General features: G+C 50.0%; 14 protein-coding genes, 1 long non-coding RNA gene, 2 other non-coding genes and 1 pseudogene across 45 annotated transcripts; 8 read left to right on the top strand and 10 right to left on the bottom strand.

The window, feature by feature from the left end:
• Positions 1–6,682: 6,682 nt before the first annotated feature.
• On the bottom strand, positions 6,683–15,481 carry LOC102522791 (annotated as a pseudogene).
• LOC102523051 (peptidyl-prolyl cis-trans isomerase FKBP10-like) lies at positions 12,336–17,546 on the top strand. The gene is made up of 8 exons (XM_032498734.1): positions 12,336–12,381; positions 12,589–12,672; positions 13,574–13,660; positions 15,915–16,060; positions 16,349–16,538; positions 16,654–16,795; positions 17,163–17,352; positions 17,528–17,546. Exons 4-7 carry the CDS (start codon positions 16,057–16,059, stop codon positions 17,169–17,171), a joined length of 345 nt encoding a protein of 114 aa, XP_032354625.1. The 5' UTR covers positions 12,336–12,381; positions 12,589–12,672; positions 13,574–13,660; positions 15,915–16,056; the 3' UTR covers positions 17,172–17,352; positions 17,528–17,546.
• Positions 17,547–25,272: 7,726 nt separating this feature from the next.
• On the bottom strand, positions 25,273–44,031 carry CNTROB (centrobin, centriole duplication and spindle assembly protein). Of its 5 annotated transcripts, XM_032498716.1 has the most exons (20): positions 43,907–44,031; positions 42,743–42,881; positions 41,863–41,947; positions 41,520–41,601; positions 40,881–41,037; positions 39,832–39,948; positions 39,495–39,611; positions 39,055–39,153; positions 37,743–37,979; positions 37,266–37,412; positions 31,101–31,234; positions 30,394–30,519; positions 30,032–30,194; positions 28,895–29,153; positions 27,573–27,727; positions 27,244–27,307; positions 26,897–27,067; positions 26,593–26,758; positions 26,058–26,130; positions 25,273–25,830 (listed from the first exon to the last, which is right to left on the bottom strand). In XM_032498716.1, exons 3-20 carry the CDS (start codon positions 41,921–41,923, stop codon positions 25,705–25,707), a joined length of 2,454 nt encoding a protein of 817 aa, XP_032354607.1. In that variant the 5' UTR covers positions 41,924–41,947; positions 42,743–42,881; positions 43,907–44,031; the 3' UTR covers positions 25,273–25,704. The 5 variants fall into 5 exon arrangements, with proteins under 5 accessions (XP_032354607.1, XP_032354604.1, XP_006193869.1 ...); XM_032498713.1 differs by lacking the exon at positions 43,907–44,031 and having other exon boundaries at positions 42,743–43,898; XM_006193807.3 differs by lacking the exon at positions 43,907–44,031 and having other exon boundaries at positions 26,626–26,758; positions 42,743–43,898.
• On the top strand, positions 33,929–34,035 carry LOC116656935. Its single transcript, XR_004311939.1, has one exon. It is a non-coding gene; the product is annotated as a U6 spliceosomal RNA (small nuclear RNA).
• TRAPPC1 (trafficking protein particle complex 1) lies at positions 44,030–45,700 on the top strand. Of its 3 annotated transcripts, none has more exons than XM_006193808.3 (5): positions 44,030–44,104; positions 44,215–44,313; positions 44,463–44,533; positions 44,855–44,993; positions 45,290–45,700. In XM_006193808.3, the coding sequence occupies exons 2-5, from the start codon at positions 44,215–44,217 to the stop codon at positions 45,416–45,418; spliced, it is 438 nt and encodes a 145-aa protein (XP_006193870.1). In that variant the 5' UTR covers positions 44,030–44,104; the 3' UTR covers positions 45,419–45,700. The 3 variants fall into 3 exon arrangements, with proteins under 3 accessions (XP_006193870.1, XP_032354616.1, XP_032354615.1); XM_032498725.1 differs by having other exon boundaries at positions 44,090–44,104; positions 44,215–44,281; XM_032498724.1 differs by lacking the exon at positions 44,030–44,104 and having other exon boundaries at positions 44,140–44,281.
• A 147-nt stretch (positions 45,701–45,847) lies between these two features.
• On the top strand, positions 45,848–55,544 carry KCNAB3 (potassium voltage-gated channel subfamily A regulatory beta subunit 3). 4 transcript variants are annotated; one of them, XR_004326679.1, is made up of 16 exons: positions 45,848–47,016; positions 48,342–48,385; positions 48,475–48,512; positions 48,750–48,829; positions 50,081–50,125; positions 50,219–50,263; positions 50,474–50,517; positions 50,715–50,801; positions 51,072–51,157; positions 51,303–51,423; positions 51,508–51,602; positions 51,679–51,799; positions 51,970–52,058; positions 52,332–52,520; positions 54,069–54,233; positions 55,051–55,544. XR_004326679.1 is itself a non-coding variant. In XM_006193809.2 (14 exons), the coding sequence occupies exons 1-14, from the start codon at positions 46,775–46,777 to the stop codon at positions 52,407–52,409; spliced, it is 1,215 nt and encodes a 404-aa protein (XP_006193871.2). In that variant the 5' UTR covers positions 45,848–46,774; the 3' UTR covers positions 52,410–53,345. The 4 variants fall into 4 exon arrangements, 3 of the variants coding, with proteins under 3 accessions (XP_006193871.2, XP_032354610.1, XP_032354609.1); XM_006193809.2 differs by lacking the exons at positions 54,069–54,233; positions 55,051–55,544 and having other exon boundaries at positions 52,332–53,345; XM_032498719.1 differs by lacking the exons at positions 54,069–54,233; positions 55,051–55,544 and having other exon boundaries at positions 50,715–50,807; positions 51,048–51,157; positions 52,332–53,345.
• Positions 55,545–56,135: 591 nt separating this feature from the next.
• On the top strand, positions 56,136–59,024 carry RNF227 (ring finger protein 227). 3 transcript variants are annotated; one of them, XM_032498721.1, is made up of 3 exons: positions 56,136–57,143; positions 57,226–57,313; positions 58,431–59,024. In XM_032498721.1, the coding sequence occupies exons 1-2, from the start codon at positions 56,612–56,614 to the stop codon at positions 57,279–57,281; spliced, it is 588 nt and encodes a 195-aa protein (XP_032354612.1). In that variant the 5' UTR covers positions 56,136–56,611; the 3' UTR covers positions 57,282–57,313; positions 58,431–59,024. The 3 variants fall into 3 exon arrangements, with proteins under 3 accessions (XP_032354612.1, XP_032354611.1, XP_032354613.1); XM_032498722.1 differs by having other exon boundaries at positions 56,147–57,128; XM_032498720.1 differs by having other exon boundaries at positions 56,137–57,143; positions 57,226–59,024.
• A 611-nt stretch (positions 59,025–59,635) lies between these two features.
• Positions 59,636–84,632, bottom strand: CHD3 (chromodomain helicase DNA binding protein 3). 12 transcript variants are annotated; one of them, XM_032498695.1, is made up of 40 exons: positions 84,344–84,632; positions 79,672–79,784; positions 79,019–79,189; positions 78,648–78,772; positions 77,176–77,459; positions 76,815–76,945; positions 76,510–76,660; positions 76,158–76,351; positions 75,603–75,836; positions 75,206–75,409; positions 74,470–74,681; positions 73,617–73,748; positions 73,132–73,231; positions 72,529–72,720; positions 72,154–72,354; positions 71,666–71,803; positions 71,278–71,399; positions 70,949–71,122; positions 70,674–70,815; positions 70,323–70,454; positions 69,585–69,702; positions 69,236–69,360; positions 68,824–69,055; positions 68,370–68,536; positions 67,713–67,890; positions 67,202–67,267; positions 66,648–66,733; positions 66,365–66,498; positions 65,671–65,815; positions 65,326–65,488; positions 65,100–65,221; positions 64,861–64,996; positions 64,646–64,747; positions 64,325–64,456; positions 63,828–63,936; positions 63,504–63,636; positions 62,958–63,199; positions 61,770–61,933; positions 61,399–61,525; positions 59,636–60,908 (listed from the first exon to the last, which is right to left on the bottom strand). In XM_032498695.1, the coding sequence occupies exons 1-40, from the start codon at positions 84,615–84,617 to the stop codon at positions 60,668–60,670; spliced, it is 6,348 nt and encodes a 2,115-aa protein (XP_032354586.1). In that variant the 5' UTR covers positions 84,618–84,632; the 3' UTR covers positions 59,636–60,667. The 12 variants fall into 12 exon arrangements, with proteins under 12 accessions (XP_032354586.1, XP_032354592.1, XP_032354587.1 ...); XM_032498701.1 differs by having other exon boundaries at positions 63,004–63,199; XM_032498696.1 differs by having other exon boundaries at positions 64,325–64,453.
• Positions 66,093–66,232, bottom strand: LOC116656904. The gene has a single exon (XR_004311911.1).
• On the top strand, positions 84,116–105,628 carry NAA38 (N-alpha-acetyltransferase 38, NatC auxiliary subunit). 2 transcript variants are annotated; one of them, XM_032498712.1, is made up of 6 exons: positions 84,123–84,265; positions 86,076–86,162; positions 103,849–104,101; positions 104,584–104,920; positions 105,111–105,294; positions 105,468–105,628. In XM_032498712.1, the coding sequence occupies exons 4-6, from the start codon at positions 104,840–104,842 to the stop codon at positions 105,578–105,580; spliced, it is 378 nt and encodes a 125-aa protein (XP_032354603.1). In that variant the 5' UTR covers positions 84,123–84,265; positions 86,076–86,162; positions 103,849–104,101; positions 104,584–104,839; the 3' UTR covers positions 105,581–105,628. The 2 variants fall into 2 exon arrangements, with proteins under 2 accessions (XP_032354602.1, XP_032354603.1); XM_032498711.1 differs by having other exon boundaries at positions 84,116–84,265; positions 104,584–105,294.
• LOC102522280 (cytochrome b5 domain-containing protein 1) lies at positions 101,253–104,512 on the bottom strand. Its single transcript, XM_006193810.3, has 4 exons — positions 104,056–104,512; positions 103,887–103,963; positions 103,535–103,753; positions 101,253–102,947 (listed from the first exon to the last, which is right to left on the bottom strand). The coding sequence occupies exons 1-4, from the start codon at positions 104,213–104,215 to the stop codon at positions 102,717–102,719; spliced, it is 687 nt and encodes a 228-aa protein (XP_006193872.1). The 5' UTR covers positions 104,216–104,512; the 3' UTR covers positions 101,253–102,716.
• A 152-nt stretch (positions 105,629–105,780) lies between the features above and the next one.
• Positions 105,781–112,067, top strand: LOC116669312. Its single transcript, XR_004326678.1, has 2 exons — positions 105,781–106,195; positions 109,894–112,067. It is a non-coding gene; the product is annotated as an uncharacterized LOC116669312 (long non-coding RNA).
• Positions 106,332–107,276, bottom strand: TMEM88 (transmembrane protein 88). The gene is made up of 2 exons (XM_014566924.2): positions 107,020–107,276; positions 106,332–106,896 (listed from the first exon to the last, which is right to left on the bottom strand). Exons 1-2 carry the CDS (start codon positions 107,227–107,229, stop codon positions 106,627–106,629), a joined length of 480 nt encoding a protein of 159 aa, XP_014422410.2. The 5' UTR covers positions 107,230–107,276; the 3' UTR covers positions 106,332–106,626.
• KDM6B (lysine demethylase 6B) lies at positions 107,524–129,576 on the bottom strand. Of its 4 annotated transcripts, none has more exons than XM_032498707.1 (24): positions 129,423–129,576; positions 122,487–122,603; positions 117,541–117,660; positions 117,121–117,263; positions 116,887–117,028; positions 116,582–116,680; positions 116,262–116,481; positions 116,054–116,146; positions 115,808–115,969; positions 115,529–115,717; positions 115,091–115,435; positions 112,821–114,988; positions 112,588–112,714; positions 112,354–112,459; positions 111,341–111,546; positions 111,155–111,219; positions 110,994–111,065; positions 110,745–110,893; positions 110,482–110,596; positions 110,204–110,391; positions 109,877–110,018; positions 109,211–109,337; positions 108,947–109,117; positions 107,524–108,843 (listed from the first exon to the last, which is right to left on the bottom strand). In XM_032498707.1, exons 5-24 carry the CDS (start codon positions 117,021–117,023, stop codon positions 108,820–108,822), a joined length of 4,905 nt encoding a protein of 1,634 aa, XP_032354598.1. In that variant the 5' UTR covers positions 117,024–117,028; positions 117,121–117,263; positions 117,541–117,660; positions 122,487–122,603; positions 129,423–129,576; the 3' UTR covers positions 107,524–108,819. The 4 variants fall into 4 exon arrangements, with proteins under 4 accessions (XP_032354598.1, XP_032354599.1, XP_032354601.1 ...); XM_032498708.1 differs by lacking the exon at positions 129,423–129,576 and adding an exon at positions 125,216–125,328; XM_032498710.1 differs by lacking the exons at positions 122,487–122,603; positions 129,423–129,576 and adding an exon at positions 119,938–119,957.
• Positions 129,577–129,627: 51 nt separating this feature from the next.
• DNAH2 (dynein axonemal heavy chain 2) lies at positions 129,628–211,134 on the bottom strand. Its single transcript, XM_032498694.1, has 86 exons — positions 210,998–211,134; positions 209,281–209,472; positions 205,588–205,649; positions 203,162–203,332; positions 196,255–196,483; positions 195,604–195,714; positions 195,195–195,433; positions 194,063–194,254; positions 192,126–192,331; positions 191,545–191,674; positions 191,114–191,296; positions 190,430–190,644; positions 182,131–182,277; positions 181,167–181,323; positions 180,673–180,912; positions 180,192–180,380; positions 179,848–179,995; positions 179,192–179,384; positions 177,602–177,802; positions 177,358–177,514; positions 176,830–177,004; positions 176,239–176,402; positions 174,771–174,932; positions 174,584–174,687; positions 173,271–173,427; positions 173,034–173,116; positions 172,753–172,933; positions 172,236–172,374; positions 170,116–170,333; positions 169,736–169,837; positions 169,282–169,407; positions 168,867–168,977; positions 168,381–168,569; positions 167,838–167,941; positions 167,542–167,731; positions 166,837–167,017; positions 165,976–166,103; positions 165,475–165,627; positions 165,087–165,212; positions 164,051–164,269; positions 163,715–163,832; positions 163,367–163,503; positions 162,739–162,876; positions 162,493–162,651; positions 160,987–161,139; positions 160,698–160,789; positions 160,155–160,353; positions 159,794–160,018; positions 158,609–158,713; positions 157,691–157,879; positions 157,406–157,491; positions 157,144–157,274; positions 156,855–157,004; positions 156,344–156,511; positions 155,963–156,123; positions 155,542–155,681; positions 154,263–154,395; positions 154,014–154,153; positions 152,486–152,696; positions 152,171–152,287; positions 151,855–151,996; positions 150,848–151,017; positions 150,615–150,731; positions 143,431–143,595; positions 142,772–142,897; positions 142,488–142,636; positions 142,348–142,414; positions 142,065–142,215; positions 141,666–141,814; positions 141,362–141,495; positions 141,073–141,217; positions 140,754–140,953; positions 139,226–139,352; positions 137,559–137,745; positions 137,211–137,359; positions 136,875–137,058; positions 136,443–136,633; positions 132,934–133,125; positions 132,574–132,758; positions 132,105–132,333; positions 131,876–132,027; positions 131,665–131,779; positions 131,005–131,181; positions 130,833–130,907; positions 130,517–130,667; positions 129,628–130,382 (listed from the first exon to the last, which is right to left on the bottom strand). The coding sequence occupies exons 2-86, from the start codon at positions 209,459–209,461 to the stop codon at positions 130,228–130,230; spliced, it is 13,299 nt and encodes a 4,432-aa protein (XP_032354585.1). The 5' UTR covers positions 209,462–209,472; positions 210,998–211,134; the 3' UTR covers positions 129,628–130,227.
• Positions 211,135–216,713: 5,579 nt separating this feature from the next.
• On the bottom strand, positions 216,714–224,523 carry EFNB3 (ephrin B3). Its single transcript, XM_006175818.3, has 5 exons — positions 222,370–224,523; positions 219,863–220,155; positions 219,579–219,671; positions 219,364–219,468; positions 216,714–218,935 (listed from the first exon to the last, which is right to left on the bottom strand). Exons 1-5 carry the CDS (start codon positions 222,489–222,491, stop codon positions 218,526–218,528), a joined length of 1,023 nt encoding a protein of 340 aa, XP_006175880.2. The 5' UTR covers positions 222,492–224,523; the 3' UTR covers positions 216,714–218,525.
• A 105-nt stretch (positions 224,524–224,628) lies between these two features.
• WRAP53 (WD repeat containing antisense to TP53) lies at positions 224,629–236,217 on the bottom strand. Of its 3 annotated transcripts, none has more exons than XM_032498691.1 (11): positions 236,086–236,217; positions 234,555–234,962; positions 234,319–234,417; positions 233,944–234,055; positions 226,889–226,977; positions 226,599–226,689; positions 226,357–226,489; positions 225,599–225,807; positions 225,288–225,391; positions 225,006–225,140; positions 224,629–224,890 (listed from the first exon to the last, which is right to left on the bottom strand). In XM_032498691.1, exons 1-11 carry the CDS (start codon positions 236,157–236,159, stop codon positions 224,644–224,646), a joined length of 1,701 nt encoding a protein of 566 aa, XP_032354582.1. In that variant the 5' UTR covers positions 236,160–236,217; the 3' UTR covers positions 224,629–224,643. The 3 variants fall into 3 exon arrangements, with proteins under 3 accessions (XP_032354582.1, XP_032354583.1, XP_014407112.1); XM_032498692.1 differs by having other exon boundaries at positions 225,599–225,672; XM_014551626.2 differs by lacking the exon at positions 236,086–236,217 and adding an exon at positions 235,093–235,217.
• TP53 (tumor protein p53) lies at positions 236,170–248,128 on the top strand. The gene is made up of 11 exons (XM_006175816.3): positions 236,170–236,308; positions 243,885–243,986; positions 244,101–244,122; positions 244,213–244,452; positions 244,885–245,071; positions 245,153–245,265; positions 245,504–245,613; positions 245,946–246,082; positions 246,170–246,243; positions 246,672–246,778; positions 247,187–248,128. The coding sequence occupies exons 2-11, from the start codon at positions 243,913–243,915 to the stop codon at positions 247,266–247,268; spliced, it is 1,146 nt and encodes a 381-aa protein (XP_006175878.1). The 5' UTR covers positions 236,170–236,308; positions 243,885–243,912; the 3' UTR covers positions 247,269–248,128.
• Positions 248,129–248,759: the final 631 nt, after the last annotated feature.

The following is a 248,759-nucleotide window of genomic DNA, read 5'->3' as shown; positions in this document are numbered from 1 at the left end:
AGTTGGAAACTTTCACAGTCTTAATTTTTTTTCTTTGGCATTTTACTGGTCTGTGAAATCAAAAAGTCTGGGAATCACTGAATAGTCAAATCACTCATTTTATAGCTGAAGGAGTTAAAGCTCAGAGTAGGGTTATGAATGGCTCAAGATAAAACCCTGTTTAGTCAGATAGGATTGATGGTGGCTCCGTGCAGGGCATTCCTCCAACTGTCCCTTTTCTGTCTCTGCAGTGTCCTTAAGCAGGTTTTACTTCACATCAGCACCTTCCAAGCAAAGCAGATCCTGAAGCTTTTTTAATCATCTAGATTCTAGCCTATTCTCCCGAAGTACCCCCAAATCACTGGAACCTGGCACCTGACACCATTTCTCCCCTCCCCTCCCTCCTCCACCTCAATATACCAGACCGTTAGCCCCACCCATGACCTATTTCTGAGCTTTCTTATTTCAAAAATAGTTGGATTTGGATTTGTGCTATTTGTCTGCCATATTATATTTATCATTCTTCTTTTGGGGGAGGTGGGGGGAGGTAATTTGGTTTATTTATTTAATTATTTTTTTAAATGGAGGTACTGAGGATTGAACCCAGGACCTCCTGCATGCTAAGCACATGCTCTACCACGTGAGCTATACCCTCCCCAAAAATAGTTGGCTTTGGAGGAATAACTTAAATCCTAATACTGTTTCAAACCAATAATTATTGATTTTATTACCATTGTATTCATTGTATGTATCTATTCATTGTCTCCATTATGCATGTGTGTGTCTGCTTCCCCAGCTAGATTATGAACGTGTCATGAATAGTTATGCTTTATCGTCTAATCCCTAGCACACTCCTACTCTGTTAGGTACTCAAATACATGTGGAATTAATAATAAATAAATTAACACAGTCTTTGCACAAGGAATGCTTTAATAATCCCCAAAATATAGATACTTCTTCATTAGGGTCTTCTTGGTTTGCAAATGACAGTCAGGGAACCAGGGGCCTGGGCCTGGATAGGAACAAGGAGGAAGTCCTAGAACATCATCTACTTCTGGGGCTCTGGCCAGTTTTATTTGTAAATGGAAGGGAAGAAAATAACAGGAAGTGAAGGCAAGAGGAAGAAGAATTGAAGAATTCCGAAGTGAGGAGAGGAATTCTGGAGTGACTCCACCACAGGCCTGTCCCCTGCCTCATCCCAGGTGGCATCCTGTCATCCAGCAGGAGAGTGGCCGGCCTGCACAGTGCAGCCTGCATTTTACCCTGTGGAGAGAAAGAAGACTGGTTCTTGCTTCCAACTTACCAGCTGCTTCCCCACCCACATGACCCAGGACTTAGTGAGGCTTCCATGCAGAGCGACGCCCAGCATCCCCTTCATTCCCAGCAGTCTAATCTGTCCTCCCTTGGCCCCTCTGGTTCTTCCCTTAAATTCCCTTATCCGTGCTGTTTGCCCTCTTCCCCCATTTAGTTTGCTTCCACTTTTTTTTTTTAATAGATGTACTGAGGATTGAATCCAGGACCTCCTGCATGCTGAGCATGCACTCTACCACTGAGCTCTACACCCCCCACCACAGGCTTTTAAAAATTTATCATTATTATTATTATTTGCTTCCACATTTTCAAATCCTTATCTCCCTCTGAAGGAGAGCCCTTTGTTACAGGGCTGAGAGTTACTTAAAAAAAAAATTCCAGAGGCAGCAGATCTAAAGGAAATCAACACTGGCATAAAAGAAATGGGGCAGCGGGCCCCTCAGAAGTGGAAGAGTCTGGGTGAGTAATCAGAAAGAGCTTCCCAATAGACAAGGGTCTTTCTTTTCTGTGGTTGATGAAATGAATGCCTGCTGGTGGCTATACGGCGTGCTAAGGGTCTTACAGATATTCATCCATCAACACATAAGTATTGAGCACCAGCTGTATGCTAGGTACTGGACTAGACACTGGTGAAACAGAAAATCAAAATGACTCCAACCCTCAAAGGGCTTCCAGAGAACCAAGTGTAAACATGTCATCTTAGTCACTCTGTGTGCATCAGTGTTGGAGGGGTGGCTGTTCCGGAAAGGGTCCCTCCTTAAAAAAGATTTATATTCCCAAAGCTAGCATGTAAGATGGACTGGGGGATGGTCCATCAGCAGCATTCTTGACTGTCTCCACCAGAGAAAGGGATGATGGCGAACGTCTCACTTCCGAGGCTTGTGCCATCCACGAAGTCTTCCTGGAAGGGGCCAGGGAGACGTCAATATCCGTGATCAGCTACCATCCTCACGGCAGGGCCACTGCCCTTTGTTTTGTTTCCCTTACTCCCCCTCTTCCAGTTTATCTCAGCATCTTTCTCCCCACCTTATCCCTGCCCCACCCACACTCTTACCACCCTGCCACGCAGTCCCCAGCTTGGGAGGAAAAGAGCTCCCAGTCCTAGGCTCCTGCCCCTACCAGGGCTTCACTTCCTTCCTCTCCCACCTCCCATCTTCCCCTGCCCACTTCACACACCCCACACAAACACAACACACAGACACACACCCACTTCCCAGACCTAAGCCTGGCTTAACCCCTTCCTTTCTCCTGACACTGGTAAATTCCTTATGGGGTCTAGCTTCAGTTCGCATCCCTGTGATTTAAACTCATTTCTCTTGCCAGGAGCTCTGTGGAAACAGAGTCCTTGGGCCCCCAAGAACACATATGGCTAATTCAACCTTGCAGCTTTCTGGGGCCTCAGAGTAAAGAAGGAAAGGGCACCAGGAGGCCCCTCCCAAGTCATCCCAGAGACAGGAGTTATTGGCAAAGCGAGGTCCAATGAGGGGAGCTGGTGGAGAATGGGGAGGTGCTTCCTGGGGAAGGTGAACCAGCAGCCGGGCTGCCCTCCTTTGCTCACCTCTGCTCACCTCCCTTCCTCTCATCCTCCACGAGGCCTCTGGGCCATATAAGGAGGCGTAAGAGTTTCTGTTGTGTGTTCACAATCAGCCCTGTCTCTGTGGGGTCCCCTTTCCCAGACAGTGGCAGGCAGACATATAGATCTGCACACACTATACACACACACACACACACACACACACACACACTTCCATGCTCACACCTTAGAGATACACATTCAGGGACACAGATCCAGATACACAAATGCTGGCCGTGTCAGTGCTGTCTCCCCAGCACACTCAGATACACACACACACACACCCTTCTTCCCTCCTCTGCAGCCTAAGAGGGGATGGCCACCTTCATATGGGGAGATCTGGGGAACAGACGCGATGCTAAACTTCAGGCTGATGCTGGTCCCTTTTCAGCACACAGCCGCTCTCCCCTGGCATCACAGCAGTGGGGAAAGAGTGCAAACAGAAGTTGTTCCCTGTGGCAGATGGGGCAGAGCCAGGCTTACATTGGGGCAGTGGGGGTGGGGGAGCTCTGTCCCGGGTCCTGCCCTCGCGAAGGCCCCTGCTCTAGTCCTCCAGGAGGTTGTGCCCCTCCACAAAGGGCCAAAGGGACGAGCCTACAGAGAGTTCATACCTCTCCCCCTGGAGTCCACGCTCTGGGGACCTGCCCAGCAGTGACCCTGCTTCCGGAGCCTGGGGGTCTCTTACTTGGGCTCTTCCTCCTGTTCTGACAGCAGCACCACTTGGCGTGTGCACACTCAGGCAAAGAGGTGACGAGGGGCAGTTGTGGGAAAGGGACGCACACACCAGGGACACGCGAGCTGGGGTGCCTACAAGCATGCTGGAGGCCCTTTGTGATGTGGGGGGAGCCAGGGGTGTGAAGGGGATGGCCCAGGGGCTGGAGGCCAAGGAGTAGTTTTTCCCAGAGGCTGCCAGAGGCTGCCATGTTCTGAGAAGGAGTCAGAATTCTCAATTCCATCCCGGCCTTTCGGGTCCCTGTGGAGGAATACTGGTCCAGGTGTCTTATTTAACAGTTAGCTTGACTCGTAACTTGTTTAGATCTCTGTTCGTGGGACTCCGTTTGCACCACTGCCCCTGCCCACTGGTGCTTGGGGAGGGGGACTTGCTCAGGGTGTCCCTTTCAGGCCTGGGAAAAGGATATTGGTGGCAGAAGTGCCTCCCAAATGCTTCTGGCTGGAGTGACCCCTGGCACCAGCGGGAGCAGGAGCAGGGCAGGACGGTGCAAGGCCCCTGAGGTGAGGGTGGGGGTGCTCTTGCCATTTTTTGCCGCCCTTTGTCCGGGGGAGGAGCCTCGACACCAGAGGCTGCCCACGGCCTGGTCCTGTAGATGTGTGCCCGGCTGGTCTGGGAGGGCTCTTAATTACAGAGGTAGCTCCAGCCACACTTCACAGCAAGGTGTGTGTGTGGGGGGGATGGAATGTCAAAGGGAAAACAGGGAGACAAGAAATCAGATATAGAATGGGCCAGAAATAGCATGGGCCAGGGCGAGATACCAGAGGCCCCGTGATGGTGGAGGGGGAGGCTGGAGGAGGGTCAGGACCGCTCCAGAGAATGTCTATTCCCGGGTCGCCCCCACCACCTCAAACCCTGCAGGGTTCCATCTCAGAGTTTCAGGAGCCCATCAGGGTGGGCCCCAAGCATTAGGCTTGTTGTATTCTGGAGCAGGGTCTCCCTGGGTCTCTGAGCAACCCCCGCCCTGCCCTGAGTGGGCTGGGGGGGATGGTGAGGCCTTGTCAATTGAGTCACTTCGCTTTCTGCTCCTGACCTGGGCGACTCCATTCACAGGCTGACACAGCAGTCAGCCACCCTCCAGCCTGCCTGCTCCTCCTTTCCCAAAAGGCCAGGAGAGATGTCTGTCCTGACAGGCGCCCTTCCCACTGAGAAGCCACCCCTCACATAGTTTATTGCCTGTCTCCTCGTTGGAATACAAGCTCCGTGAAGGCAGGGTGCTTGGGTAGGCACTCAAATAGATAACGTGCTGAGCGAGTGAAGGAACCTTTGGAATCACAGTCAGGAGTGCGCGCACCCTCCGGGATGCATGCGCAAACACACTCAGTCGCCCAGGACGCTGCCATGGACATTCTTAGACGTGTGCACGCAGGCTCAAGCTCACATCCAGACCCGCACATCGCCACAAGACACAAGCCCACAGCGCTCTTCACTCCTGCACATAGGCGCTTTCAGACTCACACCCAGCCATCCAGATTCCAAAGCGCCTACTCACGCAGGCACGCTCTAGCACGTCCCCGCTCCCCACCCCACTAAGGGCCAGCGCCTCCCAGAAACAGGGGGCGGAGCTTGGGGGAAGCTGACAACGCAGCCGCGTGAGAGTGCTGGGCTAGGGCAGGGCCAGCCTGGCACCTGAGAGCTCTCTGGAGACGCCACCACTGCAGACCCACCTATGGGAGGAAGGGAAGAGTGAGATCACCAACGCCCCCATCCTTGACCCACTCATGCTCCAGACTCAGACTCTGGCTTTCCTTCACCAGAGGCCCAGGGAAGGGCATGGGGTGGGGCAGGGAGTCCTCCTGGGCACAGAGATGGGCAGGACCCAGATCAGGTTACCAAGCATATCTGGGTAGGGGTGTGGATGGTGAGAACTGGGCTTACCAGCTTCAGCTCCATCCGCTGGTAGGAGAAGCCTCCTCTACCACCCTGCCCCTGGGAGACCAGAAACGTGGACAGTGGGGCAGAACTGTCACCTAGCTGGCCTTGGCCAAGGGTCCCTCCCTAGAGAGACTCCTTTTGCCCCCACCTGCCCACTCTGGAACATGGTTGGGGGACTGGGCGGTAGCCACCTGGCATCACCCTCACCCTCACCCCACCTCCAGACTCTCTGCCCTCAAGAAGCAGTGCAAGATTGAGCAAGACAGTCTCGCAGTCCCACTGCCACTACGAAGTCTCCTGTTATCAAGCCATATCCCTAGGGCTCTTCTGGGTCCTGAGAGGGCCCGGTTCCCTACTGTGGTATGAATAGGAGAACGGGCAGAGAGGGCAGGACAGGGCAGGGCATGCTCGCTCTAACTGGAAGGAACCTGGGTCAGTAAATGCTTGGAAAGTGAAAACCGAAAGTAAATGTTCTCGGCCCCCACCCCACAGTCCCTGAGGGAGGCGATGCTGAACTAGGAAAATATAGGACATCTCATCTCAGAAATCTGAAACCACCATCTTCCCAGGACTCGGGTAGAACTGCATCCTCACGCCCCCTGGCGGGGGGCTGCAATTTCAGGCTGCTGCTCCACAGTTCACAAACACCCAGTCAAACTGTGGCCCCTCGCCTGCCTCCGCATTTATTGATGAGAGGAGACGGATGTAGAGGGAGGGAAGAACCTGCATCCTCACCATTCCACCCAGGGGAGACCAGACCCCAGTGCTGCGATTCTCCAAACAAGAAATGTTTATTGAGCACCCACTGCCAGTGTGCCAGGAACCGCTGGACTCCTGGTTGAGTGCTCTTCTGATGCCAGCTGCCCCTCTTCTGTCTCTCCAATTCAGGCTGAGACCCCAACTAGGAAGAGCTGGACTCTTCTCCTTCAGGAGACTGTCTGGGTTGGGGGACATGGGGAGGAGGGCAGGCTGTCAGCAGCTGCAGCACCATCATCCTGTGGTCCAGACACCCAGAAATAGGCAGGAGGGGTCTGGGTGTTACTGAGCCCAAACTCGTTCTGCTTGCCGCACGACAGGCCAATAAGTTGGGAGACGAGGTGTTGGGGCAAGGAGTAGTGACATTATTCGGAAAGCCAGCCAACACACACAACACACACACACACACACATTTTGCAACTTGCCATCTGTACATAAGTGCAGAAGTGCTAACATTCTTTAAGGTCAGAGCCCTGAGAATAGGCTCTCCTGTATATTTCAGACTAAAGGCAACATTGTTTTTACAAAAGGTGCAGAGCTAGCAAGACTAAACCTAGAAATCAGGGCACAGTGATTAAAACTAAAGAACAGATCCAATATAGAGTCAGATTTGTTCTCCTCCATTACATGCGGAGCAGTGCTCCCAGGTGGGACAGGATGCAGCCTGGTCAGCTATGTCCATTTTACATGTTTAATAAATAGTTCTTGTTGCTGCCCAGGCTGGTGAAGGTGGTGCCACTGCGCCAGGCTTCCCAAGCTCTTGAGGGGTGCAGGGGGGCCCTCTTCTCATGCTAGTTCAGGCTCTGGCTCTGACAATGAAAGGAGAGAGCATTGGGATTAGCCCCCCACCCCATTCCCAACAGGTGTCTGGGTGCTGTCCTCAGGGGAGATGGGGCAGGGAGCAGTGAGGCTCCCCAAGAACAGGTCTCAGTTGGCCCCTGCTCCAGGAAAGATGTCATCCCCTCCACCAAGAGGGACAGGGGTTGCTGACAGGCCAGAAGTCCCCAGAGGAGACATGCCAACACCGGTTACACCTACTCCACAGCTTCTGCATCCTGGGGCATGGATCCCTCTGTCTCCAAACTCCATCCCAGGCTGCATTCCCACCTCTCCACCAGGATCAACTCACTGACCAGCCTCAGCCCCATCAATCACCCTTGGCATCCGGCTCCTGCCACCAGTCAGCATAGATGCTCTCCTCGTAGTCGCCCTCCCCTCAAACTTGGCATCAAGTGGAAGCTCCTCAGGCTCCATGGGCACTTCTGACTCCTCCAGCTCCATCTAGGAGAAACCAGGTCACAGCAGGTACAAACCCAGGTGGGCCCCCTTCCTGGCTAAGGGGCCCTCCCATCCCATCACAGGCCCCAAAGCCCCTCCTTCCCAGCCTCAAGATCTCACACAGGAATGATTTGAGGATTTCTCCCAAAGTCATGTTCCCAAACTGCCCCCTCCTTGAACTGATGTGTGAATTGCTCCACTGGCAGAGATTCAGTGTTATTGTAAGCATTGCCCTCTCTACAGCCCACCTTTTCAGCATAAATACGCAGGGAATACTGCTAGACCTTGAATATTGTCTGCTCATGCTGTTTCCCAGCCAGGAACACTTTGGATAGCTCTTGTTTATCCCTCCAATTACAGGCATCAGCTCCAGGATGCAGTCCTTGTTGATGACCCTGGCTGGGTCTGGAGGCCTCCTCCATTGCCCTGTGATGGCCTCTCCCATTTCACAGTGATTCATGCATCAGTGAGCTGCTTGGGCAAGGCACTGTGCCTTTCATGAATTTACCCTTGGCCCAAGCACGGTGTCTGGCAAACAGCAGGCAACAAGTAACAGTTATGTGAGCACCTACTGTATGCCAGCTCTATACTAAGTGCTTTATGTAATCGATCTCATTTGAGTCTCAGCACAACAGTGTGAGATGGACATTATTCTCCCCATTCAATGGGTGAAGAAACGGAAGTTCGAGGGTTACCTAAGACTTGCCTGGAGGTTGCCTAGCTGGGAGGTGGTAGAGCCAAGACTGGCTAGCACCAAAGCCTGGCTGCTCCCAGCGCAGACGCAGCCCCTGTGTTTGATGAGGGGGCATGGGTGCATGAACAAAGGAGGGAATGGATAAATAGCACGCTGAGCAGCAACACCTCAGAGAATTCAGGTTCTCAATCAATGTAATGACACACTGTGGTCCTTCCTTCCTGCGTTCATTCATTCATTCACCCACTCACTGGTTCATTCAGACTCAGTTTCTGAGCCCCAGCTCTGTGCCAGGTGCTGTGGGAGAGCTGGGAGTACCCTGGTTCCCTGTCCGGAAGCACAGTCATCTAGGAGGCTGGGTGGAGAAAGGGGTGGGTGAGATGGATGAGGACTGCAAATAACTCCAGTGCAGGGAGGTACTGCAAGCCCAGAAGACAGAGTCAGGACAGGCAGCAAGGGCTTCCTGGAGGAGGTGCCAACCTGAGCTGAGTCCAGGAGAAGCAAGATTTAGACATGGACAGAAGGGGGGACAAGAGAACACGAAGCGGGGAGAGAAGGGCAGGTGTAAGTAAGGGACAGGTGAAAGCTCTCTGCTTCACAGCAGCTGGCTGCCAGGGACTGGGGCTGCGCTTTAGCACAGGAGCCCCAGGAAGAGGACCAACAGGTCTCTATCACCATCCAGCCCCATAGGGCAGGGGGCCACTTACCTCATCATCTGCCTGCAGGTACATGTGTGCAAAGTCCAGCAGCTCCAGCAGCTCCAGCAGCTCAGCTGTCTGGTCGTGGTAAAGCATGGCCTCCTGGGTGGAGTGAAGGCAAGTGAGGCGAGCTGGGCCTTGCTGCCAGATGGTGGAGGAGCCAGAGCTCCTAGGATCTGGGTCCTGTGGCCCTTTTCCAGCTCAAGGACCCGGGAACAGGTATCAGTTTCCATGCTGATCGAAAAACCATACCTGCTGAAGGTTAAGAAGGATTCTGAGGGCTCAATGAAAAAGAACGCCTTAATCAATTAGCACTGTCTGCCACTGACAAGGAAATCGGGAGTGGCATCATGTATACCATATTTGCCAGCCTTGCCCTGGACTCCCAAGGAGCTTCCTCAGTTGGTCCAGGTTAGGGGGTCCCTGGGGAAGAGGGCAAAGGCCAGCAGTGAGGATGATGAGGGTGGGAAGGGGAGGAGGCAGGAATAGACAGGTATTTTTTACCTCCCACCTCCCAGGCACTGTGCTGGTCAGGTAGGCAATACCACTCCCATTTTGCAGGTGAGGCAACAGACTCAGAAAGGTCCGCAGTGTTTCCAGGACCACACAGCTAGTGGGGCTGGGTTTGAACCCAGGATTCCAACCACAAACCATATTAATTCTTTTCTTCTCCCATCCTGCTTTTGGAGGAAGCCAGGATATTTTATCAAATCATATGTCCCGATGCCCACCTCCCTGGGGTGGAAGTCCTCCCCCTCCAGGCCCCAGCGAGCCCTGTGGAAGCAGTAATACCAGCTTCTGCTGCATGACACTGTCTCCCGGGTCAAAGAGCATGTATCTGGCGGCACTGCGGGGCAGCCTGGCGCACGTCCTTCACTGTAGGCAGGACAGGAGGGAGGAGTGGTCCCTGGCACTTCCCCACCTTCAGGGATAACCCTCACCTAACCCACCCCTACCTCCCAATTTAGTCCAGTGCCCCTGGCTCCCCAGCCGCCTCCCAGGATATCTGTTGAGCCCCTCACCCCACCCAATAATAATGCAAGCCAGACTGTATTGGGCACTTCTCCTATGCCCCGTGTAGCTCATTTAAGCTTCACTGTTATTGTTATCCCCATTTTACAGACAAGAAATCTGAGGCACAGAGAGGTTAGATCAACTGCTCCAGCTCACACAGCTGGAGGATGAGGGTACTGGGAAATCAGAGGCCAGTGGCCCAGCCCTCAACCTCTTAGCCAACTGGACCCGCAAAGGGTCTGCTGGCCTCTTGGTCTTCAGCTCCTCCACTCCAGCTCCAGCCTCTGTCTGAATCTGGGCATCTCTGCATTGCAGAGACCCTGGAGATTGGCCATCTTAGCCCCAGCTGATGCCAGACTCTCCCTCAAGTGAGGAGAACCTTGAGTCCTGGTGTTACTTTTTATTGGCCATGTGACTAATGGCCCCTTGCCCTCTATGAGCCTCAGTTTCTTCATCTGAAAAATGGGCCCAGTAATGTCAGCTATTGGCAGTTTGTGAGAGGATCAAGTGAGGTAAACAGATGTAGCAGGGCTCTGTAAACTGTCAAGTGCTATGCAATTGTTGCTATCTAGTCATTTACCCAAGAGGCCCTGGAATTCTCCCCTGAGGCTGCTCTCTGTTCCCTCCCACAAGCCTCTCACCTGCCCCACAACCTCTAGCCTTGCCTCCCATCACCAGGGTCCTCAATTCTGAGGGACAGTGCCCCATGACTCTGCATGACTCCCCATGCAGCGCTCTCCCCTGCCCCAAGCCCGCCAGGAGGCTCATGTCTGTAGTAGGCAAACTGCAGGTAGTGATACATGGTGGCCACAAACTTTTCCACAAAGTAGCCGCCCACGTTGGGGGTCAAGTTGGCCTCACAGTCCAGTCCACCTTGCACTGCAGGGATTCTGCATAGAGATCTGGTGGGGGTGGGTGGCAGCAGCGAGGAGCTGGTGTGCTGACCAGCTCCATCCACATCCAATGATGTGAATGACAGAGATGACTTCCAATCCCAGCTCTGCTTCCTGATCGCATGAGATAATGTGTGTAAAGTGACAAGTGATGCTAAGGAAGACTGCTGTGGGCTGGGCTGACTCACCACCCCCACAGCTCACCTGCCACCCCCAAGCCAGAGGAAGCCAGGGCATTCTGGGAGAATGACAGGTGAGGTTTGGAAGCAGGACTGAAGCCCAGTGAGAGAACCTCAGGACAGTTCTTTCTGCCCTTGCTGAGGGACTCTGCCTTTTGGAATCCCCAGGTGTGATTTCTGGCCGCAAACTTCTTTCTGCACACACCTGCTGGACTGTTTCCCACCTCAGCACCTTGACACCTGCACAGCCCTCTGCCTGGAAGGCCTAGGATCCCAACCTCCCCCAGACCCTTTTGGGATATCACATCCTCTCTACACCGATGCCCAGCACTTTGGACACTCCCCACTGTAGCCCTCTGCGCCCAATGGTAGGTGATCTGTTAGCCTCTAAAGGCTCTGCTGGCCGGCATAACACCTTATTCCGGTCTGCCTCCCAAGCACTTAGGGGCTCCATAAATGTGTATGGAATGAGTATCTGTGTTAAGGGAACTTAGGAATTCTGGGAAGCAGGGCCTGTGGGTGAGAGGGATGCCCACAGGAGTTTGGGTGAGGGGATACCTGCTACGGCTGGATAGAAGTCCCTGAAGTCCACCTGCTCATGGGCCCCCTCACAGCCAGCCAGACATGGCCAGGTACTCAGCCAGGGCCTGCTCCATGTCCTCTGTGCTGCTGCGGAAACCCCGCTGTTGTAGAGCCTCACAGCCCAGAGGAAGACGGCCTCGTAGGGCTGGGCCTCCAAGTCCTTGAGGGGCTCCTCTGCGGCGTCCAGCAGTCCCCGGTAGTAGTTGAGATACTTGGTGGTGAGCTCATGCTTCGGGTTCCTCTGAAGGTGTAGGTCGTGGCCACCGCCTTCTCTAGCCGGTTAGCCTGCGGAGTAGGGACAGAGCCGGTCAGCGGGGACAGAGCCCGCAGCCCAGAGCGCGCGGGAGGACTCGGCGGTCGGGGTGCTGGGTGGGAGCTGCGCTCCTCCCAATCCAACGGGGTGGCCGGCGCTGGCAGGGCGCTCACCTTGAACTGTGCGTAGTGCAGGTACTGGTAGGGCAGGCGGCTCTGGAAGTCGTGCAGCAGCTGGCCTGGAGGGCAGGGCAACCGGAAGGCGGGCAGAGAAACTTGCAGCGCTGCAGGCAGGCGGCCCGCTCCAGGACGTGGCCGAAGAGCCACAACCCCCGGGCCCACTCGCCGCCGCCGCTGTCGGGGCTGGGGGGCGCGGGCCCTGGGCGCGCGGCGGCGGCGGACGCGCGGGGCCGCCGCGGTTGGCGTGGCAGAAGGCCTCGCTGTCCCGCAGCAGTCGGTGCAGCCGGAGCGCCGCCTCGAGGCAGCGCGCGCTCTCGCGCCAGCCCTGGCCCCCATCCTGCTCCAGCGCGTGCCCGTAGGCCGCTGCCAGGGGCATCAGGTCCTCGGGTGGGAAGCCCCGGAACCCCACGAGCCATGCCCCCTCCGCTGCCCACTCCGCGCAGGCTGGCTCTCCCCGCCCAGCTGGCGTCCCCGCCGGGCAGGCCGATTCAGGGACCCGGGCCTGGCCGGCGCGCCCGCTGGGTCTTAGCGCCGGGCATTGCGGTCAGCAAAACGGAGTGGTGGCTTGGGTCTGGGTCCCCGAGGGGCTGAGAGCGGCGTCTCCTTTCTTTTCAGAAAGCCCAAGAGTGTCCTGAGTCCCTGACCTCCTGTCCTTGGGGGTCTTTCCCTTGGCAGATGGTGAGTGGGTGCGGGAAGGCTTGCCGCAGGGATGGGGAGCCCAGAAGGCCCCTCCCACACAAAGACCGCAACCCCCACTTAAGACCAAGAAATTGAGGGAATTCCCACCTCCCTCTACTTTGCCCAAGCTCTGGAACCTCGTCTTCCTTCCATCACAGCGGTCTTTCTGCTCACGCTCCACCCTCAGCCCTGAAGAGGTCACTCCAAGTGCCCCCAGCCGGGGCCAGGGGGAGCACACCCCTGGTTTTACCCTGCACACCCTCCACTCCCGCCACCTCCCACTCGGACTCCCTCCCCACGTCAGAAAATCATCTGGCAGTCCAGCTTTTGCAGGACAAAGCAGCTTGTCCCTGGAGAGGCCATTCCTGAGACAGAAGGGGTGGGAGGGAGCACTGAGATACCCCTTCGATTCTGGAGCCTCACCAGCCACCTGGAGAGGCCTAGACTTGGGGTGGCCAGCCAAAGAAGAGATACCTTGGCTGGCTTTAGGAGTTCGGTGTGGTTCTTTCCTCCAACTCCAATACTATCAGCCTGGCCTCGTCCCGCTATTCCACTCCCCCTCCCCAACCCCACCAGCCCAGTCTCCCCAGCCCCCAATTCTACATGGACCAGTCAGGGCCGGGGTGGGGATGGAGGACAGGAAGAGGGAGAGCCAGCTCTGGGAGGAGGAGGGGGAAAAGGAGTCTGGCAGCGGCGACTCTCTTCGCCCTCGCTGCCGGCCTTCCCAGCTCCAGGCACCACGGTCCGGGAGGGGGCCCCCAGCCACACCCTCCTCCGGCTCCCCCTTACTGCCCTTGCTGCTGCTGCTGGTGGTGCAGGCCGTGGGGAGGGGGCTGGGCTGCGCCAGCCCGGCCAGCTCCCCTCTGGAAGAAGTGGTTATCGAGAGCTACCACATCCCCAGGGCCTGTCGCCTGGAGGTGCAGATGTGGGATTTTGTCTGCCACCACTACAACAGCACTTTAGAGGACGGCAAGAAGTTTGACTCGAGGTAACGGTTTGGGTGCCCCCAGATTCACCATTTCCCTTCCCTCAGCCCCAAACAGTGCAGGCTGTGTGTGTGTGGGGGGGGATTCCTAGACAGCCATCTCCCCAAAGACATTCCTGCCCTCAATCGCAAACCTTTGGCTATCAAAGGACCCCAATTTCTTTCGCACAAGCTTCCTATGTCCCCCAAAGTGCTTGATAACCAAGGTGAACTGCTCTACTTACCAGTGCTTTACTTAAAGACATGAAGGGGGGGTGGTTTCTGGTTCATAGTTGGGGGAAGGGCTGCTGTGTGTCAATTTGACAATGGTCTCAAGACTTTCCACCCTTCCATCCACCCTGACTCCCTTTCTGGCTCCAGCTGCAGGTTTCAGTGCCTTTGCCTTTAGAGAAGAAGGAATAAGTAGAATTTTTTTTGGAGGGGGTTTTGAGCAATGGGTGGGGTAAAGCAGGTGGGCAGGATAAGACAGCAGGAGGGTTCCAGGATAGCCTGGTGTAGGGATCCTGTCTGGCTACATGTCACACGGTCACACACGCCACCCTGGGCTCCTCAGAGTTTTCATGCCTCCCTCTCCGGGTGCCCGCACACCCCCACCTCCCTCCATCTTAGTTCTACCAGGCCTGTGCTGCCCATCTTGTCAGCCTTGGGATTTGAGAGACCAGCTTCTGGTCTGAGCCAGGTCTTCAGTCTGCTCTGGCAAGTCTATTTTTCCTGGATGAAGCAGGGCAGGTCTGCACACCAGCTTCAGTTGAACTTTGGGTTCCAGTCGTACACACAAGCTTTCACACCATACCCCAAGAAGTCGGTCCCTCTTAGACCCATCCCCAAAACACACAGCTCGGCCTACAGAAATTAGTGGATTTGGAGGCAGGCAGTATATTGGGTAAGAACACGAACTCCTGAGACCAAGACCTTGGGTTCAAACCCAGGCTGTGATCATGGACAAGGAATTTTCTCTCTTTAAGCTTTTCTTCCCTCATCTGAAAAAAAGGTGGTTAAAAACAAACTGAGGCCCTAATTCCTAAGGCTGATGGGAGGACTCAAACAAGATGATGAATGAAAGTGAACCTCACCCAGTGCCTGGCAGTCTTGACTCGGGAGAACCCTGGTAGTGTTTAACTGGTAGAAACTTTGTGCCATGGTCGGGTTCTCACAATGGCACTGTGAAGGAAGCAGATCAGACAGACAACCAGATCAACGGGTAAAATGAAGTATAGGCAGTAGCCAGGAGTACCGCTCTGAGCCCGTGGCCACCAAGGAGCGGGGGAGGGATCGGAAGCTGGGGGATGACCTCCCTGTCGGGAAATCTTGGATCGGAGCTGGGCCCAGTTCATGCAGTGCTGAGCTTGGAAAACAGTTCACAACCCACAGCCCCTTCCATCAAAATAACAATCTCCCATCCTTCACTAACTTCTGAAAATTGCAACTAAAAACAGATAAGAGCCATGTCAATTTTAGAACAGGCCTTTTCAAAACTGAAAACTAGTGGGTGGGTGGGGGTATAGCTCAGTAGTAGAGTGCATGCTTAGCATGCACGAGGATGCACGAGGTACTAGGTTCAATCCCCAGTACCTCTATTAAAATAACCTAATTACCTACCCCTCCCCCAAGAAAAAGCAAAATAAAAAAGAAAAGTGGTGCTGGGAAAACTGGACAGCTAGATGTAAAAGAATTAAATTAGAGCATTTTTTTAAAATTGAAAACCTATCCCCAGCCCCCTGTGCTTCCCCTTCCCTTCCTCGGTGAATTGATGGTGCAGGAGCCCATACATGGGCTTTGGCGTTCAACAGACCACACGTTAGTTGTGTGACCTTGGGCAAGTCACTTGGCCTCCCTAGTCTTTTTCAGAAGAAAAATGAAATCAATAATGCTCACCTCACAAGGGAGATAATTAAATAAGATAATAAATGCAAAACACCAAGGGTTTCATTGGCTTATCGTTTGCGTGCTCAATCACTGTTCCTCTTCCCCTGCGGCTGAACGTACCACCCTTTTGCAGTCAGCAGACAGTAGCATCAGACTGCTCCCGTGACCACCTGCTCCCACGCCCACCCCTCCTCCGGGACTTCCTTTTGTAGCAGCCCGTCCTATTAAGGCGGGGCTTGTGGCCCACCAAGGACAGAGGCTTGAAGAGGAGATGAGGAGCCTGTGGATCTACACCTATGTATAGGGAGGGAGACTGTGTGTGTGAGCACCTGTGGATGTATGTGACCATGAGCAGAGGCCACTGTATCCTATCTACCCCCTCCCTCTCCAGCTTTGACCGCCACACCTTGGTTGCCATCGTGGTGGGCGTGGGGCACCTCCTCACCGGCATAGACTGAGGCCTCATGGGCATGTGTACCAATGAGTGGTGACGCCTCATTGTGCCTCCGCACCTGGGCTATGGCAGCATCCGCATGGGTAAGAAGGGCTGGGGCCCAGGCAGGGGGATGCAGGAGGCCAGGGGGCAGAAGCAAGGACCCTAGGAAAATGAAGCTCAGAGAGGGATAGTGACTTTCCAAGTATGAATAGCGTTAGGTCTGGGACCTAAATTTTGGTCTCTCAGCCCCTGGGGTGGGAAGAAGGGAAATAAGAGGGCCCCAGCTGGGATCCTAGCTTGACTCCGCTGGGGGCGGGGGAATGGATGGCCTAGCGGAATGTTCAGACCTCCACTCCACCCCCCAACTCTGAGGGCTGTATCAAACACAGGGGGGCTCATTCCCCCGGATGCCACCCTCTGCTTTGACGTGGTCCTGCTGGATGTGTGGGACAAGGCGGACACCGTGCAGGTGAGCACCATGCTGCACCCACCCCACTGCCCCCACATGGTCCAGGACAGTGACTTTGTCCGCTACCATTACAACGGCATGCTGCTGGATGGCGCCGCCTTTGACAACAGGTAAGGGTTGGAGGGAGCCCTGGGGAGCTGGGGACTGTGGCAGGCAGGGGGCAGTCTGGGGGCCATCCTGTCTCTTCCACCAACAGCAGCCTCACCTCTACCTCACTCTTTGCAGCTACAATAGGGGCGGCACTTATGACACCTACGTGGGCTCTGGATGTCTAATTAAGGGCATGGACCAGGGGCTGCTGGGCATGCGTCCAGGAGAAAGAAGAGCATCATCCCTCCATTCCTGGCCTATGGCGCGAAAGGCTATGGTGAGGGCAGCCAGGAGCGCAGGGGTTCTCTAGAAGCGGGCGGCCATATACAGTTACTCAGGCTGTATGCAAGGACATCTAGCAAAGGAGGCAAACAGGCATGAAACCTAGTACTTGGTGATCATCTCATTAAGAAGGGGTACTTCATTCTGATTCACCCAAAGGCTCAGTATGGGCAAGTGGTGGTCCTGGGGAAGCCTTAGCTCCGGCCTCACAGGGCAAGAACCAGGGCTGCTGATGGGTGGGAAAGGACTCAGGAAAGCAGGCTTAGCACCTTTTTGCATGGCACTCATATAGACCTCCCTGAGTTGGGAAGAAGTCCGGCTTTGCTCTCCACTTGGATGGTTCAAGCCTGTCCCTTCCCCAGGGACTGTGATCCCCCTGCAGGCCTTCCTGGTCTTCCATGTCCTACTGATTGACGTCCACAACCCAAAGGACACCGTCCAGCTGGAGACGCTGGAGCTGCCGCTTGGTTGCATCCAGAGAGCCATAGCTGGGGACTTGATGCGTTACCACTACAACGCCTCCCTGATAGACGGCTCCCTCTTTGATTCCAGGTTAGGGGGGTTCTGAGGAGGACAGTGGGGGTTGAGAGGACAAGAGAGAAGCTGAGGCAAGAGGGAAGTACCAGGTGTGAGGTTGCCCCAGGCAGCAGCTGGGGGCGGCTCTGAACTGCTGGGAAGGGCAGGACCCCTGTGACTCCCTTGCTGGCCTCCCCACCTTGTATTGCAGCTACTCCCGCAACCACACCTACAATAAATACCTATGTGGGGCAGGGTTACATCATCCCCGGGATGGACCACAGGCTACAGGGCTGGTGCCTGGAGCACCATCACCCACCCCCCAACCACCCCCCCAGCCGCCACCTCGCCTACTGGGAGAACAGGACTGGTAGGCTTGTTCCCTGATCCCAAAGCCAGCACCTCAGCTCCTCCTCACCTCCCCCAGATGGGGGGATTCCAGCCGCTGCTCTGACCCTCTCATCACAAAAACTGGCCCCCTCACCCAACTTCTGCCACAAGTGCTCCATCCTTTTCTCCAGGGCAGTCTCCCACTTCCCCCTTCCACACTGGAGAAGGGCAGCGGACTCCTGAGTTTGGGGAGGGAGGGTGGTTACGGGAGACCAGAAACATCATAGCCCTAGAAGCAAAGACACCTGGACTTGAGACCTAGCTTTGCTGGAAGCCTCAGTGTGCTCACTTGTAAAATGGGACTAATCACATAGCTCAACAGGGTAAATTATTGAGATGTTCCAAGGTGTACGTAAAGGGCTTTCTAACTGGCATGCCCTCCCTCCCCTCCACTGCCTCCCCACCCTCCCCCAGAGGATATTAGAAGAGGAGACTAGACAAACATCCCATCCCATCCTCACTTAAACCCCCTGGCAGGGAAGGTCTGCCTCCACGGAGGCCTGAGCAGCTCCTCCTAGGCTCCGAGCTGATCCATGCCCCTATTCTGGCCCCAGGAGACAAGATCCCTGGCTCTGCTGTGATCTTTGATGTCCACATCATCGACTTCCACAACCCTGCAGATAAATAATTTTCAGCCACTAAAAAGTGGGAGCAGATGAGAAACAAAAGTTCTAGTGAGAGCAGCTTGGAAGACAAGGGGGGCCTGGGCTACTTCCTTTTTTTTTTTTTTTTAAAGCTCCTGATGTGGTAAAAGAAGAAATGCCACAGAGAATTACAAAAATGGTACGTTCCAAACATTTACATTTTAAATGTAATGCTTTCTTTGTATCAAAATAAAAAGAACCAAAAAAAAAAAAAAAGAACCATACACTTGAGGATGCCACTGGTGAGAGAATTTGAAGATTTATAGAGAAGATGAATCACTGAACAGTACAGGAGCTTTTCAGCTGTCTTAATCTTTCTTCATTCTGAAGCCCGCCCTTTCTTACTTCAATGTCAAAAATTCCTGAGGCTCCCAGTTATCCATGAATTTTGTCATCTCACAGCGGCAACTTTCCACCAAACTGGCATACTTTTTTCCTTCCTGTTTTCCCTTGTCAGCAGCTTAATACAATTTGACACGTGCTCAACATAAATTTGTAAGGCATTTTGCTTTTGTTAGTGGGTATCTTTCTAGTCCTTTCTGTATACATTTTATAAACATGTATGCATACACATTTTACTTACATGATTATATATATATATTTTCTATTATACATGTGATAATAACACATGTATTTTTCTTTACTGTGAAATATTTGCTATATAAGAAAAAATACATGTAATATGTGTGCATGAATTATAAAGCACAATAACAAACACCTTTGTTTGAAAAAATGAAATGTCACTGACCCCCTGAGGCCCCTGTGTGTCCTCCCCACAACATCACCTTTTCCCCCACCCCAGGGGTTACCACTATCCTGAATCTGGTGTACATTGTTTCTTTGATTTTTTTTTTCAGTTTTCCCATATAATTCCTAAATAGTATAAGGTTTACTTTTGCCTCAGATTTTCCTTTATAGAAGTTTTGATTATCTTTTGTTAGATTTCTCCCTAAGTTAAAAAAAAAAAAAGATTTCTCCCTCAGTATATGAGGCTACATAAGTGGTATTTTAAACATTTGTTGGGTTTTTAAAAAATAATTTAAAACTTCAGAAAAGAACTGCAAGTACTGTACAAATGCCTTTTTTCCCCCTAAATCATTTGAGAGCAAGTTGCCAACAGAAAGCCTCATCACCTCCAAATACTTTGGAGTCTTGTTTCCTGCAAACAAGGAGATTTTCCTATGTAACCACAAGACAAACACCCAAATCAGGACGCTAACACTGACCCATCACTGCCATCGAGTCCTCAGATCTTTTCAAGTTGCACCAGCTGTTCTCATGAAGTTCTCGATAGTGAAATGGTCCAGCTCAGCATCATGTGCTGATGTTGAGTCTTCATGTCTGAGGCAGTCGCTGTGGTCTGGAAAATCCCCTCTGCCCTTTCTTGACTGTCATGACCTTGATGATTTTGAAAATTACAGGCCAATAATTTTGAAGGGTGTCCACCACTTTGGGTTTGTCTGACGTTCCTTCATGGTTAAATTCAGGCTGTGATCTTTCGCAGGAATCTTGAGGATGATCTGTTCTCCTGGCATCCTCTCAGGCTGCACACGATTTAGATTTGACCCATTACTGGTGATGTTCGCTTTGATCACTTGATTAAGGTGGTTCAGCCAGAGGTCTCCAGCCGTAAAGTTACCCTTTTTCCCATGGTAATTAGTAAGCATTTTGTGGGGTGTAATTTGAAATGATGTAAATACCCTGTACCTTGTCAAACTTTTAATTTATTAGTTTATTTTCTGTGTGGACCCATGATTTCTTATTTTACTCAATGAATTATAATCCTTTACTGTCACTGTTTATTTTGATGCTCAAACTGTAGAGCCAGTAGGGCCCCTCGAGCCAGCTCCTGTGTCTTTTGCCATGTCCCCATAATTCTTAGGCCACATCTTTACTTTTTCCTACAAGATTTTCCAGGTTTATTTTGCACTTTCCCTGATCCAGACCTAGAATCAGCCATTTCTCCAAGGAGTGCCAATTCCTTTTTAGTGGAGAATGGTATTTAGAAGGCAAGAGCTGGATGCCAGGTGTGGTCATGGTTATGAGTTGAATTCTGTTTCCCACCACTCCAAAAGGTATGTTGAAATCCTAATCCCTAGTACCTCTGAATGTGACTTTATTTGGAAATAGGGTCTTTGCAGATGTAATCAAGCTAAAATGAGGTCATGCTGGATTGGGCTTTGGTAAATCCAATGATTGGCACCCTTATAAGGAGGCCATGTGAAGATACGGGGGATAGACACACAAAGAGAACACCATGTGACAATGGAGGCAGAGATCAGAGTTTGCTTAGGAGCCAAGGAATGTCAAGGATCGCTGCCAACATTGGGTGGAAGCTAGGAAGAGGTAAGGAAGGATCCTGCATAGAACCTTTGGAGAGCCTGGCTCTGCCAACACCTTGATTAGCCTCCAGAACTGTGAGAGGATAAATTTCTGTCCTTTTAACCACCCAGTTTGTGGTAATTTGTTAGAGCAGTTCTAGGAAACATACAGGAGAGTTGTCAGGGAATACGTGAATGTATATACATACACCAATTTACAAATACATGTATTTCCCTCTCTACCTATATATAAGGAAGACCACAAGTCTACACCAATGAATTCAGTTCTAATCCAAAACCACAAATTCATTCTTGTTTTTTTCCCTTTCCATATTTGTAAATCCCTTCTTCCACAGTGAGAAGCCTGGCTCCCTTTATTCGTAACATATTTATGTATTTGATCAATTCTGTATATGTAACAATTTCCCACCACGTCCTCCCTCACACAGATGCTCACTGGACTCAGTCCAAATGCCAAATGGACTCACTCCTCACCTCCATCGTTGAGCCAGGCAGCCCCTGTGAGGGACCCGCCTCACCCGGCTCGGGCTCCAACCCCCAACACGGCAACTGACATGATCATACGGATTTTCCCCATTAATCGTTAATGCTGTTGATATGGCAAATAATTACATCTATAGACTTTCTAATGTTAAGCAACCCTCATATTTCTGGCATAAGCCTAATTTACGCACACTCCCTCCACACACACACTGTTGGATCCAGTCCTACAAAAGTGTTTAGACTGAAAAGCAATTTAAGTGCTCCACATAAACTATGTTTCTGCCTTCAATTTTGGCTTAATTATTCCTTTCTTCATTTCCAGTTCATCAATGCATTTAAAAATGTATTTTATCTAATGATCCAGTAATCTCACGTCTGGGTATACATACAAAGAAAATGAAAACAGCTAACTGAAGAGACATACGCACTTCCATGTTTACTGCGGCATTATTCACAATAGCCAAGATATACAAACAACCTAAGTGCTCATCAACAGATGAATAAGAAAAGATGTGGTACATATATACAATGAAATACTATTTAACTATGAGAAAAAAAGGACATTCTGCGACTTGCAACAACATGGATGGACCTTGCCTTGAGGACATTATGCTAAGTGAGATAGGTCACACAGAGAAAGACAAATACTGTATGACATGGGAAATTGGAAAAGCAGAGAGTAAAATGGTGTTGACCAAGGGCCAGAGGTGGAGGAATGCAAGAGATGTTAAGGTACAAACTTGCAACTAGTAGATAAGTAAGTCCTTGAGATTAATACACAGTACAATCATTATATACAATAAAACTGTACTATAAACATGAAACATGCTAAAAGGTGAGATCTTAATTGGTTCTAACACTGGAAGAAGTTATAATTATGTGACACCATAGAGGTGCTGGCTAACACTATAATGACAATCACATTGCAATATAAATGTACCAAATCAATATGCTGTACACCTTAAACTTTGTGACACAAAGTTGTAGGCCAAATATATCCCTATTAAAAATATTTTTTAATCTAACATGTTATTTTTAGTTATTTCAGCAGCATGGCCAGTTGATTATCTAGATGCCCTTATTGTTAGAAATACAGGGTCATATTTCCCTTACTTTCCAGCAAACCCAGAAATGCATTAAAAAGTGTCTGTCATAACAACGGGATCCAGCTGTATTTTAGGAGAGCTCTTTGAATTACCTAATCAAGCACACTTTCAGAATCAGAACTTTCTGTTACCTGCCATTACTTCTCCATTACCATATTCTCTCCTTCTAGATATTTGGTCTCCTGGGTCTATAATTTGCTTCTTTTATCTTTGCTCTCATAATTTACAAATTTCCTCTCTTTTATAAACTTGGAGATTTCCTCATTTTTATTCTAATTAACATAAATTGTTTCCGGTAGAGTCCCTTCTGCTTTTTAGCATTTTTTTTCCTTAACCCAAATCTCTTATTCTCTTAACTTTTTTTTCATAGCATCTTTCCTTTCTCAAAAAAGAGCAATAGTTAAAATTTAAGTTCTCTCCTTTATGCTTATTGATGCTGTTTTGTAGGGGCTATTTAGTTTAGTTGTGCAGCTTGGACAAATTTATGTATGTCCAGCGAGTTTTTTTTCTTTATCTACACAGTTAGTCAATACTGGTGATCCTGGGTCCTCTCAGCAATTAGTTTTCAATTTCTCTAAGCGAGGTCCCACTCTCGGTAGAGCAGCCTGCAGGTGGTTCTCCTTCATCCTTAGTTCTTACGCAGTAATGGAGTAACTGACGCATACATAGCAGCCAGGTGGGCTTCGTTTCTCTTGCAGTCAAACATGGTCACGTGACCAAAGTCTCACCAATGGAACATAAGCAAAATTATTGTGTGGCTTTTCCAAGCATGGTCTTAAGACGTTGGACATGGCTTTTTCCCCCTTCTTGCCAGCTGAGAGCCCTACACGGCAATGATCTTGCTTCAACTACATACATATCAACAGTGACCTAGGGACAGCAGAGCAACAAGAGGGAGGGCTCCCGAGACCTAGGTGGCCATGTAGAGCAGCAGGTCCACCCCACTGCTCTGGACCACCACCAGAGAAATAAACCTTTCCCCAAAGCCACTGTACCATTGGGTTTCTTTGTTATAGCAGCCTAGCCTTCACCCTAACACATTTCACCACCAGAATCACCCACCCCCAACCACAGTAGCTGCAGCGATCTCAGGAGACAAACTTCCATACCACATCCTGTCTGTACCCAGTGAGGCCAGAGCTTAAAAGGCTATACCCACCTGCTCTGCACGTGGGCTTTTATGGAGCCCCCAGATGTTTCATTTTTGTCTTTTCCCTCTGAGACCATTTCCAAGATGATTATCAAGAAAAAAGTAGGGGGTTGCTTGATTGAGTTTCCTCCTCCCCAGACCCCTCAGTGGTCTTTGGTGAAGACTTTTATTGTGGGTACGATATATGTTTTTTAAAAGTCAAAGGTGTCTTATTATAACTAGCTCACAAAATAGTTAAGTCAGCACTGTGCCCTTTTCTGATTTTGTTCTGGAGAGCTGGGAAATATTCTCCAGATTTTCCTTCATGTCAAGAAAAATGTAGGGCATGTCGACTTGAGGGTGGCAGGTTGGAATCCAAAAGATAATGAGGTAAGACTGGGTTCATTTTACCAGCTTTTAAAAATGGTATCAAACTATCTCCCACCAATGATGGTAGTGTGCTGTCAATCACAGAGTTTGGTTAAATAATTCTAGGCACTTGAGGTAAAAAATAGAAAAGGGAACATTTCCATAGGTGGGTAAAGAAATAGGGCTTGAAATGTCCATGAGCTAGCGACTGCTGCACGAATTTGCTTTGTGTTTCTTTTGCAGAGAGGGTCCTGAGTGGGACTGATGACAAGTTGTCCTGGCCAGAGTTGGAACAGGGGAAACCACACACCTGCCAGTCGCACGTTTTTATCTTTCTTTTCCTCCTTTCCCCCCCTCCCCAGGGGGCTAGAAAGTTATTTTTAGGTGGAAGGAAATACAGTGGTCCCTTGATACCAGAGGTAGGGGGTTGGTTCCAGGACACCCCTGCAGATACCAACATCCGCAGATGCTCAAGTCCTATATATAAAATAACGAAGTGTTTGCATATAACCTAGCACATCCTCCAGGACTCTAAATCGTCTCTAAATTACATACAATACCTCATACAACGTAAATGCTCCGTAAATAGTTGTAAATACAATGCAAACACTATGTAAATAGTTGCCAGTAAGCAGCAAATTCAAGTTTTACTTTTTGAAACTTTCTGGACTTTTTCCCCCAATATTTTCCATCTGCAGTTGGTTGAAACCGCAGATGCAGAACCCACGGATATGGAGGGCTGACTATAAGATCTAAACATTTGTTACTATGAAATACTTACCAAGTCTATTCTGGAGCTAACCAAACAATTCAGGAGTAAACAGAAGAACCTCATCCTCCTCACAGAATCCAGTAAACTGTCCCTCAACCAAACAGCCAGGACCAGGCCCTTCAGAATCGTATTTGCCATCATCCCCGCTCGCACTGTGCTCCAGAGCTGGAAAGCTGTGTGTGGGTCCCATGGTATCGCTCTTCAATTTAATCTAAATTATACTACGGGTTTTTCAGTGTTGGTACTATGAAGCTGGGGCCTTTCATAGTTTCACACTGATGTCATTTCTTTTCTAATATTGTTTCTCTTTGTTCATTTTGGTACTAGGATGGAAGTTTTCACAAACATGTCTTTTTTTCTTGCCAGAGCTCTAGTCTTTTACACATGTTTTAAAGCCACGAGAGTGAAGAGTACAAGGGGGAGGGTATAGCTCAGTGGTAGAGTGCATGCTTAGCATGCACAAGGTCCTGGGTTCAATTCCCAATACCTCCTCTAAAAATAAATAAACCTAATTACCTTCCCCCACGCCAAAATAAAATAGTTAAATAATACAATAATAAAAATAAATGAAATATTTTAAAAAGAGTGACGATTACAGCATAATATACAGGCTGGCTGGGGCAGAATCTGTCCATCAGAATCCTACTAATGCAATCTGGAAGAACTACCTGTTCCTTAAAAAAGAGAAAACGGTTTCCCAACAATCAAATTTTTACTCAAATTCTTTATACAATAACTTACTCTTTTATTAAAAGTGTTTTTCTGGTTATGAAGTCATACATTCTTGTTCTAGAAAAGTTGGAAAATACAGAAATGTATATAAAGAAGGAAACAGGAATCACCCATAATTCCCCTATGAGCCAGAGCCAGTCACGCTTCAACACCGAGCCTGGGCTCACTGAAACTTCTCAAACTCAGCCATGGACAGTTTTCTTTCAAAGCATTCATGTCTTTTCCCACAGAATATAAAACAGAAACATACAAAAAACATACCCAAATAGAATAAAATGAGTTTTTTCACAAAGTTTTTTTCTTATAAAACCTACGTTTTCCAAATTTCTATGAGTCAGAGACTCTCATACAGACTATTGAGCATTTATTAAAATAATAATAAAAAGAAGAAGAAAACAAAGAAGAGGAGAAGGCAAGGGGCTTATCTCCAGATTCCCCCCCGACTCCGCGCGCTACCAGGGGCCGGGTGCCCACTTTTTTTCCGAGCTGGAGGCTTTTCAGTCTTAGGGGCTGTAGCAAGGCGGCGAGGGAGAGCCTGGGAGGGAATCTGAGAGTTGAGGGAAAAGAAGGAAAACTCAGTGTCGTGTCCTCTCAGTCCCCCACCATTGAGGAAAGGTGTTGTGCGTTGGGAGGGCCAGAACTGGCACAGGGCAAGGACCAAGACACAGAAAATGGAACAGGGATGGAGGGTTCAGGCGATGGAGTGTGCGAAGTGGAGGGACGAGTCAGTGAGAGCCCTTCCACCCACCTCGCCCCTGCCCTACTTTCCCTCACCTCTTTCCGGGGGATCTCACCCAAGCGGGAGTCTGTGTTCCTTCTGGGGACATCATCCCCTCGGCTGTCAGTCCTGCCATGCAAATCAAGGGATGAGGATGGGGGAGCTGGTCCTCCCACTCTCCCCAACACTGGGTGGAAGAACTATTCCCCAGTTCTGTCTCTTAAGAATAAGAACAAACAAACAAGACAAACCCAGGGATCAAATACGAGGAGACATTAGTGGAATCAAATACTGACATACTAGATGGTCACAATCTAGGATTCTGAGTTCTGAGCCGCAGAATAAATAAGAAAAAATTAAGGCAGAAAGACATGAAGAAGAGATTTTTCTTTTAAGAAACAACAGAAAGGTAGAAACAAAAGAGAGGTGGGAAGAAGTGAGAGAGGGAGGAAGAGGAGGAGCCACTGATCTGCATCTCACCCTCATTTCTTCCTCAGAAAAGGACAAACGATGCTACTCAGTGGACAACATGCACACTCCACTCTTCCCTGCCTGACCCATCTGCCTGCCCACAATCCAGATTCCATGCACCTAATCTTTCCTCCCGTCCCTCCAGGCTGGTACCCGCTGTGTTCCAGCCTCTTCAGGTAGAGCAGCAGATCCTCCGCAGGCAGCGCCCCCCAGCCTCGAGCTTGATAGAGTCGCAGCAGCTGAGATACCTCCATCAGCTGCCTCGAGGATGCGAGCCCATCTCCACCTGAGACACATCAGTAAAGGTCTTCATCCCAGAGCCTCTCCCCAGGCCGTGTCCCGTCTCTCCGAATCCCGGAGGGCCTTCAGTTGCAGGTACCAGCTCTACGCCTGAGGCCTTCCCTTATCTGCCGTGACCTCTTACCTCTCTCTGGGGAGCCACCGCGGGGACCACCGCTCTGTGACTGGGCTGAGGGAAGCTCATGGACCCGGAAAAGACTGGACGCCATGGCTAAGGGCACTTTAGTTTTATGGACGGGGGGTGGGAGGCGTGGCACCTGAGGGGCTTCCTCCCAAGTTGGGACAGTCAGAGGACCTAGCACAAGGAAAGAGATTCAAGATCAGAAAATGGGACAAACAGCCAAGGAAGTCCTGCCACCTTAGCCTTCATGAAGCTTTGTCTCCTTTGCCGGCTCCTACAACGCCATCCCTGATAACCAGCTCCCACCTCTTCCAGCCCCAGCCCCGACCTTCTTCAGAGCTGACACTCACCAGACTTGGTGGGCAGCAGGTCGGCAGAGGGGTTCTCGTTGCTCGGGGGTGCTGTCTCCAGCAGCTGAGGGGACAAGACAGTAAGGTTCCCTGAGGACTGATGAAGAAAGAGACCTCTGTGTCTTGGGAGAGTAAGAGCTCGGACTGGTCACCTAAGTTCCAGAAGGGACTACCGTAGTAAGAATAAGATGGGCTGGGAGAGGCAGAAGCTAGGTGGAAGGTTTAGTCCTAAAAGGTGGACGAAGCCACAGTGCAGGACTCCCAGAGCAGAAAGAGGAAATGAGGAAGGGGTGGAGATAACAAGGTGGCACAGGTGGGCCCTCTCTTACCTGCTGCAAAAAATGCTTGAGGCTCTGAAGCTGGGAAGCGGGCGGCAGCCCTTGCTTTAGGAAGCCATCCCTGTCGGACCCAGCATCTTCCTCAGGGAACGGCCGTTCAGCCCTGTGATCGGGATGGAAGGTTCCGACTGCAGAGAAGGCCTCCGCTGTCAAGTGAAACAAGGGTGTGTGTTGTAGAGGGAGGGGGCCCCCCTCCACAAATCAACTCACCAAATGCCTGGAAGGAAGGAGCCTATTTAGTGTAAGCAGAGTATCACAACTAGGAGAAGATGATCAAAGTAGAAAACAGCTGGAGAGGGAAGGGTTGACAGGAACTGAAAGATGGCACAGCTGAATTCTGCGACAGAAGTGCAGACAGGGGAAAGCTGTGGTGCTCAGACTCTGAGTAAGTAAATGCCACCACAGCACAGAATGGTTTAAGATCAATATAGTTCCCTGTGCAGGACAGAAGAAACTTGTACTTCTATTCTATATATAGTAATTAGTATCTGCGAATCTCGAACTTTCAATTTATCCCTTCCCACCCCTTTCACCTCCGGTAACCACATGGATATGAAAATAAATATATGTACGTGTATGTATGACTGAAGCATGCTGTACACGAGAAATAGACAGAACATTGTAAACTGATACTTTCTCAATTTAAATAAGTAAATAAGTAAGTAAATAAATAAATAAATAAAATTAAAAGTAAAAATCAATAGACTTGTTCCGGATCCTTCACTGGATCATGCGCTCATTCTTATTTTGACCTGGGTTGTCATATTTACAACACACAGAGCACCCCATCCACCTGTCACAGGGGTGGCCACCACTCAAGGTCAGCTGATCCAAGGGATGGTTACTAACCCATCAGATTGCCTCTCTTTAAACTGGATCTAAGAAACAGAGACACCAATGTCTCTGCAGGGTTGTCTAGAGTCTCGGCTGGAGTCAGAGTCACAGCTGCTCAAGCGAACCAAAGTTGTGAGAGCAAGAACCAGAATGAGAGAGGGCTGGTCGACCAAGAGGAAGGAGCAGATGCCCGGATGGCAGAGTCTAGAGCCCACACAGGCCCAAAGAGAGGAGGAACAGCTGCCCCAGTTCCTGGCAGCATCCCTGATGCCAACCCCAGTTCTCATTAAGCAGAGATACATCACATTTCTCACTCCCTTTACTTGAACCAACTTGAGTGGATTTCTGCTCCTTGCAACTTATGGTCACTAGACATCTGGGAAACTAAATGCTCAAGTCTCGGACAGAAAGGAAGCTAGACAAGAGGGAGCAAATCAGTGTGTGTAAAGGGAACCCCAGTAACTTCCGTCCCCAGTCACCTGAGGATGAAGTGAGATCAGGCTTTGGCTCTAGGGGCTGGAAGGAATGCTGGCTCTGGAAAGTGGGGCCCAGCAGGAGGCTAAGATCTGGGGAGGGGCTGCAGAGAACAGGCGGCACTCCAGGCAGCTCTTCCCTTGCTTCCCGGCTCTGCTGCAACACTGGCTTTAGGGCCACAGCCACAGGGGGCACAGTCCACATCCTCCTCTCCCCCTTCTCCGGTTCCTGAGGCCCAGGGCTGGATGGGCTGACTGGAGGAACCTGGGCATGAGAGAGAGTGCATTTGAAGAGTCAAGACACAGTACAGATGCTTTAATAGGATTACAAATTAGCATAGTGTCCTTAAAAGGAGATCTGGGGACATTTACCAAATTTCTATCAAATATTAACATGCTTATTTTTCATCTTACAATTCCATTTCTAGAAATTTTATACATATACTTGTATGAAGACATATATTCATGATACTGCTTGCAGCACTGTTTGCAGAAGCAAAATATAGGAAGCAAATTTAATGTCTACCAATAGGCACTTGGTTAAATAAAAAGTCATATAACCGTGAATGGAAGGCTACTGTTTGGGGGCGGGGGAGGCACTCAAGACACTAGGAACAGTGGCTGCTTCGGTGGAGGGAGGGACTGGGAGAAAGAGATGCCAGCATAGTGTGGAGATCACTTTTCACTGTGTGCATTTTTGAACAGTTTTTTTAAAACCATGTGCATATTATTATCTATTCCAAAAATTATTTTAGCTCATAATAAACATTTAATAATTAAAAGAAGGAAGTAGGTGATGCCAATATGAGGATTAAGGGTGAGAATCCCAACCAATTTCTGGCCCTGACCATCATAATTCATTCAGTTGCCCTTTGGCAAAACTAGCACCACATGTTACTCACCACCTCTTGGGCAGAGAGAAGGAAATTATGCCCAAGGCAGTGGAGCCAGTCTGAGTGAGCTATGGCCATGGCAAAAAGACTTATTTGGATGAAACAGTTATTTTTTGCAGAAGTCCATGGACATCTTTCCTAACGCAGGTCCCAGGAACTGAACTACAGGCTTCCCTTGGGAGGGAGCTAGATTTCCACATAAAGGATCAAAACACAGCTCTGAGCAGCTTGGGTCAAGGGCGAGGCCTACCGCGGGGTTGGGCGGCAGGAGAGGGGTGCTGAGCAGCTGGTTTGCCTCCTCCCAGTGGGCCTGCAGCATGGCCTGCAGTCGCTCCACCAGCTCCACCCGCTGCTCCTCTAGCTGCTGGTTCCCACTCTGCAGTTCACGCACTCGTGCCTGCTCCCGGGCCAGTCTAAAGAGAAGCCAGAGGGGTGATGTGGGGCCTTGGAGAAAGCAGAGACTCGGACAACAGGAAGAGTCAGAAGGGAAGGTGAGATGTGAAATTCTGAAAGGAGCTGGGCCCGTGCAGAAAGGACAGGTCTCAGGGGAGGCAACTTGTCATCATTCCCACGGAGGCTGAGGCCTAACAGGGATGCTCCAGGGACCGGTACCTGAGCTCATAGTCCTGAGCCACCTGCTGCTGCCTTTCCTCTCGTTCTGCCATTTCCACCTTGAACTGAGCCAACTGGGTGGACAATTCCTGCTGGTGCTGTCCATTCAGCTCCTGCAGCTGCTTCCTGAGGGGACACAGGTGAGAAATGAGGACTGAGTCTGGAGACAGGAGAAGTAATCAAACAAGGGAAAACCAGAATGTGTGCCTGTGAGAGTCAGCCAGCCAGCCGGCCAACCTGGGCCTGGCACAGGGGGGTTCAGGAAAGAGGTAAGGACAGCTGGTGTCTTAGGATGAGTTCCCCAGAGGCAGAGACTGAGGTGAGGATTTATGGGGAATGATTCAATTAAGAAGCATTTCCAGAAAAAAACTGGGAGGGGAGTAGGCAGAGGAGGCTCAATCCCACAGGGTAATTCTGGAGATGCTGTAGGTCACAGCTTAGCATTGTGCCCATCAGGGGCTAGGGAGCTGGAAATTTTTATTCCTGTACCCACCAGTTATTGGTTAAGTGCTGCTTCCAGTGGGATGAAGACTGAAAATTCCCAAGCATGTCTGGCTCTCCCTGTGAACCCAAAGGCAGCTCTCTCACAGAGAGACTGACAGGGCCGGTGTGTTGGAAAATGGCAAAGGGGTCTGAGAGGGTTTGGGCAGGGCCCCAACACCAGCTGCTGCTGGGGGGACAGGCAGCACCCCTCCAGCCCGGGGTACCTGTGATGCTCCCTCAGGGAGGCTGCTTGCCGCAGGCTGCTCTCCTGAGCCTGCGCCAGCCGCTCTGTCACTCGCTGCTCCAGCTGCACGGCCAACTCCGACTCCATCTGGATCCGCTGGCTTTCATACCGAGCCTGGGGGTAAGGGGAGGTGGGGTAATAGCTCAGTTCTGTTTGGCTTAGAAGAGGATGGAGGATACAAGGTAGACAAAAAACCCACATACCAACATTCCCTCATAAGCCTAAGGGATCAAGAACAAGAATTCTGCCACAAGGAGTGGAAGAGGTTTCCTTTCCTCATTAAGGTGCTCACACCTTATATGTATACAAAAGTAAAAATGACTTTGGACCAAAAAAATGTTGTTTTTTTTTAACCAAAAGAAATGATAGGTAGAACAACCAAGTCTGTTACCATGTCTGAGATAACACATGCAGTATTTCTAGCGCAGCTCCTGAAACCCCCCCCGGGACAGGGGTTCAATAAATGTCCGCGTTCCTTCCTCCTAAAGCAGAATCGTTGTCTCTGTTTTCTCACCTCATATTCTTTCTTCAACTCACTGACATTTCCACTCACAACTAAGAACTTAATTTCTAAATCTCACAGTGGTTATTTCTCAGTCTTTTATCTTACATGATTTCACTGCAACACCTGCCTTTTTCCTTCTAAAATCATTTTTCCCTTCACTCCCATGGGACCAGCAGCCCTGCATCTCATCCTGTCCGACTGTTCCTCAGTCTTGGCTGATTGCTTCTCCTCCAGCTGCCCATCAAAGCCAAATGCTTCCTTGAGTTCTGGCCTCAGTTTTCATTCTGGCCATATGCTATCATTCTACATCACTGATGCTTTTAGGCCTTTTTTTTTTTTTTTTTTTTGCTACCATATATACCTTAAAACCCTTTCTAAATCTCTCTCTTTAAACTGGACTTTCTTCTAAGCTTTAAGCCCATATACCCAGAAATCTACCGAATAGCTCAAATAAAACACATCTAAAAGTGAGCTCATTTGTTTTTCTACCCTAAAACCTTCTTTTGCTGTATTTCCTGCCTGAGTTAATGGCACCTCTCTCCACTGAAACACCCAAGCTATTTGAAAAAAGTGGAACGAGAAAAAAATAGTAAATCTAAAATATGACAAGAAAGAAGAAAATAAACACTGAATAGGCAAGACAAAATAAGATAGAAAGTTAAGACATAGATTCAGCTATGAATAAATTAAATTAATGTTCTAGCTAAAAGGCAAATATATAATGGTTGAAGTAAAAAGGTTAGAAAAATATTTGTCAGGGAAACTCTAAAACAAATGCTTGATTGAAACATGCTGTACACTAGAAATTGACTCAACACTGTAAACTGACTATACTTCACTAAAAAAAGAATGCAAAATAAAGACTAATATAGATCTAGTAATGTAGGCAAAAATAGACTCTAAGGCAAAAAGCCTTATAAGAGATAAAGAGAGTAATCACAAGGATAAAACATTCAGTTTACCAGGAAAGATACAGCAATTTTTTAAATTATATGCATCTAATAACCTCAAAAAGTATAAAGCAAAATCTGACAGACTACAAGAGAAACAGACAAATCCATACTCAGTGAGATTTTAACAGAAAAAAATAAAAAAGAACATAATGGTTTTTTTTTAAGAACATAATGATTTAGACAGCATAGTTAACAAACTAGACACAAAAAGAAATACTCACACAAAATTGCACCAAGCCACTATAAAATATATATTTTCAAGCACACATGAAATGTTTAGAAAACCTGACCATATATTAAGGCATAAGTCTGAATAATTTTCAAAAAATTTAAATAATAAAAATAGCATATTCTCTCACAATGTCCACAAGAAACTCTCAAATGATGGGGATGGGACAAGAAGAAAGAGAAAAGGGAGTGGTGGGGAAAGAGAGAGAGAGAAGTGCAGAGACAACAGACAATGCAGCAAAAATGTCAACTGGTGAATCTTAGTGTATTCATTATACTTACTATTCAAGCAACATTTCTTTAAGTAGAAATATTTCAAAACAAAAAGGTAGGTGGAATACATATATGTAAGTAATTTTTTAAAAAGACCCTGCTCTCTAATCACAAACAGATAAGCTATAAATCAATAATAAAAAACACCCTATAGTTTGGAAATAACCCAGGAGATCAAAAAGTTAATTATATAAAAAAACAGTATTATTCAGAACCAAACAATAAAGAAACTATCACACAGGATAAGTTACAGGATCAGTACTTATGGAGAAATTTAGAAGAGAAGGCTGAGAAAATGAACAAGTAAGCATTCGTGTTAAGAAGATTTTTTTAAAGAATAGCAGAATAAACCAACATAAGGAAGGAAATAAAGTACAGGAAGGAAAAAATAGAAAAAAAAAGATCAACAAAGCCAAAAGTTAATTCTCTGGAAAATAAATTCAATTAAACCACAAGTAAGACGGTTTTAAAAAAAGAGGATGAGAGGATGACACAAGTGAATAATATCCAGAATGAAAAAGTAGAAAAGATGCCATGGACATTAAAAGGTTAAAATTATGAACAACTTTAAGTCAACAGATTACAAAATATAGACTAAATATATATAGAGAGAGAGCACCAAAAAAATTCAAGAATAAATAGAAAGCCTAAATATTTCTATAAATATTAAAGAAACAAAGTCAGTAATCAAATATCAAGTATTCAAGAAATACATTAAATCTAACCTTACAAACTATTTTGAAGTATAAGAAGAGAGGGATTAGATCATGTTTCTAGTACTGGCAGATTAAGTTATCTAATGCTGAACAAAAACAAACAAACTGAATAAAATACTAAAAAATACATCTAGTGCTCGCTTCGGCAGCATATATACTAAAATTGGAACAATACAGAGAAGATTAGCATGGCCCCTGCGCAAGGATGACACGCAAATTCGTGAAGCGTTCAATATTTAAAAAAAAAAAAAGAAAAAAAATCTATATCTATATCTATATCTATATCTATATCTATATCTATCTTCCTAAAAAGCATCAAAGAGGTAACGAAACAGTATGGAATTACTAGGCCAAAGTAAAGGAAAAATGGGAGCCTGGCCAGGTTACAAGTGTGGTAGATAGCCATTTTTACCTTGGGGTTATCTGCCTATCCTAGGAAATTGAAACCTTTGTTTTGACTGCCTTTCAAAAGCAAATGAACAGAAATCAAAGGCCAAGGCCCACTTCAGTTACAGAGTCTAACTGGAGATACTCCCCACAAAAAAACCTGAGATTTCAATGAGCTTCACCCTCAGAGTGAAGGTGAACCTGAGTGGAAGAGTACATAAAATTAAAGCTCAGTTTGAATCACCCAGGAATCCCAACCTGGAAAGTTTGGTTTAAATTGATCCTGGACTTACAGTGTCTTTCAGGGCTTGGTAGAAGCAAATGCAAATTTTCTCTGGAGCAAAATACTTTCATTATAGGCCTCAAATTATGACTATGATTTTTCAAATACAAGGTCCAGCACACAGTAAAAAATTAACAGGGCCTAAAGAAACTAAACTCCATGGGAACCAGCAAAAACAAGGGACAATAGAAAAGGATCCTCAAACACTTCAGAAATTGGAATTATCATCTATAGATAATAAAACAGTTTAAAGTAATCAAAGGCAAACTTGAAAATATCAAGAACAAGAAACTATGAGAAATAAAGATTTGAAAATAAAAATAATAGTAGTTTGTAAAATAAAAAATATAATAAATGAAAATTTAAACTCAATGAGTGGATAGAACAGTAGATTAGACAAAGTTGAACAGAGAATTGGTGAACTGGAAGACAAGAAATTATCCAGAGTGAACATGAAAATACAAAAGATGGAAAATACAAAACAGAGGATGAGCAACATAGATACAGGGAAAGGGGCTCAAATATACTCAATCAGATTCCAGAAAGAGATGGCAGAGATAATGGAGGAGAAATGATATGCAGAGATAATGACAGAATTTTCCAGAATCGAAGAAAGACAACTTCCACTTATGCAAGAAGACTAAAGAATCCCCAAAAGAATTTCTTTTCTTTTCTTTTTTTTTTAAAATACATGAACCACACCCCAGTAAACCTGATAAAAAACTACAAAGAGAAAGTTTCAAAAGCAAGAGTGGTCAACTGAGAGCTGACTTCTCAACAGCAATAATGGAAGCCAGAATGATGTTCTCAGTATGTTGGAACAACTGCCAGCCTAGAATTTTACACCCAGGAACTATTTCAAAAATGAATGTGAAATAAAGACATTTTCAAAAGCGAATTAATAAATGAATAGATGAATGAATGAAGAAAGAAAGATGGATTTTGCCACCAAGTAGAACATGCCAGACAGAAGGTCTGAGTTCAAAGAAGGGAAGAAAAGCAAAGAAAGTAGTAAATTATGTGGATACCTCTAAATGAATACTGACTTTATAAAACAAATTAATAATGTCTCATGGTGGTTTTTTACTTTTAAAAAATAGAATTAAAAAAAAAAGAGTGATCATAAAAAGAAAAAAGGAGTAATGTCACACAGAGTAGGAAACATCAGGGGTCAGTCCTTACACTAAAACAACCATTAAGCTCAGAAAAAACTGTCAAAATCAACTATTTGGGAATTCTGAAACCTGATCAGATGCCTAAAGCAACCAGGAGAGTGCTTGTTGAAGGAAGAGGCTGCTGAACTTTGGTAAGAGAGCTGCATGCGTGAACCAGCTACCATCCCCCATCTGTGTTACTAGAGTGGCTGCCTGAAGCAAGGGGAGTAAGGACCTTATCCTCCAAAAATGTGGGACTGCAAGTCTTGGTCAGTCTGGAAGTTCCCTGAGGAACCAGAGAGGACAACTGCCTTTGCTTTAAGCTCCTTGGGCTACAGAGACTTCTCTGGTTCCATCCATCAGAAGATTTAAAGAGACATATATACTCTTTTTAAAAAATTTTTGGGGCAAGGGGAAGGGGAACCCAGACATTTAAGAAAATCTGTTAGGTCACAAGATAATCACAGAGATAATGGAACAGAAATGTCAATTACCACACACAACAAGAAATACTATTTGCAAAAACCATTTGGAAAAGTCACTATACAAATAGATGGCTGTGGCCATCAAAATAAATCCCTGAGGAGGGAAAGAATATGATTTCCAGAGTTACTACAGTACTCAAAATACCCAGATTTCAACAAAAAATTATAAAACATGCAAAGAAATAGGAAAATATGCCTCATTCAAAGAAAAAAGAGACTCTAACAGGAACTCTCCCTATAGAAGCCCAGACATTGGGATTACTAGTCAAAGACATTAAATCAAGAGTCTTAACTATGGACACTATATGGACAACAAACTAAGGGAAATCAGAACAATGTAAGAACAAATAGGAAGTGTCAATAAAGAGATAGAAATTATAAAAAGGAACAAACAGAAATTCTAGAGCTGAAAAATACAATTGATGATATAAAAAATTCACTACATAGTACTATGTACCTACTAGAATAGCCAAAATCCGGAACACTGACACGCCAAATGTTGGTGAGAATGTGGAACAACAGGAATTCTCATTCATAGGTGTTGGAAATACAAAATGGTACAGTCACTTTGGAAGACACTATGGTGATTTCTTACAAAACTAAAGGATAGGTAACTATCCTTACCACATATCCAGCAACCACAACTACTAGACAGACTCCCCAGCTAGCTGGTGAGCTCCCTGTTGGCCAGGACTGTTCCCAGTTCCTAACTCAGAGCTTAACATAGAGGGGCCTTCAACAGGCTTACTGAATGCACGCGTTCACACACACAGCTAGCGCCAGTTCAGGGGACACAGCAGCTTATAAATTGCTACTGAACTGTTTACTAACGTCTTTGCCCTTGGCCCTCCATGATAAATGAGTCTCCATGTGGTCAGTCCTCCAATTCAATGGGCGAGGTGAAAAGTAAAGAGTGTGTTTTTTCAAACACTGGCCTCACTAACTCAGAAACTGGGTATCTCCTTAAGTCAATCATTAATAAGGAAAAAAGTCTCTTAGAAACTCATTAATTTGCCCTTTACACACAAAAAAACAGAGGTCCATAAAGGTCAAAATTCTAGTTAGAAATGGGAGCGTCTGCCATGACTCCTAAAAGTCCCTCTGCCTCAGACCCACTTCTCCTCACCAGGAATGCTCCTCAGGAGCCCTCTGCCTCCTGACCTGCACCAGGCTCATCTCCAGCTGCAGGGCATCTCTCTCTCTGCGAGCTGTATCCAGGTCTCCTTCCAACCGCCGCACCTCAGACTGCACCAAGGCCAGCTGCTGCTGCGCCTCTCGGGCTGCCTGCGACTCCCTCTGGGTGTTCCCCTAAGAAAGGGAAATCAAACTGAAGTTCGTACCTCACTTCCTGTCTCCTGGTTACCTCAATTCCCCGATTCATCCTTCCAAACCCTAAAACCCAAGCTTCTTCTCTCTTCATATTTGACCTATTTCCTGATATCTCTGTTTAATCTCACCCTTCGGCCTCCCATGTATTTGATGCCCCAGACCTTCCTGCAGGCCCTACACTCTCAATCTTCTCTCCCACATACAGTTCTTCCCTCTCCATCCCAGTCCCTGTGCCGCATATTCTGACATCCACCTCATTCGATTATTTTGTCCCTAACCTGTTCCCCATTCTCCAGCTGCCGCTTTTACCTTCTCCCTTTCCAGCTGAGCCTGGCTCTCCTCCTGCAGTGCCTGGTAGCGTTCCTTAAGCTGACGCTCTTGCTGGGCCCGGGTCTGCCGCTCTTCTTCTAGGGCCACCTGAAGGGTCTCCAAGAGTCGACGCTCACTGAGTTGCCCAGCCCGAGCCTCATCCCGTTCGTCCTGCAGGGCCCGGCACTGCTGCTGTTCTAGCTCCAAGCTCAGGGTTAGCGCTTGCCTTTCCTCTTCCTATAGCCCCATGAGGAAACCAAGATCCTTAGCATGTCCTCAAGAGACCAGCAATCTGCCCCTCACCCCCATACAATGTGACCACTGAGAATTATATCCATTAAAATGCAACACTTAACAAGCCTGCAGGATTATAATGTAGTAAATAAGAGCTTCTGTTCCAGAATTAGGTAGATCTGGGTTCAAATCTCAGATGAATCCCAGCTCTGCATTTACTATGTGTTCTCAGGCAGACATCCTAATCTGTAAAATGGGCATAACAGTACAGTCTACTGTATGAGGATTAAAGTTAAAAGCATATGAAATTGACACAATATTGTACTTCAATTAAACAAAAGATTTATAAAGCATATGTAAAGCATGTAGCAGAGTGCCTGGCATGTAGTAAACACTCAACATACAATAGCGATCACCATCATCATCAAAAGAAATTCCAGAAAGACTAGAAAATCCAGCCTACACCCACGCACTAGCCAATCGGCAGCCATCATCAGCACTCTTTTTTTGTTTTGTTCTGTTTTATTTTGTTTTATGAGGGAGAGGTAATTAGGTCATCAGCACTCTTGGATGTAGCCTGTTAAGAATACAAGTAACAGCATGCATGTAGCAAGCATGTGTCATGCATGCAAGAAATTCTAAACCTGGCTACTAATTCATAGGGGTAATCATCTTATCATTTCAGCAATTAGAAACTTGCTCATCCCATACCATTTTTGGCTATGCCCTAGACCAGAGTTCCCAAACCTGGCTGAACAAAATCACCTAGAAAATTCCTGAAAATACTTAGGTTCCCCAACCTCCTATATATCAAAACCTCTGGGAAAAGGTCCCAGAAATCTATATTTTACAATAATTCCACAGATAATTTTAGTGCAGGTACAATTTGCAGAGTCTTTCAAACTTACTTTGAAAGAGCTCACTTTCTATAGTGTATCTAGCAGAACTAGCAGAACTAGACGCACACTTTGCCCTGGTGCATCTCAAATTATGAACTCCCACAATCCACCAAAACCCCATATCCCTCTCAAAATAGTTAACAGCCTCTACTGGAATTAACCCTGCCCAGCGTTCTCACCAGGGTCTCTCTTTCCCGTTGCTGCAGTCTGGCACTTTCCTGCTCACGATTCAGGGCCTCCACGGCCTCAGAAAGGCTTTGTTCCAGGCGGGTTACTGTCTTTCGGGGAGAGAGGAATGCAGGACAGAGGAACTGAGGGGAATCCCTGTACATTATATTTCAAAAATAATTAACAACGTAAACTTTAAAGGCAAGAATTAACTAAATGACTTGCAGGCCAAAGAGAAGACCATGTGGTGTGAGGAAAACTGGGAAGATGATCAATGATGCAAGTTTCACAGCAGAAACAGTGAAGGGAGAAGAAATGGGAGAACTGTCAGGCCCACTACTGCAAGACTGAGGTCAATCTGTTGGGAACCCTGATTCCAGAGCCATTTCTACCCTCTTCCACCCAGCCATCAGTGACTAGGTTCTAATGCCGCGTGATCCAGGTTGCCCACCTCCTGCTGCTTGCTTCTAGTGAGTTCAGCGGCCTGGCGTTCCTCCTGGAGTCCCCGAAGCACCTCTGTCCGCTCAGCTTCATGCCGGTTCCAGCCCTCCACCACGCGGGCCAGGGTCTCAGGAGAGGAAAGTCAGACAGAATTTCAAGTAATTTTTTTGCCCTCTTTCCGCCCACAGGAGCAGGGTCAACAGCCACCTTCTCCCAGTAGTCAGCAAACCTACCCCACACCCAGCTCCTAAAGTGAACAAAGAAACACTGGGTGGACTCCCCCTATTCACTATTAACTGGTGCCCCACCCCATGGAGAGACCCACCCACCTTCCGCTACCCTGGCACCTTGTCCAGTTGTTCAATCATGATATCTTTCTTGCGGTCGGCAGTCACAGCCACGGCTAACTGTTGCTGAAGCTCTAGCACTCGGGTCTGCAGGCTCTGAATGTGGCGCTCACAATGCTGAAAAGAAGGGTGGGGAGTCTAGGTGTTACTATCCTTAGTCTGACCAAAGCACCAAACTTTCCAGCATCTCTATGGGGAAATGGGCTGGAGACAGGGAGCCTGGGTCCCAAGAACAGAATAGGTTTGGAGCAGGAGAATCAGGAATTCTGGAGCAGGAACCTTGAGGCCTGAGACCTCCAACATCTTCTTAGGCCACCTCATGAAGCAGGGGCTTAGCTTCCAGGCTCTTCCCTTTCCCAAATCTTCTGAGAAAAATTTCCAAGGACCTTTTGGCAGGGCTGCAGCAGCCCACGCTGCAGAGTGGGAAGTTATTCCTGCCTTAAGAAGCTTATTGGACACAATGATTCAATAGAACAAGGAGAAAGGGGAGAACCTTTCATTCATGCCCCGGCAGTTTAAAATAGAGGAAGAGAGGGTTTCAAAAATGACAGCACAGCCAACGATTTCAACTTTTCCTCTGTCTCGTCCCTCTCTGTCCCTTTCAGACAGGCTGGGGCTCAGAGAGATAAAGCTCATTATTTCACCGATAGCTATAAAAGCTTTGCACAAGCCAACAAAGTTGGTTGTTCATTCACCAAACATGTATGGAGTACTTCTATGTGTTAGGTATAGTCTAAACTTTAGGAGGACAATGCTGAACAAGATATGATATGACCCACATGGAGCTTAGATTTTAGAGGGGAGAAACAAACAAGATCTATCAGACTTTCATAACCTATATGAAGGAAATAACAGAATGATCTGAATGAATACGTGGAGGGTCGGTGTACCATTCTAGACAGGATGGTCAAAGAAGGCCTCCCTGAAGAGCCAAGAGCCATGTGTGCAAAGTCCCAGCTGGTAGGCTCTTAACTAACTTTCAGCCCTTTTCAGCACTCGGCCCTATTTCTAATCTTTGCTGCTTTCAGAAGGAAGACTTTATATCTCACCTTGCGACGAGTATGCTCTGAATCCAGTGCATCTCTCAGCCCCTGAAAATCCGGGGGATTGAGTGGGGGCCCTGGCCGAAGGCTGGCATAGCGGGGAAACAGATCCTCCAGGGCTTGGGCTGAGCTAGATGGAGACAAGTCTTGCAGTGGCCGGGTGCTGAGCAAATCAGGTAGAAAATATTAGGGTTGGGAAAGCTTTTGAGATCCACTAGTCCAACTGCGACGTTTTACAAATGAGGAAACTGAAACTCAGGGCAAGAGACTTGCCGAAAGTCAAAAGCTCAGAGATAAGTGACAGGGCCACAGACAGCACACAGGTTCTGTGATTCGCCCTATAGTGCTCCCTCCTCTGTCTCATACTCCCTGAAGTACAAGTCTCAGCAGAAACAAGCTAACTCCTCTGGAGGAGGAAGGACTAGAAGCTGGGAGAAAGCCAGGTACTAGGCAGAAGATACCCATTTACCTGTAGGAGTAAAGGGGATAGAACAGAGGAGAGAAAGGATGAAAACTGAAAGCTAAGTGACAAGCATCTTAGGTCCCTAAGAGGTACAAAAGCAGTAAAGGGAGACTAATGGATAGAGCACTTGGCTTTCCAAGAAAGAAAGTGAACCAGCCAGAAGAACCCCAAGGAGAACTCACTTAAGCAAGGTGGCTGTACAGTCACTGTCAAAGGAATCCTCTTCCCGTCTCTCCGAGTCAGCGCTTGGAGTAGGGGCATCCCCTGCAGGCAGCCAGAGGGATCCACAGGCAGGGTCAGGTAAGGATGGGAACAGGGACCACTTGAAGGAGAAGAGAGGAGAGGTCCTTCCTTTCCACTTTACCCTCTCCTCCCACCCCTCTCCCAAAGAACTGGGGCCTTTCCTCCTGAAGTCTCTTTTCTCAGAGGTCTAGGTCCCCAGCTCACACATACTCCACTTCCTTTCTCTACTTTTTCTCATCCCTTAAATCTAGGTTCTCCTCTATAGGCAAGGGGTTTACTCACGATAGGCCACATCACGTGAAGTTTGGAGCATGCTCTGGAGTTGACCCCGAACACTTTCCATCTCAAAGATATGCCTGGAACCATCCTAGAAAAGAGCCATGTGGAAATCAGATGTAATAATCCATATTCTACCTACTGCCAGGGTAGATGGCATCCACTAACCTCTAAAGCCCAATAATTTTTAATCTAGCACCTGGGAAAGCAAGAAAAACAGAACTGACCCAATAAGAAACTCAAATGTTCACAGAAGCCAGACAAGTAGCATAAATGAATTAACTGGGCACCTTAAGACAAGAATGGTGAGGATTCCTGCCAGCTAGACAGCAAGTCCCTTTCCCCTATCTAAAGACTCTGCAGTCCATGGCTATCAGTTTTTCAAACTCTGGGAGGCTTAACTAGTCTGCAAATTGGTTATGACACCTGTTCTATCCAACACTATCTTCTCTGTAACACGTATAATTGATTAAACTATGTTTTAATGACTTAAATGCCAAATTTTGAGCTATACAATCAAAATAGTTTTGAGCTGGAAGGATCTTAGCCTATGTTGCTGCTATCCTTAAGTCCCTAGTTGCCTCCTGGGATGAAGAAACCTTATCCTCACTCCCAGCATCCATGTCCCAATCAAAGCACAGCAACCCATCCCACAGATGTCTCTGGCAAACAAACAATATTAGGAAGTTTCACAATTTTCCAAATTATGGTGGCCCAGGCCACTCTCTCTCTCATAAACATTTGCTCCCAGGCACAAGCATAGCTGACTATGTAGTTAAAAGGAAATTGGAATCCAACAATAGAAGTTCAAGCCTCAGTAAAGCTAATTTTTTTAACCATCCCCAATCCCAAGACCCCAGAGGTCCCCAAGACACATCTCCCTCACCTTTTTCTTCAAGTTGTTCTCCAGTCCAGCCGACAAGCTGCAACTCAGCTCTTGTGCCAAGCCATCTAACACCTCATGAGGAGGTGGGGAGGTGGAGGGTAAATACAGCTGGGCTCGGGCCGTGGTCTCTGCCTGACGACTGAGGTGCAAAGAAGCATAGAGCTGGGAGGTTACTTCAGAGGACACTTGGTTCAGCCCAGGGGCTTCTGATGAATCACTCAGGAGATCCTTGGCCCTGAGAGGTGAGCTGGGGCTGGTAGCTGATGTTGCCATGAGTACAGGGAAGAGACAACTGCAGACAGCAAAGCTGGGAACTCCTGGTTCTGCTTTAGGAGATCCCAGGGGAAAAGTACCAGAAGGAAGATTTGGGAGAAAGGAGGAAGACTCCAAGTGAAGGATCCTTGTTGAATGAAGGTACGGAGGCTTTCTGGTTAGAGGAAAGGTTTCCAAATGTCCCAGAGGCCATGGGAGAGGGCAAAGGATTTTCTTTCCATAGCTCCTGGGAATGGTGGGAAAGAAGGGTGCAGCAAGGAAGGGGTGGGGACAGAAGACCTACTGCGGGGCAACAGCACCACTGCAGTTCCTCTAGAGTGCCCAAAGCTTCAGATCAACCTCTAGAAAAGGCTATCACTGGTCAACCGAGCTCTTAAGTTCTCACACCCAGACTGTGCAAAGTGAAACAGACTCAGACTCAACAGGGGCCTAATTTTCGTCCAGCTGGCTTATCCGCCAGTCACCGGGCTCACGCTCCCCACCTCCCCACAACCCTCCGTCCACGGCACCCGTTCTACCCAGGGTCAACCCTCACATACATCCCTTCCGATCCCTCCTGGCAAGAAAGCCATAGCAAGGCTCCCCAGAATCCCTCCCACCCTATTACCCGCAAAGAATCTTTGTGAACACTCAATCACGCCCTCAGACGTCCGTAAAATGTACAGGGCCTGAAGCCTAGCCTGAGATCCTCTACCCCGACCACACCGTTCCGACTAGTCTCCACACTTCCAGTCCTCAGCCTTGCAATTTGCCAAGGTGGGAACGAGGGATTGCCCTCTTCCTCTAAGCCCCGGTCCAGGAAGACCAAGACACCCCCTTTCTCGCGCCCTTCCCCACACTCAAAACCGTTGGCAGCCTCCCGCCCACCGTCCGTAACCCCGCCTCGCTCGCCTTGATGACGTCACCTGCCCAGGAAAACTCTCCGCGGCTCTCAACTTCTGGCGCCCGAGCCTAAACACGCACGCGCAGATCCGGAAGCCACGATTGGCTGAGGGAGGTATAGGGGTGAAGCTGTAGCGTGAGGACATGGTGGGGGCGGGGCTCCGCGAAACCGGAAGTATCGAATGACGGGCATTCCGAGCAGTTCCGGTGAGTCCGGGGGTTGGGTACCCCTCTGGTTGGAGGGATCTGGGACTGAGAACTGGAGCCCAGGGAGTGTGGGCGGTTCTGCAGCGAGGCTCACATTCTCTGACCTGCAGATGACTGTCCACAACCTGTACCTGTTTGACCGGAATGGAGTGTGTCTGCATTACAGCGAGTGGCACCGTAAGAAGCAAGCGGGGATCCCCAAGGAGGAGGTGATCAGAGGGCCCCGCGCAACCTGGGTGACCTCGCATATCCAAATGCACATAGCCCCAGTCCAGCCCTCCTCTCCAACCCTGGCTCGTTCCCACCCCTGCCCCGTCTCTTTTTAACAACCGAGAACTAACTGCCCCTCTCCCTTCAGGAATACAAGCTGATGTACGGGATGCTCTTCTCTATCCGCTCGTTTGTCAGCAAGATGTCCCCGCTAGACATGTACGTGGAGTCTGAGGGGATGTTGAGGGAAGGAGGGAATTTGGGGGTGGGGGAAACTTTCTGGAGTGGAAGTGACATTGGTCCCCAGAGAGGGTAAGAAGACAGAGAGAGTGCTGAAGCTGGCAGGAACGGTGGTGGGGAAGATCTGAAGCTAGAGGTTGGGTGCAGGAGCTAAATTGAGGGGTGAAGATGGGAGGTGTCTTTACTCACCCAGGCTCCTACAAACGGTTTTGTTTAAAGAGGGAGTCAACCTAGAGTGTATCAGAAGTATCTCTTTGGGAGAGATTACGCTCCCATTCCTTAACATCCTCATCTCTGCAGGAAGGACGGCTTCCTGGCCTTCCAAACTAGCCGTTACAAACTCCATTACTACGAGACACCCACTGGGATCAAGGTTGTCATGAATACTGACTTGGGCGTGGGACCCATCCGAGATGTGCTGCACCACATCTACAGTGCGGTCAGTGCCAGCCCCTTGGACCCTTCCCCTAAAGCCTCAATAGCCATGGCCACTTAGAGTCCCAAGATTCCTTCAGCTTTCCTATCTCAATCCTAATTTATTGTTTCTCTGTTGAAGTCAGTTTTCTTGGGACCCTTTAGGTCCTTATATACTCCCACCACCATTTTCTCCTCAAGGAGGGTTTTCCTCCCAGCCCTTGATCCCCGTGCATTCACATACCCTTGAGGTTATACTAGATTTGGGGTTGAAAACAAGAAGTCTCCAAAGCCTGGCTCTAACACCCTCCCCCTCCACAGCTGTATGTGGAACTAGTGGTGAAGAATCCCCTGTGCCCGTTGGGCCAAACTGTGCAAAGTGAGCTTTTCCGCTCTCGACTGGACTCCTACGTCCGCTCTCTGCCCTTCTTCTCTGCCCGGGCTGGCTGAAGGAAGCACTCTACCTCACTCCTCAGAAGAATCCCTGTCTGTCCGGGGCCCTTCCTAACCTGTTTCACCTGAGGGCTCCCACTGCAAGCCCTGCTGCCCCACCCTCGTCCCAGCCGCCACGGTCAAGCCCCTTGACAGCCCTCCCAGGGGAACAGCCTAAAGCCCTCGCATCAAAGGAAGGCAGGCTACAGGAGTCCTTTCACCTCCAGACCAGGTCCTCTCTCCAGTTTTATCCTCTGTTTGACCCTGCGAGAAGTACAGAATAAACTTTTTGTCACCCTCTGCAGTTTGAGTGGTCGATTAGGCCTGCCCCACTCATGAAGGTGTGAACCAGGGTGTCCACATCCCCTGAGCCAGCAAAGAGGCTTTGTCTACGGGTTTCTTAGTGGAGGCACTATTAACATTCGGGGCTGCGTAATATCTTGTGTGTATATGTGGGGGGGCTGCCATATGCTTTGTCCTAGCTGCCACTCACTAGATGCTGGCGGCACATAACACACACACACACACACACACACACACACACACACACACACACACACACACACACACACACACACACACACACACACACACACACACACACACACACACACACACACACACACACACACACACACACACACACACACACACACACACACACACCCTCCCCAAGATTGTGATACTCAGAAATGTCTCCAGACCTTGCCAAATATCCCCTAGGGGACAAAGTTACCCCCGTATTGAAAACTACTGGGCTGGAGTAAGGCCGACCTGCCTCGAGGTCCAGAGAAGTGGAGAACCACCGTCCTGGTTCTACTCTCTAGTTCCTCAGAGCCCACTGAACAATCAAGCTGCTGGGCTTCGGAAGGTGGAGCTTATGCAGATAAGCGGCAGGTTTTGGCAGGGAGGAGGTGGCTTTATGCAGATAAGGGGGCGGTGCCTGCATGTTGATTAGCTGGGCCAGCTGCCGACGCGACTGGGAGCCTAGCAGGTCCCGCTGCGGTTCGGGCTAAGGTGGCCTTTCTCTTCCTTGCTCACCCCCCCACCACCCGAGGTTCCTACCCTCAGAGGATCCCCCTCGACCTTTACCCTCATTCATTTCTCCCTCTGCTCCCCGCGGCAGTGCCCCCGTATCCTAATCGTTCCACTCGTGGCGCCCCCCGCGTTTCTCCTCTCCCGCCGCAAACCCCGCGACCTCCAGCAGCCCGCCCCCGCGGGCCCGATCCTGCCTGGCGGCTCCCGCCGCAGCCTCCTCACCCTTCCCGCTCTCCCAGGGCTCGCACCACTACATCCGCGGTTGTCTCCCCTCGGGCTTCCCGATTCTCTCCTCCCGCCCCCTCGGAGCCCCCTCCCCCGCCCTGGCCAGCAGGCATGCAGGTGTCTATCGCTTGTATCGAGCAGAACCTTCGCAGCCGAAGCAGTGAGGACCGTCTGTGTGGACCCCGGCCGGGCCCCGGGGGCGGTAATGGCGGGCCGGTCGGCGGGGGGCATGGGAACCCTCCGGGGGGAGGAGGGTCGGGCCCCAAGGCTCGGGCCGCAGTGGTCCCCCGACCCCCAGCACCCGCTGGGGCCCTCCGAGAGAGCACCGGCCGAGGCACTGGCATGAAATACAGGTATGGCGGTGGCCGGGCAGCCCGCCACATCTCCTGAGCCCTCCCCTTTCCTGACCCCTGAAGCTTCCTGGGATGCTGCCAGGACCCCCTCAGACTTCACTAAGAAGGTCCCAGCTCATTCTATCTCTTCTTGCCATCACTCCCTTCCATGTTCCCTCTCTTGGTCTCCATCGATACCCCTGACTAGTAGAAAATCAAGTTTGCCAAGGTTGACCGGGTCCTGTCAGACTAGGGAATGCTCCCAAGCCTCCCTCCTTACCCCCAGCAAGACCAGGGATGCATGGATCTCCAGGCTGCGCACCCCTCTGGAGTGTCCTTGGGTCTGTGTCCTGGGAAGAGAGGGGAAGGAAACAGCTTCCCACTCTGGCCTGCTCAGGGTGCCTGACCCAGATACTGCCCCCACCTGCCCCAAGGTCTCCTGCAACCTTTCTTAGTTGGGAGGGCAGTGGGGCCCTAAGAAGGATGGACCACATTTCTCAACCCCATGCTGAGGGACAGGGGCCAGGTGGGGAAGGTGGACTGAAATGTAATCGACTATCTCAGAGAACTGCAGGGCTCTCAGAACTAGCAGTAGGGGGGAGGGGATGGACTCCTACTTGGGAGTGAGCAGAGGTCACTGATTTGACCTGGCTTTGTCACTTGAGGAATCTGATCCCCTTGGTGTGGTGGTCCTGATCCAGAAGCTAAGCCAACTACCTGGGTGGGGGTCTTGGGAAGAGGGGGCTTTCTGGTTGGAAGACAGACTTCCCAAGCCAACAGGAGCAGAGGGATTGCAGAGGGGAACAGGGAGAATTGGCCTTTCCTACTATGCCCCTCCCCAGGTGTCCTATTTGCCTTTGCTGGAGGCCCATCTGCCTAGCCTATCCAAAGACCCTTCCTGCCTGAGTGCCTGAACTTGACTTGGTTTACCCCTTCCACCCCAGTGTCTGCCCTTTAGCACAGCACTCTGAGGACCTGTTTTCACAAACATCACGATCAGCCAGTTACATTCCTTCCAGCCACCCCCACCCCCCATCTGGACTCCACACATCCCAGAGATGACTCAGACACAGACAAGACCCACCAGAAGAAACGCTAAGCAGGCAGCACATCTTCAATGTGATAGGAGGGAAAAGAGGCATTGGACAGTGGCTCCAGAGGAACAGTCATATGTTCACTTACACTATGGCCATAGCACTGCCCAATTCAGTGGGCCCACTGAGTCTAGTTTCTTTGGCCTGAGACATCCTGAGGGCATCTCAGTCTGGAAGGAGAGGAGCTGGAGGCTGATAATCTATGTCCCTAATGGAGTCTCCACCCCTTCCTGCTGCTTCTGTATCCTGCAGGAACCTAGGAAAGTCTGGTCTTCGGGTCTCCTGTCTTGGCCTAGGTGAGTTAGAAAGAAGAGGAATGAAAGGAAGGGGTGTTCTTTCATGGCTGGCCCCCACAGGTCTCACTTGCCTGGCTTCTCTCTTGCAGGTACCTGGGTCACATTTGGTTCTCAGATCTCAGATGAGGTATAAGTGATGGGACCTAGACAGGGTGAGGGGGTGTGAGGGAACCAAAAAGGGGGGAAATGGATTTAGATAGGGGTTTGGACAACAAGCATGGAGAATGGTGGACCTGAGGGTGGAGGATGGGGAAAAGGGAATGAACATGGAAACCAAGGTTGACATGTGATGGGCTAGGGTGCAGTGAGGAAGGTAACTGAGAGGCCAGTGGTTGATCTTCAGCTCTTTCTCTTACCATCCTAGACAGCAGAGGATGTGCTGACAGTAGCCTATGAGCATGGCGTAAACCTGTTTGACACCGCCGAAGTGTACGCAGCAGGAAAGTAAGGACCAGGGTCAAAGAGCTAAGTTACATTAGGAAGGCCGAGGGAACATCAGGGCTTCTTGGTTTTCCCCCTAAAGAACCCCAGGAATTCTGCCTCACTAAGTTCCAACTTTTCGGCCAGTGGGAGTTGTAGTCCCAACATCAGCCTCTCTCCATCTTTGAGAGCAATGAGGCATACTGTGTGGTCAAAATAAAATAAAACCAATAAATATTTCCTGGACATCAGTTATGTGCAACTATGTGAGGATGACAAACCTAAATGACAAACACACTGAACCACATTACACATGGTTTCACACTGGGAATAGCCAAAACCTAGGATAACCTACCTACCCCTGCCTCCTCCCCTTCTGGCAAACTCTTCTGCTTCTCTTTAAGACTTGGCCTAGATGTCAGCTATTCTGAGAAGTCTTTGCCCAACTCCCCACAGTTGGTCACCAACCCCCTCAGCTCCCAAAGCACTTTATATGCCCTCTGGCACATAGTTCATCAATTATTGGTTTACAAACCACATTCATTGCTCAACTGGGAGGCTCCTCCTTCCACAGGCCTTGTCTTGCTCTTCCCCATGTCACCTAAGTACTTGCGCAGAGCCTAGCACAGAACAGGCACTGATGGGATGCCATCAGTAAGCCCTTAAAAAGCTCACAGTCTAAGTAGTTAAACAAACAAATCAAAAGACAAGGAGGTATGAAAGATTAAATAACAATGAAACACTTCAGTAACAGCCCACCATGATTTAAGACTTGTCACACATTAACTCATAATTAAGTGCCAAAGAATTGTGTAGCCAGTAAGAGCTATGGAAGCTGACAAGGACTGAACATAGCTTATAGCAATCAGAGAACATTTTCCATAAAATTAGGCCGAGTCCAAGCTAAACTCTGGAAAATGGGTGGGATTTTGCAGAGGCTATAAAGGGGAGGGCAAAGCAGATGGTTGGAACCAGATGAAGCAGTGCCCTCCCTGGCTGTGCCATAGCTGGTCCCTCTCCTCTCATCCTATCCAGTCCCTTCAGCACCCAGAACAGAGCTTGGAATACAGTTGATGCACAACTGATATTTGTTGAATGAATCAATGAAAACAATATGACTATACCCTAGTTCCGGGAACCCCTCTTACGGTCTAGGATGGGGATTTATGCTCCGTATTACAAGAGAGGAAGTTAGTTGAAGGGAAAGGTGGAAAGGAGGAGAAGAAACTGATCCACCTTGGAGGGGTCAATTCTTCTGCACTGTCTTCCTTCCAGGGCTGAAAGAACCCTAGGCAACATCCTCAAGAGCAAAAGTTGGAGGTAAGGCATGTTTGGGGGAGGCGGGGCTTGCTGGAGACATGATCATTCAAAAATCCTTTTCTTCTTGGTTCTCCCATTTCTGTTTTTTTCCAGGAGATCAAGCTATGTCATCACCACCAAGATTTTTTGGGGAGGACAGTAAGTGGCTGCCTCACTGTAATTGGGGAGATCTACAGGGACTGTGTGAAGGTGCAAGGGATGGGGGTGGGGACAGCAGTCCCTGTACCTGCTACCCCTGTCTGTATTTTGCCTGTGAGAACCCTTGCAATCCCAGTTCCTCATGGTTCCAGGCCAGCCTTGGTCCCTTATCTTTGACACACCTCATCTTTGACTTACCTTTTCCTACAGGGCAGAAACTGAGCGAGGCTTGAGCCGCAAACACATCATCGAGGGTGAGGATTAGGGGCTGGGAACCTGAGGAGGCTGGGGATGGAAGCCAGAGGCATTGGGAACATTCTCTGAAGCTCTGAGTCTAAGACTTTGAATAGGAAAGCTTGGATTTAGGTGGCCATGGCAAAGGGGGTAAGGTCTGAATCCTTAGAAAACTGAAGCGTTAGCACTTACCTGCCTCTCCCCATCCTTACCCCAGGCTTGCGAGGATCCTTGGAACGCCTCCAGTTGGGATATGTGGACATTGTTTTTGCCAATCGCTCAGACCCCAACAGTCCTATGGAGGGTAAAAGCACCCCAACCCTGACAGCCCTTCAAAACTAAGCACTTCTCAAACCCTCAGCATGAAGCCAGCCCTTGCTCAGGAGGCCTCCCAAGCTCCACAGTGGAGGCTCAGACCCCAGGACTTGGACAGGGAGGGAAGTGAAAAGCAGATACCAACCTCTCCAACTCCACTCCACAAGTGGGGTCTTGGTGGAGCAGGCAGAGGTCTGCAGATCTGGAACCTGGATGCCAGGGGTCTGACAGTGAGGCTTTTCCTCTCCTATGTGCCTAGAGATTGTGCGAGCCATGACCTACGTCATCAACCAGGGCCTGGCCCTATACTGGGGGACATCTCGATGGGGGGCTGCAGAAATCATGGTGAGTGTTCCACCCACTTCCCCCTATCCCACAACCTCTTCCCACTTTTCACACAGCCACTCCAAACCCCACTCCACTGGAGGAGGGGGATGGGAGAAAATGGAAGGAGTGCTCTGACTCCCAGCTCTTCCTTACCCCAACCTAGGAGGCCTACTCCATGGCCAGACAGTTCAATCTGATTCCTCCAGTGTGTGAACAAGCTGAGCATCATCTGTTTCAGAGAGAGAAGGTGGAGATGCAGCTGCCAGAGCTCTACCACAAGATTGGTTCGCAGTCCCCTCATCCCTACCTTTCCCTCGGCCTCACCATCACCTAGATCCCTTTCCCACATTCAGTCCTCTTCCTCTTAGGTGTTGGCTCAGTCACCTGGTCCCCTCTGGCCTGTGGCCTCATCACTAGCAAGTATGATGGGCGAGTCCCAGATACATGCAGGGTCACCATCAAGGTGAGATCTGGGGGTCAGGGTGGCAGGAGCGGACTATCTGAGGAGTGGTCATTTGCTAATTCTCCTTGGCCTCCAGGGCTACCAGTGGCTCAAAGACAAAGTGCAGAGTGAAGATGGCAAGAAGCAACAAGCCAAAGTCATGGACCTTCTCCCCATCGCTCACCAGCTGGGCTGCACTGTGGCGCAGCTTGCGATTGGTGAGACACTGCCAGCCCTGGACCCTGCAGGGGCCTTGTCATCTCCTGAGATGCTGCCAAACCACAGATGGGTTTGTCCTCAGGGAGGACCCTCTTCCTCAGAGACACTTTTCAAGTCTATGTGCTGTTTCCCATCAGTTCTCTCTCTTTCTTTTCCTCCTCTGTCTCAGCGTGGTGTCTCCGCAGTGAGGGTGTCAGCTCAGTCTTGCTGGGGGTGTCCAGTGCAGAGCAGCTGATAGAACACCTGGGCGCCCTACAGGTGAGTGGGGTCTCAGGCAGAGCCCATCTCTCTCCCCTTCCCCAGCAGTCAAGGCCTTGCTGTCCAACCCAGAACGGCCTGTGAGGGTCACCCACTACAAGGTCCTCGCTTTGCAGATAAGAGGTCCTAGGGCGAGAAGGCAAGGCAGGGGCACCGCTGCAACTTTTTCCCTGCCACTTGTCCTGGCTGTGCTGCTCCCAGGGTCCTCGAACCTCCTGCCTTCTTCAGGGACCCTGCATGAACTGCCCTCTCCACCACCCCATTCTCCTCCAGGTGCTGAGCCAGCTGACCCCGCAGACGGTGATGGAGATAGATGGGCTCTTGGGCAACAAACCGCATCCCAAGAAATAGTTCGTCGGTGGCGCAGGAACCCAAACCCGGAGCCGCTGCAAGGCCGTGAAACACTTCCCCGCCTTCGCCCCGAGGCCCTCCTGCTCCCGATCCCTCCATTTAGCGGCTGAGGTGGGGCGTCCCCGCCCACTAACGAGTTCCGGCTTCGAGTAGCGATAGCATGAACAAAGCCATATCCTCCCGAAGTGGGGCTTGAGAGGGAAAGTAGTCCGCCGCCCCCTGCTGCGTTCTCCGAGGTCTTCTTGCTAATCCTGGTTATGAGCTACTGGGCCGTCCCCTCTCTGCCACTTGGTCTTGCTCCCTTTCCTCTTCCCCTAATCGCCAAGGTCCAGGGGGAAAAAAGGCAGATACAAAACACATGCAGAGTACCTCAGAAGTGGCCCTTGAAATGTCATCAAGGGGTAATAACAGCCTAGTAAGAAATGAGCTGTGATGTCATCACGGCCAAAGGAAATGGGGCTCTTACATTACTCAGTACAAAGGAAGCCGGGCTGGTCCTGGCATGAAGTAAATGATAATCTTTGGAAAACCAGGAGCCTGCCTCTGCTTCAGGTGGAGGAGGGCTGAAAACGAGAACCAGTGTTGGTACTTTGTTCTTGCTGAGAGGGGTAGGGTGGGGCATACAATGACATAGCACTGATGAGGGAGATTTGATGGTCCATGTATAGCATATCCTGGCAAAAGTGGCCCGGGTCGCCCTTGGAAAGCAGTTGGGCCACGCCTCACAGGAAACAGTGACAGCCTTTAGGTCACGACAGAGAAATGGGGTTGACATTAAAAGGCCTGGGGATAAACTTTTAAGCCTTGGGCAAGACTTCCTACCTGGCAGTGGAGGGCTGTAGTCTTCCTCTGGCAATAATCTTAAAGCAATAATGATGGCCCCTCTTGTGTAAGACTTCCCAGGGAACTGTAAATAAAATCTCAGCTTGATCATCACTCATGGCGTCTGAAATTGCTGGGAGTTGAGAGGCTAGGATCTCAGGATCACATATCTGCCCCCCCAGCCCCTGCCATTAGAAAGTCGAGCACTACCTTTCTCTCCACTGCTCGTTTACCTTAGTGACCCAGCCATTGGGCTCCTGGTCACTGCTTTCAGGAAGAACCCAGGCACCAGATACTTCAGGCCAGTTTTCTTCTGTCCTTCAGTTACCACGTGCCTTAGAACCCAGAGGCCTGGCTTCATAGCTTTGTTGCTCCTCCCTCTGACACTATTATCCTTGCTTTGTTTTGAAAGCTATAATAGCCATGCTTGTTTTCTTCTTGCCTGATACCCACACATGTGCCAAGGAAAACTATCTGGGTGGTTTTCTTAGGGCTGAGTGGGAGGGGCTCTTCAGAGGTTGAAGCTTTGGGATTTGGTGAAGGAGCGGTAAAATGAAAACCAGTCTATGGTTGAAATGATACAGAGAGAGGGAAAGGAGTTATTATAAGTAAAAAAGAAAATAAGTGAGTGATCAGGTGTGAGGGTGGCAGAAAAGCAGAATCAAATGGAATTACCCTTCTTCTTCCCCCAAGAACTCTGATTTCCCTGGTACAGAAAGTGGGTGGGAAGTTACAACCTTTAAACATCACAAGGCAGGGGAGGATGAGCTCTGCTTTCCTTAAAATACAACCTCACCATCTCCCTTTCCCCTTCCTCACCCTTCCTTGATCCTGAAGCTGCGAGAGCGAGTAAAACCAATTTCCAAAAGAGACGTCAGCATCCTGCCATTTACTGGATTAGCAACCAACTGGATTAGCAACCAACCGGATCAACTAATGAATACTTACATCCACTCCTTCCATCTCCCACTCATTTTGGAAGATTGCAGAGGAAACAAAGAGGTGAAATGGATGACTAAACTATGGTTAGTTATTCTGTAACAAACATACACTTTTAAATTCGAAATAGTACTCTCCTTAAATAGTTACCTTGGAGGATGATGATCTTATTTTAATGATGCCTCCTCCATTGCTCATAACACGCCAAAAAGTCCTCTTAGAATTACCTTCAGAGGCAGTTAGAAACCCCTTGTAAGAAACCTTTCGTTATTGTCACACCTCATTTACCATTTATCACTTACCTCGTTCATTAATTTAACAAGTATTTATTTATTGAGTCCTACTATAGTATAGGACAGGAACACAGTGGTGAACAAAACCAGGCTCGGAACAACCTTTGTGGAGTTTACAGATGAGAAAGGCAAACAAATAACCCACCAAACACATACAAACTTCGGCTGTGGGTGTCCAAAGTCCAGAGGAAAGCACATGATGTTACCAGAGTCTATAATGGATATTTGACGTGGTGAGGCTGAGTTGAGAGCTGAAGGATGAGTGGGTATTGCTAAGGTAAAAGCAAGCGGGTTAGGGTAACAGCACACAAGAAAGCTTGGTGGCAGAAAGGAACACACAAGCCAAAGGTCTCCTAAGCCTGTGTCTAAGGAGGGGATGGAAGCGGAATGTGAGACAAGGGTGGCTTCAGAACATATTGGGCATTATAGGGCATTTTAGAATATTATCTTTATCCTCAGGACAGTAGGAAGCCCTCTCTAAATCAGTTATCTACTGATATACAACAGATCACCTCCAAAATTTAATGGCTTGAAACAACTTTTTAAAACTATTTTTCCATGATTCTGTGGGTTGATGGCCCATGTAGGAAACACTGGAAAAGAAGCTGCTTTGGACAGCGAGATCATCAGTTTGGGTTCTTGATAAAGAAGAAAGGAAGTCAAGCAGGTGAGTGGATATCCAGGGCTGGAGCTTAGAAGGGTTTTGGCTGTCAAACACTTTGGGAGCATTTATATAATCAAATCTATCTGGCAAGATTAAGAGTTCATTACCAACTGAAGATATGAAAGCATGAGAGATCTCTAAGCACCATTTCAAAGAGCAGTTCCAAAAAAGTTTTGAATTATGACAGCATCACTGGAATAAGCAGATAGCTTCCCCAATAAAGATGATACAACTCAGAAGTTCTAAAGAAGATGTAAAGTAATTTAAAATTATGATCTACCTCCTCACAAAACATTAACCTCAAAGGTTTTAACGGTTTAGTTAAAAAACAAAACCAGCTTTATGTTGCCTGTTACAGCCAGTAAATACATACCATGGGTATGGAGAAGCCCATCTCGTATTGACCTGAAGAGATGGGTGTTGAAAACGTTGGGTACTGAGAAGATGCAATGAACACACAGTACAGGCTGTGGGTACAAGATGGTAACAGCTACTGCTGTTTACCATATGCCAGGCATCATTCTTAGCACCTTACATGTATAAACTGATTCAATCCTACTATCATCCACATTTTATAGAAGAGGAAACCAAGGCCCCAGAGAAGTTGAGTAACTTGCTCAATGTCACAACTGGTAAGCTGGCTCTAGAGTCTGTGCGATGAACCTCCACAACACAACGTGGACCCAAGTCCAGGAGAGGAGGGTGAGGAGGCAGCTGGGGGGTGGGTGTGGCAACTCAAGGAAATGTGGGCTGTGAGTACTATGTCCTGTTTACCTGTGGGGGACGTCAGACCTCTGAATCATAACTCAGGCTGGGCAGCTTTGCTGCAGCCACCATGGTGTGTGGGTGTCCAGGCCCGGCTACTCAGGATGGAAAGGATTCCCAGCATTCCTAACTCCGTGGTCCTGGAATTCAGGTCCCTCCTTAAGCTGAGATGTCAGCTGGGAATCGAGCAGTTTGAGAATGAAATTTGAGAAGCCAATCTTACAAGAACACAGGGATGTCACATATAATAAAGAAAATTGAGAGCAGCATCTGCTCAAACACCCAGGAGCCCACTAAAGATTGGGCAGAATGGGCTTAGGAAGTATGTCTGGGTGCGGTTATGAAAGAGTGAGAAACCCTATGCCAGTGGCTCGGGCTAGGGCTCAACTTTGCACACAGAACTAAAGAGCTCTGGCTTTGCGTGGGGGATAAAGGAAGACGTGGAGGGAGTCGGGGGTATGCCCCCCACCTTCCAGGTGCAGCATCGCCTGGGCCACCTCCCCCGCTTCGCCATCGTTGGCATTCACAGCCTCGCACCTCCACCGCCCCCACGCGTGCCGCGGCAGGGAGCCGCCTGACCGCGGGGTGACGCCTCTGAGGGGCGGGGTCTCACTATTAAAAGGGGCGAGGGGACGCGGCGCCGGCCCCAGGACAAGCCCGCTCATTCTGTCGGCGGACCCAGCCGCTTTAGCGACGCCCACAAGTCCGCGGCGGACACGATGCAGCTCCTGTTGAGGGTGCCGTCTCTTCCAGAGCGGGGCGAGCTGGACTGCAATATCTGCTACCGGCCCTTCAACCTCGGGGTCCGCGCACCCCGCCGCCTGCCGGGGACGGCGCGCGCCCGCTGCGGCCACACGCTCTGCACCGACTGCCTGCGCGAGCTGGCGGCGCGCGGCGACGGCGGCGGGGCGGCCGCTCGCGTGGTGCGCCTGCGCCGGGTCGTCACGTGCCCCTTCTGCCGCGCGCTCACCCCGCTCCCGCGCGGCGGGGTCACGGAAGTCGCTGTCGACCCGGACTTGTGGGCCCGCTTGGAGGCAAAATCGCGGGCCGAGCGCAAACCTGATGAGACGGGTGGCCGGGTCCGGGAAATCGGCGATGCGGACAGAGAGGTCGACGAGGAAGAGGAGAGCGAGAAGTGGGCGGGGCCTAGGAGCGCGGGGTGGTGCGCGATCCGGCGGCTTTGGGCCCGGGTCCTGGCGCCCGCGCACCGCTGGCGACGCCCGCTGCCTAGCAACGGTGAGGGGCAGCCAGGTGAGGCTGTGGTGGGACAGCGCCCCGGAAAGCCCAGGTTCGGCCGTGTCTTGCCGCTGCTAATCCTCCTCCTTTCCCCCAGTGCTGTACTGTCCGGAGATCAAGGACTTGGCCCACATGACCCGCTGCACGCTGTAACTGAGGAACCCTGAAGCTGCGGCAGAAGGAAGGTGGGAGCTGCATCCTCAGGGCGTGCTGTAGTACAGGGGGCTGGTGCCGAGACTACCCCCTCTCACATCCCGGATTGGCACTGATGGGGGAAATGAGCCAAGGGCAGGAGGGAACGCCCTGGGAGGTGTTGATACTGAGCTGGGGAGGCTCCTAGACGAATCGCCCCCATCTATTGACTGTGCCAGCACTGCATATTCAGGATGGAGTGGCCCAGGAATGATAGATACAAAGTCTACGATGTTCCCGTGGGAGGAGGACAGACTGTTTCCTTAGCTAGGTCTTTGGCTTTTGTCCAGGGCAGCTCTGGTGTGTGGGAGCAACAGGTCCCATTTTAGCAATACTGTGTCAATGATTTCAAAGTTTAAAAAAGATGGAATAGGAGAGAAACAGCTGATTTTCATGTTAACGTTAATCTCACTTCTCTTAACACCTAAGAGAACTAGAAAAATAAACCGTACTCCACCCCACCCCTTGCTGATATGCCTAATGTCTCCCCACTCTCAGTGCTGTGCTCCTAAAATTATGGAGATACATTCCTACCTATGAGGTTAGGAGCCTTGCTTCATTTCAGAATCTAGGGCAGGTATGAGAAGGTCCAAAAGGTATTTATCTGAGTCACCTCACGAGCCTATCAAGGATAGGAGGGAGAGGCCATTTGGCAGAGGCATCAATTTGTAAACTTCTGACAGTATCTGTTATCTTTACAGTCATAAGAAAACACTGTTACTACTGCAAAAAGATGCACATCACAGTTTTAAACTTGTGTCCCCAAATGAACGTATCTACAAAACAGAAACAGACTCAGACATAAAGAACAAACTTACCAGGGAGTAAAGAGGGGTGGGAAGGGTAAGTTAGGAATTCAAAAATGGCACCTCTTGGGGAGTGATGGAAATGCTAGCTATCTTGATTGTGGTAGTAGTTTCACTGTATATACATATAGTGTATATACATCTATGAAAATTCATCAAATTGTGTATTTGCAATATGTGTAGTTTACTGTACAGAAACCATACCACAATAAAGGTATTAAAAAAAAAGTAAGATAAACTTGTGTTCCATCACCTGTTTTAAGGCATGGGTTCTACTTAAAATCCTGTTACTATCTTACAACAGTATATAGTCAAGGACCAATAGCATCATCATCACTGGGAACTTGTTTGAAGTACAGAATCTCAGGATTCCACTTCAGACTGACTGAATCAGACTCTGCATTTTAAGAAGAATCCCAGGTAATCTATTTAAATAAAAATTTAAGAAGCATTGGTCCAGGTCTGAGACTATGTAGGATGTCACTATCTGTGGGTGGAATACTTAAAAACACACTTGGTATAAAAGATATGATTTACTGAAGGTTCTAAAGTGACACTCCGTTACTGAAGAAATTTAAACTCTTTGTGTGTATAATTTACTGTGTTGCATTTTCCCGAGTTAAAAATGTGAAATTAAGAATAAACCTCAATTTTTGTAACCATATACCCTCTTTGGGAGGCCTTTCTCAGCACTGAACCTGGTGTAGCCTCCTCCCTCATCTTCTGTAACATAATGCCTTGTTTTAATTTTTTCATTGATTTTATGATAGTATGTGTTCTGTCAGTGTCCTCCAGTAGAGTTTAAGCTCCATGAGAGCAATGATTCACTTGTGACTGTTGTATCCCCAAGGACAACAACAGCAAATGCTCAATAAATGCTTGTGGGAATTGCCTTTTATTTTTTAATAGCCTCAAAAATTGTGTCTGGTCTCTAAACCTCTGAGAAGCTCTAGTAGTGAACAATACATGTCAAGGTGTAGTGTCTAGCAGTTCAAATCTTTGGCAAGCTATGCAAGCCTAACCCCGCAACTGCTTAAAAAAAAAAACAAAACAAAAACGGTGCTTCTGCAAACTTGGAACTGAACCTGTGAAGCTGCAGTGACCTCTACTGACTCTTGGGGGAACTAAGCAACTTGAAGGTGGATGGGATGATCAAAAGGATGAATGGAAGGCAGTTCTGAACCTTGTCAGGCACCCCTTCCACTATACTTCTGTGCAGTAAGCCCTGCTCTCTCTCTGCCCTCCACCTGGGGCCTGTGTAGGTATCCTGCTGTTCATCCTCCATCTCTATGCTGAGCTCATCACACTGGGGTTAGGGTTGGAAAAAGAGCCTCAGAGTTTTAGTTGATGACCCAAAAAATAAAAACGAGAAAAAGGAAAAGTCACAAGATTTAAAACAAGAGTGAGAGAGAAATGGCTAGTAGGAAATGGCAGGAAGCAACACCCTTCCTTCCCTTAGCCCTCCCCCCAACCAAAGAACTCCCCCACTCAAAAATAACAGAGCACACAGAAAGGAAAGTATAATTTATATGTACAACCAATAAACCTGATACAGAAGAGGGGACTGGGACAGACCCAGGAGTGGGTGTGAAGAGACGGGGAGAGGGGCAGCAAGAAAGTGAAGGGGAGCGAAGAGGAAGTGGGGGGTTCGCCATGCAAACTGCCACTCTCCCCAGCCCCTCCTGGGGAGGAGGATGTGCCCATGTCTCCCCAGCCTGCCCTCCACTATTTTGCTCTGGTCCCAAAGGCAAGGTAGTCCCCTGACTAGGCCCCCTGCCTGACCCACTCAAGTTTAGTCCATATCCAGGTCTTCAGGAGGGAGGGTACAAGTCCTCTGAGAACCTGAGCCCCAAAACTGGGGGATCATCCAACATCTGGCCCATTGTGTTCTTTGCCATCCTTTCTAGGTTACCTGAGTCCCTAGGACAGATTGGGGAGCTCCTCTTTGGCTTAAGGGAGTATCACCCAAATATTACTCTCTTGTAGGAGTGGTCCTTGGTCCCTAGGGAGGAGGGAAGATTCCCAACACAAGATGCCGGTACACAGGAGGTAACTGAGCCAGTGAACGGCGCCTTTATTCTGAGGCTGAACAGCAATGGACTCCCTCCCTTGCAACTGCTCCACCCTCCATTTGGGGGGAGGTAGGGAAAGGAAACATGCAGCTGCCCCTCCTCTTCCCTTCCACCCTCCCAGGGCTCATTGTCACCCCTCTCTAAAGTCCCCCTCCTCTCTTCAAAGCTCTTTTCCCCACCAAAGTCCCTAAAGGCCAGGCAAGGCTAACCCCCCACTTCTGCAGGAGATGGAGCTTATATTGCAGGAATAAAAACTGGGGAGGCTCCACCTCCTTTCTCCCCACAACTATTATTGGGAAGCTGTGTATGTTTGGCAGTGGGGGAAAAAGGTACTTGGAAGACCCTGCTAACCACCTCCCACCCAGGCCTCTTCTCACCAGCACAATCATCAAAGCGCGGTGGGAATGGTGCAAGGGTTGGAGGACAAAGGGCCCTTCTTGAAGAGAGTTGTAGAGAGGCAAAGGGTCTCCTAGCCCAGTGACGGCCCAAGGGGTGGGGAAGGCGGAGGATTGGCAGCAGGCCCCAGAGCCTGAGCTGGGGGTCGGCCTCGGGAACGGGGCCTGGGTGAAGGGCAGGCCTGGGATCCGGTCAGTCGTCTATACAGATCACCTCCCCGGCTCGGGGCTCCTTCCGATCCAGCCCGTCTGACACCAGTGCCCCCACCATTTCCTTCTCCTTCTTCACCAGCACTGGAGGGCCGTTGGTGGCGGCTGTTTGGGAAGTGGGTAAGGAAGGGTCAGTCCCTATTTCACTCCCCATCATTGATCGCTTCCTGACCACAGTGTACGTTCTTCCTTCTAGGTCACCTCATGCCACTTCCACTTTTCTAGGGTAGGGATGGGGCAACCAGGGCAGACCCCTCTCCCTGAGATTCCCCATCATATGCATGATGGAACACAAGTTGCAACTTTAAACCCCCTCTCTGATTTCATATTCTTTTTCCCTGAAGTAACCCAGACAGAGGAGGCTTGGGTAAGAGATGCCAAGGCACAGAACCACTAAAAATCTGGATGAAGTTTCTGACGATGGGAAAGGAAGAGAAGAAAGAGATGGAAAACACAAAGCCCGAAACCACTCCGTTCCATAAAACACTTTCCAAGGAAATGAGATGGGCTAGACGAGTAAAAGGGTAGCTGAGCAGGGATGAAGCTTGGAAAAGGAGGAGTGCAAGAAGTGGGAGGCAGGAAGTCACCAGCTGACCTGTGATGAAGGACCCTGCAGGCATCTGGCTGTAATTGGCGCCTGCGGCGGCCAGGGCCCCTACGGGTGCGGCGCTGAAGGCCGCCCCGTACCCCGGAGGTGTAGCGTATGGACCCGGGGGGAAGGCCTGGAAGAGAGAGCGAGCCCAAGTTAGAGGGTCCACAGTCTGAGAGGAAAGAAGCTGTAGGGGAGGCATCATGGGCCAAACTCCAGAACTACTGAGGGGTATCATACAGGCAGGGAGGCTCAAGGCTGATGAGTGTGTTAGAGCAAGTTGTTTTTCTACATTGTAAAGGACTCTGAAGGAAGTGTTTATATGTGTGCAGGAGGAGTACCAACAGGGAAAATGAGTCAGGGGGAAAGAGGGTTACCGGTGTGGGGTGAGGCTCCGTGCCCTTGCTGGCCAGCCGGCTGAGGATGCTGCGCTCGGACATCTGAAGGCGGGCTGCGATGGGGGGTATTCGGGACAGCGTGGCTGGCAGGCGGGTCACGTCCGCCTTCATGTCGCTCAGCAACTCCTCCAGCTGGTTCAGAACTGGGGCCCGGGCCACGGAGAAAGAAGGGCAAGAGAAAGACAGGGAAAGGGAGAGATGGAGCCAGGAAAAGAGACGAGGAATCAGATGGACAGATATAGTCAGAGAAGGAGAGAGGACACAGATGTCAAAGAATCAGAGACCAAGAAAATGACAGAAGTAGACAGAAAAAGAGCGACTCACAGAAAAAGAAAAAGAGTCAAGTAAAGAGGCAGATAGACCAGATCACCAGAGGGGACATATAGAGAGAAAGGAAAGGAGGGGACACGGGAGGACATTGGAAGACATGGGGGCGGGGAGTTGTCAGAACATCCCATACTGGAAGAGTTAGGTTTTGGGGTTGGGGATGATGGGGAGGAAACAGTCAGGAGGTGTGGGAGGTGGTAAGTGGTATCAAAGATTTAAGGAATCAAGGTTTTAATATGTAAGGGGGGAGGGAGGTTAGAAGGTCAGTATTACAGATTCAAAGAATTAAAACAGGAATCAAAGGGGCCAGGAGTCAGTTACTACATCAGACAGGATTAGATGTTAGAGGGCTTTGGAACTTTATCTATTATTCTCAGGGTAAGAGGGTTTGGGAAGAAGGGTTGAAGGTCAAAGGGAAGTTTCAAGGGGAAGGGTCAGAGGGTGGGATGGTGGTAGTTTCTGCCTTGGTGGGTGAATGAGATGTGAGGAATGTGATTTGTGGGATTGGGGGTAAGGACTTCTGTGGACTGTACAAAGGCCAAAGCCCCAGAGAGGGTGCTATGAGCAGTACGGCAGGTGTGTGGGTCAGTGAAGAAGTTCTGCCCTGTGGAGGGAACGTGGCACAGTCTCATGGAGGCTGGCGGGGAAGGTCCTTCTATTAGGCACTGATGTGAATGCTATTAGGCATGGATGAAGGCTGGCTGCAGAATGCCCAGAGGCTAAAAACCAAGTGGGTGCAAAGTGGGTTGGGGTGAGGTTAGAGGTCAGAGGGGGATGGTTCAGAGGGGAAAGGGGTCAGAGGGGTGGGAAGATTTTGAGGGGTGCGGGGTGAAGACTTACGCAGCGTTGTGGGCCCTCCCCCGCGCGGGGCCACCGCGGCCCTTACCCTTGTGCAGGACGGCGTTGGCCGGCTTGTTCCCCGCCAGCGACTCCTTGGAGAGGTGCTGGTGGCTCTCGGCCAGGCACTCGGCCTCGGCGAAGCGGGCGTGGAGGGCCATGGCGGGGTGCGCCGGCTCCTGTGATAGGTTCAGGTAGGCCGCCCGCCGCAGCTGCTCCTCAATCACCAGCGCCTGCTCCAGGAGCTGAGGGCATGGGGAGGGAGTGAGTGCAGGGAGCTGTCAGCAGTGAGCAGGAGGATTGGGACTGGAGACCTATGCTGCCCTTGCCGCTGGCCCAGAGCACCCCAGCTCCATACCAATACTGACTGCGACCCCAACATCCACCCTGATCCAGCCCACAGTCCCAAACATAAGGTGACACTCTGGTCTTGGCCTCAAGTGTTGCCTCAACCCTCAAAGTGTTAACCTTGCCTACGTTCCAACCAGGTCTGGTCCACTTCTGACCAAGCCCCTCTTCACCACTATTCCTTTCCTCCTTCATCCTCACCTTGAATCTCCGGGCCAGGAACTTATTTTTCATCTCCAGAAAGTTCCCTTTATTAGCTTCAGTTTTAAAAGGCTCATTGATGATGGCAAACTGAGCATCGTTCTGGATGTCCTGCCACCGTGCATAGCCATGGCTGCCAATGAAGGAACGGGCTCATCAAGGAATTTAACAGGGCTAGGCTATGAATGTGTTTTCCCTTTGGCCTGATCCCCCACAAAGTGTGGCACTACGCCCCCATCCCCATGTGTGGACTCATCTTTTCTGCAGTCCCCCTCTCTCCAGGTAGAGAACACTTTTTTTCCTTGCATTTGTATCAAAGGATACAGGACAATCCCAGCCAGAAGCCAATAGTCATGTCTTCGGTGCCAGATCTCATTGAGTTTTCCAGAAGAAATAGCTGCCCGTTCCTCATTCTGCCATAGTGTATGAAGCTCTGAAAAGAGGACACAGACAGATGAGGCATCAGGAGACTGCAAACCACACCCAGCCTGACAGGCAGGTGTAGAGGAGGGGATCCTGAACAGTGGGAGAGGACTAAGGGTTCTTTAAGAGAAACAGCACAAGGTTAGGTGAGGGATTAGGAATAAAACTAGTTGCAAACAAGGTTCAAGTTAGGATTAAGAATACAGGTAGGATTAAAGGCAGCTCTGGAGTTAGGAGTACACTTAAGGAGAACTAAGGGCAAGGATCAGAGACAGTACGCACCATGTCACTGGCAGTTACTCAGAAAGGGAGCAGGAGGCCTCAGGCCAAATGAGAAACCCCACGAGGATGAGCAAACCCCAGTGAGGAGCAAGGGGCAGTGAGAAACCTCCCCCCACCTGTGAAGCCACCATCGGCAATATTGAACATGAACCGCGGCTTCTCTGCCTTCTCTTCACGTCGCCCGTTGGATCGTGGCTCATCTCTGGGAGGCCCAGGTCGAAGCTCCCGGTCCCCTTTTACGTCTTCTGCTATGGCAGATGGGGCAGAGCTCACACCTCAGGAGACAGTCTCCTCCCAGATCCCGCGACTACTCTCTGTACTGTACTGGCCCTTGAAAAGGCTACCCACCCAAGATACAGGCATTTGGTTCCCCAGACTCCACCTCCCCTGATTCCCTCAGGGACCCAGGTGTCCGGTCCAGTCCTTCCACCCATTACCTCTCTTGCCCAAATCCCCTGTCTCCCCCTCCGGCCTCTCCCTGTGTTCCTGTCCATCCAACGGCTTCTCCTCCCCCCTCTCTCCTGGCGTCGACTCTGTGGCTGTGGGAGGGGGTAGGGGACAAGAAGGGAGGATGTCACCCTCATCCCCTGACCCTCAAAGAGGGAACTCCCAAATTCTCAGCCCCCCATCACTCCAAAGGCCATTCACCCACCTGACTTCTCTCTGTCCCCCCGGTACCCAGGTTCAGTCTCCATCTCTCCAGGTACCCCTGGTACCTCATCCTCTAGAGGAATCTTCCTTGGTTCCAGCCGCTCCCCAAGGGATGGGGCTGGGCTAGGAGTATCAGACTAGAAGAGGACAATGGAGTCAGGCTGAACTGGAGGACTCCCAGGACCTGCCTCCAAGACCTTGCCACTCCCTCCCCTCAGGGGGAGCCAGGTAGCCACACACCTCTGTCTCCATTTTCTCCCCAACTTTGCTATTCTTCTCTGGCTTCTCCTCTTGGTTTTCTGCTTCATCCTTCTCCAGAGGTGTCCTTATGCCATCTCCTTTATCACTTGGAGCTGGAGTAGCTGCAAGGTTAAGGCAGAGTGAAGGCAGAAACTCCAACTTCAATCCCTCTGTATCTAATGGACACTGGTCCCCTCTGTCTCTCCCACCATCCCAAGCTGATTACCAGGTTTAGAGGTGCAAGGACTGTTCGCAGCAGAAGCCTCCGGAGTGGTGGGAGACGTTTTGGTAGGAGAGGAGGCTCTGGAGGAGCGCTTAGAGTCAGCACTGGGGTCAGGCATCAGCTCTGGCATAGACCAGCGCCCATTGATATGCTCAAATTCCTGTACCTAAAGGGTGCGGGGGAGTTGCAGGGACAGTGATCAGCTCCAGGCACTGGACTCACAACAAGTTCCAGTCCCTTCTGCTTTATCTCGCACCAGTCTGCATCTGGAATTTAGGCATGCAAGGCAAAGAAGGCACAGGGCCTACGCAGCCAGCCTGACCCTTCGGGTGAGGAGAAGACTGATACCTTCTTCTTGACGAGAGACATGACTCCAATGCGGGTCAACACTTGCTGGCGACTCAGTCCCTCTCGAGGGACCCCATCAGCAAAAGTTTCAGAGCCGTCTGCCCCGGGCTCACAGAGATGGCGCATGAACAGAGACACATAGGCCCTAAGGAGCATGGGGGTGGGAGACGGGTTAGGAGAGCCTTAGAGGGGCACAGGGCAATGCAGGGGTATAGAGATTAGAGAACCCAAAACTCCTGGGCACCTCCAGAGCTCCTTCATGGGCCTCTTAATCTCACTGTTACCAGCCCTCCACACCCTAACCCCCCACTGCCCCTCCTCTTGAATTTCCACGGTCTCCTTAGCCTCGGTACTTCACTCTTAGGCACCATCAGTCAGCTCTTCATCCTTTCCACCAGCTCCCCTGCCAGGTTACTGTGGCCAAATGTGAGGCAAGGACAACACAGGCGAGACTCCTGTCTTAACCGCCTCTCCTGTGCGGAAGGGAGCCTAGCCTCTCTGCTCTAGGCTCATGTGAGGGGAGGTGGGGCAGGCTTAGCCCACCTCCCAGGAAACTGAGCCGGCAGATGTGGTCTGGCAGGGAGTATGGTGATCAGTTGAGTAAGGTCACATCATATGGTGGCCAAGAGAAAGAAAGTAACACCCAAAGCTCTTACCCTTCCATCCAGCTCAGCCCTGGATCACCCACACTCACTTGAACTCTTTTTCAGTCTTGCCCCTCAGATCCCGCACCAGCCACTGGGTGGTGAAGGCGTCCTGCGGTGGCATGCCCCAGCGCATGACAGCGTTGAGGAAGGCCTTCCGCTGACGGGTGTTGAATCCCAACACCTGAAGACAGCAAGGAGGGAGTGAGAGATGAACGTCCAGGATCTTATTTCTTGGTCCCATCTACCGTCAGTGACCCAGCCTCAATTTCCAGTCCCCTGGCCTTCATTCTTTCCTCAGGGATCCCTCAGGTGCCTGGGCCCAGCTCTCACCTCAATGTTGCCCCCAACTCGAGCCAGCAGTGGAGGCAGGGGCTTATCCTTTTCATTCCGGAGCTGCCTCTTTGACTGTCGACGCCCTGGGTGGGGAGATGGTGGCCCTGGTTAGCAGATCCACCACCTCCTCTACCCTGTCTTTCCTAGCACCCCATTCCCACAAGACACAGAACACAGGCAAGCCGGTGTCAGGTTGGTGGCACCTGGAATCTTCTTCCCAGCACATTCAGAACTACTGATCCAGTAGGTTCAAAAGATTCAAGCCATACTAAAAAGTCAGTAGCAACTATTCCATATAAGCAACATTACAGGCAGGGGTGTGAATGATGTATCTTTCTTGATTTTTCATCTAGGTATCTAAGACTGCATGGTTATATACTCCATATTTTAACAGTGGCAAGGTTATGAATATTTCTTCTTTTTTGCTTGCCTGCATTCTTTACTTTTTCTACAGAAAAAAGCATTTATTTGTCTAAGAACAGTGGACTTAAAAGACAACGGGAAGTGAAATGGGAAGAGGTGTGGGAGAATGTCAGGAAAACAGATGTCACCTTCAGGACGCTCATCAAAGTCTTCATCCTCCTCCTCTGATCCCACTGAGTATTCTGACTGGTTATCTGTGTGGAGAAAGGGCTCAGTAGTCAGTGATGGCTCCCTGGATAAGCCCATCCTGGGGCCTTTCCACCTGGCTGCCTCCCCTCAGACTTTGGACACACTTTTGCTCTGGCCTTGGCCCTCCTAGGGCTGCTGGATGACTGCCTGTAGGCTGACTCTGGGCCACGTATCCTGAACTATGTCCAATCACCACTCGCCTCCTGATCCCTGCATAATGCACTCTAAGGACCCCTGGGTGCCCACTGAACCCTCTGCAACCGCTAGATAGCTTAGATCGCCTGCAAACCCACCTGGCCTCTGAGTAGCTCCAAGTGACCCGTCCCAACTCATTTCCACTCAGTAGGGAAGGCCCTGACCTCTTTTTACCTTCAATGCCCCCAGCCTCCCAGCCCCTTCGCCGCACTCTCCACTCCGCTTCTCCATTCCTGCATCGGGGGCAGTCCTCACCTTGGTCCTCCTGAGCCGCGTCGTTGTAGTTAACCTGCTTGCGGACCCGCTTGCCCTTGCCGAGGTTCCGAGCCAGGTCTTCCTGCTGCTGCTCATAGTGGTGTCGGAGCAGCTTCTCCCAGTAGTCAGGGTCCACGTTCTCCTCCTGCTTGATGATCTCTCGTTCAATTTCTTCAATCTGAAGGACAGCAGAACGAATGCTGGTAGCCTTCCCCTTCCCCCTGTCCTTGCACAGCAACAAAATCCCTGCTCTTCTGCCTCAGCCCAGCCTGTGGTCTCACTGCCCCCAGACCTCTTCACTCTCCCAAAGTCCTCTGGACACGGCACCCTTTCCTTATCTCTTACCTGCAATATGCTTCTCCTCCTTGTTATTTCCCTCTTTCCCAAACCTCTCCTCTAGGGCCCTCTGAGTATCTCCCACTCTGTCTCAGAGGGCACCCCTCTGAGTTTATTGCTGCATCCTAAGTTTTCTTCAAAGTCCAGTCTCACCCTTTAGAGCAAGAAGTTGAGGTCCACTACTGCTCTTTGCTGGGCACTGGGGTAAGAGGTCAGACAAAAAAACGAACGAAAAGGGATCCTCTGACTTCAACGTCCTGTAAAGGACACTGCCCTTCAGAGATGACTGGGATGGACAACATCTGGCCCCAAGCCTCTCACCTTGTCTTCTTCCCGCACCACATACTGGGCCACCTTGAAGGAGCTGAGATACTCGTTCATGTTCTGCACATCAGTGTCCTCAGTTGCATCCTGGTTCCGGTCCAACAGCCGAGCAATGGCCTCATTGTCATAGTGAATCACACTGCTGTCCTCCTCCTTGTTCTCCCCTGGTGGAGCCGGGGAACAAGACGGGACTCTGAGTTCAGAGTCAGTGGAAAGGTCAAAGGAAAGCCTTCTCCTCTGCTTCCTTTTCAGAGGAGCTCTTGAGGAGAAGGCCCTTTCCCTGGGCGTCTATATAGAGATTTGTTGTTTTCAACCTTACAGGTTGAAAGCAGGAGAAGCCAACCTTCCTCCTAGGATGGCAGAGAGAAGATTTTCTTCGGGGAGTTTCAGAAAAGAAGTGCTCACAGACAGCAGAGACCTGCTTTCAGGGAGTTGCAGAAAAGGCTCTCACCCTCATTTTCATCCTTAAATAGCTCCTCGGTGCCAAATTTGAGGATGTCATCCAGCTCCTGCTTGGACATGGAACCCGCCTTGGAGCCCAGCCCGGGCCGTACCACCAGGTGTGTCAGCATCATCTTTCTTTTGGCCACCTGCGTGATTCGCTCTTCCACTGATGCGCGAGTCACAAACCGGTAAATCATCACTTTGTTGGCCTGGCCAATCCGATGAGCACGGCTGAAGGCCTGTACAGGCCAGATAAAGTGGGGATGGGCCAGGGAAGTGGCAGGGGAGACACCCCCTACATGCTCTGGAAAGGAGGCTGGCAAGGAAGGGTCTTCTACCCATCAAAAGGTTTACTTCTGACCCCAGAACAGACACCCACGACTCCTTGTTAAAAGGGGCTCCAGGAGGCAAGTTCTCACCTGGATATCATTATGGGGGTTCCAGTCAGAATCAAAGATGATAACAGTGTCGGCAGTGGCCAGATTGATGCCCAGACCCCCCGCTCGGGTGGACAGGAGAAAGCAGAATTGTTGGGCCCCAGGAGCTAGAAGGCAACGAGTAAGAGATCAGGCTTTTCTTGTACCCAGCAGTTCTGTCCACCTGCTCCTAGATGTTCCCTAACTATAAACAATGTTCCCTGACTGTCCCCAGCTCAAAAGCCCAAGTGTCTAATATCCCACCAGGCCAGCCCTCTCCCATCCCAGGGACCTAGGCACAGGTTTCTTGGGCCTCCCACACCCAGCAGAGACCAAGGCATGCCCCCCTCACCATTGAAGCGATCGATGGCCTCCTGCCTCAGGGCACCGGTGATGCCCCCATCGATGCGCTCGTACTTGTAGCCTTCGTAGTCTAAGAAGTCCTCTAGCAGGTCTAGCATTTTGGTCATCTAGAGCAAGAGAAGAGGAAGGAGTCTAGAATGACGAGGCAGTGGGATGCACTCTGTCTGTTCTCTTTACTCTCCTTCGGTCCAAATCCTCACACCATACCCCTGACCTGCCATATGCTCCTCTGGAGTGGCTTCCTCCACCCCCAGCTCCTCCTCATTCCACGTTTTTGTTATTCTCTCTTGATTCAAGATCATTTCTCCTAAGCAGAGGTTCTCCTCTGACACCTATGACAAGGTTTCAGGGAATACTATGAACCCCCTGAAAATCTGCACAATATTATCTAATTCTGTGTACAGTTTTCTGGAGAGCAGACCCCACAGTTTTCACCAGATTTCCAAAAAGTCTGAGCTCTCCTCTCCTCCCCAATAAGGTTAAGAAACAGTACCAACCCTAGAGACCTCCTTCAGGAGACATATGGCTCCCCCTCCCCCCCTTTGGCTTAAAAGAAGACTACAACTTCCAACAGCCTTAATTAAGAATAGGGATCAGAGGCCAAGATGAACTTAGCTATACAAGAAACTCTTAAGGGTATGATCACCTAACCTCTCATCCCATAGCAACCACAGGAATGAAGTAAGGGATTATCTGATGGTGAGAAAGAGCTGTAGGGATGGGTCACCTGCGAGAAGATGAGCACTCTGTGTCCTTGCTCCTTCAGCTTCCGCAGCATCTTCTGCAGCAGCATGAGCTTCCCAGATGCCTTAATAAGTGCCCCACCCTCATAAGCCCCACTGGGAAGTTTTGGGGACTCCTGAAAAGAAGGGAAGAAAAAGGAGGAGAGAGTCAGGAAACTTGACCTCACATTCTGACCATGCCCAGAAAGTGGAAGCCCAAATCTAGGCTCCACACCTTTTCAATTCCTACTCCTCTCAGAAATAGTCTCTGGCTTCCCAACCCAGCTCCAACCCTGTGCTCAACTGGTCCCATTTTCAGAGCCAGGCATTTAACAGCCCCGAGCTTTCATATCTACCATAGCAGCCACAGGAAAGAGGTATGGATGGTTGCAGCACTTCTTAAGATCCATCATGATGTTAAGCAGTGACACTTGGTTCCCACCGCCTCGTGAATTCAAGGCCTCAAAATTTCGGGTCAGGATATACTTGTAGTATTTCCTAAAGACCAGGGTAGGAGCACAGAAGAGATACAATAAAGGAAGCAATTATGATGTTGCACTTGGTCACCAACTCTTGGAAAGCTGCCACCAAATCCTCAACCCTGGTCCGGGTAACCCGCCTTGCGTCTCACTTCTGCATGGGACTCAGCTCCACGCGAACAATGAGCTCTGTCTTGGCTGGCATGTTCTTAAAGACATCAGCCTTGAGCCTCCGCAGCATATGTGGCCCCAGCAAGTCATGAAGTTTCTTAATCTGGTCTTCTTTGGATATGTCAGCAAACTCCTCCAGGAAGCCCTCCAGGTTGCTAGTAGCCAGAAAGAGATAATGAAATGAACAGGGGTCAGGTTTTTTGCCCGTGATCTTGGGCTCTGTTCTTCACTTGGGATGAATCCTCTGCCCACTCATCTTCTCAGCCCCTCCTCCTCTCCTCTCTGCAGACTACCCTACTGAGTCACTTACTTAAACCTCTCTGGGGTGAGGAAGTTCAGCAGATGGAAGAGCTCCTCCAGATTATTCTGCAATGGAGTCCCTGTCAGCAGCAACTTATGATCTATCTTGTAGCCATTGAGGACCCTGAAAAACTAGAAAATGGGGCAAGGAAAGGCAGGAGAAAGGGCCCATCAGTGGCAAGTGGCTGGCCCACAGAATGAAACTTTTCCTGCCTCCAGCTCCTATTTCTTTCAGAATCAGAGGCCCTCAAATCCCTCGTCCTCTCCCTATTCCAACCTGGACTTGTCCCCAGACTTATTCCCAGGCATCCTGCCTTCTGGACTGCAGGAAGCCCCCAGAAAGTTACTTTTTAGGACTAGGATTAAGTAGGAGTCTGAGGGCTGGGTATCTCACTCACCTTGGACTGGTTGTTCTTGAGCCGATGGGCCTCATCCACCACGAGACAGGCCCAGCGGATGGAGCCAAGTGCTGCCTGATCAATGGTTATCAGCTCATACGACGTCAGGAGAACATGGAACTTCACCTGTGCCTCCCTCTGCCAATACAACCATCATCCATTTGGCTGCCACTCAACATCCAAGCATCTAGACCTCCACCCCCATTCTCCTACTGAGACTCCTAAAGGGAGCCAGGTGTCCTCCAACTTTGACTCCATGCGGGGACTACTGAACATGGCCCCCAAACTTCCACATGTCCAGTACAAACAGATCCATGTATGCCCCTGGGAGTACCTGCTACCCCTCCAGGACTGGAGTGCAGAGGTGTGAGGGAAGGCGGAGGAAGGGAGGGAGAAAGCTGAGTGGGGGTAAAGGAATTGAAATCCTGATTGGGTCAATGAAATGACAGACCTGAGGACTTCAGAGGATATGAGGTAGAGGGCTTTACCTTCATTTTAAAAGCTTTCTTGCCACCTTTGATGGCGTTGTCTTCAAAGGAAAACTCATTCTCACGAATGATGGCCCGGCTGTCCTTGTCACCCGTGTATGTCACCACATAGAACTTGGGTGCCCACATTTGGAACTCTCGCTCCCAGTTAATGATGGTAGAGAGTGGGGCACTCACCAGGAAAGGACCCTTTGTGTGGCCCTGGGAGTCAAAGAGGGGACCGACCATTAGTCTAGGCTCGTAGTTGTACACCCCAGTCCTCTGCCTGCCACCACCTCCCCCCAATCCTCTGCCCCCACCTTCTACTCCCACCTTCCCCAGTCCAGGCTAGGCCTCAGCCTGGCTGTCCCCCTCAGGGACCCTAGAATCCAGCACCTCCTTATAGAGCGAGTAGAGGAAGACGATGGTTTGTATGGTCTTGCCCAGCCCCATCTCATCAGCCAGAATGGTGTCAGTGCCCTGGGCCCACGAGAAGCGTAGCCAGTTCAACCCTTCCAGCTGATACATGTGCAGTGTGCCTCCAGTGGCTGTGATAAACCGCGGCTGAGTCTCATATTTCACTGTAGGCTGTAGAGTCAAGAAGTCAGAAAGCTCAAGAGAACCATCAGCTGCTCCTCTGGTCGTGCTCTCCTCCCTCCCCACTCCCTGGCACTGTTATCAAGTGGGATTACAATTCCCTCTCCTATGGCCCGAGCTTATGAAAGTTCTAGTCAGAAGTGCCTCCCCATCATTCCTTAAAACCATACCCAGCAGCCCCATGAGGAAGGAAACTGGTGAAGAGCCCTGTGTGCTGCTACCTCCAGCAGCTCTCTCACTCTCATGCCAAAATTCCTAGTACTCTTAGGGCAAGGCTGAACACTAAAGAGCCACTGTTCAAAGAGACTGTTGAAACTCTGGGAAGTTCTGTCAGAAGCCCCCAGGAAATCTTCAATCTCCACAGCTCCAGAAATGAGAGAAAGGCCAAGTGAGAGGACTTACATCATTAGTAGGAGAACTGGGAGGCCCATCACCCTGCAGCTCCTTCTTCTTCTTCTTATACTTGCGAGGCTGGGCAGGGTCCTCGCCCATAATTAGTTCTCTGGGAAAAGAGTGGGTCTGAGTCAGACCCGTTCCATGGGGCCCTTCCTAGTCTGAACCCATTCCAGACCCACCTCCCACTTTTCATAACCTAGATTTTCTCACATTTCCTTTCTCCCAGGTTCTTTACCCTCACCTCTTGGATTTTGCCTCTAGAGCAAACCCTCCCTACTCCTGAGCATCCTCTTTCCAGTAATTCAGGCTGGATCTTATTTCTCTTCCTTACACTGCCTCTTGATCAACCCACCCCAACAACCCAGCCTGGGCTCCCACTGCCCTAAACTCTAGATCAGGTTTGTCCCTACTGCACCTCATTTAATGCTGGAGATTTAGCTTTCATGCCCCCATCCTCATAACCCCTCTAACCCATGACCTGGCTCCCTCACCGATGTCTCCAGTAGCTTTGCTTATGGTCTTCATATTCAGGGATGTTCATTTCATCTTCCTCCCATGTGGACTGGTCATATGGCAAGTCCCTCCATTTCACTAGATAGTGGTAATTCCCCTTTTTATCCACACTGTGGGGCGGGAAGTCAAGAGGAGAAAAATAATGTGTCCCAAGTAGAAAAAAGTCATGATAAATACTATTATCAGCAAACATGCAGAATGTATCACCTAATCCTCAATGGTGGGCCACTGAAAGGGAGTTTAGAATGGCTCAAGTACTACCCTAGCTTTTCCAGGATGGTTTCCTAAAAATCAACTATCACAAAACATCCCTGGCTTTAATATCGTTTGTTCATCCAATCAGTATTTCCTAGCATCTACTACAGGCCAGGCACAATTCCAGGCACAGTGGATTCATCAGTGAACTAAACAGACAAATGACCTATTTTCATGGAGCTCACATTCTACTGGTATAGGCAGCAATGAAATAGAAAAATAAAAATATAGTATAACATTAGGCAGTAATAAGTACTCTGAAGAAAGAAGCACTAGAAACACTGGTCTGTATGAATCATGTTTTTCATGTTTTGCTTTGCTTACACCCAGATCCCCAGACTCATCTGTCAGTTCTTAAGCTGTTAGAGATTAGAGGAAGCAAAGACAAAGGAGTCAGTGCCAGGCTGGACTTTCCTCCCAGTTGCTCTCATCTTCAGAGAGGAAACAGAGCCAGAAGGGCTGAGGCAGGAATTACCCAGTTACATTAATTATCTGGTTAATCAACAAATATTAACATGGGGCCAACAAGAACAGTGGCATAAACCAGGAAGGCCTTCCCATGGACCAAGGACTCACCTGTGGTTGATGATCCGGTGGACAGTCATCCACTCCGGCTTGATGCCGAAACGATAGTACTTCTCCTCCATCTCGGCGTAGTGCGGGTCCTTCACCTTACGCTTGTCACTCTTCCCATCATCCTCACCTGAGCCATAGTCCAGGGGCGGGGGCTCATCCATGTCATTCTTCCGTTGGTAGTTTCGGTACATTACCAAGTGGAAGATTTCCAGCTGATGGAGCACAGAGGAGGGGGGAAGAGGTAGTCCCAACATCCCAAGAAGACAAAAGGAGACAGGGAAGAGGCCGGCAAGGGAACAGCATGGGAAAGCGAACCCAGAAAGAGGTGAATGAGAGACACAGTAAGATACAGCCAAAGTGGGAGAATGAATAACATGCAACAGAACAGAGTCAGAGACAGGGCCTGGGTGGGGAGGTAACAAGCAAAAGGAGAAAGGGAATAGGGTTATCAAGATAGAGGATATCGGTAAAACATGGTTAAGATGGATGATGAAAGAGATGGAGTTAAGGAAGGCTACATCATACCTAAGGGAAGGAATCTAATAAGAATGAGAGCAAGAAGACTGAAGACCAAGAGGACCAAGTATGGAAACTAAGGAAGTTGGCAGATGTGAGGACCAGAGGCCTAAAATGAGGGAAAGCAAAGGGGATGGTACACGAGAGAAGAGCAGTGTGAGAGAGAGAGAGAATAGCAGCAAATGGGGTCACAGGATGGGGGAAGGAGGGGCCCTTGTACCTGAAGCTCCTTGGCCCAGGAGCAGTGCCAGTAGGACAGTCCTACCCACTTGACAAAAAACTCTCGCTCAGATCTGCCTTGAAGAGGGCGTGGGGGTGGGGCATCTGGATTCCCATCTGCCTGTTGGGGGGCTGGCACTGCCACGGGTGGCTCCCCCCACCGCCAGTGCAGGATCTTCTGCACACGCCCTTTCAGCACAGGGCACTTCAGGATGCACACACACAAAGAAAAGAAAAAGAGGCAGAGAGAGCCCATGGTTAGAGTAGGAGGATAGGGGTTCCAGCAAGGAATCAAAGGTACAGGGGGGAGGACAGAAAGAAAGAGCTGGACCTTTGGGCCCCAGAGATGGAGAAGGAGTTGGAGCTGACAGTAAACCCTGAGGGATGGGTACACTCACTGTGCATCGGGGACACAGCCATTCACCGTTGGGGATGTCAGGCAGGGGTGGGTTTAGACAGTGAATGTGGTAGGAGGAGATGCAGGCGTCACAGCACAGGAGCTCCCCGCCATCCTTGCACACACGGCAGTACTCCATGTGATCATCTTCTTCCTCCTTCTCCCCTTCCTCCTCTCCCTCCTCTTCATAATCTTCCTCCTCCTCCTTGGCCTCCCACTGTACCCCCTCCTTCTCCTGTGAGGCCAAGGACAGACACAGAGACAGACAAAAGAAAGGCGGTAAGAAGACTGGAAGACAGAGGCGATGACAGGACAGCTAGATCCTAGAAGTACAGAGGAGACTTGGGGGACAAAGGGACAGGACGGCTCAGTTTCCAAAAAGGTTGATTTGGCGGGGCAGATGGTTGGGGGAGAGGAACAAATTAGGATCCAGGACACTTGAACATCTGTTACTGAGAAGCTCAGACATCTGGGGGTGGTGAGAGGATAAGTGAAACCGAGGAGGAAAGAGATGGGTGGGTCCCTGGGGGCCGTAAGAGGTGGCACCAGTACTCACACAGTGAGGGCAGCTCCATTTGCCCTCAGGAGCCCGGTCAAGCTCAGGGTCAAGGCAGACGAGGTGGTAGGCACGAGGGCAGGTGTCACACAGAATAATTTCCCCGCCCTGCTGGCACACCTCACAGTAATCCTGGTGATCCGTCTCGTAGCCATCAACCTCCTCCTCCCCGGCCACTGCAGGACAGCCCAGGACTGTCATGTACCCCAGTGGAGGCAAAGGGAATAGAGGAGACAGGGATGGGGAAGGGAGAGAAAGAGGAGGGTTGAATAAAGAAGTCAAAACTGAAAATAAGGACAACGAAGGAATGAGAGGAAGGCTGACAGGATCACACACAGCTGACACCCCTTACCCTTCTTCTTCTTCCTTCCCGGCCGGCCTCTCTTTAGTTTCTTGGTGCGGACAGGGCCATCAGGCCGGCCTGAGACACTGTGGACACTGCCACTGTCCAGGTCTGACTCCTCAGCCTCCGGTTCAGGGCCCTCGTCACTCTGCAAAACATACTGCCCATAGCCCCGTGGCTGTCAGGGAGGCCGACTGGATTCCACTCCCCTCCCCAGGCCTTGGGCTCCCACTCCAGCTGCCCTCATGGACCCTGTGTCTGGACCCCCAGCCCCTGACCCCCCAGGGGTTTAACGGATAGGGAAGACCACTCACCGAACCTCCCTTCTTCCTCTTGCCGCCCAGCAGCCCTAGTTTGATTTTCAGTGGTGCCATCTTCTTTCCCCGAAGCTTCTTACGTCCATCAGGCACTCGGGGGCTCTTACTCCGCCTCTTATGGCCTGGACCTGAATGAGGAGTGAGGGCAAAAAAGCTGAGGTCATGCCATCCCAGAATAATGGAGGCCACAGGGGCCTCTGGACCTCTCTGTGGACTATGGTCTCACTGAGACCCCCTTCCTGAAAAGCATTTCTTCTATAATAATCAGGGCTGAGAAGACAAGAGCTCTAAACTTTAATTTGAGAACATGCAGATTGGAGGGTGGAGTGACAGTTGCCGGAACTAGAGGGTTTCTTACCTTTGCCCTCTTTGGTTTTGGCTCTTCGGATGGGTAGGGGCTGGATATCAGCAGCAGGGGGTGGTGGAAGGGCGGGGGATCCGGAAGGTGCAATGGGGGTGGCCGACGAGACAGCAGCTGACACCTGCTCAGCTACAGCTGCGGCCGCTGCCGCTGCCGCCGCTGCCACGGCAGCTGCCGACCCCTTGAAGGGGTTGTTGGCGCTGAACTCTCTCCACTTGGCCCCAAGGATGGTCATCATCTTCGACATTGGGATCTTAGGATTCTTCTTAGCTATCAGGGGCCTGTAAATATAGAAGCAGGAGACTCGGACCCTTCACAGGTGGTCTGAGAATACTGCCACTTCCCCTTATCAGTTAAAGTCTACGTACAAGCTGAGATTCCTGGTGGTAAGAATATGTCCTAACGAGAATGACATCAATTTTTAAATAAATAAATAAAAAGTTTAAAAAAGAAAAAAAGTTAAAAAAAAGAAAAAGTACAAAATGAGAGATAAGAAAAACAAAATTTAAATGCATAGATAATTAAAAAGGATAAAATCAAAAGAACGTTAGTAAAAATGCCTTACTTTTGAAAACACTCCACAGCTTCTAAAACACTTCCACATACATAGTATCTTATTTTGTCCTCACACTACTACTAGGAGTTGCTGTGATTTCCTGCATTTTTATGAGTTCCACGGGCCCTGATGAAGGGTCCCATCAAGTGGAGTCTGATCGGCCAGACTAGTTCTGCTCCTGTGAGGACGTGGGTGACCCCAGTGCTGACAGAAGCACTATGTTTAGCAGGGAAGCTGTGAGACAACAGGACTAATAACAGCTCCCAGGGGCCAGGCACTGAGTGTGCTGGGCTTTCTATCCATTGTCCCATCAAATCCCCACAAGACCCTGTGGGGTACCTACTATGTGCCTATTTTACAGATGCAGAAACTGAAGATCAAAGAACTGAGTTGCCCAAGGTGACAGCAGGACCTGAACCTCAGCAGGCTGCCTCCAGAGCACTGAACTGCTCTGTTAAAGTGCCTGCTCCCCAAAGGCATCACTACTGTTCTCTATTTCAGGAGCCACTGAAGCTCAGGTCCTGCTGCCAGTGGTGCATCCTCCATTATTACTGCTATCTAAGAAAGAAACAGAGGACTTGACAACTGAGCAGAGGAACTGGGGAACACTGATGTTACCTCTCAGTTCCAGTCTACAGAGAAGTCAGGAAGGGGAAACTGGAACTGCTGGAACAGGGAGCGCCCCAGTCCTCACTATATACAGTTTTCTAACCTAGCAGTGGAACTGTGACCCCCAGTGAAGGGCTCCTGACTGGAGTCCAGGAATTCCCTGAAGTCACATGTGGAATTCTGTGTGTATGTGCTGTGAATTTCTCTGGAGAGCAGTTGTTTGGCTCATCAGATTCCAGAGGGGTCCAGGGCTTCTCCCAAATTAAAAGTGTCAGCTCACAAGGACTCCCCAGTCCTACTTCACCTCATGAATTGGCTAAAGGCTTTGTAGTTGGTGAGTGTGTGGTAATCTTCCTCAGAGAACACGTGCTCCACGTCCTCCAGGCCCCAGGTGAGAAGCAGAGTTGCTGATGACTTCTGTTCCACCTGCTGGGAGAGACCAGGCTTCAGTGAGGCAAGTGCTTCTCCAGCCCCAGTCCTGGGCCCCCCACGTGCCTCTCTACCCACCCAGCAGCCTCCCCTGGCTTTCTGCTTCCTGCTGCAATCCCAGCCCAATCCCCACTCCTCACAAACTACAGCCTCTTCCCTCAGCACCTGGCTTGGGGCTCTCCCTCCTTCCCTCCTCACGCCTGTCATTTATATTGATTTTGCCCCTCACTCCCTAATTATACTTACCTTTTGCCCCCCATCTCCCTCCCCTTTTTTCCGCCGCTTTGTCTTCTTTTCCTTTTTTTCTCGGTGCTTCCGTCTCCGTTTCCGACCTGGTCCGGTTCCATATTCGCTGCCTCCACTCTCTGACTTCTCCCTGTACTCGTCTCGCTCAGAGCCAAATTCCTCCTCGCTGTCCTAAGGGAGAGAAGTAAGAACATTTCTTCAGCCTTACCATGTGCCAGGAACCGTTCTTAGCACATAACATGTATGTGTCTCTTTCAATCTTCACAACAATCTTATGAGATAATAATTAATCTATTTTTATCTACTTTTTTGTAGATGAGGAAACTGAGGCACAGACAGCTAAATAAACTGCCGAAGAAGACAAAGGACTGCTGGGCTCTGAACTCATGCAGTCTACCTGCAGAGCCTGTGCTTTCACTGCTTTTCTGCTGCAAAGCAAGTCTTGCTGACAAATGGGCTCTTCACTAGGATGTACTGAGTGAAGTTTGGGTCCCAGATCCAGGAGATACAGGCCAGCAAGTGGGGGAGAGGTGGGTAGAGGGGGTCAGGCCTCCCTCACTTCAGGATCCCCCCTAGTATCCGGACCAGAGAGAATGTAGACTCTGGGAATGGGCCTCCAAGTCTTGCTGTAGAGATGAGTCCTTCACACTTACAAGCTTCTTGCGTTTTCGGGGTTTTCCTGGCTTGTTCTCCTTCTGCTTCTTGGGTCCTCGTTTTCTCTTCTTCACACCCAATGCAGAAGGAAGCAGCCGAATGTCATCCTTATCTTTGGAGCAGAGAGCACCAGAAAACCTCTAAGTTCCCAGTCTCTGTGGCCCCTTCCCCTCCTCATATCCTTGATACCCACTCTCTAGGAACTCCGGCATTAACTCTTACAAAACTTGCCTCCCTTCGCTGGATGCAAACAGAGTGTTTCGAGTACTCTGGGATGCTCCGGCTCTGAATGGGAGGTCAGGGGTCAGAAGGAAAGAGCAGCCAAACCACTCCCTTCTCTCCCCTCCTACTAACAAGGGACCAGGCTCTAGGCCATGGGCTCTGACTGTGGCAGGTCCTTTCAGTCGCCGCCAGGGCTCCTCCTGCCTTCCCCATCACTTAGCCAGCTGGCATTCTGCCCAGGAACTGGGGAAGCCATGCCCAGCTGCTGGCCTGGCCTGACCCCAGCACTTGGAGTGGGGAGACACAAGCTGGCAGCTCCCTAAGCCAGATGCTGAGAAGGCAGAGCCAAAGGTGGACACCTGGGTTCTCACACTAACACCCTGGGGCCCTGACATCCTTTTTGTGAGGAGGGAGCCCTCTGTTTATACTTCCTCAGATAATCACCAAGCCTCCTGTCACCCAACAGAGCCCTGGCGGAAAAGAAATTCTCAGCCAGTCATTTTCACTTTTTGCCCACAGGATCACAGTGTCTGGCTCCTTCATTACACCCTAACCCCATAGGAGAAGGTCTCCACAATTATCTAAACATTCCTCCTCGTTCCAAGTAGCCTGGAATCTGCCTTCAAATCTATTTCCACATCCTTGTTCCCTTTGAGAACTCAGGGGCCCTACCCTTTGTCCCCTGGTCCCACCTCTTGTCTCCATATTTAATCCCAGACATCCCGACCCGTTCACATACAAGCACTACGGGCGACCCAAACAAAGACATGGACACAGACACACCCCGCATATGCCTTCTCAAATGCACAAGTATCACAAAAACTCAGAAGCACAAATCCAGAGGACAGCCTGTACCTGCTTTCAGCAGGGCTAGGTCCCTGGCTTTCCCTCCAGACGTCCCTGTCAGAGAGGCCAGGGCTGCTTCTTCCTGGATGTCCCCCCACCCCATTCTCCATGACCTCTGCCAGTCTGTGGAAGCTTAGGGGGCAGAGAGTAACTCCACGAGGAGGAAGACACCGATGCCACACAGACTTGAGGCCCTGGTTGGCCTCCCTCCCCCAGCAAGCACTAGACTAACCAGCCAGACCTGTCTTGCTCAGGCAGAGGCAGCTGTGCAGGAGAGGAAAGCCTGGGCCTGGCCCAGTCCCTTGCTCTAGGATACATAATCCTTCCTCCCATAACAGCAAAGGGAAAATTAGCCACAATTAACACCGGAGGCCTCGGTTTCCATTGCCTCAGAATCCCAGCACCTCCTTCCTTCAACCCTACTTCTCATAGCTTCAGCATCCTGTGCCCTCTCCTGCAAGAAGACACTCTAGGATTGGGATGCGGGATTGGAGGGAGGTGCCTGTAGGCAGCCCCGGGTGTGAAAACAAAGTAGGGACTGTAACAGGAAGTCAGTAAAACGCCATGCCCCAGCAGCCAGCGCCCCCTAACCCCAGGGACTTCGGTTAATATGAACATGGAAACGGAGGCTGCTGGGGCAGTGGCAAGGGCAGGCCAACTGGCGAAGGATCAGGGAAATGGCCCCAGTCTCCACCAGCTGGCGGGTGGGACACAAGCCCTGGGACCTCGCAGCTAGTTAACTCCACTCCCCACCCCAGCAGGAGGTTTCCGAACTTGGGAAGCCGGCAGTGGTGCGGAGAGTCAAAGTAGATGGCTAGGAAAAGAAAGGGAGGGCAAGAAAGCAAATCTAAGTTCCAACCTCTGTCTCAGCAGCCACTCTATGCTGGCCTGGAGCCCAGACTCTCCCACATCCCGGCTCAGATCTCGGGAAGACAGCGAGGGAGGAGGGCGGCGAGGAGGGCGGGCGGAGCCTGGCGAGCCGGAGAAAGCAGGAGGAGCCTCGCGGAAAGCCTCGCCTCCCGCCCGCCCCTCTCTTCTTCTAATCTCACCATCAATCTCTCACACATATATTTATTTTTTCTCAAATTCCCCTCCCTCCCCCACAACGAACCACCATAATAGGTCTGCTGCACATGCGTATTGCATGCAGGGGGTGGGTTTGTATTTTCAGACCTTTTGCAAAGAAACTACCAGAATTTTCCGCACCACCCACAATCATTCCCCACCCCCACCGCCAAAGAATCACATCTATATATTATGTTATATTATTTCTCTAGACTTGCCAGAAGGGGGAGGGAGAAGAAACGAGTTTTTGGCTTCCTGCTCCCTTCCCCCATCAGCACGAGTGCTATTATTTTAAACGTTTAACAATGTAAGGAGACTGGAGAGGGGGGAAGGGATAAAATTGGTCTTGGGTAAGAATGTAAAACAAAATGGTGAGAATCAAAGCAGTCAGAATGAAAAACAATAGAAACCTCTAACACATATAAATTCATCTTCCAGAGAAAGACGAGGGAGGGCAGCCTGAACAAATTGCTTCAGAGGAGGGTTATTTTGCCCACACTTAGGCAGAAAGAAATAATGGGCAGACTAAAAATATTTTCGTAAAGTTTTACCTCAAAAAGTCATCTGAGGGGGTGTATCTGGGTCACTCGTTTGACTTGGAGGGCTGAAAGGGAGATAAAATTGCCCGGGGAGAGAGAGGAGGTGGGTTTTCATTTCAAATATAAAATTTTAGGAAACATTTGACGCTTTTTTCTCGGCTGCTTAGAAAGCAGAGGGGAAAGGGGAGAGAGTATTGACACAAAGACCCATCTCGACCTCAGATTCTTTCATGCGCCCCTTTCTCACAGACCCCAGTCCAGGATCAAATCCCCCCAAATACCACATTCCAAATTCGGAATCCACATAGGTGAGAGCTGCCAATCTCCCAACTTAACGCCACATCCTTTCTCTTTTTAGCACCACTGCTGTCTTCCAGGCACCCTCTTCCCCACAATTCTCTATTCCTTTTCCCCTCCTGCAAAATCAGTGGGCTCTCAGGGATAACTTTTAAAAAACTTTTCCCTTTTTCAGACAAGCGGGGGCAGGGAGAGGTGAACTTTATCCTGTGTCCAGCAGACACGCATCACTCCACCCCCCACCCCACCCCCGCCCCCAAGAAAGCACCCCACACTCCTTCCCTCAAAGGCTGTCTCAACGAGACAGGAACATTTGCCACATATGCCACACGGATCAGTATGACAGTTTTACAAAGAGCATGAGTGAGACCTTGTGAAGTTTGGTGCATTTGTGCTGCATGGCACCCAGAGGCCTTGGGGGTGTGAACACTCGAAAGATGCTCACTTACTCTACCCTAAAAAAGATGAGAAAAACGCCACTGGGAGGGTGACCAGAGTGGGGCCATAGCTGGGCCCCCGACGCGAGGCAGCGGTCTGGTCCCTCCGCCGCGGACGGAACTAGCCAGACAGCGCGGGTGACTTGTCACCCCAGGGGAGGGGTGCTGAGTGACGGTCAAGCTGCAGAACAGCTGGGTGGGCAGTTCACGCCCCCCAACGTGGTCAGGGTGTGGGTGGTTTCAGCGGGAGAGTGAGTGACAGTGAATGGCAGCCACGTGAGAGTCACAGCTGGGCAGCTCGGCCACCCCAGACTGACGGGGTCATGGGGGAGGGGGCGCACACAAAGAGCCCAGAGCAGAGGAGAGATAAAGGGGTTGGGGTTGGGGGCATCTGGTCTCCCAGACACTCCCCTCTCGCTCCCCAATCCTCAGTGACTGCTCTCCCTAGCACCAGCCGGGGAGAGGGGGCAGGAGCCAGTCTCATTCCAGGAAGTGGTCTGCGTGGAGTGTGGCCACCACCTGCCCCTAGTCGTCAGCCGCCCGCAAACATTCACACGACCCCTCCCCCAAGTGCCACCACACGCACCGGAGTTGGCTGAGGGGCACCTAAGTCCCCGCAGGTGGGGGGAGCCCGAGGGACACCGGCCCCCCGCCCCCCCACGCCCCGGCCTTCTCAACTCCTGACGGGGGGGTGAGGGCCGCGGTCCACTCCTCACGTGGAAACCCCGCTTCACCTCGGTCCAACCCCACTGGGGCCGAAGCCCCAGGGGCGCCCGCCCCTCCCCCCACGCGCCCCTCCCCCACGCCGCCGTCCGGCCGCCGGGGTCTCCGCGGTCCCTCGCTCGGCCAGGGAGGGGGCCCTGGCTTCGCCTCGGCCGTTTCCTGCCTACCCCCTCCCCGCCGAGGGTAAAAAAAAAATTCTCCTCCTCCTCCTCCCCCGAAAGCCGCGACCGAGTGGCCCGGTCCGCGCGCGCAGCTCGCGCCCAGCGCTCTCCAGCCCCGGCGGTAGCGGTGGCGGCGGCGGCGGCGGCGGCGGGGGAGGGGTGCGGCGGGGGAGGGGAGGAGGCCTGGCCCGGCGGCCGGCGCTGCCGCCGCCTGCCCGGACCGCTCGGACCGCCCGGACCGCCGCGGGGCGACGGGCCCGAGACGGCGCCCCGCGCCCGGATTCGCCTCGGCTCGGCCGCGCGGTGGGTGCCTCGCCCCCGCCCGGCCTCGCGCGCCCGCGGCTCCCGCTCGGGCTGAGGGGGAGTCGGGCGGCCGCTTACCTGGCGGCGGGGGTGGTGGCGGCGGGGGCAGTGGCGGCGGCGGCGGCGGCGGCGGCGGGAAGAGGTGGCAGCCAGGGGGGCTGTGGCGGTCGCGGCCCCGGTCGTGGCCCGGCCCGCGCCCGAGTACTCCCTCGTCGTCATCCTCCTCGTAGTCCTCGTCGGCCGCCTCCACCTCCTCCTCCTCCTCGTCGCCCTCTTCTTCCTCCTCTTCTTCCTCCTCCGACACCACCATCTCCTCCTCCTCCTCCTCCTCGTCCCTCAGAGGGGAAGCCATCCTGTGGCTCTGGCCCCCCCACCACCCCCCCACCCACCGCCCGCCCGCCTCCCCCACCGCTACCACCACCACCTCCTCCTCCTCCTCCTCCTCGGCGGCGGCGTCCTCCTCCTCCTCCTCCTCCTCCTCACCGCCTCCCCCAGCCCCCAAAACCCCCGGGCCACCCCCCTCCGAAACCCCCCCTCGGGGCCGCCGTTTGAGGAGGGGGGCCAAACCACCCCCAGAAATTTTTGGAAAAAAATTGAGGAGAGACTTTTTTTTCCTTCTCTCTTTCCTCCCGAGAGAACAAGAGAGGGGGATTAAAAAAATATATATGTATATATAAAAGTTTTCGACTTCTCTCTACCCCCCTCTCCGTTGCTTTAAATATATTTAAATTCTGAGGGGGGCGCTCAGAAATATTTCTCAGAGCTGAGGCACTAAGATGGCCGCCTGGAAATTATTTTTAAAACAACCCCCCCTCCAGCACCGCCACCCCCTCCATGAAGAAAGGGAGAGGGGGGAAAAATCCCCTTTTAAAACAAAATGGCTGGCTTAATATTTCATTTTTCACCCCCCCTCCATTCTCCTCCCTGTTACACCCCCATCTCCAAGCCTCTACCCAGAAACCCACAAATTTCTCCCTTTTTTCATAACTGATTAGTGCACAGATTAATAGAGATATTTTCCTTGTGTTGTACTGAGTGTGAGTGTGTGTGTGTGTGTCTGTGTGCGCGTTGGGGGGGCATGAAGGATTTCTGCATAAAACAAAAATGGCTGCTGTAACTAACTCCCCCCTTATAAAAAATATTTGGGGGGGGCATTAATCAGTACTCATGCTCAGTCTGACATCAGCATAAATTGTTAAAGGTTAACTAGTTAGATACTAGTCCAACTAGATTTAAATTTTTTTCTTTTCTTTACTAGTCTCTTCCTCCCCACCTCCCTTCTCTTAAAGAAAAGCTTTTTTTTTTTTTTTCTGAATACTTCAGAAGGGAGTGGTTTGATGTGAAGGTTTTTTTTTCCCCTTCAGGCATTGAAAAGGAAAAAGATGAAATATATGTTTATAGATAACTGTTTCTACATACCTCGTTGGAGTCAAAATGCATTTAATTGTATACATATCTTTTAGGTGAGAAGTGGTACTGGATTTTTTTTTTTCTTTCTTTAAAAAAGTGATAGAAATCCTAGTGACTTTTGGGGGAGAGATATGAATAGATACGATGATTGAGTTTTTTCAAAGGAGTCCATGTTTGATTCTCCCCTTTGCCCAGCCTTTTCAGTGATTTATAGTTGTTGTAAATTTTATCCTTACTCTTTTCTCCTTTACCTTGTCCTCCCCTCCCCCAATTACTTGAATATAAAATTCAGCTGACTTGGGAAATTAATTTAGGGGTAAATAGAATAGATTTTAAGAATAAAGGGAAAAGAGCTAAGTATGAAGGTTGTGAAAGTATTTTCTCTTTTCTCCCGTTTCAGTATATTTCCCTTGATCTCCAACGCTGACAAAGTGGAAGAAACTGAGGTACCATGAAAGAGAAAAGTAACTGGGACTGAGAAAAAGAGGTAGGGTCTTACACATGTGTTTTCCTCTGACTTTCTGACCCATGGTTTCCCATTGTACCCCAATGTTTATCTTAAAAGTGGTACCAGGAATCAGATGGAAGATTGAAAAGGAGTCCAAAAGTAGCTTTCTCATCTGGAGATTTGGTCAGAGAAGTCATAAAATAAAACTTCCCAGTTGAACAATGGAAGGAGGACAAACAGCTCAGCTCAACCCTGAGTTCTTGTCACCCTTTTCTTACCCTAGTTTCCTCCCATTCTTTTGATCTCACCTTGCCTTTCCTTGCTTCCCATTCCATGCCCGTGGAATCATTTTCTCTCTTGGTTTCTCCACCTCTTAAGTATAGCTGCCAGTCACCCAGCAGCCCTTGCAGGGTTTGGGAGCAACTTAAGAGGGAGGGGTAGGTAGACAGCAACCAGAAAGTATAGTGACAGGGAACACTGTGCTTACAAGGCTTAAATGTTTTTCGTTGATGTGCCACCCCCAACCCCAGCTAATGCACTTTATTGAGCATTGATTTCCATCTTTTTCTTAACCTGGACTTAGGAATTCTCTTGCCTCTGCTCCCATATCATTTGTGTACTGAGTGTAATTCCTATCCCTCTTCCATTTAGTTTTGTTATGTTCTCTGTACTAGTCCATCTGGGTATCCCCCTCTTTCTGTATATGGGCTTCTGTGTACGTGTGTCTTTATTGTTTCCCCAAGACTGTCTTTCTCATCCCTTGACTCTCAGGCTCTGTCACCTCTAAGTGTCTTTCCATTTCCGTCTTCTTTCTTTTTACTTCTGTCTTCTGGGCTCTGGCTGCCTGTGCCTCTTCCTCATGTGTGCCTGACTCCCCCTTTCTGGCCCTGTGTGTGTCTGGGAAGAGTGTCCCCACGTGTACGTCGGTGACCCTGCGCATCATGTGCACCCGAGTCTCTCTGCCTGTGTGCCTTCTCCCTCTGTGCTGAGCACCCCTGCCTGCCTGCCACATGTGCCATGAGCTGCAGGTGTGGGTGGCTAAAGGTGGCTGTGTGCATTCCTGTATAAACAGTCATCATTCTCTCGTGTGTGCTTTGCATACGGATCTGTTAATTTGCCTGATTCTCCCTCTTGTCCATCTCTCCCTCCGCCTGCCTGCATCTCCTGTTCTCTCTTCTCTCCCTACCGACCTCTTGATTTTTCTTCTTCTATCGTTGTTTCCGCCTGCCTCTACCTGCTTGCTCCTATTATGGTGTCTGCCTGCCTGCCTGTCTGTCTGCTCCTCCCTGACTGGCTGGCAGCCTCTTTCTCTCTCTGGTTGTCTGTCTGCTTCTCTGGCTGTTTGCCCACCACTCTCTCTCTAGCCATCTGTCTCCCCGCCTGCCTGTCTCTATCACTTTCTTGGTCTCTGTCTCTTGGTTTGTCTACCTTCCAGGCCCTACCACATTCCCTGTCTTGCTTTGCCTCTTATCTTGCCCTTCCTCTTGTTCCTCCTCTTCTCTGTGCCTGTGAGGTTCATGATTTTTCCTTACCTCCCATTACGTCTGTCTTCTTGCCTGCCTACCCTGCTTGCTTGCTGCTTTCCTGCTGTTTAATGCTTGTATCTTTTTAGCGTGTCTGCTTATCAGCTTTTTCTCCCTTGGCTTCCCCTATTCCAACATCCCATCGGTGGTGATGGTCTTGCTACCCAAGACTTGTCAGTGACCTGCCTTGCTCCAAAGACTTACGTGCCTTCTCGCCATACTCCCTACCCTTTCTTCTCTCCCTGCTTGCCTCCACTTCTGTTCTTTTCCTTTTTGTCTTCTGGTTTCTCAGTCTGCCTACCTCAATCTTTTTGCCATTTTCCCAGTCTCTCCTTGTCTTCCTGCTTTTTTGCTGTCTGCCTGCCTGCCTGCCTGGCTCTTGCTGTCTACATCTCTGCTTGATTTCTTTTCCTTCTTTTTTTTTCTATCAACTTTTAAATAGTGCATACACATGGTAGAAAAAGTACTAGAAGTATCCTGTGTGAGAATAAGCCCCCCTCCTATCCGCCTTTTCCTCTCCTCTGAGGCAGTCACTACATATTCTTGGATCTTGTTCCAGAGAAGAGTCTACACATACATAAGTCTACACATATACGTGCTTTTTGCTGCACTCCTTCCTAATTCTCTCCCAGTTTTGCTGGATGCTTCCTCCAGAAAAAACGTGAAAACACTGGTAGCACTGAAAAATACTTGATAAATATAGGTATGATTAATAAGTACAGATAATTTGTTAGCTGAGCTTACAGGCACACATAGTAGATGGGCTTGCTCTGCTTTCCCACAGTCTATACGAATTCTTTAAAGGAAAATGAATCTAGACCCTTTAGGTTCAGCAGTACCCTTAGGCTGTTGATCTAGGCCTGTCCAAGAAGTTGGTCTTCTTCTCAATCTAAAAAACTTTGCTTCTTACTAAAACTTTTCCCCTTTTTTATCCTTCTGCCCCCTCTCACATGCCACCATAGAGACGTTATATCTCCTTGGGGGAAGCAGAGACAACAGCCTCTATCCAGGTCTCTTCAGAAAGATGATTATAAAACCTTTACACACAATGCACTTCTGCTTTTTCACTGCCTGTATTCCTGAATTTAACTGTTTCAGCCTCTATCTGTGTCTCTTGCCTCTCTTTCCCTCTCACTTCTCTTTTCTTGATTCTCTCTTTCCTCTTAACTATCTGTCTTGGGCTCCATTCTAGCCTCTCTTTCTGATTGGCCACCTTCCCTTTCTTCTGTCTGATTGGCTTGTATCTCTCCATCACCCCATCTGTCTGCTGGATTCTCCCTGTCTGCCTGCAATAATGTATGTGATAGCAATTTATAAATTATAAAGCACTATGTAGTATAAAACGCTATTATCACTTTGTCTTATTTCTTTGCTTATTGTTTTCTGTCAGCCTTCCTTCTGTCTCTCTCTCTCCCTCTTTCTGTTTGTCTGTCTGTGTTCCTTTTGGTGATCTTGCCTGCCTCTCTTGTCAGTAATTCTTTCTCTCCTTGCCAGCCTGGCTATTTTTTCTCTATCCTTCTTCTGTGTCTGCTCGGTTCTTGTGTTTCTCTTTCTGTGTTTCCAAGTTCCTCTCTATTTCTTTTAGCTGTCTGTTCTATCTGTCCTTAGGCCTTTTTTTCTGTGCATGTGTGTCTTGCTGTCTCTAGCTGCTTGTCTCCCTGCCTGTCAGTTCCAATGTGGGTACCACTCTCTGCCTTTTTCTATTTCTCTGTATGTCAAAAAATAAAAATAAAATAAAAAGCTAAAATACCATATGACTAGTTGGTAGAAGAGAATTATTTTTGCTTTTAATGAGAAGACCATTAAGGTGAGAACAAGGAATTCAGAGATGCAGCTGTCAAATGTAAACCAGAAATTAGATGCCCCAGCAAAAAAAGAACAAGAAAAAAACTGTAAGGGATTCCCAAGCCAAAATAAGATTATTCAGTTAAAGTAAAAGCTAGAAACTTACCCAAAGCTATAATTTCTAACCTTTTTTAGATCACAGAAACGCTTCTCCCAGAAAAAAAGTATCTTCACAAAATTCCACATATGTTATTCTGAGATCTGTGGAGCCCAGGTTAAAATCCTGATGCAGGGAACCATTGAGAGTGATTGATAGAGCACAGGCATGAACTCATGCAACTAGCAGATCAAAGGACTGAAAAAGCACTTTGCAATCTGTGATTTTCTACCGAAGGAGATAATAAAGAGATTCCTAGTTGTCTTTTGAAATATAGAGGGTAGTGATAATAATGACAGGTGTATAAATGCTGCAGATTTTCTAGATTTAATTATAGAATTTTAGAGATAGGTCATCTGAACCAGTGTTCTCAAATGGCTAAGTAAGGTTGCCACTTGCCCTTTCCTGGGAAGATCTGTCCTTTGTTCTGAAATTATATATTTCTTATATATATTTTATGTAAAATAAATATATAACTATACTTACATGCAACAAATATAAAATATATGTATGTATATATACGTGATAATACACTTACCAGTATATTTATTTTAAATGTCCTTTCTAAAAATGAGGTAGATCTGTATGGAAGGATGTCCCTGATAGATTTTGTAGAGAGAGAGAAAAAGAAAGAAAATGAGTTTTTATACTTCTGTACAACTTGAAAAATGTTCAATGTATGTGTATGTTTTTTTTAGTTACAAAAGAATATTTTTAATACCTGTTAAATAATGGTGATGAGTATAAAGGTTTGTTTTTTATTGTTCTTTATGTCATTAATTAGCACAATAAAAAGTCAACAACTCCACTGTTGATCACTAACTTTTTTTCAATGTTTTACTAGTCACTGTAAGCTAAAAGTCTGGGATCTATTGCTTTAATCTAACTTTGTCTTGATTTCATGAAGAAAGGAACCTCAGTCCATATATCATATTCATGACTTGCCATATTCACATGCCACCTATACTGTTATAGGCATAATATTTTCCTTTTAAGTCAGTTCACTTTTAACTTAAATGAGTATCCTTTAAAACGTAAATTTTATGTTACTAAGAAAGAATATCTATAGATCCTTGATTTGATAGGGTAATTATAATTTTCCTAATTTACTTCACAAATAACTATTAAAAGTCAATAAAAATAAAAGCGTCTTGTATGCTACCAATGGTGGGTACCATATTTTAGGAAACACCACTTTAATTTTGTAGGTACAGAAACTGGGGCCCAGATGTTGAAAGGTTTGCCTAAGGTCAAGTTAGTTACGGGAACAGAACTGGAACTTGAACCCATATCTTCCAGTTTCTAGTCTGCTAATCTTTTCTCTATCTACTAAATGACTTCTAAGTCATTGGATGTCGTAGGTTTTTAAAGGAACTAATATGTAAAATTGATGGTCATATATATAACTTATCTGTAACAAGTATACTATAGAACTGGCAATGGTCAATTTAATTGTATCTAGAACATTATTAAACTTACATATTTTCTGACAGAGTTCTACCTCTTACCATTTACCCTGGAGAAACAGGCATCACACTTGTGCATGAGGTGACATATACAGAGACGGTCATTACAACATTGTAATAGCAAAAAGTTAGAAACGCTGTAAATCTCAAACAGTAGTGAATAGCTAAATAAACTACATAGCAATCAAGAAAAATGAGTTACATCTACATTGTGAGATTCTTTTTTTTTGTAGGGGGTAGGTAAGAGTATTGAATGGAAAAAAGCAAGCTGCAAAACAATACATACATTATGATAGCATTTAGTTAATATATGTTCAAAGAAACTAAATACTATATGTTTCTACAGTTACAATCATTTTATATATATAAATGCCTTTAAAAATCCTGGACATATACATACCAAATTGGTAACAGTGGTTACTTTTGGGAAATAATAGTCAAAGGGGATATTTAGCTTTATTGATAATTCTGAATTTTTACAATGAGAAAGTATCATTTATTATTTGTGTAAACAAATACATGTAGCCTCCTGATTACATTAGCAAATGAAGCCAAATGGGACAAATAGTAGTATGATTTCTCTAAAGAAATCATTCCTCACTAATCTCTAGTTCTTTGCAGAGAAAAGTACAGAAGCAAAGTATAATAAATGTATGTAATGTAGTTAGACTTTTGGGATTAGTGAGGTTCTAGTTTAAAAACTAATTGAAATATGAAGGTAAGAAAGGAAAGATATACAAGAGCATATGTAAAATGGTACCATTGATGAAAGAAGAAAATGTGAATATCCATAGAATATTCCTGGAAGAATACACAAGAAACTAGTTGTTACCACTGGAAACATTTTTTTTCATTGTGCATCTTTTAAAGCACCTTGAAAATTTTTTAGTGACCAAAGGATTACCTAGGGGGAGGGAGGAGAGACACTGGAGATCAAACACACAAAAAGGTTAATTAACAATATGTGATAGTGATGATCATGTGGGCTGTAAAATCTGAGAGTTTAAAGAAGAGATCTTAGGGAGGGATGGGGACTCATTGAAGAACTTTCCATATGTAGTTGTATTTGAAGTAGCCCCCCAAAGGTAACTAAGATTTATAGAGCAGAGAGGAAGAAGAGCAGTTTAAGTTGAGTAAGAAAGTATTTGGCAAGCAGTATGTGGACCTCATACAGAGAAGTAAGTTCATGATAGAAAGGAGGTTTTTAATTTTAAAATTATATGTGTTATTGAGAACTATTTCATAGGTTCAAAAGAGCATATATAACAGACATCAACCACAAAGAATATTAAAATGAACACATGTATCCATTATCTGGTTTAATAAATATAACAGTAATATCTTTAAAGCCTCATAATGCTCTTCTATATTTCACATTCCTCTTCTGCTCCCACCCAATCAGTATCCTGAATTTTGTGTTACCATTCATTTGTGTTATCACTCACTTGCTTTTTCTTTGTGATTTGTTCTCTTCCCACCTATAACTTCTTAATTTTGAAAAACTTCAAACCTCCAGAAGAGTTGAAGGAGTACAATGAACACCTATATACTCTTCACCTAGATTTACTGATTGTTAATCTTTTGCCACATTGACAGAATGACATGAACAAATACATATGATCTAATGTTAATTGCATAAAACAATATAAAGTCATATGTATAGTAGAATTGCAACCACGTACGAAAATACTAGAAGGAAGTGGTCAAATGTTAATAATGGTTTTTGCTGAGTGAAAGGAATAAGAGTTATTTCTGTTTTACATCTTTATGCTTCTCTACCTGGTTTTTTCTGTAAACACATAGTCTGTAATGAAAAGTTAAGCTAAGTTTAAAAAATTAATTTAAAAAATATGTGGAGATATTTGAAATCACCAAAATCTAGAAAAAGTGCCTAACAGCAATAGAATACATAAATTATATGACATCCATATAATGTAATACTGAATAGCAATGAGAGTGGAATGAAATGACATGGATGAATCTCACAAACAGTATTAAAGGAAAAAGGTCACGAGGGATAATTTGGGAGTTTGGGATTTGCAGTACTACTATGTATAAAATAGATAAACAGCAAGGTCCTACTGTATAGCACAGGGAACCATATTCAATACCTTGTAATAGCCTATAATGAAAAAGAATATGAAAAGGAATATATATATCTCTATATATCTATATATATATCTATTTCTATCTCTGAATCATTATGCTGTACACCAGAAATTAATACATTGTAAACCAACTATACTTCAATATAATTAAAAATATATATATATGTGGAAAGAAAGAATAGGAGACAGTGAGTATCAAACATTTGTTCATAAAGTTTGGTAGTCCCAAAAAGTCAGTTTAAAATACAGTGATATGGAAAACAAACCTGGGAACAGTCCACATATCTGAGGAACTCTAATTCTTTTATCTCCATGGTAGCTTCCAGATTCCCCCATCTTGTGTGAAGAGCCCCTATTTCTTTAAGGCTCCTGCAGTCTGGCTGTATACCCCTCCATTTCTCTCCCTGGGTGTCATCTGCTTTCCTCCTGATTGTTCTCTTTCATTGAAGGCTGACACCTGGCTCAGTCCTGTCCTTGACTTCCTAACCAGAGAGCTTCCTCTCCATTCCACTTCTCTCCCACCTCTGGGAAATACGAAATTCTTAACCTCTTCTGAAAAAATATTACCTCTTCTGAAATATTAAATTCAAGCCTCCTGCTTTGACTACAGCTTTCTATCCTTCCAGCTCTCTCATTTACCCACTGTTCTTGGAGCCACCAGACCCTCTAACCCCTTAATTCTTCCATTAGCCCCACCATGTCTTCACCTCCCTCCCTCCCTAACTTAGATTCCATGGTCTGTCATTTCAGCCACTCTGCTGTGGGTATCTCAGTGCCCTCTTTATCTTCTTCTGCAACCCTCTAACACTGGATCAGTCTGGCTGGCTGTTTACACTCAGAATGCAAAGTGCCACTGAAGAAAATACCATGACCACTCCAGACCTGCTCAGAAATCCTCTTTCCTAGTCAACTTCCTTTCCATTCTCCATGGTGACTTTTTCAACCTTTCCTCAAACCTCTTCCACTTTACACTCCAGTAGAACATTTTATCATCTGCTTCCAGGAGACAGATCATCAAATGAGAACTTCCTTGAAATACTGACACTAAACCTACATATTTAACTGTATTCATGTTTATCCTTTCCTCCCTCCTATCCTGTCCAAAGCTTAAACCTCCACTTGGGCTCTGGCTCCCAGCCCTGCCACCTTCTCAGGGGCTAATGGTAACTCTCCTTTATCTCCCATTCTACTTGCTCCTTCCCAATGACACTGAAATGTGCTCAAATCTCCCTACTTAAAGAGACATGATGGACCCCTTAGTTGCCACCCTACCTCTCTATGCCCACTCACAGCCATGCTTGAAGGAATCTACACTCATTTTCCAACCTACTGCCCCGCCACTCCACAGAAACTGCTTTTTACAAGAGTCCCAACAAGCTGATTACTAAATTCAGAGGATATTTCTGAGCTGTTAACTTGACCACCCCTTCTTGAAATAGTCATCGTGATCTATGTGAGTCTGTGATCTCACATCTGCTCATGCTTCTGTTGCTGCCTTTTAACTAAATCCTTTCCTTTGCTCTTCATTGAGTAAAAGGGATATCTTAAGAAGAAAAGGAAGATTTAAGCCCCAAATCGTTGTCTTTGTCTTCTCCCAGTTTCTTTTAGACCTGCTTTGATTGACAACTATGATGGAAACTGAATGTAATAGTTTTATACAAAATGGCAAAAACTAAACTTTTTTTTTTCTCTTTTGACATTGCCTTTTAACAGTTTCTTTAATAGTTTTTCATTGACTGGCCAGTCCGAATGCCTTGCTTCCCATCTGTGGTTAAGCCCCAGTTGTTTCAGCAGAATTGCCCTGACACGTTTCCTGGCTAATCCCAAGCTCACTTCCTCCTGCCCCTTTGCTTGCCTGTGGGCCCTTTCACCACCTAACTCTCTGGACAGGGAGAGTTACTTTAATTTCAGACTAAATTAAATATGATCATTAAATTAAAATCAACTAATTTTTTAAAAATGGTATATTGCAAAACTGTATGACTCCTAAAATGTATTCCAGAACTAAGTAATGAAGTTATCCACTCCCTCCATTAGAGAAAAGTTTGAGCTCTGATGTCAGGTAGCATCTGGAATCCCAGTTTTGCCACTTACTAACAGTGAGCCTGGGTAAGCAACTTATCCCTCAAGTCTCAGCAACCTTATTCGTAAAACAGGGATATTAATGCCTATGTCACATAGTTCTAGTGAAGATTAGTGAGCTAACTTACATAAAGCACTGGCTATAAGGCATTTGCTAATTGGTAGCTATTGTTCTAAACAATCAAGTTAGCAATTAGCCATTTCTCACTTCAGAGAGACTCGCTTAAGATGATTCTAAGGTGAGAGGATTCACACCTGAGTTATGAATAGCACCTTAAACTGAAGGAGCAAAGGGCTGACTTTAGTTATTCTTGCTCCCAGTCGTTGGCCCCATTTCCTTTCTTTCCCCAACTTCATATAAATACGCTTAACTCTGGCATTCTATGCAACAAACCACATTTTACTGTATTCACCTCTCCCCATGGAGGCACAAACGTTGTTGGGTTGGAAACCAAATGTTAGCCACAGATTTGGTCTACTAATTTTCTAATCATGACAGGTGTTACCTGGATGCCGAATAATGCCGACTCTCAGGAAATCCAAAGGGAAGCATTCATTGCTAAATAAAGACTGGCTAGCACAAGGAAAGGGAAAGAAAACTAAAAATTTTGAGTACCTGTTCCAAGGACCTTTTATGCTGCTGGGCATTTTCCCAACCTTATCTTGTTTAATCTTCTCAACAACACTGTAAGGTAGATTCTTTTTAAGTGACCCTGTCCTGGTTTATGCCTGTTGTCCTCAGTGAAACCTTAATTTCTATTATCCATATTTTATGGTTGAAGAAATGGAATCTAAAAGAAGAAAAGTATTCTGTGCATGGTTGCAAAGCCAGAAAACTCCCTTCGGTAGCTGGATTTCTTCTGTGAGTATCCCATTCATACTTCATCCTACTACAGTCTTACATGTTGAGCTATTCCTTTCTCTTAACTATAGTCTTGACTTCTTCAACACACCATTTTGCTGTTCAGTAAATCCATGGGTGCTTAAGTCCTCACCTTCCTTGACCTGTGTGTGACATTTCACACTGTTTACCTTTCCTTCCTCTAATACTCTCTCTTTGGCTTCCCTGGCACCATTTTCCAGGGTCTCTCTCACCAGTTTGGCTCTCCGTTCTAAATCTCCTTCTCCCTTCCCTTAGATATTGTTCCTCCCAGGCCTTCCTCATAGATCACACTTTATTCTGAAGTGACCTCATTCTTGACTTCGGTAATGGTTACTCCCTGCTGATAGATTCCCACACCTTTAACTTTATCCCAGAGCCTATTCAGGATCTACTACCACATACCTGGTAAGATCTGGACATCTGGATTTGCATGCTCCAAAGTTACTTAAGAAAGCCAACCAAAAATACATCACCGTTCTTCCCAAACTCTTCTTCCAGCATTACTCTTCTTTGTCGGTGGACTCATCATCCTCTTGGTCACCCAGGCTAGAAACTTGGGTATCATCTTTGACTCCTCCCTCTGCCTCAGACTCCCTCTCAATACATTATCGAGTTATATAAGTCTCTCTTACCTTCATCTTCTCTGACCTGACCTTCATTCTGACTACCTTCATCTCTCCTCAACTGTTGCAACAGCATCAGTCTGTCTCCATTTCCTTGTCCCGTTTTCTCCCCTCCAATCCATTCTCTCTTGACATTGTAGTCAAGTCGCTTTTTAAAAATGCATATCTGATCATGATATCCTCCTTATATAACCCTTAAGCTTGCATTGTACACTTTAAAAGGGGGAATTCTGGGAGGAGGGTATAGCTCAGTGGTAGAATGCATGCTTAGCATGCGCAAGGTTATGGGTTCAAACCCCAGTATCTCCATTAAAAATAACCTAAGTACCTGGTCCCCCCAAATAAAAAAGTGAATTTTACAATATGTAAATTATATCTCAATTTAAAAAAATTTAACCTGGTTTACAAAGTCTCACGGGACCTGGTCTGACCTCAATATCTCATTGCCCACTCTCCCCAGGCCTCACACCTCCTCTTAGCTGTACCGTTCTGCGCTTCCATCTGCTTCTGAGCTCTCCACGCACCCCCTCACCTCTAAACTCTGCACTATTTATGCTATTCTTTCTCCTTACCCTCTCCCTCGTCTTCACTTGGCTATCTTCTCCTTGTCCTTCTGGTCTCAGCTTGAGATGATGCTTCTCTAGAAAGCCTTCCCTGATCTCCCCAGACTGTGTTCAGGTATTCCCAAGCCATTTCATACTTAGCCCTTTTGTAGCATTTATCACATTACATTTGTCCATTTTATGAATATTGAGTGTGTAACGGCTCTGGGCTGAGCACTGTGCTAGGTGCTAGATATTCAGTGGCAAATAAAAGTCATGGTCCCTGCCCTCCTAGAGCTTATAGTCTAAATAGGGAGAAAGATGGACATTAAACAACAAATTACACTAAATATTTTCCTTGTAATTACAATGTTTTAGGGCAGCTTAACAGGGTATGATGAAAGATTTGACATAATTGAAGTGATCAGGGAAGACTTCTTTGAGAAAGTAACATTTAAGTAAAGATTTTAGGAATCAGGAGTGGCCAAATGATGAGTGGAGGGGGTAGTGTTCCATGCAGAGGAAGAGCATGTGAGAAGGCTTGGGGGAGTTTCAGAAACTGAAAGGCTAACGTGGGAGATAACGAAGAGCTTGGGAGAGCCAAATCATGCAGGGCCTTGTGGATTATGGTAAGAATGTCCTCTTAAGAGTGTTGGAATCCTTTGAAGACTTAAACAGGGAAACTTTAAAAGCTTCCCTTGGCTGCTGTGTACAAGTGGAAGAAGCTAACAAGTTACGAGGCTCAAAAACTTCTCTGAATTCCCACTAACCTGTAAGCTCCTTGAGGGCAGAAACTATGTCTTACTAGTGTATTCACAGAGTCCAGAATTGTGCCTGTTAGATAGTAGATGCTCAGTATTAGTTAAATAAATGGACAGGGGTGGCCAGGATTCCAACTTAGTTTTTCAACAATGGCTCAATGCCCCACTCCCACCCAAGAATGATTAGATATCCCTCCTTTTGCCTCTAGTGCATGTGTGGTCAATTGTATTTTCCAAAAATGGCCACAGTAATATCTTACACCCAAAATGCTCTTATTACAGTGTGACATTGACATTCTTCCCACTGAGAAGTGAGGTCTAATTCCATCCCCTTGGATCTGAAATGAGGTCATGAAAGTTGATTCAGCTTCCTCCTGGTTCTCCTGGGATACTTGCTTTTGGAATCCAGCCACCATGCTATGAGAACACCCAAGCTGCCCTGTGTAGGGGCCCACATGGAGAAGAACCAATAGACAGCCTCAACTTGCCAGCCATTTGTGGGTGAGATATTCAGAAAGTGAATCCTCCAGCTTCCACCAGTCCACCCAGTAGACACCTTTTGGAGTAGAAATGAGCTGTCCCCACTGAACCCTGCCCAAGTTACAGATTCACTAGCAAAATAAATGATGGTAGTTGTTTTAAGCCACTTATATCTTGGGATGGTTTTGTTAAGCAGCAGTAGGTAAGTGGAACAGCATCCTATGTCTGTCATGCATGAAGGTGATGCAATTCAGTGGTTAAATGGGTGGCCTATGACTGTCTTGTTTTAAAGCCCACCTCTGCTACTTACTAGTTGTATGACCTTTGGCAAGTTACTTAACCTCTCCGTGCTTCACTTTCCTTCTTTTTTCAGTGTAAATAAAAATAGTATTTAAGTTTGTTATGAGGATTAAGTGATTAATGCAGGTAATGCAGACCTACATCGATCTTTGTAATCATCTCAGACAAGCCCCCAATCATTTGACCATCACTCTCACAATTCTGTGTTTTTATAGTACTTCTGGTGTAGGTATATGTATATATGTGTATGTGTTCATATGTGTGTATATATACATATATAATATATAGCTTTTAGCACTATCTGAAATGGTCTTGTCTACATGTTTATTGTTTATCCCATCAGAGTGTAAGTCCCAGTAAAGCAGGAACCTTGCCTGTCTCATTCACTGCTGTATCCCCAGTACCTGGAATGGTGCCTGGCACAAAGTGCTGGCTTATGGCTGAGACATTGTGCTGTACACCAGAAATCGACACATTGTAACTGACTGTACTTCAATTTAAAAAAAATAATAAAAATTAAATAAAAGTAAATAAATAAATTTAAGATAAATAAATAAACAAAAGGCAGGCACTGAGTTTCTCCCAGTAAGAGACTTAATTCTAGCAGTATCTCTACCATCATGTCCCTTGTCTCAACCTCCTTGATCCCTGACCCCATTTTAATGGCCTCACTACATTTATTCATCCACCAGCTTTTTTTTTTTTAGCGTTTCCCAGTACTTGGGCTGCATATCTGTTTGTATTTTGAAAACCTAATCTTTGACTTCGAAGATCATTCGGGTTTCAAATTGTCTGCTCTCTCTACAACTAAACCTCCATGCCCTCTTGCTGATCATTCATAAAGTGACTATGAATCAACACATCTATGTGGTTTACCAAAACTCAGTTGAGGGTACTGGCTGCATTAACCTTATCCTGATGTCATGATGGAGTGTTATAGTCCCAAGTCCAAATGATAGATCCCCTTACGCAGCTCCAAGGTATGTCCAGATCAGAATTTGGGGCCAGAGTAAAATGTTTCAAACTAGTTATAAATGTAGCCCCAAGGCTTAAAAAGCTTTAGGAATTGCTCCCATGGAAATACAGTTGTAAGAGGTTGAAGTCGACCATTGAGACAGGTGCCAGGAATCCTAGGACCACAGTATATTGTCACCTTTGATTTTACTTTTAAGAGTCTTTATTATGGTGCGTGTGTACTATTTCAGGGGCAGGGGGTTGGGCCATTTTGGGACTGTGAGGGAACTTATAGCGCCTCTCTTCAAAATAATACACATCTGCAGGAGTGCGTGCACACACACACACACACACACACACACGCACACACACACATGCACACACACAATATTTAGAAACCATTTCTCAAGGTCCAGGTTAAGAACCCACCTGTGATTTGCCATGAAGATAGAAGCTTTCTCTAAACCATAATTTGGTCCTTTATCACATACTGTTTTCATTTACCTTTTCACGTGTGTATGTTTTATCCCATTGAATGGGTAAGCTCCTGAAGAGAACATACACCTTTTATTACTCTCAATGATGAGCGCATATAGTGAGTGAGGCTTGTAGGAAATATTTGCCAACTGAGTCCTTTGATGCTGCTGTGATGTACTGAGGACAGACAACTTTCTTTCAAGATTCCACCCACCACCTCATCTCCCTCCAAAACGAAAGAGATCACCACAGAAGGACCTGGACCCTAGACTCATGTTCTATTTATGTTATAGGTTTTTGGCTGAGGCATTATTTACATACTTTTCATGCAAATACCCAGTCTTGGATCTTCAGAGAACAAGGTTTTGTAGAAAAACCAACCAACCAACCAATCACTAGTAGTAAATGAGTGTACTCTGTTATGTGAAAATTTGTCTTCTTTCTTCCCTCCACAGCTCTGTGCCTAACCCTGTACACACTAACACCTGTCATCAGACCCCCTACTTATTCTATTCCATGAGTTTTATTTCTCAAACCACACTGTCCTGGCATGCGCTTGTGAAAAAATTAAAAACAGGAGTAATCCTAATGCTAATAGAATGGTGGCCATGTTGTTTTCCCTTTTCTTCTGATCCTTGCCTCCCACCTATACGTTTCCACCGGCTACCTTTAATCCTAAACAAGTTCCTGTTTAGAATTTGGAACTTTTCCCTCCATCCAGTACCCTGCCCCTGACTCTATAGGCAGTTACAGCCACCTGGTGGCCATATGGAGAAATGACAGGTAGATTTCCCCAAAAATCCCTGGTGAAAGAAAGCTCTGTGGAGTAATTTTTGTCCTGGATCTGTAGTGAACAAAGAAAGAGAAACCCATGGATAGATTATGGCACAGGATCCAGACATCCTATTTCTTGGTCTCACCTTGACCCCCAGGACACAACATCCCGTCCACTAGTTATTACAGACAGATAATTCACTTAACATTTGAGTTCATTCAATCAACATTTATTGAGCAGCAACTGTGTGCCCAACAATGAACAAGATGGACACGATCTCTGCTCTCGTGAGCTTACAATCTATCAGCCAGCCAGCCAATTACATCCTTTTTTGCCTGCTACTGTCAAGAAATCTACCTGTTATTCTCATTCTCCTTCCTTGTTTTGGTTAAAGGGGACCAAATCCGGCCACTGCCTTCCATGGTTGTTCTCTTTTGAACACCAGGAGTTTTCTGACTTAATTAGCTCCTCTCTTTACATTACCTCTGTCAAGCCCCTTCTTGTAAACTGACCATATTACAAAGATGACCCTGTCTTCCTCATATTCCCTCAGAGGCACAGGCCCATCATGAATATACTGTGCTTTTTGCTCCCCCAATTAAAGTGTCCCAATCCAAAGGTCCTTTTCCCACTAGTTTTTCCTGGAGTCAGTATTTGCCCACCTCTTTGCCTCAGACAAGTCAGAGGAAAATTTTGCTATGGGATTAATCAGGAAGTAGACTCAATAGCTATTACTCAGCTGACATGTAGCCTCCCCTGTCCCCTCTCTGCCACTGCAGAACTCTGCTAACTCCCTTCCAAAGACAATAACTGCAAAATAAAACAAAAGCCAAAACAAACAAACAACCCCCCCAAATAACAACAAAAGAACCCCCATCATACTACACAATAGGACTATAGGTTCCCATTGTGCAACGAGCCTGGACATTGAGATACTCTCTTTACATTGAAAAGAACATGGAGAAGACCTGGGTTTGCATTCTGGTTACTAACTAGTTTGCCTTTTGTGCTATTAAATCTTGATAATCTTCAGAAGACTTATCTGTAAAATAGTGGTAATGGTATCTATATTGTGGGTAGTTGTATTAAATGAGGTGTATCAAGCACATAGCATAATATCTAGCCTGAATTACCTGGTGACTGTTCACCTCCTTTCTTCCTCCTGGGTTTCAGCTGCTAAATACTATTCGGAAGGGAGTAACCCAGTTTTGTATGGCCAGTGATAGACATTTCCTATTGCTATCTTTGTAAACCTCATCTTTCTGCAGCCATCCCATTTCCATCATTGCCAGAAAACTTCTTCCATTCCTTGTCCCTGTGTAGGACTTCTCTTTCTCTTACTGTCAAAAAGTTCTGTCTGAGCTCTATCTGATTTCTTCTTAGAGCTCCCTCTTCTTAGATCTCTCTGATCTAAGATACTTTATTTTCTTGTATCATTCCTAAAACTTAATGCACTTCTAGCATTCTCCCTAACTTTCTGAGTAAATTTAAATGAGGAGTAGGACCTTTACACTTCAGGAAGGCATGGGAACCACAGGACAGTTCCCAGAGTGGAATGGAGGTCTAGGTTCAGGAGCCGCTGCGCACCCCCCCCGCCAATCCCCACCTCTTTTCCTGCAGGGCACAGAAACAGCTAAACTCAAAATATGTCTTGAGTCTGCATGAGCATATATCTTCCTATAGCTCTGTGAGGTCATCATTGAAGTAGAGCAGTACTGCAGGTGTGTAGAGTGTACTGTCCATATTGAGATAATCAAATTCTTCCTCCTCATCCCGGATACCATTCTCTTCCAGGGTTTGAGCCATGTTCAGGTTCTTGCCTTCAAACTTCCATGTGTAGCTGGCAGCATGTGCATTATAGGGGAGATAGCGGTGTAGGATTTCCCACATGGATTCCAGTGCCCCCACCTGGAGAACACGAAAGCACCCCATCCCCAGGATTCTGGGTGGTACACACACACACACACACACACACACGCAAAGGCCAGGAGCCCAAAAGATGATAGAGGTGGAGTCAGAGTGGTTCCCTTGTCAGATAACAGCTTAAGGCACTCCACAGTCCCAGATATAAAGTTGGAGCTCCAACATGCAATGCACGGCCCCCAAACCCTGTCTTTATGGTTATCACTTCTAATAAACAGATGGCCCTAAAGTCACTGCCCTCTCACCTCATCCTCACAATAGACTAATAAGAGAGTCCCATTGCAATTGCTGTACAAAACACAGCATAGCATGTAAGAGCTTCTGAGGACCACCATCACTAAGATGCATGAATTGTTGTCCTGGGCTTATGAAGAAGTCTCCTGTATCCTGTGGCCCAGCCATTGCTTGAATTCCCAACCCCGGGTACCTAGGTGATGGTCTTTCCTCAGTTACCTCTAAATAGAAAGAAAATACAGCTCCTGGTTATGGAGAGCTGCTGACCTGAGGATCTGCTTGGAGATTTGCTGGGATTCTCAGTTCTCTCTAACCTGCCCTCAGGCACCCGTTCTCACCTCCAGTGTGTGCTCCTGCGACGTGAGCGTGTTAATGATGCGGATATTCCGAGTCTTTGCGGACAGCCGCCCCACCTCGTACCGTGACCCCTGCCACCAAGGCTTCCCGAAATCATTGGCCCAGTCAGAACGGGGCAGCTGAGGCGGCACGTGCAGAAAGCGGCCCCGGGGAGTGCGGTATCTCAGGCAACCGGTCACCGGATCTATGTGCTTGCGGATCTTTAAAGCAGAGTTTGTGGGAGAGGAGTCGGCGCAGCCACTACCTCGGGCTCTGGCTTACCCCCTGCTTTTCCCTCCTCATCCCCGCTCTCTAGTGCACCTCCCCTCAACCCCAGGTTCCAGCAGAACTCACGTCTCTGGTCTTTGGATCAAACCAGTGGCTGACGTCCTGGCCCGCAACTTCGACGATGGGTTTCAGCAGAAGGTCTCCTGGGAAGGAGCAGCCGCCGTCAACGTTGGCAATCCAAGAACCAAGAACCCCCAAATACGCCCCCGTCGCTGGCCCACAGCGTGGCCCTTACCTTTGTACTCCTGTGCCAACGGCGTTAGGTCGTACACGTTTCCCAGGTAAGACACCCAGAGGTCTTCCGGCTGGTTGTGTTGGGCCACCTCGGCCGGCGTGAAATAGCGACGCTGGAAATACTCGAAGTCTGGCCCGGGCACTAGGCCCCGGCGCGGCATGGTCCTTGTTCTATCGGTTACGAGCTCCTTTAGTTGCTTCCTCGCTTTTAAGCAAGCACAGTAAGCGTCCCTCTCATCCAGGAGCTAAGGCGAGGGCGTTTATCCGCTGACATGGAAACCATTGTCCTTTTGCGGCCACCGTCCCCTGGGGTCAAACGCTGCGTGCGATAGGAGGGGCGTGAGCTGCGCGTGCTCACGGGAAACGTAGTCCGATTCCGGCATCCAAGTAATTGAGAGAACACCCTCCGTTTTAATTCAGAGTGGCCTAGACTATAAGGAGTATTTAGGACAGATTATCTCGTGAGGCAGAAAAACAAGGGAAAGGAGGGATGCGAATATTGAAAAAAGGTATTCTTGCTAAATTCCAGGGTTCCTAAAGGATAAGAACCCAAAGAAGTGAGAAATTTCTCGCGATATCTTAAAACGTCCAGTGTAATAGGCCTCAGTCAGCCATCGCGCCGAAGTAGGAAAAGCTCGCGAGATCTCTGCAGTTACTGAGGAGACTAGGAAGAGAAGAAGTGATCTCGCGAAAGAAAACAGGTTGGGAGCGCTCGCGAGATCTCAGACCACCCGACCCGAAAGGTTGTTAGGAAGTCGAAGGGCCTGGAGGAGGCCTGGGGACAAATGGCCGGCGCTGGACCAACCATGCTGCTACGAGAGGAGAATGGTTGTTGCAGTCGGCGTCAAAGCAGCTCCAGCGCCGGGGTTAGCGCGGGCTCGGGTTTTGGGATTGAGGGGCCGTCGGGGAGCAAGATGGGGGAACGAAGGGGGAACTGCAGCTCCCGACAGCCTCTGGGCTTCGTGTGAGCGCCCCGCGGGCTGTCGGGAGCTGTGGTTCCAGGGGCGGGCAGCAGCCGGGGCGGCGCGGTCTGAGCGCGTGTCCCGCCCCGCTCAGGACTCAGATGGGGAGCGCGAGGACTCGCCCGCTGCGCGCGCTAGGCAGCAGCTGGAGGCGCTGCTCAACAAGACTATGCGCATCCGCATGACAGATGGACGGACACTGGTCGGTTGCTTCCTCTGCACCGACCGCGACTGCAATGTTATCTTGGGCTCGGCGCAGGAGTTCCTCAAACCATCGGGTCAGTGCCCGGGGAATGCAGGACCTGCCTGGGAATGCGGCGGAGCTTCAGGCGAGGCAGTTCCCCTTCATTGCCTGGCTGCACCCCTTCTATTCTGGGGCTAGAAGTCGTGGCTCAGAAGGGGTGGGACCGACGGTGGCCTGCCTCCCTGATGCTCTGACCCTTCTTTCCAGATTCCTTCTCTGCCGGGGAACCCCGTGTGCTGGGCCTGGCCATGGTACCCGGACACCACATCGTTTCTATTGAGGTGCAAAGAGAGAGCCTGGTGGGGCCTCCTTATCTCTGAGCACGATCTCGGGCTTGCCCTTCAGACGTCATTAAACCTGTAACCGAAGTGGTCTGTGTCTGTGTGTAGGTGGGATACCAGGGCAGGGGTTGCACATCTGACCCCTTGAGGACGAGGTTTATCTGAGGTCAGAAGCACTCTGAACCCTCGTTTTACAGCCTGGACGTCCAGAGCTGACAGATGTTCCCTCAGGTTCGGGGTTGGGAATGGAGGACAGGCTGAGCTTCTGACCAACAGGCCTCAGGGTGGGCCCTTCCACCTTCCCTCCCACGCCGCTGCTCCAGAATTGTGGCGGGAGGGGGATGTCATCCTACTCCGGAAGGCCCATTGTTTTTCTCCCCGGCCTGGCAACACCGAGTTCCTCTAAGCTGGGGTCAGAGAACAGGCTCGGGTCCCCAAGGGGAGCAAGACAGGCGACAGAGGCCGGGCCTCTCCACTCTTATTGACGGGGAAGTGACTTTGGTGTCAGGGACAGAGCTCTGAGGTCTGGCCAGGAAGAACGTGCTAATGCGATAAGGGAAGGCCAGGAGGCTGAAGGATGCTCCGGTCTGCGCACTAGAGCCACCCCAACCCCCACCCGCATGTTGTTTCCTGCGCCTGGTCACGGCAGAAATGGTAGTATTACCCTTCTCGATCATAGGATCCCAGAATCGCGTTCAGCTTATTAGTCTTTTATTGATCACTCCTTCCCCTGCAACCTCACCCCCCCACCCCACCCCCCGGCGCATAAATACTAGGAGCTGCACCGGAAAAGGAGGGCACCAAAGCGGTTTAGTGTCCTGTTCACAGGGGAGTTGGGCGGTGGGTGCAGGGTCCAGCCCAGATGTTCAGGATTCAAATATGGGTAGTGAGGGGAAAGCGGGTTTTCCAGGGTGTGGCGAAGTTTCACCAGTTTTGGTTTCACAGATGCTGTTTTGTTCCCCAAGGGGATGCTAGGACCCGTTTGGGGCATAAGTCGGGACAGGGTAGGTCGGGAGACCTTCGGGCTTCAAGTCCTTGGGCCGACAGGCGGTTGTAACAGTTGTTCTTGCTTGGCTCGAGGGTCCTCAGACCCAGACCTTTCCTGATGTTGGAACGGTCTGGGGCCCTGTTGAGGCCCGGGTTTGCCGGGGCTGCGGGGTGCGCTGGCGCCGATAGAGGGCTCGGCTGTAAGGCACGAGGCAGTCGGCCAGGCGGAGGCGCAGGCAGAGGCGGCGGTAGCTGGCCAGGGCAAGGACGAGCAGCGGCACGAGGAGCAGGAATCCAGTGACCAGCAGGGCTGTGAAGCCCGGGTCCCGCAGGTGCGCAGTGCAAGGGGGTGCCTGGGAGCGCAGGAACTGTGGGAGGAGAAGAGGCATGAGGCCCAAGTCAAACAGCCCAGGCCGGGAGAGGTTGTGGCCCACAAGCTCCACCACCACCATCACACACACTCACACGCACACCGCGGGGCGCTCGCTCACCTGGGAGTGGCAGAGGAAGCCAAAGCCTAGCATGGTGACAGCGGGTAGCAGGATGGTTCCCAGCACCAGCGCCAGCAGGAGAAGATTGAAGGCAGCCACCAGCAGATTCTGGGCCGTGACCAGCACAGCGCAGGCCCAGCAGTCCAGGGGGTCCCGGGGCTCTGGGCCGCCGCCGGGAACGGGCCGCTGAGCCCCGGGGACATCCGCCATGGCCCGCCTGCCTCCCTCCCGCCTGGGCTGCGGCCCTTATAGCCCTCTTTCCTGCCCCTCCCCCGGCCCAGCCTCTCCCCACCCCCACCCCCCCTTATCCTGGAATGCGGCTCCAGGATTAGGCACCCCCCACCCCATTCCGAGGAGCGGACCAGCGCTCTGGACATTCCACAGGCGCCTCCAGGGAGGGCCTCACCCTCGCTGGGGTCTGCCCAGTACCTCCCCATCAATCACCCGGCCTTGCGGCCCTCTTCCCCGTACTCCCGCTATCACCAGCACGTTATCAAAACAGAATTTTTTTCTGATTTTATTTTTAATATTAATATTCTCACACAAAAATCACCGAAAATAAGGGTAGGGTTGGGAAGACCCCTCTGCCCCTGGGGCAGAAAGACAGTGCAGTGCGAGGGGGCGGGACTGTAAACTCCCCACCCCTCCGCAGCCCCAGCGTCGAGGAGAAAAAAACCGACAAAACGAAAATAAAGCCCCAGAGAAACTCATCCCGGGGTGTCCCTGCCCCAGTGAGGCCCTGGCCCTGGGCTGTTTCACGCTTAAAAAGAAAAAGGAGGGGTGTGTGAGGGGAAGGTCCGTGTTTTTTAAATTGTCCGGGGCTGGGAAGGACGGGGTTCCTTTTCCTCATAGTTCTTTAAAACTTTAAATTTTTTTATTTTATTTATTTTTTACAAAATACCATTTCAGTTCCCACTTCTTCCCCTACAGTACAGGAGTCGCTCACCCTCAGGCGGGTTGGGGTCGGGTCGGGAGTGGGGGACTGGTCCGAGAAAGTGCAGGACGTAGGGGAGGGGAGCGGGTTTGAGCACCATGAGAACCCGGCTGGAGCCGCGGGCGGGCGGGTAGACGGGCGGAGACCGACGGGCCGGGCCGGGACACACACTGGGGCGCAGGGAGAGCCCGGCGGCGGGCAATCCCTGGAGGGGCGGGCGGGATGGCTTGGGGTTGCGGGAGGTCGGGTTTTCCCAAAAATGAATAAATAGAGGTGAGTGGGACTGTTATAAATTAAAAACCAAAAAAACAAAAAACAAACAAACCCAGAAAATACAAATCATAACCAAGTGAATAAACAGACATGTACAGGGGATCACAGCTAGCATTGGAAGTAAAAAAGGAGGTTCTGGGGGAGGGGTAAAGCCCATAGAAAGAATCTCATTAAAAACCTCGGCTGCCGTAACGTCTATGTACATACACGAGCCGCGTGCATCTGCGCCGGGCGGGCGGGCGGCTGGCAGGCGAGAGGGAACCCGTATGTGACCCCCGCCGCCGCCGGAGCCTGGTCCTTGTGTCTGCTGCTAGAAAGGCCAAAGTCGGTGAGGGGAGGCGCTGATGGGCGAGGGGCTGCCAGCCCCCTCCCTGTCTCCCTTTTTTTTTTTTTTTTTTTTTTTTCCTTTTTTCCTCATTTGTTTAAAAAAAAAAAAATTCTTTTCTTAATAAATTGAGGGAAGCTGCCAATGGGGTGGAAGGGCTGGGGCCGACCCCCTTCCCGGCCAGAGGCGGGACCTAGGTCCAGCCCAGGCATGTGCTGGTGGCCCCGCGGCGCCCTGTGGGCGGGGCGGGCGGGCGGGGCGTCCGGCCTCATCGCGACGTGCTGGCGGGGGCCTGTGGGAGAAAGCGGGCGGGGCTCAGGGGCGCGCGATCGGTCTCCCCTCGGCCCAACCTGGCGCCCCCTCCTGGACCCTGCCCGCCCGCGCCGCGCCCTCACCAGCGTGAAGGCGTCGTAGGCCTGCGCCAGCTCCTCGGTGCGGTACTGCTCCAGCACCACCACGCCCTGCAGGCCGGCGCTACGGCGCCGCGCACAGGCCTCGCAGTGCACTAGGTACGTGTTGCGGCTGCCGTTCTCACTCGTCACGAACAGGATGTTGAACACCTCCACCTGCGGCAAGGAGGAGGCAGTGGTCACAGGGAGGGAGGCCGCAGGCGGATCCCTCCCTCCGGGGAAGCGGGAGAGGGAGAGGGGCCCACTCACGTCGCATTCGTTGCAGTAGTAGGCGGGCTCGTCCTTGACCCGGCCCTGGTAAGCGATTTTCTTCCCGGCCCGCACCAGGCTCTCCCGCTGCACCTGGCAGTGCTTCATGGACTGCAGGAGGCAGAACCTGCGGCGGAAGCGGGGCGAGGGGCGAGGTGGTGGTGAGGCGGGGCGGGGTGCGGTCACATCCCCTCACACATCCCCGTCACAGTTGAAACTTCGTGTGGTTTTTGTCTACTTGGATCACTGGAAAATAAAGTTCCTCACGGCAGGTACCTCATCAACTGCCCCAGCATAGCAGCCCTGCAGGGCATGAGGTAAAGGGTGGAGAGATGGAGGGAGGATGGGGTAGAATCAGAAAGAACAGATCCAGCAATCCCACTCCTGGAATACATCCCGAGGGAGCCTTAATTCAAAAAGATACATGCAACAAGTTTCTACTGTTTAGCACAGGGAACTATATTCAATATTTTGTAGGAACGTATGGTGAAAAAGAATATGAAAATGAATATATGTATATTCATGTATGACTGAAGCATTATGCTGTACAGCAGAAATTGACAAATTGTAAACCGATTATACTTCAATAAATAAATAAATAAGCACACACACAAAAAAGAAAGAATAAGGCGGGCCAGGTCCAGTGGAGATTAACAGGGCTCTCACTTGATCATCTTGAACAGGTCGGGGTCGCTGATTTTGACCGTTCGAGCGACATTCCAGGACACGTGAATCATGGGCACTATGGATTTGACGTTCTTCACCTCGTTCCACTCGTATCGTTCCAGAGCCAGCTGGTACTGATAGGCTGCAGGCCGGAGAGGGTCACGACAGGATTCCCCAACAACCCCAGCCACTTGGGCCCCAGCCCTTAACTTCATGGCTGGCCTGGCACCCTCCAAGTCGGTCTCAAGATGGGGCTCACTCCCAAGGGGCCCTAGCCCCTTGCAGCTGAAAGGCTCATCCCACCATCACCTGGGCCCACCCTCTCACCGGTGAGGGGCCCCACGTTCCATGCGATGTTGTTGCACCAGCCAGTGGCCTGCACCCAGTGCACGGTCCCCGCGTTAATCCACACAAGGTCTCCGGGGCGCTGCACGAAGCGGTACACAGGGATGTTGGAAGCATAGAGGTCATCCAAGATTGGCCACCAGGAACCCGTAAGGTAGTCTACGCCGTGCCTGTGGGGTGGCCACCAAGTCAGATGGAAGTCTGGGGACCCAGGGACAGGACGTGAACGGCTATCTAGCACGGGGGAGGGCGGCGCGCACCGGTCGCAAAAGGCGCTGATGGTCTCCCAGTAGTGCTCATGCACCGCGAACCACTCGCAGTCGCCTGGGCCAATGTTGATGTTGACCGAACAGAAGTTGTTGTTCTCTTGGTGGCCTGCAGGGGGCGATAGAGAACCGCCCGGTTGGCCGAAGCCGAGCCTGCGCTCCGCGACTAGCCCGCCCTTAGGCGCTCATTGGCTGACGGAAGAACGCCGGCAGCAGCCCCGCCCCGCGCGCCCCCCGCGCCCCTGCGACGAGCGCACCTGGCGTTCTACTGCCGGGGACCTTCATGTACAGCTGCACCGTGTTCATGCCCAGGATGGTGTGGCCCACGTGGCTCAGCATATTGCCCGTGGATGTTACCCTCATGAAGGCGGGCAGCTTCAGCAGCTCCTGCAGCTGCGGCTTCCACCTGCGGTGGCGAGGGGACAACACAAATGAGAGGCTACCCCAACTCGACCATCCATCCATCAGCTGTGCTGCCTCAGCTTGCTGGCCTCAGTCCTACTGACCGCTTGGCATCGGAGAGGTCGATGTTGGTGCCAAACTTGATGATGTGATGGTTCTTCGGGTCCGGTGCGCTGCTGCGGTGGGGTGAAATGAAATGCACAGGTTGGTGGAGAAACACCGGGAAGGGAAGAAGTCGGGAAGGGCAGGGGCAAAGCATACTCACCTTGGAGGGGTTCCAGTGGTGCTGTCCGGCTCCTCGGACTCCTCGTCCTCACTCTCCTTCTCCTCCTGCTCAGCCACAGGGGTAGGCAGGCCTGGGTCAGTGACCTTGCAGGAGCCCTCCCACCGCAGCCCTGGCTCCAAGTCCTCTGATCCTGCACCCCTGCCTCTACCCGGTCACGCCTCTCACCTGCAGGGACTCCTGGAAGGATGAGGCCTGGTACTGTGCATACTTGGCAATGGTGGTGTGGGAACGGGAGCTCTCACAGGGCCAGATCTGTCGAGTGCCCGTCAGATCCCAGTTCTCATCTGAGGGCTGCTGCACCTGGGTGCGCACCTCCACCGTGTGCTCACCACTTGCCTCCACCAGCGTCTTGGTGGAGAAGAGGCCCAAGTCTGCAAGGGAAGGCCAAGCAGGGTGTTGGGGCAGGGGCTGAGGGCCAGGGTGAGGCCCCAACTCACCACCTCTTCTTGCTCCCCAAGCTTCTGGTAGGTGGACATGGGCTTCTCAGAGCCCAGACCAGAACAGGCAAGAACCCTGACCCCTCATGAGGCTGGGAGGGTTGGCCCTCCCAGGGCCTGGCCTTCACCGGGATCACCAACCCCTCTTCTCCCACTCTGCTCTGAGCCCCAGCCCCTCCCACAGTCCTCAGGTGTGCATGAGGCCTCAAATGCATGGCATCTGGCTCACAGCAGATGCTTAATGAATGACAATTTAAGTTATTGTATCCAATGAAAGATTTAGTCAAGTGAAAGCTTAGAATGTGCTTCAAATAACTTAGTGGAGGGAAGGGAGAATATGTAAGAAGGGGCTACCAGTATAGAAGAAACAAAATGGATTTTGTATTTCTAGGTGGTTTCCTTTTACTTTTGTATGTGCTGGAAATTTTGCACAATAAAAGGTTGAAAAAGAGAAAGCCCCAAGACAAGAGTCTTCTTGGGTTTTGTACAATCTGTATTCTTCTCATCCTTCAACACCAAGAAAACCAGAAGAGACTCTAACCAGATCCTGAGATACATCCCTACTGCTGGGGACAGATAGGGAGAAAAGCTGACCCATCACTCAGAACACTCCTCAAATACGGCTTGCACATGACGGCAGATAGCTCAGTATAGCCACTGTCCTGGGTCTTCAAGAGTAGAGGCTCTCAAAGCCCCAGATCCTTGCTGCCCTCCCCACACCTTTCTGCCTCCTACACTTACTGAGCCGCAGGGAGCCTGCTAGGCCCCGGATCACGGTGATGGGATTTCGAGGGTCTGTACAGAACTGCAGCAGCACCGGCGAGAAGGCATCCCGTTTGCTCTCCAGCTGAGGGACAAGCGGGAGACAAGGCGGCAGTTAGAGCCCTGTCTCAGGCTCAGGACACCCCAACAGCCCCAATACTGTCTTAGACTCCTCCAACAGGGGCGGGTTCTGAGCACTCACGGCACACATACATAGATGCTGGGTGTAGGCGGGTTGAGTTTTTCCCGGGGCAGCTTCTCCTCAGTGTTGATCTTGGGTTTCACAGACTGGGCAGGGGAAAGGTAGGACTCTCGAAACTTCCCTTTCACCTTGGCATTCCTGGGGAAGGACAGTGAAATGAGGACAGAAATATCAGGGCACTGGGGACAGGGAGCCTCCTGCTGGGCCAGACCAGCAGCCTCACAACTGACAGCCACCAACTCACTTGCTGGCACGCACGACGTCGGCGGCACAGTGGCTGATGGTGAGGTCCGCCATACGCAGTCTCCGCTCTTCCACCTCTGAGGCGATAAACGTCTCCTTGTCACCACTCTCTACCTTGATGAGCCGGATCTTCAGCTCCTTGGGGGGCCCTTCACTAAGTGAGCGCAGCTTCAGCATGTCAGCCCGGCTGACCCCTGGGGGCCCTGGAGCTTCCTCCCGAGCCTTCTTCCCAGGGACAGGGGCTGATGGGGGTGTGGGCTGGGCAGAGGGTGCAGAAGCTGGCGGAGGAGCCGGGGCTGTGGGTGGCTTGGCCTTGGAGGCCCCGCCAAGATCAGGCCGGGCCTTCTCACGACCCTGGATCTCCTCGCTCTGCAGGTCCAGGTTCCCCAGCACCCGGCGGCTCTTTTCTTTGGGGGCCTTGGCCTTGGCCTTGGCCCTGCCTTCTCGGGGCCGGCGACCCACACCGTCCTTACAGGCCCGCCTGTGCCGCCGGTGCTCCTTCTGGTGCTCCTTCTGCCGCCGCTTGCTGCTACCTGGTCCTGGCGCCGCCACCGCCCCACCACTCTCCTCCTTGGCCTGGGCTGTAGGTAGCAGGCGCTCAGTTCTACTGTCCGCTGGGTCTGCCGTGTCCACGGGGTCTGCTGGGTCTGCGGCGCTCCGGCCCACACGCTCCACAAGGGTCTCACAAGCCCGACTTATCTCTTCTAGCACCTCAGACTCAGAGCGAGCAGGGGGCAGAGGCAGGGGTGGGGGCGGCGGGGCGGGGGTCATGGGGCCCGGGGCTGGCTCTTCGCCTGCCCTGCGCTCCCGGGCCCAGGGCCCGCCTGAGGTAGAGAACTGAGATGACGAGGAAGCAGAGGGCTGTGGGGAGCCCTGGGCGCTCGGAGCCGCTGAGGAGGGCGGCGGGGCGGTAGCACCTGATGAGGGACCAGGGGAATACTGAGTGGCGGGCAAGGGCCCAGGCCGGGTAGAAACAGCTGCTCCAGTCCCCCGGTAACAGTACTTCTGTCCTTCCAGCACGGAGGCCAAGGATTTGAGCAGGCTGGCTGGGCTGGCTGGTGGGGGTAGAGGGGGCGGCGGCGGCTGTGGCTGGGGAGGTGGAGGGAACTTGGCTAGAGGTGGCGGTGGTGGTAGGGCTGGTGGTGGCTTCTTCTCCTCTTCCTGGGTGGCCGTGGTGGTGGTGGTGGCAGCAGTGGTGGCTGGGGCTGTGTCAGTGGGGAACGGAGGCTGCAGAGATGCAAAGGGCTCCTTCAGAGGAGGCGGGGGGACCACGCCCGCCTCCTGTTGTTGCTGCTCCTCCTCCTTGCGAATGGATTCGTCCAGCATCTTCATGATGTTGGCCAGCCCATCAGGTAGGATCTTGAATTCAGCTGGCTCCTCAAACTGGTCCTCCAGTGGGGTAGGGGGGAAATCGAAGAGTCGAGGGCCTCGGGCAGGCAGCTCCCCAACCCTGGGCGGCACAGGCTGGGGGGCTTTATTCAGGGGGCCTGGGGATGGCCCCGGCCCCACCTCGGGGGTCTTTGGGAAGGAGACCCTGGGCCGAGGGCTCTCCGGGCGCCTGAAGCTTCCTGAGGTATTTTGGTGGCAGGAGGAGGGAGGGGCTGGAGGAAGGGCAAGAGTCAGGGGTGCAAGAGGTGGGTCCTGGGGGCTCAGTGTTGGGCTGGCGGGTGGGGGAAGGGGGTCCATACTTCTGGCCAGGTAGGGGGCTGGGGGGAAGGACACAGGCCCAGTAGGGCTGCTGCTGTGGCTGCCATTGTTGCCGCTGCTGCTGCTGGTGGTGGTTGGGGGAGTGGGAGGGGTGTGCGAATCCTGAGTGCCCACAGAAAAGCGGGGGGCCGGAGGCCCCAAGAAGCCCTCACGGTGGGGAAGGGGTGGTGGAGGAGGGCGGGGGCGTCCCTCAGCCCCAAAGAAGAGCTCCTCTAAGATCTCTCCATCCTCACGGGCTGCCCGGCAGGCTGGGCTCTTCAGCCAGGCAGGGGGTGGTGGGGGGCGCAAGAGGCGGGGACAGGGGGGTGGAGGAGGTGAGGGGGGACCGGGTGGCAAGGACAGGTGGGGAGTGGCAGCGGGAGCCGCCAGGAACGGTTTCCGACTACTGTGTGCCGAGGGCCCCAGGCGGCCTTGGTGAGAAGAGACCTCCAGCGCAGGAGTTTGGTAATGGTCAGCGCCGGGCTGCAAGTGTAGGATGGGGGTGGTCAGAGGCCTGCTCCAGCCACCCTAGATAGGCTCCACCCATCGGCCCCACTCCACCCTCCACCTGCGGTCGTCACTCACGATGCCTGGGCTCGGCTCCATGCCCCGGAGACCAGTGTTGCTGCTGCTGCTACTGCTGCTGGTGGTGGCGCCGTGGGGGCCAGGGGGCCGGGAAGGGGCGTAAGGCACGCAGGCGGTGGTTGCTGCTGGTGAAACGCTGGAGTCCATCCGCGACCTCTGAACTCTGCTCTCTCTAAGGTCACTTCCGGGGGGACGGGTGGCAGGCGGGCAGCCATGGCTCTCTGCTCCTGGGGGGCGGGGGCCTGGGCCTGGGGGTGCAGCCGGGACCAGCCGGTGGCCAGGGGGGTGTGCGCTGTAGGCTGGAGCTGGGTATGGATACGGGTGAGGCAGCGAGTGCCGCTGCTCCTGTGGGAGAGAAATGAGGACACTGGGTGAGGACCAGAGTACCCAGGGACTTGCAGGTAAGAGGTGAGGGGCCACAGAGAGATAGGTGCTCACCTGGCGCTCTGGGGGTGCTGAACCCTTGCGCTCAGGGCCCCAGGCATCTCCATGCAGGGAACTCCACAGCCCTGGTTTGGTCAGCTGAAATGGAGCGCTGGTGGCTAGGCCAGGCAGAGGTGGGGGTGGTGGGGGTGGGGGTGGTGGTAGTGGTGGCGGAGGCAGCGGCAGCCCTGGGGGAAGGCCAGTCTAGAAGAAAAGAAGGTGTGAGAATCCTACTCCTTGCCCCAGTTCCACTGGCTCACCACTCACTCCTTGCCCGCCCACACACAATCTTACCTGCTCAGAGTTGCAGCCTCTCCTGCGTTTGCCTCCAGGGCTGAGGCCCTCTTCTCCTGAGGGGCCTGCAAGGGCTGCAGGAGGCATAGGCTGCACCACTGGGGGTTCAGCGGCACGCTTCACTGGGGGACCTCCCCGCTTGGCCCCATAGTTCCGCTTGTGCTGAGGACAAAAAGAGGAGAGAGAATGGCACAGCTGCTGACCTGACCAGGCCCTCCTCTCTAGCCCACCCAGCTGCAGCCTCACCTCAAGGTGCAGCAAGTTCCACACTTGCTCCAGAGGGGGCAGGACCTTGGGTCGGTGCTGGCAGGAGCCAGCATGAAAGTTCCAGAGCTGAGCCTGGGGAGGACGGGGAAGGGTGGGTGCAGGGGACAGGGCAGATGCAGACATAAGATGAGGGCACTGAGCCAGACAGAAAACACAATCCTAGCCCCCTATGTCCTGCTCATCCCACCTGCTGTAGTCGGCCAATGCGGGGCCCCAGCTCAACCAAACTTCCTCCATATCGAAGGGCGCTGTGGTAGCAGCGTATGGCCTCTTCACTGTCGTGCTCTGACTCGTACAGCTGCCCAAGCTGCTCCCACAGCCCTGGCTGGGCCGGCTCCCGGAGCAATGCCTGCACACAGCCGTGCAGGGATTCCAGCTTCCCATGGAGGGGTCTTGGGGTGGGTGTCCTACAGAGCAGAAGGGGTGGGGAGGTGGTGAGGCTTGGGGGAACTCTTTCAAGGCCCCAGCCTTACCTCCCATCCCCAACACCTTTCATTCCTTACTCACCCTGGAGCATAATAAGGTTTGTTGGGGTGCCCAGAGCTACTGCCGTGTGAAGGGGGTAGGGGAGCAGAGAGCGGGGGCTGTCCGATGCTGGCAGAACACCTGGAGAGAGAAGGGGTTTGTTAATGTACAGCAAGATGGAACAGCCTTGTCCCTACCTAGGAAGGAGGGGACTTAGGAAGTAAGAGAAAGCAGTTGAGGACTGCCCTGAGGCTCACAGAATGGTAGAAAGTGTCATGACACAGAAATTGAGGAGTATAGGAGATGAGGAGTGCCTAGAGGCAGAGAGAGATGGTCCAAATTCTCACCTGCCTCCAGGCAGCCATGCATTCCGAGGAGGGGGATGGGGCGGGCAGGAGCTCCAGGCCCCAGCACAGCTTAAGCCCCCAAGGGCAAAGGCTTCCCGTGCAGCGCGGGCCCCTGGAGGGTCCACTGCCCGATGCATCCAGCCTGAGTCAAGGAGAAGAGATTATGATCCCACTGAGGACAAAGCCTGAGCTGCCAGTGTACACACAGCCCATCAGGCCCCAGGCTTCCTTTACCAGGTCAGCAGTGGCCCCAGGAGCCCTGGAGATCGGGCACGGCCCCCTGCCCCAGCTCCCTGGGGCGATGGTTCCGCTCCAGCCGCTCTGACAGGAGTCCCCACTTCCCCTAGATGGCCGCCCAGGACCTTTCACAGCCAATTCTACGGAGAGAAGGGGGAAAGGAGTGAGGTGAGCCGGCCAGCACACAGTCGGGGCTGCGGGCTGGGTTGGCCTGGCTGGAGCCCCCACAGGTCTTTCATCTGCGCAGGCATCCCATCCTTGGCTATCCCTAAGGGGCGGCCCACCCAGTCTAGGGAGCCCCTGGAGGCCCAGGAAAGTGGGGGAGTAGGAGGGCTACTCAGTGCGATGTGGTGGCTGCGCTGCCAGGCTTCCAGCCGGGAGCCACCGGGGCCGAGCTAAAACGCCGCGGCCGCTTACCCGGCCTCCGTGGGAGCGTCCTCTCCCGGCGTCGGTGAGCTCCGGAGACCCGGCCAATCACAGGACTTGCTCTCTCCCCAGAAAGCCAATCATCACCCGTGTCTCCGCCTCAGTAACAGCCTGGCCGGGACCAATAGGAGCAAGGTTAGTCTGGCCGCTGCCGGGGGAGGAGGGGCGGCGGAGCCGGTCAGACGGGCTCGGCCCCGGGTGACCCCGACGTGACCCCGCGTCTCCCACCTAGGGTCTCCATCTCGGAGCTGACACTACGGCGGGAGAAGCAAGCGGAGCCCGGGACCCGTGCGGGTGAGGGCGGAGAGTAGCACGCTCGGGCAGGCCTGGGTCATGGAGCTACCCGCAGGTCCCACGAGCCCACAGAACAGCGGGTGGTCCCCGCCAGGCAGCCTGAGACGCCCCCCGCCCCACCGCCGAAGACTGACGAACGGCAGACCAAGGCACAACTCCGACACAGGAGTTGCTCCCCTTCCTCACTTCACCTCACCCAGTGCCTGACCTCCCCACCCCCTAGGAACTGCTTAGGGCTGTCCAGGCACGGCGACTTCTACGGCACCCAAACCCGCCCGCGTTGCGATCTGAGCGCTCTACCCCCCCCATGCCTGACCCCCCTCCCAAACCACGGTCATGCCCCCAAGCTTCATACCCAGTTCCTTCAGCTTCAACACTTCCCCTGGCTCTGTGGGTCTTCAATACCAATCGACCCCCAAAACCAAAACCCCCCTCTAACTCCCCAACTTCTGAGAAGTCGCTCGCCGCGGTCCCGAGTGGCCCCTCTCGCGTGGCTCCCGTATCCTCTATGCCCTTCTCTGCCGGGGCCACGCGGTTCCCCACGGCCCACGTGGCCCCCGCCCCCCAAGGGAGGGGGGATTTCGGGGGTTGCCCGTGACGTGGCTACTTGCGCAGCGGAAGCGGCGTGTGTAAGAGTACGGGGGGGGGGTCCTCCGGGAGGGAGGAGGGCGGGGCCCGCCAGGCGGTGACATCACCCTTGTCCCACTCTCACCGCCCACTCCCTTAAAGAACCCAGAACCCGTTTCACTTCCTCCTTCACGCCCCCCCCCCACCCCTTCCCGTCCGTGCTGGCTCGACCCAGGAGGGGTACAGCGCTCCCCTTCCTGGGAACCTTCCATTTAGCCCCAGTTCTTCCCTTTCGCCTCTCTGGGCCCAGGATTTCGGTCCCTGTGCCTCCTCCTCGCCTACCCGGCCTCCCCGCAGGTAGGAAGCCGGCACTGCTCCCGGGATCGGTCCATTCAGAGTCTAGAGTACAAAGAGCTGCGAGAGGCGAGTATAGAGTACAAAGCGGCGGGGGCGGGGCCAGCGCTCCAGCTGGAGCTAGCGCCGGGCAGGAAGCCGGGGGAGAGTGCGCGACAAGGGGCTGGGGGCGGCTGGAAAGTTCGCCTTCGCCTAGAGAAGTCTGCTCCGTGGGGAAATTTCCACCCAGCCCACAAGGGCAGGCAGGTTTCTGGTGAAAACAGTCCTCCCTCCGCAGGGCAAGGTCGTCTGTTCGCACGCAAGCGCTTGGACCCTAAAGGTCCCAGAGTGCCACTCCCCGGCGAGCCCTGGTAGGCTCTTGGACTCTGCGGACCCTCTCCGCAGTTCACGCGGAGTTTCGGTCTGAACTCTCCTCATCAGGCAGCCTTTCTGTCAGCCACCAAGCCTTGGGACAAGTACAGAGGCGCTTAACTGCAGTTGAGCATAGCCCTGGCCAGCTGCCCCCACCTAAGTCCCGGGACCCATGGACATGGGAAACCGGGGAACCGGGGATCCAGACATCAGAGGGACAGATCCCCGCTTGGGAAGTGGTCCCGAAAGCGCTGCCAGTTACCAGGAAATGCAGCTTCCCCTTCTGCGATGATGACACTTCCCCTCACCACTTCCCCTTTCCCACGGGGAACTGACTCAGCTTTCCCTAAACCAGCGAGTCCCGTCCTCCAGCCCCTTTCCACCTCTATCCACAAACCCCCACGCCGGTACTCGGAATACAGCAGCCCTCATTTGAGGACAAAACTTCCTGTACACTAAACACACACTCACTCTCGCCAACCACCTCGGATCCTTATCCCCACTCGGGACCCAGGCGCCTGACTCCCCATCCGCCTCCAGTACAAAGCCCTCCCTCGGGGTCTGATTCAGACTTGGGGTGGGGGAGCGTGAGTCACTCAGAAAACCTTCCCCTATTCCCACTGACTCAGCCCCCGCCTCCCTGAACACACACAGACACATACAGAGGCAGACACAACTCAGCCCACACACCGCTCCCCACCGGTCCCGCGGAATTTCCCCTCTCGTCTTCCCCCACGACGGCCCCTCCCCGCGCCCGGCAGCCCCGACTGGGCTCACACCTGTTCCCCAAGCGCCGGCAGCCGGCTGGCGGTCCACTCTCACCTCCACTCTCGCTTTGGGGCAGGAATAGTCCTCCCCAAATGCCGGTGTCCGTACTAACCAGGGGGAAGGGACAATCACCGGCAGGCACAAAGACGGACACCCACCGACTCCTCGAAGACAGATGAGAGACAGACGTACGCGGCCAAAGCCAGGCTGAAAGGACAGTATACTTCTGGGGCAGGCATTCCAGCCTCTCCTGTCGGACCCACGGTCCTGGGAGTCAGCAGCTCTGAAAGGGTTAATTCCTCTCCTGTCGAGGCCACGCCCTCTCCATCCGGGCACTCCCGGCTGAGCCCAGCTCCGCCCACTCCATCCGGGCTCTGGAGTCCGGGACTTTAACCGACCCCCTCCCCCTTGAGCCCCGAGAGAGACCCACTCTATCAATCACACCCACTTAACTCTCTCCCGGCTTGAGGCCCGAGAAGCCCCTCCACGCACCGCTCCCGCCGCGCGGGGTAAGGGGTCAGACGTGCGCACGCAGACTCACAAGCCGGCCAAAGACAGGACCCCGCAGAAAGGGTGTTCCCCAGCAGGCAGTCAGTAGGCATGCGGCACGCGCACGGAGATGGGGCCGACCCGGGAACCCGGCGGCATCCCGCTCCCCGCCAGGCCCCATTCTGCCTGGTGGAAGCGAGGGGTTACAGGCTCGCTTACCTGGGGGAGGGGGAGGCGGAGGGGAGGGCTGCCGGCTGGGGCTCCACTGTGACTCAGACACCCCGGGCAGGCCGCCCGCTCGGGATTCCCTTCCTCAGCCTTCCCTCGCTGCTGGCCCCTCCCCGCTCCCCACCGAGGAGTGACAGTGCCGGCCCCGGCCCGCTGTGTGTCACTGTGGGCCTTGTGTCTGCCTCTGACTGGACCGCTGTGTTCACCAGTCTGTCTGACAAGATCGGCTGTGTGTGGGTCCCGGTGTCTGTCTCCGTGTGCACCTGCATATCTGCTCATCTTGTCTCCTTCAGTGCCTGTGTCTGACGCGTTCCTGTCATTATGCCTGTCTACATGACTCCGAGGGGCTGTCTCTGTCTGTGTGTCTGCCTGGCTCCTGTCTCGGTCTTTTGTCTGGGGCTGCCTCTGCATCACTTGCGTGATCACGTGTGTCTCTGCACATGCCCTTGTGTTTGCCTTCATGTTCCTGAACAGAGTCAGGGAAACACTGGAACAGGCTGACCCTGCTGACTCCTCGCCTCACTCCCCTGAATCCTGACATCTTACTTGATCAGTGATCCTTCTGTTTGAGTCAAGTATTTGGGGGTCTGTCCACCTTAAGTTCTGTCCTATTCCTCAACATCCTTGCTTATCCTCACAGCTCCCTGTGGCTCCCATTGTGATGATAATTGGTAACATTTAGTGAATACTTATTACATGCCAGGTACTGTGTTAAGCACTTTATATACATTTGTAAACTCCTCTCCAAAACCTGACCTAGGAAGTACTTTTATTACCCCATTTTACAGATGAGGAAATTGAGGCACAGAGAGGTTATATAACCTGGTCAATGTCATTCTTCTAGAGGAAGACCTAGGTTTCTTTCCAGAGCCTCATTCTTATCACTTGTCTATAATAGCCTTGTTTATTCTCTGTTGATTCTTTCCTCACAGGACATTTCCTGAGTCAGTCTGCCCCTCAGATCTACCCCACCTTACCATCCCAAATGTCTCTCATCCTCTAGAAAAGGTGTGGGTAGGTGGCTGGGCAGCACATCTCAGAAGCCATTGGTTTCTTGGCCTTGAAGCTCATTCAGTCAACACATTCATTCAGCTCAATTCCACTGAGGTACCCCAGTGTGCAAACCATCTTGCCAAATTGTGAGAGATACATAGAAGAACAGTCCCACTCAAGAACTTGGTGAGCAGTGGAGAAGAGCAACATGCACTCAGAGAACTTAAGTTCCTGGCTTAGGTTCTCTTTCCTACAGGAGAATGGGGAATGTAGCAGGGCCTTAGGCAGAGAATTGGCAGCAAGAGAGAGGGAAGCAGAAGACGAGTAAGATTTAGGGCATAGGGGGCAAGCGCTGTGGTGCTGTGGTGCAGTGGAGGGAGAAAGAAACCAAATGGGATCTGGAAGAAAAGGTGGGGGGGGGGTGCTAAGATTGCCATAGCAACAGCAGGTTTTTGTGACAGTGGTCTCCAGTATCTCTCCAAATCAATTTCCAATCACCTTCCATAAAAGCTAGGCTGTTCAACAACTCTTACAGGGGCTAACCCCTCTCACTTGCCAAGAAAAATTTCTCCAGGGTATCTCATCTCTACTTTCCAGCTCACAAACCCTAGCTTAATTCAATTCAGTAAGCAACTGAGTTGTAGCACTGGGGGGAAAAGATTTTTTGGTGGTAGTAGAGAGGCTGGTGAAGTACAGGGATGAACCATTCATAGGCAACAGAGGGGAGCTCCATAAATGAGGAAGGCTGAACCACCCAAGCACCACATGGTAGGGGGTGCTCTGAGTTGGACTGGACCATTCTGGGGAGTAGGCATGATCTAGATCATACCAGTCCTTCATGCATGTGGTGCAGAGTTGGACTGTTGGGGGTAGTGGTGAGGGGTAGGACTTACCAGATGGAGTTTGGTGTGCCCTGTCTCATTGGAACCAGTGCCCCAGCAATGGGGTGCAGCAGACCACAGTGGGTGGGGTGGGTGGTTCTACGGGGCTGGCATGGTGCCTGGGGGAACCTAAAAGAAAAAAGCCAGTTAGAGGTAGGGTCTCCCAGGCCAGAGAATTTTTCTGTGACCCCTGTTCCCTTACTGAGGAGAAACCTGGCTCTGGCGGTCAGATGGGATGGGAGATAATCTGTTTCCATGGCAACCAGGAAAAGCTATCCTTAAAGTGGTCTTCCAGCCTTCCCCTTTAGGAAGCATCCTGGACCAGGGAGTGAGGGGAGCATGCTATAGCATCTGCATAACCCAGCATCATGGTGGACACCCAACCCATGGTCCTTCTTCTGACTGGACCCTCCTGCTGAGAGTCCCTGGCCCCAGAGTAGCCCCAACTGCCTTTCCTCTGACATCTGCATCCAAGTCAGCTTCAGTCCTGGCCTCAGGCACACAGATCCTCTTCCTTCAGCTCTGCCTCCTCCCTAGCCTTATCAAGACACCAGTCAACCCCACCCTCTGGACTCTGCCCCCTCTCCTTCCCCCAGGCGGGTGTAGGCAGGTCTTGGCGAGCAGCACAGGTGGTCAGACTAGATGATCAGGCCCAGCAGGGAGGAACCTTCCTTCTCGCAAGGACTGTGACTCTGGGCCTGGGTCTAGAAGTGGCCTCTGCTGCAAGCCTCTCATCCATCCACCCACCCCTCAAGGCCATATCCTGTTTCCCCATCACCTCCTTCCTCTATGTGTCCCAAGAAGGCCCACTGCCTCCCCTCCTAACTCAGAGACAAGAAGCTATGTGTCTAGGTCCAGGGCCAAGAACCAGGTGTCCATAGAGGGGTGAGACCTAAGTCTCCCCTCACCTCAAACTCACTCCTCAGGGACCTATGTTTTCTGCTCCCTTAGCCACAGTTCTCTGCCCTTAAGACCAAGACACTTTGGTTCCCAGTCTACCCTCTTTACACCCTGGCCCTCCAACCCCCATCCTTCCCCCTGCCCCAGAGACTCAGGCCTCCAGCCCCCAGCCTCCATGATGCAATGTGCTGCAAACTGCTGCAGCTGCTGATGACACTGCCCCCAGGGAGGTGCTATTTCTGACCCATGCAAGGCCCCTCACCTGGCCAGGGTAGTGGTCTGCTGCAGGCTAGGGAAGCCAGGCAGGCAAGGTCCTTCTGCTGGAGAAGGGAGTTTGAGGCTGGAACCTCCAGAAGAGGGATGCTCAGAACATGAGACCAGGGGGTGAGTGAGTGACTGTGTGTGTGTGTGTGTGTGTGTGAATGTAGACCAGGGGGTGAGTGAGTGTGTGTGTGTGTGTTTGTATGTGTGTGAAGTCTGTAGCATTTGTGTATGTGGTTGTGTTGGGGAAGAAGGGGATGCTGGGGAGGGTCTAGCCTAGAGAGAGGGAAGTGGCAGGCCTTTGGACAGACCAAGAGGAGTGAGGGTTAGCCAAGGGGGTCAGAGGGGTGTGTATGGGGTGTCTGGATACCAGGGTGGGGGAGGGGCTAGCAGCCATTTAAAGGGCCAGCCCCAGAGCTTTAATCCCTCACCAGCCCTGGCCCCAAGCCGGAGGCTGTAATTCATCTGTCCAACAGCTGGGGTGGGTGTGTGTGTGGGGGGGGGGCATGTGGACGGGAAGGGGGAGCTGGGGGAGGGGCTGGGGCTTTCTTGTGCACAGAGCCAAACAACAAAAGGGGAAGCTGAAAAGCCAGCTCCCATGTGCCCAGTCCAGGCTGCTGACCTGCAGACCTGCAGACCTGCAGACCTGCCTTTGGCCCCCACCTGGCGGCTGACAGACTCCATAGTTTAGACTCAAGGATTCTTGGCCAAGGAGTCCATGACCCTAAAGGTGGGGCCCTGGAGAAGGCCCAGACTGACTGACCCCCAGGCGAGCTGTCACCCCTCCTCACAGGCCCCAGCTGCAGCACTGTCCCAGACCTCGCCGGCCCCACAACAGATTCGGCCTCAAATGCCCTGCTCACCAGGCAAGCCTCCCCAGACATGGCCTGCCGGCTCCCCCTCCCGCTGTCGCAGGGTGGCAGTGGCCACACCAAGGCTGTCCCTTTAAATCATTACCACCCCTGATTGTGTGGACGAACAGAGGGCCCTGCCCCCCCAAGCAGGCGGCTTGCCACCTCCCCCCCACGAGTCCCCAGAAATGTGAGGGCCATTTAAAGGGACAACAGAGGCAGCCGGGTCTCTAACCGCCCCCGCCCCCACCCCACACACATTCACAGCCCCTTTCCACCCCGCGACACACAGCCCCCTGCCCCTCCAGAGGGCCCCCCAAATTCCGGTTCTCTCCACACCCCTAGAGACTGCTAGGAGAAAGGGGGCCAGAGTTGGGGGGCGGGGAACTGGGGGAGCGAGAAAAGGACAGGGACTCCCTCCTTCCTCGGAGCCCCAGGGGACAGGTCGCAAGGAAAGCAAAGCCTGGAGAAGCAGCGAGACAGAGCCCCGAAAGGTGCCGCGGGCAGACCTGGGGCGCACAGGCTGTCGGGCGAGGGGAAGGGAGTCGGGCTGCACGAGACGGCGGCGCGACCAGCGGGCAACCAGCCCAAGTCGGGGAGATGGAACAAGGAGGGCCGGGGAAAAGAGGCAAGGCCGGGGGGAATGGGGAGACGGAACCGGGGAAAGGGGTCATCCGGGAGGGTGTGAAGGAAAATCCGAGAGGGGAGGGCGAGCCAGGCCGGGGTTACCTGCTGGGTGTCTGTCCCCCGGCGGTGCCCCCGGAGTCCGGGTAGGGAGGGGGGGAGCAGCAGGGGGGGGAGTGGGGGCTGGGGGGGCGGGGGAGACGGTCCCTCCTCTGCCTCCTGGGCCTGCCCCGGCGCTTGCAGCCTCTGCCTCCCTCCCTCCTCCTCCCCGTCCCTGAGTCCCGGAGTCAAACAAAGAACTGTAGCAGGCTCTCCCCAACCCCCTCCCTCCTCCTCCTCCTCCTCCTCCTCCTCCACCTCCTCCTCCCCTCCCTCCCTCCCCACCAGCAGGCTCCCTCCTCCTCCCTTCCGGTCTCTTCCTTTAACTACTCGCCCCCCCCAACCCCCAGCACTAGTCTCTCTACCCACCCACCCGAACCTTTTACACACCCCTCAGCCGAGCTCTGTCCCCGCAGAGGAAACTGTGGAGTGCCTTTGCAAAATTGAAGGCTCCAGAGAACACGGGAGGGGACTAGGGGCTTGCTCAAAAATCAAGAACCACAATACAATTATTTTATTTTCACAGCCAGAGAAATAGTCTTAGCTGTTTCTTTTCCAAGACGGGAAAAAAAAAATCCCAGAGAGAGCAATACAAATCTGACTAAAAGCCTTCATCAAATAAAGTGCACAATGCAGTGGAAGCTAATCCCCAACCCCCTCCCCGCCACTGGCCAAATTAACACAAACTCTCCACTCCTCCCTGATGAACTCCTATGGTCCCGGCCAGTTTCTTGAAGCAGGCCTACCAACTATAATAAAATAACTAATAGCTTTTAACAATAATAAGCATACCGTAACAAGCATTCATTCAGTGTTTGTTTTGTGCCAGGCACTGTGCTAAGTGCTTTGCCTAAATTATCTCATTTTTTCCTCTATCAACTGCCTAGAAAGTAGGTATTGATATTTAAATTTTCAAGATGAAGAATATGAGGCTCAAAGAGGTGGTGACCTTTCCAAGTCCCTGTAGCCACGGAGTGACATAGCTGGGAATGAAATCCAAGTCTGATCTGACAGCCCAAGCCCTAAGGTACATAAAAAGGGAAACCAATGTTTTCCAATACCATAACCAACCCCAAGACTCAATAGAGAAGAGCAGCCGTAACTATCAACTGAGTCCCCCTCCTTCAAGAGAGAGATCCACCTACACAGAATAAAGACCCATTACTTTTCAGCCTAATAGTTTCTTGACTCTTTTCCTCACTGCTGGTGGTGGGGGTGTGGTGCCATTGATTAAGGTCAGGGCTGAGCTGGTATCCAGGGAGTCCGCCATACCACACACAGCTCTTCTCTAGGGGTAGCTATCTTGAAACCACTCCCAGTTCAACTCAAAACGGGGCAGGGGCAATCGGACACTTGGCAATGCAGCAGGTGGAAAAGTAAAGACTGCTGGGAGGCTCTTTCCAGGGGGAAGAGGGCTTGGAGGGAAAGTTCTTCCATGCCAATCTAAGGAAAAGTGACCCAGGGTCCTCTAAGCCCAGCAAAGGGGCAAAGTCTTTCCACCAGGACACACCCTTGCCCCTCCCTCTCACAAAACTCCAGGCCAGGGTTTCCCACCTGCAGGACGCTGAGGCCAAAGAAGGGGGTGGGGGGGAAGATGGCACGGGGCTGCAACTGGACTCGGGGCAGAGGTGGGAGGGGGTGCGAGGGGCCAGAATGGAAAGGGGAGGAGGCCTCATTGCCTGGCAACTATCCCGGGGCACGTGCATTGGTGACATCATCCCAAGCCACCCTTAACACAGACCTTTGACCCCGAGGGGTGGAGAGGGGCTGCTGGCTAAGCTTCCTGGGAAATAGCCTTAGGAATTCTGGGAACCGAGAAAAAAGAGGAAGGAAGGAACCCAGGCGTCCCGCCCGTATCTTTTGCCCCCAATGCGGCTCCAATCTCAGGGACTCGCCTCTTGGCTCCGCCTCTCCGCCTCCAGCCCTGACCTCCCAACCCATATTTCTGACGGAGTCCCGACACGCCTCTCAGATACTGTGCCTTCTCTCTCCCGGGCGAGATCTCGGGTTGGGGGCGGAAGGTGGGGGACGGGGGCACTAGGTCCCGCAGGGCTCCGTCTCTCACCGGCGGGATCCCCTGTGCCCCAGCCGGCCGCCAGCCGGAATCTGTCTGGGTCCCAACTCTCCTGCCCCTCCCCGCGCCGTTCCAGGGCGGAGTCTGCGGAGTTGAAATCAGGACACGGCAAGAGGAAGAGTTATATAACTGGGAGAAGCCAAGAAGGACGAGTGGAGACCGGGAGAGACAGTCCGAAAGGAGCCGAGGGAGGTGCAAAGAGCACCAGAGCGAGTGGGGAAGAAACGTTAGGGATGGGAAGGATTTTGGTGCACGTCAAAGAGGAGGAATTCACGCGAAGACGGCGCGTGATGGTCTGGGAAGAGTCACCTGGGCCGTCTGGGGCTTCCCCGCAGCGCCCTCCCCCGCCACCAACAGCAGCTAGGGCCGAGCGAGTGAAGCCTCGGGAAGGGGCGCTGATACTCGTTCCGTTCCTCTTGGGGAGGCAACCTAAGCCAGAGCCCGGGAAGGCAGCAGCTGAGCATATGGGGCCGGAAACCACAGCTCCGCCCAGCCCACCTGGGAGAGTGGGGCGCCAGCTGGGGGTTGGTGGGGAACAGGTAGCTGGCCCCTCCCACACCAGGCTAAGCATTAACTGCTCGAGACCCTGAGAAAGAGGGCTAGCGGACCCAGACGTCTGGGTCCCCAGGGGCTGAGAGCAGCCCAGGACTAGCTTGCGATCAGAGACTCTAGATGGGGGTGGGGGGCGAGCGCCGACTTGCTGCGCAGGCGCAGGGGGCTACTCGGGCGCGTGCGGCAGAGGGAGGAGGGTGGGCGCGAGCGTGTGGGAGTGCACGTGCGGGTCCCGGGCAGCTACCCCCTCCCCGCCTCCACCTCTTTCCCTCCCCTCTCCCTCTTCCTGTGGCTCTACGATGCCTCCTCCACATTGGCTGCCAAGGCCCTGATGTCAGGGGCAGCCGCTGGAGCGGATTGGACGGACGCGAGAGTTCGGGAATCCGGCTCCGAGTCTAGCTCTCCAGTTACTCTGGCAACAAGGCAAGCAACCCCCGGGAGGGAAGGGGAGCGAAGCGGAGCTCAGCGCCTCTCCTGGGTCCCCGCCTCCCTCCGGACTACCGCGCCGCGTCCGTTTCAGGGGCAGCGCTGCTCGCTACTCCCCTCCCTCCAGGGTTCTCCCTGACTCGAGAACCAGGAGACCTGCCCTCGACATTCTCCGCAGTCTCCCAGCCCCCCACTCTGGCCAACTCCCTTCCCAAGTCACGGCCACAAGCCGCAGCAGACAGGAAGCGAATCTGCGTTGCTTAGTAACCTGCCCGCGTGCCCCCTCCCCAATATTTACCTCAGCTCGGGGAGGCGGAGGCTGAGCCCCGACCCCCTCCCCCTTCCCTGCCCTTCGCCCTCCCGCCCACAATTTCCTGTGAGGGGAGCCGAGATAACAGGAAGTCAAATGGGCACCTTAGCCCACCTTTCCGTCTGGCCAGGGCGGGGGGCTTCGGCTGCTTTCAAGACCACATCCCCCACCCAGGACCCTGAGTTGCGCTGTGCGTCTCGCTTTCGCCATCTCGTGGCTACGTTGGGACGGTTCAGCCAGGAAGGGCCCAAGCCGGGTGAGGGATGGGAACAGATGAGAGTGGGGGCTGGACCGGGGACTAGCGGGGTGAGGCCGAGCGCAGTAAAGTGAGGTGCGGCGGAAAGGATGCAGGCGAAAGCAACCACTGGGAGGCTATCGGGACTCTTGATGTGAGGGGCAGGGCTGAGACTTACACACCTCACCCGTGGGAAGAACTGGAGGGAGGCTTGAAGTGGCCCCGGGACCGGAGACACATCCCTGCCTCACCACACCCGACCTCAAGAGGATATCGCACTGCCCTATCTGCAAACCCTGACCTTTAGTCCTGCCCTTCAGTTAGGGACCGTCCCGCCCTAGTGTCGGGAAGGGGAATCCCAGCCCAAGAGGGACGGGGAGTCCTTTCAGGCCTCTCTCGACATCCGGAACCCATGTGCCACCCACAGCTCTTCCCTCGCCTCCACCCTGATCTTTTCTAGGGGACCCAGATGTCCTGCGCCCCAGTCTCCTTCCCAGTGCCTTTCGCGAGACCCGAAGCCCATCCCCAGCTCTACCCTTCCTGCGACTCAAGCGTCCCGCCCCCTTGCACGGAGATGCTTTTCCTCTTTCCAGACGCCCTCGCGGCTCCCCGTTACCTGCTTCTGGGGTGTCCCAGGTGTTCAGGCTCCCCAAGGTCGTCCAGGGGGTCGAGCGGCCCCCCCCTCTCCCAGGCCGGGGCTGGGGGGGCCGCTCCGCCCCGTGGCGCAGTTGGATTTTCCAACACAAACACCGCCCCCCAGCCCCGCTCTCCAGCCCCGCCCCCTTCTCATGGTCCCGCCCCTTCTCGCGCCAATGTCCCTGTCTCCGGCTCCGCCCCGCTTTCTGCCGAACTGTTCGCCTCAGTGCAGGTGCCGAGTAGGATGCAGAATGCGGGGTACAGGGTTCAGGGTGCAACGAACGGGGTCCAGCACCGATCCCTGCCTGACAAACCCCTATTCCATTTGGATCACGCGCCTTTCCAAAGTAAATCCCGCCCCACCCGCTCAAGTCCTGCCCCGAGGTTTAGCCACACCTTCTTTAGGCCCCAATGCTCTGCCCATTCGTTCAAGGCCACACCTCCCTCCAAGGCCTCCCATTTCCCGTGCTCCTTTCCTTGTCCAGGAGCAGCTTACGGGAGACCCCGTCCTCTGTGAGGCCTGGGCTTCCTCCTTCCCCACGCCCCCACTATCCCATTAAGAGACTTAGGGCTTGTGGTCGCGGGCGTTCTACTACACTGAACTCCAATACAATTCTTCCACCTTTATGGCTAGCACAACTAGGTATTTACCAAGGCCCCATTACACGACAGGTTCAATTAAGGTCAAGGCCTGAGTGAAGTCCAGCCTCTGTCCGAGGTGCATTATCAGCCTTGGCTCCAAGAGTCCTCGACCCTCCCACAAGCAGGGAAGAAGAGAGGCCCTCTCAGCTGTCCAGGCTCATGAGTAGAGCAGTGCCCCTTTTGATCCAGTGATCAGATGTCATGGTCCCAGACCGGAGGTCAATGCCAATGACAAAGGATGCGCGGTCTGAGCTGCCTGCCCGGTTGGGATAGTAATAGCAGGGACAGGAGTACATTCCTGAGGGAAAGGAGAGGAGAGAAAGTCAGACCCTGGAGGCTCTGGGAAAGCAGGGCAGGAGCGGGTGTGGGGGAGGGGTGGCAGAGGGACCCAAGCGAGGGATGGGGCAGGCAGGCTTGAGGGAGCTGTCCCACCCTTGGCACTCTTCTTGCGGCTCTCTGCAGGCCGGAAGTGGATCGTGGGCATGAGGCAGACAAGCTGCATAGGCTCTGCCTCCACCAAGCAGGAGTTCTTCCGGTCCCAGCCGGCACCTTCCAGGTATAGTCCCCGAACCCAGACACCGTCCTGCGGAGACATGGGGGCGGGTTGGGGGGAAGTCTAGACCCTCAGTTGTCAGCCTCCCTGACTTGCCACCTCTCTTCTCCCTTCTTAACCAATTGTTTCCCACCTTTCCTCCCAGCACCCTCCTCCACCAGACCCCACTCTGCTCAGAGCACATCTGGCTCCCACCTTAGGTGGATACACTAGGTTGCTGTCGTCCACGGTGGAAACGATAAACTCCCAAGAGAGGCTGTCCACTGAAATCTGGAGATTGAAGGTGAGAATAAGGGAGGACCCCCAGATAGCAGAGAAAATACATGTCCCCAGCATCGCTCCCCATCCCACTTTCCATGTTGCTCACATTGTTTTGGCGAGCTGAAGACTGCAGCACAGCGGTGAGGAAGCCAGTGGGAAAGGTGAAGCCAGACAGCCAGAAGATGACAGGAGGCCGCGCACGGCTGGCCCACAGCTCAAACTGTTCCACACGCAAGGCCAAGTCCCGGGTCCATGAAGCCAATGGCTTTTGTGAGGGATATACCTGGAGGAGGAGGCAGTGTGTGTTTATTCACTCACTTATCTGTGCACTCATAGCCTTATTTTGAATACTTGGAGCAGATACAAGAAGAATATATGGTGTCAGCCCCTGTTTCCCAACCATAGTTGAGCAAAGCTCTCCAAAAGCCAACTACCAGGAGAGAAGCATAAAATGACAGCTATTTATTAACAGTAATGATGGTGATATTAACCAGTTACCATTGATGAAGCACCTACTGAGTGCACAGAACTGGGAATCCTTCAAACATCCTTGGAGAGGTTAGTGACTTTTTGAGTAAGTTTCTAACTTAATAGCTTTGCAAAGTCGGTCAGTGAAGGGCAGAGCCAGATTTCAGCCTTGGGCCTGCCTGACTCCAAAGCCTAGGCTCACGAATTTTGCCATCTGCTTCCCTAGAACCAGGTTGGGGGCACAGGGGTGCAAGGAGAGCTCATTGTTGGAGGCGGATCAACAGTGATGTAATCTTGCCTTTCCCCAGAGAGGAGGGACGTGGGCATCAAAGATGCAATTGAAAATCTCTTCTAGGCTTGTAGACATGACGATGAGGCCCTGGATGCCTTTTTCTAGGTCTGTCAGTGAGAACCTGAACAGGATAAGGTGGAGACCCATTCTAGGCAGGCAGTGAAGGCCCTTCCCCTTTCCCCCTCCCCAGATTCTGCAGGGTCCCCACCCATCTTACAGGATGGTCTCCATAAGCTTGTTGTATCTCTGAATCTCCTGCAGAAGGACCACACTGAGCGGGGAGGGGTCCAGAGCCAGCAGTTTTTGGGTCCCCTCATAGTCGATCATTTCCGGAATCTTCTGTTTCACATCACCAGCCAGCTCAAGGACCTGCCAAGGCAGAAGCTCTGAGTGCAGACTGCTCTTCCCCATTGCTTTTCCTCCCGCAGGTGTCTGTCTGGCCTTACCTTCTCTTCCCGACTCTGGCCGCCGGCCCTGGTGGGTGTAATCTGGGGTTGCAGGGAAAGCAGAGTCTCAAAGAGAGTCCGTGCCTCAGTGATCTGGGAGGCCACATCCGCATTGGGGTGCTGGCCAAAGGCCTCAGGCGGGTCCATGCTCGGCAACATGCTGATGTACTCCTTGTACGAGGCCAGGCTCCCATCCTTGGGGATGAAATAGGTCTCCAGTGCTGACAACCTGGGGAGTCACGCATACCTATTGTGGCACTGTGGGGACGCTGGGGCTTCCATGCCAGGCCAAGACCCCATTCATCCAACTCCCTGCTCTTGCTGCCCCCTCCCCAATCCCACAAAGTCTGCCTTCTCCCAACTGCATGTTCTCTCCTCAGACACTTCCCCTACCCCACCCCCACTGTTGTCCTGCCACCTGGTCTCTCTTGTCCTCTGCCCCACCTTGTTCATTGCCACCCTCCCTCACCGGTAGGCGGGGGTCGATAGAGACTGGTCGCAGAAGTAGTCGTTGATGTAGGTGGTGAGCAGGCGCCGGTCCCAGTCATCTGTGACGTGTCCACCATAGTTGACACCAGCGATCAGGTACTTGAGCGCATCCCAGGGTGTCTCCTCATATTCATCCAGGTAGAGGCTCAGCAAGTTCTCTGACACCTGTGCGTGGTCCCAGCCCCAGCCCCAGCCCCCAGCCCCACACACAGTTACGGCAGGAACTCTTCCAGGGGCACTGTAACAAGGGCTTTGTCAGTGGATGTGCCTGCAGGGTAGCCATAGGGCAGGAAGTGGAAGGAGAGAGGGCTGGGGTGAGGGAGTCCTGGGTAGCACAAACCTCAAAGTCAGAGTCATTGAAGCCATAGATGATGTTCCAGCCAAGCTGCAGGAACTTTTTGCGTTCAAGTAAGACAGAGTGGAAGAAGCACAGTGCAAACAGCAGCTTCTTGTACTTGGTGGGTTTGGAGCAGCGGGAAAACAGTGGTTCCGTCATCAGTTGGTAAAGACGGGTCATGTTGGCCTTTAGGCCCTGGGAACAATGAAGTACAGAGGTGGGATGACGTGCATCTTGCTCGGCCCTGCCACTAGGACCACTGTGTACAGTTGTGGAGGTTGCTCACTGCACAAGGGCAATGGCTGAAAGGATGAGTGGAGGCTGAAATCCAGTCCTTGAGCTGCATGCCAAGATGCGCACTCATTCACAGGGCTGGGTGCCTTTCTCTAATTCACAGGCACTGTATGGGCTAGTGGCAGTCCTGCCCTCTGTGCACCCCCCGCCCACCTTTGATCCTCTCTGCTATGATGTTCTCAATGGTGGGTAGGCCAACTCAATTTGGGAGTGCCAGAAAATATGAACAAAGACATAAACATGCACTATTAATGAGCAAAATGTACACAATTATGTGCAAAGGGTCTATGTAAAGTACCAAGGAATAAATCTAAAAAAATTTATACATCTTTGTAGAGAAAATTACAAAACTTTATTGAAATAAAGACTAAATAGGGGGGAGGGTATAGCTCAGTGGTAGAGTGCGCGCCTAGCATGCACAAGGTCCTGGGTTCAATCCCCAGTACCTCCATTAAAATTAGTAGATAAAAACCTTATTACCCTCCCCCAAAAAAGACCAAATGGAGAGACCTACTATACTCACAGCTTGAGAGGCTCGATATCCTAAAGATGTCGATTTCCCCCAAATTGATCAAGAGGTTTTTTTGGTGGAACTTAACAAGCTAATTCCAAAATTTATATTGGAGAACAAAAGGCCAGGAATAACCTGAAGAAGAATAAGGTAAGGGGCTTGCCTTCCCAGCTGTCAAGAATTATTATAGAGTTAGATACTAATTACGGCAGTGTGTGTTGACCCCAGGACGAACAACTTGACCTAATAACAGAATAAAGGGCCCAGATATATGTATTCTATATGTATATATAAATAATTATATATATGGTGATTGGGACATTTAACAAGAGGTTTATATAAAAGTAGTGTACAATTCATTGAAGGTGGCAACTGTGCTTCAGCTATGTAAGAGAGCATCCTTATTCTTACGATTGAGCCCTTTACACTGAAATACACTGGAGTGCGTAGCAGTGAAGGGCCAGGATATATGCAGTTTACTCTCAAATGGTTCAGAAAAAGTATAAGTGAAGAGAGAGAGAAACAGAGAGAGAGAGAGATCAAATGATAAGGCAAGTGGGACAAAATGTTAACAACAGATGGATCTGGGTAACAGACATGTGGGGGTTCTTTGTACTCTTACTCTTACAACTTTTCTGTAAGTTTAAAATTATTTCCAAATAAAATATTTAAAAAATATTGGCCTCTGTCAGCTACCAAAAGAAACCCAGTTGTACCCAAGATACCCTAAATGTCCTACTTTCACTAAAGTTTTGGCAGATCCAAGGGAGGTCCTGCATCACCAGCAAACAGTATTTCACAGAAAGCTCTCCTGGGCTGAGCTAGAACGGGCCCTCTCTGCTGGGGCCCTCTCTCCTGGAGCCCTGCCCCACTGCAGAGCCATCCTCTTGGACCCCTCGCTCTCTCCTCCTGGGTTTCCCTCAGAGTCAGAGTTATGCCGACCTAAACAGCACCTACCTCCAAAACTCCTCTGCCCATCACAGAGGGGGCGCTCAGCCAACAGAGGGCCTTCTAGCAACCAAGGCACACTCCTCTTTTAGAAGGCAAAAGAAAGGCTCAAAACAATGCATTAAAAAAAAAGTTCTGTTACATTGGCAACCCATTTCTGGACTGTGTGACATTTTAAAATGGGGGCGCAGAATACTTTTGTTGGCAGAAAAAATAAAGTTAGATAAAAATCAACTTTAAACTTCTTTTTTAAATTAGTGGTGCCATTAACAAAAATGGGATGAGATCATCCAAGTGGAGGAGCTGACAGCTTGTTTCGAAGTGTGGGATTTACAGTGCTGGCGTGCCAGAAAGAAATGCTTTGGAACCAGGTGGAATTCAGACCTGGAACTGAGTTTGAAACTGGAACCAGAGATGGGATTGGAGTTGAAATCAGGAAGAGGACAATTTCTCCATCAACTTGTGAAAGGAGGAAATGGAGAATGAGGACAAGACAGGAGGGGAAAGAAACAGAGAAGTAATAAATGATGTGGCAAGGGACAGATGGGAGGGGACCAGGAGTGTGTGTCGGGGAAACCAGGGAGAGGGACAGTCGACTATGTCAGCCAGCCCTAGGTGGGCGAGGAGGATGAATGGTGAAAGACATCCACATGTGTATGCTCGCCAGCCATCCCTGTTCACTGAGTACCTGCTACATACGGGTCCTTGTGTTAGTCATAGGATGAGCAAAACAGTGAGAGGCAAAAAAAAAAAAAAAAAAAAAAAAAAAAGATGTGGCCTCTGCCCTCATGGAGCTTACAGTCAGGAGAAGTCAGGCATTAATCAGAATCACGCTAATCCGTATAAAAGTCCCACAGTGAGTGGTAAGGTCAGAGGGAGCAGTGAAGGTTGTAGGAGAGTGTGTCACAGGGTGTTGACCTAGATCTGGAGGTCAGGAGCTTCTGGAGAGAGTGCTGCTGGGGCTGCGACCTGAAGGGACAAAGGAAGGAGTAGGGAGAACAGGGAGGGCAGCAGGTGCAGAAGCCTGGGGCAGGAGAATACAGGGTCTTTCAAGGAAGAACAACAAAAAACTTTAAAAGTTAATGGTGTCGGTAGAGCAAAGAAAGCAAAGGGAAGCGTGGCGACCCACAAAGCTGGGGACACGCCCGCTGAGGTACACAGGCCACGTGAATAGGATTTTCATCTTGATTAAAAGCCATGAAAATCTATTAAAATAGTTTAAGCAGGGGGTAAGTGGGTAGGATGTAGCAACATGATCAGATTTTAAAGGAGCAGTATGATTGCATCAATGGTGAGCTTGTAATATTAAAGATAAACATTTCAATAGAATTGGAGAGAAGGAAGGAGAAAGAGGCTGAGAGTCCAGGCAGTGACATGAGGGAGAGAATGCAAGGAAATGTCGGGAGGAGGGAGGGCCAGAAGGGTCTACACTCTAGTTATAGACTTTCTTTGTCTCAGTGTCCTACCTGTGACACGAGAGTGACAGCACTTACCTGATAGTGTGTGTCTGTTAAATGAATTAATAAACGTAAAGCATTTAGAACAATGCCCGGCACATAATAACACTCGAGAAATGTGAGCTATTACTAGTGTGTTCTAGAGTTTGGCACACAGAGGAGAGAAAGGAGGTGGGGAATTATAGAGGCCAGTAGAATCAAATAAGCTGCATTATTAACATTAAGCCCTCTCTCTGAGGCCAGTAGGATGAAAGGTAGACCAGATGGCACGAACGATGCTGGCTACCTACAGTCGCCCATACCTTTGGTGGCTCTGTGGTCATCTTGATGCTGGCCTGCAAGATTGAGATGGGGAAGTCTGGGTGTGGACTGGAGCTGAGCCAGAGGCGGAAGGAAGGGTGAGGATCCTCCACCTGCAGCTGTTCCACCAGTTTGTCCAGATTAGGCATCCATGACAGTGACAGGTGGCAGTTAGCCAGGAACACCCAATGTCCTGCAAGGGGATGTTGGATGCAGCAGGAACCATTCGCTGCACCCCATCTGTCCCCTCCACTTCCCACCTTATTGTGCGTGTGTGGCGGTTGAGGGGTGGGGTCCAAATGCTCAGGTCTGCCACTCCTGGGGCCTTCTGGAGAAGTGGGAGCTGCAGTTCCAGCAGCGTGACTGAGGCTGGAGGTGGTGGGCAGTCAGACCAGGGCCAGGGATGGGGGTAGAAGAATGGGGTGGGCACTGACCCTGAATCACACCCTCTCGGAGGAGCCGAGCTGCGATGGGGGCCTGGCCCTGGCCCAGGGACAGGGCGTGGAAGCGCTGAGCCATGCCTGTGTGCTCTGCCAGCTGGAGCAGGGCACTGGTGGGGTCCACACCGGGCGACAGGATGAATACGAGTGGGGTCCGTGGGGCTGAATCCTCCATCACCTGCTGGAAGCACAGGGCATGGCCTCAGGCAGAGGGCCACAACATAAGGCAGTGGGAGAGAGAGACTGAGGAAATGCAATAACAGACTGGAACAGGGAGAGGGAGGCGGGAAGGGCATGGGCACGTGTGGGCAAGGAAACCAAGCCACTGACCAACTTCATGTTTAGCACAGGCGGCTCAATGAAGCGGGAGCCAAGGTTGGAGACAATGAAGGAGGTTACACAGAATGCCACGCGATCCTGGCGCAGGGAGCGAACGATCAGCATCCGTTGCATTTCATTGCAGGCATTCTCCCACTCACCTGGGAATGAAGTGAGTAATTGCAAGGAGAGTGAGTCGGGAAGAGCAGGGGATCTAGACAGAGGGGCACCTGTAGGAATGCTTGGCCTGGCCGGGAGGCAGATGTACTGAGGGAACTTGGGAGAGGGGAGGAAGAAGAAAGGGAGCAGCAGGCACACGGCTGAAGGAGGGCAGGAGAGAGAGGCTCAGCGCCTAGGCACCTGGCAGCATAGCCTTCTCGGGGGTGGCACTGGTGTACCACAGGTGCCAGTCACGAGGATACTGTTCAAAGGAGTTCATGAGCCCGTGGAAGTTGGTCAGTTTGTCCAGCTCTGTGATGTTATCCCAGTAGGCATCTGCGAGCCAGCTGGTACAGGGGTTATCCATTTGGCCCTCACGATCCAGGACCTTGGAGGGAATGAGAGGGGAAAAGGATTGACCAGGAACATCCCAAAATAATTATTTTTTATTTTATTATATATATAATTATTATTTTAATATATATATTTAAGGTGGAAAAGCCAAGGTGAGTATTGCATGAAACGAAGTGAAGAAGTGAAGACAGGAATCTGAGATGGACTGGAATCTATCTTTACTGGGGAATAAATTGGGGGGGCTGGGTGCCTAGGTCTCTCAGATGCTGTGCCGAGACCACAGAGCCCAAAGTCAGGAAGCGGGCGCCCTCTGGTGGTTTCCTGGCAGTAATGTCTCCTACCCAAATGATTTCGATTGTAATAACCTCACTCACCCTTGAGAGAAGCACAAACTGTTCACTCACTTATTTACTCTCGTTAACAAATATTTATTGTTCACCAACTATGTGTTCTAAGCACCTGGGACACACTACTGAACAAAACAGACAAATGTCTTTGTCCTTGAGAAGCTTATATTCCAACATGGGACAGCAGATAATGAACCAAAAACATAATAAGTAAATTGTCTAGTACGTTAAAGATGATAGTGCCACAGGAAAAAAGACTAAGTTGAGGAACATAAGGGAGGTTGGAAGTTTGGAGTATTAAATGAGAAAGTCAAGGAGGTCTCAGTGAGGTGAGACTTGAATCAAGACTTGAAGGAGGGGAGAGAGGGCTCAGTCTACACCTGGGGAAACAATTTTCTGGCAGAAGGAACAGCCAGTGCAAAGGCCCTGAGGTGGAACATGCCTGTGACAGGAGGAGGCCTATGCAGCTGGAGTAGATGGAGTGAGGAGTTTGGCAGTGGGGGAGTAACATCAATGATGGGGCATCCACTTTAAAAGCATCTCTCTGGTCGCTGTGTTGAGAAATTAGGGGCAGTGGAGGCTCTTACTAAAATCCAGATGAGAGGTGAGGTGAAGGTGGCAAAAGGAATGAAACTGTTATCCAAGGAGGGGTGGTGACTGGCCCAGGGAACTGTGGTATAGTTGGCAGCTTTAAGGACCCATTTGAGGTGAATGGTCGTGGATTGAAAGCGATTCTAGTCAGTGTGGGTGTGTTTTTCTCCAGCCACGTTCAGCTGCACAGACCACAAAGGGACAGAGGGAAAGGACAGCTAGCTCTAACCAGAGAGCAAACGCCACACCGAGCAGGGTGGGAGCAAAGGGGCCAAGGGTGTGTGCAAGGGAGAGAGTGTAATGGTGACCACGGAATTCGGGCTGCGGAAGGAGTGGCCTGAGAGGTGGTGAAAGACGATGTCCATCAGTCGTCAAGCCCAGGCAAGGGGGGCTGGAGGCAAGTTACTCCCCTCAAGCAGCCTAGGGGGCTTGTCGTGCACCTGCTCCTGCCAGTTTTCCTCTACTCACTGGCTGGAGCCTTGGGCCTTACCCTCTGGGTCTGGAGTCCCTGTCATACTTGCCCCCGCCCCCAACCCTGTCCACCCCACACTCGGATGTGCCCTCTGCCCTACTCACCACACCCCCACGTAGGAAGAAGTTGTATTCATCCATGTTGAGTTTGCCAGAAGTCTCCAGAATTTTGGCACACATCTGAAAACTGAATAGCAGCTTGTGGCGCTCAAAAAGGGTGCGGCAGGTGTACCTGGGAGGGGACAGGGAGTGGGGTGGTGGGAGGCAGGATACTCAGCATGTATGCTTACGGAGTGAAGATCATACAATCACACAGCCTTACACAGAAGGAGGACCTTAATCAGCTTCTGATCCAAACCTCCTATAAACAGCCTAGCATTCAGTGAACCAGAGAGAGGACATGATTTTCCCAGAGTTTCCTCATCATTGGTTGGACCTGCACTACGTGCCAGGTATTCAGCCAGGTCCTGAAGACACAAAGATGAATGAACACAGTTTCTGTCCTGGAGGAAATCAGGCAGAGTGAGGACAGGTAAGAGGCAGTGATTATGATATGATGTGCTGAGTCCTATACAAGGGTGGAGAGGAACTGCCCCGAGGTGCACAGAGTTACCGAGTGATGTGGAAGAGGAGGAGAGGGGAGGACACAGGGAGAGCTCAGAGTAGGAGCAAAGCAGGGGGTTGGGGGAAGAAAAGCACGGTGTGCCGGCCAGTCCGGATGCTCAGGCATCCAGCGTAAGCAGGGGAAAAGTGAGGCTGGGAGGCAGGTAGCGGACAAGACTCAGTGGACTTGGTGGCCACAGGACACAACCACCAAAGAGTGTAAGCTGGGGGTGGCAAGGTCAGATCTGTGTGTTTGAAAGGCTCACACGGGCAGCTGCAGTGGGGCAGATAGGAGAGGGACAAAGATGGAGGCAGAACAACCTGTTCGGGGCCTGTTGGGCAATTCAGAAAGGAAGATCGTGGAGGCCTGAACTGAAGTGCAGACATGGCAATGGGGAGGCCCAGGCAGGGGACCAGTTTGCAGAAGGATTCGTAAGCAAAACCTAGTGACTGATCTGAGGGGTGAGGGACTGGGAAGCGTCCAGATTATCCACCAGCTTCTGGCCCGGATGCCTGGGAAGCAGGTGTTGGTGCCACTCGGGGTGCGGACCCCAAAGGAAGAGGGAAGCTAAGGAGCTTGATCTGAAACAAGCTGAACGTGAGGGGTCTGTGGGATGTCCAGGAAGAGAGCACACTTGCTACTCAAAGCGTGAACCACAAACCAGGAGCAGCAGCTTCACCTGGGCGCTTCTGAGAAAAGCAGGACCTCGGGCCCCATCCCAGACCTACTGAATCCTTATTTGCATTTAACAAGAGTCCCAGTCTGTGGGTGCTTTACCATTTGAGAAGCGCTGGTGTAACAGACACAAGGCTAACGCTCAAAGGAGACCTACAGGTAAGACACTCTGAACCCCGGACTCTTCAGCCCAAGTGTGATGGTTAGACCCTGACGGTGGACGCTCCCCAGGGGAGGTATATGGAGAGGAGAAGAGCAGGGGACCAGGTATGGTGGCATGGGACAGCACAGCGCATAAGTAGAAAGAAGGGTCAGCGTCAGAGCCACCGGGCCTCCCGCCGAGGGCGCCCAGACCTGTAGACAGCGTAGGTATGGTACTCATTCAGGTAATCGATGCGATCCTCCAGCTTGTTGCTGCGATGGCTCTTGTCGATGCTGAGGATAAAGAGGCTGATGTAGGCATCCAGCGAGAACTGGTACATGGGATCGATGCGGCCCATGTCGTTGAGAACGAAGAACAGCACCGAGGCCCGCTGGGCGCACGGGCGGTAAGCCTGCGGAGGGGGCGGAGTCCGGGCCGGAGGGCGGGGTCAGGGCCACGGAGGGGCGGGGTCACGATCGGGGGCGGGGCTCCGGGAGAGAGGGGGCTGGCCCGGAGGACAATGGAGTTCACCTCGCGGGCCATGTCAATATTGATCTCCGTGGTTTCACTGGTCTCCAGCTGCTCTGTCACCTCAGTGGCGGTTATCTTGGAGGTCCGCAGAGTGTTCACCAGCTGCACGTCGTCTAGCAGGGAGCCTGTGGCCTCGTTCAGCAGCCTGGAGGGAAGCCAAGAGGCACGTGGATCTAGGGGCTAGGGGCACTGGGCTGGGGGTGGGGGTAACTCCTCATCAGCCCCCTCGAATGCCAGTCTTGCCTGCAAGCAGCCTTGCAGGGTGGGGCGGGGGCAGGGAGGGTCTTACCGAAGGATCTCATCCTCCAGCTCCTTGAGCTTCCTCTTGCCAGCAGCGATATTGATGACCAGTGAGTCCTTCTGCTCCTCCAACTCAGGCCTCTCCTTCCGGACCACAATGCCCAGCAGTTGGGCCTCCAGGCCCTGAGATTATGACTCGTGGTGAGAATCTCACTCCAGTGACCTTTACCCTTTTCATCCCATTACACCTCCCAAGCCGGAATCACCTGCTGCCAGACACAATCAGAGCCTTTTTCTCAGAACAGCCCTTCCCACTTCACCCTAGTTCAGTCCAGGCGCCAGCCCCAAGCCACCTGTTCTTTGACAGCAAAGTTGACAATGGTGGTCTTGGCTGAGGTTTCCGGGCTGTAGTGGGGGTTGGAGAGCTTGGTGGTGATGTAGAAACGGAAATTGGTATTGTATTCCACCTCCTTATCTCCAATGCGCATCAGCAGCCGACCACCTGCACCCACAGAAGGGTCAAGGACAAGGACCTCATGTGACCAGGTGTGGGCTGACCTGTTGTTCCCTAACCAGAATCCAGTGGCAATAGCTCACCCTGCCCTAATGGCCCCAGTCCAGGGCTGTCTGAATGCAGGGACAGTTAAGTAGAGGACACAACCAAACAAGTGGCTTTCCTCCCAAGTGTCCTAACTTAGCTGGTCTCTAGGATTTGTCCCACAGCCCAGCCCCACAATATCCTGGGCCCTGACCAATTCGAGCTACAGATTTGTTGAGCACAGGGTTGAGTGTGGGGTCCAGATATTCCTGCACGTTCTGGAGCAGCACAGGGTATCCAAACTGGATGGCCTTTTCTAGGACTTGAAGGTAATCGCTCATCTGCAGGTCGATGATCTGTAGGCCCTAGAGAGCAAGGGGGAAAGATGGAGGAAGTGCTGAGGGCTACAAGGGGGAAAGCAGCCTAGGTAGGACCTGAGGAAGAGCCAGGCTTGGGGAGAGAATCTAAGGGGCCAAATCAGCCCCCAAGTCTTATACCTGGCTTCCTTCCATGTTCTTGATCCATTTTAGGGCCTGGGCCTGAGGATCAATCATCAGTGCCCACCTGAAGGAGGAAGCGTGAGTGAGAAGGCAGGCTCTGCCCTTACGTGGCCTTGTGCTCCCAGCAGCATCCTTACCTGTTGCCACGGGTGACGATGATTCCATTCTCAGTGGAGAAAGCATCTGAGGGCAACCCTTGGATGTTCCAGTCTCGAACTTTGGTAGGATTAGACAGGAAGTTATCAAAGGTGAAGCGGGGTGAGCAAGGAACCTGCAGCTCCCGGATCTGGGTGGGAAGAGCCCCAAACTTCATCCTGGAGATCTGAGCCCAGCACCCCTGCCCCTTCCCAACATCTCTGCTACTCCCAGGCCCTGGTCTCAGAGCCCATAAGCTCAGTCATCATGCCTGAGCCCCCCTCACCTTCCTGATCCAGATCTGGTTGACGATCTCATCCCGGTAGTTGGTCAGGAAGGGTCCCATATAGGACAGGAAGGCAGCTGCCAGGAGACAGTCGCCTACTAGGTAGCCCAGATCCTCCTCCAGGCCCTGGGGGACAGCAGGGGAGGTGTAAGGCTGCCTGTGCCCCTAGCCCCAGAAACCCTTGGATTACTCTGAAGGCATTCTCCCCTGGACACTACCAGTTCGGAGAGTCTTTCCCTTCCTAGACACTTGCGCCCTGAGAACCCTAACCTATTCTCATGACTTTTGAGTTCTCTTTTGTAACAGCAGTGTTAACATTCTGATGATAAGGCCTAACCCTCTTGTGAAGCCAGGGTAGAGACAAGATGCCCCATGTCAGCTTCTGTCTGGTCAGAGGCTTGTATGCAAGGGTCCTCGTGTGTGCTTGGTTTCCAGCCTTACCTAAACATGGAGGCAGATCCCTAACACAACAGAAAGTCTCTCCTTCTGCTGTTCTCACCAAATGCGAGCAGAGGAGGGGAAGAACTCCCATGTCCCATTCTTGGATGTCCCTACCCACAAGTGTCCCCATGTCCCCCGACTGCCCCTCAACCTAAACAGGATAGGAGCTCTGGGCACTGGTGGGCAGAGAGGAAGCCAGGTGGTACAATGGATCTCACCTTCACCGTCTCCTCCCATCGGGCCTTCTCGCCGGCCAACCCCGACACCAGCATCCCAGCTCGTTCCAGCTTCACTTCCATCTCCTCCGACTTCTTGCGAAGCTCCTCCTTCTGTGCCAGCTTCTCATCGTACTGTTTCTTCAGCATCTCCAGTTTCTCGGCCACCTGGGAGGGAGCAGAGTACAGGGATCAAACATGGGGCTTGAGGCCAGATTGTTCTAGCTTCATATCGCCAGCCCGCCTTGCTGTGGCTGTATGGTCTTGGGTAAATCATCTCTTTGAGCCTCAGTTTCTTCATGTGCAAAGTAAGAACAGTAACACCTACATTACAGGGTTGTTGTGAGGAGGAAACAAGATCAAATATGTTTCATGAGGTGAGTTTTCTTTCCCTTCCCTCCATCACTCTTTCCTTGAGCCTGGAAGCTACTTGGTAGTGGAACTCAAGACTGAGTAGGAGACACACCTCTTGTAGCATGATAATAAAGCAGGCAGGAGAGGACCAGATAGCACACAACTAACCACGGCTCCATGCCAGAGGCCGTACCTAAGGTGGGGCCTTGAAAGAGGGAGAAAAAGCTAGAATGAACCCAGGAGAGGTTGCAGAGAGGAAGAGGGAATCCATTCAAGAAAAAGGCCCAGGTTCAAGGTCCCACACCAGAGACAGGACCTGGGAAGAGCTCTGCCCACTAGAGAAGCCTCCCTTTTCTCAACCCATTGCCACCCGTAGTCTCTGTAGAGGCTGGAATATAACTCAAATCTGAAGTCAAGAACTGACCATGTGGTGATCACTCGTAACATTTAGAGACAGCGAATGACTATGTTGTGTGCTTGCGATTAACATAGTGTTGTATGTCAGTTATATGTCAAATGAACAAAGAAACTCATAAAAAAGAAATCAGGGGGAGGCTGAGTGGTAGAGCCGGTGCTTAGCATGCATGAGGTCCTGGGTTCAATCCCCAGTCCCTCCATTAAAGAAATAAATAAGTAAATAAATGAAACAAAACAACTCCCCCCTCAAAAAAAAAAAAAAAGAAATCAGATTTGTGATTACCAAAGGCAGGGGGATGGGGAGGGGGAACTGGCTGAAGGTGATCAGAAGGGACAAACTTCCAGTTGTAAGCTAAGTAAGTACTAGGGATGCAATGAACCACAGGACAAATACAATTACATTGCTATATGTTATACATGAAAGGTGTTAAGAGAGTAAATCTTAAGAGTTCTCATCACAAGGAAAATCTTCTTTGGTCTCTATATTAAATGATGGATGTTCACTAAATTTATGGTCATTGTTTCATGATGTATGGAAGTCAAATCAGTATGCTGTACATCTTAGACTTACGCAGCGCTATGTGTTAATCATAGCTCAATAAAACTGGAAGGAAAGAAAAAGAGCCTTTTCTGGGACGCCGTGTGTGCGCCTGACTGGCGGACAGTAATTGTGCCTTTTCATGAAGAGGAGCGGGGGCTGACGCCGCATGAAGTGCCTGCCACGTAACAGTGCACGTGATAAACATTAGTTCTCTTTCCTGCTGGTGTCTCCACTGGGAGAGGTAGCCCGATCAGATCCTTGCCCTGCTTTGCCCAGTGAGCCTCATCTGGGCTCTGTAAGGATAAATGCAGGCTGCAGCACAACATCCAGCATGCAGTAAGTGAGCAATACCTGCGCCCAGTGATGGAGGTTGACCTCCAAGAACTTGGAAATGGGATAGGTAGCTCTCCAAGGGATATATAATTTTTAATTTTTATCTTTTTTATTTTTAGAGAGGTAATTAGATTTATTTTTAGTTTTTAAATTGTTTTCCGGGGGGAGGTAATTAGGTTTACTTTTTTATTTTTTAAGAGGAGGTACTAGAAGATTGAACCCAGGCCCTCATGCACCCTAAGCATGCGCTCTACCACCTGAGCTATACTTTCCCCTCCTTGTTTATTTACTTTTAGCGGAGGGACTGGGGATTGAACCCAGGACCTCATACATGCTAAGCAGGCACTCTACCACTGAGCTTTATTCTCCTCTCCTTCCAAGGAATATTTTTTAAAGCAAAGTGGAGATTCAAAATGTCACCTTTGAATGACAGGGCGGCCGACAGGGCGGCTTACAGGTCAAGCCTCGATAGTCATCTGTTAGAAGGCATTAACATCTAAAGAAAGAAGGGGTCACTCAGTGATCAGCTGGGCCACTTGGAGGAAACACTGGCTGGGGGCCTGCCCTGGTGGAGGCCATGCATCCAGCAATCTTTACCGCGTCGCACCTGTCATCAGGTTCACGTGACCACCTCCCAGCACTGAGGCCTCGCTCATCAGCAACACTCTGATTATAATTTGGCTTCCCAAGGAGACTGTTCTCTGGGGAAGCTGCCAGCCCACGAATAGTTCTGTATTTCCTTATTTATTTTGCATGTAGTGTTTTCTTCACTGTTTTTATTTTTTATGCAAGAAATAGATGCATAAAGTTAAAAACCTAAATAATTTAAAGAGGTTATAGTGAAAAGCAATAATCCTCTAGCCCACCTTTTCTCCTCAGTCCCATTCGTCAGTAGCAAATTTTTTTTAATCATTTCTATTTTTATTTCTTCCAGTAATTACCTCTGTATCTCTGAATATTATGCTTATGCCACTATTTAAAATATATATATTTGCATTTTTTTGTAGTTTTCATCTTTTTAATTAAAAATTATTATGAAAAATTTCAAACCTAGGAAAAAGAATAATTAACCATAAAAGAATAATATACCTATGTACCCATCATCAAGATTTAACAATTGTTAACATTTTCTATATTTATTCCATCTATTTGTTTTTTTGCCAAAGCATCTTGAAGTAAATTACAAACTCATGAAATTTCAACCCTAAGTACCTCATAAGGCATCTCTTTTAAAAAGGACATAATCACAACACCATTATCACACATAACATCAGCTTTATCTTTTTTAAAAAATAATTTTTTCCCATTTATGTCTCTTTTGAATAGTGAATACACCTCACACAAAATCAACATTCTTAAGAAACAAAAGCGTATCCAGTGAAGGGGTGGTCTTCCTCCCACTCCTGACCCCAGCCCCCAGCCCCCAGACCCCCAAGAGGGAATCACTATCACCAGTTTCTAGTATCGCTTTCCAGATAGAACTCACACTCAGAGCCCATTCACAGTAAAGAAAATATCAGCACCGTGAGGGCGGCGGCGTGTTCACCCCCGAATCCTTCAACCTAAAATAGTGCTCAATCATTTCTTGAATGGAGGATTTTTTTTTTCAAAAAGAGAAATGGGAACATTCAATAACAAGGGTTTTTGTACTTTACTATTTTTTACTTGTCTCCAAATCAGTTCTTGTCAAGCTGCCTCATTCTTTTTACCAGCTGTGAATAATTCTGTGTGTGATGGAACCATAATTTATATAACAAGCCTCCTACTGATGGACATTTGTGTCTTCCCAACATTTTCTATTATTAACGATGCTGTAATGAGTATCCTTGTACTTGCATAAGCACATCTTGACGCTGCTGTTTCTTTTCTATTTTAATTTTGTTTACTTGGTGAATAAGTAACTTAAAAATTCAAAAGGCGTAAGAGCATGAGAAATCTTCCTCCCAACCCTGCTCCCCCAGCCACCCAGCTTCCTTCTCTAGGCAGCCAGCGTGACCTGTTTCTTGAAATTCCTTCCAGCGCATCCTCTACAGATACTACAAGTATATTCCATGCTGCTATTTCCAGGTTATCAACTTGAGACTATTTCTAGTGACTCTGTGCTGTGACAGATGAAGATCTGCTTCCCTAATACTTCCACACTGCAATCCCTTTCTCTCTACTCCTAATAGTTTTCTCTCTTCTCCTGGGTACCTTTATAACTTTAAATAAGACTTTAAAACTGCATTTTATTTTATCTACTGCAAAAGCATTGCCCTACCTTTCCCTCAACCCCAGTCTGTATCCACTCCCCAACTTTTTACACTGTACTTTTATTTTTATGTTGTCGAGGCTGACAACATTCCCATTCAGAGACCACACTTGGTCTTCTGTGCTCTGTTTCTAGATTGATTATTAAGGTCAAATGCCAATAAACAGCATCGATATTATGACCTGGATTGGTGCCCAGTGTGAACTAGGTGGCTGACTGAGCTGCTTGTGGCTGAGACACATTCTGAAAGTTCACTGTGTGTGCTGAACCGGTTGTTAAATACTTTTTCTATTACCCCTGATGACGTGTTTTCGCTTTCAGAAACTTTTACGGGTTGGATTGAGTCTCTGATTTCTCTCCCGTGTTTTCTGTTTCTGGTTTTGCTTTTTGTATGATATTCCTTGACGCTGTCCTCCCATCCTTCTACCAAATGTCATACTTTGATCATTTTTAAATTTCCCAGAATTCTTTGTCTCTGCTTGGACTTTCTCTCTGATCATCCTATTTTTGTTTTGTGGATGTCATTTCTTCCTTAATCACTCTCTGAGGATACCAATTAGATTAGGTCTGCTTTTTAAGTTTGTCTCTGTAACTTGACTTATCTCTGGGTTTATTTTTCCCTCTAGGGGGTCATGTGTTGTTACAAATTTTTGTCCCCGTCAGTCTCTTGTGTGTGGGAAGACTTCCTCCAGGACCTTTCCTCAGCCCTTCTCCAGGAGAGGTGGTGACTGATCTGACTGGTAAAATTGGGAAGACTAAACTGGGAATTTCCAACTGAGCTCGGGCCCTTTTCTATTAGGAGTGGGCACGAGTTCCTCTCTGGCCCCTTGGCAATGCCTGAGACCAGGTAAGTCTGTTTGAAGATGGGGTCACTACTAAGGAAGCTGCTTGCTCCCAGACTTCGGCCACATCCTCCAACCTAGCCTTTAAAGGTGATTTTTGGCCAAATACCTTTTGTTTTATTTCTCAATTTGTTTGGAACTCGGGCATAAAATATCAGTAGATCTCAGATCCCTTCAACAGTACACATATTTGCAGACCAGAAAACCCACCAAGAAGCTTTCGGCGGGGCTAGGGGTTTCCTGGGCAGACTGCGGGGCGTGGACAGGTGTTTTGAGTTAGGTGATCTGTAGAGGCTCGTATTAGGTCCGGTGGGTTTTTACACTTATGTGATTGACTTTTAACTTCTGCAGCCTTAGTGAAAGTCTTTAAGCCGACCCTGCATTATTTTGACCTTGATAGGCGGCTGCAGCTTTGACCACTGGTGGGTAGCTATTTCTATAGAGGCGGGATGTTTGAAGCAGAAACTTCTAGGAAACGGCTTGGGCAGAGGAAAGATGTTGTCTGCAGGAGTGGCTTTATTTAAGAGTACTATAGTGGATGCAAATTCTGTTCTGACTCATTTCAGAGCCTTCCGGGGCAATTTCTAAGCCGGTGGTTCCTGGCTCTTGCTGTGCGTCAGAACTGGGCCTGGGGAAAATACATTTTCAGGGCCCCAAGCAAGTGGGTAATGGTTAAAACTATTTACTCAAGATTTGGATTGACACGCGATCCAGCTGGTCTCTGGCCTCTTCCCAGACCACTGGTGTTCTGTGCAGGCTTTCCTCTCTCTGTGCGGCTCTGACAGGGAAGGCTTCAGACTGCTGGCTTCCAGGTTCCATGAGAGGTTCTTGCTCTTTCGGCCTGGGGTGGAGCCCAGCATCAGCACAGAGCTCTCTGCAAGCAGCTGGGTAAGGTTGCCTGGTTCTGAGGTTCTGGTAAAAGGTGCATTTGGATCTTACACTTCACAGCCTTTTCAGTAACAAAGGAGACGTTTTGGTTCCCTGTCTACTTACTCTTATCAACTAGGGGTCTTCAGGGTGGGGTGTGGACTCCCCACCAGACACCTAACCTTAGGTCCTCTACAAATGTCCGTCCAGTGAATGACATTGTTGGCAGCTGACTCACAGCTCCCTTTTTTCCCTCACATTTCACACATGAAGGGAACAACCTCTAATTATTTGGCCCAGGATATGAGTCACCCAGGGGTGAGAAACCTTTCCAGATGGATTGCCACACCTATGATTATTCACTCTTGAAAAAGAGAGAGTGAAAGAGTGAAGGTTTCCAGAAAGGCTGGGAGGTAACAATGACCTGGGGCCAGGAGGCGCGGGTTCCAGCCCCAGCCCTGTCCGTAACCAGCCAGCCACTCATTCTCACTAAACCCTGGGCTCCTCATCCCGTCTGAGGAGGCTGGACCTGAATGTTCTCTGTAGTTGGTTCAGTTAAAACATTTTGAAATGGTATGGCCAACTTTGATGACATAAACATTTAAGCTTTCTATCCAGTTAAAGATATTATCAACCAAGTTAGAGGACAAGTGAAGATAGAAACACTGGAAACAATGAGTATGTCCATCAGCAAGGGGAGGGGAAATGGTTAAATAAACGATGGTCTAGCCGTCCACTGGCATAACATGCGGTGGGGAAAAGAAGGCAGGGCCTCTTCACACACGGATGGAGAACAATCTTCAATATATGTCAGTAAGATAGGAAGGTGTATGTTATGTTTAAAAAGGGGGGAAATGTGCTTATATCAGCACAGAACACAGCTGGATGGATAAACAATAACTTGTAATATTGGTTGCTTTCAAGGGAAGGGAGCTGGTGGCCAGAGAGCAGAGGTGGGAGGGAGACTTCTTACTGGATATGTTTTTGTACCTTTTGAATTTCAAACCACGTGGATGTATTTGTATGACCTATCGAATCAATGATAGAATATTAAATGATAGACTGGAAGAATTTTGAACTCTTTTGATAAAGCACTTAATGTCCTGCCTGGCTTGAGAGTTACCTGTGTGCACATCTTGCAGGAAATCACCTTCTGGATTGTCTGGCCCGCTCACAGTGAGCAACACTCTACCTCCAGACGACCCCATCCCCTCCCCCAAGCACTGGCTCCAACACCCCCACATTCCTCCTGGTCCAAGCAGCAAAGACCCATTTGGCACACAGATTTCATCAGTTACTACCTCAAGGTCCATCCCCAAAGGGCCTCAGCAAAGGACGACAATATGGCCAGCTCCCAGGTCAGTCTCGGAAAGGGCCCCCGGGGGGACAGCGCCCTGTGTCTTTGTAACCCTCTGCCATCGGCCTAGCTTTCTGAGCCCGAGGTGACGCAGAGCGGGAGGCAGATAAGACTGTAAGGAAGAGGGGAGTAGAACTGGACGGGGAGAAATGAGTAGTAATGAAGCGTCCGGAAATCAGAAACTGGGGAGAGGGACCACCTCGGAAACTCAGGTGTAGCGCTCACCTCACGCAGCTTCTCCTGGGCCTCGGCCAGGGCTGCCTGCTTCTCCTGCAGCTGGGCCAACGCAGCGTTCATGCGGATGCGCTTGGGCTCCACCACCCGGTACAGCCGCCCGTACAGCTATGGGGAGACAGCCAGGTACTCACCTGCCACCCACCCACCCCAGCTTTCTCCTGGTGCACCTGTCCTCTTCCCAGGCTGGCCGCACTGCTCCCCTCCGCCTCGCCACCGCTCACCTCCATGGCCCGAACCCACATGCAGAGGGACTTGGCAGCCAGCGACACGCGGCCAATGATATCAGGCTGGAAGTCGGGCTGGGCGCAGTAGGCCCCGATCTTCTTCAGGACCTTATCTGAGATATTGTCTTTATCAAAGTTGATCAGTGATTTGATGAAGTTCTGCTCCCCTGTGAGATGAAGATCAGGGGCCTCAGCCAGAGGGCCCACCCCCACCCCCCCAACTAGGCACAGCCTCGTGTATCCTGGGCTCAGTACCGAAGGCCAGAGCATCTGGCCTCACCCTGAGTCCCTTCAGCTGACCTTGCTCCCTCCTCTAGAAGCTCGAAGCTCCCAGGGCCTCCACAGTCTTCCCAGCCTCCTCTCCTGTCACTTACCTTCAACACCCCAGCCCCACCACCCCACACGCCACGCTTTCTATATACTTCGCACTTTCTTCAAGGGCAGGGGTCACCAAACCACGGTGGACAGGCTACATTCTAGCAACGGGACTCAGAGCAGAAAAATAGCACAGGAATGAAACAGAAAGACTCTTGTTTTCCCTTTTCTGATTTTTGTCCTTTTTGCTGGTGGGGGAGCCAAGGCACTCCTGTCCTTGAATTCTGTGATACATTCTGTGATAAAGATATATCTTTATGACAATTCTTTCTTTTTATTTTCTCTTAAGATGAGTCGTTTTCTATTACTTACAGCCAAAGAACCCTAGCTGGTATTTATGCCTCTCTTCCCTACTAGGCTTTGTGCTTTTTTTTTCTTTTTTGCAGGGGGTAGGTAATTAAGTTTATTTGTTTAGTTTGTTAATGGAGGTACTGGGGATTGAACTCAGGACCTCATGCAGGCTAAGCACGCGCTCTGCCACTGAGCTATACCTTCCCCCCGGCTCTGTGCTCTTGAGGGTTGGGACAATGCGTCATCCACCTCTGCCTCTCCGAGTGCCTGCCGCCCAGCAGATGATTAAGGAACGCTGGGTGGACTGGTGTTAACTACTTCTTGGTTTCCTAGCTTACCCAGTTGCCTCTTGGCCTCTGCCCAGGTGGGCTCGTTGCCTCGAAGAATCATGACTGCCTGCAACACTATCTCCACTTGGGCAGGGGGCCGTCCATAAGACTTGATCTCTCCTATATCCTTCTTGTTCAGAGACTCCAGGGCCTGGGGAAAGGGAGTAATTTGGGGAGCAGGGCCAAAGTCAACTCAGATGGCAAGAGAGGTCCTTTATGGAAACAGGACCCAACTGAAGTACCCCTCTGCTCCCCACTTCCCCAGGGACTTTGAGAACAAAGTAGGCCGGCCCCAGTCCCTTCCTGAGCCCTTCCGGTCCAATACCCGCATGGCCTCTTCCAGGGCTGGCAACGCCTCTTCTAGATCCTTCTGGGCATTGTCAGCCAGTGCCTGGCACTTGACTTCCTCGATTGCAATCTTCTCACTATTGGTGGTGACGGCCTAGGGATGAAAAGAAGATGAGGGTCTTGTCTTCTTCACCTTGAGCAAAAGTGGGGGTGACAGTGGTGGTGATAACAATAAAAGAGAAAGCTCAAGAAAACAGGAGGCGTGAAACTCCACCCCCTGCCCCATAACTGGAGGGGACCAGGAAGCCTCTGCCAGGTGGGCGGGGCAGCAAGGGGCGTTGTGGGGGGGCACCTTCTGCTGCTCATCCGCCTCCCGCTTCTGCTGCACGATGATGACCAGGTACTCCTCACACTGCTTCTGGAACTCAGCAACCTTTTTCTTGGCATCCTCCAGCTCCAGCGACATCACTTCCACCTTTTCCCTGGTTTCATCGATCTTAAACAACCCGGTCCGCAGCTTATTGGCCTGGTTCAGCAGCTCCTGCCGCTTCTCTGCCAGCAACCTGGCGGACAGAGTAGGATCAGGTGCCGGGGGAGGCTGGGCCCCCAAGAAGGAGAGGCCCTTACAGTCTCCCTTCCTGGCGCAGCTCTGGTCCCCATCTTTCTGCCCATTGCCACCACCACCAGCACCACCAGCACCCTAGTCAGATTTTTATCATTTCCTGCCTGGATCATTGCCAGCTGCCTCCCAACTGGTCTTCCTGCTTCCAGACTCTCATCCCTCTAATGTATTTTACACACCACTGTCAGAATCAGCTTGCTAGCCGCCGTTTCCATCACACCCCTTCCGTACTTGAGAATCTTCCACTGTTCCCTGCTGGGCAGTGGCTCGGGGGCTTCAGTGAACCAGAAAACACAAACCTCTCCCAAGGGGGTGGCCATCCCTGGGCTCCAACCTGTTTTTCCCCATTTGAGAATGAATGTGGGCTCAGTATGGCCACAATTTCTGATTTTTCAAGAGAGAATGGAAATCTGGATTTTTCTAAAGGCTCTCAAGTTTTAAATGTTGGCAACTCATTTAAAACGTTTTAACATTGTACAGGCCAAAAAAAAAAAAAATCAATGCAAGGTTGTTTTCTGGATTAAGCAAGAAAATGCATGCAAAGGGTTTAGCATAGTGACCGGGGACTAGTAAACAAGATACAAGCCTATGTAGTCAGGGGAGGCAGGGATTTTATTTTGTTAACTGGCATATATATTACAAGTATCTAAAATAGTGCCTGGCACAGTGTAGGTGCTCAAAAATACATATTAAATGAATAAGTTGGATATCATTATCACAAATAGCTTTGTTCTCACCTTGATTAAAATACTAAATCCAATAAATGAGGGTTTTTTTTTTACATTTCTCTTACATCCTTCATAGCAAATTATTATTGTGTCATGTACATAAAAAGACACTCAACACACTTTAATGAATGAATATATAATTCTTGGCAATGGTGGAAAGTCTAGAAAATGTTAAAGGCAGAAAGAAGAGGACATATATTGCCATATATCCCCATAATGTAATGTCATGGTTGTACTGTTGTTGGGAAAAGAGACATCATTCCAGGAGATAAAGACAGAGAGGTGAGGGGAAGAGTCTCAGCCAGAAGGCCCCTGAGGTGGACACACCCCTGGAAACCCTATCGCTCTGTGATTAACTTCCTGGGCAGAATCAAGACCCCTTGCATCTCTGCCATTCCACATCAGCACCCTAGTCCTCAAGCCGGTCCCCTTGGCCAGCTCCCAAAGAGTTTCCATTACATCATTTCACCAGTTGCCCTCAAAAGTCACCAAGCTCCCTAGCCCTCCATGCCCCCTACTCTTCGTCGTACTTTTTATATCCAGACACAAGTTCCAGGTAGTTGGTGGGTGTGACGTAGTTGTGTCTTCGAAGTTCCAACAGCATCTTCTGGGAATACTGAGCCACTGACCAGTGCATGGTGACGAAGATCTGGGCCACTTTCCTGTAGATCTGAGGCCAATGGTCAAAGAATGTGAGACAGAGCAAGAGTAAAGGCAGACAGTGAACGGAAATGGGCGGGAGGTGCCGGGGGGAGGAGAGATGGGGAGGAGGGACTCACATTCTCCTGAGTCCCCAGGTCTGCTCCCACCAGGTACTTCTCAGCCACCTCCAGCAGGGCTTCGCGGGGCCACTCTGAGAACCAGTTGATGGAGGTGCAGTTCACCAAGGCTGGGTACTGGCGGATCCAGTTCCTGGCGAGGGTTTCAAGAGGCAGTTAAGTCCATCTGCAGACTCAGCCTCCAGCCTTAGGCTTTGTCCCAGGTCCACCCGCTCCCCAAGAACCTAAAAAACCTCATCCTGGTGCTCCTGTATCTCCTTGTACAGATTCTGCTCCTCCCTCTAAGACAGTTCAGTGTAGGATCTAAAAGCAGGTTCTGGGGTAAGGAAGACCTGGTTCCACACTATCCAGGTATGGATCTTGAGAAAGTGATATAACCTTTTGAACATCAGTTTCCTCATCTCTAAGATGGGAATAACAAATGAGGTGACACCTGTGAAATGCTTAGCACAGAGCCTGGTGCACAGTAAATACACCATAAACCACAAACATTAAAAAAATAAATAAAACACTAATCCAAACTGCCTCTCTGTACAAGTTCTCTGTCCTCCTCCTCCTTCCTGATGCCCTTAAAAATCTAGTCATCCCAAGAATGGATAAGCAAAATGTGATGTATACACCCAATGGAATATTATTCGGTCCTGAAAAGGAAGGAACTTCTGACTTGTGCTGCAACATGGATGAACCTCAAGGATGTTATGCTAAGTGAAAGAAGCCAGCCCCACTAAAACAAGTATCGTACGATTCCATTTCTACGAGGTAGCTGGAGTGGTCACTTACAGAAACAGAAAGTAGGTGATTGCCAGGGCCTGGGGGTGGTGGGGGAGATGGGGAGTTGTTTAATGAATATAGAGTTATGGTTTTGCAAGATGAGAATATTCTAGAGATCTGTTGCACAACAATGTGAACATACTTAACGCTACTGAGATGTATACTTAAAAATAATTAAAATGGTAAATTTTAAGTGGTTTTTTTGGTACCACAATTAAACATTTAAAAACAAATCAAAAACCACCACCTCTTTCCAAGGGGAAAAAATAAAAACCGATCTAGCTGTACCAAAAGGGAGCAGATGACTCCCATGTCAGCAGGAACTTCCTGAAAGAAAGTACAGCCTAGGAAAGGAGATGGGGTGTGTGGGGCTGGAGAGGCCAGCGCTATTCCTGAGTCTTGAGGAGTCTTGAGTCTCACACTCAGAAAGCAAGGAGGCCAAGAGGGGATGAGGGCCCCCCAGCAGATGCAGGGCCCAGAGGGAGAAGAGGGCAGTAAAGGGAGTCACCTGAAAGGGTCGCCCACGGGACTGAGGCAGAGGACGATGTGCAGGTTGTTGCGCACGCGCTCAATGAGGTAGGCGAAGAGGCTGTCCGAGGACTCAGGCACCTGCTCCGCCCGGGCCTGTTCTATGATGTGTGTCTGAATCTGCACAGAAGCCACGCAGAGGCAGAGGGCTGAGGGTTCAGTGGTAGAACTGGGTCGGGGAGGGGTAGCAGGGGAGGCTGGGCTGACAAGGGGTGGGTTTTAAAGCAGCGTCGCCCAATAGGGACTCTCGAGGGCAGAAGGCTGAAGAAGAACAGCTCTTCCATCTAATGGGGGCTGGATGGAGGGGGTGCCACAGTAGCATCCTCTGGGATCACACTTCCTCAGGGGCTGGTGGGGAAAGTCAAAGAGCCACCTGGTAGTGGGCGTGGAAGGGATCGAACCTCTTCAAATTCATCTGTCTTGTAGAGATTGGGGACCTCGCCCGAGCTGAGGATGTTGTTAATGTCCTCTAGGAATGATTCATCAGCAATCTGGGTGTCCACGAAAAGGAAGGACGTGGCCTTGAGCTCTACCCCAGCCTGGCGAAACAGACGCTTGATATCTGGGCCAGGTGACACAGACAGACTCTTCAGATTCACCATCCTGTCCCTATTCCTCTTCTGAGATTCAGGAACCCTCCCCCAGCCTGCGACACATACATGACACCGGCTTATACCCAACAGGGGCCTGGAGCATCTCTCTACCCGGCTTCACAGGGAGTCAGGCATCTGATTTTTCACTCCCAGCCCCAAACCCTCTTGCATCTCAGAAATCAGCCTTACCGTCTCGGAACTCCTGCTTCCGATAACATTTGGTGACCTCAATCTGGAAGGTGATGTACTCGCAGATGGACGAGGCCAAGCGGGCCAGACTCTGGCGCCCGCTGCCCCCGATGCCCACCAAGAGCATGTTGCCCCGAGGCTGTCCAATAACCCGCACAATCCGTGTGACTGGAGGGTGGGAGACAGAGGGGTGAGGATAATGAGTCGGCTGAGCAAACCCAGGGGACCTCTAGGCCCTCAGCTGGGGACTGGGATGCCCAAAACTGCAGCAGAAGGACAAAGAAGTGTGGGAAGAAGTTAGTGCCTGAGGCCTGGTAGCAAGTCAACTTTTAACCTCACCATGTTTATTAAACACCACCATCAAGGAAGAGCCCCACCCTTGACCACAAGGGCCCACAAGGGGTCAGGGAGGAAGGCAACTTCCTTGACGTGATTGGGAAGAGATCCCTATTTCCTGGGAATACCCTGCAATTGGGATGCTGGAGAGGGGAGGGGAGAGGGAAGGGCTCACTGTGTTCAACAGCCTCTCGGAAGAGCACCAGCTGCATTGGCACAACAGCAGGTGACAGGTTGTACTCATTGAGAGCATTCTCCATGGCTGTCTTCAGCACTGACAGATCTGTCAGGTCTTCATACACCTTGGGCTCCCGCAGGAAGTCCCCTGGGCCATGGGAAGAGGGGGTCGGAGCTCAATGCCTGGTCCTCCAGAGATTTCTCCAAAGGTACTCCGTGCCCCAACTCTCCTTCTAACCCATCTCCTAAGAGTCTCCAGCCTATGGGAGCCACAGCTCCCAGCTCACCAAAGATAGGAGGACGTTTGTTGGGACAAAGATTATGGAACGTGAGGTCAAAGAAGGAGCCAAGTTTGTCACTTATGATGCCCATGAAGGCTTCCATGTCTGCCGCATCAACCAGTCGGTCAGAGAAGACTCTGTTGGGAGGGAGATGGGGTGAGATCTGGGAATGAAGAGGATAGTGGCCCTAGGGAAGGGAATGGCTGGAGGAGGGTGGGTGAGGCTTGGGCTTGGGGAGGCCTGGATCTGGGGGGCACAGGCACCTCACCTGAAACACTCGTGGATCCAGAGTCGTGTGATGCTGGACTTAGTATCATGGAAGTCCTTGTTGGCCCTCAGCATGCCCTGGAACACCTGGGGAAGAGGCGCAGCCAGTGGGATGGAAGGAGGGGAGAGAGGTGCTCCAGAAGTTTTAGAGAAAGCAGCATTCTAGGATGGAGGTGATCTGGGTTGTGTGGGATGCTATCAAGCTCCAAAGCCGACTTTGAGGAGAAGAGAATGCCTCCGAGGAGGCTGTGCTGGGCCAAAGGGGCAAGGTCAGTCGGAGCTTCACCTTGGAGATGTCTCGAAGGTTGAAGAGATAGTGGATCTTGGCAGGTGTGGGCAGGAAACGCTGTACCACACTGTTGTACACGTCCAAGGTGGCCACAGTCACCACATTCCCAATGGGCTTCACCTCTTCCTCAAAGTCCTGAAGCTTCTGATTGATCATGGTACCAAATATCCGGATGATCTGGGACTCCTAGGAACAGGCCCTGGACTCATTTTCACAGGCCCCTGGCCATTCAGCCAAGGCGGAGACTAGGGGTAGGGGAGTAAAGCGCTCGTCTTGGGGGCAGAATTGAGGACGGGGGCTCCAAAAAAAACTCAGAAATCAAGGGAAATAATGCTCTAGTGCAATACTTAGGAATCAAAATTAATGCAGGCTGTTCACAATGAACAAAAACCAACATTTCAAATCCTTGCTGTTGGTCTTTCCTTCTGCCTCGGCTCTGATATGCTCAGCACGGCACTGTACTGACCTTGCACTTACTTAAAATTTTGGTGTTTTATTCGTTATGAAGTTTTGGCATTGATTTTTAAAAATATTGCCTTAAAATATTATTTATCTTGATTTCTGAGGGGTTTTGGCACCCGTGAGAGCCTTGCTCGCCTCCCCCCAGCCCTGGTCAGCTCCCAGCTCTCTGCTCTGGAGGGTCTACCTTCCTTCGTCTGTCTGGGCCCCACTGTCTGCCCACAGGGACTGTTAGGCCTCGCCTGCCAGTTCGCATCCTGTGGATCTCCAAGCTCAGCAGGAGCAAAGGCTCCTGCAGAGGGTGGCTCCCCTCCATATATTGCAGCTCCCTGAATGCAACTCTGCCTGGGGGCCATGGGCCCCTGAGCCCCTCTGTGACCTGTCCTCTCACTCTCCGGGACACGGGTGGTTCTGCCTTCTACAAGAGCCCGCTCCCAGCCCCCAGGATGCCCGCACCGTGGGGAAGGTCATGTTGATGATGTTGAAGCGACTCTGCAGCCTTGGGGAGATGACGGTCCGTCCACCCCCAGGAGGGCCCATGGCAGCCATCAGGAACATGTCCTAGAGAGAAAGGTGAGATGGGGCAGAGAGACAGGTGGGGAAGAGAGGGGGCCCAGAAATAGGGAGGATGTGAGAGGAGATGGGAGGGAGAGGAGATGGAGGGACAAACAGGAAGAGGGGCATGGAAAGGTGAACAGAAGGCAGAGATTCAGGACATTTTTATAGAATTACTAAGGTAATGTATTTGTTCTCATTTCATTGTTATAATCCACTTACCCAAATTGGAAAATAAAGGTAAGTTAAAGAAACAGGGGGAGGGTATAGCTCAGTGGCAGAGTGCGTGCTTAGCATGCATGAGGTCCTGGGTTCAATCCCCAGTACGTCAGTTTAAAAAAAAATGAATAAATAAAAATAAATCTAATTACCCCCCAAAAGACAATGTAAAATAAATAACAAAAAAAACCTTTGATTATGTCTTCCAGACTTTCTTTTTTTCTATTTTTAAAATAAATTTATTTATTTATATAAATAGATTTGTATACAATAAATATTTATAAAATATTTAATTATGTACATACATACATGTGTCTGTGTATATGTGTGTGTTCTTTCTCAGAAACATGAATATATTATTAGGTGAGTTTTTGACCCTGAGTGCCAGATAGATGGGTGCCCCAGAAATCAGGCTGGAATGTCTGCCCATTGATTCAGGAAAAAGAAACAGACAAGACGCTCAGAATCCCACGGGAGAAAAGCCAGGACTGAAGGGAGATGCCTGGATGCTGGATGTGGAGCGGAGAACTGATACTTGGAGGTGGTGTCTGAAACAATGGGAGGCCTGGAGAGGGAGTTATGGACAGTTCCGGCTGGCATCAGCATTGCCATCTGAGTGAGGTGGAAAAGGCCTGGAAAATGCGTGGAAGTTGGAGGACAGACTCCTTTGGTCACAAAGCACAGGGCAGAGTCAATGAGGAGAGTTACTAATAGGAACTGATAGCTTGGGAGCCACATGTTTGTGTGGAGAGGCATACAGGATTGTAGGCTTTTATGCTGGGGTTCCTGGGGTCCCAGCAGGGTCAGGGACTGAACCTATCATCAAAGGGAACAGAGGCCTGAAGAACAAATTCTCAGGATGCTTACTCGAATGTACTTGATGGTCTGCTTTGTTCGATCATACCAGAAGCCATAGTCAATCCAGAGGCGAATCAGCTCCAGGGGTGGCTGGGACCCAAACATGTCCTTAGCTGGCATATTTAGGTCATCCATAAAAGTGATCATGCTTTTGCCCCCAAATGGCACATAGACGCCCTTGGTTCGCTTCTCCACCCTGCTCTCAATGATGCTCTGCACATTATTGGATGTGGTCTGGTGGAAAAGGTACAGAATGAATGTTTGGGTCCCCCCAAAAAAATACAGGGTCAGGCACTTGGATCCCCAGGGAGAGCAGAGGCAGGTTGAGAGCAGGGAGCTGGTGGCCTGGCCCCCGGGTCCTGCCACACACCTGCGCAGACATGTTGACGGTGAGCACTGACCACTGGCTGGAGGGCAAAGACTGCAGGACACTCTGGGCAATGGAGGTCTTTCCAGTCCCCACGGGACCCACCAGCAGGACGGGGTTCTGGTTGGCCACCAAGGCGCTCACCAGGTAGTTGTAGCGGACAGTGTCGACAGTGGGCACCATGATCTTATAGAAGGGGGAGCTGGGGAGGAAAAGGGACTGTGTCTCAAGGTCACGGCCTACTCCTTTCTAACTCCTGCTTCATTCTGCCCCTCAGTGTTTATCTCCCTCCCACATCACCATTCTCTAATCACCGACCCTGCCTCCTGTGGGGCCTGGGGGTTGGGCATTCTCCTTAAGGACACTTTCCCATTTCCTCTACCCTGTCCTGTTTCCTGTACCCCAAAGTCATCTCTGCCCTGGGATCCACTCTCTCTTTCTACAGCCCACTTTTGCGCCCCCTGCTCTCTTATCACATCTCCCACCAACTGTAGCCCCCAAGCCCAATCCACCCCCCCCCGGCCCCCAACAAGGCCCAGCTCTCACTTCGGAGGGTAGCGCCAACTCTTAGGGAGCTTATCCTCAAATGATGTCCAACTCCGAATCTTGGGGTCCACAAAATACTCATACACTGTGTCCTGCAGAGGGAATGTATGTTGGGTTACCAAAGCCACCCTTTGGCTTTCTCTTGCCCAGAAAAAGCGCTTGCAGACCACTGGGTGGAAGAAAGAGAGGTGGGCAGCAGGCTGAAGGTCAAGAAGAGCCGAAGGACCAGGGATACAGGTGGGTTCTGGAAAAACAGAAAAATAGGACAGCTGGGTTTGGGGGCCCTGACCTTGTTGGGGAAAGAGCCCTCAATCTCCCGGAGGTAACTGTCGATCTTCTTGCGGCCCTCTTCATCCACAGAGGCACACATAGACCAGATCATGCTGAACACAAATGTCAGCTCTACCATGGACACAAAGTTCTCACCATCAGCTGGGTTCACCTGGGTGGAAAATGAGAAGGGGAAATACTCTAAATCTGTAAGAGATGGAGGGATCTATTTTGGCAGCTCATCACAAAGGTTTAGAGGTTCCCTCTCTTCCTGGTTCTGTTTGGAAAACCATATGGTTGTCGATAAACCTAAATCAAAACGTTTAGATAAACCTGAAATATCCTGTAGCCTAGCAGTCTCCCTGAGTTTCTTCTCTACTGAGTTAGAAAGACATGGTTGGACATTGTATGGAGACTCTACCATACTGAATCTACTATATTGAATATGAAATCCTTAGTCTGTTCTTCCAGCTCACCCCAACACACAGCACTTCTCACCATCCTCTTCTCGGGGTCTCTGCTACACCAAAGAGGGACTGCACGTTAAAAACCACCCTTCACCCCACCCTGCCTGGCCAGGACTGATGCCCGTGTCTCTGTGTTTTTGCAAAAGCTGTTCTCTTTACATAGGATGCCCTCCTCTCTTTGTTCACCAGTGTTCTTTCCCCTACCCGGCCAATCCTCAGCACTCAGGTGCCACTGACACTGTGTTACTGTCCTTTTCCCATATGTCACCTTGAAAGTTCACCTGCACAGTTTGAATTTATATTAACCATACCAGGAATGACACATACTGTTAAAGACCTTAATTATTATATAACTTTACATTAATACCTTAGTTATCTGGCAATGTCCTTTAAAACAATATGAGCCACAGGTAACTATATTCAATATCTTATTCTAACCTATAATGGGAAACAATCTGAAGCCGTACACATGAAACTAACAAAATATTGAAAATCTACTATAGTTAAATTTTTAAAATAAAGTAAAATAAGAATGATTAAAAAAAAAAAACAAACAGCAATATGAACCATCTCCAGGCAGTGATTTAATCTCAAGAGAAAAGTATTTAAGCCTGTTCCTTACTCCATAATTCTAAACTACACAAAAATTTTCTTAAATATTAGTTAATCTGAAAATTTCTAAAATGCTTCATCAGATTAGGTTGGGAGCTCCTCCCAACAGAAACAACATCCTAAGGCCTCACAAGACTTAATATTTAATTTTTGAAAGGATGAAGAAATTAGGAACCAAACAAACTATCCTTAGCTTCCAGGTTTGGGTAGGAAAGGACAGGGAGACCCACTGTGCACTGTATCTGACGTAGAGCCCTCACTTTGGCCTCCCATCGCGCATGCGCACGAATATGCTCGTGCCTCACTGCCTCGGTGGCGCTGGCGGGTGAGGCCTCCCCTTGGCGTCTCCGCTCCACTCAAGCCTCATGTTCCAGCTCCATCTCAGACAGTTTCCCTGAAGTTGTCCCGGGAACTCACGAGCCCATCCCGCCCTGGTCCCTGCTCACCCCGTTCTCTGGCGTGGCCAGGGCTGAGTACAGCTTGCAGAGCGAGATGATGCCACTGTATTCCGGGACGGGCACCAGCTCATTGCAGTTGTCCTTCTTGAAGGTCAGCATCTTGTTGATGAGCTTTTCAAACATGCGATGAAGGGGCTCTACCTCCACCTATAGTTGAATAAGCAAGGGCCCCGTATTATCCTTGTGCCTGCCAAGCCCCACGGGTTACTTTCCTCTCCTCCATCCTCTTCACACCTTTGGCCTCTTCTCCAGCCACGACTGAACATAGGGCTTCCAGCCGAGGTCAGCGTAGTCAGTGTACACCATCCCACAGCGAGACACAGTGGCTGGAGAGGCCACTGCCAAGTTCTCCACTTCGAACAGGAGAGACACCTAAGGATACATTTGGTCAGAACATTCTTTCCCTCAATAATAAAAAAACCCAGAATTCTGATGCCCTCAAGTGTCTACTGATTACCATGTGTTGCAGGATGAATAAAGGCCTCAGCTTTACAAATGATTTGCTCATTAAAAGAAACTAGAGCTTATTCCAGGTCATCCTTATGAACAATCACTCTCTTGCTTGCATTGTTTGAGCAAGTGGAAAAGAGTGGGCTTCACAGCCCGTGAATTATAACCCCGGGTGCACAAGTGAAGGGCATCCCTTGTACGTCAGTGGCAATGAGGCTGCCTCAGTCCACACAGTGCATCCTGGGAACAATTCTTTTCTATACAGTTGTTCTCACCATCCATGGTAGACAGGCATTTCTTCTCCAGTCACAGGTTGTCCTGAATCCAGGCATTCCCCTCCTCAGCATTCCTCTAGGACCTCCTCTCTGAGGATTTCCTTGCTCTTCCCGGCAGCCCCACCCCGGCCCCACACCTGCTCAGGCATTGCGATGCGCTCTCCATTGATGAGGGTCAGCACTTTGTTGTCGTCCATGACAGAGTTCATGCTCTCAATCCACAGCGTGTCCACAGGGCCATCAAAAAGGATCCACTTCTCATCCGGTTTCTCGTCTTGGTAGAAGGTGGGTGGTAAGGAAACCAGAGCATTCTCACCAAGCCCTCCCTCCACATTCATCTCCCTGGAGATGCAAGCAGTTGTGTCCTTGTATCTCAGCATTCCTCAAGCATTTTTACCCCAAAATTTTGCTTTCTATCCCCAGACTGCCTACTCCCTTAGATGCTTTAGGCCTCTGCTCTCCCCGCCCCATGATCCTTTGGGTACCTGCACATGCCGTCCGCATGACACTGGACAGGATGCCATCTGTCCATTCGTTAGTGTTGAGGTCATATTCCCCATACAGCTCCCCTAGGGACAATGCCTTAGGGTTCAAAGGGAACTCCTAAAAAAGACACGGGAAGGGGCTTTTGAGCAGCTGGCAGACACAAATCCCAAGATCTCCCTTTGTTTCCAGGTATTTGTCCCGTCTCGCTCATCTCCTCCCAGCCACCACTCCTGGTCTGCTCTGCCTCCCTGACACCCATGCCTTTCTCCCCCAGCCTCCGTTGTCTTCCTGCTACTCGAGTCTCCGCCAGTGGCTTCACTGTCCCAACTCCATACTCTGACAATGTTGAAGTTGGGGTCCCCAGCACGGCACAGGGAGGACAAGGAAGACTGAAGAATTCGCCATAAGGCCGTCTTGCCGCTGCCCGTGCAGCCCACAATCATGGTGGAGTGGCGGGAGTTCTTGGTTTCATACAGCTGGATAACCTTGGTGAGGGTGAACGGGGTGGTCTGCAGGCCCATCTCTCGAATCTCCTGCTCAATGGTCTCCCGCAGCTGAGAGAAGGGCAAATACAGGAAGTGGAAACAAAAGGGTAAGGCTTGTAAAGGAAGAACTTTCAAAAGCTCCCTGATGCCTGGGAGGAAAATGTTCAAACTGTTAAAAATGGCACCAGGTAAATAAGAAAAAAGGAAAAAAAATTGGCACCAGGGCCCTTTGCACCCTGGCAGTGTTCAGTCCTGAGGAAGCTGGCCAGTTGCAGAGTCAAGAGACTGGGCACTAAAGTCAGCCAGCCTGGGCACCCAGCTTTCAGCTATGTGAACCTGAGCAAGTTCCTTCTCTGGGCCTCAGTTTCCTCACGTTAAGTGGGAGTAGTGAGAGCAGTTTCCTTGCCAACATTTTCGTGGTTTCAATTGAAAGGATCATTCAGGGTATCTGAACTAACATACTGCCAGCGAAGAAAATTTCTATACTTTCTAATTCTCCTCCTCTGGGCCCTTCCATTCCACTGCTCTCTCACATAAAACACATAGCGGTCTCTCCTCAAAGCTCCCTGAATGAGAAGAGAAGTCGGGACAGGAGAGGGAAAGGAATGAAAGGAGAAAGGCCAGCGCGTCAGTGATCTCAATGGAGTCTTGGAACTGATGAGGAGAGGCAGTTGAGTGGGTGAGCTGGGTGAGAGAGTACAATGTCGGAAGAGGTCTGTATCAGTTTATTGATAAGGAAGCCCAAAGAGAGGCCAGCTGTCGGGCTCAAGGTCACAGCTTGTGGGTGACAGCTGGTGAATGGCAGAACGAGGCCTGGAAGCCAGGTGTCCTGTTCCCAGGTCCACATTCACAGATGAGGTCAGGGAGAGTCTTAAGGAACAAATACCTTGCCATAGTCAATGACAGGCAGCTCAATGCTGGGGAACAGATCTTGCACGATGGCATTGAACAGCGGCACGTCGGCAGAGGTTAGCTTGGCAATGTTCATATCTCTCATCGAGAGCAGGAGGACCTGAATGGGAAGACATAGAGAGGCAGGCTAAAGGAACACAAGGCCTTTCCTCTCCGAAGGGGCGAGAGGCAGGAGCCAAGAACAGTGGAAACATCTGAGCTAGTCTTTAGCAATCCGACAGGGGGAGCTCAGGAAATGCAGGGATGGGCAGAAGGCTGCGGGTCCTAATCTAGTGAAAGTAAGGATCTGACAAACTTCAGTGGCGGTGCATATGACCAGGGACAATGGCGGTTAAGACCCAAGGGCCGTGTCCTCCATCCACCTCTTCATCAGACAGATCCGGCTGCAGGCGGCGCTTCTTGCCAGCGTAGCGCAGGAGGGAGGTGAGGGCACGTAGGCCAAAGTCATAATGGTCCTGTCTGGAGAGCTGCTGCACGGCCAGCGAGTACAGTGTGTACACCTTCTTGGCCAGAATCTGGAGGACAAACAGAGAAGGAAACAATCCATCTCCCCATGAATTCCTCTGCTTCATCTAGGGACGGTTACAGATGGAAGAAGCTAGGTCCCGGGACTTGGAGCAGCCGGGCAGCGCTCTATGAACAACCCTAACGAGAAGGTCTTGGGGATCATGCCAGCAAGGACTAGTGACATCATAGAGCGGAGACCTCCCTCCTCTGGATCCTTCTGCCTTCATATCCTACTGACAGTCATATACATTCCTTGTAGGATAAGCTGATTATGGGGCCTCCAGGGGGTTCCTCAGTCTAGGGAATAATCATGGAAGGGAAATAAAGTAATTGGAGACCAGAGATTATCAGAATACCTTGCAGTTACCAAAGCCTTCCCCAAAGAGAATGATTTCTGCAATAAGAGTAGAATCGGGCACCACCATGGCAATTGGACGGAACATGGATTTAAGATTATCAGGAAGCTCTGTGCGGCCAGCATAGCCTGGAAAACAGCGCCATTAATTCAGAATCCAAACTGCTTCCCAAAGATCCACTTCCCAACCAACTACCCTATCCCTAGCTCCATCCCTACCTCTCTCCCCAGCTCCAACTCCAAGATCTCTTCCCTTCTCACCTCGGCCCTGGCTCTTCCCCTACCAACCACTTTGCTCTTCTTTCCTACCTCTGGCCCTTCCCTTACTTTCTGCCTGGCCCTGCTTCAGACTCAAATCCCAGAGCCGTCAAATGCCCATCTCTCCAAGTTCCATGTATTTCCTAATAGAAATCACAGTTGTTTCTCTGAGACTTTCAATATTGAAACCCTTTCCTGTTTTCTTCTCGATCTTTCCTCCAGAGCTGCTCTTAGGCAACGGTCACGAGAGACCCTAGGCCTTGCACACTGGTGAGATTCTCTTGTTCTGCGAAAGGGATGGCAGAGAGGCCAGAACTCTGGGAGCCAGTCCAAAGAAAGAAGATGGCTCTAAGTACCTTGAAAGTCTAGGGCCATGTATATGCACATAAGCAAGTATTAATCCCCTCAGGGAGAACAGTAAGCCTGCCTCCCCTTCTCCCCCAAAAGTCATCTGTTTATCTTTCTCTTACGCTTTATTGTCTTTAGCCACATTTCACTTGGCTAAATACACTGTTCTGTAAGAGGGGAGGGGAGGATGAACAGTTATTTGCCCTGGACACTCAGTTCTCCCCACTGGGAACCCCCTCTACCCCCAGGCCCTTACCAGGATTCATGGTGATGAAGATCCCACAGGACCACACCAGGTTTATTTCAAAGCCCTCAAAATAAAAGTGGGTGAGGCCGGCAGCCAGGGCGGAGAGGATGGACAGGATCTGCTGGGCCACTACCGACAGCACCTCAATGTTGATGCGGTTAAACTCATCAAAGCAGCCCCAGGCGCCTGTCTGTAGGGTGGGAGGCAGAGTTGCTGGGAGCAAGAAAAGTATCCCCAGACTGGGAGAAACTAGAATCTGTGACTAACACATCCTCCTTGAAATATCTGCATAGGAACAGCAGCCTCCAAAATGTGTGTGTGTCGGGTGGGGGAGTGGGGGAGTGGAGGGGGCTGCGTAGCGCCGTTGCAGTTTCTGGCTAGAACTTCCCATCAGACCAGAAGGAGGATCTCAGGGAATGCCAGAAAAGGTGCGAGTTGGAAAGAGACTGGAGTAGGGAGCTTGTGAGTGCTGAGGGCCTATGGTGTGCACAGGTTTACGTGCATCCTCTTATTTGATCCTTACATCATCTTCTGGTTTTGTAATACACCAAGTGAAGCTCAGGGAGGTGCAGGGACTTCCCTAGTTGTAAGAACTAACTGTGGTGATGCAGTTTTGTCAGTAACAAAGCACTGAACCAGATCTGGGTTTCAGCTGATTTTCTGGAACTGAAAGATACTTCAGGGGCCTCGGGGATGGGCTGGCAGGATACTGACCTGGGCCAGGCCTGAGTACATCCGGCCCATGGACTTATAGTCCAGGCCTTCAGAGCAGTTGACCACGATGACATAGAGGCCAAGGGCCTTGCCCAGGTCCTTGACGGTCTCGGTTTTTCCCGTGCCTGCAGGACCTTTGGGGGATCCACCTCGATGCAGGTGCAGTGCCGTGGTCAGGGTCATGTAACACCTGGGGATTGGAGGCAGGACTCAAGCTGGACTCCTGGAAGCCTTTGCCCAGCATTTGCTGCCCTACCCCAAGCACCCCGTTTAACCTCCCCACTATCGCAGCCAACCTGTCTGTCAGGGGAGTGATGACAAGCCGGCCAGAGTTACCCAAGTACTCATAACCATACTGGAATTGTGTGTTGGTCTGGCGGATCATACAGTCATCGAGATCCTGGAGAAACAGGGCAGAGTAAGAGAGAGGTGGGCCTGGAGGAGGAGTCGGAGCTGCAGCAATGGCTGAGAGGAAGGCTGGAGGTGGCAGGGAGGTTGCAGTTAGAAGACTGGGGACTCAGTTTAGAGTTAGAAGGGAGAAAGGGTTTATGGCCGAGATGGAGACCGGGTGTCACGCTGCACGTGTCCACCCCAGTCCAGTGCAGCAGCTGTCTGAAGTCTTCCTGGGTCCCAATCAGGTGACACCCAGAGTGGGCACTCTGGAAAAGTGATTTGCCACACCTGATTCGGCAGATTCGAGACAGCTAAGAGTCGGAACAGGGTGCTGTGATGGGACTAAGGTTTGGGTTAGGATATCACTGTATCTGGAGAGCAGGAATTGAAGTGAAGCACTAAGATCTGGGTTAGGGCACGAGAATGGAACACTGGCCCAGCCGCACCTTCTCCCAGTAGAAGCGCAATTGGCTGAGCCAGTCAAAGGAATTGACATCCATGAGGCCACTCTTATAAAGCTTCTCCAACACGTCCCGGGCGTGAATTTCTATCGTCACCAGAGCCACAATTTTAAGGCGCATGATCTTGGTCAAGTTCCCCCTGATAGCTTCTGAGTACTTATTCAGTATTGACACCTGTGGAATGAGGTGTCAGAGGAGAAGGTGGACCGCGCAACGTGACCAAACCCTAATCACGCCCCATCCCAGCCTCCTTCCCCTCCCACCCACCGATGCTGACCCCACCCCCACTGCAGCTCCTGACCCCCAAAGTCAGCACAGGGAAATGCACTTCTGATCCCTCCAACCTTTCCTCCCTGGACGCTTGCCAGAAAGCACCCTCATTCTGACCCACTTCCACTAGTTCATCTCTAATTCTGACTCCAATTTATCTCCTCCCTCCCTCCAACTCTAAATCCTTGCACGGTTCCCTACCTGCTTCTTCTTCATGACTTTGAGGATTTTCTTGTCTCCCTGTTCCTTAGCTGTCAGCAGGCACTTGGTGACATCAGCCGTCCACTGGATCTGACTGGCAGTGATCACCATCTGGGGCACGGGTGGAGGCTGTATTCCAAAGCCCTGTCCCTGGCCACCCGCCCAGCCCAGCACCTGGATCCCAGCTTCTTCATGGACCAGGTGCTTCTCCTCCCTCAATACGTCTAATCTGCTCTGAAGTTACAGGGACAAGCCTAAGGTCAGGAGCTCAGGGTCCAGCACACAGGGTCCCAGGGCCACAGGCCAGAGCAGGGGTCAAGAAACCTGTGTTTCATGTGACTCAAGATTCTGTCTTTACGTCGGCTACTCCCTTTCTACCCGTCTTGTTCCCGCATTCCTGCTGACCCTGGCTCACCTGGCCAGCCCACTCCTTCACCCACTTGTCCCTCTTGTTAAGAAACTTCTTGAGGGCCAGGCGGCAGTTCCGGAGAAGGTCCCGGAGGGTCACCCTCATGGTCCGCTCCACATCGCCAAGCCAGGACTGAAGGGAGGTGAGAGAACAGGATGGCTCGGCCTCAGGCCAGCAGGCAGGAGTCCCCGGGGGGAAGGTGCTTAGGACACAGGACTCCAGGGCTTCGGGCCCCGGAGAGAGGCAGGAGCTGGGCAGCTGCTGGCTTGTGTCCCTGGGGGCAATGGAGACTGGGGGGACAGATTGCCTGACTTCCAGGTTCAGGGTAGAGGCTAGAGTTTAGGAATGACAGGTGGAAGGGCAAAAAGTGATTCATGTCCCTTCAGAGATGTTCTCTCCTCACAGAGCCAAGCAAACTTAGAAGAATCAGCTTGCTTCTTAGACCCTCGCCACAACTCACCTCCACAGGCCCTTCTAGAAGCACCACGTGGAGGAAATCGACATACTCGCCGTCACCTGAGAACATTCCCACCGCTTCCCGCTTGCTGCTGGGCCCCCCGACCTGCAGACACAGGAAGCTGTTGATGACCTGGCCTGCCCACTCGCCCGTAGCCATAGCCGCACTGAAGGTGCTTGAGGCCTTTGAGTGCGATTTCTGCTCCTCCCCCTCCCCTCTACATTATCAATTCTAAAAGTTCTGTCCCAGATAATCCAGAATCACTCCATCCCCCTCCTGTTGGGGGGCATGGTACCCCCACCCGCCCCGCCCCAAGGCCTTGAATACCTTGACGTCACCACCCCTCCAGGGCCCTCCCTCCCATCCAGGCAACCCTAATAGACCTTCTGCATTCTCAGCAATTTGATGTTGTCGAAGCATTTTTTGAGGTGAGGCTGCACAGCCTCTGGGTTGCGGGACTGGCCCAGAATCTCCAGGAGGTCATCATTGGACAAGAAGTAGAAGCGGGGGAAAATATGGCGCTTGGTCTCTAAATACATATCCAGAGATTTCTGGATGTCTTCCAGGATTGTGTTCATTTCTATCAGTGTGTCCAGGAGGCCTGGGAAGACGAACAGTGAGTAACATTTGGAGGCCCCTTTACCATTGCCCTGAGTAGATCTGGAGCCTCCAACTATAGCCACTTTGTCTGCTCTTAAATGCCGGGGTACAGACTGCCATATGGTTTTTGGAAGCACAGAAGTGTCCCCAGTCACTCTATGATGTTTTCCCATTCTCCTCATTAATTCATTATTAAGTATAATAGTACTATATATTATTGTACATATTATGTGTTATGTATTAATTATATACATCATATATGATTCCATTAGTATAGCTACATCTCCCATCAGTCTTTGGAACAGTAGTTCCTTTCCACCAAAGAACTGGGGCTCCACTGATCATCCCTGAAAATTAGAGATTGTTCTGCACCTAACAGTTCAACAAGTGAAATCATTAGATTTAAATACACATCAGAGGCACACAATGAGGGAGGTCTGCAACCACTGGGGTCGGGGTGTCCCTCACGACACAGTGAAAAGAGCACTGGACTGGGAGGCAGATGATGGCCATTCAAATTGCAGCTCTTCGCCTATTAGCCTGTCAGTTAACGTCAGGGAGCTTTTACCGCTTTGTAAAACAGTAATAAGATCCACCTCAAAGAACAACTCAAGATATAAAATGTGCTCACATTTGTAGGTTCTCGATAACGTTTCTTTCCAGCATTAGATTTTGATTGGTTTATCTCCTTCGTCTCCCCAGTTTCTAGCTTTCTGACCAAAGTATGGATGCCCTAAAGTCTGAGGTGACCCTCAGGCCTTCAAGCATGGAGTCTGCAGGCTGTTAGAATCTTTGAGGGACCACCTGAGTGGCCCCTGGAGACCACAGGGAGCCCCGGTAGCAGTGGATGACACAGGCTTGTTCAGTGTGCTGAACAAAGAGCTAGTTGTTTTTATGACTCTGCTTGTAGGTTGTTCTAAAATGGAATTATGTCAATTACCTCAACTATTATTTCTAAAAAATGCAGGTTGTCACTCATTTTTGCATATCCTAATAGTTATATTTTATCAGAATAATTGATAAATCAAATCATGATTTTCTGATGTGTATACTCAAGGTTCTTGGGAAAATGAAGAACTGTTAGATTGGCCCTGGGCCAGTCCTCGTACCCACTGCCAGAACTCTTGTCATGATACCCACTCCAGGTGCCCATCGCCAAACCTGACTTCCTGATTCTTTTTTTTTTTTTGACTTCCTGATTCTTTACTGTGATCTGCCACCATTAACCAGGCGTCACGATGCTGTCTCTCACCCCATCCCCAAGCTGACCAGCATCTACAATAAAGACTAGCTAATCTGATACAGCAATTAAAGTCAAGATAATAACAATAGCTCCTAGTAACCAAGGGTGTTCTCTGTGTTATTTAATGTGATAAGTGCTTTATTTTCATTATCTCATTTATCTGCATGATTGCATTGAATGAACCAGTTAGAGAAGAAGAGGGACTCCCCCATCACGGTCTCCTGAGTCACAGTGCTAGTAACTGAGCACTGACTTCATGTCAGACATGAACTGAGTGCTACATCCTCCTTTATTATCCTTACAGAAACCCTGAGAAAGAGCTACCATAACCACACACACGCCCTAGAGGGGAGGAAACTGCAGAATGGGGGAAGCAAGCCGCCCGAGAGCACACAGTCAGGAAGGCATGAGTCAGATTTTGAACTCAAGTCTGTCTGACTCCATATCCCATTCTCTTAACCATTCTATCGTACTCCACTCAAATATCTGCTGAATTTAATTTACTGCATTGCTATTTAATGCTTAGAAGAGGAGATGGTGATGGTATGACAGCCAGGTACTATAGTCAGTCTATCAGTAAATGAAGCACATGGCCATGACTTCATACACATGTAACAGCAACTGAGGTTATGTCAAGGCAAGAGGCCATGGAGCTCAAACCTGGATAGTGGGTGCTCCGGAGAGCATTGGGGTCCTTGTTCATCCGGTCCATGATGGCTTTCCAGTTGCCATTGACTTGGTCAAATAAGCTTGATTCATTGGGCAGCTGCTTGTGGATGTCCTCTCCTAGAAAGACATTCTGAAGGGCCAACAATTGGGTTAAGGGGTTATTACTCACATACTCTCACACCCTGATCCCTGCTCCCAGACCAGGAACTGAGGAGAAGATAAGGAGCATCAGAACTGAAGGGCAAGATGCCCAAGTTCCAGAAAGAAACTTGGGGTTGGGAGTCCAGGTGCATGGGTCCAGGAAGACAAATGGAAGAAGAACAAAGGCTTTTCAAGGAGGAAGTCAAAGCTGAGAGGTAATAACTAAGAGTTCAGATGCTAAGGTCCTAGAAGAAGAATGGTTTTAGAGGTGGAGGAATGAGGCTGATGACAGGAAAATGATCTAGATCCTATGCAAACAAAAGAGTGAAAACAGGATGTAGGGAGAGCTTGGGCAGTGAATCCTGACCTCGAGGTACATCCACTGACGCTGCACTGTGAGCACCATCTCAATAACTTCCAAAATGAGGGAGAGGCAGCGTTCCCAGTGATCCACATCCTTCTCAAAGGCCTTAACAAAACGAGATGCCTTCATGGTAGACAGAGCCACCTGGTTATCTTCCAGTGCCTGGAACACTTCTTCTGTACCTCTGGGGTAAAAGGTGTCAAAATCATAGTCCAGCCCCACCTGCCAAGCCTCAGTCCCCACTCTGCATCCCTGGTCATGTGGAGCCCCAAGGCCCTCTCTACCTGAGTCGGTGATGGCCCTTATCCTTGTAGGGTACTATGTATAGCTGAATCACATCCCAAGTCTTGGCAATGTTTTGTAATCCCTGTGGGAAGAAATTGGGGGGCAGAGCAACCAGGTATTTAGTCTGTAAGGGTAACAGGAGCTGGGGGGGAGGGGCATTAAATGATGAAAAGCTGGAAGCCTTCAGTCCAGGAAGTTTAGGAAATGGGGGAGTATGGGAGAGGACTCTGTCCTACCAACTCTATAGCCAGCTCTTTGGTTGCTGAGGCAGAGATCTCTCCAATTTTCTCTACATGCTGATCCATCCCAAGCTGCACAATCTGCTCCAAGGTGAAGCTTTCAGATTCCTGATCAAACTCCCGTTGGACCTCATTCCTGACCTGATCCCAGTGCCTGTAGCCGGGGACAAAAGTTCCGATCAGAAGACTGGAACCCCCAGGCCCACAGGAAAGTATTAACAACACTCCCCAGGCTTCCTCCCATTTGGATATTATGATTCCACTAATTAATTAATTAATTAATTAATTAATTAATTAGGGGGTAATTAGGTTTATTTGTTTATTTACATTTTTTTTAGAGGAGGTACTGGGGATTGAATCCAGGACCTCATGCATGCTAAGCATGCACTCTACCACTTTGAGCTATACCCTTTCCCTCCATGAATTTATTAATTCACCATCCAACAGATATTTACTAAGTAGGCTCTAAGATACAATCCTGGGCACTGTGGAGAATACAGAGACTGAGATGCTGATTCTCTGGAGGGAATTAAGATAGAGTATTGCAGGTTTACTATAGATGATGCACAGGGCCAAGTGCTTTACATGCAACATTTCATTTTCATGACCCCCGTAAAAATGAGGAATTACTGTTATTCCATTCACAGATGAAGAAACTGAGGCTTAGAGAGGTTAAACAACTTAAGCAAATAAAAAGGTTAGGTTATACTTAATGACAAAATACTTACTGGTGAAACATTGCCAAAAACATTTATACTGAGGCAATGCAAAAGAAGTAAAATTATTTACTCCAAAATCAATAGATAGATAATTATTAAAACATCATTTATACAATAATTTCTTCTAGCCCCAATGGTTTCAAAGGCCTCTTCCATCACGTAAAGGATTCCAGATGCAGTAAAAGGGCTACATTTGAAGAGCAAAATTATAAAGTACGAGAAGAAAGGATGGAGAAAGTGCATTTCTAACTCTGGGGTCTAGGAGGATTTCTTCAACAAGGCACAAAAGCAAAAACACTAAAGGACATAAGTGACACTTTGGGCTACAAAATGCCAACTTTTGTAGGACAGACGAAGACTCAAAGCTTAGCCATGACAACATAAAGCGAGGGGAGATGGGAGGGAAGGAGCCAAGAAGGCCGGAGAACCCAGGATGATGTGAGACACAGAGGATGGTGCGGGCTCCAGGGAAGCCTTCTTCCAGGTGTGTGTTGGTGGACACAGGGGACAGACAGCGCCAGGGATGCCATGGACAGGACAACTGAGAGACAGGCCCGGGGGTGGCCCCCAGGAGCCGAGGGGCAGCCTCACCTCTCTCGAAGGGCAGGGTTTCGCAGGTCCGAGATGAGAGGCATGGTCCGCTTGAACTGCTCTATTTTTGAGCGAATGTTCTCAATAATTTCCCAGTTTCGGTCCTGGGCAAAAGTGGGAGGCATCAGAAGACCTGATGCTCTTTCCCGCTCGCCTTACCTGCGGCTCCCGCCCTTTCCCCACGCACCTTATACTCCTTGGCCAGTCGGGTGAGGCGGCGAAACAGCCCGTGGGCCATGGTCTCCATGGCCTCCGTCTGCAGGGTCAGGAACCAGCCGGTCTTCCACTGGTTCCAGTTTTCCTCCCAGTCTCGTGTGATCTCCCAGACTTGCTGCAGTGCATCCAGCTCCTTTGTGGCCGAGAGCAGAAAGGTGCGTTAAGTGAAGGGATCCTCTTCCTCCCTGACGAGCACTCCGGGCCTTTGCTCCCCTCATTCTGAGAAGCTTTTCCCTCCCAGTAACAGAGCCACCTCCTCAGTTCACTTTATTTTTTTCTCTATTCTCTTGCATTCAGAGTTCCTCATGTAACAAGTGCATGAAGAGATCCTCAACACTGTTAGTCAGTAGGGATGCAAATCAAAACCACAAGGAGATACTTCACACCCACTATGTTGGCTAGAACCAAAAATAAAGGGGGGAGGCAATAAGCGTTGGCAAGGATGTGGAGAAACAGAAACCCTGGTATGTTGCTAGTGGGAGTGTAAAATGGTGCAGCTGCTGTGGAAAATAGCTTGGAGGTTCCTCAACAAGTTAAACATAGAGTTACCATAGGATCCAGTGATTCCACTCCTACGAACATACCCACGAGAATTGGGAACAGGGACTTATACACACATTCATAGCAGCACTACTTACAATAGCTAAAAGGTGGAAACAAGCCAAATGTCCATTGACTGGTTAATAGATAAACAAAATGTGGTAAATCCATACAGATGGAATATTATTCACCCAGAAAAAGGAATGCAGTACTGACATGTGCTACAATACGGGTGATCCCTGAATGTATTATGAGCAGTGAAAGAAGCCTGACACATACTGTATTGCTTCCGTTTATATGGAATGTCTAGAATAGGAAAATCCATGTACAGTTGACTGTTAAAAATCACAGGGGTTAGGGACACCAACATTCCGTGCACTTGAAAATCTGTGTATAACTTATAGTTGGCCCTATGTATCCGCAGTTCCTCCTTATTCATGGTTCCCCACCCATGGATTCAACCAACCATGGATCGTGTAATGTTGTTGTATTGAAATACGACATTGAAATAAATTTGCGAATAACTAGACCTGCGCAGTTCAAACCCAGTGCTGTCCAAGGGTCAACTGTACATAGAAAATAGATTAGTCATTGACAAGGGCTGAAGGGAGAGGGAATGAGGAGTGACTACTAATGGGTATAGGATTTCTTTAGGAGGTGATGAAAATGTTTTAGAATTAGAGGTGATGGTTACACAATATTGTGAATGCACTAAATGCCACTGATCTGTTCACTTTAAAATGGCTCTTTTGTTATCTGAGTTTTACCTCCACTTTTAAAAAAAGCTCCTTGCATACCCATCCTCCTGGTCCCGGCTGTTTTTTCAGGCCCTTGGGATCCAGTCTCCTGCCCCCGTCCCCTCCCCTTGGTCACCACGAGGCCCTTGCTCAGCACACCACCTTCTCCAGGTTCTGCAGGTCTTTGGAGACCGGCTGCTCGATCTTGAAGATGCCCAAGTTCGCCCGGAGGTTGTTTTCTTCCTCCCGCATGGCGTTCAGCGTGGCCCGCACGTGGGCGATCTGCTCTAGTGCAGCCTGGTGGCCCACGTTACTGGTGAAGGGGCCTGTGGGAAGACCAAGATGAAGCTCAGGTTCCCACCCAAAGCCAAGGTCCCCTGAAGGGCCATCACGGCTAGCCAACCTCTTTGTGGATAAATCTCACTTCTCTTCTCACACAATAGAGAGAAACAGGAGGGAATGCATCGGAAGAATGATGGTTAATCTTGGCAAAAACTACTAAATATGGCTTGAGAATCAGAAATGAGTGGGAAGTGGGAAGTTGGGTCTAAGAACACTGGGAACGTTGTGAGCACGGGCTGCTGCCTTCCAGCCAAGAATCAGCGACGACAGATGTGTCGCGGACAGGCTCTGTGCCCTCCTCAGCACCACTCTCCTCTGTTCTCCCTTGTCCACATCTCCCCGAGGACCTAGGCTTTGAAAGTCTGGGTTGAGACAAAGGGAAAGGAGGAGGAGAGGCTGAGAAAGGGGTACCTTTGAGTTCAAATTCTTCCAGAAGATTATGGGCTTTCTTCTTGAAGTCGTCGGCTGAGTGAATAAGGCCTGTCTTGAATTTCTCCTTGTGTCTCTTCAGCATTTGTTCACTGTCCAACAGAACTTGCTGGAAAGTGACCCACTCCCCATTGAGACTGTCCAGCATCTCCACCACCTGGGGAATTCCCAGGGGAGGGTCAGCCACGAGCAGGAGTCTGCCCATCCCACCCATGCTTCTAAGAACTCTTTCTGATCCTTCAGACCAGAATCTGTAGCCAAGTTTTACATGCAATGAGACCCAAAGAAATCAAGCAGTTGCTGGGCTTAAAAGAAACCCATAAGCGGACCTGAAAGATCATCAGAGCTCGCTTTGGCTCTCAGAAGCTTTGGGATCTTGTGCCTTCTTCCAAGCTTCTCTACTCTCCCTTCTGAGAGCACAAGGGGCTACGATCTGGGGTGTCAGTTTCCCCCACAACCTGCTGCTGCTTTGGGCCTGGCTCTGGGGGGCCAAGCACCGCTGGAACTCACGCTGTCCTGAACTGGCACCTCGTACTTCTCGAGAATGGCGAATTGCTCATGTATGGGAGGGATCTGGGCCTCCAGGTTGGGCAGGTCATGCTGCAGGGTATCCATGAGTTGCAAACTGACCCCTAGTTCCTCCAGTGTCTGGGGAGGGCGGCTGATTCTGCAGGCGGGTGAAGAGGGCGCCAGTGGGTGAGCGGGAAGGCCCGGGCCTGCCCTCCCCACGCCTGCGACCGAGCCCGCCCCGTACTTCTCCGCGTTCTCCTGCAGGTAGTTGTGCAGCTCCAGGAGGCGCCTGGCCGCCATCTCCTTGAGCAGGGTTGTGAACTTGTTCTGCCACTCGTTGCAGTGCTGCACCAGTGAGAACTTGAGGTGCGAGCAGTCCAGCAGCACGAACTGGATGTTCAGGACCGTCTCCTCCTTCTGCACGTTATTTGCAACCTCCGTGTAGCTGGAAGGGCCCACATCCGCGCTGGGACATCTTTCTCTTTGCAGACGTGCCCCCTGCCCTGACTGGGTGGTATTTCCTCCCACCCAGACCTGGGCAGCAGCCCTAAAGCATTCTTCTGCTCCCGGGTATCTCCCACCTCAGCCTGCCCCGGGGCTCACAGCTGTGATCAGGTCATTTCCAGATCGCTGCCTACAATGGAGCAGTCAGACTCCTCGGTCTGCGTTCAAGGCTTTAGAGGCACAGAGATCAGAGATGAGTTCATACTGTGCTGCCCACTAGCTCTGTGACCTCAGGCAGGCAATTTAACTGGTCTGAGCCTCAGTCTCCTCATGCGTAACGTGGTGATGGTAACAGAACCCACCCCATGCAGTTGTTGAGAGGGTTAAGTCTGCAGCTGTACTTAATCCCTCCGCTGACTTCCTTTCTAGAGACTCGCTGTTTCATGAACCTGCTCACGAGGTCCCTTCTTCACGCCTTTCCCTGGGCTCTTGTCCCTGCCTGCAGTGCCCTCCCACTGCCTGTGTCTGCCTGCCGCCATCCTACCCATCCCGAAAAGCCCAGCCCCAAAGTCACTCCATGCCCTCCCTTCCCTCCCTGAACCGGAAACTCTCTCCTTCCCTCCAACTGCCCTGGCACCTCGTGTGCCTTAATCGTAGCACTTATCACATGGAAGCTCATGTAACAGTGAGCACATTAGCAGAGCGCTTTAGAGTTTACAAAGCGCTTCCACATATACTTAATAATCTCACAGCCTTATAAGGTCGGTGCTATAACATCTATTTCACAGGACACTGAGGCCCAGGGAGTGTAAGTGACCGACCTAAGGCTACACGGCGAGTAAGCGGTGGAGCTGGGGTTTCAGCCATTCTCAAGACACCACCGCCGTGGCCTTTCCAGCAACACTGTTACCCGCCCTACTGCACTGAGACCTCGGGAGCAAACACTTGTTCATTTCTTTTTTTTAATTCCTCACAGCCTGTAAGACTATGGTATTTTTTGAATGAATGAATGAACAACTAGAGGACAGAGATGGGAATTCAGATCAGAATTTAAGAATCTTCTTCAATTTAACCCCCATCTGTGTTCTTAAAATGGAAGTGTTCACTTCTCTTGCCTTTCAGAGCCCTACGTCTCTCCTCTCCTAGCAGGACCTGTGGCATCCCCAACAAAACGGCCTTCTCCTTAAACACTGCCCAGCTCTTATCTGATTCCTACCCCTTGAGAAACAAAGGTCCAATGCCCTAGGTCCCGTGCTTTTCCTCTAGTTGAGGACATGTTCTCTATACCTCCCTCGACCCCCAACTCCCCCACCCGCCTACCCCCCGAGTCTCCAGGCTGGACCTCCTCCTGCGATTCTGTGCCTCTTCCAGACAGACCCTCACCCCTTACCGGGCAATGTCAGCATCAAAAGAAGACACAGGGGGGTTGAGACGTTGGTAGCGACGAATGAAAGAATCCTTGTTGATCTCCCAGATCTCCCGGTACATGTCCCAGGTCTTGAGGTAGCTCTGCAGCAGGCCCGCGTTGTTGCTCATGCCATTGCTGATCTGGGCCTGGATCTTCCTGATGTCCTCATCTCGCTCTTCAAGACCCAGAAAAATGCTTCTCACTAACTGCCACCCCGACCCGCACTCCAGCCTGGCCCCTGGCCACTGCCCCAGACCCTCCCCACCAACATCACCTCCCCAAAGAAACAGGGCTCAAATATGAGCATCAGAAAATAAAGGAGGAGGTGGAAATCCTGTAGGATTTGGATGTCTCACCTGTAGGTATCTAGGCCTCTCATATTCCCAGCCCCAGTCCCAAACTTGTCCCTCCTGATCTCCCACCCCAAAACCCAAACCCCTTGAGCATTAGTCACCTAATTTTGACCCCCATCTGTGTCCTTTCTGCTTTCCCCAATCCAGCCCCTTGACCTGGGTTCTCTCCAGTCATGGGAGACGACTGGCCCAATATGTCTGGAAACAGCCCTGGTGTCTCCTAGCTCTGCCCGGCCCTAAGCCTCTGATCCCCCTGAACCTGGTGCCCTCCCACTGCCCACTTACCCACGATTGTGTGGATGGGGTCACGATGAAACTTGCGTTTGATGAGAATTTCAGGGAGATGACGGAAGACAGAGATGGTAGAGATGAGGTGGCTGCCAATGTCATTGACCACACTGGCCAAGGTCTGCAGAGTGGGTGAGAATTCCACCTGTGGGAGCACAGTGGAGAGGGCTTAGCATAGGCTATGGAGGAGACAAGTTCAGGATTGGGAAGGCTGGACACCTCAGAACCAGGCCTGGAGGCCATGGGAGAAAGTCAAGGCCTAGGGCCAAGTTTAAGGATTGACGGAAACTGGCGGATAAAGTGTGATGGTTTTGGTGTGCTGGGGGCAAAGTGGCCCCTACCTGTGCCACACCTCCCTGCATGTCATACTTCAAAATGACAAGGACTCGGAAGAGTGGGTTGGGGCTGGTCTTTCCATCCCCATTGATGGCCTTCGACAGTTCCAACAGTGACCACTTCACATTCAGGCGCAGGGCATCTTCCATCATGCGGTCCAGCCGAATTGTGTACAGCATCCACTGCTGCTGAATCTGGTGGGAGAAGTGGCAGGGAAAGAGAATCCCTCAGGGAAGACAGGCCAGGTCCTGGGAAATGAGAACCAGTCAACAGGGAGGGGAACAAGCTGGTTCAATAGAAAGGCAGGACACTGAGTCCTGAAGGAAGGAGATTTGAAAGACTGAAGGTTGGGTGAATCCAAGACTAGAGAGGGATGTTTGAGAAGCACACACTGAGGGAAAAGGGGAAAGATGAAGAGAAGGGTCTGATGGGATTGGGGGCCTGGGGACTTGCCCAACCACAAAGCCCTGGCCACAGCTGCCCTACCTCAGGGCCATCATTCTTGAAGACTTCGTAGGAGTTGGTCATGATGGCCACCACATCCTGGTGCAGGCTTGTCAATTTCTGCTGCACAGCTGCCCGATGCTCTCTCTGGTCCTCCTCGAATTCCAAGTCCCTGTACACCCGTTTGCCACTAATGCGCACCAGCAGCGTCTCTGATATCTCTTGGGCTCGCCAGCCGATGGTCAGAGTGGACGCCTTGAACTCATTCACAATCGCCTGCACCTGGAGTCAGGCCCCCACCCATGGGAGGGCTTCAGCTTGGGAACAGATCCTCTGGACCTAATTCTATCCTTCCAACTGTCCTCTAGCTAGAGTTGCTGACATTAAAACAGAAAGTTCTTCCCTAAGCACACTTTATTTCTTTCACACTACTCCCTGGTCTCTCCATCACTAACCAAAACTCAGATATTAATTGGCCATGCACTGGCCTTTCGGTCAGCCTTGCAGACCTTTAGGGTCTAATGACCATGGCCCACCTTGCTGGCGTGTATGCGGCATTCCGTGATGAAGAAGGCACTGGCCCCCTTCAAGGCCCAGTGCAGTTTCTTGAGTCCAGGGTGGATCTTCTTATCCAGGAACCGGATACGTTCTTTGAATAGAGCCTGCTCATCTGGGGACAGCATGGCAATAATCCTGTGTGTAAGAGAAGACTAGTAGCTGATGGGGACAGGCTCTGATGACCTCTCCTCCACACGAGGAGACTTGCTGGAGAAATCTGAAAGTTCATGACTTTAGGGTAGTGGTTTCCAATAAGACTTTCTGCCATGATGGAAAAGTTCTACCATTTGTGCTGCCTAGTATTTGTAGACACTTAGCCACGAGTGGCTGTGGGGCACTTGAAATGCGGCCTGTGTAAATGAGTAACTGAATTTTTTAATTTTACTTAATTTCAAATAATGAACTTAAACAGAAATAGACACATGACCTAGTGGCTACCGTATTGGACACCACAGTTCTAGACACCCAAACAAGACTACTGGTCCCACTCCCTCTGACTTGAACTGGGATGAGAAAGGTGCCCAACCCAGAGAAAAGCCTCACCCCAGAGACGAGTACTAAGGGTGTTAAGAGCAGTGCCAGTGTGGCCTTGCTCGGTTCAGTGAATCTTACATTGTTCTGTGCCAGTAGTCCTAATGCCACCTAGCTTCCATCCCAGAGAAGTGACCTAGGGGACAATATATATGGTCCAGGTGCCCCGCTGGGTGTGGGGGGACCTGCTGTTTTTGCTCTCTATTCTAAAGCTAGAAGGCAACACTGCAAAGGACAGGAATAACTGTAGGGCCAAACGAGAAAGCACAGGAAAGAATTTTTTTTTGTCTGAGATGGACAAACCGTGAAGGATGCATACTGTAGGACGTGCACAACATCCTGAGGCAGATAAGACAAAGAAGGGACACAAAGTGGCACTCAGGAGGGCTGCAGTCAGGACTGGGGTCCCACCTGTTGTAGTCCCGAGCCACAAGCAGCAGGTTTTCGCGAAGAATGCGCAGGTCCTCGGCACGCTCAGCGACGGTCACCACGTAATGGGGCGTCTCAAACAGCAGCCGCTCCCAGTAGTCAATCTCCACAAAGAGAATCAGCAGGGACCTTGGGGAGGGAGAGAAGCCAAGCAGCAGAGGGACTGCTCAGGGCACGAACCAGAACCAGCAAGGGACAAAGCAGTACCGGCAGGAAACAAAGCAGAACCTCCAGGTAAAGAAGGTGGACTGGGTACATGGATTCTTGCTCCCCTCCCCAAGCCACTAAAATGACAGTAAAGGGAGGAGGGTTCGTTTGTTTAAGGCATAAGCCCACAAATACAAGGAGACAACAGTAGAAGAAATGTGAACGCGGAAAAGTAGGTGGATAAGGAGCGGAAGAGGAGTCTCAAAGGTTCTCAAAAGACCCAGGGGCTGGTGGCTGCAAGTATCTCAGAAAATGGGTGATGGGGGGACTGAAACAGGAGGAAAAGTTGAAAGTCTAGGAAGAAAAAGAAAAGAAAAGGAACTTAAAATTTAAAAAAAAATTTTTGTTTTAATTTTAGGTTAAAAAAAACAAGTGAAAAAAACCACAAAAGTTTAGGAAGCAGCTCTACCCATCTCCCCTCCTCTACTCTGCAGAGTTAAGCAAGTTCCCTCTGTCACTGCAGCATAAGACTGAAGGCTTCTCGTCTGGGGAGGCAGGACAGAAACAGAAGGTCTCTGGACTGGGGACCCCAGGTTCGGTTGAAGGAGCTCTAAGAGCAGGGGTATTGAGTGACATGTACACACTGGATGTTAAGACCCCCACCCCCACCCCAGCCTTCCTTTCCCACCCAGAAACCAGCACTCTGGCAGCTGGACCTACACTCTCCAGAACAAGGTTGGAAAGATGGTTTTCTGTGACCTCTGACCAGCCTACATTTGAAAGTCCTGAGGATGATGACCTCAGGAGTCCCCAGGAAGCAGCCCACCCTGACAAGCCTGCAGTGAGGCTCCCAGTTGAGAAGCCCCCGCTCCTGCTCAGCACAGCTGTCAGTCAGCTGTCTAGCCCCCGACCCTTAAATATGGACAGGCAACCAAGGATCATAGAACACTGGCCTCTGTCTTTCCCAGCACAGAAGGTGGGAGTCAAAACAAACAGAAAAAAGCCACCAGAAGGGAATGAGAGGGGACAGAGGTTGTGCAGAAAGGAGATGGCCCACCCCAAAAAGAAAAACCAACAAAACCACATAGAACATCCTCAGACAGAGATAAGAGACAAAAGAGCATCTGTGAAACAGAAACAAGATGCTATAATCGGGCCACCATGAGAGCTCTTGAAAGTTAAAAACGAGAGCAGAAAATTTTAAAATCAAAAGAAAGATATAAGATAAAGTTGACAGAAATCCCTCAGAAAGTAGAGAAAAAGACACAAAGATGGAAGGCAGAGAGGACTTTGCATGAAAAAGAGAATGGAAAACTCTCCGTGGATAATTTTTTATATGATTCCATGTTGGCATGATAATATTTGGGGAATACTGGGCTGAATATTAAAATTAATTTCACTAGTTTCTTTTTCCTTAATTAAACGCAATACCAGATAACTGAGTCGGTAGAGCGCATGTTTAGCATTCACAAGGTCCTGGGTTCAATCCCCAGTACTTCCATTAAAAAAATAATAATACTAAATGAATGAGTAAATGAACGTAATTAGCCCCTCCCCCAAAAAACCCCAAATAAATAAAAATAAAAATAAATTTTTGAAAAAGAAGAGAAAATTTAAGCTGCGTATGTGGCCTGCATCCAGAGCATCCCTTGCCGCCTCCCACCCAGTGACCTCCTCCTCATTCCAGCGGCCACACTGCGGAATTCATGTTCCACCACCATCTCTGAGATAACCACGCAGACAGCAGACAGCTCCTTCCTGAGCCCAGTTTCCTCCCCTGATTCCACCACCTGCACTCAAGTCCTCCCAGTCTACCTGTTCTTTGATCCCATTGGACCTTCAGGGCATAACCCCTGGTCTTTCTTCCTGCCTACTTGTCCCCTTTCCCTACCTCCCTGCCTCCCTACCACCTTCTCCGCAGACCTTGCCCACTTTCATTGCTCTCTTGCCAATCCTCCCTCTTTCGCCTCGTTCCTTAGTCTAAGCCACCTGGCAAAATCCCCACCCTGGCTAAAGCACTGTCCGCCCAGCTGAGCCCATGTGAAGGTGGCTGAGCAGGACTGTAGGTTAAACGACCACATAGATTAGCCCGCTGCACGTTCAAGGTCTCCGGTCCCAGCTGGCCTCTCCAGACTGCATCCCTGGGGTTTCCCCAATCTGCTGTCCCTCCTGTTCTCACGGTGACTGTTTGCAAATCCTCTGCTATCTCAAACCTGATCTGCCCCTCCCCCTCTCTGCAGAAAGCCTCACCTTCTCCATCACAGAAATCCAAAGCCATCAAGCAAGAGAATTCCATGATGTCCCTGCTGTAAAACTTAGGAACATACCTGTCTCCACACTATGATTTCTCCCACTGACAACAGAAGAGGCCTTCCTACCACCCAAGGCCAGCCCCTCTTCCTGGGCTCTGTTTTTCTATCCGGTTCCCTCCTTCAGATGCCACCTTCTGCACCTCTCCTCCACCCTCAACCTATTTGTTCCTTCCCATCAATATTTAAATATGGCCAAGTTTCCACAATCTTAAAACAAAAATAAAACCCAGCCTTTCCCCGACTCCAATATCCCCCTACAGGCATCACACACCTTTTCTAGCTTATCTTATTTAAAGAATCATCCTCCGGAATCCCCTTCCTTTCCTTTCCTCCCATGCTTCAATCCCCTGAGAGCTGGCTCCCATCTTACCCTCTAAATCTGCTAGCATCAAGCTTGTCTAGGACTTCTTGTAGGATGTCTTGTAACTAAACCCCAAGAACCTCCTCAGCCCCATCCTCCCTGATCCCTCTACAGGTCTTAACATCCTGGTGGACTCCTCTCCACCTGCCTCAGACACACTCCCTGGCTTCTGAACCACAGTCCTCTTCTTATTAGCTCTGCCCTTCAGCAGAAGTACCCTTCTCTCTCCAGGATCCTTTAACAATCCCATTCGTTGAGGCACTGGAGACTCAGCAAAAAAAATCCACTTCCCCTGCAGCTCCCTTACATGCGGGCAAGCACTAAATTAACAAATGGGAAATAATATCACATTTCAAGTTTTTCACCTTTATTGGACAGGAATCTTCCAATGAAGGAAACTCTTTCCAAGTGCTCATTTATTTGTGATATATGCTTTAAGAGATTGTGGAAGAAGAAAAGCTGTTTTTTCAAACCTTGAAGATCTCCACTAAAATACGAATTATTTTTGAAACTGTGTCAAAATTCTTCAAAGTGAGTAAGGCTCTCTCAAATACGAAATGAACCGTGGATTACGAGACATTTAAGGAAAGCTTCCAAAGTAAAAGGGAGCAGCCAAAACAAGGGAAAATTACTTTTAATCAAGAATTCCAAATCCGGTCAAATGACCAACACGTGTAAGGCAGAAACAGTTCTCAATCATGCAAGAACTCAAAAAATGTATCTCCTATGCACCATTTCTTGGAAAACTACTAAAGAATGCACTCCATCAAAACAAGGGCATTAACCAAGAAAGAGGAAGACAAAGGAAATAGGAAATAAAACAAGAAAAGAGGTTCAGGGGAGTCCCAGGGCCACCTCAAAACCAACCAGTCAGACTGAAGCAAGAGTTACAAGGGAATTCCAGGAGGGAGAGCGCTAAGAAGAATATGAAACCAGTAACCTGCCTGACAAGTCAGATTGCGAGGGAAAATATTCAAATGGGCTTTATTGGTTGGTCTGGAAGAATTAACGATAGGGAACAGAGTGCTAACAAAATAGTGAGATAATTATTCATTCCAAAAAGAGCAAACATTGTACTAGAAAGGAAAGAACTAGAACAACAGAAAATTACTTGGCTCAGCAGCAACCAATGCTAACAAAGTCATTAAGAAAAACACTGAATATCAATTTAATCAAAAATTGTGTGATAGCTATACTGGGAGGATGGAGGGGGTGAATATATATGGGCACATTTCTAGTGGCATAAACATATTCTCATATGTTCTTCAAACTGGAGTCCTTGAATTTGACTCTGTAAACATCTTGGCAAGCCCACTTGGGTATGTACACTATCCAGTGGGAACCAAAATGTTTCTTCATTTTCTCATCATGCCAAGATTTTTCAAAATAACTTTAAGGCAAATTATCGAATATTAATTGTCAGTCAACATGATGAATTTGGAAAATACCTTCCTGAGGTTGAGCTGACAGCCATGCGAGGACCTTTTCTCACAATGATGCTCAATCTTGGCTAGAAGTTTGTCAACACATTTCTAGAATTCAAATTGATTCTATTGACAAAGTGAATTTTGTTTTAAAAATCAGACTGGGGGATTGTTCTTGTAAAATATTTTCTGACTTATCCTCAGACAAGCAGTTGGACAATAGAGGCAGGGTAGTGAAGCTGGATGACTTTTAGTGCTGACAGCCCAGAATGAACTGACCTGATGGACAAGGTGCTGTCAGATCAGGAGAAAAGGAGGAAGAGGAAGCCCTAGATGCAAAACACGGACAGACGCCAGCGTCCCCTGTCCTTCTCCGAAGAAGTCCCACTGAACAGAAGAGTCTGCTACATACACAACGATAACACAACTCTTTTCAGCCAGGTTACAGAAGACATCTGGAATATGTTTGTGTTAAGTGCAATCTATAAAGCTGATCTGGCTGTAAAACGTGGTAAAAGCCAATTTGGACCTCAGAGTTCAAATATTTGGGATATAAGGTGGGATAACAGAACCTCTTGTGAGATAAAATAGGTATTATTAGGGACTGGAAGGCTCCTAGAATTAGGGGAGAGTCAGGTAATTCTGAGGACAATCAGGACATTTGAAGAGCATGCTTATTTCAAGATCTTATCTAGAGCATGAACAGAAAAAAGTAAACCTGATAAAGTTATCTGCCCCTCTCTGGAGAATTCATATGTTTTGGAAAAGCTGAAACTGTCTTGGATGTCTTTACTGGTTTAATGAGCCCAGACTTTTCAAAATCCTTTCCTGTGATCCTGGGTTTTTTTTCCCCCCCCATACATTACTTACTGGATTGAGGCAGTTTTATCTTAAAACCACAAAAATGTAAAGCAGCTTATAACAGATCTCTCTAGAAAACAACTGCCAAAGGACAGGGGCACCTCTTCTTTCTGGAAGAAGTGTTTTAGCCATTATCTGGGTTTCAGTTAAACCCAGGCTGTAAATACTTGGCCCGAAGTTGCCTTGTTAAGCTCTACTATAAAGATTATGCAAACAGAGTTTGAGATAAATATCTGTTGTGTCCCTCAACAAGAGATGATCACAGCAGACACGAGTTGCCTCTGAAGTTTACCCTGGCTACCTGGGGCACTAATCTTAACCGTCAGGTGGACACACCGCTGTTGGGGGGAAGGGAACCAGACGCAGAAAGCCCAGCTGAAAGCCTCCAGCACAGAATATTCAGGAACCTTATAGAAACTGCACAGCTTCTAAGTCCACCAACAGTAGGTTGGTTGGTTGAATTACAGTTCAGCCAAACTATGGGATGCTATAAGCCATGAAAAATAATTATGTGGTTCTGTACGTATAGAATGGAAGACTTCCCACACAGAGTGCTAACCTTTAAGAAAAGCAAGTTTCAAAAATACTGTTTAGAGTGGGATCCTGTTTTATGCATGCAGTGTGTAGTTTTGATTACATGGTAATCATGGCTGCCTCTAAGAAGTGAGGCTGTGTGCTGGATTTGCACTTTTTCCTTTATATACTTCTATATGATTTTTTTCTTTTTTTGCAGTGAGCATGCACCTCTTTTCGTAATTTCAATTTAAAAATTAAAAAAGATCTTAAAAAATTAAAGAAAACCAACCATATGAAATGGGAGTGGGTGATAAAAATAAAAACACCAAATCATTAAGAATGAGAATGGTTATCTTTGGGCGAATTTTTTTCTTTCGTCTATTTTTCTGCATTTTGCAATTTTCTAAAATGATCAAGAATTTTATGATGGAAAATTAAATCATTTTGAGAACAGGTGAAATGTATAGAACAGCGTGTACAGTATGCTACTATTTATATTAAAAAGGATACTTAGATAGACATACACTCTTATCCCTGGGCTGTTACACAATGGTAACCTTGACCGTTTGTGCAGAGAGAAATTGAGTCACTGGGGGACAGCAGTGGAGGGAGATTTTTCATCCTCAGCCCTGGTATGACTTTTGAATTTTAGAACATGCATATATTACCCCTTCTAAAAGGTGGAAATGTTTTAAAAATTAAAACTATTATATCACCTTGCTAAATTTGTTTTAGAAATACTGTGTTCACCAAGTTCACAAAGGCAATTTTTCTGGAGGGAAGATGATGTTTCTTGATTGTTCATTCTTTGCGAGGACTTTGATATGTGTCATCGTGACTCCTGACCACCTCTCAGGAAAAGATTTTTTAAGTAGATGAGGAAACTCAGGCTCCGAGAAATGCAGTATTTGCCTGGGGTCACATGGCAAAAAAGCTCCAGGCTTCAAACTCTAGTCTGCGGGGCACAGAAGCTCACGCTTTATTCACTCTCACTGGCTGGTCCCGAGGATTAGAAGGAAGTAGCCACCAACCAGTGCTGACCTATGGCCTCTCTTTACCTCAGCTCTTGTTTTCTCTCCTACTTCAAATGTAAATATCGGTCATTGATGTTTAATAAAATTCTGTTCTTTGAATATGATCCTTTAATTCAGGGGAAAAGGGCTCCGAGTTAACAATACTCATATTATCCCAAGCATGTCCAGGTGTCTCTCCAAACATAGTACCTTTGGGAGAACCCAGCTTGAAGGGAGCATGTGCCTCACAGATTCAAGCCCATTATACTCTTGCAAACATCATAGCTGGGTCATCCTGCCCTAGTCTTCCATCTCTTCAAAATCTTATTGTTGATTTATGAGGCTATTTTTCTATGATCCTACTTGGCCATTCCTCAACAAACCACAAACCCTATCAACACAGATCTCGACATGCCTCCCTGGTCAAAGGCTTATCTCAAACCTCTTACCCTCTTCTTCACGTTCTGCTTATCAACTGCTTCCTGTTCCCCCGGGGCTCCTCGCATCTCTGTCCTCCTCGCTGCTGCCCTTCCCTTCACCCCTCTGACCTGACACTCGGCCCTGTTTCTCCATCTCGGTTCTTTTGCTTTCTTCCTCAAACATAATGGTCATCTCCCCCTGGTGAGGCTGCCTTCAGCTCCCAGGACAGGCACACTCAGTCTCTCTGACTCAGACTCCGTCTCCACACAGGTCTTCTCTGGCAAAGCCCCTTCCACATTTGCCACAACAGATAAGGACAGTCCATGAATTAAAGCCAATTCTAGTAGCAAAAACCCAGAAGCGTGGGAAGTGACTCTTATTATAGGGCCTAGATGACGACAAGAGGGAGCCAAAAACATTCAAGTAGGAGGTTATTTCCTTCCGATTCGGGAAAAACTGTCATCAGGTTTGTAATCTCTGGAGATGGTTGCCTTACACAGTTCCCTCTTTATTTCCCTCTTCTGTATCTTTTTTTTTTTAAGTTTTTTTGGGAGAGTAATTATGTTTGTTTGTTTGTTTTTAGAGGAGGTGCCGGGGATTGAACCCAGGACCTTGTGCATGCTAAGCATGCGCACTACCACTTGCGCTATACCCGCCCCTCCTTCTTCTGCATCTTATATAGAAAAGAGGCAGGGCTCCAGGGTAGAGTAACAGAGGGCAGGGACTCCCATTGTGTCCATCACCTGTGTCCACCTCACTTCTTAGCACACAGAAGGCACTCAGGGCATACTTTTGAATAACTAATAAATGAATTAATTAAATTTAAAATAATTGTAATATGAAAATGTCATGATTATAAAGCTGTAAGAGAGGGCATGGTCTGACAGCCCCAGCAAGTCTCAGGCGAGCCGTCTCAGGTGAGCCCCCTCGGTGGCTCGTGGTTTGGATGATTTTGCTGAACCATCACAGCCATCTAGTGGCAGGACACCTACATCACTGGTCTAGTAGGTTACTGGGGTTTTTCTTTTTCTAATCAGGCTTTTTGGGGAAGATCAACTGTGAAATTAAAATTAAGAAGTGATAGTAAACATATTACAGGATAAGAGAGAGTTAGAAGAATAGACAGAAACCAAGAGATGGAAGTTAACCTCTTGGGAGGGTTGGGGAACTAGACGGCACCCAAGACAGGACAAACCAAGGGAGAGGGAGTCAGGGTGGGTCTCGTACTTGTCAAAGTTGACGTCCAGCATGCCCGCCTTCTCCTGGTTGATTCGTAGCAATGGTGTATCCAGCCGCCGAATGCAGTCCTTGTCCAGAGTTGATGTCCAGTCTTGGAAGGTTTTTCGAACCAGTTCATCAATGGCCTGAACCATCTGCTGATAGGTGTGGACAGTCTCCTCTCCAGTCCCAATGTGGGGCAGGAAATGGGCGTTGGAAAGACACTGAGGGGGAAAAGCAGAGATGGTCGGAGTCTACTTGCCAAATTCGTCTGTGTTACCATCTCCCTGAGGCCACATACACACAACGGTATGCGTAAGGCTCGCCACGGAGACTGATTCTCACTCCTCAAAAGTGGGGCCAAAAAGAAGGGTGAGAGGAAGAGACCAAGGCACGATGAGAAAGGGAGTCGAAAAGAAGAAAGAGGAGCACAGAGATTCAGCTCAAGAAAAAAAGAAAAGGAAGTCAGTGATAGGAGGTGAAGGATTTAAGAGGCACAAGGTCGAAAACTATTAGGAGCCCTTCCTCAGCGCAGACGGCAACGTCTGCCGGCCCTCTGGTCCGACCCCGCCTCGGGTCAGGAAACCTCTCCAGGGAGACTCCCAGCACCAGCCCCGACCCTCCCAGCTGTGGGCTCAGCCTGCGAACTCTGCGGCCTCCCCGACAACAAGTTCCGGACAAGGCCAGGCTTACGTTCATGACTCTATCGATGCGCCGCCGCAGGATCCGCACCCAGTGCGCTTGCCCGGAATGCTGGGCCATGTAGGGCTCCAGGTATGGCCACTTCTTGCTCAGCTCGCGGTTCACGAGGGCCAGTTCGCTATTGAACAACACGTAGAGATCCACCGCCTTCTTGTCGTATGTTCGCTTGATGACCTGACAAAGAAGCGGAAGGTGACAACAAGCCCCGGGGATGCGGTTGCCTCCAACGACTCCTCCTGGGGAAAAGCTACACCCGGCTGTGGGAGTCCCGCGCCCTAGCCATCCCGGCACTCGGGGAACCGCGGGAAGAAAAGAGGCAACTGAGGACACGGGAGAGAGAGTGAACGGAGGTTGGATGGTGCTGGAAGGACCAGGAGAGGCAAGAGAATTAGCGGGTGGAGGAAGCAGGCCCGCGGCGGCACCTCTCGGGTTGCAAGCCTGTGGAAGGTGTCCAGCAGGAGCACCCCGTGCTCCACGTCGCGGACTAACTCGAAGGCGGAAGTGATCAAGTTCTGAGTCATCACCTCCAGGTCCTTGACTCCAGCTCGGAACCTGCACCGTTAGAGACATGTTGAGACTGGGTGCCCTCACCTGACCCCAAGTACATCCCCTGAGTAAGACCACCACGCCGGATGTCCTGACGGCTTCCTAGGTGCCAGCCACTGACTATGAGCTTTACATGCATTCATCCATTTATTCCTCAAAACAACGCAATGAGGTAAGCTTTCTCCCTAACCGTTATTTTATACTCCAACTGGTAGAACAATTTGCCCAGAGTCACATAACTAGTCTGTGGCAGAACCAGCATCCAAGCCCAGAAAGGCTGACTCTGGAACCCTGAGTCTGAGGAACCACCTCCTTTCTCGAGCTGCTCCCCACCTTGCCCTCCCCATCCCTGACCTGTCACCTCCACCGCCTCCCTGGGTACACTCTGGCCACTCCTCCTGCTCTTGTTTTGCAACCTCTGCTCTACCTGGGGTGGGGGCAGCTGTAATGCTGTCACCTGTTGTAGTCCTCATGCCAAGAGGTGTTCTTGACGTCCAGGATGCCCCCGCGAACAGCTCGCAGCACATGCAGGTTTTTATGAAAGATGTCCTCGATCTCCAGCAAGTTCCGTGCTATCTGGGGCCCCTGGGCGCCAAAGAAGCAGGGAAGGGGACCTTGCTTGCCATCCTCCCAGCGGGCAAAATGGTACTGACAGTCACACACCTGCAAAGAAGTCAGCGTGAGGCTACCTGCCCTCCTTTTTGAACTTGTCAGTCCTGTGCTCTTTGGTTTAGCTTAAAATGTCTAAGAACTAAGGAGGACCAACCAGACGCAAGGGGCTACCGAGGTGAATTTTAGCTGTAGCATGAAACATGAGATACTAAGGCAGCGGTAACAGGCAAAAGCCTCAAAACACGGGATGGTGGTCCGGCACAGGGTCAGGCGAGAAGAGCCAAAGCAGCAAGTCCCACGTGTAGCCTGAGCCCCAGCTCCCCCAGCTCCTGGACAGGGATTCTGGAGCCTCTGCTGCTGGCTTTGAGTCTCCTTCCCTGACAGTCTCCCCACCTCGATAAGGTCCTTGCAGCGTTGTACAAAGGCATCGACCTGGGCGAATATGCTGGTCTGGTCCAGGACCCAGCCCCAGTTGGAGAACCTGTGTAGGAGAAACACTGACCGGTCAGAAGCAGGAACACGAGGTATCAACCTGCCTGTACCAGGCTGGCACTGGGGGTCCTGGTTCAGGGGGAGCCTTAGAAAATGAAACCCTAAAAAACAATTTTCCTGAGCCCTGAGAGAAGAGACACAAGGTGAGGTGAACCGAGAGGAGACAAAGCATCTCTGTTCTGGGAGAAGGTTTGCACATAATGGAATTTTAGACTTTAGGGGCAAGAAAGGAGGAAAAGACCAGGGGGGATTCTTGGGATCAAGGAGAAGAGGTTATAAGAGTTAGGAGAACCTAGGGCTAGGAGCTAGAATATCTATATTCAGAGAGGAAACTTGGACTCTTGCGAAAACTCTAGAAGAATATAACCCATAGCCTTAAACTGCAAGCAGAAGGAGTCAGAATCTACCCTCTACGGGAATGATGAGGGGTCACACATGCAATTCTGGGGAGGCACGTCGTACTGGGTGTGCATCTGGGCAGCCCGTAGGTAGTGATCTTTCCAGGCGTGACAGCAGGAAATGCAGCCCTGTAGGTCCTCCTTGCTGGAAATGACAAAGCCCTCAAAGATCCGGTCCAGGGAGATGGCACGGCAGCATAAGCGGATGATCTCATTGCTCATCTGCAGAAAGGGTCCCAACAGCGTCAACTCACAGTCCTGATTGCACACACCCCCCGGCACCCCCTGGACCCCACCTCAGGTCTCAGCTTCCTACCTCTTGATCGGGTTCCTGATACCCAGCTTGCCGCTGGTCCTCCAGGCTCCACCTCCACCCCCTGCTCTGCAGCTGCGCTTCCCTGCCAGCGCTCAGCTCAGCGCCATTTCCCCTACTCTTTGAGTCGGTCACCCTGATGAAATGGGCCGGGTCTTTCTCCTCAGAAGCCGGTGTTCCTTCCTAAGTCTGCCTCTCACCCACTGCAAGCTCCATCTTTGGAAATGAGGAGGAGAGGGTCTTCCCCCTCCTTTACAGCTCAGCCTGGGAGTCTGTCCTTCCTGCCCTCCTCCCTGTGCTCCAACCAGGCCTCTTCACAAAGCCTCTCTTCCTGCCTAGACTCCTTCCACCTGGAAGCAAAAACTTCCAGCCCAGGCCCCAGTGCTGAGCATCACTAAAGTGGACTATGTGCGCAAAAGCCTTTTGTCTCTGTCGGCCTGAAAGGCCCTCCTCACTACCTCTCCACCACCGATCCTCTGGTCAGCGAATCAGAATTTCTTCACCTTCTCCAGAAATCTGAGTTCTATCAACGTGGCCATCCCCGTAAAACCCTCCGTCCTACCCTCTGCAGACACACACCTTTCGGAAGAGGGAGGTCAGTCTCTCCCGAGTGTTGTAGTGGGGAGAGTTGACCCAGATGATACGGATGAGACTGATCAACCTGGGGAGTTTACCAGAGATGTCCTTAGGCCGCACGTAAGCCAGTTCCTGGTAAGGTTCCTTCAGGATCGACAAAAAAGTCAGGTTTGACTGGGCTTGACGAAAGCCGTCCTGGTAGTAAAGGGAAACCAAGAGGAGACTTACCCACTGGGAAGAACGGGATCAAAGTGAGTGCTTTCGATCCCTCTGGAACCCCCTCCTGACTGGCCTCTCCTGGGAAGCGTTCCCAACCTACCCTACCTAGTGCCAGTCACCTCAGGTCTCCGCAGCCCTTCAGGATCAGAATCTATACACACCTATTTTTATGCACTTACTAGTTTCTTTGAAAGTAGTTTTATGTCTTTTCTCATGTGTGGGTTCCACCTCCCCCACTAGGCTGGGAATTCACCAAGCTCAGGTTTTGTGTCTGTTCCTCTAGTTTCTCCAGTTGAATTCAGAGCTTTGCACAAAAGAGACCCTCAATAGTTGTTGATCAACCAATGGGACATGACTCCCATCCCTTCCCCGTTCTCTACCTGGGTTTTATTCTTCCCCACCTCGCTGTGGCTCCATCTGTTAATTCCTAGCTTCAAACACCCATAGGAAGAGAGGGCCTCTCTCTCTGTGTTCTACAAGTCACGCCAATCTTCTGTGTGTCTCCAGCACTAACATAATCAGCTGTTCCTACTCTACCAAAAAAATTTTTTAAGTGTTTGTCTTGCAGCTCTTCTGGCTGACCTACATGGGTTTGCCCTTGACCCCAGCCCATCTAGTCATCTCTTTTATGTAAGTCTTATTTCTCAGCTGGATTGTAGGGTTTGGGCCCAGAGAGGGAACTCAATGTGGTACACTTGTTGAGTAACTAGGTGTCTCCCTAACTAAACTATAAGCTCCTTGGGACCTTGGGTTCTACTACTTTTATACTCTCCCTCCCACAAGCACAAGCCCAAACACTGGATGGATCTATCTTTGCCTTCGATGATTGTGTTGGCTCTCTCTTCTTAGTACCTTATATTGTCTCAACCACTGTCCACTTTCTGCCCAGCCTCCATTCTTTGACCCACTCACGAACCTGGATCTGCTGGGCCAGCTTCATAAAGGGCGCCAGGTAGGAGGACTTGGCTAGGTGCAGGATGGACTCAATGTGTTTCACTCCCTGCTTCACCAGCTGTTTACTGATGCCAGACAGGTCCATGCATCGGTTGCGCCAGAATTCAATCTCCTCCAAAGGGCCTAAATTTTCTCCTGTCTCCACAGACTCCTGGGCACTGAGCACCTCCTTTATCTGCCTTGTCCAGTGGACCACGGAAGCTGCCAGGGAGAGGACAAAACCTCCTGCATTTTTTTGCAGTGCTCCCCAATTGTGTCCTTCCCTCTACCCCCTCCAGAGCCCTCCTAACCCCACTGCTGTCCCAGCCTCTGGGCGGCCCCCTTTCCTCTCCCCTAGGATCCCCGACACACGGGCAATGCCAGCCACTCACTCTCTAGCCGCTGCACCAGCTCTTTGTCCTTAACCACCACCTCAGGCTTCATGTTCATGGCCTCTGTCGGGATGTAGAGGACAGTGTGCCCCTCCAGTTTGTACCGAGTATCTAAGGAAAAGGGAAGGACCGTGGGAGTTCACAGAGGGCGATGAGTTTATGCCACCCCAGTTCCAATCGTGGTGGATGATCTGGGGCCCAGGAAGTATATGCATTTCAGGAGAGCAGGCAGGAGAAACCATGACTCAGGCTTTTTTGATATCAAGCAGGAAAATGACAGAAAGCAAGAGGGAAACTCCACTGAGATATAATAAGAGACAGTCATAAAATAAAATCACAGATCTATATCATGCCCTCAATACTCTCTTCTATGACACGCGTACTCCCCTGCTGCCCTGCACCACCTCCATCTCCCCTCACCCCACATGCAGTCTTTGAAATTTCCAACTCTGAGCAGGTCTGGCCAACTGTTCTACAGCAGGATTAGAAGGCAAACTCTGTACCCCGTTTCAGTCATTCAACAAACACACACGGAGTACCTACTCTGTGCCAAGCAACTCAAGCATCCAGGATCACTCTTCCACCTGCCTCACTCACTCTACTGTTGGTGGGGACTAGGGAGAAAGTGGACACTCTAGACTTTCCGCTTACCTGTCAGGCAGGCCAAGAACCTGTGCAGGTGAGAAGCAAAATGATTTCGAATGCTCTCAGGCCAGGTTGTGTTTGTAAAGATCTGAGGGGCAAAGACGCCATTGAGCAGCCGAAGCAGGGCTGGGATATAGGAGCCCCGCACTGTTCCAAACTGTACAGTTGCCTCAAAGTTGTCTGGAGTGATGGGAACCGGTGCCCGGCGAATGAAGTAGACAATCTGGTTCTGCGTCTGTGTGAAAGACAGAAGATCAGAGTCCAGTCTTCAGGCCCTGCTGTGATACCCAAGGGAATCTGAGGCTCCAATCACGAAAGCCTGGCTGAGTTTCGTTTTCACATTCCCTTAGCGTATCCTGATCCTTCTTCAAGTATAAGTGTCATGAGGTACTTCCCACTCTTGACAGGGACAGAATAGAGTCCATACCCAGAGGTGTGGGAAGGAAAGGCAGAGAGCATGCCTTGAGGGTAGGAACTGTGTATTTTGTCTGACTTGGCTCCAGAACCTAGATGCTCCATAAATGATGGATGGATGAATGAATGAACGGATGGAATGAAAAGGATATAGGAAAAGCAAAAAGGAGAAGGACTAGAAGTTAAGAGACAATTGTCTAGGGTTTTCCATCTCAGTAGCATATACTTTTCCCCCAATTTTTCATTTATCCTTCAATTTGTTTATGCTGAGTTTTTGTTGTTGTTTTTCTTTATATTCAGAATTGTATAACTTTCATGTTGTTAAAACTTCTTAAATTTAAGGTTTCCAATTTCTACATGCTTAGGAAGGTCATTCCCACTTTAAGGTCAGATTCACCTTTTTTTTTTTTCTTTAGTACTTTTGTAACTACTTTTTGTAATTTATTTAACTTTAAAAACTGAGAATAAAGCACAAAGAAGAAATTCATAATCACTCATCTTCCCACTATCTTGGATTAAATTTTGGCATTTTGTATTTGTTTTTTAAAAAGCTTAACAACTATTACTTTTGTTAAAATGATATGTTATAAATAACTGAAACAATGCAGAAAAGCACAAAGATAAAAGTTTAAATGTCATCTAAAATTCTACCACCCAGACATTAATGCCATCATCATAGAGAAACTATTATTCCAGACATCTCTCTCTAGATATATACATACAGAAAAATAAAATAATTATTTCAAAATAGGATCGTGCTATTTTTAAAGTATTGAATTTAATTTTATTTGGATTTACTAGAATAAAAAGACATTGATGTAAATATAATAAAGAAATTGTTGAGTTTCAAATAAATGTTCATCATCTGTAAGAAATTTCTTCTTAAAAGACCCTTTTCTAAGGTTATAAGAAAGATTATGCAAAATATTAAGAGGTTCGTTTTCTCACTGCCTTTCAATTTTAAGTTCAAATGACTCACTGCTTTGAAACGTAAGAACACTGGCACTCTTCAGGGGGAGAGTATAGCTCAGTGGTAGAGTATGTGCGTAGCATGAGCGAAGTCCTGGATTCAATACCCAGTACCTCCATTAAAAAAAAAAAAAAAACCAAAAACATTGGCATTCTCACACTCCCTCTCATTTTCTCACTACTTCCCAGTTTTTGTTATAGTATTATTTTTAAATTGTCCAGGTGGATAACAATCACATTCTATAGCATAACTGTAATTCTCTTGGTTATTTAGTGTTGTTTATTTAAGTGAATATTCATAGAATTTCGATTCCTGAGTTCTCTATTTGGTTCACTTCTAAGTGGACTGGATTTCCATTGATCGTGCTATTTTTATTTCTTTTATGTAGGGTTCTTTCAAGAGTGAAAACCACTGCCTATCTGTTGCCTCTATCCTTGACCATCTAGGCCAGGAATAATACCCGGGTAACACTATTGTTCCTGGAGAACTCTGTAGGTGTGGTCTTCTGGGTGTTCAGAGAAGTCTGAGACCAGCCTGATGGTTTCCCTTGGTAGATAATTTGATTATTTGACTAGAGAACTGAATAATTTTTTCCCAATTTTTTATTTTGAAAAAAATTTCAACCCGTAGGAAACTTGCAAGAAAAGCACAATGAATAACATGACGCCCTCCCTCTAGATCCACTGATTGTTAATGCTTCACCATATTTGCGCGTGAGTGCACCCCCCCCACCTCAGTCTCTCTCTGCTGAGCCGTTTCAGAGGTAGCAGCAGACCTTATAAGACTACACCCTTACGTATGTCGGCATATGGCCCCTAGAAGTGAGGATATTCTCCAACATATCCAATGCTGCAATTAGCACACTTGGAAATTTTAACTTCATATAATTATATGCTATCCACTTAATATTCAAATTTTCCCCAATCGTCTAAATGTCACTTACCGCTGATTTCTTTCTATCCAGGTTCCAGTCCAGGATCACACATCGTTGCATCTCCTTAATCTCCTTTAATTCCACACAGTTCCCCAGTCGTTTCCTTTCTTCCACGGCAATGATATTTCTAATCGTCCAGGCCAGTTGTTTTCCAAAATGTCCCTTAATTTGGATTGATCTGATTGCTTCTTCACTATTAGATGCAAGTTAAATATTCTTGGCAGGAATACCGCATAAGTGATGTTCCCAAAGAATTAATTTCCCTGAATTTAAGCAGCTTAACTAAGATGTGGATTGACATTAAACACCGTGGAACAAATTTTTGTGGAATAAAGTATGTCGTTTCAATTCCCACATTCAGTTTTTTCTGCAGTTCAGGGAAACCTTCTGTATTTTACCTTTAAATTTATATTCTGTTTCATTTGTTGGCTTCCTATGTTAGATCACCTGTGTCTGTCTTTCATATCCATTAACTTCTAACTGTATTGCCATTGGGTTTTTCCTTCCACATACACTGTCATTCTCTCAAGTCTCTCTTCTATGTCTATTCAGATTTTCGGAGATAGCGATCCATTTCCTTGCTCTTTCTAACCTATTTTGTAAGATGCTGCTTTATTTATTTCCTAAAATCTTCAATCTTCCTTTCATTGCATCCTCATGTTTCATCATTTTGTCTCTCAGCCTTTTAAAAAATTGAATGCATGTTCCTGTTACATTGTACTGACATGATGCTGTTGTGAGGATCGCCTTCTGTTCAGTTATGCTCTCCTCTTTTGCGAGCCTCATTCTGTTCATTTCCCACCTTGATGCAGCATGCTGGCAGCTGCAGTTTCTTTCTGCTTGCCTCATGCTTGCGCAGCTCTCTGAAGTCATTCTTTTTGCTCTGACATACTGTGAGTGACTTCCTGATGTCCCACTGTGAGAGCCCGGGTTCATTGTCAGGTATTTTATGTTTCATTCACTTTTCTCTAGACTAAGATAATTGCATGAGGGGATGGGCAGTTGGTTAAGGCTAATTTAAAACGGTGTAAAATCTTTGTTAAAAATACCTGAACTCTTTCTCTCTTTTCAGATTTTGTTAAACACGCTAAGGTTCACTCCACCATTCCTGTGGGGAGGATGGTTTCCTTAAGTCAGTGCATAGATCTTTCCTTGGTCACCCACTTTTAAAGTTTATTAGATGAGATTATGCTTCTTCCCTTTTTGTTTACTCTTGGGTGGTTTTTTCCTCTGATTTCACTTTTTGCTCGTTTTATCAAATATTTAAGAGAAATAATTTTGGAGGAGGGAGGTAGGTTTACTTTTTTTTTTTTTAATATAATGGAGGTACTGGGGATCAAACTCATGACCTCATGCATGCTAAGCATGTACTCTACCACTGAGCTATAACCTCCCCTGCAAGAGGAATAACTTTTAAGGAAGTTTCAATAGGCCTTCTTAGTCCAGGAGAATACAATTAAATATGTCATCTATTTAGAATATATTTCGGCATGCTAAATAGATTTTTTTTTCAGTTTTGTAGAGGCATACTTGACAAATAAAAATTGTGTATATTTTCCCTCTTTGTGTCAATACAGTAATACACCTTTTAAAAATTGTGTATATTTAAAGTGTACACCTTGATGTTTTGATACACATATACATTGTGAAATGATCACTACAATCAAGTTAATTAACATATTCATTATCTCATATGGTAACCATATTTTTCTTTTTTTTTTGTAATAAGAACACTCAAGGTCTACCCTTTAGTAAATTATACACTACAGCATTATTAACTATAGTTACCATGCTGTATATTATAACTCCAGAACTCATTAATCTTGCATAATTTAAGCTTTGTACCTCCTTTCCCCAGTTTTGAGATATAATTGATCTATAATATTGTATTAGTGTAAGGTGTACAACATAATGATTTGATATGCATATTTATTGCAAAATGATCCCTACAATAAGTTTAGGTTGACACCTGTCACCTTACATAGTTACAATTTTTTTTCTCATCAGGAGAGCTTTCAAGATCTACTTGCTTAGCAACTCTCAAATATACAATATAGTATTTTAACTAGAATCACCATGCTGTATGCACATTACATCCCCAGAACTTATTTATCTTTAAATGGGAAGTTTGTACCTTTTGACCAATTTCATCCATCTTCCCTACTCTCCAACCCCCAACTCTGGCAACCATCAATCTGTCTTCCTGTTTCTCCCAACCTGAATCTCTGTTTCACAATCAGTCCTATTGTCTGTTTCTTTGAGTTAGTTTTTTCTTCTAGATTCCACATATAAATGAGATCATATCTCTTTCTCTGTCTGATTTATTTCATTTAGCATAAAGTCCTCAAGCTTCATCTGTGTTGTTGCAAATGGCAAGATTTCCTTTTTTCTCATTGCTGAATAATATTCCATTGTGTGTGTATGAATATATATGCATTTTCTTTATCCATTCATCCATTGATGGATACTTAAGCTGTTTCCATCTCTTGGCTATTATAAATAAGGCTATAATGAACATGGGGGTGCAGATATTTCTGAGATAATGACTTCATTTCCTTTGGATATATACCCAGAAGTGGAATTGCTAGATCATATGCTAGTTTTGTTTTTAGTTTTTTAAGGAAACTCCATACTGTGTTCCATAGTGACTGCACCAATTTACATTCCCATGAACAGTGCACAAGGGTTCCCTTTTCTCCACATCCTCATCAACATTTGTTATCTTTTGTCTTCTTGATGATAGCTGTTCTGACGAGCATATGGTGGTATCATTTTAGTTCTGATTTACATTTCTCTGATTAGTGATGCTGAGCACGTTTCCATGTACCTGTGGGCTATTTGTATGTCTTCTTTGGGAAAATGTCTTTTCAACTCCTCTGCCCATTTTTAAATTGGATTGTTTGTTTTCTTGCTATTAAGTTGGTTGAGTCCTTTATATATTTTGGCTATGTATTCCTCTCTTCTCAGATATGAGATTTGCAAACATTTCCTCCCATTCCTAACGTTGCCTTTTCATTTTGTTGATTTCCTTTGCTGTGCAGAAACTTTTTAGTCTTATGCACTCACCTATTTATTTTTGGTTTTGTTGCCTTTGCTTGTGGTAACAGAGTTTGTATCCATGACCAGCATCTCCCCGTTTCCCCTGTGCCCCAGCGAATGAGATTCTTAATGGAAAAACTGTTTTCCATGTTTCCAATTCTATTCATTGAATAATCCATCTTCCCCCACAGATTTTAAATGCATTTTTACAGAAAATGCTTACATATGTTTCTGTACTTCCTGTGTTTATTTACTGTTGTTTACATAGTATACATTCCTGCCACAGCAAAACTGTTTTAATTACTGTAACTTAATAAAAGATTTCCATATTCACAAGTCTCCTCCGTTACTTTCCTTCTTCATTATCTGCTTTGCTATTTCCATTTCATTTTTCTGGATATATTTTAAAATCCTTTACACTAGGGATCTAGTGACTGTGGTCCTTTGATTGGAGTCACATTGAAATGGTTCATTTTTTGGATGGAAGGATCTTTATAATATCAAGATTCCCACCCAGAAACAGGAGAGGGCTCATGATTTATTTAAATCTTCTTTCATAGCCTGCAGCAAAGTTGTTTTCCTTCACATCAATCCTAAATATTTTTTTAAATTTCTGTTCCTTTTGTGAATAAAATATGTCTTTCATGATGTTTTATAGCTGATAATTGTCAATACACAGGGACAATACCATAGCCTGCTTTGGGCTTTGTTTAATACGGAATGCTTCACGGATTGTGTAGTTGCATAGTGCCATGCTAAATCTTCATCATCACCTTCATTTCTGTATATATGCTGCCAAGCAAAGCAAAGCAATAGCCTTCTTCTTTTCTAAAATTTTATTTCAAAAAATTCCAAACATACAGAAACACTAAAAGAATTTTCCAACAATGACCTGTACACACACCGCCCATACTCTACCACTGACATTTCACTATACATCTGCCGTTTAACTGTTTCCCTACCCGTGGTTTACCTTTCACTAACGTATCCTGTACATTACTGAAACAGTTATCTAAGTAATCCATGAAAGACTTCGAGAGTTCCCTCTGGGATAAGGCCAAGTTCTTTAGTATGACATACAAGACCCTTCACAAGCTGACCCCAACCTACCTTTTCAGCATCGTGTGCCACACTCCTCTTTTCTCAGCACATAAAGTGTTCTTTACCCAAATGCTCTTACTCAGCCTAGACAAAAGCCTACTTACCCTTCATCCTCAACTCAACTATCACCTCCATCACCAGGCCTTGCCAGCATTCTGCTGGCTACATTAGTTGCTCCCATAAAGCCCCTATAAAGCTTTGTCTATGGATCATAATACATTGTAAATAGTTTTTATATGTCTGTCTTCCCCCACTAGACCATGAGATCATCAAAAACAAAACCCTGCCTCATTCCTCCTCTCTGCATCCTGCTGCCAAGCAGGGTGCCTGACACACTGCAAGGCTCCACAGACCTTGGACACAGGAGATGAGACTCACAGTTGCAGCTGGAGATAACTTGGAACCCTCAGCCCCCCGGGAGAGCACCTTGGAGTCTGGGACCGCAGAGTCCGCACCTGCACGGGCATGCCCAGATCTAGCTTCAGCCCCAAACAGGAGTCGATGAAGATGGTGACGATGGGCTCTGAAGGGTCCTGGGCAAAGTGTTCCAGAATGGCATCGTGCTCCTCTGTCCATGTGGCACCCGCCAGTCCCGTCAGCACAGCCCGGGACAGGAAAAGGGGCTTCTAGGGGAGGAGAGCAGAGGGCCAGAGCAGAGATGGCTGTTAGGGTGAGTCGTTTCTCCCATCCACTGTCACATGTGAGGACGTGGGGGATGACAGAAGTCAGACAGGTTAAGAGCCGGGAAGAGAAAGTTGAGAGCGAACTGAACGATAGGTTTCAAGCTTTGGAAGAAACAAGACGATAGGATTCTCTTGCTTCTATGAGCAGAACTGAAATGGATCACAGAGGAGAACTAAGGGATGTTATCTTTCCAAGGTATTTTATTTATGCCTGTGGCTGTAAAAATGTATTATCCAGCAACCCTCAACATCAAAGTAAAACTAAATTAAGGGAACATGTAGGATATAAGCCTAAGTCTAGCAATTCGGAGCAAGGGAATGACAAGCTGGAAGAGGGATAAAGGTAAAAGAGCCATTTCTTTGTGATGCGGCCTCCGCAGGACAGTGGATTAAGTACGGGATATTGGGTAAGAGTCAGACTTACCCAATAGCAGCATAGCAGCAAAGAGAAAAGAAAAAGGGAGGGAAAAAGAAAAGACTTGAAAACACCAAAGAAAAAATCGATTGGATGGAAAATAAATTGTAACTGGTGGTCACAAAACAGTGTTATATAGAGCACCCCTATTTAGAAAGAAAACTAGATGATATAAAGATATAACTCAGTGAACTTGAGACGTCACCTTGTCCTTCTCTCAGTACTCCTGGAATATGAGAAGGAGTCCCTTTTACTTCAAGTTTCCAGGTCAAGAAAATTTAGCCAGTGACCTAAAGTCTTTCATATATAAAGACATACATGACTGAAACATTACACTGTACACCAGAAACTGACACATTGTAAACTGACTATACTTCAATTTTTTTAAAAGTTGAATTGAAGTTAGTATCATTTAAATAAAAACTCCAATGAAGTTAAAAAAAGACATATGTGAAAAAAAATTATCAGTAAAACATCAAAAAAAAAAAAAAAAGACATACACAAAGAACAGTAAGAAAAACACTAAGATCCAGTTAAACAAATGGACAAAAGGATATATGCAGACATGTCATAAAAAGAAGAAAATGAAAATATGAAAAATGTTCAATTTCACTTGAAATCAAAGAAATACAAATAAAAATAGCAACAATATATCATTTATTACCTATCATTTTTTTAAAAATCCTTGCTAAATTGCTAACACACATGCCCCTTGGAAAGGGTTTGTTGCTAGTGTGAGGACAAAAAATGCAATTTGTTTGGAAAACAGTTTGGTGTTATACATTAAAGGTGTTACAAATGTTCTTTACTCTGATTCAGGACCTTTATGCACAGGAATCTAACTTAAGCAAATACTAAGTATTTAAAAACGTGTTAGTTTATTTATAATATTCATCACAGTATTATTATTATTTGCCATCAGAAATGGCAAAATGTGTAAGAGTAAGGATTTAAGTAAGGTACATATATCTAATTGAGTGGACAGTAAAAAATGGTGCTTACAGAAAGTAGATAATAACATCAAAAATGATCAAATGTTTTGAGAAAAAAATTAAAAATTCTAATATGTGGTGCAGGTGAGATTATTTAAAAACAAAAAAACTCACAAGCCTACACAGAAAAAAAGGACATCTCCCAAATTATCAACATTGGATGTGTTTCGACAGTAATACTATGACTTTTATTTTTCCTTTTGTTGTTTTACTTTTTTGTCCCCTCCGATTTTTTTCTTTAATGAGTAGTTATTCCTTTTCTCTCCCTTTTTAAAAAAGTTCAAGGTCACGGCACTGTTCTTCTTACTTAGGTAACTGAGGGTGTGCCTAGACTCCAATGCAGCTTGGAAACAAGGGTGTAGGGGTCACTGAGGGACGATTTCTAAAAGCACTTCTAGTGGCTTCGGGAAATTCTTCAGCCAGAGGGAAGTGAAAGACAGGAAGAAATAATGTCTCAAAAATCAGTATCCAGTGGGGACCATGTCTACCCAGCTCGTTCACCCAGTCAACTGATGAAGCTTGTCACAGTTTGACCCAAGTTGAGGAGACTAGGAAGGGGCAGCTGAGAGCCCTCCTCCTCACTGAAAGCCCTCTTCTTCTGGAGGGGAAGGGGCACCGACAACTCTGTCCTCTACTCGATGAACTGGATTTGCGGTGAGCAGGCCACCAGTAGGGTAAAGAGAAGGAAGTGACCCATTCACGAGAATTCCTCAAACACCATTCCACAGCTGATCCTCTGATCCACCAGTTGCTGGGGAGGAATTCTTGTCTCAGGGGAAACCCACACTTACCACATCCACCTCAGGCTCCGGTAATTCTTCTTTCTGTACTTCGGGTTCCTCCAATACTGACTCTGGGAAGGAGAATTCCAAAAGGAAGCGCAACTTTAAAAAGTTCGAGAGCCACCAGGTGACCCAGCAATTCCACTTCTAGGTTTATATACAAGAGAACTGAAGCAGGGACTGGGACCGACATTTGTGTGCCTGTGTTCTCAGCAGCGCTCTTCATGACAGCCAAAAGGCGGAGACAACCCCAGCGTCCATCAACGATGAACGGATAAACAAACTGCAGTGGAATGTCATCCAGCCGTAAAAAGGAGTGAAGTTCTGCTACAGCGAGACGATGTGCGTGAACCTTGAAAACACCATGGCTAAGTGAAAGAAGCCAGTCATCAAAGACTGCACATTGCATAATTCCATTTATATTAAATGCCCAGAATAGGCAAATTCATAGACACCGAAAATAGATTAGTGGTTACCAGGATCTGGGAGAGGGGAGGGGAATACTAAAAGACTAGGCTCTATTGTAACTTAGAAGATATAGGAACCACCTGGTGCCAATTTCTCAAGGTACGTGAAGCGGCTTTTTTTGTTGTAGGGGTGGGGGCATTTAAAATGCTCTAAAATTAGATAGTGGTGATGGCTGCACAGGTTTGTGAATATAGCAAAGATTCCCAAATTGCATACTTTAAAAGGGTGAGTTTTATAGTAAGTGAATTATATCACAATTTTCTTTTGAAAAGCTGTCTAGGGCTGTAGGGGGTGCAGAGGGAGGCAGGGGATGAAGACAGTCTGCACCAAGGTTACTCTGGTCATTCAGTTCCTGGCTTTCCATTCTCCCCTCATCCTCTTCCCGCATGGAGTAGCTGGGACCCACAGAAAGTGGCCCCTCTCCAACCACCACAGACGCTCTGGACTCCCATTAAACGCAGGAGGGTGTTTCTCTCCCTCCTGATCTGTTGCTCACATAGGAGACTGCAGTAAAACTGGTAGGTTTCCCACCTCCTACCCAGGCTGAAAGGAGGAAGAAACTAATGAGATGGAACCAAAAGACGTTGGGGAACAGGACACTCTGACTTCCAGAAAGAAAAACTAAGAGGGGAGTAAAGCACAGAGGCCGAGGAAGGAAATCACGAGAAAGATGGAATAGCCGATTCTGGGAGCTTAGTGGTGAGTGGTATGGGAACGGACAAAGCCAATGCCCTTTGCGAAAACCAAGGGCATTCAAGGTTCCAGACAGGAACAAGGCAAGGGGAAGGAGAATGAGAAACTCACAAGAGTACAGTGGTTTTATCTTTCATAACACAATGTATATAAAGTTGAAACCATGCAATGTGATTACCAGTATGTGATGGGCATGGATACAAGCAGTAAAAATTTAAAAAACAAGCTTGAGAATGACAAACACCAACTCAGGGTAGCGTTGACCTCTGGAGAAGGAAGAAGGGCTTGCGGGGTGGGGAACAGAGGGATTCACTTGCTGCTACCATGATTTGTTCTCTCATTGGGTGATGGGTACCTGAGTGTTCATTATATTATTCTCTATTTTTTCTGATTTGCCTGAAATACAGGTCTACAACCTCTCATCTAAAACCCTTGGGGTCAAGTACATTTCAGAATTCAGAATTGTAACGAATATATGTATGTATGTGCATGACTGGGGACATGGTGCTGTACACCAGAAATTGACACATTGTAACTGACCGTACTTCAATTTTTTTTTAATTCACATAGAAATAAGTATAAAAAAAAAATTTAGAATTGTAATATAATAAGGTATGTGAGACCCCCACCCGCCTCCTGGACTGCTCCTAATGTTAGTATTTCTGCAGTAAAACGTATGAAAGTTTATACTAAGTGGCTTAAATAGGCTATAAATACCTTCATGTCAGTTTAGGTTATGTTTTACCACCAAATAAGTTTGGATGCCAAACTTTGGGGAAAAAACTTCTTGGTTCTTAGGGCTTTTTACAGATACAGGATTTTGAACCTATACTTCTTTTCTTAGTGGGAGCTGAGGAGCACTTAAGGAAGTCAAAAAGGACCTCAAAAGGGCGTTTGCCCTTTAACCCACCATCCTTCACCAAGAAGTGTTTTAGGCTTTCTCTTAGTCGGTTCAGGCTGCTCCAACAAACTACCACAGACTGGGTGGCTTATAAACATCAGAAGTTCATTTCTCACAGTTCTGGAGGCTGCAAGTCCTAGACCACAGGGCGAGCATTGTAGGGTGAGGGCCCTCTTCTGGGTCTCAGACTTCTGTTTGTGTCCCCACATGCCGGAAGGGGGCAAGGGATCTCTCTGGAGCCACTTCTGCAAGGCACTAATCCCATTTGTGACAGTTCCACCTTCATGATTTAAGCACCTCCCAAAGGCCCCACCTACTAATAACATCACACTGGGCATTAGGATTTCAACATATGAATTGGCAGGGGACACACACATTCAGACCATAGCAAGCCCCCTCTTCATCTCCAGTGGGACAGGCCTTAATCCCTCCCCATCTGCAAAGAGTACAGGGATTAATGTTCATCTCAGGGCTGCCTTGGAGGCCCAAGGCTTCTCTGAACCTCTGTCAGGTGTCAGCTAGAAAGCTCCACATCAAACAATAAAAAGGCTTAGAGCAAAAGGGACTGAAAGATCCGTGGTGTTTGGTGGTCAGTGCTTTCATTTAGAAGTCCCTGCCCTTTCCACCCTGGAGGAGTCTCCAGACTGAACCTCACTGCCCTCCCTCCTCCCTCCCCCAGCTCCTGGTACCCAGCTTCTAGGAGCCAGTCCCATTTTAAACTACTTTCAAGAGAACGCAGAATTAAAAAAAAAAAAAAATTGCACACTTCTAATGTCTAGATCCCAGGGCAAGGCCCTATGTACCCTGGACCTTTCTTCCAGACCCACGCTTAATCTCTCAAGTTTTACTATTAAAAGGGGATTCTATTTCTCTCCATCTCTACAGGCTGCTAGCAGTGTAAAGAAGCCCCAAGCAAAAGGGGAGGGCTACACTTAGCTCACAGTCATAGCTACACTGGCCAGTGCGCTCAGGGACCAGCCCAGTGACAGCAACAGCTACAGAAAACCTTCCAACCCTACTGGCCCCAGCTCACCCACCAATCCCTCCGATCCAAGCCACAAGAGGCAGCCTCTTTAAATTCTTTTCTTCCTGCATCTAGACATCAGGCTTCTTTTCCTGTGGCCCTGAACCTGAACCTCCTTAGTCTCCCAAGGCCCTGCCAAAATGAGGGCGGAGATACAAGAGCCTTAAACAGATGGGAGAAAGCATCAGTCAGGCTTAGGATTCAAAGGATGGCAAAGCAGGCTGAGTCTCCATGGTGATGGGCTTCATGGAAGGAAAACGTTATTTGTTTTGCCACCCAGGGTGAAAATGGGAAAAAGGAAGAGATCAAACCCTCTTCACTGGGGTAGGAGCAACCAGGACCACTTGAAATAAGGAGGAAGAGGCTACGATAGAGGATTGGCTGGAGAGCTCTTGAAGCACGGAGGAGGGGTGTGGGCTGTGGATTTTAAGAAAGAAAGTACAAGTGTAAGGCTGGCCAGGAGGAAAACACACAAACAAGGGACTTCGAGGCAGGCTTGAGGTTCTACTGAACCCCTTGCTTCTTACCCAGTAGCAATAAAACCTGCTCCCCAGCCCTAAGACCCTCCTTAAATACAAACATCCTGCCTCCAAGCCCCTACCCAGCATGTATCTACCAGGTTCCTTCTTCAGCGACTCCAGCTCCAGCTCCAGCTCCGGCTCCGGCTCCTCCTGGGACTCACTGCTGACCGGCAGGGTGACCTCTGCTGCCTGTGTGGCCAGAGGGGCCTGCGGGGTTTGCCGGCGGGCACCCTGGCTACCCACTTTCTTCTTCTTCTCAGCTTTGCTTGACTTCATGTGGGCAAAACCTGCAGACACACGGGAAGCTGAGGGTTCACAACCAGATCCACCCCCAACCCAGCCCCGATACATGCAGCCCCTTCTGAATTCATCAATTGATTGAGCCCCCCCCCCCCAGTATCATAATCTTACCTGGGGGTACCAGAACCCTGCTCTATTCACCACAAGAGGCCTTGCAGTTCTCAGTCCCTTCCCTGGGATATCCCACTTTCTTTAGGGTACTGGGTTAAAAATCAAAGTCAGTTCCTCAAAGAATTAGGAATAATTGGAAGCTAAAGATGAGGGCCCAGCAAACACGCCACTAATAAGGATTTAGGAACCCCTATCTCTACCCAGAACAGTCAGGAAAAGATCTACTACGCTGAGGTGTGGTTGCACACACCCTCAACCCTCTATACCTCAGGGCCCTGTGTAAGTGAGGGCCCAGGGAAGGGAAGACTGTCCCCAGGTTCCACACCCTTTGTCACTGTCAGGTCACTGAAGCAACCAAGATGATCTCCCTGTGAACCTCCTTTCCTCCCAGGTTACCCCCTGGAAGGGGGAAAACAGAAAAATGCCACTCCTACCCACACTAAAATCTGCAACCTTCTTAAACAAAGGGAAAAAATGATATTTGCAATGTGTCTCTTTAGCATTTAATTCCTGCGAGGTAGGAACCCTGTTTTTTGTGTACTGCAAAGGTCTCTTAGCATAGGTTGGCTAAACAGATTGGAAGAAGGAAGGAAAAAGTCACTCAACAATGAACTTTGAATTGTGTCTGGGGAGGAGGAAAGGGGGGATGAGGAAGGCCCCAGTCGTGTATCTCTCAGAAAAGCAGGATGGCGGGAATCCGGGCATCTCTGGTGGGCCGGAGGGCGCTCAGGGCAATGTCTGATTCGCAGGGCATTCCCTCTTCACTCAGATCTAGTCTGACAGCCACCTGTGGCTTTTCTTCCTCATCCCCGAGGCTGTCACAGGCATTGATCATACATTATGAGTTTCAGACTTGAAGGATTTGTACTTTGCTCCAAGGAAAAATGTTCTATGAGGCCAACACATCAATAAAGCCAACTCCAGCAGCGCAGCTTCCTCCACCCGTCTCCAGAGAAGCGTCCAGCTGTGCTTCCCGGCCTCCAGTTGGAGCCTCAGAAACATTCCACTGGCAAGGTTGGAAGCCCCCTCCCCATGGGGTTCACCACACCGAGGCCCCAAGAGGAACTTTCTACTAGCGGGGGAGGAGGGGGGCCTCATTCTGTTACTCAGGAAATATCGTAGGGGGCAGCCCTCTCCTTCAACCACCAGTGGCTACCAGCGGACAAATTTCCCCTCACAGTTGCTGCCTCACACAACTGTCACAACTGTCCCCGCTTCTTTATCTCAACCCCAACTGCCCTCTTCTCCCCTCCCCCACCAACTGCCCCTTCCTCTCCCCTACAACTGCCCCTTCTTCCCCCCTCAACAACTCTCCCTCCTAACCCCTCACCACTGTCCCTCCTCCCCGCAGCTTCCCACTCTCTCCGGTACCCGTCCCTCCCCTCTGCCGCCGACACACACCTCACGACTCCGACCCTCTCCTCCCCAGGCGGAACGACTGGCCACTCCAGCTAAAAAAGTTGCCCCGCGCCTGCACGCGTCGCCATGGCAACCCCGGGCAGGGAGGGGGCGACTGGCTGCGGCGCGAGCCCGTGTAGCCAACCTCCTCCGCACAGGCGCAGTAAAGCCCTGCTCGGCAGCTCCCTGGCCCTCTCAGCCAGCGTCTCTCCGGCGGGCACCCGGGGCAAGAAGGCTGGGGGGCAAGGGAAAGCCGCTAAACCCGGCAGGCTGGATGGTGACTGGGGGCCTGGTCTGAGGACAGGCTGCAAGGCTGGGGCTGGAAACAATGAGTAGCCTCCCGCATGACACTGAAAAGGCCGCGGGAACCCAAGCGCCCGACCCCGCGCCCGGGTCTATGGGCTCCATCCCGGCCGAGTCCAGCAGATGGCGCCCGTGGTCCCGCCCGCGAGGTTCGCGGGCGCTCTAGAAGGCGCTCCAGGATTTCGAAGCAGCCGTGGCTGCAGCTGAGTCTGGGGGAAAAACCGGGGCTGGAGCACCCCTGCCCTCCCACTTGTTCCCCCTTCTTAGTTCGGACTGGGGTCTAGGATCGCCGGGCAGCACTAGACGGGGGAAGGAGGGAAGAACGGAACTGGAATTTTTGGAATCTGAGGATTGGATTTGGAAAGCATCTCGTATTTTGCGGGGGACGGGAGGCGGGGACTCTCTGGGGAAGGTGACCGGGCCGGGGAGGGGCTCGGCTCTCCTTAAGAACAAAGGCTGAGCCCGGGGGAAGCGAGAGGAGAGGGGTGTGAGAGGAGGGGCAGACGGCAGCGGGTGCTAGGGGGCGCTAAGGGCCGGGGCTGCAAGAAGAGGCGCCTGAACACTGAGCTGTACCTGGGGCCTGGAGAAGCTTTAGGAAGGCCTGGGAGATGGGGGGGAAGCGAGTTAGGGAGATGGGAAGGCACCCTCCCTGCTTCCATCAATAGTGCCTAATTAAGACAAAGCCAGCAGCGAGCCCACTGATTACATTTCCATGAGGAGCTAAATTGATAACATTTTCTTTGCTGGATGAGGGGGAGAGAAGCTGGCACCCTTTTCCTGGTCGGTGTTCACACCTGACGGGTCTCATATGCCAGTCTGGCAGGGCGAAGAGTGGCAGTCTCTGGTACTCCGCAGCTCTGACCTCACCATCCTACCTACCCCATCTTTATTTCCAGAATTGACAACCCCTGCCCTTGGCATCCCCCACGCCGCCCATTATCCTTAAGTTGGGTTTCTGGGCTCCTGTCCAACCCACCACTCTCCTGTTGCTGAGGGCAAGGTTTGAAAGAGAGAGGAGTCCGGCTACACCCAAAAACCAGCTGCACAGCAAGCAGGGCTAGGTGGGTGATCCTCTAACCAGTTAGGGAGTGGGTGGCAGAGAGGTGATGTGATTGGTCAGATCCCCCAGGGAAAAATCCCAAAGGAATGAAGATTTGAAGGGAGGCATAGGATGGGGAGACTTATAGGCAGGGCTCATGGCTCCCTCAGGGAGAGGAATGTTGTGTAGACCCCATTTATTTTCTGACCCCCCCACAACCTTGGCTGTGCCTAGGGATCCCAGCCCCCTACATTATGCTAAATAGGTAATCAAACATCTCGCTTTGCTAATTACTGCTCAATCCGATTAAACGCTGCTGAAGCTCATCAACAGAGGTGGAGGTAGGGGGAAGGGATGAAGGGGGGGCCCAACCACAGCTGTGAGGGGGTTCTTGTCCCCAGGGGCTCTAGGGGACAGCTGAGAAGCAGTCGGGAAAGCAAGACTCAGCATCCTCCAAAGGAAATGGGCAGAAGGATTGTACCACAGGACCCTTCGTCCCACTGCATCCTCCCAGCCTCAGGCTTTCCCTCCTCGCAGAACCTTCATTACCCTCAGAACCCAGGCATCCGGCCATTCCCACAGCTCCCCCCACACACCCCTGTCCCAGCTTTAATAAGTTCTGTTCTCTCACTGTCAATATTTGATTTCTCAGAGCCATCTCCACGGAGAGAGGGGGCCCTTCCCTTTCTTCCCCCCTACCTTGGCCCTCTTTTGCCCACCCCAGTCTCTTTGTGCCCCCAACCTTCTCTGAACTAGCTGACTTAATGAAATGATATTAAAGTCTTAAGCAACTCCAAAAAGAACAGTTGTTATGGTGAAGGGAGTGGGCAGGACGCCTGGGTCCCTGAGGGGAGTACGGGCTGAGGAGGGGGAGAGTGAGCCAGAGACTAAGATCTAGAGGCCCCAGTCCCCAAGGAGGAGCAGCAGATTTAGGGTGAGCTGGGGGCCAGCCCTCTGGATCATGCTGGGAAGCGAGGAATGACGGCTGGGGGCAAGGAGAAGGTGGGAAGAGAGAGGACATTCCGGGGGTCCGGGTCTCAGCCTGCTGTCCAGAGCATCCGTCAGGGATGGAGGCCGGCTGGGGGCACAGGGCCTCTGTGCCAGCTGCCTCCCTGCTGATTTTGCCCTGGGCTGGTCCCGTGAGAACCAGAGTAGATTCCTCTTCAGCCCTGACTCATCTCTCTCCCCCCACCCCACAGCAGACCCCCACAGGTGATTTGTAGCTGATGCCCTCACAACAGTCACAGCCAGGAGAAGAGCTGAGGGCTTCCAGGAGAGGAGAGAACAGAGGCCAAGGGATGGGGAGCCAAGCACCACCCCCACCTCCCCCCACCCATCCCATCTCACTCCCCTGGGGACCCTGGCCCAGCCCCAGTCCCCTTGGGGTGGTGGGAATGCAAGGACATTTGGCTGGGCTGATTGATGAGGGAGGAGGCAGCTACCAGGCACTGAGGCTGCTGTTTGCTGAGCACACAGATTCCTCCTCCCCACTCACCAGCTGCCGCCCCCCGAGGCTGCTCCATCTCCCTAGCACTGCCACCAGCCATGGGGACTGGAGGGAGCCGATGCCTCAGCTTCTGATGGCAACTGAGGGAAGTGGGAGAACCAGGCCACCAAATACTTCGATTCCTTCTGGGAATCCGGGGCCCCTGGGACCTGGTCCCCTCAGAACTCCCTTCAGGACTCCACCTTCCCTGCTACCTTTCAAACATCTCTCCTGTGCTGAGTTTTCAGTCCCATTTATTCTGCATCCTTTTTCCTACCCCCACCCAGCTCTCTAAGCCCATCCCAGCCAGCCCCCTGCCTCCAAACCCACCTGCAACATTTCTCCCAGCCTGCCTACCGATCTTAACACTCTCTCTGAGGTAGGGGGTGCCCCAGGTTCGTGAGTGCCAATGGAGCCCCTTATGTGGCTCCATTTTTCATTCTAACTGAAATTCCGGTTGTGATGTCAACCATTCCCCATCAGAAATTCACACTGCCACCCTTTGCTCTGTTCTCCTTTGATTGAAACCCTCAGCATAAATCACGTACACTAACACACACACCTCAACCTAATTTATATCCTGCTTCTGTTCAGAAGGATGGGGGAAAGTCTGAGTTTCTGCCTTCAGCACAGCCCCCAGGACAGCCTCCATCCTATGCTGAGGGAGAGGAGAGGGCATTACCTTCTGTGGTCCCCAGTCTTCTCACATCCTTTACATCTGCTCTTCCTATCTGCTCTAGACTCTGTACCAGCAGCGGTACCACAGCCCCCAAATCTCACAGCATCATCCCTGCCCTCCCAGAGCATAAAATTTAGTTGAGGAAAACACAACTCACATCTGCACAAGAAACAAAGGAAGAAAAAATATGGAAGACCGAGTTAGATCAATTTCCTAAATGTGGATCCTTCCTTAGTAACTTGCTCCCCTACAAGCTGAGGCTGGGAGACAGGATGTCTAGAACACATGTGTGACTGTGGTGTCTTTCTAGCTATTCCCAAACCCGCAGAGATTTCACCTCTACACTTTGCATTTGCTGTTCCCTCTTTCTGCTGTGCCCTTCCCCAGAGTGCCTACCTTCCTCACTCTTCATTATTCAAGATCCTGAACAAATGTCACCTCTTCAAAGGGACCCTCCTGACCTCCTAACATACAGCATCTCCCTGTTACTCTCCATCCTCTTCATCCTGTTACTCTGTTTTGTTGATATCACTTATCACTACCAGAAATGTTATGTTTTTTCCCCACCAAAATGTGGGCTTCAGGAAAGCAGGGACTTTGCCTTGTTCACCATATACTCCTGAGTGCCTGAAATAGCACCTGGAACAAAGTAGATGTTTAATAGGATGTTGAATGAATGAGTGAATTAATGTCTTTCTGCACCTCTTTTCTTTTTGGTGTAGTTGTTACCCTAGGAGTCTGTGTATTTGTACCTAGAAAGCGAATAGGATGGCATGTGTTGTTCTGTGCAGAAGTCACCTGAGCTTTCAAATAGCTCAAAAGATCCACAAGTCACTACACACGTGGAAGGCTGTAGGTCTTGTCCTGTTCATGTTGGGGGGTAGTCTATAGATGCCAGCGCTCCAAGGGAGTGTGTCCCAGGGTACTGTGCAGAATGTGCTGTTCCTCTCCCCAGCTGTGCATCTGTCCCCAGGTGTCTTCCTGTCTCTCAGCGTGTTATGATGTCTCGGCTGCTTTGGTGAGGTGTTTGTCTGTCACGGAGACTATTTATCCCCACTTCTCTTCCCTCTCGTGTCTCCACCTGTGCCTCTAGATGTACGTGTATGGGGAGTCTTCCTCGGCTCCCTTGCCCCCTCTCACACACAGCCCTGCCCGAGTCGTGGACCCCTCCCTCTCTCACTGGGCCCTGTTGCTGGGCTCTGGGTTGTCATAGTGACGGTTGCCAAGTCCCTGAGGCTGATAGCCAGCGATGGGGCTGTCGGCTCCATCCACGCGGGAGGCTGATGGGGGCTTCCCATTGTGTGGAGAAGGGGATGTTGCCTTGACAACCAACCCCCACTAAGGGGCAGGGACCAGCCCTTCCACCCCCCCCCCACCTCCAGCCTCCCTACCTCAGGCAGCTCCAGTGTGGGCTTGGAAGGCAGGAGTAAATTCCAGAGAGCCCAGCACCTGGCCTCCCAGTTTTCAACTCCCCTCCTACAATGCCTGCACCTCTCAGGACCCAGGCATCTTGCTCAGACAGTGGGAGGGGCAGGGGTCCCACTGGACGGAGGAGGGGCAGGAGGACCCCTTGACCTCCAGGCAGATGGGAGACAGCAGGAGGGGACCTAAAGTCAGGGGAGGGGTGGGCAGGGCAGAGGCTGTGACCCCTGCCGACTGGCTCTAGTGATGCTCCTGACGGCTGCTTTTGTGGTTGGAGAATGAGGCGGAGTCTAAGGGGCTGAGCACCTGGGTTTTTAGTGTAGAAGAGCCTGGATTATGGGTACACAGGGAGCCAGGGGTCACGCAGCTTGATGCCTGGGTTCCTGAGTCTTCTGGGCAGCGGTGGGAGGGAATACATTGAACACGTGGACATGTTTTTTTTCCGCTTTGTTTCTGACTGCAACTTGCCTTGAGTCTGGTGCTGTGGTTTAGCAATAGGCACTTGGCTTTCCCTCAGCTGTGAAAGTATATTCACGTACAGCCCTGTGGCTGTTGGATTTATTGGCAACTCCCACTCTCACCTGGGTCCCTCTCTCCCTCCGACGGAGATGGCTGCCTTCTTCAGCCTTCTCACCAGGCCCCTTACCCACCCCTCCATGCACTGTCCACCTCACCCCTCCAACCCAACCATCTCCCTAACCCTTGGTTTCATGCAACCCAACCCTCAGCTGGTAAGCGTCTATCCACCAGGTCTCTGTCCCAATTTATGTCCAGTTATTCTCCAGCCTTCTTGTCCACTTTTGAAGTTTTTATTCTTTTTTTTTTTTTTTTTTTTTGGTTTTTTGTTGTTCAAATTTCCCTTTACAGTAAAACTATTGAGGTGACGGCCATACCCCGCCACCTCCCCCATGGCAACATCAACTTCCTGTTCCCTGGAAGGAGCGATTAGAAAAGTCAGGAAGGAGCTGGGAACTACAGCACCAGAGAGATGACTTGACCTCTGGTGGACAAAGCAACCATCTTGGCTGGTGATTGAGGTGGCCGACGTGGTGCCCAGGGGCAGCTCTGATCTAATGGAAATGAGCTGAGAGGAAATGGGAGACGACACCCAACTGTGCACTAGAGGGCAGGAAGAGGTATCAGCTGGTCACTGTGGAAAGAGTGGCTGTTGCTAAGGACCACTGTCAGCTAGACCAGTCAGTAGGCCACCATTTTGGTCACTAAGAAGGGAGATTGTTGAGGTTGAAGGGAGTAGGAAATGGAGGATATGAGGAACAAGACAGCCATCGGGGTTACTGGGGACAACAGGTGGGTTCTTGGGGTAGTCCTATTGAGTGACAGAGATTATACTGGGATAGGGGAAGGGAAGAACAAGACAAATTGGGCCTGCCACCACAGATGGCAGTCACCTTAGCTGTCCTAAAAGCAGCACAGAGAACAAGGGAAGGGAGATCCTGGCACGTGCCACTGAACACTAGGAAAATCCTCCTCAGTCCACCCGATCTTCTTATAGTAAGTTCCAGCTTCCTCCTGAAACAGGAAGTTCTTCCTTCCCCTCCTTCTCCACAGAGTGAGAACCATCCACCTCCCCCCACCCCCCAGACTAAGCCACTTCGGGTTCCAGCCAGACCACTTCCTATTTCAGAAGTGCTACTTCCTGTCCTGGATGAAGGCACTTCCAGTTCCTGCTGCACTGCTTCTGCCACTTCCCAGGCCACTTCTGTCCGGGCCTGATCACTTCTTGTCTGGAGCAAGTCACTTCCTGTCCCAAGTGGCCCCTTCAGCATCAGACCAAGTCCACATGTGTCCCGACTGGTTCATAGTTTGCTACTGGCCACTGGACAAAGCGGGACACTTCTTCTCATGGTAGCTGTCATGACCCAACCACCCCAAATGGCTGGAGTAAGTATGCAGAGGCCTGGGGCAGGGCAGAGGAGGAGGCCTGCTGCCCGTGCCCTGAGCTGGGGTGGAGTGCCAGAGCTTTCCCCATAAGGCCCCCATTTTTGGCAGACTGAGGGGAGTGGTCAGTAAGAAAAGTCAGAAGAGGGAACTGAGGGGAGAAATGCTTTGATGCCCCCACCGTGGAGATGGGAGAGGCACAGGATAAGAAGCCAAGAGGGTATAAGGAGATACAGGGAGGAGGATGCTAGGGAAGAGGAACAGACCTAGAGACAGAAGAGAGAAAGAGAATGAGAGAGAGAGAGAAGAGAAAAGAGAAAAACAGTGAGAGGCAGAAAGAAAGAGGTGGCAACCAAAAGACAGACTGTTCCCACCCCTAGCTCTCAGTGGGTGAGGGGGACAAGGACCCTTGGGTCACGGTCAGAAGAGGGAGCTGAGTCTCTGCCCCCTCCTTCAGGGGAATAGGACCCAGGAACACAGAGACAGAGAAGGGCACACACGGCCAACCAGAGGGCAGGTGCGAGCTGGGTGGAGGTCTTAGGAAATCCTAAAAGTGGAGAAGAGGCAACAGCCAGGGGGAGCAAGGGAGCTGGTAGGGTAAAGGGGGCCGAGGAGATGCTAGAGGTGTCCCTCAAACCATGAATTAAACTGGAGGAGCACCTCCCAAAGGGCTGGATGCAGAAGAGCCAGGTTGGAGGAGCCCTCATACCTTGTAGTAGATGTTTGGAGGGCTCTGGGGGGGCCCATCCTGCACGATGTACACAGGATGCCCATAGTCGCCACTCACCTTCTCATAGTGGGGACAGAAGGGGGGGTCTGCAGCCCCACCGCCCCGAAGAGCTATCCCTAGTTCCCCAGGCTCAGCCTCCCTAGGTCCCATCCCGCCTCCACCCCCGAGGCCCAGAGACCCGCCCCTCCCGAAGGAGCCAGGACCAGGGTGGCGACTCTCCGAAGGCTTGGCCCGCCGTCTCCGCCAACACATGGCACCCCCAGCCCCTGCCACGCCCAGCAAGAGCAGCGCCAGCCCCCCTGCTGCCCCGGCCACTGCGGGCATGCTGGGAGGGGGCAGGGGGCCTTCAGCACCCCGGGAGGTTGCATTGCTGGTGGGGTCACCTGGCAGGGAAGGGGTGAAGGAGGAAAGAGGGGGAGGGGCTGAAGGAGCCACCCTGGCATCTGGACACCCAGCCTTAGGGGTCCCCATGGGCTTCCCCAGCAGTGCCCAGGCCTTTGGGGACCCCACTTCCCCTCCCCCCAATTCCCACTCAGAATCCAGGTGTGTCCAGCCCTTCAGCTCTGTGCCAAGTAGTCCTCCCCACTTCTCTGACAGCACTGATTGAAGCACTGACTTGGCTAATTAGTTCTAATTGATTCTTTTCCTCATTTGGCTTCTATTCCCCTCCCACCCTCCCATCCTCTCTTCTCCTCTTTCCTGTATCACCGCCCCCAAAACTGAAGAGGGAGGGAGAGGGTGAAGGCAGGGCAGCTGGGTCCAAGAGCAGAGGAGGCTAGGGAAGGCAGGAGGCTGGACCCCTGATTCCTACCTGCTGTGTTCTCCTTCCCGGGCTCCAGGCTGTGGGCTGCCCCTCGGTCTCTTTCCATGGGCACTTCAGACACAGGCTTTCGGGGGGCAGCCCCTCCTCGGGGACCTGGAGATGGGGAAGACCCAAGAGAGAGGGGCTGAGACAGCAGTCTCCTGACCATGATGGTACTGCCCCAACCCACCTCGGCTCTTAGGAGGTACCCCAGCCCTACTCACTTTGTCCCACTCGGAGAAGCACCTTCATGCCTCTGGTGAGGCACACACCTCCCTGCAAGCTCTCCAGGCCTTCTCGCGTCCCATCCGATGTGGCTGGGAGAGAAGAACCAGAGTGAGAAGTTGGCGCTCCAGAGTCCAGCCCCTATTCTGTCTCCATGCCCTGGCCCCAAACTACCCCAGGGTATAAGGGGTCTGTCTCTCTTGGTTCCAGTAGTCCCCTCCCTCATCTGCCCTTGATCCCAGGAGCACCTCCCCACTTGACCCTGCCCTCTGCCCAGTAGTACCAATTATGTAGTAATCGTGGTGTGAGCGGAACTCGTGGCCCCAGAGGTTAGGGCTATACTCCTGGAACTTGATGGTGAAGCGGAGATCCAGATCTGGCCGATCACAAGTGAGAAGGAGGTTGGGGGCAGGGGGTGCCTCACAGCGCCGGCCCTGGGCACCCCCTACCAGATACAGCTTGTAGAACTCATAATTAGGAGAGGAGTGGGGGCCAGGAGGCCGGGCCCGGGGGCAGAGCAGGTCTAGCCGGTCCCCAATCTGAGGGTAGAGCACGTAACCACCCTCCGCCTGGAACCTATGGGGAGGAGGGCGAGGTAGACAAGGAGAAGAGGTGTCAGAGGTCTGGACCCCAGAGCTTTGCCTCCCTCACCCCACATCCTGGCAGGACAGCCTTTGAGCGGAGAGTCTATTCTGACAGAACAGGGACTAAAGACTCTGGAAGCTCACGTCGGAAGCAGCAGGAAGCCAGGCTCAGAGGTCTCCTGCCCCTTGGTGTGCCCAAATGCACTCTTCAGCCCGCCCTCGCCACATGCACACTGCCATCTCTCGCTCCATCACCAGCCCTGTTGCCATGGCAACAGGATGCCAGTTACCAAGGAGCTGGCCTCTCTGGAACCACAGAGCCCACCCCTCCCAGGTGATTTCACTATTCCACAGCAGTCAACCATGGGGCAGAGCCTCCCCTACCCCAGGCCACCACTGAATTTCAGGGATTTCAGGGCAAATAGAGGGCAGGATGGGGGAGGGGGTATGGAGGGTAATCCAGGCCAGTGTCCCAAGTTAGCCGGGCAATGTGACAGGTGGCAAATGTCTGGTCTGACAATGGCCCTAAATGGGGCTAATGGGAACCAGGATCTGTGGGAAAGCTGCCCCAGATATTTCCCTGCTCAGTACCCCTTCTTCCCCCAGCCCCTGGTCTCACACTTCCTAGGAAAAGTGTCCTATTGCTTTGGAATGGAAGGAGTTGACTTTTCTACCCATGGCCAACACAAGCCCACATCTCCCACAGCCCAGGCAGCCCCTGGGCCAGTACAGCCACTACGTGCCGGCAACTACAGCCCCTCCCTGTGCATTAATGGTCGACAGGGTCTCAGAACTTGGTCACAGGGGATTGCTGCTTGCTACCTTCCCAGACTCCCAAATAACCCACTCCCTCCCACACAACACCCCAAAGAGCTCCCAGAACACCCTAACTCCCTTTTCTCAACTCTATCGGAATCAGCCTAACTTACATCCTCACACTGCACCTGATACTCCAACTGCTTCTGGGAGTTGGTGGGTAGGAGACTGAGAGGGGAAAAGACATTTGAGATTAGATCCAAAGAGATATGGGAGGGAGGCCAGGGCAGGGAAATAGGAGGGAAGTTGTGAAGTAAAGAGAGAAAGAAGAATATTCCTAGTTCTCCTTTAATGAGCGTATAGTAAGTTCAAACACCTCACCTCTAATCTTCATAAAAGCTGTAAGGATTGAGGATACAAACTCAGAAAGGTTAAGTGACTTGCACAAGGCCACACAGCAGAAAGCAGCAGGGCTAGGATTAAGACCTAGACTTTGATGAGTTGCAAAGCTGGCCCTCTCCCCATGGCTCACACAGCCTCCCCAGGGAAGGAGGAAGTTTTCAAAACATAGAACTCTTTTGCTAATAGGGAGTGGGGTCTGCAGGGAGGCAAGGGACCCAGATGACCTCCCAAGGGTTCTGTCCTACTCTGTGTGGCTTGAAGTTTCATCTGACCCCTGGCCTTTTTTCAGAGCAAAGCAAGCATGCCATGAAACAGAGGGTCTGGTGGAAGAGTTTGCGGCAAAGATGGGGGAGGGAGCGAAGGAGTCCTCAGGATTCCAGATGCAACAGGGAAAGAGGGGACTGTAGGGGGTTCCAGGCTTCTTCTAGAAAGAAGTCCCCAAGCCAGGAAGGCAGGAAAATCTAGTCAGGAAATTGTTCCGCCAAGGGCTCACGGACCCTCTGGCTCTGGGCAAGAGTTGGGACACAGACTGTGAAGAAGAGTCAGAAAGCCTTGGAGGAGTTGTCCCCAGAGCCCCCAAACTGAGCCCCCTTGCCTCCCATCTCCACCACTGAGTCCCTTCTGGGAAGGGAGGCACCCTGCCCTTCCTCTCAGCGCCTCAGCAGCACCTACTCAGCTGCTCTCCTGAGAGCTGACATTAACCAGGCTCCCTCTAAGCCCAGCCCCCGACACCGCACAAGTCTCCCACAAACCCAAATAACCACTCCACTGCCCTCCTAGCTACCCATGAACTTTTCAGATCCTTGCCCCTTGGGGGTCTTTCAAACTCTTGACACATGGCTATCACCACCCACATTCAGCTCTGGGTGCCACCCGTGAGTCTGGCTCCCAGGATCACCTCTGTCTGGTTACCCATCAGCTCACATCAGAGCACCACCACCCTCCCTCCAGCCTCCTCCCAGATCGGAGAACCCAGCCCCCAAAGTCCCCAAAGCTTCCATAGTCCCTGCCCAGAGGGTGTGGGGTCTCCCCAGCCCCAGCCGCTCACCTCTTATTCGCCGAATTCCAGTAGACAGGTTCCAGGCTGAGCCCAGACACCAGCCCCCAAAAACCGAGCATCAGCAGGGCCCCGACTCGCACGCCCCCCGGCCCAGAATGGGGGGCCCCCATGACCCCGCCAAGGCCTGGGGGGCGGGGCACCAACTCCCCCAAAGTCGCTCACCCCCTGGGGTGACTGCTTGGCTGCCCTGGCTATTCTGCCCCGACCACCCGGGTGGCTGATGCCCCCCGCGCTCGCACGCGGACCCGCTTCCTACTCCGCCCGCGCCCCCGCTCCGGAGCGCTCAGCCCGCAGGAGCCCTTCCAGGGGCCGTCTGCAGGCGCCCTACGCCCCCGGCCCACGCGCCAGCACCCCGGGATCTGTGAGCGGGCCTAAGTAGGGGACTGGGGGAGCCGGGGGCCGGGCGGGGGCGGCATGGGGCGCCGGACGAGGGAGCCGGGAAGGGGATGCCGAGCCGGAGCCCCAGCCTCGCCGGGATTGAGGGCAGCGGGCTAAGGGAGGAAACCAGTCCCGAGCCCAGGAGGGGGGAGTTAAAGGAGAGGCGGGGAGGGGGAGAGGATGGCGGAGGGAAAAACCGGAGCTGGAGCCCGATCGGAGCGGGCGGCAGGATCCCGCAGCCCACGCCCCCCACACCTCCCTCACCTCGCGCACCTCCCGCCCAACGAGCCGCCTCACCCTGCCGCCCCGCCTCGCTCCCCGGCGCGGTCTCTCACGCCCCCTTTGTCTCTGAGACTCTCCGTCTCTGGCTTAGTTTCTGCCCGTCTCCCCTCCTGCCCTCAGATCGCCGGAGCGGTTGGAATCTTCCTCCCTCTCAAATCCAGACAGGCTCTCGCCCTCTCCACCCCGAGGAACCCAGCCCCTTTCGCTCCCGCAGCCTCCTCCTCCCCCATCCCAAAACAACACCGCTGCTCCCGAGAGGTCTGGAGAGAATAATAATAACCTTGAGGGCTCTGCACTTTATGGAGTGGGCTGAGTTGATCGTCTCGACTACCTATGTGAAGTGGGAGGGTCAGAGCTCAAGGATCCCCATTGCAGTGATGAAGAAACTGAGGCTCAGGGAGGCCCCATGACTTGCCCAAGGTCACACTGAGAATCTGGAATAACGCTGGAAACCATACCCAGGATCCTGAACTCCCACTCCTGGGGTCCCTTTGGTCACAGCCTCCTGGACTCTTTACTGCTATCTGGGGGTTGGTGAAAGGCAAGCGATCAGAGGGTAAATTTGGGCCCTTCTTGGAGGGTTGTGGGGAGAAACTGGGCTGGGAGAGGAAAGGGAGTACCTACAACCCCAAACCCGCATTCTGCCGGAAGGGCTGTTTCCAATTATCCTGGGGGAAGGGAGGATTTGCCTTTTTGGGTGTAAGAACCCTGGCTTTCAGCACCTCTGGGCAGAGGTGACATTCCTCTCCCCTCTCAAGTCGTCACAGGCCTCCTGTCCCTTCCCTTTGATTGTGAGGTCCAGAATCAAATCCCTTACTATCTCTTCAGAGACCCCCTTCTGTGTTTGGCAAGGCGTGGGGGGGTGGGGGAGGAGAGGGAGGGAGGAGCCACTTCTAGAAATAACATACCCCCACCCCCCAAAGACAGAGCGGATAAATGGAGAAAACAGGAGACCAGTGACAGCTGCTGAATGAAAGACTCTCGCCCTTGTCCTGCATCTAACGGGAATACAGAATGTGACGTCTGTGTTTTTCGGCACCTTTACTCTTTCATGTGTGCCCTTGACTCAGGCTACTCAGTCACCTGCCTACTGGGGGAGTCCAGGGGAGGGGAGGCGGTCCTCTGGCTCCCCTTCCCCCAGAGCTGAGTAATGGTCCCTCTGCTGCTGGATGATGGTAAATAGTGTTGAGCGGGAGTGAGCGGGTGTCTTGTCTGTCACTGTCTGCACAGTCTCACACAGTCACACCCAACAGTCTGACACACAGCTCCTGCCACTCCTGTTTAGCCACACTCACCCTGACCCCTGCCGCCCCCACCTTAGGAGTGAGATTCCAAGCAGGTTCCCCCCTTCAGTTTACCAGGTTGCCTAGCAACCAACCAGTCAATGGCATGAAACCCCACCCCCACTCACTTGACTTCACACCAAGATCAGCGGCCCCATTGGCTCCTGCCTTGTCCCACCTCTCCACCCTGGTTTCAGGAAAAATATGCCAGTCCCCACTGCAGCTGGACCAGGGAGCCCACCAGTACCCATCCCAGCCCCATGTCCATCATTTGCCTCCCCAAGCAGGCACAAAGACGTTAGGATCATATCAAAGCTTTTTATATAAACTCGCCCACACCTCTGTCTGTCTCTCCCTGTCCCTTCTCGCCCTGGTGAGCATCAGAAATACCGGTGTCTGGGTCCCCCCTACACCACCAGAGCTGAAGTTGACATTCAAGGTGGACATGGCGCATGGAGAGCAGGGGAAGGTCCACCTCCTCCTCCCCCTCGTCTCCACTCTCTGTGGGCTCCGGAAACACACGCTGACCGGAGGCAGTGGCCAGCAGAGGCAGGCTCGGGTGCAGGCTGGAGGGAGAGATGCATAGTGCCTGTCAGCACCCTGAGCCAGGATGCTTGCTCCCTCAGGGATTTATCTCCCTCCCCAACCCAAGCCCCCAAATCTGTAGAAATAACTGATGACCTCACTCCATTGGTGCAGTCCTTCTGGGGTAGAAAACTCAGCACTGGCTCTGGCTTCCCCTCATGCCTAGCCCCGCTGATGTCCCACACAGAGACCGCCCCGCTAGTGCTGCCGCTCACCAGGAACTGCCCGGTCCTGGGAAGAGAGGAGAGGCTTGCTGGCATGGAGTCATCACCTCTGGGGCAGGGACCCCTCACACCCACAGGCTGGGACCCTACAGTTGGGCTCTGGTATCCCTGGGGGCATCGAGGCCCCAGGCAGGAAGGACCCAGGATCACTCACGGGTCCAGATCAAAATAAATGCGCTGATTGGTGGTCACTTCACGACTCAGGGACCACAGTGGGTGACCAGGCTGCCGGAGATCCCAGCACAGAAGCTCGGCATCCTGAGGTCAAAGAACAGGGGCTTAGAATTATTTCTACCCTCCAATCCCCCACGCCCAAGACATCCCGGCTTCCCTCAAGGTTGACAGGCACTCCTTTAGCTGGGTTGATTTTTTTTTCCCCTCACACCCATCTTCCAACACAGCACAGATACATCCCCACTCCTGGCTGCTACCCCCTTGATTGGTATCTCAGAACATGACCCCTACCTTCCGGGCTCCTGAGAAGAAGCGGTTGCCATCGGGGTGAAAGCAGAGGTGGGTGATGCCCCCTTTGTGCCCTCCTAGCAAGGCGAGAGGGGAGCCATCATCCCAGGCATACAGACCCAGGGAGCGGCCATAAGAGCCACAGGCATAGAGAGGCTGGGCTGGGCTGAAGGCGATGCAGGAGATGATGCCACTCTGGCCCTGCTTTTTTGCTAGAAAGGGAAGGAACAAAGTGGGAGAGTGGGCAAGAGCGCCCAGCGTTAACCAGGCTAATCAGAGTGCACCTCCATCTCCTGTCCCAGAGCACATGTGCTGGACTCAGTGTCTGTTGTTTTAAGCAGAATGAAAATCTTTGATGTCCCTTAGATCCTTCTATCCCCACCAAGCACCTAAAGGTCCAAGCCCCACTTCCTCCCTCTCAAACCTGTTTTTCCTTGAAGGGGTGGAAAGCTGAAGGCTTACAGGAAAATGGAATTAGCTTCACCTCCAGTTTCCCAGAGACACCAAGATTTTGGAGACCAAAAGGTACACAGCCAACAGGGCATGGGCTCAGGAGTGAACCAGCTCTTAACCCAACGGTTGACCCTGGGAAAGTTTCTTCCCCTCCCTGAGTCTGTTTTCTCCTCTGCCTACTGGGCAGACTGCCTCCCAGGGATGTACTGAGGATGACATGAGCCCCCTGGCTCACACAAAGCCCCTCTGCACATTGCACATGGCAGGGCCTTTTCTTTTCTCCTCCCTCAGGGGCTCAGACTACTTACCAAACGTGGCTCGGACCTCGCAGTCGCGGCCGGGCCGGGATGTGGAAAACACACGCACTGCCCGGTTGAAGCCACAGAAGAGCTGGGAGCCGTCGGGGGAGAAGCAGAGCGAGTGGGCTGCCGTCAGCTCATCCTGGGGGCAGGAAAGGGCTGAAAACAGGCCTAGCAAAGAGCCTCAGCCATTCCTGAGGAAGGAGAGCTGGGCCAGGATGAGCCCCGGGGCTGGGCAGGCAGGCCCTTACCAGGTGATTGTAGGAGCGAAAGGAAGCCCGGAGCTGTCCAGTGAAGGCATCCCAGATGTGGATCGGGTTCTCCCGGCTGCTGCTGGCCACGCTGAGAGAGACATGGACACTGAGGCCCTGGTGCTGTCAAAGGAAGGGGAGGAAGCCAACTGACCAGCCCTCTCAGCTCACATCTGAAGGGCACATCAAGCTTTCCTCCTCCCAAGACCCCTGGCAGCCCCTGATTCTCTCTCTCAATAGAGGGTCCCCTTGAAATGGGGGGCAGGGGACAGGCAAAAAACATCACTTACTAGGAGGTGTCTGGCTGGGCTGAAGACATCAGAGAATACCAGCAGTAATCATAGATGGTGTCGCCTTCCACCATTCGAAGGACGGGAGCCTGGACAGAGATGTGGGAATGCCTGGGTCACTGGCAGGAAAAGGAGGCCACTCGGACCTCGAGCAGTTTTATGGCAGGGGGAGACGTCTGCGGGCACTTAACCAGGCAGGAGACAGCAGATGGGGCCAACATGAAGTACAGAATCTTGACTTCAAGGACCAGCTCAGACTTTAATGTCAGATTTGAGCCACCAAAGGCCTTACAGATTTATCCTTTTGCTTTTTCAACACTTGGAGAGGAAAAAACAAGCAATATCCCAACCCAGAGACAAAGAACCAACCAACAAGACGGATATCTACCGAGAACCTCCCAGGTGCCATTTGACGGCTTTAAAAAAGTTATTCAACAGTTCAAACATGCAAAGAAGTACTGTTTTAATACTTCTTTGCATGTGCCTCCTCCACCCAGCTGAAGACACAGTCAAAACCGCTTCCCAGTGAAACTCTCCCTCAGAGGTACACAGTATCCTGAATTTATCATTTTTGTGTGTTTCTTTAGGAAGGTTTTCCTACAGAGAAAAAACAACATATAGCATTGTCTTGCATGCCTTTAAACTTAATATTAATGGTATCAAGGTGTGCGCATCCCAGCACGATTGTGAGATTTACGGGGACAGGCTGAGCTCGAATTCATACATTTTCTCTGCTCCACAGCACTTCACTCACCCATCCTTTCCCTGCTGACAGTCACTGATGTTTTTCCAAGTTTTGGCGAGTGTGCTTTAACATTCTGGTACACATGTGGGAGGGTTTCTCTGCAGTTTCTGCTACAGAGGGAAATTACTGGGCTCCACGGTATGCGCTCTGCCAACTTTACTAGATCGTGTCACATTTTTTCCCAAAGTGCTCATCCGGACTCACTCTGCCCTCAGCAGCATGTATGAGTGCCTGTTGCTCTGCCTCATCTTGATGTTGCCAGACTTTCAAATTTTTCTCAATTTGAAGGCTGTGAAATGGTATTTCATTACGATATAAATTGGCATTTCTCGTTACCAGTGAAGTTAAGACAGTTTTCTGTTTAAGGGCATCTTTTCACAGTCTTGCTCAGTTTCTTCTAGGCTGTTGTCGTTTTCTTACTGACTTGAAGGAAATCTTTAAATCAATTGGATACCAGTCCTTTGTCAGTTATCTGCTGGCCCTGGCAGTGATGTCACCTGGCCGTGACTCTTTAGGGTCCACTTCTCCCCTCTGAAGCCTTGCACCCTACTGCCTGGTGGCAAACTCCACCTGGGCATCCCATAGGCTCCTCAGACTCAATGTGTCTGGAAAAGACCCAGCCTCTGCTGCCTTCAAACCTGCTGCTCCCTTGGGCTCCCCAGCCACTTTTTAAGCCTGAAGTCTGAGCACCTTGACAGCTACTCCTCTTCACCCCCTTCCCTCTTCTGGTCCAACGCACAGCCAGATCTTGCCAATTCCACCTCTGAGGTTCTCTTGAATCTGCCCCCTCGCCTTCATTTCCATGTGACGCCACTGCCTTCTTGCTGACATTTCTACACGTTCCCCAGGGCTTCCTGCACCCCACACTCCAACCTGCCCTTCCAGTTTCCACTCTGCAGTCACATCGAGGCGTTAGAGATCTTCTTAAATTGGATTCTGCACAGCGTCACTCTCCAGCTTAAAACATCTCAATGACTCCCCAAAACCCTCAGTATAAAACCCAATCTCCTTACAAAGCCTTCTCTTACCAGGCATCTACCCCACACTCCACTCTCAAGGCTCATCTGTGTTCACTCCTGTGAAATCTCCAAATTCCATCATCCTGACTCTCAGTTCCTAGAAGGTGCCACCTTGCTACACTCCTGAACTTTGGGCTTTCATGCACACTAGTCTCTGAGTCTGGAATGTTCAGCCTTCACTTTCCCCAACAACTCCTCCTGGCTGAATCCTAATCATCCTTTGGGTCTCTTAGACACTTCCTCCCCTGAGAAGCCTCCCAGACCCCTCGAGCTGAGCCAGGTGCTACGCTCCATGTTCCCAGAGCCCTCTGTGCCCTTCACGATCTAGCTGAGAAGACAGGAATCAGGTCTGCCCTGCTCACCACTGTTTCCCCAACACCTAGTGTATAATCAGCAGTCAACAGACAATGTATTCATGGGAAAGTGGAAAACAGGAGACTGTTCCAGTAACATACGGCTCAAAATAATTGGACCTTGAATTAAAACAGGGGCAGTGGAGTGAAGTAGATGGATTATACAGATCAGGTGGACTTAATGGGATTTGGTAATTAACTGGATGTGGGGGTTAGGGAAAAGGAAGATTAAAGGATGAGACTCTGGCTTCTGGTGTGGAAACCTGAGATCACCAAGATGGTGGAAGGACTTAGGGTGCACAGGAGGGCCATGAGGTGCCAAGGTCTTCCGGTGAGTTAGGGAGAAGCAAACAGCATAAGCCTCAAAGGCCAAGTTTTTACCAAGAGAAAAAGCAATTATCTGAATATTGTATTTGAAAATAAGGACACCCCGTCCCCCACTTCAGATCTGTAGGGCACAGAGGATGCACGCTCTCCCCTGGAGAGGGCGACAGGAAAGTGAAGGTCTCAGGCAAGAGCCACAGGGTAGGGAGAATACTCAGGGAAGACGCAGGGGAGTTAGAAATAGGAGTTTCAGAAAGCTCTGTGACAAGGCAGAGAAGGGAGGGGAGGAACTGGGAAACTGCTAGGAAGAAGTAGGAGACTGATGTGTGAAAATGCCCAAAAATATCTTCCCCCAATTTCCCCACCTATATAGATTTTTATCCATTTCCATACTAAACATGCAGACATTAAAAATGAAAATACCTAATGAGTGAGGTTGTGATAAAACTGGTACTCATACTGCCAACAGCAGTAATAAGAAAAAAAAGTAGCAGTAGCACAAAAATCTTTTGAAAAAAATTGACTACCTGTATCACAAGACATATCAAATATGCTGATACTCTCAAACCTAGCATATTTCTTACTTATAAAATGTATCTGTGTCTGAAGAATCTCCATCAAAACACAGAGATGTTCATTGAAAAATAATTTATGATATAACAATCCTGGAAACAACCCTAAAGTCCAAAACAGGGGAATAGGTAAGAAAATTATCATAGGCACTCAGTGCAATATCATATACCATTAAACATGGTAACTGTGAAGACTGGAGCACCATGGAAAACATTTACGGTACGATTGTTAAGAGAAAAAAAAAATTGCAGTATACAAAACCATCTACCATGGGATTAAAACCACACAGAAAGCTTCAGTACTTGGACAGAGCTTAGGAAGACTCTAGAAAAACTCACAAGGGCTGAATTTTGTAGCATGGAGGGTAATGATGAATCTTCCTTTTTTAACATTCTCATTTCTCTCTTTATTTAAAACTTATTTTTATTTTACTTTTTATAATGGAAGTACTGGGGATTGAACCCAGGACTTTAGGCATGCTAAGCAGTCGCTTTACCACTGAGCTATACCCCCACCCACTAGCATTCGCATTTCTCTTACAGGAGTTTGTGCAATATTCAACCTCTCACATCTCCAGCCTCTAAGCATCCCTGCTCCTGAACTCTTTCAGGCTGTCTGCACCACGCCCACCTGGCCCTGGTTTCTGGACACCACTGGTTTCTGTACCAGGAACCAGGGCTAGGAGTCCCTTACAGCTTGAACAGAGAACTCACATGTCTGCAGCCACCTCCGCTCTCACAGAGCTGCATGTTAGGCAGGCGTTTAGGACCATGCCCGGAACTGGGCACCCTTCTTTCACCATCGAGACCTGCACTCCCACTAACCTCAGGCACTAGAGAAGTCCCAGTCTTCTGGGTCATCTAGGTTCCCTATCACCTGTCTGCTACTCAACACACGCCTTTATCAGCTCCAACCCCACACTCCTCCCAACCCCTCCTCCCCCCCAAATCCTTCCCCCTTGGCCCCTGAAATTCCTACTGCAGCATCTTAAAAACTCCCTTGTTTCACATCTTCTCAGAATGCTCCGTCCATCCACCTAGACTTGACCAACCCTCGCTGACCCTGTGGCCTTCTCAAGCTGAAATGCCTTTAATTCTCACTCCTCTCCCCAGTACAAACCTCAAGGACTGGAGGTGAGTGGATGTCAACCACTTGTTCCTTACTAGCATTTCCAAATCCTTCCACCTCCCCAACTCTACCTCCTCTGCAGTTCTGCCAGTCAGACTAGCTCCTCCCTTTTGTCTCTCTCCCTCAGTCACTGAGACTTTCTCTCCTGGGCACTGTCTCACTGCCCACACTGATATTCCTGTTATTCCTGCTGACTTTGAACTTGCTGTTCTCTCTACCCATCATATTCTTCGTCCAAATATCAGGCTGGCTCACTCCCTGACTTTCTCAGGTCTCTCTGCTCCAATGTCACCTTAGTAGTGAAGCCTTCTCCGACCACCCCCTTTTTAAAGTTGCAATTAATTCCCCCAGTCCTCCTCTCTGCTTCATTGTTCTCCATGGCACTTGTCAGACAGATATTTTACTTTGTTATTTCTTTATTGCCTGTTTCCCACACTAGAACAGAAGCTTCATGAGGACAGGGACTTGTGTCTGTTTTGCTCCCGACTGATCCCCAGCACCTAAAACAGGCCTGGCACATAGAACAGGCTCAAGGAAAATGTGTCAAATGAATGAATCAATGAGAGAATGAATGAAAACATCCCACACCCTGGCCTCTGCCATCCTTTGGCTTCCTCAGCACTCACAGCAGTGGCCTTCACTCTGCACCCGCCGCCCCTTCCCACAATCGAGTCATCACCACAACCCCCAATCCACTCAGCTCCCTTGCTCTGCTGTATCTACCACAACAATTGTCCAACTCCATCAAAAACCCATTTACAGTCGGTTTTCCCACTCATTTTACATTCTGATCAACCATGACAGGCACACCCCCGTAAACACCCTCAAAACCCCCCAGGTCTTTCTCTCCCAGCAAACCCCAGCCAGACCTCCCAGCCCAAGCTTGCACTCAACTAACACCAAGGACAACCAGTGTGTACTGCACACTTACTACAGGCCAAGCACTGTTATAAGACTTTACACTAATTCTTCTCATTCTCAGCACAGCTCTGAGGTGGGTCCTATTATCCTCCTCATCGTAAAAAAGAGAAACCATAGTCAGCTGTTGGGGAAAGATGCACAGCCATGCCCACCAGTCTCACTTTAAGTGGCTGACACAAATTTCCAGTGGGCACTGAGCAAAGAATAGCCATACTACCACATTCCATGGTGGTTTTGATTTTCTCCTCCCCAGGACTGATCGTTTCACATCTGCTCTCTCCCTGCAAACCTCTTCCTTCAGCTGGTAACTTCCCTTTCTGCTCCAATGAGCAGCCAAGAGACAGAGATACCCCAGTCTTCCAACAACCAAATTGCTGGCTCTGACTGCATCCTCTGCCCTCCCTCCTACCGCGAGGAAGGATTCTGCCCCTATTAAAGTCCAGTCCACCAATGTGCTCTGGACCATCTTCACCCAGCCACAGAGACTTTCACCCCCACCTCTCTCCTCCAGCAGTAATTCTTCCCTCTCTACTGGGTTATTCCTGACCTCACAGGAGCATCCCGTTAGTCTTTCTTTAGCCCCACATTCCCTCTGGTCACCATTCCATTTCTCAGCTCCCTTTCACAGGAAAACACTTTTAAGGAATTGTTTCCTCCACCCACTCTAATCGACTTCTGCCTCCGTCCCTTCTTTCAAAGTGCTCTTGTCGAGGTCACTGAGATCTTCTTGGGTCATTCTCTAAATTTGCCCTCACTCTTAACAGTGTCAGACATGACTCTTTGCCTCCACTTTTGTGATTTCTCCAGCATCCACCTCCACAGGCTGGGGCGCTCCAGGCTCTGCACAAGCCTTTCCTCATCCATCTACCCTCTCGTGAGATTGACAAGACACCATCGACAAGACACCATCAACATGCTCTCCCACTTCCAAAGTATATCCCTAGCGCCCTTCTCAAAGTCTCCCCTCAGCTTTACATTCCACATTTAAGGGACCTAAAAACCTTTGACTTCTGTCTCAATACCTCTTCATATCCTGTGAGTAAAATGCACCCCCATCCACCCCATTGATTTCCAAGTCCTATGAAATATACTTCAAATCCACCCACATCTCTCTCTTCTGACACCACTCTAGCCCACGCCAACATCATTTCTCGCCTGGCCCATAAGTGCATCCTAATGAGTCTCCACTCTTGCCCACTCACAATCCATTCTCTCAACTTCAGCCATCATTTCACTTTTCTCTTTTAAAACTCTCCCATGGCTTCCCAAAGCACTCCAAATGCCCTACCCACAAGATCCACTTCTCCATCCTGACCACACTTTCCGCCCACTGGCCTCAGTCCAGGCATATTGGCCTTCTTTCTGTTCCTTGAATACACAAAACTCTTTCCCAGCTCTGGGTCTTTGTAGCATCTTTGCCTCTTCCTGGAAAGCTCTCTCTACAGCTCTTCATATGACTGACCTCGTCATTCCTCACATCTCAGCTCAAATGTCTCCTTTTCAGGAGCCCCTCTCTGACCACTTTATCTAAAGTGCGATCCTCTAGGTAACCTCTTCTCATTCTGTTTCCTTCACAGCATGTCTTACAATCCATAGTGAACTTCATTACTCATTCGTTTACATGTTTGCTGTCTATCTCCCACCCAAGAAAGCAAACCAGCTCTTCATCTGTCTCATGTATCACTTTATCCCAACACCAAACACAGTAACTAACCTACTGGTAGTCATTCAATAAATATCTGCAAGTTAATTAAAAACTACAGTGAGAAATCCACTACTCTTTTACAGAAAACACATATTCCTTACTAAAGAACGACAAACATCTCTTTAAATCATTTTAGAATTCAGGGCAGAAAATGCTACCTGGGGAAACTCATGGTGAAGAAACATCCTGCCTGTGAACAGGAAACATGTGGACTGTACTTTCTCCACCCCCAGGAAGGTCTTAAATGTGCAGTGCCTGATGAAGGGGCAGTTAGCCCCTACCCTTACCATTTCTGCATATTCCAGCGGCTCCCCCTCACTGTACAGCTCTGGGGGCAGGTTATAAATCCGCAGGATGTTATCTGCACTATTGGTCAAGATGCAGGAACCATCAGGGGCCCTAGGAGTAGGAAAGAGAAAGCTGGACAGACCTATATTTTCCAAGTGTAGGGCTCCGGCTAAGCTCATCTCTGGGATAGGTAAGCACCCTCAAGACCCTGAGGGAAGTAAAAGACACACAGTCCTAGATGAAATTTAAGCTCAGTCCAAGAGGAATTCTTACTCCCTCTCCCACCATGGTGGATCCTTCTCCCAGATAACTGGGCTGTTTTAAGCTGGACGTCCTGGGCGTGATTTTCTCCCTGCCCAGTTATCCTTACTTACCACTTACAGCCTTTCAAAAAGTTCTCAGGTTGGGTGCTGAACTCTGACCAGGAACCACTGAGAAACCGAGGCAACTGGGAGAAGTGGTAGTTCCAAGTGCTGGAAGGAAGACAGGGAGTACAACAAACCTGGATCGCCAAAGTGGAAATGGGCCTGGAGAAGTGGGGCGGGCGGATAAGGTATATCTCACACTTCCAATCTCCTCGGATTCCTGAGCCAACTGCATCACCACTTACGTGTATCTCTCATCCTCCGGAGCAGGTTCCTCAGGCACACCTTCCACGTCTTCTCCGGCCCCCAACTCTGGCCTGTTCGTTTCTTCTGCAGGAAGGTTCGCATTTTCATAAAGTTCTTGCTCCTCCATTCGAGGGCTCAACTCACTAGGAATACCACACCCTGTTTCCAGGGGAGTGGAGAGAGAAGCCGGGTCCCCCTCCCCCAGCTCCTGGGCCACAGCTGAGCCAGCCATACTATCTGGGGACATCCGGAGCGGATCATCCCCATCGGGTGGTGGTGGTGGCATCAGTTCAGGGTCTGTATTTTTATCCATCGGGGAAGCCTGAGGAGAGAGACGGTCTGGAACTGGGTCCTGGTCTGAAGGAAGGCAGTCCGGAGCTAACAGTGGCGCCTCCGGTGTCTTCATACTGCAGAGAAAGCGCGGCAGACATTGGCCGCGGCCAGGCAACTCTCTTCCTGCCGGCTACCAGCTGCCCGGCAAGGCCGAGACTGCTTCAAAGTTCGCAAGGATCGGGACGCATAACTGGAGAAACCCACCTGTGCCTTCCTTCTGTTCCCGGGAGGGGGCCAGAAGATACCCCCTCCCCCGGAAGACTAGGCTAACAAGCGTGCAGCAATTAATGGAAAGCACAACGTTCCTCAGCCCTGTGGGTCGCTACGCACCACCTGCTCTCGCGGGATTTGGGCCCATCTTTCGATTGGACCTCGGTATCCCGGATCAGATTTCGCGGGCCACCCACGGAGGGGCGGGGCAGGGGCGTACCAGATCACGGGGTATCGTTCCCATCAAGCCCCGGGGCTCCTAGTGGCTGCTGGGAGTCGTAGTCCGAAAGCTTCTGTTTGGGCGAGAAGTGCCTGCGCTCCCCCTGCCGTCTTGTGCGGTCATTCTGAAAGCACCTACTCCCATCCCCAACCTGCAGAGGGCGCTAGCGCCATATTTCATTTTACAGGTTTTGACTCTTGCATCTCATTCGCTAAATTCCTCAGACTTTCATCTCTTTTCATTCATTCAGTAAGTACTTATTATTGAGCTCTTACTTGCTACCCAGTACTGTACTAGGCACTGGGAAACACAACAACAAGTAAGATAGTATATAAGATCCCTGTGTACTTAAGGCAAAGAACAAATCATTTCAGAAAACGATAAGGGCTGTGAAGGAAATTAAATAAGATAGTGTGATATAGCGTATCTAGGAGTGTAAGTTAGACTGGGACATTAAGGAAGACCTTCCTATAAGATGACATTTTAGCTGATGAGTAAAAACTCTCTAGCTATCTAGGAGTGTTCCAGGCAGAGGGAATATCAAGTGCAAAGGCTTTCTTCCTTTTATCTTCTATTTGACACACTGGCAGAAGTCTTCCAAGATGGTTTCCACCAATTCTGCCCTCCTGGCTCTGGTTTGTCGAACTTACCCATCCCGGTCTGTAGCTACCGTACCAATAAGGCGAGAGTCCTGACTCTCCCCACACCCTCCTCTCCTACTCTCCGTTCCCATCGCCTCCGCCCTCAGGGTAATTACTTGCCCTTACTTGTCATGGCGACTGTCCAGCTTTGTGCCAGGAGCCTCGCGAGGGTTGCTGGGATTGGGATTTCCCCCTCCCATGTGCTCCGGACTGGCGCTAAAAGTTTTGAGCTCCTCAAAAGTCCAGAGCCACCATCGTGTTCGCAGGTAGCCTCTGGGCTCCGGGGTCACCTGGCGTCCGGTCTCGGAGCGTGCATCCCAGGACGGTGACACGCTCCCCTGAGCTTCGGGTAAGCTCTTCACTGAGCCTGATGAGTCCTCTCTGAGTCACGAGATTTCCGCTCCGTGAATTTTCAGCTCGGTGAAATAGAGGGGGCTGGGGGTGGGGCATTGGGGTCTTAGCGATTTTGGAGGGAATGGAAGCTTCGCTAGCCGCACCAGCCAAGGAATGCAATGTTAGGAGGCCTGCGTGCAGATGATGGGGGTGTTAGGACCAGCCGAACTCAAAGCTGAACATCTGGACCAGGGAGAAGGGCTTTGGGGAATCTTGAGCCGGCCTAGGGGGTTCTTACCCCAACCGCCACCATCACCCCCATCCCAGGGCTGGTGTGGGGGACCCCGAAATAAGACGCACAGAGCATCAGGGTCTGAGATTTTCAGATCTCGGAACTTTCGGGTTTCATGGCTCTAGATTTTAAAGCCTATGGAATCCCAGTGGGACCTCGGGTTCCATTCCGAAGTGGTTATTCGAGGAGATCCGGGAAGTCCAGGCTGCTAAGGTCCCATTACTTCCGGACCTTTGTCCTTCCTGGAGTGATCTTTCCAACTGGCCCCAGGCTCCGCTAGATGGAGAAAAGCCAATTAAACACTATATGTTGTGGAAATTGGACGTGCTAAACAACAGGTTTGCCCGCGAAGCCCAGAAGGACTAAACCGGCCTGAAAAGGCCAGGGAGCCTTGTTATTGTTTGCCTCTACTTTTACATTTATGCCGCTTGCAAGAGCATTTCCGGTTTCTTTTTTTCGGAGCAGCCCACTAGTCACCCGATGTAAGGGAAGTAGAGGAAAAGTCTTCCAGACGGGTTCCTATTACTTGAGGAGGGGGGCTGCTAACCTCTTTCTTTTTTTTCCTTCCTGAAGTACTTAGTTACCTCTTTCGGAAAGGAAGAGGGGTTTGTTTTGATGCAAACCGCAATCCTTCCCCCCCGTTTGAATGGTGTGCTCCATCCCGGTGGAGGGCTGTCCTAGTGGACACTACCATTGCGTGGGACGGTTTTTGTTTTTTTTTTTTTAGGTGTCAGAGGGCAAACCCTGGGTACTCAAGAATGAGTACATCTGAGAATTAAACGATAAAAGAGTATAACGATGGGCCATTTGTCGTGGCGGAGAAGCAGTTTCTTCTGTATCCGGCTTTGGGTTGAGCCATCCCCATTTGGGACGCAGAGTGAACGTCGTGAAAGCGGAAGGGGCGGGCCTTGGAGAGGGGCGTGGCCCGAGGTCTTGAGTGCTGGCCTCCGGTCCCAGCTAGTTCTTGCCTGCTGGGGGCGGCTGGCCCCGCGCGATGTGTAACCCCAATCGGTTTCTCCCGCATCCTCATCGTTTAGGGCGCGGTGACGTACCACGCACCTGCTCCGAACCGGACACTATTCGCGATACTTACGAGCGTCTTTCTACACTGCGGTAGCGTTTACAACCACCGACTATCAAAATACAAATTTCTCATGCTGCTTCCCAGTCTGTATCTGACCCGACCCCCACCTAATTTAGATTTATGTCTCCAAGGGTTAGGTTTGTCTGTTGGAGAACTTCACATAAATGGAATTATACAGTATGTGCTCCTTTGTGTCGGGCTTCTTCCCATCAGCATAATATCTGAAATTTCACCCGTTTTATTGCATGTATCAGCGGCTTATCCGCACTTTCCTCTTTTCAGTTAATATATCCCATTGGATGAATAAACCATCGATTGTTTAGCCATTCTCTTTTTGATGGAGGTTTGAGTTGTTTACCGTTTGGGATTATTTTAAATAAAGCTGTTATTAACTTTCTTGTAAAATTATTTTTGTGGTCATATGTTTCTATGTTTCTTGGATAAATTCTTAGGAATGGAATTGCTAGGTCAGAGTGAGAAGTAGATCTATGTATTTTTTAACTCTATTAAAAGGTTCTAATTTTTCAAAGCGGTTGTACCATTTTACAGTTCTACCAGCAAGATAACATCCTGTCTCATTATTTGGTTTGTCGATTTTACTCATGTGGTATCTCATTGTGGTTTTAATTTGCAGTTTCTTTGTTAACTACCTGAAACAGTTTGCATGTGCTTGTTGGCCATGTCTGTGCCATATGTGAAATGGCTATTCAAGTCTTTTCCCCATTTTTAAAATTGGTTTATTTGCTTTCTGTATTATTGAGTTTTGGAGTTATTTGTATATTCTGAATAGGAGTCTCTTTTGTCAGATACGTGAGTTTTCTCCTGACTTCTTGCTTGCCTATATAACAGCTCTTAAGAGGAGCAGAAGATTCATCTTTTTTCTTTTAACTATTTGCTGTGACCTCTTTAGGAAATCATATCCCAAAGTCCCAAGGATATTCTCTAGTACTTTCTCGTATATTTTCATCTAGAACCTTTGTAGTTTTAGGTTTTACGCTTAGGTCTATGAGCCTTGATTGACTGATTGATTAAAAGTTTTTTTTATGATGTGACATCAAGATAATTTTTTTCTTATAGATATCCAGTTGTTCTAGCTCCACTTGTTGAAATAGCTTTCCCTTACTGAGTTGCTTTTGATTGGTTCATTAATATTTCATGGAGTTATTGTTAGGTTTAGGTTTAAATCTGCTGTCTTAGTGCTATTTGCTGTGTGTCTTCTTTGTTCTTCTCTTCAAACATCTGAGGAAGAAATGATAGGAATCTCACATAAACTCTTCCAAGATATAGGGGAAGTAACACTGCCCAATTCATTTTATGAGGCCAAAATAATCCTTTTACCAAAACCAAACAAGGGCATATTACAAGAGAAGGAAATTTGGACCAGTATTCCTTTTAGCATATATATACAAAAATATGACAAATTTTAGCAAATCAAGCCTAGTAAAATATAAAAATGATAAATATATCTTGCCCAAGTGGAATTTGTCCCTGGACTGCAACATTTTCACATAGAAAAATAAATGTAATTTGCCACACTGACAGATGAAAGGGTAAAAATTAGATGATCAGTTTCAATCAATGCATAAAAAGCAGTTGACAATATGCAACACCTATTCATGATTTTAAAAAGAAAGAAAAGAAAAACCAACCTCCTAGCAAACTAGGAAAAGGGAGACTTACTCATTTTAATAAAGGGCACTGGCAATCAAGTTACCATGAACATACATAGTAGTGACAGGTTGATTGCTTTTCCTCTAAGATCAAGAACTAGAAAAGGATTCAACTCTCACCACTTCAGCACTGTAAACTGGAGGCAAGAAAAAGAAATCAATGTAACAGTTGGAAAAGAAGAAATAAAGCTGCTTTTTGTGTACATAAAAAGTCCTAATAGAAAATTCATTTAACACTATTAGAACTAATAAGTGATTATAGCAAGGTTACAAATTTCAAAGGCTATATACATAAATTGTATTTTTATATAATAGCGACTTTGAATCTGAAATCAAAAAATGAATTTTAAAAACAATGCTGTTACAATAGCATCCAATAACATGGCATACTCAGGGATAAATTTAACCAAAGTTGGACAAGAGCTCTGTATTGAAAACTACAAAATACTGCTGAGAGAATTTAAGGAAGATTTAAATAATGGAGAGATACCATACTTGTAGATCAGAAACTCAAGAGGTGTCAGTCCTCATCAGAATTATTTAATTCAATCCCAGTCAAAAATCCTACCAGCCTTGTTTGTGGGAACTGACAAATTGATTCCAAAATGAAGAGAGTAGTAGAAAGTTGGAGATCTTAAAATACTTAAGATTCTATAAAGCTATGGTAGAACAACAACCAATGAATATAGTTCGTTGACAAATGATTGTCTCCGAAGGCACCAAAGTGAATCAGCAGGGAGAGGGAAGCTTTTTAACAAATGGCCCTGAAACATCTGGAGCTGAAAAATGAACTTTTACCCCCACCTCACATCATACACAATAGTTAACTTGAGGTGGTTAATAGACCTAAACATAAAACTTTTGAGAAGAAAATACAGGAAAATGTCTTTGTCTTGGTAGGGGTGGGTTACAGAGCTGCATCAAAATTTGTCACATTTTGTCATCAAAAATGGTATGATAGCATTTCACCGTGTGTGTGTTTTACCTCAGAAACATTGGTGGGGTCGTGGGGAGTGGCTCAAGTTATGCATGAGATAATAAAGGCGGAATGTTGATTATTCTGGAAGCTGTGTCATGGGTATCTGGGGATACGTTATTCTCTTTACCTTTTTATATGGTTAAAATGTTCCATAATTTTTATTTTACCTTCTTAGATTTTTTTTTTATTTTAAGAAAATAAACAGGTACAAACAGGTACAATAGTAACATAACATATATCCCCACCAAATAGTTTTTAAGTTTTTCTTTGTTAATAAAGCTAAAAATTCTTTGATTAGATCCCCAGTGCCATAAGCAGACATCCCCTCCTGTCCCTGGACCATCACTACCATAGGTTTTGTGAATTTTTATTCTTCTTGCCTATCTGCCATACTTGTGTGTGTGTGTGTGTAAATTAATAAGCAATCGTCGTTTTATATTTTTAATTTCCATAACCTACTTCTATTATTGTGTTTTGCTTTGTTTCTTGCGAATTATATTTTCACCCAACATTTCTGAGCTACATCTGCTTACACATACACATATAAATTCATTTCCTGAAACTGCTGTAGTAAATTTCTCTTGTAAGTGACTACACCACGTGTCGTTTACCTATTCCCTACTGAAGGGAATAGTAAGGTGGTTTCTTGTCATCCTCCCTTAAGAGCAACTATGACATGAACGTTTTCGTGCAACTCTTGCTGCCCATGCAACCTTTTTTCTAAGGAGTCCACCTAGAAGTGGTTTTGCTGAGTAGTAAGATGTGTTTTCAGTGTTACCAGACGCTGCCTTATTTCTTCCCAGAATCAATTTTTCTTTCCCAATCACAGTTTTCAGCACCCCCCCCCCGAAAAAAAATTTTTTTTAAACACCAGACTCTGGGTGAAGTCAGTCAAGCACAATTATTTAGAACTTGGGTGTGGCTTCAGACAGCCCAGGTGCACATCTTTGGCCCTGCCCCTTGGGGGCTTTCTGAGCCTGGGTAAGTGACTTAATTCTTTTAACCTCAGTTCTCTCCTCTGATGATAGTACCTACCATACTGACTTTTTGAGAGGATTAATGAGATAAGCCGCTGAAAGCTGAGGGCACGGTTAGGATCTATATAAACAGCAGCCATTGTTATGATAGTGGTCAAACCTGCCCCTCCTGCGAGTCCCAGCTGAATTTGTTGCCTTCCCACAAGGACTGCCTGTGTAAATGTTCTGCCTCCCCAACCATTTGGAGGGTCTGGTTCAGCTTCTGACAATTTAGCATCATGATCCCTGGATGTTCGTACCCATGGGAAGTACCTGCTCTGAAAAGGTTTCCTAGAGAAAGAAACATTGAGAATTTAGCTGCTAACCAAAGAATGAGGAGCTGTCTCCCTCCTGGCATGTGTACTGAACAGAGTTGCCTGAGGGAGGCGAACCAGCACTAACCCCAGGCAGGACCACAAAAGCCCCACCCGCTCACAAAGTTCTCACTCTGGAATAATATTACAGAATAAACAAAACTGAAATGATCATGTAAAGAGAAGCATTTATTGAGCTCTTAGTATGTGCTAGGCAGTCTTCTCAAATCTTGATATTTCTCATAAGTAGGGCACTATTTTAGAGCAAAGGACACTAAGGCACAGAGAGGTTAAGCAACCTCCCAAAGTTACACAGCTATTATAGTTGGTAAACTTGGGATGCAGACCTAGCCTATCTGCTCCAGAGCCAGTGTTCTGCAGGGGAGCTTCAAGATAAGTGAAGTTATGCAGCAAATTTCAATGGCAATACAAAAACAAACCAAAAAATGACAATACAGCATCCAACCCAGGGCGCTTGACTTCTGAGCCCTGTCTGTTTACACGAGTCTCCCTTCCATAAAAGTCTTAAAAGTTATTTTGATCATCAGTCTTGCGGGTCGGGGACCCCTGGTCCTTGACCCCAAGGCAAATGTTTGGGGTCCCCCTGCTATCCCCTCTAGCCTTCCTCCATACACAATCATAGTCCATCCTCCCTCAGCGTTGGGAGCTGTGATAAGTGGCCCTCTGCCAGCCTCTCAGTTGGCGGACTTACATCAGCTAAAATCTGCACCTCCACGCTTAACTGATTACAAAAGAGAGCTCTGCAGAGTAGTCTGTGATGAAGTAAGCGTCTTAATCCTAGACATTTGAACAGTCATTTTTCGTAAAAGCGCCTTCACTCAACTGTGTGTACCACGTGCCAGTCACTTAACTTCTCTGAGACTCACCTGTCAAGAGGCAAGAGTGGTTATCTGGTTATCGGGACAGATAAGATAACCCACATGAAAGGATTTTGCAAACTCTAAGTACATAAGAAGGCAGGCCCTATATCGAGGTAAAGGTGCAGGTGAAATGTTAAGGGCGATTAGAAAAGAGCTGCTCGCCGGGGGGATGTTTGTCAATGCCACTGAGACAAAAAAGTTGGTGGGCAGGTATAGCTCAGTGGTACAGTTTGCTTACCGTGCAGGAGGTCCTAGGTTCAATCCCCAGTACCTCTGTAAATAAATAAATAAAAACAAACCTCCCCCCACCAAAAAAAAAACCCGTAAGTATTACGAACATGGACTTTTGCAGCATGCATGTTTTTGAGCAAAGCTGATGACAAATTTGGCGTCAAGAAAAATGGCCTAGGAGATGAGACGGTGGTGGCATAGCCCAGTGCGGGGCCCTGGCCCAGGCCGCAGCCACCCCTCCATCCCCCTTGCTCCCCTGACTGCTCATAACCAGCTCACAGCCTGGACAACAATTCACTTATTTACCACAGTTACTGAGCCTGACCAGGTGCAGGGCATTATGCTAGTAACTGTGGTGAACAAGACAAATTCCCTGCCCTGAGGAAGTGTATATTCCAGTGGAGGAAACTGACAAAATGAGCAAGAAAAGGTATCAGGTAGTGTATGTACTCTGAGAATTAAAACCGGGTGACCTGAACTAAAATAATGTGACAGAGTTTGGCTGGCTGGCTTTGACTGAGAGGTCTGGGAAGACATCCTGGCTGAGGTGTGACACTGACAATGAAGTCTCAGTGAGAAGGAGCTTAGCCTGTGGCGATGGCAGGACCCGTGTTCCCAGTAGAGGGAAGCACCAGTTAAGTGAACTGGGGGAGTGTATGATGAGCAGGGAGGGGCAGCCATTGGGGCCCAAGCATCAGAGAAGGGAGAGGGTGCTAGAAAGTGAGATCAAAGAGGTAGACGGGCTGGGTTGAGGGGTTTGTAAGGCAGGGATGAGGAGCCGTCCTAAAGGACAGGGTGGAGAATGTGGGGGTCAAGGGAGGTATCTTCCCCCAGATGGAGTGAGTGGGCTGAGAGTTGCTTCATCTTGATGACAGCAAAGGAGTGCAGAAACAGAGTACACATTGAGGAGCGCTTGTGGATTCCATGGTGGGAGGTTGGAAGTTCCTCTCTGGTTGTCTTTTTCCGTCAAGGGAGTATGTGGTGAGGGTTAGGCGCAGCCTGAGTTATGAAGGAGCAGCCCTGCTCCTCTGGAAGTCAGGGGGTGGAGGGAGTCCCTCCTGCCTCAGGGCCAGGTGACCCAGGTTGCGTGTATCTTGGGCTAGATCCCCACATTTCTCCACACAGCGGCCACACTGCCTTCTGAGGAGCTGACATGGAGGAGTCGCAATCAGAACTCGGCGTGGAGCCCCCTCTGAGTCAGGAGACGTTTTCAGACTTGTGGAAACTGTGAGTGGGGGTCTTAAGAGCGGGACAGGGTGTGGCCTCTAATAACCTTGCCCCAGCCCCCTAGTAGAGGCTGGTGGGAAGCAAAAACCAATACTGACTGCTCTTGTCTTGCAGGCTACCTGAAAACAACCTTCTGGTAAGGACTGCAGTGTGGGAAGGGCCCAGGGGCTGTGGGGCCGGGGGAGCTGGGAACCTGACCTGCTGACTCGCGTTTCTCCTTCTGCAGTCCTCTGAGCTCTCCCCAGCAGTGGATGAACTACTCCTGTCCCCAGAAGTTACCAACTGGTTGGATGAGAATCCAGATGAAGCCCCAAGAATGCAAGAGCCTCCTGTCCCCGCTGCCCCCGCACCAGCCACCTCCTGGCCCCTGTCATCCTTTGTCCCTTCGCAGAAGACCTACCCTGGCAGCTACGGTTTCCGTCTTGGGTTCCTGCATTCTGGGACAGCCAAGTCTGTAACCTGCACGGTCAGTGGCCCTGAGGGGCTGGCTTCCATGGGATGATTCGATTCCTGGTCCTATCGCCCAGGGTTTTTCAGTTCAGAACTTTGGGATTCCTCTTCAGCCTCTGGCTTTGTGTCAGTCTTTCTACATTGTACCTCTTTAGTCTGTGGCCTTTGACCCCAGGTCCAAAGTTGAATTTTCCCCCTTAACTTTCATCCTTCCCATCACACTCTCAACGTCTGTCATGAGGCCATCTTTTTTCTTTTTTCTTCACTCTGACTCCTTCCTTGGCTTTTGTAAGTAAGCTTCCAGGCTGTCGACCCAACCCTGCCACCTCCAGTTACCCTCCCCGCACAGTACATGGCTTCTAGTTGGTACTGCACAGTGTTTGTTCCTTTGCCCCTGGGTCCTTGTCCCCTGACCTTCCATTCATTCTTCCTTCTCCTTTTCCTACAGTACTCCCCTCCCCTCAACAAGCTGTTTTGCCAGCTGGCCAAGACCTGCCCGGTGCAGCTGTGGGTCAGCTCCCTGCCCCCGCCCGGCACCCGGGTCCGCGCCATGGCCATCTACAAGAAGTCAGAGTACATGACGGAGGTTGTGAGACGCTGCCCCCACCACGAGCGCAGCTCTGACTACAGCGATGGTGAGCGGGCGGGGGCTGTGGATGGGTCAGAGCTGGTGCCCAGAGTCCCCCGGCCCCTAATTCCTCCCTGATTGCTCTCAGGTCTCGCCCCTCCTCAGCATCTTATCCGGGTGGAAGGGAATTTACGTGCCAAGTATTTGGATGACAGAAACACTTTTCGACACAGTGTGGTGGTGCCCTACGAACCGCCGGAGGTCTGGTTTGGCAACTGGGGCCTCTGGGAGGAGGGGGCAGGAGGGGTTTGTCAGTGACCATCCAGGTGGGAGACAGGGGTGCTTTCTCCTGCTTCTTACTTGACCCCCCACAGCCCTGCAAGGTGCACAAAGCAGGTGGGTTATCCCCATTTCACTGTTGAGGAAACTGAGGCTCACAGAGGCTAACGGCCACCCCCAGAAGTGGATAGCCTCACCTTGGGTCTATGCTGTCTCCCAGGTCGGCTCTGACTGTACCACTATCCACTACAACTTCATGTGTAACAGCTCCTGCATGGGGGGCATGAACCGGCGACCCATCCTCACCATCATCACACTGGAGGACGCCAGGTAGGGACCATACGGTCCCCTCCACACTGGCATGCTCCTCCCTAGCCTCTGCCTGTCTCCATCCCCTGGGCCCTGCCCCTCACCACTTTCTCCCCTCGTACCACCCACCCTTCCCTCTCACAGCATCCCCTTCCTCTGCTCCTCCCTCCCAGTTCTCTTTTCTCTGGCTTTGGGACCTCTCTAACCTGTGGCTTCTCAATCTGCCTGGAGCTGGAGCTTAGGCTCCACATAGGATGTGGGTAATTGGGAGTAGGTGGGGCCTCGTTTACAGGAGAACAAGAAGGCAGAGCCCACCTTCCTCACTGCCTCTTGCTTCCCTCTTACCTGGGTAGTGGTAATCTGCTGGGACGCAACAGCTTTGAGGTGCGTGTTTGTGCCTGTCCTGGGAGAGACCGCCGCACAGAAGAAGAAAATTTCCGCAAGAAGGGGCAGCCTTGCCCTGAGCTGCCCCCTGGGAGCACTAAGCGAGGTGAGCAGACAGGAGGTAGAGGAGGCAGAGAGGGTGCAGTTCTGCCCCAAACTCACTCTTCTCCCCCTTTCCTTGCCTCTTTCCCAGCACTGCCTACCAGCAGCAGCTCCTCTCCACCACAAAAGAAGAAGCCGCTGGATGGAGAATATTTCACTCTTCAGGTACCAAGTCTGGGAGAGAGAGATGCAGCCTCTTGCCCCCACCCAGTGGGGGTCAGAGAAGGGAAGAGAGGATGCAGATACAGCAGATGTGGTGTTAAGCCCACGCTCTCTAGCCACCCTTTTCTCTGTTCATGGCTGCGACTCCTGTGGTTAATTCACTGGCTTGAGAGCTTTACGCTGCAAGCCTAGTGCTCCAGATGCTGTTTTCTTCCTGACTCCTTTGCCCGTACTCGGAGCGCTTGCCATCAGGGAGCAGTGGTGCCTTGAGACAATAGCCCCTGCTTATGCCTAACATCAGATTGCTAGCTTATACCATCCCATACATTTTAAAGAACCCTCTTTCAGAAAGAAGTTTGTTAAAGAAAGAGTAAAAATTGTTTCCATGACTTGACCTAATGCTTCTTTATTCTCCTCCTTCCCCGCCACAGATCCGCGGGCGTGAACGTTTCGAGATGTTCCGGGAGCTGAATGAGGCCTTGGAGCTGAAGGATGCTCAGGCTGGAAAGGAGCCAGGGGAAAACAAGGCTCACTCTAGGTAAGTGACCCAGGGTCCAGGGATGAGCACAGATGTATCTCTGCCATTTGTAGCAACCCCTAGCTCAGAGCTGGAGTCTCAAACAGGGGCCTCATAACTGTGTGAAAGTGTCTGACATGGTGCGGGGTGGTCAGATCCTCAGCCCTGCCAGTCCTGTGTAGCCTTGTTATTCGATCCCCTTCCTGGCCTCAGTTTCCTCATCTGCCAAATGGGGTAAGGGAAGGCTAAGAGGCTAATACACACACAAGTACCCCAAGGTGCTCAATCAATGTGTCTGCAGTGGGCAGTGACCATTTTAACTTAAGTTCTCCTTGCTCCCCTCTCAAGCCCTTCAAAGCCCAGCTCCAGGAAGTGAGAGCATCTCACTCAGATGATGTCATCTCCGCCCCTCCCCCTCTCTCCTCACAGCCACCTGAAGTCTAAGAAGGGGCAGTCTCCCTCCCGCCATAAAAAACTGATGTTCAAGAGAGAAGGGCCTGACTCAGACTGACGTCTTCTGCTTCCTTTCCCCTGTTGACACCCCTGCCCTCATCCCCCTCCCCTGGCATTTTTTGGGACTCAGGTGCTAAGACCTTTGCTTAGTGCAGATGTGCCTCAGACATTCTGGAATTCTTCCATTTACTTGGCCCGGGCTCTGCTAAAGAAGTTGACCTGCACTGGTGGTTTTAGGGGGATGTAGCGGGTGCTGAGGCTTTATAGCTTAGCTTATAAGGTTTTTACTGTGCAGAACTTTGGGAGAGGTAGGAAGGTGTTCCTGCATGGAAGGAACGTTTTCCAACCGGCCGTATACGGGCGTAGGAAGCCCCGTTCTCCACCATACTAGCTAGGGAAACTATATTAAGTTGTTGAGTTTCTCCAACTTCATTGTCGACACTTATAAAATGCTGGTAATCATACCTACCTCACGGGGTTTGTTGTGAGGATTAATGAAATAATGTGTGTCTGGCCCCAAAGCCACCTTCTATTACATGATGTCTAGAACTTAGTGCCCTCGTGGGCACTGGTTGTATGTCCCCTTTAGTGGATGGGTTGAGAGTTTCTGTGACTGACTGAGCAGCTGGTTAAGGGGAGGGGATGTCTAAGGTCCTTCTCTGTTGGCCCTGCCAAATCCTGTCTAACCTCTTGGTGAACCTCAGCACCTAAGAGGAGGTCTCACCCCCATCCCACACCCTGGAGGATTCCATCTCTGGTGTATCTATCAAGATCTGTTTTACTTCCCCCAAATTCTGAGGCAGATTTCTTTTGTACGCTGCAGGGCACATCTGCATTTATCACCCGCACCCCTTCCCTTCCCTTTTTATATCCCATTTTTATATCAGTTTATTTTACAATAAAACTTTGCTACCATCAGTGCGTCTGAGGGATTGGTGCCATTGCAGGGTACCTGGGGTGCACAGGGCAGGGATGAAGGAGGAGGTGAGGTTGGGAGGCAGCCACCTGAGTCTTCTGGGAGTGGGTTTGGGGGGGCCAACGCCCGGGTTCCGGGAGGAGAACAAAAGCTGGAGACTGGGTCAGTCTGCAGGCTGCATGACAATAAGGGAAGGGGTGACTCCATTCATAACTCAGCAACCAACTGTCCCCCTCCCCTCCTGCCAGGGCTGGCACAAGGTCTTCTCCTGCTCCTGCTTCTAGGATTGGGCTGCTACCCGCTCTCAGCCTCTCACCAAGGATTACGGGATTTAAATGTCTGATTTAGCAAGCCTGAGCCTCTGGGGTGGCCATCTGCTCTGCGGGAAAGGGGCAGGATACCTGGGTTCCCAAGGGGAGGGGGGGTGCTGCTATTGGATGAGGAGAGAGAGTAGGGGGTGGCTGGGGGCGGCTAAGGTGAGGGCCGAGATGTGGGGCTGGGGCCTTCCCAGCATCCCCTCATCCGGGCCTCATGCCAGCCAGTTGAATGAATTGAAGCTTTAAACTCTGCCAGGAAAACCTTTCAAAGGGCTTCTTGGGGTAGGGAGGAGAGCCGAGCCTGGGGAGTCCAGCA

The sequence above is a fragment of the Camelus ferus genome, chromosome 16 (genome assembly GCF_009834535.1).
Source record: "Camelus ferus isolate YT-003-E chromosome 16, BCGSAC_Cfer_1.0, whole genome shotgun sequence".
NCBI lineage: Eukaryota > Metazoa > Chordata > Mammalia > Artiodactyla > Camelidae > Camelus > Camelus ferus.
Note: the sequence above shows the minus strand (reverse complement) of the source record. Positions and strands in the feature narration are given on the sequence as shown.

Coding starts and splice junctions, on each gene's coding strand:
- LOC102523051 (XM_032498734.1), top strand. Junction 16,539..16,653: donor GGCGCCGCCTTTGACAACAG/GTAAGGGTTGGA, acceptor CACTCTTTGCAG/CTACAATAGGGGCGGCACTT.
- KCNAB3 (XM_032498719.1), top strand. CDS start 46,775: ATGCAGGTGTCTATCGCTTGTATCGAGCAGAACCTTCGCAGCCGAAGC. Junction 48,830..50,080: donor GAAGTGTACGCAGCAGGAAA/GTAAGGACCAGG, acceptor TCTTCCTTCCAG/GGCTGAAAGAACCCTAGGCA. Junction 51,800..51,969: donor TGTGGCGCAGCTTGCGATTG/GTGAGACACTGC, acceptor CCTCTGTCTCAG/CGTGGTGTCTCCGCAGTGAG.
- TRAPPC1 (XM_006193808.3), top strand. CDS start 44,215: ATGACTGTCCACAACCTGTACCTGTTTGACCGGAATGGAGTGTGTCTG. Junction 44,314..44,462: donor CGGGGATCCCCAAGGAGGAG/GTGATCAGAGGG, acceptor CTCTCCCTTCAG/GAATACAAGCTGATGTACGG. Junction 44,534..44,854: donor AAGATGTCCCCGCTAGACAT/GTACGTGGAGTC, acceptor TCATCTCTGCAG/GAAGGACGGCTTCCTGGCCT.
- NAA38 (XM_032498711.1), top strand. CDS start 104,880: ATGGTTGTTGCAGTCGGCGTCAAAGCAGCTCCAGCGCCGGGGTTAGCG. Junction 105,295..105,467: donor GGAGTTCCTCAAACCATCGG/GTCAGTGCCCGG, acceptor CCTTCTTTCCAG/ATTCCTTCTCTGCCGGGGAA.
- TMEM88 (XM_014566924.2), bottom strand. CDS start 107,229: ATGGCGGATGTCCCCGGGGCTCAGCGGCCCGTTCCCGGCGGCGGCCCA. Junction 106,897..107,019: donor GCTTCCTCTGCCACTCCCAG/GTGAGCGAGCGC, acceptor CTCCTCCCACAG/TTCCTGCGCTCCCAGGCACC.
- TP53 (XM_006175816.3), top strand. CDS start 243,913: ATGGAGGAGTCGCAATCAGAACTCGGCGTGGAGCCCCCTCTGAGTCAG. Junction 245,614..245,945: donor ATCACACTGGAGGACGCCAG/GTAGGGACCATA, acceptor TTACCTGGGTAG/TGGTAATCTGCTGGGACGCA. Junction 246,244..246,671: donor GAGAATATTTCACTCTTCAG/GTACCAAGTCTG, acceptor TCCCCGCCACAG/ATCCGCGGGCGTGAACGTTT.
- RNF227 (XM_032498721.1), top strand. CDS start 56,612: ATGCAGCTCCTGTTGAGGGTGCCGTCTCTTCCAGAGCGGGGCGAGCTG. Junction 57,144..57,225: donor CAACGGTGAGGGGCAGCCAG/GTGAGGCTGTGG, acceptor CCTTTCCCCCAG/TGCTGTACTGTCCGGAGATC.
- EFNB3 (XM_006175818.3), bottom strand. CDS start 222,491: ATGGGGGCCCCCCATTCTGGGCCGGGGGGCGTGCGAGTCGGGGCCCTG. Junction 219,672..219,862: donor CCACGATTACTACATAATTG/GTACTACTGGGC, acceptor CTTCTCTCCCAG/CCACATCGGATGGGACGCGA. Junction 219,469..219,578: donor GCTTCTCCGAGTGGGACAAA/GTGAGTAGGGCT, acceptor CCCCATCTCCAG/GTCCCCGAGGAGGGGCTGCC.
- KDM6B (XM_032498707.1), bottom strand. CDS start 117,023: ATGCATCGGGCAGTGGACCCTCCAGGGGCCCGCGCTGCACGGGAAGCC. Junction 116,482..116,581: donor AAACCTTATTATGCTCCAGG/GTGAGTAAGGAA, acceptor TCTGCTCTGTAG/GACACCCACCCCAAGACCCC. Junction 110,392..110,481: donor ATCAGCGCCTTTTGCGACCG/GTGCGCGCCGCC, acceptor GCCACCCCACAG/GCACGGCGTAGACTACCTTA.
- DNAH2 (XM_032498694.1), bottom strand. CDS start 209,461: ATGAAGTCAAGCAAAGCTGAGAAGAAGAAGAAAGTGGGTAGCCAGGGT. Junction 167,732..167,837: donor ATCACTCCCCTGACAGACAG/GTTGGCTGCGAT, acceptor TCCAATCCCCAG/GTGTTACATGACCCTGACCA. Junction 141,815..142,064: donor CAAATCTGTAGCTCGAATTG/GTCAGGGCCCAG, acceptor CTGTGGGTGCAG/GTGGTCGGCTGCTGATGCGC.
- CHD3 (XM_032498695.1), bottom strand. CDS start 84,617: ATGGCTTCCCCTCTGAGGGACGAGGAGGAGGAGGAGGAGGAGATGGTG. Junction 69,056..69,235: donor ACCCCCATAATGATATCCAG/GTGAGAACTTGC, acceptor TGGCCTGTACAG/GCCTTCAGCCGTGCTCATCG. Junction 61,526..61,769: donor CGGAGCCTCACCCCACACCG/GTAACCCTCTTT, acceptor TCTCTCTTCCAG/GCCTTCCCCCCGGGTCCATA.
- WRAP53 (XM_032498691.1), bottom strand. CDS start 236,159: ATGGGAGGGGGAAATCCCAATCCCAGCAACCCTCGCGAGGCTCCTGGC. Junction 234,056..234,318: donor TTTTTGAAAGGCTGTAAGTG/GTAAGTAAGGAT, acceptor TCCTACTCCTAG/GGCCCCTGATGGTTCCTGCA. Junction 226,690..226,888: donor GCCCAGCCAGACACCTCCTA/GTAAGTGATGTT, acceptor TGTCTCTCTCAG/CGTGGCCAGCAGCAGCCGGG.
- LOC102522280 (XM_006193810.3), bottom strand. CDS start 104,215: ATGCCGCGCCGGGGCCTAGTGCCCGGGCCAGACTTCGAGTATTTCCAG. Junction 103,964..104,055: donor GTTGGCACAGGAGTACAAAG/GTAAGGGCCACG, acceptor GCTCCTTCCCAG/GAGACCTTCTGCTGAAACCC. Junction 102,948..103,534: donor CGCAGGAGCACACACTGGAG/GTGAGAACGGGT, acceptor CGTGTTCTCCAG/GTGGGGGCACTGGAATCCAT.
- CNTROB (XM_032498713.1), bottom strand. CDS start 43,015: ATGGCAACATCAGCTACCAGCCCCAGCTCACCTCTCAGGGCCAAGGAT. Junction 30,520..31,100: donor TCCCTGAGGGAGCATCACAG/GTACCCCGGGCT, acceptor GTGTCCCCTCAG/GAAGCAGCTGCAGGAGCTGA. Junction 26,759..26,896: donor CGGTGGCTCCCCAGAGAGAG/GTAAGAGGTCAC, acceptor GATGTGTCTCAG/GTGGAGATGGGCTCGCATCC.